Source organism: Hibiscus syriacus, unplaced genomic scaffold (assembly GCF_006381635.1).
Source record: "Hibiscus syriacus cultivar Baekdansim isolate YM2019G1 unplaced genomic scaffold, ASM638163v2 tig00005929_pilon, whole genome shotgun sequence".
NCBI classification, from domain to species: domain Eukaryota; kingdom Viridiplantae; phylum Streptophyta; class Magnoliopsida; order Malvales; family Malvaceae; genus Hibiscus; species Hibiscus syriacus.
In genome coordinates, this window is record NW_024062071.1 from 1 (window position 1) to 286,179 (window position 286,179).

At 34.0% G+C, this 286,179-nt stretch overlaps 27 protein-coding genes, 4 long non-coding RNA genes, 2 other non-coding genes and 16 pseudogenes across 41 annotated transcripts; 27 read left to right on the forward strand and 22 right to left on the reverse strand.

Moving 5' to 3' along the window:
* The first annotated feature begins 6,923 nt into the window (after positions 1-6,923).
* On the forward strand, positions 6,924-8,629 carry LOC120200098 (berberine bridge enzyme-like 8). The gene has a single exon (XM_039201015.1). The coding sequence runs from the start codon at positions 6,977-6,979 to the stop codon at positions 8,570-8,572; it is 1,596 nt and encodes a 531-aa protein (XP_039056946.1). The 5' UTR covers positions 6,924-6,976; the 3' UTR covers positions 8,573-8,629.
* Positions 8,630-28,928: 20,299 nt separating this feature from the next.
* Positions 28,929-30,573, forward strand: LOC120200019 (annotated as a pseudogene).
* A 606-nt stretch (positions 30,574-31,179) lies between these two features.
* On the reverse strand, positions 31,180-32,743 carry LOC120200101 (F-box/LRR-repeat protein At3g48880-like). Its single transcript, XM_039201018.1, has 3 exons — positions 32,608-32,743; positions 31,856-32,264; positions 31,180-31,763 (listed from the first exon to the last, which is right to left on the reverse strand). Exons 2-3 carry the CDS (start codon positions 32,212-32,214, stop codon positions 31,205-31,207), a joined length of 918 nt encoding a protein of 305 aa, XP_039056949.1. The 5' UTR covers positions 32,215-32,264; positions 32,608-32,743; the 3' UTR covers positions 31,180-31,204.
* Positions 32,744-42,826: 10,083 nt separating this feature from the next.
* LOC120200100 lies at positions 42,827-44,105 on the reverse strand (annotated as a pseudogene).
* A 1,168-nt stretch (positions 44,106-45,273) lies between these two features.
* Positions 45,274-47,218, reverse strand: LOC120200099 (silicon efflux transporter LSI2-like). Its single transcript, XM_039201016.1, is given in 4 exon segments — positions 45,274-45,552; positions 45,555-45,689; positions 45,765-45,954; positions 46,033-47,218. Coding segments are annotated over 4 exon segments (1,563 nt in total). The 5' UTR covers positions 47,143-47,218; the 3' UTR covers positions 45,274-45,424.
* A 2,695-nt stretch (positions 47,219-49,913) lies between these two features.
* Positions 49,914-50,447, forward strand: LOC120200050. Its single transcript, XM_039200990.1, has 2 exons — positions 49,914-50,324; positions 50,391-50,447. The coding sequence occupies exons 1-2, from the start codon at positions 49,914-49,916 to the stop codon at positions 50,445-50,447; spliced, it is 468 nt and encodes a 155-aa protein (XP_039056921.1).
* Positions 50,448-52,099: 1,652 nt separating this feature from the next.
* Positions 52,100-54,385, forward strand: LOC120200102 (annotated as a pseudogene).
* LOC120200267 lies at positions 53,343-53,420 on the forward strand (annotated as a pseudogene).
* Positions 53,646-53,716, forward strand: LOC120200266. The gene has a single exon (XR_005523524.1). It is a non-coding gene; the product is annotated as a small nucleolar RNA snoR60 (small nucleolar RNA).
* A 3,702-nt stretch (positions 54,386-58,087) lies between the features above and the next one.
* LOC120200106 lies at positions 58,088-74,853 on the reverse strand. Its single transcript, XR_005523514.1, has 3 exons — positions 74,426-74,853; positions 58,781-58,792; positions 58,088-58,099 (listed from the first exon to the last, which is right to left on the reverse strand). It is a non-coding gene; the product is annotated as an uncharacterized LOC120200106 (long non-coding RNA).
* Positions 63,790-65,877, forward strand: LOC120200103 (annotated as a pseudogene).
* On the reverse strand, positions 66,280-69,925 carry LOC120200104 (annotated as a pseudogene).
* LOC120200105 lies at positions 72,767-75,007 on the reverse strand. 2 transcript variants are annotated; one of them, XM_039201019.1, is made up of 2 exons: positions 74,890-75,007; positions 72,767-74,043 (listed from the first exon to the last, which is right to left on the reverse strand). In XM_039201019.1, the coding sequence occupies exon 2, from the start codon at positions 73,604-73,606 to the stop codon at positions 72,977-72,979; it is 630 nt and encodes a 209-aa protein (XP_039056950.1). In that variant the 5' UTR covers positions 73,607-74,043; positions 74,890-75,007; the 3' UTR covers positions 72,767-72,976. The 2 variants fall into 2 exon arrangements, with proteins under 2 accessions (XP_039056950.1, XP_039056951.1); XM_039201020.1 differs by having other exon boundaries at positions 74,862-75,007.
* Positions 75,008-75,648: 641 nt separating this feature from the next.
* Positions 75,649-79,364, reverse strand: LOC120200051 (annotated as a pseudogene).
* Positions 79,365-87,560: 8,196 nt separating this feature from the next.
* LOC120200108 lies at positions 87,561-88,175 on the reverse strand. Its single transcript, XR_005523515.1, has 3 exons — positions 87,958-88,175; positions 87,723-87,818; positions 87,561-87,606 (listed from the first exon to the last, which is right to left on the reverse strand). It is a non-coding gene; the product is annotated as an uncharacterized LOC120200108 (long non-coding RNA).
* A 4,843-nt stretch (positions 88,176-93,018) lies between these two features.
* Positions 93,019-94,453, forward strand: LOC120200052 (probable WRKY transcription factor 27). The gene is made up of 3 exons (XM_039200991.1): positions 93,019-93,656; positions 93,749-93,859; positions 93,937-94,453. Exons 1-3 carry the CDS (start codon positions 93,019-93,021, stop codon positions 94,451-94,453), a joined length of 1,266 nt encoding a protein of 421 aa, XP_039056922.1.
* A 2,214-nt stretch (positions 94,454-96,667) lies between these two features.
* LOC120200020 lies at positions 96,668-98,144 on the forward strand. The gene is made up of 3 exons (XR_005523508.1): positions 96,668-97,068; positions 97,428-97,627; positions 97,954-98,144. It is a non-coding gene; the product is annotated as an uncharacterized LOC120200020 (long non-coding RNA).
* Positions 98,145-100,744: 2,600 nt separating this feature from the next.
* Positions 100,745-103,131, forward strand: LOC120200109 (trafficking protein particle complex subunit 1-like). The gene is made up of 5 exons (XM_039201021.1): positions 100,745-101,050; positions 101,146-101,260; positions 101,833-101,951; positions 102,816-102,906; positions 103,037-103,131. The coding sequence occupies exons 1-4, from the start codon at positions 100,827-100,829 to the stop codon at positions 102,865-102,867; spliced, it is 510 nt and encodes a 169-aa protein (XP_039056952.1). The 5' UTR covers positions 100,745-100,826; the 3' UTR covers positions 102,868-102,906; positions 103,037-103,131.
* A 407-nt stretch (positions 103,132-103,538) lies between these two features.
* On the reverse strand, positions 103,539-108,203 carry LOC120200110. The gene is made up of 16 exons (XM_039201022.1): positions 107,814-108,203; positions 107,568-107,689; positions 107,393-107,481; positions 107,272-107,307; positions 107,085-107,178; positions 106,907-106,972; positions 106,705-106,766; positions 106,109-106,605; positions 105,935-106,019; positions 105,803-105,852; positions 105,715-105,763; positions 104,952-105,520; positions 104,730-104,865; positions 104,575-104,643; positions 104,325-104,456; positions 103,539-104,024 (listed from the first exon to the last, which is right to left on the reverse strand). The coding sequence occupies exons 1-16, from the start codon at positions 108,029-108,031 to the stop codon at positions 103,911-103,913; spliced, it is 2,388 nt and encodes a 795-aa protein (XP_039056953.1). The 5' UTR covers positions 108,032-108,203; the 3' UTR covers positions 103,539-103,910.
* A 9,928-nt stretch (positions 108,204-118,131) lies between these two features.
* Positions 118,132-142,741, forward strand: LOC120200111. The gene is made up of 6 exons (XM_039201023.1): positions 118,132-118,141; positions 137,275-137,810; positions 139,417-140,269; positions 140,380-141,658; positions 141,749-141,832; positions 142,014-142,741. The coding sequence occupies exons 1-6, from the start codon at positions 118,137-118,139 to the stop codon at positions 142,680-142,682; spliced, it is 3,426 nt and encodes a 1,141-aa protein (XP_039056954.1). The 5' UTR covers positions 118,132-118,136; the 3' UTR covers positions 142,683-142,741.
* LOC120200115 (ubiquitin-conjugating enzyme E2-17 kDa-like) lies at positions 124,150-127,064 on the forward strand. Its single transcript, XM_039201027.1, has 5 exons — positions 124,150-124,266; positions 124,364-124,441; positions 125,670-125,797; positions 126,232-126,336; positions 126,659-127,064. The coding sequence occupies exons 2-5, from the start codon at positions 124,372-124,374 to the stop codon at positions 126,800-126,802; spliced, it is 447 nt and encodes a 148-aa protein (XP_039056958.1). The 5' UTR covers positions 124,150-124,266; positions 124,364-124,371; the 3' UTR covers positions 126,803-127,064.
* On the reverse strand, positions 129,048-130,650 carry LOC120200113 (annotated as a pseudogene).
* Positions 133,339-135,803, reverse strand: LOC120200114 (vesicle transport protein SFT2B-like). The gene is made up of 6 exons (XM_039201026.1): positions 135,633-135,803; positions 135,437-135,490; positions 134,582-134,655; positions 134,061-134,178; positions 133,750-133,808; positions 133,339-133,604 (listed from the first exon to the last, which is right to left on the reverse strand). Exons 1-6 carry the CDS (start codon positions 135,711-135,713, stop codon positions 133,526-133,528), a joined length of 465 nt encoding a protein of 154 aa, XP_039056957.1. The 5' UTR covers positions 135,714-135,803; the 3' UTR covers positions 133,339-133,525.
* Positions 142,742-143,330: 589 nt separating the features above from the next.
* On the reverse strand, positions 143,331-145,775 carry LOC120200112. The gene is made up of 4 exons (XM_039201025.1): positions 145,521-145,775; positions 144,203-144,706; positions 143,773-143,919; positions 143,331-143,699 (listed from the first exon to the last, which is right to left on the reverse strand). Exons 1-4 carry the CDS (start codon positions 145,626-145,628, stop codon positions 143,607-143,609), a joined length of 852 nt encoding a protein of 283 aa, XP_039056956.1. The 5' UTR covers positions 145,629-145,775; the 3' UTR covers positions 143,331-143,606.
* Positions 145,776-165,274: 19,499 nt separating this feature from the next.
* Positions 165,275-198,443, reverse strand: LOC120200119 (E3 ubiquitin-protein ligase SINAT5-like). Its single transcript, XM_039201032.1, has 5 exons — positions 198,416-198,443; positions 192,427-192,446; positions 166,843-167,102; positions 165,867-166,253; positions 165,275-165,770 (listed from the first exon to the last, which is right to left on the reverse strand). The coding sequence occupies exons 3-5, from the start codon at positions 167,092-167,094 to the stop codon at positions 165,417-165,419; spliced, it is 993 nt and encodes a 330-aa protein (XP_039056963.1). The 5' UTR covers positions 167,095-167,102; positions 192,427-192,446; positions 198,416-198,443; the 3' UTR covers positions 165,275-165,416.
* On the reverse strand, positions 168,987-179,897 carry LOC120200116 (structural maintenance of chromosomes flexible hinge domain-containing protein GMI1-like). 3 transcript variants are annotated; one of them, XM_039201029.1, is made up of 38 exons: positions 179,465-179,897; positions 179,295-179,327; positions 179,104-179,190; positions 178,955-179,010; positions 178,539-178,622; positions 178,183-178,255; positions 177,940-177,995; positions 177,739-177,844; positions 177,552-177,620; positions 177,306-177,392; positions 177,165-177,215; positions 176,899-177,034; positions 176,454-176,515; positions 176,259-176,387; positions 175,956-176,046; positions 175,812-175,846; positions 175,067-175,142; positions 174,793-174,975; positions 174,492-174,650; positions 174,360-174,381; positions 174,147-174,255; positions 173,935-174,051; positions 173,394-173,711; positions 173,173-173,282; positions 172,845-173,022; positions 172,618-172,726; positions 172,403-172,497; positions 172,086-172,184; positions 171,899-171,965; positions 171,669-171,754; positions 171,305-171,586; positions 171,152-171,217; positions 171,003-171,062; positions 170,734-170,848; positions 170,414-170,612; positions 170,118-170,309; positions 169,674-169,988; positions 168,987-169,590 (listed from the first exon to the last, which is right to left on the reverse strand). In XM_039201029.1, exons 1-38 carry the CDS (start codon positions 179,807-179,809, stop codon positions 169,305-169,307), a joined length of 4,743 nt encoding a protein of 1,580 aa, XP_039056960.1. In that variant the 5' UTR covers positions 179,810-179,897; the 3' UTR covers positions 168,987-169,304. The 3 variants fall into 3 exon arrangements, with proteins under 3 accessions (XP_039056960.1, XP_039056959.1, XP_039056961.1); XM_039201028.1 differs by having other exon boundaries at positions 170,961-171,062; XM_039201030.1 differs by having other exon boundaries at positions 169,371-169,582; positions 170,961-171,062.
* TRNAR-UCU lies at positions 181,053-181,125 on the forward strand. Its single transcript has one exon. It is a non-coding gene; the product is annotated as a tRNA-Arg (tRNA).
* On the reverse strand, positions 181,463-182,880 carry LOC120200121 (annotated as a pseudogene).
* On the reverse strand, positions 184,434-185,124 carry LOC120200123 (protein yippee-like At4g27740). Its single transcript, XM_039201034.1, has 2 exons — positions 184,869-185,124; positions 184,434-184,789 (listed from the first exon to the last, which is right to left on the reverse strand). Exons 1-2 carry the CDS (start codon positions 184,956-184,958, stop codon positions 184,565-184,567), a joined length of 315 nt encoding a protein of 104 aa, XP_039056965.1. The 5' UTR covers positions 184,959-185,124; the 3' UTR covers positions 184,434-184,564.
* LOC120200118 (polyadenylate-binding protein-interacting protein 12-like) lies at positions 188,340-191,282 on the reverse strand. The gene is made up of 11 exons (XM_039201031.1): positions 191,122-191,282; positions 190,482-190,978; positions 190,282-190,392; positions 190,160-190,204; positions 189,985-190,057; positions 189,792-189,904; positions 189,602-189,661; positions 189,460-189,507; positions 189,293-189,361; positions 188,813-188,874; positions 188,340-188,715 (listed from the first exon to the last, which is right to left on the reverse strand). The coding sequence occupies exons 2-11, from the start codon at positions 190,917-190,919 to the stop codon at positions 188,658-188,660; spliced, it is 1,077 nt and encodes a 358-aa protein (XP_039056962.1). The 5' UTR covers positions 190,920-190,978; positions 191,122-191,282; the 3' UTR covers positions 188,340-188,657.
* Positions 192,483-194,744, forward strand: LOC120200053 (annotated as a pseudogene).
* On the forward strand, positions 196,738-197,717 carry LOC120200120 (NDR1/HIN1-like protein 26). The gene has a single exon (XM_039201033.1). It carries the CDS (start codon positions 196,790-196,792, stop codon positions 197,429-197,431), a length of 642 nt encoding a protein of 213 aa, XP_039056964.1. The 5' UTR covers positions 196,738-196,789; the 3' UTR covers positions 197,432-197,717.
* Positions 198,444-198,855: 412 nt separating the features above from the next.
* Positions 198,856-200,259, forward strand: LOC120200049. Its single transcript, XR_005523513.1, has 3 exons — positions 198,856-199,337; positions 199,926-200,010; positions 200,127-200,259. It is a non-coding gene; the product is annotated as an uncharacterized LOC120200049 (long non-coding RNA).
* A 2,434-nt stretch (positions 200,260-202,693) lies between these two features.
* LOC120200139 (chloroplastic import inner membrane translocase subunit HP30-2-like) lies at positions 202,694-217,884 on the forward strand. Of its 2 annotated transcripts, XM_039201046.1 has the most exons (7): positions 202,694-203,082; positions 203,399-203,514; positions 204,313-204,439; positions 204,899-205,047; positions 205,175-205,237; positions 205,333-205,415; positions 217,874-217,884. In XM_039201046.1, exons 1-6 carry the CDS (start codon positions 202,786-202,788, stop codon positions 205,370-205,372), a joined length of 792 nt encoding a protein of 263 aa, XP_039056977.1. In that variant the 5' UTR covers positions 202,694-202,785; the 3' UTR covers positions 205,373-205,415; positions 217,874-217,884. The 2 variants fall into 2 exon arrangements, with proteins under 2 accessions (XP_039056977.1, XP_039056976.1); XM_039201045.1 differs by lacking the exon at positions 217,874-217,884 and having other exon boundaries at positions 205,333-205,578.
* LOC120200144 (RING-H2 finger protein ATL79-like) lies at positions 211,079-211,806 on the forward strand. Its single transcript, XM_039201052.1, has one exon. It carries the CDS (start codon positions 211,106-211,108, stop codon positions 211,724-211,726), a length of 621 nt encoding a protein of 206 aa, XP_039056983.1. The 5' UTR covers positions 211,079-211,105; the 3' UTR covers positions 211,727-211,806.
* On the reverse strand, positions 212,855-215,246 carry LOC120200145 (60S ribosomal protein L9-like). The gene is made up of 3 exons (XM_039201053.1): positions 214,789-215,246; positions 213,087-213,209; positions 212,855-212,992 (listed from the first exon to the last, which is right to left on the reverse strand). Exons 1-3 carry the CDS (start codon positions 215,161-215,163, stop codon positions 212,906-212,908), a joined length of 585 nt encoding a protein of 194 aa, XP_039056984.1. The 5' UTR covers positions 215,164-215,246; the 3' UTR covers positions 212,855-212,905.
* On the forward strand, positions 216,820-219,695 carry LOC120200134 (polyadenylate-binding protein-interacting protein 11-like). 5 transcript variants are annotated; one of them, XM_039201042.1, is made up of 13 exons: positions 216,874-216,928; positions 217,152-217,314; positions 217,375-217,489; positions 217,523-217,538; positions 217,766-217,873; positions 218,000-218,044; positions 218,120-218,192; positions 218,307-218,419; positions 218,518-218,577; positions 218,662-218,709; positions 218,793-218,861; positions 219,183-219,244; positions 219,388-219,695. In XM_039201042.1, exons 2-13 carry the CDS (start codon positions 217,155-217,157, stop codon positions 219,443-219,445), a joined length of 927 nt encoding a protein of 308 aa, XP_039056973.1. In that variant the 5' UTR covers positions 216,874-216,928; positions 217,152-217,154; the 3' UTR covers positions 219,446-219,695. The 5 variants fall into 5 exon arrangements, with proteins under 5 accessions (XP_039056971.1, XP_039056970.1, XP_039056973.1 ...); XM_039201041.1 differs by having other exon boundaries at positions 217,375-217,538; XM_039201040.1 differs by having other exon boundaries at positions 216,820-216,928; positions 217,134-217,538.
* Positions 219,696-223,020: 3,325 nt separating this feature from the next.
* On the reverse strand, positions 223,021-224,800 carry LOC120200128 (protein CANDIDATE G-PROTEIN COUPLED RECEPTOR 7-like). Its single transcript, XM_039201037.1, has one exon. The coding sequence runs from the start codon at positions 224,640-224,642 to the stop codon at positions 223,329-223,331; it is 1,314 nt and encodes a 437-aa protein (XP_039056968.1). The 5' UTR covers positions 224,643-224,800; the 3' UTR covers positions 223,021-223,328.
* A 5,124-nt stretch (positions 224,801-229,924) lies between these two features.
* Positions 229,925-231,518, reverse strand: LOC120200127 (protein CANDIDATE G-PROTEIN COUPLED RECEPTOR 7-like). The gene has a single exon (XM_039201036.1). The coding sequence runs from the start codon at positions 231,379-231,381 to the stop codon at positions 230,047-230,049; it is 1,335 nt and encodes a 444-aa protein (XP_039056967.1). The 5' UTR covers positions 231,382-231,518; the 3' UTR covers positions 229,925-230,046.
* An 8,610-nt stretch (positions 231,519-240,128) lies between these two features.
* On the forward strand, positions 240,129-242,964 carry LOC120200137 (probable lysophospholipase BODYGUARD 1). Its single transcript, XM_039201044.1, has 4 exons — positions 240,129-240,708; positions 240,816-241,144; positions 241,223-241,422; positions 242,633-242,964. The coding sequence occupies exons 1-4, from the start codon at positions 240,129-240,131 to the stop codon at positions 242,958-242,960; spliced, it is 1,437 nt and encodes a 478-aa protein (XP_039056975.1). The 3' UTR covers positions 242,961-242,964.
* A 1,526-nt stretch (positions 242,965-244,490) lies between these two features.
* Positions 244,491-247,218, forward strand: LOC120200140 (ribosomal RNA processing protein 36 homolog). Its single transcript, XM_039201047.1, is given in 10 exon segments — positions 244,491-244,665; positions 244,755-244,885; positions 244,984-245,050; positions 245,597-245,649; positions 246,139-246,193; positions 246,267-246,309; positions 246,312-246,340; positions 246,477-246,594; positions 246,794-246,840; positions 246,930-247,218. Coding segments are annotated over 10 exon segments (768 nt in total). The 5' UTR covers positions 244,491-244,545; the 3' UTR covers positions 247,035-247,218.
* A 1,546-nt stretch (positions 247,219-248,764) lies between these two features.
* Positions 248,765-250,130, forward strand: LOC120200146 (annotated as a pseudogene).
* A 2,752-nt stretch (positions 250,131-252,882) lies between these two features.
* Positions 252,883-254,876, forward strand: LOC120200132 (annotated as a pseudogene).
* Positions 254,877-257,384: 2,508 nt separating this feature from the next.
* LOC120200135 lies at positions 257,385-260,160 on the forward strand (annotated as a pseudogene).
* Positions 260,161-261,205: 1,045 nt separating this feature from the next.
* LOC120200133 lies at positions 261,206-263,500 on the forward strand (annotated as a pseudogene).
* A 340-nt stretch (positions 263,501-263,840) lies between these two features.
* LOC120200130 lies at positions 263,841-267,806 on the reverse strand (annotated as a pseudogene).
* A 2,849-nt stretch (positions 267,807-270,655) lies between these two features.
* On the forward strand, positions 270,656-273,673 carry LOC120200125 (annotated as a pseudogene).
* Positions 273,674-274,400: 727 nt separating this feature from the next.
* LOC120200055 (hsp70-Hsp90 organizing protein 3-like) lies at positions 274,401-275,706 on the forward strand. Its single transcript, XM_039200992.1, has 7 exons — positions 274,401-274,411; positions 274,526-274,583; positions 274,842-274,871; positions 274,978-275,198; positions 275,288-275,353; positions 275,452-275,512; positions 275,593-275,706. The coding sequence occupies exons 1-7, from the start codon at positions 274,401-274,403 to the stop codon at positions 275,704-275,706; spliced, it is 561 nt and encodes a 186-aa protein (XP_039056923.1).
* Positions 275,707-283,154: 7,448 nt separating this feature from the next.
* LOC120200056 (NAC domain-containing protein 71-like) lies at positions 283,155-284,293 on the reverse strand. The gene is made up of 4 exons (XM_039200993.1): positions 284,108-284,293; positions 283,737-284,011; positions 283,451-283,669; positions 283,155-283,361 (listed from the first exon to the last, which is right to left on the reverse strand). The coding sequence occupies exons 1-4, from the start codon at positions 284,262-284,264 to the stop codon at positions 283,155-283,157; spliced, it is 858 nt and encodes a 285-aa protein (XP_039056924.1). The 5' UTR covers positions 284,265-284,293.
* Between the last annotated feature and the right edge of the window lie 1,886 nt (positions 284,294-286,179).

The following is a 286,179-nucleotide window of genomic DNA, read 5'->3' on the forward strand; positions in this document are numbered from 1 at the left end:
AACAAGTTCTGTTCATCCGCTCTGCCACTCCATTTTGTTGAGGAGTGTTCGCCACTATGAACTGTCTTTTGATGCATTCTTTCTTGAAAAAGTCATCAATTCTTCACTTGTGTATTCTCCTCCATTATCTGTTCTGAACACTTGATCTTATTTCCAATCAAGTTCCACCCGCGCTTTGAAGTTTTTGAAAGTTGAAAACACGTCTGACTTCTTCTTAATAGGGTGCACCCAACATCTCCTGGAGTAGTCATCAATAAATGAGACAAAGTATTTTGCTCCACCTAGGGATGATACTGGTGCTTGCCATACGTCAGAGTGAACCAATTCTAGAACACTTTTGCCTCTAATTTGATGTGTTGAATTTCAACCGGTGCTGCTTACTTGTTATGCAATGCTCACAAAGTAAGTACATTGTTAAGCCTGGAAGTAGTTTTTGCTCCACAAGGACTTTCATTCCTTGTTCTGACATGTGTCCAAGTTTCTTATGCCATAGCATTGCAGAATCTGAACTACATGAGGCAACAGAGGCTTCTACTTCTAGCAATGTCTCTCCCTTCAACATGTACAAGTTTGCAGTTATCTTTTCACCTTTCAGCACCACAAGTGCTCCACGGAACACCTTCATGATTCCTTTCCGTGTTTCAATCTTGCTAGCATTATTATCCAACAATTCGTATGATAATAAATTTTTCTTAAGGCATTTCATGTGCCGCACATCTCGAACAACTTTAATTGTTCCATCATACATCTTTAATTTGATGGTTCCCACACCAACGATCTCTAAGGCATGATCATTGCAACTATACACAGATCCTCCTGAGACAGGTTCATAATGATGGAACCATTCTCTTCTTGAGGTCATGTGATATGTCACTCCCCGAATCAATGAGCCATATATCTGTAAATCTTTTTCTGCCTTCCACGGTGGTTGACGCTTCACAGCATAGATCATCTCCATCATCTGAAGTGTTTGCGGTATTGCCTTATAGATTGAAGTTTTTATTTAGACTCCAACAATCATTCTTCAAGTGACCCTTCTTTCCACAGTTGTAGCACTTTAAATTCTTCTTGCTCCTCGACTTCGATCTACCATGTTTGTGACTGCTGCTTTGGACACGTTCTGTTGATCTCCCTCTCGTCGTTGTCAACGCTTCTGCTTGTTACAGATTTACTTGTCTGTCTTCCTTGTTCTTGCGCCGATTTTCTTCTTGTAGAACAACAGCTGCAACGTCATCGAAGACTAGACTGGTGACATTACTGTTTGTCAAGTTGATGATGAGTTGATCATACGAATCCGGTAGACTTTGAAGTAGAAATTTAGCACATTCTTGTTCTCCTATTTTATAGCTTAAGGATGTAGCTGAGAAAATAAAGTGTTCAACGTATTTAAGTGCTCTGTCACTAAGTAGATTCTGGCATACAGAGAGTGTACAATTTCCTCTTAAGGAAAATTTTATTGTGCAACGATGTGGCCTCGTACAATTTGGTGAGATGATCCCATATCTCCTTAGTTGTCTTCTTCTCCTCGATGCTTGACAATACTTCAACTGCTAATGCTAGATGAAAGTTTGCCATAGCATTCCCGTCCATTTCGATCCATTTGTTGTCATCTGTGAAATTTACCGGCCTTTCACTAATAGCTGCTAGACACCCGTCTTTCCTCAGGATGGCCTTCATCTTCAATTTCCACAATGAGAAATTTCTCCCATTGAATTTTTCAATATCAAATTTCGTTGTCATAACTTCTTTTACGGATAGCTCCCACTATTTTACTATCGTGAATAGTTCTCTGGAACCTTCAAAGAATGGGTAATACCTTATTACTTTCTTATGTTGGAGGATCCACCTTTTGGTGGAAACCACAAAGACAATAAGCAGATATTACACACTCTAATCTAGCTCTGATACCAATCGTTGCGGAAGACGGCTATCGGATAGAGTAAAATCGCAACTGATAATTTGAGAAAATAAAAATGAAGATAAAAGAGACACAAAATTTACGTGGAAAACCCCTGAATAATATAGGGTAAAAACCACGGGCAACGGTAGAAGAATTTCACTATGAGAAAATAGGAATTACAACTTCTCTCAATCTACCAAGGAGAAAACAATGATAATTCTCTCTTGATATAAAGGAGAAAACAACTCTCAAGAAACTCTCTAGTATTGGAAGAAAGCTAGAATGCTTTGGGATGGTTTTGAAGCTAAATGAGCTAGGGTATTTATAGTTGAATCATAATGACTAATTTATAAATATCCTAAAGTTTAATGACTAAAGTTTGTAATTTCCCCTTTCATTTTTTCAACAAATTGCTGCACCTTTTTTACTATGCATCATTCGGTGCATTTGTTTATTTTTTTTCTTTCAAATTTCAACTTGCACCTTTCGGTGCATTGAATTTTCTACACCTTGTTCGATCGCTTGGCACTAAGTCTGTCTAAAAACCCTAACTCTATTACTTAGTTTAGTCGTTGAAGCAAAAACAAAGGGATGCACGAGGAAGAAAAGAAAAACAGGAATTTGATAAGAATGTCTAAGATTTTTACGATAAACAAACATGTACCATGAGAGTGGGAAGTCCCCCTTGTATAATGAAATTTCCCTTGCATTCTATGGCTAAACCTAATCTAACTACAAGAACAATTCTACTCTAGTTGAGACTCTAAAGCTGGAGTTCTACTTGAACAAGGAAGATGATGTGTTTGATAAGAATTATACTTGTTAAGGCCCCCTGTCGGTGTTGGTCGTGACCCTATGCGCACCTTGGGTGTGCGCTCGTCTCGACCACAGGCTCCTAGGCAATCTAGGGCGTATTTGTCTCGACCCCGTGTGTTGCCTGGTGCTCGCTCGCCTCGGTCGCATGCTCGTGGGCAACCTGGTTCACGCTTGGCCTGGCCTCATGCTCGCAGGCCATGACATTATATTTTAGGTTAAACTATGCCAATAGTTCTCGTTGTTTCCAGTCTGATCGACTTTGGTCACCAGTTTTCTTAATTAAGTGTGCTTAGTCTCTTACGTTATCGGTATGTCGGGTTCAACTCCCTCAACCGTTAACTTCCATTAACCCATTAACGGAAGTCTGAGTTGGCAATTTTAAAAATAAACAAATCCACATAAGTCACCTTAAAATGACGTGGAAATTAAAAAAGTATTAAAAAATAAAAAGTTTCTAAAAATTTTCCAAATTTTTTAAAATTATTAAACAAATCCATCCGCTTCTTCTTTTCCATTTCGAAACAAAAAAAAAACGAAGGAACCTGAAAATCAAGAAATCAAAATCTATTTTAGAAAGGTATTTTGTTTAGTTAATTTGGCAACATTTTCGAAATCAAAGGAAAAAGGGGAAGGGTTAGTCTGTTACCTTCGTAGTTAAAGTCCTTGTCAGAGTTGTGGCCGTCGGAAGATGAGGAGACAGGGGTCCTTTGGCCGTTGTGAGACTTATATGTCGATTGGGGTTTTTGCTTTAAAGAGTTAAAGCAAAGAAGAGAGGGATATAAGGTGGTAAAGATGTTTCTTCAGGTAATAGATAGGATGTTTAAAGTTCAGAGAAAATGTTCATAGAGACAGATTCTAGAAAAATGAAATAGGATGTCCAATGTGTTCCCATAAAACATAAATAATGTATATATAGTTTAAAAATTGTAGTAGTTTATTTCAGGTAACATATTTTTAAAATCACTGTAATACTCTCGACCCGAACACTCCATATGCATTACCCCAGAACTATAAGGAATTACCAGCTGAATCAGGGCTGAACCTGAGAACTCCAGAAGTTACCTAGACAATACCCAATAAAAATAAGATATTAACGTAGCCAGTAATATCAGAGATCATGAGCCAGATATATTATATATTAGAAAACAAATAGCAAAGATCAAGATTTTATCTAAATTTCAGAGTTACCCTCTAACCAAACACTCAACATGAAGTAACCCATAACTGTAAAGAATTATCAGCTTGATCAGAATTGAACCTCATAACTTCAGAATCCTACCCATATACAGTACCACAACAAAACAATTTCAGACAGTGCTAGTAATATCAAAATCAAGAGCCAGATGTATCTCATATAATAAACCAGAGATCAGAAATCATGTTTTTATTTCAAAAATCGGAATCATATTTTATTTTAATATTTTTACAAATCAAAGAAAACATTTTTATTCGTAGGGAACACACTAGAGGTCCAGATATTTTTCAGAGGCACTTGATAGTTATCAGGAACAGAAAATATGAAAATTATGTAAATTGATCGGATTTCAGGAACGAGGTCCCTATTAAAATGAATCAATTACAAACGGATCTAATAAGACATTTAGAATTGATACTTAATGACCATTTAGGATTCAAGTGTATTAGGAACCTTTACATCAGAATAATTTAAGATTCAGATATATTTGGAAGTAGTTAGTATATATATATATATATATATATATATATATATATATATGGAGAGATTCCATTACTCAGCTTGATAGTGGTATTTTTAACATTTTGATTCCCGAAGAATTTTTTATACCTATATCTAATCATGATAAAATGATGATTAATGATATCTAGAATTTATATTGAATTAACCAAATTTTGAGTTAGATCAGACTAATCATATATATCTATGCATTTATCCAATATCAATATGTTCTAAAAAGCATGCAAAGAGGTAGTAAAATATTACCTCAATTTTCAAGCCACACCAGTCAATTATTTCAACTCCATTCAATCGCCTTCAGACTTGGATTTGACGTCCAAAAATATATCGGATACATAACAATATAAATTACATCAAAAATGGATCTTAAACGAGAAAAATAGATCAAGTCAAAAGATAAAATGCTAAAAAACAACTTATCGGGTTCGAATTTGGTGAAACAGACCCCAGAAATGAACTCATGACATTGAAAATCATCAGGATAGGTGGTCCCAAAAAAGTTAACGTTCGGTAACGCCAGTCAACGGTAATGGCCAGTAAACGGTCAACATTCTACTCACCACTCAGCTCGGCTCGGCTGGAAACTCGACTCGACTCGACTCACCACTCAGCTTGGCTCAGGCGGTCTAGACCGGTTCAAACCGGTCTAGCTTATTTAACAAATTCTCCTGCTTGTAAACGACGCCCACGCGTAGGGGTGGCGCTTGCGACGTGTGTAGCAACTCCAGTGGTTGAACGACGATCAAATTTTCCAGATCTGTAGATCATCAGTTTGGGATTCTCATGCAAGAATCAATTCGCAACGAAGAGCTGTGAAATAAACATCAAACTAACAGTCAAATCTTTGATATGCTCACCTCCCTTCACGACAATGGCAGCGACGACACCCCAACCGGTTGATTCCTCTCAATGCCAAGAACACAACGGTGTCAGTGGTGTAGCAATCGAAATCTTGGACAACGACAAAATAACAGTGGGAGCTTTCTTGAAGAGAAAAATGAGAAAATAAGAAAGAGAGAAAATAAATGGGTTTCTAATTTTGAGAAGTTTCCAAACATGTGGAGGGATTTAAATCCATTTTACCCAAAAAATGATATATTACTCTTCAAGTTCTCATATTTTACGGACGGTGCCTACCCTAAAATTTTATTTGTACCTATCTCATTTAAATTTTTATGTTGTTAACATATGTGTCATTCTGGAAAATATTTCTGGAGCTGTCACTATTTAGAGATGATAAATGAGACTCAAAGAGAAGGAAGAGAACCCTAGTAGGTCTAGAACCCATAACCTAAAGAAATACGCATAAATAGATATAAGAAATCTGATTCACCAGTCAAATGTGCTTAGTAACATGTATTTTCTTTTTGATATGAACTATAAGTGTTTACCATCTACCCTTTAACAATCCTTAAACGAATTTCATCAAATTTTGCGAGACCAAGGTTAAGCTAGAATATTACTTGGTCCAAGTGCTTGGTGGTGAAAGTTATACCATTTTGAATTAAAATGCATCTTTCTCACATTTTCTTTCAAGATTAAAAAGATTTGTTATTCCACGTTAGGACGAAAAATTATCAACTCCCTATCTTTTTAATCACTTTTATTTTTTACCAAATGCACTTCAAAATTGATGCATCTTTCTAACATTTTCTTTCAAAGGTTAAAAAGATATGTTTTTACACGTGAGGATAAAAAAATATTATCTCTCGATTTCTTTAAATCACTTTTCTTTTTGCCAAACAAATTTTAAAATTGTACAAATGAAATTTAATCTATTATATTTTAATAGAGATGTGAGTTTGATGAATTTAGTAAAGATTCATCTCACTTCACGCCAGCGGTGGATGCATATTCATTAGGGTGGATACGTTTCTACTTAAAATTTTTAAAATTTAATTTTTTTTTAAATTTAAAGTTTTCTTCATTAGTACATGTGTGGACACTAAAATTCTGGTGTCACTCTAAAATTTTATCGTATTAAAAAATTATATTATTAATATATATATACTCTAAAAAAAATTCTAGATCTCCTAATTAGACAAAAATGTGTAGTAGGATATGGACAAGAACAAAATTTAGACTAATTGTAGGTGCTAAGACAGACGTAATTATGATTTCATACATGTCCCATCCCTATTCATCATACATAATTATTCACATTTAGATATCATTTTAAGTTATTAGCGTTATATTAAATTATATTTTAATTTATCACTTGTAAATATTTTTTTTGAAATGACCAATTATAAATATATAACTCAATGGATAATTCATTGACAATACATGAATTAATAACATAATTTCACCAAGAATCAAATGGACGAATTCAGAAAAATTGAGAGTCAAGAAAGAACTCGGCCGCCATATATGAAAGTCTGGAAATCAATTAAAAGAACCCTTCAAAATAATCTAGAGGTTTTCAAATATAGTTTTGAAAAACTCGAAAGAAATCATTGTCAATGTTCTATGCAAAACGATGCTATAAATATAGAGCTTTCTCGTTTCATTTTTACACCCAGAAAACAAAAATTAAAGCTTAAGAAATGAAGTCCCCACAGTTTTCGCTGTTAGTTCCTCTTGTTTTGGCTGCTCTGTTCTCGTTTTCATGGGCTGCTTTGCCTCATGAAAATTTCCTTCACTGCCTTTCCCTTCGTTCAAATGATTCTTCTTCCATTTCCAGAGTGGTTTTCACACGACAAAATTCTTCTTATGAATCTGTTTTGGAAGCCAGGATACGTAATCTCAGGTTCAACTCCACGGATACCCCAAAACCTTTGGTTATTGTAACACCCACCGAGATATCCCATATTCAAGCTACCATTTATTGTTCAAGAAAACATGGGTTGCAAACAAGAACCAGAAGCGGCGGCCACGATTACGAAGGTCTTTCGTTTGTCGCCAGAGTCCCCTTCGTCGTCATCGACTTGATCAATTTCCGATCGGTGGACATCGACGTTGAAAACAGAGTTGCTTGGGTTCAATCCGGTGCCATACTAGGTGAACTTTATTACAGGATCGCAGAAAGAAGTAGAACTCTCGCCTTCCCAGGTGGCGTTTTCTATACAATCGGAGTCGGCGGCTATATTAGCGGCGGAGGCTTCGGGTTACTTTTCAGAAAATATGGTACTGCTGGTGATAATGTAGTAGATGTTCAATTCATCGACGTAAACGGAAGGGTTCTTGACAGAAAATCCATGGGGGAAGATTTGTTTTGGGCGCTTCGAGGCGGTGGCGGCGGGAGTTTCGGGATTGTCCTGGCGTGGAAATTAAGTCTTGTTTCTGTTCCAGCAAACGTGACGGTGTTTTCCGTCAGCCGGACCTTGGAACAAAACGCGACCGAACTCATCCACCGATGGCAATACATCGCTCCCCGTCTTCCTGATGAAGTATACCCCTCCGTCCAACTAAGAGCCATTAATTCAACTCAGGACGGGAGGAGAACAGTTGTAGCTTCCTTTGTTACAATGTTTCTCGGCACCATTGACGAGCTTCTTCCATTAATGGAGCAGAGATTTCCCGAGCTAGGATTAACAAGGCAAGATTGCACTGAAATGAGTTGGGTCCAATCGATTCTTTACAACAACGGAATCCCAAACCAACCCTTGGAGGTTTTGCTCAACAGAACTTTCAGGAACCCCGTCACCACCCCGTACTACAAAATCAAATCCGACTATGTCAAGGAACCCGTCTCCGAAACAGGACTGAACGGCTTGTTTTCTCAACTCACCGAGGAAGCCGCCGCATCAACCGTCATCATCCTCTTCGCTTACGGCGGAATCATGGACCGGATACCGGAGAACGCTACACCATTTCCACACCGAGCTGGGAATTTGTACAAAATCTTTTACAACGTTGGTTGGCTAGAGGGAGACTACGAAAGCTCACAAAGACGCCTCGATTGGGCTCGAAGAGCTTACAATTATATGACACCTTTCGTCTCGAAATCTCCACGAGAAGCCTACGTTAATTATAGAGATCTCGACATTGGTTCCAACAATATAGGCTATACAAGCTATGCACAGGCTAGTGTTTGGGGTCGTAAATATTTCAAAGACAACTTCGATAGATTGGTGCAGGTGAAGACGAGAATCGATCCAGAAAATTTTTTCAAGCATGAACAAAGCATCCCTCCTCTGTGAATGATTCATTAAAGAAACCAAGTGCAATAAAAGGTTTAGACGTACATAGTATTGCTAAATAAAAAGTTTGGTGAGAATTTATTTCTCCTAATTTGTATTTGATGTTCTGAACTTGATTAGTTTTATTTTTTTTATTTACTGATGTGGTAGGACACAATTTTATACAAATAAATTGAGAGATGATATATCATTTAAACAAAATTCAATAATTTTATTTATGCAAATTTTATGTAATGTAAGACTAAATTATTTTATATGTTGGTAACACATTAAATGTTATGTTGCATTACATTAATATCATTTAATTGTAGACTTTGTATCTATTAGACTTAAATCATTTTACTTTTAGTATTGAATTTTATATTTTGGGCTCAATTATGGCACTAATTTGTTAAAATCATTAAGACGCGATTGTCTCTTTCTTATAAATTCTATTTTGTGTGTCAATTTTTCATTAAACTTTAAGAAACTTCAATTTTAAGCACTAAACTAAAGTTTATGTATCAATTTGGTCCCTGAAAAATCATCAACTCCTTTTATCATCATTCACAACCAATTATTACATGTATTCGATCGTCATTTATAGCAAGATCGATACAGAAAAATTTATTTCATTCATCTTTTTTTTCTTGGATTGGTTTTCAATCAAATTCAGTCAAACCAATGAAAGTCCATGTAAAGGTTTGATGCTTAAATGTCTCGATCTTCTCTGACAATCATCTGATGAGACTAGTTTAGAGGTATATTATTCGCTTCTCGAAAGAGTGCTTCTCATCTTTTACATTTTTGAACAAACATCCAAAATCCTAAATTCAAGAAAACCCGATAAGATTAGTTCATCAGAATCTATGATGACTAAAAGGGTGTCGAAGAATTATAATACCAGGCAACAACTAAAATTGTATGAAAAATCCCCAACTTTGATGAGGTAAAAAAAATAAATTTCACGTCAATACCAAACTACCGCATTATTTAACTGTTGTTAGTTTAACAACTCAATCCTTTAGTTAAACTTGAAATTAAAATTTAATGTTAAAGTTAAATAAATTTATAATTTAATAATAAAATCAAATATAAACTCTAAAGTTCGCTGACGTTTAGACTAATTTTCCCTATATGATTACTTGAAAATGATTATTTTAAGAGTTAAAGGTTTTATTTATTTATATATAAATAAATATTTTTGCGTGGATAAGTATGCTATTGACTAAAGCTTCACCTATAATTGCGTAACCCATCTTGAACCGGCACGACTTGACAAGTATGATTTACTTTTGAATATAATATTCTTGTGAATCCTATGTACACACTTTAGTGATTTGATTGAATGTCTAACACTAATTAATAATTGCTAAAATAATTCGTAGAGGCAATTGAAAAAATTATGACTTTATCAACCAATTTTCTTCTAAAGTAATAACGCGGATTATTATTTGGTTTAATCCAAATTTACTATTAATGAGAAAAATGTTATATTATTTAAATTTATTATTAAATATATTTATCCATTCAGTTTTAGTTTTATTGATGTAATTATTATAACATAAAAAATATATTGATTCAAATATATTTCCATACGCAACATCACTTGATTTAAGAATTTAAATAGAATAAATATACTTTTCTTCAAGAATCTATCTATATATTATTGAGTTTATTCGATTTCATTGTTATTTCTTATCAGTTGAATCGATTTTCCTTTTACCAATTTAATCAAACAATAGTTTTATAAACCAGACCAGACTAGCACAATTTCTTTTAATGAAAAATAAAGCAGCCAATAATAGGGCAAGACTTTGAAATTTCCAAAGGATGTAATTTAAAGTCAACCATTTGCAGTCTCAAGAATACAAAGTATAAGAAACGAAAGGTCTAATTCTATCACAAGCTTTCCTACATCGTTTTGACGGAGATTGAAATTAAGGATACCAACTAGGCCTGTAAATGAATTGAACGTTCAGCGAACCGTTCATGAACCGTGCGGTGGGAAGTTCGTTTATGTGCGTTTATTTATTAAATGAACGAACATAAACAAGAAATTAAATGAACGAACATGAACATAGGTCTCGTTCGTTCATTAACGTTCGTGAACATTCAGTTATGTTCGTTCGGTTATATTCGTTTATGTTCATTCATTTATGTTTAACCCAATCTTCTTAAATCAATTTTGGTGACCAATTTGTAAGTATCTTAAAAATATTAATTAATCTAACATTATGCTGACAAACTCCATACTTAACCCAATTTTATTTGGAAAACCCAACAATATTAACATGGTTTAGTTCTTTTTGAACGATCCATAAGCTGCATACCCAACACCGTCAACATCCACTGCGTCGGAACCCTATGTGACTGCGCCACCAGCTGGTTATCTGATGAGCAAAGAGGAGTCCGAATTTTCAACTTCTACATAGCACGAAACTAAGGACATGTTTGTTTGATCCCCAAGGATTAAGGTCGACAATCATATGAAACGCAATCTGTGTTCATCTCGACTGTTGTTTAAGGAAAGAGGAAGAAAGAAAGTGGAGGAACGTTATGCAATCCCACATCAGTAGCAAACAAGCAGCTCGGGGTTGGTAACTTATATAAAAGAAGATGGGGGAGAATAGGTTTAAGCATCTTTGCGCTTGGGGCAATGTCGAGCTTGAATTGAGCTTAGAATCGAGCTTGAATTGAGCTCAGAATCGAGCTTGAATTGAGCTCAGAATCGAGCTTGAATTGATATCAGAATCGAGCTTGAATCGAGCTTCAATCGAGCTCGAGTCTCGAGTTTTAATCGAGCACTTAATTTTTTTTTGAGTTCGGGCCTTTTCGAGTTCGAGTCGAGTTTCAATATTATATTTCGAGTTCGAGTTGAACTTGATAATTTTAAGCTCGCGAGTTTTTGAGTCGAGTTGACTTTGAAAGTTTTCGAGTTCGAGTCGAGCTCAGCAATACTCGAGCTTGACTCGGCTCGTTTACACCCCTAGGTAGGGTCTCCAACGTTTATGTTCATTTATGTTCGTGTTCATTTATGTTTGTGTTCGTTTATGGTCGTTTATTTATTAAATGAACGAACATAAACATACTTCCGTTCGTGTGCGTTCGGTTCGTTTACAGGCCTAATACCAACGTATTGGGTCGATTCGAGTTTTTGATGGACTCAATTGAGTTCGAGAGACATATCTTTTTCATTTGAATTTAATTTGATTCAAGTATAATAAGATTTATATTGATTCAAACTTTAGAAAGGAAAAAAATCTTCATTCCGTCCGATCTGATATTAGAATTATTTTTTTCATAAAATAGAGATTTAATTGAGAAAATATAAAGAGATGAGTATTATAGCAATTATCTCTAAATATATAGGAAAGTCATATTATTTCAGATCGAGTCAAATAAAATTGACCCTAAAATCAAACCAGACCTAACCTCATATTTTAAAAAACCTTACCTGAGTCTAAAAGATTTTAAATGTTTCTATCAGATAGAGTTAAGTCAAAACTTGTCATATTTGAATTAAATTAAGGGTATGTTTGTTTAACGGAAAACAAATTCCGTAAAATGAATTACATTTCTTGAAAAACTTTTTCTAGAAATCATTTCATGGTGTTTGGATGATGTTGTGTAATTCATTTTTCATTGGTTGATAATTTTTTTTAAAAAATTCTTTATTATAGGCATCGAATACAATAAATAATATTATTTTTAAAATATTAGAATAATTTAATTAATATTTTTATTAAATGATACTAAAATAACAAATTAGTAGTACATATATAAAATAGTAATGTTTTGAGTGTTTATGCTTTGAAATGAAAAGTTCGTAAAATGATTTATGGAAAATAAGATGGTAAGTCATTTTCCAAAAAATGCAAAGGAAATTCAGTTGACCAGAAAAATGAATTACATTGACCATCTGTTTTTCACCAACCAAACACTGAAAAATGAGGAAAATATTTTTTTTCAGAAAACCAATTACAGAGAAACAAACAGACCTTAATTAAAATTTTAAAATCAAAAGAGTGTAAAATAATAAAATAATTATATTGAAATATAAAAAATGAATTTACAATTTATTCACAATACAAGTTTTTAGATTAAAGATAAATTTGACGATTTCAACATCCAAACTTAAAAATTAAGAGGGGACATACAATTTACTTATAATGTAAGTACTTCATATGAAATTTTCAATGAACAATGGGGTATATGTGTCTTTTAAGAATATTCTAATACGAGTTTTGAATAGTGGTTCTAGGTTTGAACAACTGTATTTCCAAGGTGTATACGTTATCAATAATTAAGTAAGACTCTAAATAAATATTATCTAATAATCATCTGAAACTATTTAAATAATAATAATAATAATAATAATAATAATAATACATTAGCATAGTAATTGTCAGAAAATAATAATAATGATGTGGTAGCATAGTATTTTTTTAAAGTAATATGGTAGCAAAGTATTCTGTTATGGGTGTAAATGAACAGAGTGTTCATCCGTTCATATAATGTTTATTTTTTTTCGTTTATTAAGTTAAATAAACGAGTATGAATAAAATTTTATGTTCATTTAATAAACAAATGCACACAAACATATGTGTGCTGGTTCGTTTATGTTCAAGAACAAGATCATTTATAAGTTTGTTTAACAACTCGTTTATAAGTTCGTTTACTCAATTCTCATTTTTTTACATTCAAAATATTGATAAATGAATGAACTAAACTAAACATATGATAAACTTTGGAGTTCAAATTGTGAAGCTTAAGGACCGATGGTGTAATTTCACCATTTTGATGAACATGTTTACAAACATATTCACGAACTTTAAATGAACATGTTTATAAACATAAACGAACAAACACCTTTAAAAAACAAACAAACACAAACATAATATTAAAAAAATTAAATGAACATGTGATAAACATTAACACCTTCAAAAGTAGACAAACGTTAGGTATGATTTTTAAAAAATGTCACATCAATAATTATGTTAACTTTTTAACGTCAAATACCAAATTGAAACCTAAACTAAACGTTAGATATGATTTTGAAAAAAATAAAGTTTGGATACCAAATCGAAACAAAAGTAATAGTTTAGGTACTAAACATTATGTTTGATAGGTTGTAATTGGTTTTCTGGAAAATAATTTATGTAAAATGGATTACCTGAAAATTATTTTACGTAAAATAAATTACATTTTTTGGAAAATAGTTTTCGGAAACTATTTTACTGTGTTTTGATGATATTGTGTAAAGCATTTTCACTATTTGTTTGATACTGCAATACCCCAAATTTTGGTTAGTGGCCAAAGTATAAAGTTTTAAAAAAATAAGGACCAAAAGTGTAATTTTTAAAAGAGTACTTTATGGTGTTTTGACCCATAAATGAATAGTTCAACCCCAAGAATGATGTTTTGGTGGGAATCAGATTTGTGATCCGAAATTAATGTTAAAAGTTGTAAAGTGTTAAAGTCCGGTAAAATTCGGTAAATTGGATCGAATTGAAGTTTTGAGAAAATTTGAAGGATATTAAATTAAGCTTAGAAATATTATTTCCATGTTTTAAAATGATGGAAAATAACATGGACCATTGGATTTGAGAATTTATTTTCATGTTCAATTAGGACCATTTGATGAAAATGGCAAGATTGAAATTCTTGGAAAGTTGCATGGATAAAGTTGTCAAGGGTATAATATTTTGTTCATGTTTGACTTTGGAAGATGATAACCAACATGTGGAATGGTATGAATGTAATTATCAAGTTTCATTAATGGTAAAATTGTTATTTCCCAATTAAATAAATTTTAAATTCATTTAAGCTTAATAAATGATAAATTAACTTGAAATTAACTAGAAATTTCATGAAAATAAAGCCTTCAACCTCCATTTTGTTCTCCTTATAACCTAGGTAAGAGAAATTTTATTTTTCATTTTTGAGCAATTTCCTTTGGATTTTGGATCGAACCGTGATATATAATATTGTTCTATTCGAAGAGTTCTATCATTTGATACCATTATTGCATACTAATATTGCTTGAATGTTAAGATCCCAAATTTTAGGGTTTATGTTATTATTAGGGTTTTATGAATTGATGATGGATTTTGAGGTCATTGAGGCTGTACAATCATTTCCAAGCTTGTTTGCTGATCAAAACAACCTAGAAATGCGGTATTGACTTTTGGCCTAAACCCTAAATTAGGGAAAGTTTGTGATTTGATGAAATTGAGTTGGGGATTTGATTATATAAGTTTTAAAATGTTGAATAGAGGTTGATTTCATGCTTGAATCAAATTGAAATCAAGTGAAATCATGAAACCCTACCCCTTAACATTCGACCAAGCTTTTGGAAGTGAGAAAAATTATGGAAAATTATAAAAGGGTTAGAAATGATGTAAGAATGATCATAAAAGCTTTAGAAATTTATTTGGACCAATTTGTAATTTTGAGAAAATTGGGGGACCTATTCAACAATTTTGAAAATTTATGGGGTTGATGTGTAATTGTTCAATACATGAAGTAATATGCTGGAAATTTGACTATTTTGGGAAGTTGTCAAAGTTTGAGTAATAAATGGCAAATATTGAGAAAGTTAGTGACGTAAATGCTAATAATGGAATATTTGAGGTATTGAGCTGGAAATTACTGTTGAAAATTTAATTAAGTTGTTTGAGAGTTGAATTGAAGTAAAAGAGAAAAGGACTATTTAAAATAAAATGAAAAAGTTGAGATAGATTCTAAAAGAATTCATAATTAGTAGTTATAATGGAAAGTTGAAAAAGGTTATGTGAAGTTTGGGTGAATTTGGATAAAATGGGACATGAATGATCAACTTGAAGTGTTAAAGTCAATATTTATGTTGTGATATGGAATTAGTATCGAATGAGCATCGAAAGATCTTTAGGAATTTTTTTTTCTTTTGTGTGCATATGTTAGTGAAATTCTAACATGTGGTTTGAAATGCACATGTTTTGTAAATGATGTTCATTTAGATTGTGTGCTTGAAATCAAGATCAAACAATATTAAAGCTAAGGAGAAGCTTGAAGATGAATGTAGAACTCTATGGAAAGTTGCAAGCTAAGGACTTCAGGTGAGTGCATATTTAATTTGTGTTTATGATATCATGCAAACATTGGCTTGCGATGAGTTAGTGACAGAGTTACTATAATAAGAAGTAACTCCTAAACGTTATGTTGAATAACCGGGTAAAGAAAATAGAAAGAACACAAGAATTTTAATGAGGTTCAGCAATGTGCTTACGTCCTCGGTGCCTTAGGCGGCGCTAGTTTTTTCATTCAAATATCTCATAGGTTTACGTTACATCTCCTTTTATAATAAATAAACCCTGATACATATTTACAAAAATAACCATTTACCGTACCGTGGGGCCTGTGCCCCCGCACCCGAACCGTCATAATCGTAACCCCCACTACGAGACTTTCTTTTTAAGACAGATGATGTTCGCTTCGCTCACTCCGCTCCATCCTTTGTCCTCTTTACCGGTATATTTATGAGCCATACCTAACACGTTATGAAAATTTGTGATTCATGCATATATGTTTATTTGGTATGCTAATAGAATTAGTGAATAAGCTGAAAATATAAGTTAGTGAATAAGCTGAAAATATAAGCTAGTGAAATATGCCCAGATTTATGTTCTGAATAACAAGTATAGAAAATCACCATAAATTCTATACAAATAATTAGGGGATGATTTTTATGTCGTTGTATTTTTGTATCAGTATAGTTTTGTTGAGAACAAACATATACTTATTTCAAGAAGTACAAAAAAAAGATATAAAAATTTAATAGGTCAGAAAACATGGCAACAGATTTTGCTCAAATATGTTTCTATAAGTCAATTTTGAAAATTTACTATAAATTGTACAAGATGAACTAGAAAGAGTTCCTTATATGGTTATTCGAGTCTAGTTTCCATTAGTATAAAATGGAATAATTTTTAGGTGTGTAGATTAATATATAATAATATTTCTTTGATGGTAGCACAAACTGGTAGATTATGAAATAAAATTTATAATGTGGTAAACTATGCATGTTATGATACTCTTATGATATATGTTATCTTAGATTGTTTGAAATGAGTCAATTTTATTACATTGGCATGAAAATTATGATATTTATTATACAAAGAAATACAATATTTATATGTTTAAAAGAGAAAGTAATAATAAGTAAGTGCATTTATTTATTTAATTATTCTGATCACGAACGACTTATGATAAGTCAACCTTATATTATTTTAAAGTATGCTTTTATTTTCATTATGGATTATTCCCATAATATTTATATAAAGTTTTATGAATGATTTAGGGTTTGAATTGCTCCTCATGTTATGTTATGAAAAGTTGGATATGTTATGATATTGATATCTTTGATAACTCTATAACATATAATAATTAATGGAAAAGCCCATTGTATGTTGCATTAGAGTTGTAAGTACAATTGACATGCCATGAGATGCAATGATTATGATTATGATCTGGCAAATTTGTGTACATTATGTATGTCATTGTTGGTGCAAACGATACGGTTGCACTTGGAGTGCATCTTATGATAAGTTATGATTAGCACCGTGAAGTGTTTATTGCGCACAATCATCTGACTCACATATCTTGCATTCTCATAAATATGCATTGTGCTATGAATTTGAAAATAACATATAAATATGAAATTAAGTTATGAATTTGAAAATAAGTTATGAGTCCGAAAATAAGTTCTGAATCTGAGAATGAGTTTTGAAATGTGAAAGTGAAAGATGAAAATGATATATGAAAGTTTTGTATTGTATATGAATGAAAAATAATATGATATGACTATTATGTATGATATTGTTTATCATGGCTTTGATATGACTATTATGTAATATATTATTTATCATGGTTTTGATAAAATCATGAGATGATGAATTTCAGGTCCTTGACAAGGAATAATGGCTTGAATAAATCGGTTTGAATATTTAGTGAATTTATTGGAATTTAAGTTAATGTTTTAAATTGTTATGATATTATTAAGTTTTATATAAGTGAATATGTTGTTTAGATGTTGTTAAGTTGTTTATATTTATATCACTTTAGTTTGTTTATAATGTCTCGCTATGTGTATACTTAGCGTGTGATGATTTTCATGAGCAAGTAAAGTAAGGAGCTGAGTGGCCATCAAACAATAAAGAAAAGTCATAGGTATCAGTAATGACATCCTACTATTTTAAATTTTCTAGATGACATGTATACGAATAAGAAAAGTCTAAGATATGTTATTATGAATATAAAAACGAACTTAAGTTTTGTGTTTTAGATAAAAATTATATTTTGACAAAGTAAAGAAATATTTTAAATTAGACAGTAACTAAACAATTTATCTTATGATATAGAACAATATAGAACTGTCTAGTTGTTGCCTAAAACTAATATTGATTTGGAGGCTTAAATACTACAATATGATTTTATGAGATTACATTATTTATTGAAATGATTAAATTGGATAAAATTTAAAAGTTACATAGAAATATTCTAAACGTATCCATGTACATATATGGGTTAAGGGAGTTACAGATACACTATAATTAATTAATGATTTACATAAAAATGAATAAAGTTTGGTTTGGTTAATATTTCAAAAAAATTGATTCGATTGACGATTAAAGAAAAAAGTTTGGTTAATTCGGTTAATGGTATATGTGGTTGAATTAACTATTTGAACACCGTTAATTTTAATTACTAGTATTTTATTAACATAATACTAAATTGTTATTTTAATATTAAATATATAAATTAATATTACTCATTATTAATAATTTAATAATACTATATTTATACAAATAATAGATACTATTAATTATATTAATAGTTTATTATATATTACTAAATTAAAAATATAATATCATATATTATTACAACATATTTGAGTAAATATTATTATAATATTAAAAAACAATATTATTAAAATTATATTATATGTATATTAAATATTTTAATAAGTAATATTTTTATTAAAATATTATTAAAATATTAAATAAATAAAATAATATTTTTTGAGTGCTTATACTCTGAAACGAAAAGCTAGGGAAGTGTTTTACGAAAAATTAGATGGTAAAATATTTCACAGAAAATACAAAGGAAATAAAAAAAATGAATTACATTGAAAAAATCAATTACAACTATTAAATACTGGAATGTTTTACATAAAATCAATTATAACTATTAAACAGTGGAAAATATTTTTCAACTATCAAACACAGGAAAATGAGGAAAACATTTTCCAAAAAATATTTTTCAACTATCAAACACATATTTACCCAAAAAATATAGACTAATTATTTTATGATGATAAATAATATATAATTATTTATTTATTATATGGGTAAAGTAAACAAATGGTCCCCGAGTATAATATAATATTTTATTAAGTTCCTAGACTATTAAAATTTTCAAAATGATCCTCTAACTATGGAGTGTTGCTTTGTTTAGTCCATCGACTATTAAAAATTATAAAATGAACACTCAACTATTCATATGTTTCAAACACGTCATTTTTCATTAAAAATTTGACAACATTTTGAGCTAAGCGTTAACTTTCTGACAATGATATATTAAAATCTGGTCCCAGAATCTCAAACGACCATCATATCACAATCATCATGTTAATGTCAAGCTCAGACGACCAACAAATTTTTAACAAAAAAGGATGAGTTTGGAACATAATGAGTAGTTGGATGACCATTTTTTAACTTTTAATAGTTAATGACTCAACAAAGTAATACTCTATAGTCGGAAGACTATTCTATAATTTTTAATAATCAAATGATTTAATAAAATGATATCCTATAGTCGGAGGACCATTTGTGTACTTCAACCTTATTATATATACCACATCCATATAATTCAAAAACCACATAAATCCTAAACATGAACCATAAATAGTACCCAAAGAATAAAAAAATCAGTTTAAACTTTACTCAAATAAATTTATGAAGAAAAATGTACTTATTTTTGGACGTAACTACATCGGGTCGGCTATGGCCAGCAACGATATATACTTGGTCCCCAGTTATGTTAAAAATGAACTTGTTTAGTCAATTACATTGCAAGTCATTTACGCACATAAAATAATAAAAATAAAGATTTCATCGTCGTCAGTGGATGTATCATCTAATTGTTCCACATTGATAACTACATATGTAGCTTCAGTTTGAAAAAAGTTTAATAGGGCTGCTAGACCTATTATGACAAGGAGGAAGATATAATATGTCAAGGAAAAAGGAAAGAATCTCTTGTTCTTTAAGTAGTGAATTTCTTTATACCCAATTTGGAACAATGAACAGACAATTAGTTTTAAAGCAACTCTTCAATTTCATCAAGTGATTTTAAAATATATTAATAAGCTTACGAAAATGAAGTCTCCTCAGTTTTCCTTGTTAATCCCTCTTGTTTTGGCTGTTCTCTTCTCGTTTTCAATGGCAGTATTCCCTCATCAAAAATTTCTCCATTGCCTTTCCCTTCGTTCAAATGATTCTGCTTCCAGCTCCATTTCCAGTGTGATCTTCACAGGAACAGATTCTTCCTAAAGGTTATGGAATCTAAGCTTCAATACAACGGATACTCAAAACCTTTGGTCATTGTAACACCAACGCAAATATCACACATACAAGCCACTATTTATTGTTCCAGAAAACATGGGTTGCAAACGAGAACCAGAAGTGGCTGCCATGATTACGAAGGTGTTTAGTTTGTCGCTAAAGTCCCATTCGTCGTCATCAACTTGGTTTACTTCCGATCGGTTGATGCCAACATAGAAAATAAAGTTGCATGGGTTCAATCCGGTGCCACGCTCGGTGAACTTTATTATAGAATTGCAGAGAAGAGTAGAACTCTTACCTTCCCAGCTGCCTTTATCCATACAATTGGCGTTGGTGGCTATATTAGCGGAGGAGGTGTCGGGTTACTACTCAGAAAATACGGTACTACCGGTGACAATGTGGTGGATGCTCAGTTCATTGACGTTAATGGAAGGATTCTTGACAGAAAACCATGGGGAAAGACTTGTTTTGGCGATTAGAGGCGGTGGTGGCGGAAGCTTTAGGATCGTCCTGGCATGGAAAATAAGTTTGTCCCCGTTCCAGCAACTGTGACATCGTTTTCAGTCAGTCGGACCCTCGAGCAACCGAGCTCATGCATTGATGGCAGTACATTGCTCATGATCTTCCTGATGAAGTGTACCCAACCGTCTAACTAAGAGGCATTGATTCAACTCAAGGGGGAGGAAAACAGTTCTAGCGGCCTTTAATTCATTGTTTCTCGGCACAATTGACGAGCTTCTTCCACTAATGGAGCAAAGTTTTCCCGAGCTTGGACTGACAAGACAAAATTACACTGAAATGAGTTTCGTCGAAGCCATTATCATAAACAACGGAATCCAAAACCACCCTTGGAGATTCTGCTTAATACGACAGCCAGGGTCCCCATTGTCAGCCCAGCCTACAAAGTCAAAGCCGATTTCGTGAAGGAACCCATCTCTGAAACTGGATTGAACGGCTAGGTTTCTCGACTCACCGACGATGCTTCCGCAATGACCATTCCTAGTCTTCGCTTCATACGGCGGAATCATGGATTGGATTCCTGAATGCGACACCATTTCCGCATAGAGCAGAAAATTTATACCACATCTTTTACGACGTGGGTTGGCAAGAAGAAGACAACATACACTCCCAAAGATACCTCGACTGGGCTCGATGGACTTATGATTATATGACTCCTTTCATTTCGAAATCTCCACGAGCATCTTATATTAACTTTCGATATCTCGACATTGGCTCCAACAATATAGGTCACACAAGCTATGCACAAGCCAGAATTTGGGGTCGGAAGTATTTCAAGAAAAACTTCATGAAATTAGCACGTGTGAAGACTAGGATCGATCCAAAAAAAATCTTCAAGCATGAACAAAGCATCCCTCCTCTCTACTAGTAAAATAAAGAGTTGGGAGAAGTTTATTTCTTAGTATTATGCACCAATAAATTACCTATTCTTTGTAACAGTTTGGAGTAGGTTTCGTGTATCACATTGAAATTCTTGTATTACAAACAATTACTAAATTGGTTCTTGTCATGGATGAATTACTGGTCAGAATATTGATGCGAACTATACTATGGCTGCAAATTTTATAGGTCAATTTACCAAGTACACAGTAAAAATTGGTTTGATCTTTTTGTTTTTGAAGAAAAAGAATTCTAATTAATTATATATATATATATGTGACAAGCATCGTAATTATCAAATAAATGAATTTTTTTCTAAGATAAGTAAGTTATAAACGTAGAATAGGGAAGAAAGGGTCGGTCCATAGGTATTCGGAAATTTCTTATTTAAATTTGATTTGATGTTAACCAAGAAACTTGTAAAACAAAAGAATAAAAAAGAGGAGGTTTTGAATAATCAAGTAACTAAATAAATAAAACAAAATGAAAGCAATAAAAATAAGAAAAGTAAATTGTAGATAATTAATTAAGATGAGAGATAACCCTAGATTTGTTTTGCCTCAATCCGTCTTGATCACTTAAATAAGTTTTATTTCGGATACTTGCCGGTTACAATCTACAAAGCCTAACACTTGTCAATCATTGGAATTTAGCCCTTGTTTGGATTGACAGCGCCTATCGATGTTAACACCAATGATGGTTTAGGAACTGAAAAAGCCCATGCTCGGATTATGTTGTCTCGATGAGAATCGAACCCGATCTTGATTTCCCTTAGCGAACCACCGTTAAGTTTGTTCTTAAGAAATTAAATTTGCTACAAGCCAATTCTCCTCCCCAACTGTAGATCACAATGTCAATCAAGCCAATGTGCACTCTTTGGATCGAAGATATTGAGATGTTTAAAGAAAACGACGATTGCCTCTCATTGTTTGTCGAAATTCAGGAAAGAATATGAATATATGAAGCGCTTTTGCAATTCTCATGTGATCGGATCGAGTCGTTGCTCAGCTATCGGTTAAAAAAAGTTTAGCTAAGCATGATGGAAATCATAAGAAAGAAAATAAAATAAAGATGAATAAGAAAAATAATCTTTATAAAAATCTCAAAGCTAATTAAAGCCAATAAAACAGTACATCTGGCAAGCTTCACCCTAATTAATAGTAACTCTTAAAAACATTAAAACACTTAATCCCTAATTAATAGTAAATTAAAAGTCTTAATAAATAAGTAATTAAAATCCTGATTAAAATCCTAAGAAAACTAGAATCCTACTTAATTAAATAATAAAAAATTTTAATTTAATTACAACTTTTAATTCCTAAAGAATTGTGGTTTGCTCAACTACTCCCAGAAAATAGAGAATTTTATTTAATTTGCCTTTTAATTGTTGTATCTTGGTGTAACACCCTAAATTAGTACAACACACAGTCAACCGATTAGGATGCTACATGGAACCACTGAAGTGACTGACCAAATTTTTTCTCATTTCTTTTACTTTAAAACGACCATTTTACTAATATTTTTCATAATAAAATCAACCATAAATATACTTGAAAACTTTACATCGGGGAAGTTCCCAAAATAAATATTTACATTCAAAACATATACATACCAACTCTTAAGTAAGTTTAAGACTCAACTTTACAACAATATTTTTAAATATTCATGCCCTTCAAAAACTTGAGACGTGCTCTGATCTGCTCTATGATCTGGACCTTGGTCGCTCTAAGGCTTCCTCAAATGCTCCACCTAATCTGCATAAGGAAATAAATTCCAAACGATGAGCTAATTAGCTCAGTGCCACACTAATAACTAAAGCATACTAAAAGTGTATCACTGAAGGGGTCAATCTATCAAATCTACTGCATTAGTGAGTATACTTACATACTCACTCTCTACTCTATTGTAGACATCGTGGTGCAGCTGAGGTTCTGCATCTCGGAGCTCCACACACCCCTCTAGTCTACCAAGGATAATTGCTCGGAATCTCTGCATCATTCAACACCTTCAACTAACTCACCCCTTGCGAGTGTCGGACATTGGCCCTAGTTAGTCAACTTAAAGTGCTTTGCTCACTCCCTAAGGATATTCAGACTAATTCTATACTTTTGGTACTGCTAGCTTTTCTAAAGGAACTCGGATGTCTTGATCGTTTCCCGAGCATTTAAACAAAGCTAATCTTATTTCACCATACTTTATCTCGTTTCTACATTTGAATTAAGCATTATTATTGTTCTCACTTTTAGTCTTATTTGGAAGAAATTAAAAGCCTTTGGGAAACCTCACTTGCCTCTATAATTCATCTCAATTTAAAGCCCAAAACATAACATTGGTACCGATACTAGCCTTACAGTATCGATACCCTCTTTTAAGTATCGATACCCTACCCAAGTATCGATACCTCAATATTGATTTGCCTTGAAATAAAATGGGGAGTATCGATACTGGGACCTTGGGTATCGATACTCCCTAGAGAACCGATACCAAAATGGCATTCTGGAATCCCAATCTCAATACTGAACCCTCAGTATCGATGCTCCTTTAAGGGGTATCAATACTGCTCTTTAACAATTCTCAATTTTATGCCTAAAAGATGAACAATATCGATACTCACCCTTAAACATGTCTTATTTAGGCACGAATTAGTTCCTTAAACTCCCTAATTTTACTATTTTGAGGTTTCTCAATTGTTATTAAGTCTTATGTGAATCATAAGGGTCATAAATAAGGCTTTAAACATGCTAAAATAACTTTAATAAGAATCTACCATTAAAACTTACTTAGCATGTTTCAAACTCAACTTTCTATCTATAACTCATTTATAATGATCCAGAACTGGTATGAGGAAGCTGTGAGTGTGTTACCTGATTTCCGTAAAGCCTTTCCCAAAATCAACTATGAGACACTTATTCTTTACTCATTGCCTTTGAACTTTCTCCAACCTTCTTAGTTAAACAAAGGCAAGAAAAAGGGTTTACTAACTCATTTAAGACTTAAAACAAGGTTAAGGATACTCCAAACAACTCAAATTTACTAGAATAAACTTGGATCCTTTAATTACCTTAACCTTTCTTAAAAACTCATTTTTGAAACCATGCTAAACATTTAAAATTTAGGGCTTGAATTAAAGCTTGAGGGATGGAGATTAAGCGTTTGGTTCGCTGGAATGTTTATGAGGGAATTGGAATCTGTGAAGGAATTGGAATCTATAGGAATTGGAATCAAATTCTATATTCTGTTTGGTTGGCAGGAAATGGAATTGGAATCCAATTCCATATTCTGTTTGGTTCACAGACATGTCAGATGAATTTGATTTCAGTAATGTAAAATGACAGAATTGCCCTTCTTGTTTTTTTTGCTTTATTTTAGTTTATTTTACAACTTACATGTAGTAATATATTATAAAAAATTAAAAAATATTAAATTTTTTTTATTGATTGATTATTTATTTCAATAAATTATAAAAATCATGCTAATAAACATTATAAGTTAAATCATCGCAATCAAAATATGTTAATAAGTTACCAAAAGATAGAGCAATATTTCGATACATTCTAATCGGAGTATGTTAATTAGTTACCAAAAAATATACCAAAAATTATTTTTATTTGATATATCAATTAGAAACTTGACCCAAAACGACTCAAAATAATAAAAAAATTATTTTTATTCAATAAAAACATTGACTTAATTGAAAAAAATTATATATAGAGGGATATTATTGTAATTATTCCTAAATATATAAGGTAAAATTATATATTTTTTCGGGTCGGTCCGTTTTTTTCACCCTGAACCCGACCCGAATATCACACATAAAAAAACCCGACCCGACTCGACCCAAATATCACACTTAAAAAACCCAACCCGACCCGAATAAAATAAAGTTTCATTCGACCCGACCCGAAATAATAAAAAAATATTTTTATTTAATAAAAATAGTGACTTAATCCTACCCGACCCGAATTATATATATTTTCGGGTCGATCCGTTTTTTTTCACCCTAAACCCGACCCGAATATCACACTTAAAAAAATCTGACCCGACCTGAATATCACACTTAAAAAACCCGACTCGACCCGAAATAATAAAAAATATTTTTATTTAATAAAAACAGTGACTTAATCCGACCCGACCCGAATTATATATATTTTCGGGTCGGTCCTATTTTTTTACCCTAAACCCGAACCCGACCCGAATATCACACTTAAAAAAACCTGACCCGACTCGACCTGAATATCACACTTAAAAAACCCGACCCGAACAAAATAAAGTTTTATCCGACCCGACCCGAATATATGAATTAGAAATCCAACCCGACCCGACCCGAAATAATAAAAAAATATTTTTATTTAATAAAAACAGTGACTTAATCCGACCCGACCTGAATTATATATATTTTCGGGTCAATCCGGGTTTTTTTCACTCTAAACCCGAACCCGAGCTGAATATCACACTTAAAAAACCCGATCCGACCCGACCAAAATAAAGTTTCATCCCACCCGACCTGAATATATGAATTAGAAACCCGACCCGACCCGAAATAATAAAAAAATATTTTTATTCAATATATGAATAAGTTACCAAAGGATTGATGGGGGTAGTATGGTCAAATTTCAATTCCCTCCAACAAGGGAATTGAATTCCATCCATTTTTGGATGGAATTCACTTTCCCTCATTTGATGGAATTGAATTTCATCAGGGATTCCAATTCCCTTGAAAAACTTTAACCAAACATGGGAAAGTGGTGGAATTGGATTCGAATTCGCTCTTACCTTGATTGACTCTAACTTGGGATTAAAAAAGCTTCTACCTTTTTGCTTGCTTTAGGAGTGAAAAAGAAGATTGAAGAGTATAGAAAATGGAAGAGTGTTTGGGAAGTTTGGTTCACGTAAAATCCTTCTATAATAAGGGGTTTTTATCCTTTAAAACAAGCTATGGTTAAACTACACTTTTGGTCCCTCTCCTTTTAATTCTAACTTAAAACCATCATTAATCGTTAATTCTTGGGTCAAACTTAAGCTCAATACCCTTTTGACTCAGTCCAAACTAATCTAGGAGATCTAATGGGCTCGACTTATGGGTCTCGGGTTGATCCAAACTATTGATCCAAAATTTGGGGTATTACACTTGGAAAATAAAGTCGTATACAGATTCAAATGTAAATAACCCAAATTAACACTATAAAAGAAGTAAGACAAATTAATTAATAACAAAATAAAACACTTATTAATATGAAAATTAGCCACATAAATCTGTTCGAGAGATTTGTACTAGGGGACACCCACAAGCTAACCTGCTTTCTAGGAAAACTAGCAGTCTCCAAGCACGTTAATTAATTTGTATTCTATATTTGAATATTGTACTTAAAATACTCGATTCAAATGTTGGATGGTGGGTCAACTTAGCGATGTATCTAACCTGATAGATAAACAAAAGTTTCAAATAATTTTATTAATTTTTTAAATGAATATTTAAATGAGTACTATAACCGAACAGGTCTGTAATGGTTTTTTTCCCTATAACGACGTTTTAAAACGCCACTAAAATCTTCCCAGCGTAATATATTTTGCAACTTGCATGTTGATTAAAATCTACACCCAATCATTAAAAAATGTTTTAAACTTTATTATTTTTAAAGTAATATTGATTAATGAATAAGTCTACTTGTGTTATAAATGCACTCACGATGAATAAGAAATCAACAAATTTAAGTAAAACAGTGGCAAATTCAAGTAAAGAAAATAAGAAATTCCAAGAAAATCAACATTTTTGAATAGACAGAGACATCATTTTCATGACCTATTAAGCTAGTTAACGTGTATGAGCGAAATTCCTTCATGTTTACTATAATTTTGTTTTTTAATTTTGAAAGACATGTTATCTTTTAATTTACTTTTTTAATTAATTATTGGTATTTAATTTGTCGAATGACTAATTTAGATTGGATTTTACAAAAGTCCATTATGAGAGCGATTATCCAGACTCAATTTGTTTTATTCGCAATTCAAAAACTTAACATTGCTTAAGGAATATAGTGTCTAATCCCACTAAATCATCCGGTTGTAAAATTTATAAAATTATTTTTGGTGTTTTATTTGTTTTATGTAAATTATTTTTAGCACGGACCAAATGATATCAGTTGTTAAAGGGATGGTTGTTATCTCTAGAGGCTTCGAGTTCGAGCACCAACGACGGTTGAAAATCTTCAAGACAAATTCTGCCACTTTTAATCACCATCACTACAACAAATCAGGTTTTTAACGGCGATTTTAAGCGCCGTTAAAACCTTCCCGGCACTAGTAAAAGCGCCAGTATAGCTGGCGCCGCAATAGTTAGTGGCGTTTGTAAACAAAAAATACAGCAAAAGGTCAATATCTATAGCGACATTTTCGATACAAACGCCGCAAAAGGTCAAGCTTTGTAGCGGCATTTTAGAAACAAACACCGCTGATTACCTTGTTTGTAGTGGCCTTTATTTTCTCAAACACTGCTATATGCTATAATATATAACGGCGTTTGTAATAAAAAAAAATGCCGCAAATATGTAAGTCTTTAGTGATGTTTTCTTCACAAAACGTTGCTATGTTTAATTTATTTTGCATATATTATTGTCTACTCTATATGACCTAAATTTAATATCAAGTAACATTATCTACTTAACAACAAGCTTAAAATTTAATTACGACACAAATTATGAAGAAAAATAACGTACTTAACAATAAAATAAATTAAAGTTGACATTAAAATTACATGTAATTTAGTTTAAGATTGTTCACTAGAATTTAGTCTAGGTTATTTCTCTTTCAATTAAAAAACATTGTCACTAAAATAAACACTAAAATAAATTTAAAAAAAACACATTCTTCTGACTTGCATAAACGTGGATCACATCAGGCCACTTTAGTATCAAACAGAGAGTTTGACTATAGTTAGGGTTCCCAGTCAGCAATTACTTTTTCTACGTTTAGTTAACATAAAAGAACGAAATTTTATATGAACGCAATTCTAGCAGTAGAATTCTCGGCCATGGCTTATATATTTCAAACTTTGATGTTTTACAAAGTCATGGCAGGTAGCTTTGATTATTGCAGTCCGTTTTTATCATCTTCCTAGCCGACACAATTGAATATACAATTAAAAAAATTTATATAGATTAATGGCGGCATTTAGCCGAACGGTTTGAATCGGAAAGTTTCATGTATGAAAGATTTTAAAACCATATATGAAAGCAACAACTTCATCTAGAGGGTTTTCAATTTAAAATATTTGATGAACATCAATAATTTATTATCACTGCTCTCTGCAAATCCATACTATAAATGTGCTTTCTCGTTTGATTTGAATACCCAAAGAATACAAATAAGCTTAAGAAATGAAGTCCCCGCAGTTTTCGATACTAATCCCTCTTGTTTGGCTGCTCTCTTCTTGTTTTCATCGGCAGCTTTGCCTCATGAAAATTTTCTCCACTGCCTTTCCCTTCGTTCAAATGATTCTTCTTCCATTTCCAGAGTGATCTTCACACGAACAAGTTCTTCCTATGACTCTGTTTTGGAAGGTAGGTTATGGAATCTCAGGTTCAACACAACGGATACCCCAAAACCTTTGGTCATTGTAACCCCAAGGCAGATATCCCACGTTCAAGCCACGATTTACTGTTCCAGAAAGCATGGGTTGCAAACAAGAACTAGAAGCGGCGGCCATGATTACGAAGGTCTTTCGTTTGTCTCCAGAGTCCCATTCGTCGTCATCGACTTGGTTAACTTCCGATCAGTGGATGTCGACGTAGAAAATAAAGTTGCATGGGTTCAATCCGGTGCCACGCTCGGTGAACTTTACTATAGAATTGCAGGGAAGAGTAGAACTCTATCCTTCCCAGCTGCTTTTATCCATACAATTGGCGTCGGTGGCCATATTAGTGGTGGAGGTGTCGGGTTACTAATTAGAAAATACGGCACTGCCGGTGACAATGTGGTGGATGCTCAGTTGATCGATGTTAACGGAAGGATTCTTGACAGAAAAACCATGGGGGAAGATTTGTTCTGGGCGATTCGAGGCGGCGGTGGCGGAAGCTTTGGGATAGTCCTGATGTGGAAAATAAGTCTTGTTCCCGTTCCGGAAACCGTGACATCATTTTCCGTCACCCGGACCCTCGAGCAAAATGCAACCCAACTCGTTCATCGATGGCAATACATTGCTCATGATCTCCCCGATGATGTGTATCCTTCCATTATACTAAGAAGCATCAATTCAACTCAAGACGGGAGGAAAACAGTTCTAGCGGCCTTTAATTCATTGTTTCTCGGCACAATTGACGAGCTTCTTCCACTAATGGAGCAAAGATTTCCCGAGCTTGGACTGACAAGACAAAATTGCACTGAAATGAGTTTCGTCGAAGCCATTATCTTAAACAACGGAATCCAAAACCAACCCTTGGAGATTCTGCTTAATGCGACTGCCAGGGTCCCCATTGTCAGCCCAGCCTACAAAGTCAGAGCCGATTTCGTAAAGGAACCCATCTCTGAAACCGGACTGAACGGCTTGTTTTCTCGACTCACCGACGATGCTGCCGCAATGACCATCCTAGTCTTCGCCGCATACGGCGGAATCATGGATCGGATTCCTGAGAATGCGACACCATTTCCGCATAGAGCAGGAACTTTATACCACATCTTTTACGACGTGGGTTGGCAAGAAGAAGACAGCATACACTCCCAAAGATACCTCGACTGGGCTCGAAGGACTTATGATTATATGACTCCTTTCGTTTCGAAATCTCCACGAGCAGCTTATATCAACTTTCGGGATCTCGACATTGGCTCCAATAATATAGGTTATACGAGCTATGCACAAGCCAGGATTTGGGGTCGGAAATATTTCAAGAAAAACTTTGATAGATTGGTGCAGGTAAAGACAGAGATCGATCCAGAAAATTTCTTCAAGCATGAACAAAGCATCCCTCCTTTGCGAAAGGTTCATTAAGGAAATCAAGTGCAATAAAAGGTCTACTTACAAATAAGATTGCTAAATAAAGATTTTTGTGGGAGTTTCTCTCTCAATCTGTATTTGATACTCCAAATTTAATGCAAATTGAATAAAGTTCAAAAGTGATTTGTGCTTTATGCCTTAATTTAATTCTATTGCAAGTCATCTTCCCAAAACAAGAATATTCAACTTCTATTCGGACTAGAGTACTTCACCAATTCTATTGCAAAAGTCAATTTACTAGCAAACTTTGGAACCAAATTTAATAGTTTCTTTGACCGAGTTCTAACCTAATATATTTATTATAGTTTATGTTCAAACATACATTATCCTTCAATTTTAAAAAATTTATCATGTTCTTTTATATACCAAACTATCGTCATCATCACGAGATGTCTACCTTAACTGTACAGATCTCCAATAATATAGGTTATACAAGCTAAGAACAAGCCGGTATTTGTGGCCGTAGATATTTCGAAGATAAATTTGAAACTGGTGTGTGTGAATATGATTAATTAAAGAAATCGAGTACAATAGAAGGTTTAGATACAAATAAAATTGCAAAATAAATAGATGTGTGTGTTTCTTTATATTGTCTAAAATGAAATTAATTATATTTATTTTAAAAACTTGTAATCCTACAAAATACAGAGTGAAAGGCTGAAATCAAAATGAAAACGAGCTAACCTCGTCGGCTTTCCATAGCCCTTCTTCATACCGGTACCACCTCATGAGCCCTTCATCGTTTCTGGTACACCGACACATGATGCACGAGTCTTTCATGCACGTCACGAATTCATGTAACCGAGATGCCTTGTCTACAATCGACTGATCGAGCTCCCTCATAGCTCTTCTAGGAGAAGGATGAGGTGGTATTTCTATAACAAGGCAATGAGATATGTTAAGAACTTCTAGGTTTCGTAAGCCGTCCAAGATGGAGATCAGGGTATCCTTCAGAAGCATCGAGCAGCGGAGGCTCAGAACCCTAATCTTCGGTAGATACATTATTATGGTAGCAGCAAATGAATAGTCCAAAGGTCCCATCACCTTGAGTTCACTAAAATTTTTGCAATTATTGGCGATTTCTTCCATGATATATCCAGGGTTCGCTATGCTAGGCATTGTCAGGGATTCGAGATCCTTCCAGATCCGAATCGCTTTGCATATTCCAGTCCTAGTTACTCTGTTCCAAGCCGGCATAACAAGCCGTTGGAGGCACGGGCACCTGCGGCGGTAAAGAAAAACACGAGATCACCTTCCAATGCATGCACCAAGTGAAAAAAATCTGATCCGTGTGTAAAATTCAATTAAATTTACCTCTCGGCAGTATATGTCAATTGCTCATCGCTGACGTACAGATTGAAGTGAAAAATCAAGGTCCGTATGTTTCCCTGGCTGAGGCTCAAAGATGTCTTCAACAAACGAGTCAACTTCTCTTCAGAACGATCATCTACAAATACGTAAGGCTCCACCGGAATATTGATAAAATTTGACCTCATCACCGATAAATCAAGTGTTTTCCAGAGCAGAGGATCGCAACAGGCCATGCGCCACGAACTGCAGACATGAGCAATGCCCGATGTTAACTGATCGATGTCGAGACACTGGAAGATCTTCACCAAGATATCAGTGTCCAAGTCCTCCCATCTCCTCGAAACACCCACACTTGCTTCCATTCCAACAAATTTTTCGCTATCTCCAACAAAGTTTCACAGCACACTCAAGCCTATATATTACAGACATCCACCATAGAAGGTTCAGTGTATTATATACATGAGAAAGAAGCTTCAACGTATACAGATATGCACCATAGAAGGTTGAGTCTATTGATCGGATAATCAATTGATATGTTTGAGTCTATTGATCGGATAATCAATTGATATGTTTGAGTTTATTGATCGGATAATCAATTGATATGTTTGGTACATGATTTCAAATCAAACATTCCATGATTCAAGCAGTCTAATTTGCCTACCATTTCTATATTACCCATAGTGAAAAAGATATGCTTTTTCTTTTCTTTCTTATCTGAGATTCACTGATCTATACATATTCAACAAGACAGTTACCTTAGGAAAAAGATAATCTGGGGATTCTTGCAACAGTAAACTTTGCCCTGTTCTTGCCCGAAACATCATCTGAATTTCCTCTGAGTGAGAATCCGATGAGCCACGGGCTTTTACGTCGTCTTAACCAAGTGAATTGAATTCTTATTGCTTATCAACTCTTTTAAATTGAAAAAGAAAAGTCATTTTTATATAGTTTTGAGCAACTTCATAGAACTTTCCGATTAACGTTCGCTCGGTTATTTCGGGGGACAACGAGTATAACGTAGGGTCGGATGGACCGATCGTTGGGTGTCGGTTGTTTCCAACTTTCGATCACTTTGCTTTTGCTTAGCTTCTTTCGTGTCGGTTGTTTCCAACTTTCGATCACTTTGCTTTTGCTTGCTTCTTTCGTGTCGGGGTGTTCCCAACCTTCGTTTTACCTTCAACCATTCCTGGGCTTCGACTGAACACCGCATTTGCTCAAGCCTGGTGCTTAACGGGTCCGATTAAAGACCCAACTCAAATAGCCCGATATCCATTTACATATCGCGCTTGCTTTGACTATTTCAAAGAAGAAGAAGAAATAGGGTGAACTATGACCACCAACTATAGCCTCTTTTTACTTCGACCACATAGAAAATAAATTAAATGAAGAGGCTTTAAGGGGAGTCAAACTTGGGTCTCCACGACAGCAAATCGGCAGACTCAACCACTGCACCAACTCTAATTTTTGATATTATGATTACAACATTCAATATTTATTTTATTCTAAAATGAAGGCTAGAAAAATGAAAACAAAAAAATAATATATTTATACCGATTAGATTCGAATATATATAAAGGGTTAAACTAATAATTTATACTGGGTTGGGTCAGTTCGGTGATTTCTTAACTTAAACTCGGCCCCGCCACGATGATACGAATATATTAATATTTTAAAATAGTTAAAATAATACATTTATAATTATTTATTATAATTTAAATAATAAAAAATAATATATTTTTACCTTAAACCCGATCTGATTCGAATATATATAAAAAGGATAAACTAATATTTTATACCGGGTCGGGTCGGGTTGGTATTTTTTACGCGACCCTGCCCTCCTCCAAACTCGAAATTTAAAAAAATGATCCAATGATAACAATTTAATACGAATCCTATAAATTATTATCTTACTCCTTATATATATATATATATATTCAAATCAGATCGGATTTAAGGTAAAAATATATTATTTTTATTTAAATTATAATAAATAATTATAAATATAATATCTTAACTATTTTAAAATATTAATATATTCGTATAGGGTCGGGGTGGAGTCAGGTTTAAGGAAAGAAATCATCAAACTGACCCAACCCAATAGTTTAACCCTTTATATATTTTTTTTGAATTTGGTCGGTATAAATATACTATTTTGTTTTCATTTTTTTCTGGCCTTTATTATTGGATAAAATAAATATTGGATGTTGTAATCATAATTCCAAGAATTAGAGTTGGTGCACTGGTTGAGTTTGATGCTTTGCTTTCTTGGAAACCTAAGTTCAATTCACTCAAAAGCCTCTCCATTCAATTAAATATACAATTAAATATATTGAATTAATTTGAAACTATGACTAATTTGATAGATTATGTAAGTAATAAGGATTAAATCTAAATTAGACCAATTTTATTAACTGCCACATCAGCAATTTCGTTAACTCTTAACGGTTAATAGTCTTATTGATTGCATTTAAATAGTTGGTGGTCTGGTTGATAAAAATAGTGGTCGAAATGAAAAGAAACTATAGTTGAGTGGTCATTGGTATAGTTTACCCAAAAAAATATAACAATATACATAAAAAAAATTAGTTTTTGTATTGTCGGTATTGAGTAGGATTTATGTTGATTAAAAAACATTTTAAATATATATATAATCAAATAGAAACTTCAAACAATTGAAATTTGTTGGAAAGCCCTAATTTGACTTTATCACAATTTGAAAGAATATGTATAACACGAGGGGTAGGTCGAAGTTGAAATTCTTTGATTTGTACTACTTATATGGATCACAGATCAGGCAGAAAGTGACTTTCCACGGGCCTTAAAAATTAGAGGCTCTACACATAAATGTCATTTATATTTATCCATATTCTAATGATATTTAAATTCGATGACTGCAACTGGGGGAGTCGTTCGGGATTCACAAGGAGATTGGATTAACAGTTTCTCAAAGAGCATAGGAATCTGCTCGGTGTTGCAGGCTGAGCTACGGGCTCTACATGATATCTTGATCCTACCCTGGAACATGGGTTGAGGTGGAAACTGATTGCAAGTTGGCAGCGAATATTCTTAACAGGCAGAATAGAGAAATGGACGGAAATGCGATTGTTGCTCTGATTCATGAGATTCTGGATCGTGAGTGGGAAACGATAGTCAACCATGTGCATCACGAGGCTAATGCAGTAGCGGATCAGCTTGCGAAAATGCCTAAAGGTGGTCCATCGGGTGAATTTGTAACACCCATAACCCGTATAAGTATCGAATTACGAGTTAAAGATGTTATATTAACATTTCAGACATTCGTTGAACATAAATACTTAAAATTTCGTTTCGTTCTAAAACATCACTTTATCAACTTTAAATCTATTTTGTTAAGTTTGTATATTCATAAAATAATAATTTATCATTCAAAACAAATCCGATTTTACGTAGTAATTAGATAGTCCAGTGATGTTTCACAACTATATAAAATTGCCTAAATATTGTTTAATTTAAAAAATCATTTAAAACATAATATTTATACTATTCATTCATAAATACAATTATAACTAAAATTAGCCAAGATTAAAATAGTCCTAGTTTACTATTACATACCCATAAAAAATAAATCTAATAAAGCAAACCAACATATATAATGTACATGCCACTAATAAGTCAATGATAAGATGTCTAATTGATATTGTTAGTAGATTTGATTTCCAAAAGATGCTCGAAAAGCTCGTCACTCCACGTCCTTTTCTTTATTCGAACCTACGCATAAAAATTTAGTGAGACAATAATACAACTAAGGTAAAATAAAACATAAAATACCATAAAATACTTTAAGAAGTAAAAAGAATGTAATTTAAAGAAAAATTATTGAAACTTTCAAACGAGCTATTCAAGTCGATTTCCTCTTCAAAAACCTGAAAAATCAGCATTTTATCAAAACCATATAAATCAACATTGATATAATAACTATTTCGTATTCTTTTTCATTCGTACATAATTCAAAACTTCCCTTTTACTTTCATATTCTTTCCTTTCAAATAATTTTCTTAACTTTTTAAAATTATTGAATAGGCCCTCCTACTTTCACAAAATTATAAAATTGGTCCAAATAATATTATAAAGCTTGTAGAACCTTTCAAACATCATTTCTAAGCATAGGAAATTTTTTCACAATTTTTCCCAAATTATTTCCTTAGGGTCGAATATTAAAGGGTTAGGAATTCTTATTTTCACTTGATTCAAGTATGTATTCCACCTCTAAATAATATTTCAAGACCTCTAAATAATATTTCAAGACCTCTACAATCAAACCCCTAACTTAATTTAACAAAATCACAAATTCTTCAAAACCCTAAGTTTAGGCCTAACATGATTAAGCTTGATTTCAAGTGTTTTAATCACCACACATACTTTAGAAATAATCTATGACATCAAAAATATAATATTCTTCCATCAAATCTTCAAAATCAAACATGTCCTTCATAAACCCTAATCTTCAATCTCATCATATAAGCATGATTTCCATGTAATTTTTATACCAAATGATAGAGAATTTCAAGAGGATTAATTCTCTCTTTAATAGCTTAATCCAAAAACCAATCGAATAGGTTTAAAAATCAAAAATAAAATTCTTACCTTGTAGCTATGGTGGCACTACTTTAGTAAGAATAGGGGCTGAAAGTTATTTTCTCTTCATAATTAACATATACACTTGTATTAATTTAATATAAATGAATTTAAAATTCATTTAATTAGAAATTACCTTTTAACCTTATTAAAATATGATAATTTCCACTTTGCTATTGCTATAACATCATCCATGACACCATCTTATCTATATCATCTTCATAGTCAAAGATGAACAAATAAAAATTCACTTTCCACCTTTTCCCTTGAAATTTTTTAAAGCTACAATTTAGTCACTAAATTTTCAATTTTAGCTAAATATGAAAAATCGACTTCAATTCCACTAATCAACATTAAATTTCAATGTTCTACAAGTTAGAAATGATATTTCCGACCTTTATCTATCATCATTCAAATTTTTGTGAAATTCTGATTCGATCCGATTATCCAATTATATACTAAAATTTACTATCTTATAGCTTTTAATACAAATCTTGTACCAAAATTCTGATTCTCGCAAAAATATTATTCTTGGGGGTAAACTATTTATTTATGAGCCAAAATATCTAACTTTTGAAAATTATACTTTGGTCCCAAAACTTTTTCATTTATACTTTAGTCACTAAACTTTTAAAATTTACATTTTGGCCACTAACCAAAATGTTGGGTATTACAAAAGTCTTCTTCCAGACTCCTCCTTCGGAGGTTGTAGGTGTGTATGAACATGACCAAGCTCATATGTTTTAAGCCTTTTATATCCAATATTAGAAAGAAAAAAATAAATTTTTCATTTGATTCTCGAGAAAATGATAGAGAAAGTTGTAAATTAATATTTTGATTATATCTTTAATCGTTTTCATGATGAATTTTGGTAAAAGAAATCTCGTAGATCCCTTATAATTTTAAATTTGACAAATTAATCTTTATTATAAAATATTTTAGGGACCTCATTTTTAAAAGTAGCACAAGATCTCCACATCATTTGAGGCAGGTCTATCACAGATAAATACGTGCGGATATTTATTATCTAAAATTATATTATGTGAATGTAGATTCGATTTAATTAATTCAAATTATTATTTTTATTAAATTAAGTATTCATCACTATATTTTATCACTCTACCCATATTTATTTGTTAAAAAATTTAAATATATTTTTTAACGTAAAATACTACGCTATAAGAATAATATAATCCGATACTGTATAACCCGCCTAATCTTATTAGCTCTTTCATTTTGGCATGTGTATTCGGAAATGCTTGTAATGGACAGTTCATAATTGCCATAAGAGACCTTGGAAATTTTTTTATAAAATAATGGAGATTAGTTAGTGTTTAGTATGTGAACAAGCTTAAATTAAAGGACAAATAGACGAGCTTGATGTTGACATAACCAAATTTATTCTTTTTTATTTAACTTAATTAAATATGAAATTATATATATAAACCATGTTCTGAATTCTGTTAATCCATGCGCCATTGTTTTATGGTTAGAGTCATAGTAATAACAATATTGTTGTAACCAAAAATAATAAATAAAATTTTGTAACAAAGCATGTAACATACATTTTTAATTATTTGCATGACATTGTTTTACATTAATTAATAATAAATAATTGGATGGTCAAACTTATGCACCAATTAATTTGATTGAAATTTAAAATAGGATATTAAAACGATGCATTGTAAGAAAACCAGCTCACATCATTTTTATTATTTTATTTTTTTAAATCAAATAAAATTAGCAAAGTGAAGTAATTAATATGGAAACGAGTTATATATTATTCACATCACCTACCTTATTAACGATTTTTTATATTGAATATATGTAATTTGTAGTTTTGTTTCCCTGCTAGTGATACAAAGATCTTGAGGTTAGGTATTGTTTGTTATTATTATTATTATTAAGTTAAGGTAATTACGAAATAATATCTGTTCTAAATATTTTCAACCATTTAACAATAAAACCTCAATCATCCTACTGCAGTCGCTGGTGCTCAAACTCTTGACATCTACGAATAACAATGATTCCTTTAACCACTGAGGTAAGTTGGTTCGTGTGAGGTTAGGTATTATAAAGTCAATAAGAGAGCAATTAAGCAATATTGCTTTTTAAAGTTAGGGTTAACATTGACATTTTCTCAACTCTTAAATGCATATAGGACAAATTAACTTTTAGTCCCTAAGTTTAGTAATCTTTTTCAACTGGGTCCCTGATTTTCTTTAATTAACTCGTAATTTTTCCTTTTTAAAAATGATTAAACTTAAACTAGTGTTGCCTTTATTTTATAATTTAATAATTTTTTCGGGGATTGTCTATTTAATACTTTTGCTGATGTTCCCGTAGCGTGCATCCTTCAGCCTCATTGCTTATTTCTTTGAGTTTCAATCAAAGAAAAATGGGTTCCAAATCATCTGAGAAACCAAGACTTAAGCACAGGAAGGGCTTTAGTCACCTGAAGAAGACCTTAATGTCACGAAATTGGGCCTTTTCCCCACACTTTGGGCTATTTTGGCTATGTTGGGCCACATTTGGTCTTGGAGGTTGATAGAATAGTGTAGATTATTCTAGAACACTCAAGACTTGTACATATTCTAGAAGCATTCTAGAGTCTTCCATGTTAGGTAGGAAATAATGGAGAATTCTAGAGAATCTCTCCCTACCGTAGGATCAAATCAATCTCCATCGTCCATTGAGGAGGTGGGATGCTATAAATAGGTGTAGAATCCTCATTTGTAAATCATCCAAGAGTTGTAAGCATTCAAGCATTCAACAAGCTTTCTCTCTAAGTTCTTTCCTTTCTTCTTTGTTTCCTTGCCAATCCTTTCTCTAGCACGAGTTCGAGTGAGGCTGACTTAGCTATCGCAAGGGGCGAAAAAGAGCTAAGGCCGCACGAGGCTTATTGAGCGATTAAGTCCGTGACAGTTGGTATCAGAGCCAGTAAAGGCGTCAATATCGTGCACGTGTATTGTAGGAATGGCCGGAAATTCGAACGAGTCGACTGTTGCTGAGGAACGTGGAAGAGAAGCTGCACCCAACAATAAGAATAAGAAGAGGGACCAAAGTAAGGCCCGCGAGAGCGCTTCCATAGAACCGATGGTGGCAGAGTTTGGCGAGAAGCTGGAGAGGGTCCAGCACGACTTCAAGACGTTGGAGGACCATGTCTTGGAGCAAGTTGACACACTCAAAGGAAATGCCGAAGAGACCAACAACGAGGTGGAAGCTCGGTTCATACAACTAGAGGATATGATCCAAGCCGTCCGTGAAAGCATCGAGGGGATGCGGGAGGACTTGACGCTCTGCAAGAGAGCCGCCGTTAGCGGGAGCGCTAACCATGTCTCCACCCCGAGGGTCGAGTGCCCCAAGCCGCAAGGGTTCAACGGGGCAAGAGACGCCAAGGAAGTCGAAAACTACCTATGGCGGATGGAGCAATACTTCGAGGGAATCGGCCTTAACGACGAGGCCGCCAAGGTAAAGACCGCTGCCTTATATCAGAATATGTACACGTCTTGAGTGTTCTAGAATAATCTACACTATTCTATCAACCTCCAAGACCAAATGTGGCCCAACATAGCCAAAATAGCCCAAAGTGTGGGGAAAAGGCCCAATTTCGTGACATTCTCCCCCACCTATTCTGGCGTCGTCCTCGTCGCCTCGTACGCTTTGAGATGTTCTTCGAACTGCCACAAGTCTTCAGCTAGCTCCCATGTTGCCTCGGACTCTGGTAGCCCTTTCCACTTGATTAAATACTCGGTACGCGGTGGGACTCCTCTCTTGCGGACCGTCCTGCTTGTGAGCACCGTTTCCACCTCTTTGTCATAAGACTTGGTTACTACGGGAGGTGCTCGATGCGAATACCCTTGGCTTGGGTCTTCCTTGTCGGCATGATATGGCTTGAGCATACTTACATGGAAGACCGGATGAATCTTAAGTGTACTTGGCAAGTCTAAGCGATAAGACACTTTTCCCACCTTGGCAAGTACTTGGAATGGTCCCTCGTATAATCAAGTGGAAAGGGCTACCAGAGTCCGAGGCAACATGGGAGCTAGCTGAAGACTTGTGGCAGTTCGAAGAACATCTCAAAGCGTACGAGGCGACGAGGACGACGCCAGAATAGGTGGGGGAGAATGTCACGAAATTGGGCCTTTTCCCCACACTTTGGGCTATTTTGGCTATGTTGGGCCACATTTGGTCTTGGAGGTTGATAGAATAGTGTAGATTATTCTAGAACACTCAAGACTTGTACATATTCTAGAAGCATTCTAGAGTCTTCCATGTTAGGTAGGAAATAATGGAGAATTCTAGAGAATCTCTCCCTACCGTAGGATCAAATCAATCTCCATCGTCCATTGAGGAGGTGGGATGCTATAAATAGGTGTAGAATCCTCATTTGTAAATCATCCAAGAGTTGTAAGCATTCAAGCATTCAACAAGCTTTCTCTCTAAGTTCTTTCCTTTCTTCTTTGTTTCCTTGCCAATCCTTTCTCTAGCACGAGTTCGAGTGAGGCTGACTTAGCTATCGCAAGGGGCGAAAAAGAGCTAAGGCCGCACGAGGCTTATTGAGCGATTAAGTCCGTGACATTAAGCTCAGAAACTATGTCCCTAAACATGTCCATGGTTGCTGGACCACTGTTTCCATGGTTGCTGGACCACTGTTTCCATCAATGTAGGTCTACTTCTTCATTCCTTTAATCAATAACCGTTTAAGTTTGTAAAGACGGACTCGAATTGTTGTTTCAATAAGTACTAATTCCGATCTCAATTCCCTCTTAACAAGACAATCTCGCCAAGTGTGTTCTCAGGAAGTCGAACGTGCTTTCAATAAGTTGATCATTCCTCCCACACATTTAATCGCAACAATATCTTAACCAAAGTCAATCTTTGATTTTGAAAATTGTTTTGATTTTGGAAATAAGTACAGAGATTGAGAAAGATATTCTTAAGTTATTCAAGTGTTTTTCAATTCTCACGTTGGAATTGAGTCATCGTTTTAGCCCCCGACTTATGAGAAAATTAGCTAAGCATGATAAAAGTCATACTTAGCATGTTTAAAAATAAAACTTAAAATAAAACGAAAACTTTGAAAATAAGGAAAAGAAAGAACTTTATAATACTAGAAACAAGAAGAAGAGTGAAATATGAATTGTGTCTTTAGGGTTACCCAAGAGGGTATTTATAGCCTCTAAAACCCTAAAAATAAACATAGAAATTAAAAGAAAAATATTCCTAAAGATAATTCCAAATGTTTTCCAAATTCAAACTTTAAAATTAAAAATAAATCTCTAGGGGTTTTTTTTCCATCCACCTTCCAGAAGGTACTAACTAGATCTTCTAGAAAATTGTTGCTAACTGGACCTTCTAGAAACTGTCACGTCAGACAGTGTCATGTCCAGAGTCGTGCCCATGTCTCTAGCCGTGACCAAATAATAAAAAAAATGCAGAATACGCCCTTTTTACTACTAATTTTGGAAAGTAAGATCCTGCACGAAAATAAGCATAATACAACCAAATCAGCAGCAATAGATCCATAAGATCAAAGAATAGACAAGCGAATATTATCGATTTAGAACACTCATCAGTATCCAATTCCAATTGTGTAGTTCCTTCAAAACCAGCTTCAAGTTATTCAAAGGTAGTCAATTCTTACCTATCTTGCTCCAAGTATTCTCTTTTTTTTTTTATGGAACATTAATATGTTGGAAACTATGTATACATGGTACAAGTAACATGTTTTCATACTAATTGAAAAATAATTAGAAGTTTCATAATTTTTCTAGTGTTTATGATTTTCCCAGGGAAATATGCCTTAGGTTCATGGTTTTTGAGCAGGTTGGGGGATGATTCATTCAAGATTTACTTCATCAGGAGAAAATGCCACTGTGCTGTATTCTTTGCTCTGTATAATCCTTTTTCCCTTGTGAACCCCAGAACTGCGGGCAGAGCTTTATTACAGTTTTGGAAGAACAACTATTCTGTTGTGGCTTATCCTTTTGAGTTTCATTTTGCCGACAAATGAATTGGTTAATTCCAAGTCTTCATATGAAATTGGGATCGGTTCATTTGATTTGTCAAAAATAGAATGGCGTGTATGTTGTGAGAAATGTAATACACTTGGAAAGTAGCACCGTTTCCGGTTAGTTGCATACAGTGAAAAAATACAGTCCAGAAATTTTTGTTTATCGATCTTATGATAATTTCTAAACCCTTCCAACAATGGAAGGTCACACGATAATCGAGAATACAATAAATTTTGGTATTTTATGCTTCGATAAAGAAGATGAACATTTGAACCTTGATCTTTATTCAATTCAATCATACAATTACAGTCACTTAAAAAGGTGACATTTAAAGAATCTTTCGTGCTATTCACAAGCCTCGATTCAGATGCTTTGTGTTATGATTTCAAGAGCATCAAGCCAATGGCAGTGACTAAAAGTGTGGATGGGATTCCGAATTTGAGATGCTTCCAAAAGGTTAAAGTGTAGCCCAAATCTGGTGCACGGCAGAATCAGCCAAGCCAAAATCAGCCATGCTTTCTTCTCAAAGGCCGGTGATATCAATGCCACCATCCTTGCTCCGAGCAAAAGAACTGATACAAGGAAAAACATGGTTCAAATTATGATCATTAAGATAATGAAGGAAATAACAGAGCACTTAAAAGAGAAAACAGCAACATACCAGTAGGCACATTTGAAACCAAATTTGACAGAACGAGAATAACAAGTGCAAGATAAACACATTCCGACCACGGCAAGATAAACACATGATTTCCATAGCTGCATTTTCCATCTTCGCGAACAGGCTTAGTTCCTATTATCCCAATAGGCTCCATTCAAGAACCAGTGATTCTGTGTCTCGGAATTCACTCTGTGTCTAAGAGTTTCAAGATGAGCAGAGCTCCCACCGTCCATCGTAGCCGGCGAAAACTGGTGAGAATCGACACACTCGCCATTGATAAATCATGCAGTCGGATCCTCTTGGTCTTTCTTAACCGATAACAAGTCACCGTACATGAATATAAGCAGCAAAGCATTGGAAAAAAAAAACCCAATATAGTTGCAGGGAGAATCCCGGTCACGAATTCCCAAAAGGAAACCCCACTCTGAGTGGCGATCACCAGATTCTGGGGGTTACCAATTGGGGTTGCAGTTGACCCGATATTCACACTGGAAGCAAGCGCCAGCAGGAAAGGCTCAGGCGGCAGATTATTCTGCCTTGCAATCTTCAACACAAACTCGGTCAAGACCATACAACATGTGTTATTGGTGAACAAAGCACAAGAAATGGCCGAAACCAAGCAGATCCTGAAGATCAAATCCTTTGCACCTTTGCTCTTCCATGTCAACAACTTGCCCATGTATCCGCTAACCACCATCGTCCCGAAGAGGAGAACGAGGATTGAAAGATCGATTGCTTCGAAGGCTTGATCGACGGTCATGACTTGGAATATGACCATCAAGGTAGCTCCCAAGAGGGACCCTGCAGTTCTTCCAATAGGTAGACATGGCACGGAAAAGAAAACTGCCAATGCCCAGAAGATTGCGAAGGCAACTGAGCCTAGAATCACTTTCACACAAGCTGCCATAGCCATCTTGAAACTACAGAACTGGATCGATCCCTTCACCTTGAATCAGTTATTTATTACATGAGCAACTGGAATAACTGGTAGGTATCTAGCAAGAATGTTCTACGCAAAGCTGTTGAGAAACTACAAAACTGAATCACTGTACCTTGAATCAGCTTTTACATGATAGTACTTCAAGCAAAAATCTCACCGGAAAGAACAAAACAAAAAGAGAAGGGATAGGTTTGGAAAGGTAAATCACTACTTATCACTATCTTGAAATTTGCATGGTATGCATTCTTCTATTCTCTATGGGAGGAACAAAACAGAAGATTATTTAAAGGAAACTCTAGAACGGCAGTTGAAATTCTTAAAGCTACCAAGAAGACGGTCGGAATGCAATTAAGAGGCCGGAACATTAATAGACTCGATAGTATTAATATCATTCTTTGTAAGAATTGGAGTATTGAATAACTTATAATCTGTTTTGTGGTTATTCATGATTTTTGTTGAATTCCCATTGATGTTTGTTTTGTAGCAGATCACTGCCCATTTGGGTAATAAAAATTTTAATTATAAAAAAAAAAGAAGGGATACTAATCCCGGTCGGAGATATCCCCCCTGTTTTTTGGCCTGCCTATCGTCTATCTGTCCTGGATAAGATCAAGTTGTTCGTTGAAGCTCTAACTGTGCTCTCAATCCATGTAGTCTTAGCATATTCAAATTTTAGTCTTTTAACTTTCAATTTATCAAATATAATCATTTTATTATTTTAATGCCACGTGATCTATCTTTTAACGGGGTTATCAATTGAACTTCAATAATCAAAAGTTGAGGGACTTAAAACTCTTATCTTTTAAGTTTAAATCTGATCAATAAAAGAGGTTTAAGATAATTATATAATATATATAATGCATGTGGTAATAAGGCTTCAAGCTTGGAAGCAATAAACAATTATTGAGCAAAAGGAACATGCAACAACTGCAATGTTTCAAAAGTGACAATGTCATTTTAATAATTTAATGGGTTATCCACGCAACGTCTACTCACGTCTTCACTGTATTCATTCAAGCCGAAGATCACCCATCTACTACACTATTGTATTTAAAAATAAATAAATTGATTATTATCTCATTTAAAAAAAATACTTAATGCCCAGGAGTTGTTTCAGACCTAACTCAATCCAGTTTCTTTTAAGATTTCTCTGACCCATACCCAATATGAATTTAGGCCCTCATTTCCCCTGATGAATATAACATAACCATAGGATTTGATGAAAACCTTATACAGCTCTTGATTAAGGGACTGCAATGGATTTTCAAACTAAAACCAATTATCTTGCTTTTTCTATTGTAAGTTGAGCCCTTTTTAATTTTACGAACATTTTGTGCTGATCATCTAATGAGTGTCAAACCAATAGCAGTGACTATAAGTGTGGAAGGAAGTCCAAACTTGAGGTGGTTCCAGAAAGACAAAGTGTAGCCAAGGTTTGGCGCTCGACGAGCTTGCTCGCATACTATCAGTTCGCCGCCGATCCCAACAGAGATAGGTTTCCGGCAACGGTGCTCACCCATGCTAATATCAGCCATGCCTTCTTCTCTTCACTCGCCGATATTATTGTTGCTGCCGATGCCGCCACTGGCCCTCCAAGCAACAGAACTATAGGAAAACTAGTTACAAACATGTCGGTATAAATTTGGAGACATGTATGAGCTCGTGTCGTGTTTATATTACCGGTTGGTACGTTAGAGGCCAGATTGGAGAGGACGAGAATGACAATAGCAAGAACTGCGATCCCCGAAACACGATCGATCTTTGAATAGGGTTCCATGAAGTCCCAAAGGGTGCTTGGGATTCCGGTTTTGTTGAAGCCTTCCACTGTTATGAACATTCCGCAGAAGAAAACCAAAAGCGAATACGATACCTGGGAAGACCAAATAATCAAAGTTTTAATCAACGATATAATTATAAAAACATTGAAAATATATTTTACTTCAAAAACCTTTTCCAGGCAAGGGCTTGCATCCTTAAAATCAAGAACAACAAGCGCCAGTGCCGCAGTAATAGCGGTCCATGACATGTTTTGTCCCATAAGCAGAGCAACCAGCAACCCAATAGTGTCTAAATACACACACAGTTTCCAAAACTTGTTCTTCCATCTTCCTTTTACTGTCTCTTTTTGTTCTGAATTTAGCACTGCAAATGATTCGGTCGATGGAATCGCATTAGCCAACTCCCTTGATGCATCCGAATTCCTTACACCGGGTGATCTCTGGATTTCATGTTGATCCTCCGAGTTGACTCTGTTTCTAAGAGTGTCAGCATGAGTTGAGCTTCCATTGATGTGGCTGGCAGAGCTTGGAGGATCCATGAATTCCTCAAAGTTCAAAGACGAAAGATGCGACATCGTAGCCGGCGAAAACCGATGGGAACTCACCTCAACTTCACCCACAACTTCAGTAGTCCCATCTTCTTCATCTTTCTGAACAGACAATGATCTCCAATACATAACCAGAAGGATCAAAGCATTCACTGAAACTCCAACGAGCATTGCTGGCAAAATCCCAACAACGAACTCACCAAACGAAATCTTGCTCTGAACCGCAATCACCAAGTTCTGTGGATTCCCGATTGGTGTGGCCGAAGACCCGATATTCGCACTCGAAGCAAGTGCCAACAGGAACGGATGAGGGGGCAAATTATGTTGCCTTGCAATTGTCAACACGAACTCAGTCAAGATCACACAGGAGGTATCATTAGTGAAAAGAGCGCTTGAAATTGCAGAAACCAAACAGATTCTGCAGATTAAGTCCTTAGCACCTTTACTTCTCCACGAAAGCAACTTACCTAAATACTTGAACATATCCGCTCTTTCGAGATAAACACTGACGACCATGGTGCCAAACAAAAGACCCAGGATGGGTAAATCAATGGCGGCATAAGCTTCATCTGGGGTTATCACTCCGAATAAAACCATAAGCACGGCTCCAAGCAAGGACCCTGCTGTTCTTCCAACTGGTAGAAATGGGACAGCAGGGAAAACTGCTAAAACCCAGAAGACTGCAAAGGCTATTGAGCCCAGAACCACTTTGTATGAAGCAGCCATCGCCATTGTTTAAGGCTTTTGATCTCCGGACACTTCCGTAAATTCAAGACAGGTGTTAAAATCTAAAAGAAGCCAGAAAAGTAATCTAAAAGATATTTTCAGATGGAAATACGCAAAAGTAAACGTAGAAATGAACGAAGTCAAGACACACCGAGACGTTGAGTTAAATAGCTACGGCCATCTTTGTTTGTACGTGAGCGCCCGGAGAAATTTGCATCATTAATTCGGTTTTATGAGTTCCATGGCCGTGACAAGTGCACCAAAGTCATAAGTTTGCTCCATCTTATATAGATTCTGTTAGAAAAAGAACACCTAAATTTGGTTATTTTGTTATCAAGTAGAAGTGTAGAACTCAAGATTTTATATCTTTCAAAAAAAAATTATTTATAAATTAAAGAATATTAAATGTTTAAAGATACTCTAACGTTTTATATTTCTGTTCAACTTGCTATATATAAATTTAGTAGTGATAAAAACAAAATGTTCGTGTGCATATCGTCTGTGTATAGCACTAATCGAAATCAACGATCCCCAAGTGGTTTCCATGTAATACTTTATTTCTCATTCTTTAATGTTTATAAAAATATATTAAAAAACATTATATCATTGGATTTTAACCCTGGATCGATCTTAGTTTATATTTGGAATTGCACTACTTGTAACCTACGAATTGTATATTGATTTCTCATTCTTTTGTACGACTTTTCTTTTCTTTTCTTCTCTTCTTTCATTTTTTTTTTTGGATTGTGTAGAAAATGAACGTTATCCTTCTCTGAACAAGTAATTACTCCAATTACTGATACTTTATTATTAATTTTGTTGTTGCTTTCTCTTTTTTCCCCAAGTGGTTAAGAGAATCCTTAGCTCTCACCAATTATTTTTTATGTATTAATTAATATTTAAAATATATATTTTCAAAAATAAATTGAGAAAAAATTATCAATCCCCTCTATTAAAAAATAGATTTATGAAAAATAAAAAATATTTTAACCTTCGCTATAATTTTTTTTTAGTTTCGTCCCTACTCACAACCATATCAGATGGATCGTACTTGAGTTGTGATAAAATGAGTTGTCAATAGATCGTTTTTCTTATATTTATTTTTATATTAGTATTGACAATGCTTATCCTTCACCGTCGGTAATAGTATTTATTTGTATCTTTTTTTAAAAAGAATTGTTTAGATTTTTTAAATTTTCTCATGTATGATTTTATTTTCATTGTTTAGTGACTAATTTATACTCTTTATGATTCTAAGGAAAATGATTATAGATGCGATAAATCTATTTTATTTTAGGAAAATTTATATTTTTTTAATTGTGAAATTATTATATTATTCATTTATTCATTCAATAAAATTAAATTGTTCTTATTGATTTAAAAATATAAGATATTTGTTTATTTCGGGGTTATTAATATAAATTAATAATGTAAAATATTTGTAAAACTAAATAAATAAATAAATAAAACAACTTTTTAAGTTAGAATATGGGCAAACGACACTGATAATCGAACTTTTAAGAAACACACACTTTGGTCATCGCAATTGAAAAACATACATTTTGGTCACTAATTCATCTAATGAGTGTCAAACCAATAGCAGTGACTATAAGAGTGGACGGACGTCCAAACTTGAGGTGGTTCCAGAAAGACAAAGTGTAGCCAAGGTGCGGCGTTCTATGAGCTTGCTCACTTACTATCAGGTTTGCTGCCGATCCCAACAGCGATAGGTTTCCGGCAACGGTGCTCACCCATGCTAATATCAGCCATGTCTTCTTCTCTTCAGTCGCCGATATTGCCGCTGCCGCCACTCGCCCTCCAAGCAACAGAACTATAGGAAAAATAGAACTTTAGCCATTAAACTTTTAAAATTTATGTTTTGGTCACTAACAAAAATTTGGGGTTTTACAAAAACTCTCTCAAAACCAGACTGAATCACAAGGTTCCATAAGCCCCTCCAAAACCCCTTTTTGCCTAAGATACCAAGACCTTGCAAATGATGGCTTAATTTGAAGCTTAAGAAGTGTAGATTATGAATCTTACCTAAGAAATTCTGATTCAAGCTTGCAAAACTAAAAAGCTTGGACCTTTAACTTGCCTTGGAGAGGAAGAAGATGAGAAAGAAGAGAGGGAGAAGAGACAAAATTGGGGGTGAAAAAGAGTGTTTCAGACGTGAAGTCATCACCTTAATGAAGAATTAGCTTTGATTCAAACTAATGGGTTAATTATCCACCTAGTCCTTCCGTATTTGGTTTATGATTAAAAGCATCCCCATGTCAAGCTTGTTGGACTCATCCCAGGCCCAAACCAAAACCAATTGGGTCCAAAGCTTTAAACTCTAAGGAAGATTTATCTTAAATTTCGGGGCGTTACAGTGATGCTGGAGGGGCTCGTGTTAGTTAGAGCCAGATTTGTTCTATCAATTCTGATGGAGGTTTAAGGCTGAAGGGTTTGGCATGTTGGAATAAGGTTTGCTGTTTGCTGCTTGTTAAGAAAATTTTGGCTGGTGATGGTAGTTTATTGGTAGATTGGATTAATGAAAATATTTTCAAGGGGCAGGATTTAAAAGTTGCTGTTTGTAAGCCTCAGTTTAGTTGGACGATGAGAAAGCTAATGAAGTTAAGGGCAGTGGCTGAGAATTTGTTTCAGGGCATGAGTGGTCAGGCAATTGGCAGCAGATGGGTTTGGGATAAGTTAAGGAGAGAAGGGATAAAATGGGGTAGCACAACCTCATTTGGTTCCCGTCTCATGTCCCTAAGCTATCCATTTTAGCTTGGATGGTTCTGTTGGACAAATTGCCAACTAAAGATCGGTTGGAGAGGTTTAGTATTCCTAATGATGGACTCTGTTCTCTTTGCATGGTTGAGAGTGAGACTAAGAACCACCTTTTCCCTACTTGTCATTATGCTCATGGTGTTTGGAGAAGAATCTTTTTCATTTGTGGGTTGCAATGTCATACCACGAGCTGGGAGGAAGATTTGGTATGGGCAGAGACTAAGTTGCGGGGTAAGCCCTTCGTTGTTCTTGTCCTTAATCTTGCTTGGACTGGATATTTGTATTGCATTTGGGAGGAAAGAAACTTTAGGCTGTATAGGGGGAGTTTTCGTTCGGTTGATACAATTGTGGAGAATATTAGAGAGTTTGTCAGACTTGAATTGTACAGTTCTCGTATAGATAGGGGTGATGAGGTAAATAGAAGATTGTGTACTGAGTAGGGGATTCTTTAATTGGTTGGGGTCTTTGTTGTTTTGCAGTTGTGCTGGTGGGGATTTCTTGTATCAGGTTGTGTTGTTTTGTTTGTACTGTTGTAGCTGATGCTACTCTCTTGGATAATGGATTTAATTGATTTATCAAAAAAAAAATTGGAAACTTTAACCCTAATGCTACTTATATATAATAATATATATTTTTTATTAATCTAAATGTGATTATAATAGTGGGCAATTCATAATTCTGATTGTCGGAGGTCTTCTACGGAAGCTGCTCTCAACCTGGCGTTGGGGACAGCCTACTATCCTACCTTCCCCTCACCCCATTACATATGGGAATAGGGTCAGTTGATTTGTTTATTATAACAGTGGTGGATGCATTAAGCCCCATAGGGACCAAGTGCATCCCATTTTTTTAGAAATGTGATTAAATTTAACTTAATGTATTAAGGATAAAAAGAAAAAAAAATTACAATTTTGACATAGGCATTATTTTTAAGAAAAGAAAATTAAAACTTTGAACCCCATTTTTAAATTTCTAAATCCGCCACTGAATTATAAGATATTATTTATTTGAAAAACTCTTAATTCATTTGACAATAAATATTAAAACATAATTAACATACAATGTGCTTTAACTTGAGGCCTCTAAAAATAACAACTAGTATTTAACTATTAAAATTACCTGTTCATATATATATATTTCAAAGGTTTTAAAGTGGACACGCAGGATATGATCATTGATTTACCCAAAAAGACAAATTATGATTTATTATAATGACCATACCATATATTATATACACCATTGCGTTTCCTTGTATTTAAATGTTTTTTTAATTATGATCATATTTATCTTTATAATTAAAAATGGGAGAAATGGTTAAATAATTGGACTGCACCGGTTAATTGATGTTTACATGCCTTTTCAATCATCACAAGAAGACAGTACTTCGCTCATTTACGTGGCCAGCTTGTAAATATTTGCTATTTTTCTATTTTTATTAACACAAACAGAAAATTATAGGTGCATATAAAAACATTTGTATTCTTTGGGCTTTGACGTATTGGACACATAAATGGATTACAGTTGAAAATGTAGAAACGGGTTGGATATAAGCATAAGGTTTCTACAAATGTGGGCTTAATCACATACAAAATGCGGTAAAATTGGCCCAATAGATCAAGTAGATGAAAAAATAGCTTATTAAATCACTTTGAAAATTAATTTAGAATCTACAACAAATATTAAGTTGCGGGATAAACTTGTCATACCTACATAACAAGTTTATCCAAATAATATTTTTTATTTAAACTAGTCAAGTTGAAGTGACGAGTATCAATAAAGTATAATTTTTATTAGATTTTATCAAGTAAGAGTGACAAGTTCTAATAATATATTTTTATTGAAACTCGACACGCCCACGTAACGAGTTTTAAATTACTGTAACAAGTAACAAATATTGTACTTCATAAAATAAAAAAATGGGTATAATCCCGCAACCATTATTGGGCCAAAATTGACTGCAAAATGCTACTAACATTAAACCTTAGTCTTATTCTATGTGTGTAAGCATAAACCCTACCATTTCACTCAAACTTCGCTTTGCCTCACTTTATCTCATTTCGTTTATTGTTCTTCACAGATGAGACCTCCTAGAGGTAACGAATCTTCCTTGGCTTTCTTTGTGCTAGTTTAGATTCTGCTTATGATATTTCTAATGGTTTTGCTATGTGCAGGCCGTGGTGGTGGTGGGTTTAAGGGCAGAGGAGATGGCGGAAGAGCTGGCGATCGGGGTGGCAGTGCAATGAGGTCTCGTGTCGGAGGCCGCGGCGGCCGTGGTGGAGGAAGGGGCCGTGGAGGCGGGATGAAGGGTTTAAGCAAGGTCGTAGTTGAGCCCCATAGGCACGAGGGAGTTTTTGTCGCCAGGGGTAAGGAAGATGCCCTTATTACCAAAAATATGGTCCTTGGTGAAGCTGTTTACAATGAAAAAAGGATCACTGTTCAGGTCTCTCTCTTTTTCATTTTTCCATTGACATAAGTGAGATGATTGATTGAATATGCTCTAGTATTTTTGCTACCTGTAGAAAATTATATATGATTGCATTTCGTAAGAGAAATTGAGGGTCTTTCATGATTTTGCTCTAAGCGAATGAAGAAGGGACTAAAGTTGAATACAGAGTTTGGAATCCGTTCCGATCTAAGTTGGCAGCTGCCGTTCTTGGTGGTCTCGATAACATATGGATTGTAAGCTATTAATTCCCATTTTGCTTTTGATCATATAGAAGTTGCATCATGTTTATCACCAATATCTGTTTTTTTGTTTTATCAAGAAACCCGGTGCTAAGGTTCTCTACCTTGGAGCTGCGTCTGGCACTACTGTTTCTCATGTATCTGATATTGTTGGTCCTGTAAGTATATACTAATACTATTACTTGAATTTTGAACGTCTTTTATGATTATATATATGTTGAATCTGCTTTTCTGGCAGAATGGTGTTGTTTATGCAGTGGAATTTTCTCACCGAAGCGGCGAGACTTGCTTAACATGGCCCAAAAACGAACAAATGTTATACCTATCATTGAAGATGCTAGGCATCCGGCCAAATACAGGATGCTAGTTGGCATGGTGGATGTGATATTTTCTGATGTTTCTCAGCCTTATCAGGTTTGCTTTGTCGAGTTCCTTTTTTCTTATTTGTATCACACGGTAAATGATTAATAAGCAATCAAAAGATTGGCTTAATTGCTTTTTCGACCGGCAGCTTGATTTTTTCTGTAATGGCTCAGTTCTTGATAGTGTATTTTTTTACTTGCATGCTCTCTCATTTAACACCACACAACACGAGTTTCCTTTTTGCTTCTAGTTTCCTGTCTGCATTGCTTGGTTTGTTTGCTTTCTTTACTTCCTAACTTCCAATTCTTCATTTTTGTATAGTCATCATTGATTAGTTTTTTGCATTTGTAAAGCATAACTTTATCTATCATATGCATATGCATATGCATCTGCTCAACTCTACTCGGATTCCCCTTCAAGACTTAATTTCATGGGTGATACTAAATCGAGTTTCTGATGCAACATTAAGTTACAAACTTTGAATAGTTTTTCAAATTCAGGTGTTACAGAAGGATTCCTTTTTAAGAAATCGTGTTTCTTCGTTTCAATATCTTTTAAAAAGAATGAGTAGTTGAAACTTAAAAAAACACTTCCTCTTTATCTGAATGTATGTCTATGAAACTATCAGCCATTTGTTTCAGTTTTGTTTTTCCTCCTTTTCTGTCATTTTATTCGACTTTATCACTATGCAAATGATGAGGTACTCGGATTCCCCTTCAAGACAACATGGGTGATGCAATACCGAGTTTCTGATGCTTGTTCAATTTCCCCGTCGTGTTTGTGTTAGATTTTGCAATCTTTTTGTTTCCATTTTCAGAAAGCACCGACTTTTTTGTTCTCTCACGAGTGGTAATTGTATATATTCTTCTCCTTTGAAAGTCTTGTTTCTTTTACTGTTAAAGCATATCAGATACCTGCACTAAGGCCAGGTAAACACTTAAGAGTATTAGATATGAAAAAACTCTGGAAAAAAATGATCACTTTCATGTCGGATGCTTACTCCAAGTAACACGATGTAATCTCCCACCTTTCCTTTTTTACTTTATTTGCAGGCAAGGATTCTTGCTTTGAGTGCATCATTTTTTCGTGAAAGCTGGGGGTCATTTTGTTATTTCAATCAAGGTTAGTGTTCCAAAATCGAGTCTACACGGATGCTTTTTTTCTGCTTTGGCCATGTTGGTTTCAACATGATTGAATGTTTCCAGGCTAATTGCATCGACTCAACTGTTCCCGCCGAGGCTGTATTCCAGAGTGAAGTCAAGAAACTGCAGCAGGAACAATTCAAACCATTCGAACAAGCGACTCTCGAACCATTCGAACGTGACCATGCCTGTGTCGTGGGTGGCTACCGGATGCCGAAGAAAAAGAAAGCCGCGGCCTAATGTTTTCTGGTCATCACTTTTTTGAAACGGAAAGCTGCAATGCCTGTATATTTTGTATATTCTACTTATGGCTGTAAGGATTGTTTAGGAATTCTACCTTTATTTTCTTGTGAAGGACAATTAGATACGTTTCAACATGGACCTTAAAACTGTCAACCGACATGAACTTGGTATAAAAGAATAAATCGGTAGATTGTTGAATGATTACATTTAACTCACATTACAGAGGCGGATGTAGGCTTAGATAAGGGTGGGAACGTGTCTACCCTGAAATCTGAATATACTTATGTTAGTAGTTTATTTTACTTGGGGTATCGATCTTGAAATTTTATTTATGTCTACCCAATATTAAAAATTTATGTTATTAATACACGTGTGTCCATTCTAAAAAAAAATTAGATCCGCTACTGATATTTCATACAATGACACAAGTAATTGTCGAATCCCATCTACTTCCAATTTATGTTCAAGGCTTATGGTTTTCATAATATTTGAGTTGAAAATTATATTGGAATAATTAATTGAAACAATTTGGGACAGAAAATGATAGCAAAAGAATGTGGATGTGATCCCATTTTCGTTCCTCATCTTCAATAAACAGGTACAAAATGGGGCCGTTTGTTATTTTCCCCAAAAATTGTTTCTAAACTATTGCATAAATTGTTATTATTTTTATTCAATTATCTTTTTTATATTGATATGTATATCAGTTCTGTTTTAATGTAACATTTTATTAATATTAAAAAAACTATCTGATTATATAGGTGACAAAAAATACATAATATTATTTTGGGTAAAATACAAATGTCATCATTGAACTTTATAAGTTTTTAATTTTTTCATTGAACTTAATTAGTCTTTTTGTCATTTAACTTTACTCTCTTACTTTGGTCACTCCATCATTAAATAGTTAATAGTGCTAAAAACAAAGTCGTTTTTAAAAATAAAAATTCCACCAAAACGATGTCATTTTGCATATATATAACAGCCCATTTTAACACCTTTAACTTTTTAATGGCCAAGTGATAAAAAAAATCAATGTATTAAGTTTAGTGAGAAAATTAAAAAGATTTAAAGTACAATGAGATAAATAGGAAAGAGAATAAAGTTTAGTTGATAAATTTGTAGTTTACCCTAATATTTTTATAGGTAAACTACACAGTAGTCCTCTTTATTATCAACATGACCAACTTTTGTCACTAATTTTTTAATTGACGAACGAACGGAAGTGTTACGTTGCAATCAAAAAATTTTGTTTTAAAAAATCCACGTCAACTCCTTTCTTTTTCTTCTCCTTCTCCAAATCACTTCTTCTTCTTCTTCTTCTGCACACTTGAAATCAGTAATAAAGTCGCACAGAGATTTACACGATTTTTTTAGTGAGCTTAGAAAGAATCTGAAACCCCTTTTTGTTTTGTACTTGTTTTTTTAGTGAGCTTACACGATATGAACTTCTTTCAATGATTTCCCAGACCTTAGCCACGCAGAGATTTGCCGCTATTCCATTCTCATGGCTCACTCGTTAGAGCAAAGTCCGGAAGTGTTTCCATGGCTGAAATCCATGCCTTTAGCTCCAGAGTATAGGCCTACTCTAGTAGAGTTTCAAGATCATTGCATACATTTCCAAGATCGAAAAGGAGGCTTCCTAGTATAATATCTGCAAAATCATACCCCCGGTGTCACCTGCTCCTAATAAGACAGCAATTGGGAATCTCAACCGTTCACTTTTGGCTCGTGCTGCGGCTAATGCGAGCCCGGATTCGAAGCCAGCACCTACATTCACTACCCGGCAGCAGCAGATCGGGTTTTGCCCCAGGAAGCACTTGCCTGTTCAGAAAACCATGTGGCAAAGTGGGGAGCACTACACTTTCCAAGAAATAGAAGCGAAAGCCAAGAGTTTCGAAAGGAGTTACTTGAAGAAACACAGCAAAAAGGGTACCCTTTTGGCTCTAGAACTCGAAACCCTTTTCTGGAAAGCAACGGTTGATAAACTCTCCATGGTCGAGTATGCTAACGACATGCACGGTTCGGTTTTCGTGTCTTTAAGCTCGAAGAAGAGCAGTTGATAAACAGAGTTTTTGTATGTCAATGAAGAGGAGTTCAATCCTCTTATCGAGTTAAGTGAACTATTAATGGTCTCTCCTCTGTTTCTTCACTAGCTACATGTGAAATACTTTGTGTTCTGTTGACTCTGCATATGTAAGTGGTAGTCCATATAGGATAACATTAGTGTGACTGGCTAGTTTGAGTGAAGGAGGCATTAACTTAATAAGCCATGCTCAAATTTGACTTCTTGTTGGACTGAGTCAATTGAGTTTTTAAAGAGGTTTTAATTACCAGTTTCATTGTGTTTCGATGAAGGAGATTCAATCCTCTTGGTGAGTTTAGTGAACTGTTAATTATTTCTCCTTTGTTTCCTTGCTTGCTACATTTGAAAAAGAAATACTTTGTGAGGCATCTACATATGTAAGTAGTAGCCCACGTAGGGTATCATTGGTGAGATTTACTAGTTTGAGCAATGGAAGAAGTAAGCAATAAACATGGTGCTCAAGTTTGAATTCTTATTGAACACAGACATGAACACCCATAAGAAGAAGAAGAAGACACCTGAGTTTTACACATGAGTTTTTTTTTGGATTTTTTTTTTAAAAAAAAAAACCTAAATAAGACTTAAATCGGACGGATCGACAACGAAAAGGACCAAAAGCACTTAATTAAAAAATCGGTGACCAAAGTCGGTTAGACCAAAAATAAAGGTTACTATTAGCATAGTTTACCCTATTTTTATCAGTGATAACCAAAGAAACATTTATGGCCCACACACATTGTAAATGGAAAACCACCACCAAGGAGAAGCAAAACAAAACCACTAAACAAAACCAATTTCCATATCTGAAAGATGAAATGCAGAAATTGAAACGCACGAATGATCTTTATTTTTTTGAACTATTATAAAATAGTACTCAAATTTATTATATTTTCAAATATATAATGATTATTTTATAACAAATTTGATAAATTAATAACCATTTTTTAACTTTTTTAATATTTTATACAAAATTATCATTTGAATATAGCTCCATGAACTTTTAAAGGCACTAACCTTTCTAGTAAATTAAGGATTTATTACCAACAACGTGTTAGTATAAGAGATGAATGATTAAATTCTTTAAATAAAACTAAGAGTTCGAATCTAATATGAATAGAATAAATAAAAAATTAAATAGATTGTGATATTTTAAAAAAAATATTTGAGCTGATTTAATTGATTAATAGATAAAATATTTTTGATTAAACCAAAAATTAAGTCTCATTGATTGGATAGATCTTTATAAGAATAGAAAAAAGAAGGCTTAATATATTTTTAGGTATTTAAACTTGACCTCAAATTAATTTTTGGTGTCTAAAGAATTTTTTGTTAATTTATTTTTGGTGTCTAAACTATAGCTCAAATTAATTTTTGATGTTTAATGTTTTTTTCCGTTACACTTTTAGGTGTCTACCGTTAAAAAAACGGATAAGTAAGAGTGTCACACTTATATTTTTTGTTTTGAAAAATAAAAAATATTAATTAAAATATATATAAAAAATGAACGTGACATGTGTCATTTAATGATTTTTTTAATGGCAAACATCTAAAAGTATAACGGAGAAAACATTATGAATTTATTTTTAAAGAAAAAATTCTTTAGACACTAAAAATCAATTTAAGGTATAGTTTAGATACCAAAAGTTAATTTAAGGTATAATTTAGTAACCTAAAAGTGTATTAACCAAAAAAAAATAGTTGTAAACTTGCTCTTGAGATCACCTTTCAAGAGTAATTGCAGCAGCGAAGCCAAGGTTGGGGGGATCTTACTGCCCTTCGGTTGAATGGTCTAATTGCAAGGCTCGCGTTTCTTGGTGCCCCTCGGTCGAATTGTCCAATTGCTTGTTTAGTCTCTATTAAGTTCTAATAATTCAATTTAATCAATTCATTAAATACAATAATGTCAATTTTATCCTCTACAATATTTAATAATTTAATTTAATCCGTTTTAGCACAAAATTTACAACTCTGTTCTTCAATTTTCTCGCGACTCTAACGTAAAATTCACTATTAAATGCATGCCAATTTTTTTTTATTAAGCTAAGGTGATTACAAAGTAGTATTTGTTGTAAATATTCTCAATCATTTGACTATAAACGATCAATCACATTGCTGCAACTGTTGAAGCTCGAATCCTTGATCTTTAAGAATAACAATAATTCTTTTAACCACTTAAGTTAGTTGATTCGTGCAAACTTTATAGGCCAATTCACCTTTACAAAAATGGGTGTAACAAGTTAATATTTGTTGAAACAACATAATCAATGCAATTTATACCGCCACCGGCCATAAATTTTGTACACAAAACTTACAATATTGTCAAGCGAAATTAAATAGAATCTGTTGAGACGTTGAAATCAAACTTTATTGATTATAACGAACCCAAAGCAGATATTCCTTCCAAACACATCTCCAGATATTAAATTCACTTCTAGTTAAAATTGTTCCAACATCTGAATATTTCACTTGGTATAATTTATTACTTTTTATTAATTTTTTTAAGTAAAATTTAAGGTGAAGTGCGTAAGAGTTTACTAAATTAAGATCAAATATTTTTATTGGAATTTATAGAAGAAATAGTTATTTTTCTTAGCATCAAATGTTTAAAAAATAACCCAAAATTATTAAAATGACCGATTTAACATTATTTGATGATGAGATGTAAAAAATATGCACAGACAAATGGGAATCTATTTATTTATTTATTGTTAGAATTATTTAATGATGTTAGTATAAGTGATTGGTGTTATTAATAATTAAAATAAAAGGATATCTATTAATTGAAGGATGATCATATAGAAAATTGTTAATTTAACATCAAATCATGAAAAAGGAGCACTGGAAGCCAAACATCTACTCTCGGTTGATATGGACTCAAGTAAACGTTTTAATTACTATGATATTGATTCAATTTACAATATCTTCAAAATCCAGAATTCTAATCATAAAGTTAAAGCCAAAGTTGATGTTGCAAGCTTAAGGATTCTTCAAATAATTTTGGTTAATATTCAGAAAGAAAAATAAAGGCTAGAGAATAAAAATTATTTAGACCCAAAGGGAATTATTTGACAATTTGTTTTATTCCATATTCTAACATTTTTTTGGTATAATACATTGATTTGGATTTCTCTTCATAAATAAAATAATCATCCCAAAACTATATAATAAATCCATCCTGACCCGACCCATCCCATCCCTAGAGAAGAAAAACTCAATGTACTAATTTCAATGAGGAAATTGAAAGCTTTTAAAGTTCAACTAGCAAAATAGAAAAGAGAATAAAATACAGTAGTGAAAATTTTAATTTGCTCTTAAATTTTTTTATTTTAGACTATTTTCTCCATATATAAAATAAAAAAAAACAATATTTTGTTGTTATAAATTTTAAAGATCATGAGTTTAAATTAATAATAAATAAAAAAAATTGTGAGCTCTTTGGGATTTTCGTTTCTATAATTCCTAGGCATGCATAGGACCCATCTATTTCATTGAATTCTTGTGTTTCACACTAATTGTGGACCGCTTTTTTTTTAATTACTAAAAAATAAAACTAATTAAATTCGTTTTTTAAATTACGCAATCTTTCCGGATCATTTTCGGAGTCTCTGGAGTTAAAGGAACACATCTTATGGGAGCGTGTATTTCGTGTGGGTTTAGCGCGTCCAATACCGAATAGTCGGTGGCAATTGGATTTCCATGTGTAAACCGGCTATCCCCGGTAACAACCAAAACAGATCCCCGTATTAATCAGTGGCCAATTAAATAATATCGAATCTTGATAGGAAGAAATGTCAAAGAAATTTGAATTTAATTATAATTTTTTTATTATTTAAATTTAATCTGTTCATACTTAATTAATATTATTTGTGAAATTATTTATTGACATTAAATAAAAATTATAAATAACAATAAAAGTTACTTAATAAACATGAATTTGATACAAATCATTATATTCCTGATATTTTTCTGTCTCTTTCCGGAATCAAAACGTGTCAAATGAATGGTTGAGATGAGATATGAATGGGGAAGAGCCAAGTGGCAGATGTGATCTGTATGACACGTGTTGACGTGGAGGTCTTTTATTCAATTTGGTGAAAGAAAATATAAACAAATAAAAGAAAAGTAGTTTGAATTTTACTTTTCGTGATTGGTTTTCCAACAGATTTTGCCTAACACGCAAACCTTTTTACGAACCTTGATGTGTTACCAGCGTTTCGTTATTGTTTTTATATGAAAATTAAACTACTAAACACATTCTATTGAAAATAACGGCTAATATCAAAATAATTTTATAATATCCATCAAATTTTTATCAAACGAGACGTTTTATAAAATAAAAAAATATTGACGAGTGAATCAAAGTAGTTGACATGTTGTTTCGTTACATAATATTGATTATATCAACAAAATATGAAACATTCTCTTAAAAATGATGACTAATATTAAAATAACTCAATAACATTCTTAAAATTTTATATATTTATTAAATGAAACGCTTTACAAAGTAATAAATGAGTGATGAGTGAACCAAATTAGTTAACATGTTATTTCGTTATATAATTTTGATTATATCAACAAATAATTTTCTACCATAGAAGGGATTTATTTTACGTGACCACTAACAAATCAATAATAATAAAAAATATTGTGATCTTTATGTAAATACCAAAACAACCACAAAAAGTATACGCAAAGCACATCAAAAATAATGAGGATTGAAAATCGTACGCAAAGTTTTAGAGATAATGTAATTATAGCTTCGAATAAAAGACTTAAATTTTAGTTTATTATATTATTTTTCACCCTAAATTTGAATTAGTTATATTTGAATATATTAAAAAGACACTAACTATCAACATGTTGTTTTAATTGCCAAATAAATATGCCTTAATCTCAATAAAAATAAAATAGAAATAACTATATAGAAAGGGTAAGGGTCAATTCGTAAGGAATATTGCAATTTTCGATAATTTGGTCTTCCTTTTATACTAGGTATGCACTGCAAAAGAAAATAAAAAGTGGGATTGTTGTTAATTGAATAATAATATGAAGTAAAAATTAAAAGTAAATAAATCTGAAATAAATTATATTTGTAAAAATCAGCACCGGACATCCGCTTTGCCTCAAATTCCAATCGATCTTTGAATAGGATTTTACTCCGGTTAAATATTGGTTTGAGTCTGCAAGGTTCAATCCTTGTAACTCATTTTCTCTTTCGTGATTGATTTTTCCAAATCTATTTTAGAAATCTCAATGCTTGTTTAGATTAACGGCGACTATAGTTGTCAATTCAAACAGTTTAAAAGCGCTTGAAAAGTCGACTCAAATTATGTTTTCTCTATGAAAGTCGAACTCGCTCCCAATCTTCTCTTAAAGTGAAATCGCTAAGTGTGCTCGAGGGAATTCGATTCAATTGATTCTATAATCCCAGCAATAAACCATAACAACATCCAAGCAAAAATCTATTTTGACATGAAAGTGTTTTGATTAAGACTATCGGCTAATCTTGTTTTCTGAAAATTGAGAAATTTAACCCAATATGGTATGAGGTGCTTTTAAATTCTCACATTAGGAATTGAGTAATCGCTTCAACCATCGATTATGAAAAACTTAGCTAAGTATGATAAAAATCATACTTAGTATTTTTATTAAAAAAATAAAACTTGAAAAGTAAAAGAAAGATAAATTAAATAAAAAAACTTTTATAAAAACTAGAGAAAATAAGAACAATACAATCTTTTACATGAGAGATGTGTTCAAGCATACCCCAAAGGGTTTTTGTAGTTCTCAAGTTTGAATCCTAATAAATGTAACAAAAGATAAATTCCATAATTGTTCAAATTAAATCACTAAAATAAAGGAAATCTTGAAATTCAAGTATGATTTGTGTTGAGTATTTTGTTCACACGAAATTTCCAGTTGGACCTTCCAGAAGATGCTGGCTCGTCACCACATCAGCAGTCATGCCCCAAATGATACCCACTAGCCCAGCCCTGAGCCTAGAAAACTGCAGAATTTCATCTTTTTAGTTTAGTTTATAGAATTCAATGTACTACATAAAAATAAGAGAAAATACCAACTTAACGAAGTAAATCGACGAATCAAGAGATAATTAATAATGAAATTGATCACGTTTCACTACCCTTACCGAAGCGAATTAAAACTTATTAAATCTCGATTAAACTAACATCCTATGTATATTTACAGCCAATGTACTTGTAGATTTTAGGGTTACTATGTTTTGATATGTCCAATTTTGTTTCACTGACAGGTGGCCATGTAATTCCAAATTCCCTGCAGTTTAATATCCAAAACTTGTCAAATTCAGTTAATTACATTTGTTTACCAACTTTACTTCAAATCGAAGAAAGAAAATGATAGAATTTAATACTATACCACTTCTGAAAGTGTTCACATAAAATCAACAACATTAAATAATATTATTTTGTTGTTGTATTTGTATTAAATAATAATGATCGTGTTTAAGGTTGTCATGTAAGAAAACGAGTAGGAGCTAAAGCTTAATAAATTATGTTCTAAAAATATAATCATAAAATATCTGAATTTAAAATTATATAGTGCGGGAACGAATATTTTAAGGTTGGGGCTTGGCCAACTCAGGCAACTCCAGGGATTCTGACATTCTTTGCTAGAGAGGTAAGGTCCCAACTCCCAAGCTAACACGTGTCGGTAAAATCTGTCAGAATCAACCGGGAATCGTCGGTTGAGATTAGGACACGAACCGAGGTACTGGAATTTCGAATCAGCGAACAAGGCCTGAGAAGTTTCCAAAATCACAGTTTAGTAGCCGTGAGATCCATCAAGGCTCAATCTCATTGCTCCACGTACTCCAGTGTTCGCTTTCCTTTGTTGTTCTGGATTGCATTTCCTGGTTTACTGTTGAGGGCCTTTTCAGACAGTTGGAAACTGTCCTGTCAGGTGACCAAATACCCATCCAAACACCCATTTGAATTTCACACAATTCGAAATTCGAGTCCGACCATCCTTTCTCATCGCGTGGAGGCACATTCCTTTGATATTTACTAGTTTTTAATTGCATTTTGCTTCGGATGTCTGCGTGTGGTCAACGCACGGAAAAAACAGGTGTTGTTGTTTCAAATTGCTGGCAGACGTAAAACAAGAGTTTTTTTTAATAGTCGCGGATGACCGCGTGCTTGCATTTCATCGTGTCTGTTCGCATTAATTTAGATGGGGAAACTCAAAACCACTATTAACTCCTCTCCGTTATATTCAGATTAACATTTATTCACCATAAGCAAAACTCTCTCTCTCTCTCTCTCTCGCTTTTGTCGTATATTATTTTCTTCTGTAATTCTTTCTCTCACAAAGAGAGAGAAGCACAGGTGAGGAGAAATGGCTTCGGGATTCTCAGGGGGTGATCCGGATTTTACGGTGGATTAAGAGGCAGATCCATGGGTAACACCGGCAGATTGAACAATAACCAAGCGGCTGCAGCATACAGCACACAAGTACCCGGAATGTTCATGGACCCGACGTCTCAGATCGTGAACCGAGCGGCGCCGAGCCTCATCGGGAAGAGAACACTAGCGGAGTTTCAAACGCAACAGCTCCTCAACAATCATCCTGCCCACCTTTATCTCCGTTCGGTTAAGCCCAGAACTTACCAGCACACTTCTCCGATTTCTCCGTTGTCTCCCATCGATTTGTCGACCAACTTTTTGTCACCGGATGTTACGGGTAATTTCTCGTCTCCTCCTTGCATGTCGCAGCGATACGAGTTGCCACTTTTACAACAACTGAGGCCGCAGCAAATTCCCCTCGGCGTAACCTCCGGCGGCTCTACAATCCAGGCCGTGAATCCCGGTTTACCAGGCGGCCCATACATGAACCCCGTTTCGACGCAGATCGTACAGCCGCTAGACCCGGAGAAGAAAATGATGAATCAGCTTCAAGAGCTGGAGAAACAGCTGTTAGACGACGACAACGATGGAGGAGACGCTGTTTCGGTTGTTACTAATATCAACAGCGAATGGTCCGAAACTATACAAAGCTTGATCAGTTCCGGCAGCCCTAACAACCCGATTTCCCCGTCGCCTACTTCTTCAACAACTTCATCGTCTTTGTCCACGTCATCGATAGCTTCTCCAGCTTCGACTTATTCAAAGCAGAGAATACTGGATTGTGCCGCTGCTATTTCCGAGGGAAAAATCGAAGTCGTCAACGAGATCCTTACCCGATTATCGCAAGCGGTTAACTCGAACGGGAACACGGAGCAGCGTTTGATGGAGTGCATGTTAGCAGTTCTTAAATCGAGGGTTAACTCTGTTGGAAACCCACCACCGGTGGCTGAGTTATTTAGCAGGGCACACGCTGCCGCAACGCAGTTGCTTTATGATCTATCTCCTTGTTTTAAACTTGGGTTCTTGTCTGCTAATCAGGCTATTCTCGATGCTGCTTTGGACCAGCCAAGCTGTAATAAACTTCATGTGATTGATTTTGATATTGGGCAAGGAGGGCAATACATAAATCTTCTCCACGAGCTATCTGAGCGTGGGAATGGGAAGCCTGCAATGTTAAAGATCACTGCTATAGCTGATAATGGTGGAGATGAAACGTTGAAAACGGTTGGCGATATGTTGAGTCAAATCGCAGAAAGAATTGGAGTTTGTTTGAAATTCACTGTGGTGTCGAATCTTAAACTCAGCGATATGAGTCGCGAGTCGCTGGGTATTGAACTACTCGAACCATTGGCTGTTAATTTTGCGTTCAAGCTTTATCAGATACCCGACGAGAGCGTCTCCATCGAGAATCCCAGAGATGAGCTTTTACGTCGCGTGAAAGGATTGGCGCCGCGCGTGGTGACAATAGTCGAGCAAGAATTGAACACAAATACGGCGCCGTTCACTTCGCGCGTGGGAGAAGCCTGCGGATATTACGGAGCTTTGTTCGACTCGGTTGAGTCGACCGTCTCGAGGGATAACCCGGAACGAGCGAAGCTGGAGGAGGGGATATTACTCAAAATCGCCAACTCAGTTGCTTGTGAGGGGAGGGACCGTGTTGAGAGATGCGAGGTTTTCGGGAAGTGGCGGGCCCGGATGAGCATGGCGGGGTTCGAGTTAAAGCCACTGAGTCAAACCATTGCAGAGACGATGCGCGGTAAACTCAATTCTGGTAATCGAGTCAACCCGGGATTCACCGTTAAAGAAGAAAATGGAGGAGTTAGCTTTGGGTGGCTGGGCCGGACTCTCACCGTCGCATCTGCTTGGCATTAACTTGTTTCCTCTCTCTAATAATAAAATTAATTATTACTAATTGTTATATTTTTAACGTTTTCCTTGGAAGAAAATGAATATGAAAAAGGAAAACAGCGAGAAAAAAGATCCCACCAAACCCAAATTATAAAAGGGAGTGTTTGGACGGGAGGAAAATTCCGCGCCAGTATTTTCTTGCATGTATTTTCTTTTTTCACATTTTCGTGTGAAATCAAGTGTTCGGTATAATGCTGACTTCTGGATATAACATGATTTGTTAGCTAAATTCTAGTTGTTTGAATATTACGTGTTGGAATTTGATTGCAGCTTACTTATAAAACAGAGTTTCTTGCAATGTAATTCTGGTTGCCTATTTTTTTTAAAAATCAAATTATTATTAAAATTATTTTATAATATTAAATATTTATAATTTAAATATCTTATCTATAAATATAAAATAAAAAAATTAATACTCGCTTACATTCTGTAAAATTATTTTATAGACACTTATTTTTGAACCAGCTGGCTATGGCTTAGTACAAAAATGCTTTTACAAAAATGCAGTGGACAAAAATGCATCTCTCTTATTATCATCTTTGAACCAGCTGGCTATGGCTTAGTACAAAAATGCATTTACAAATGCCTAAGGACCATTGTTCCAAAACCAATGCCAAGAAAAGTTGCAGTGGCTATTCCGAAGATGCCGGCCAGAATAGCCGGAACAACCAGGGAGCTCCATCCTTTGGCCGTGGACATTCCACATGCGGTTGTCGGGCCACCGATGTTGGCATTCGATGCCAAAAGCAACAGCTTTAAATCGAAACCGAATAGCTTTCCGACCCCGAACATCACTGCAAGATGGACAGACACTTGAACCACAGCAAACAAGAAAATGCTCGGTGCTGCGTTGATCGCTTTCCATATGCTCCCATTAGCACCCACCACTCCAAAAAAATACCTGTCATGAACGACAATACATGTAGAAAACAATTATACGTACACGTGTTCGACACTCGTACTCGAATCTGAATAGCATAACATAGAGTAAAGCTAGAATTGCATATTATTAAACCTGCATGAGAACTAAAGCAACCGCATCACCAGCAGGTGCAAGATGGCCAAATTGTGTAGGGAACAGAGTTGCTAGTATTACAGCAATAGCTGTTACTGCAGGAAGGGTGCCCCCTTCAATCTTGAACAAATTTGTGAGGTAAGGCTATCTTACAAATCAAAAACGATATAGCAATAGCCTTGGCAATCTGGAGCACCGGCAATTTGCTTCCCATTTTAGAATCCGAATCTGTTTCATTGTCTGCCAGAAACGTCAAAAGGTTCATAAATATCAGTAATATAATGGATCGAACCATCGGAAGGGTGAGCTACTTACTGTTGGTTGATGTTGAAGCCTCCGGAGATACTTTAGAGGCTAATGCAAACAATTCCATTAAGTATTTTGCACAAATAACGTTGTACGCGGCTACTCCAGCAGCCAAAACCGAGGGAGAAACACCGAGTGCCTCTGAAATTGCAATGAAGTTAACAGCTACAGTGATCCCACAGAAAGTGCTCAGTTACTTGGCTTATTTTGAACTAAATTTTGTTGAACAAACATCATATTACATGTTCCTATCCTATTTGTCACATATTCTTTGTAGTTGTGGCACATGGCTTGAAGAATAAGAAACACTAAAATTCCCAGGGAACTTACATCCACCAATATAACTACCCATGAGTGCTGAAGCTATTTTCCAGTTGTCTGAACCGAGAGACTGCATTGGCACCATCAGAAAAACGATTAGAGTTCCAACTATTGTTGAAACTGTCATCCAAAACCATAAACGAAGTACCATGAGTTATGTTAGAGTTTATGATCCGAATTCGGTTTTGATCCACCCCCAAAAAGCTTGGAGTGTGACCCGCTTGTTGGAAGAATTAAATTAAAAGAAAAAGAGTGGATCCATGGTAGATGCGGAGGCTCTTGAACCATACTTCACATCTAATCCATGTAATACTATGCTTCTTATGTAAGCTTTTTGACTAAAAGTAGGAATTCGAATTAAGGAAGACTCATGGTAATATTATATTTCTTTTACACCAAGTAATTAACCCTTTAAATAGATAATTAGGGTTATTGTAAGATGCAACCTTTGAATTCATGTGAGGCCTTATATTTGTAAACCCTTATAATTTTGATAAGTTCTTGCCAATAGTTTGTTGGTAATGTTCAATCTCTCATTGAGTGGGAAATACATTGGGATTGAATATTTAAGGTTTATATTCTCTACTTTCTTGTTGAGTGATAGAGAACAAGGGAGTTTATCGCGCACCGTCGCTGCCGTTGTTCATCTCGGCTCGTCGTGTCTTCGACACATCCATGCGAAAACATCTTTTTAGAGTAAAATCGTACGAAATTTTTCTCTGAAAGAACAAATGAAAAACTGTGAATGAATTTATCTTATATTTATAAGATACCAAGTCTGTTCGAATTTTATATTTGCAAAGAGTAACAACTGAGATTAATTAGTTGTCTTTTAATTTCTGAAATTTAAAATTCAAGCAGTCAGTGTCTGAATTCAAATCTGTAAACGTTAGATGAACATAGACTAATATCAGACTATGTTCAGGACATTTTATAGAATGAATGCAAGAATTACAAAGCTTTATTGCATGAGTTACAAACAACTGGATCTAATCCACTTGCATTGTTTTTCTCAAAAATAATTTTTCTTGTTAACGAGATTCGAACTTAGGATCAACAAAGTCATGGGTCCAATGATCTAACCACTGCTCTATACCTATTTTTCTACTTCTTAATGGCAACAACCGATAGATATGCTCTATTTCGAGGCCCTGCGCCGTCGCGCACTCTGCGCTCTCTCAGCCACGCCCCTAGCAATACCACCAACAGTCCACTCTGGTTTTGGGTGTACGGAATTTAGAGCGACCGTACTAACCTCGGGGGCGATTCGCCTATTGGAGTGATTACACACATCGGGACGAATTCGTTTATAAGGTAGTGGTACCACAACACGGTTTTGGTTGATTCAAGTTATTTATTTTATTTTTTTCAAATTAGTGCTAACAGTGTAATTTTACAGTCAATATTACCAACATAGTTCACTTGTAGGATTTTTCATGCAAATTTGTTTGTCTCTTCTATTATGCGATTACTTATATTTACTTTTATCCTATAGTACAATATAAAAGGTTATTTTAAAGTTTAAAACATAAATATTCAAATGAAAGAAAATCAAATCTCCTCCATAGTCTAAATTTATATAAATGATTTGACAAATACATGATACTACTAGCTTAATGATCCACAGTTCCCACTCAAGAAAGGATGAACCTTAATAAACTTGGTAACTAGGGACTAGGCCTTATTATCCAGATTTTTATGCCAAAATTAAAAGGGAAACATGAATTTTCATAGCTTCAAGCAAAGTCTCATAGCATAAGCAGTAGGCTAGAATGCAAACGTTCATTTGCAGGAGCAAGTTAACTAGTGAAAGTCTAGTACCTGTTCTAGGCAGGGGATGTCAAAGATGCTTAGAGCATCAACTAGTAAAAGAATTAGATTTAACTACATGATACCTACTAGGCAATTCTCACTGTTTTAGCAGTAAACTCAGCTCAACTAGCAGGAGCATAGCATTAAATTGTTCTGACAGAGTAAATAAAAAAAGCCTGAAAAATTCAATTATTTCTGGGGATTATCAATAAGTCCCTACTAACCTGACCCAAGCAGGAAAGCAAGCAGCAATGTCCCTGTAGTGCGTAAGACACGCAGCAAATCGGCTCTAAAGAAGAGCAAAGGAATAGCCAAAGGTAGCAAAAAACCGCATGAAAAGTGAATAAGCCGGAGCTTCAAAGGGAATTATGCCCAGATTACTAGCTGCCAGCCCCACCAATGTGCTCACCAATGCCGCGCTCACCATACTTCCAATCTTCGTTTTATCGGACCATAGACCAAAAGCCCTGATGGCGAAGAGAGCAGACAACGTGCCCAATGGTCATCGGGAGAAATGATTGGGGATCTGAGCTGTGAACGAACCACCAAATCTCGGGACTTTGATATTGAAGATGACTTTTTGCGTAATGATAAGCTTAGGTTTGGAGCTTGGCGGCTAGTTGAAGCATTTACGAGGTTGTAGCGGGAAGAGGAGAGAGAGGGGATTGGTGGGGTTAGGAGAGATGATGATAAGGCTAAAGACTCCATTAATGGTGGATGATTTGAGGTAAGCGAGACCACCTTCCTGTTTTAGTGGTTTTTATTAATGTTTGTTTTGCTCGTCCGTTTGCAGGACGATGACATGATGTTTGTCAACATGACATTGGCCGGCAGTGATTCAATAGACTGCTATTCTTAAAAGGTTTAAATATTGCCAGGGTCCTTTCTAGTTCCGTGATTCGTGCTTCAATTTTGTGACATTTACTAAAATTTTATTTAAAATCTTAGTCCATTTAATAAATTTTATTAAAGAATATTCACAGAACAAATACAAAAAATGTAAAATAACTCTTCTATTAATTTTAGATATTGCCAGGGTCTTAATTTTAGACTAAGAGATTTAGCTTCATAATAGGCTTTTATAGGATCAAATTTAAAATAATACAAAAACATTTAACACATTTGAAATTTTCTTAAACATATTCTAAATACGAATTTTGTATTTTGAGGAAAAAAAACTATTTTTAAATTTTAGATTCTCACAACAGATCAAGTGAAAGAAAACATTTTATAAAACAATACATTTAGGTAAACTATATACATTTAGTACATAAACTATCAGTTTTGACTCATTTTAATACCTAAACTTTCAATTTTTTTAAAACCATACGTAATATTTAATTTTTGTTTCATTTTAATATCCTATTAACACATTTAGTACTTACACTATCCATTTTTAGTACCTAAACTTAAAAAAAAAATCAAAATTTAACATTAAATTTTGAACATAAATACTAAAATAAAACAAAAATTAATCTTTAGGTATATTTTTGAAAATATTGTAAGTTTAGGTGCTAAAACAGACCAAAACTGATAGTTTAAGTATTAGACATGTAATTTACCCTACATTTTCGAATGAGTTAAACTTGATCAATTAGTCAATCCGTTCAAGGCTCATCGATCGACACCAACACCAATCATTAAAATTCTGATTAACTTAATGGTGTTACCTTCTACCTTACGTTACGATAGTACATCAACCACAATCAACTAAACACCTTTGTATTGTGGAATCTGAGTTCAGATCATAAATCCAAATACATCTACTCACTTTTTTTACAACTTGAATCAAGACGAGCACATTTTGGGCACAAAAACACAACTGAATATTCATTAGAGAAAAAGACAATCTCTTGGGAAGTGCAGAAAGCTCTTTTTCTTTCTGAAGCTCGAGAACAATAAGAACAAGCACAACAATGTAGGGGAGCTACCTGATGGAGCACAAGGCCCCTCGAGATTAAGAAACAACATCTTTTTGTAGTGTTTTTCACATTATAGCGGAAATCAAATTTCATTTCTCAAAAAGCGAAATCCAAGCCGAGAAAAATGGAAAAGTAAGACAGGAATACAAATATACAATAAAACAGATAGGATCTCGAGATGCATTTTTACTTCAACGTGTTACAAAAGCTATACATAAACCAAAAGGTCCAAAACCTAGGATAGAAAATTTACCATAAAATGCACAAGGTTTTAGAAGATGATTGGAGTGCAGACACAAGTATCAAGCACTTCCAGAAATTCAAAGCGCCAGAATCCTGCAAATTCTAAATGGAGAAAACATCACATTACTATTCATTAATTTCATGCCACATACAAACACAGAGAGATATCTAGAAGACAAATTGCAAAAAGAAAATATATAGGCATCGAGTTAGAAATAGCACTAGGTTCTTAAAGAAACTTCAAGATTATGGTAACAGCGTAACGTGGAACCTCCCAGGATGAAGAAAAGTCTATAACTAGTTGTGTGTACTCTCTATCTAGATGTTGGAGACAATACAGCTAATTACTTAAACTATCAAAATTTCTATAAAAAAAAACTAACTATAAAAAAAAATCTCAAAAGAACTTGATTAAATAAATAGAAAATGAACAAATAAAATATCACAATCAAGATTTAACGTTTTTCATAGAATTTATTCTAGTTGTGTGTATTCTCTATCTAATTTACAAACAAAAGGGGGGAAACCTAATTTTCCGTCGTCTTTTTCAACAAAAACAAAAATTCAATTACCAATGTAAGACTAGAATCGCTTGAAATTACATTTTCTAAGAGAAGTACAAAATATAGCACTTAGAAAAATTCTAGGAAAGAACATGAATAACGATCGAAATAATCAAAGGAAAGCTGTAACTGATTCCAATACGAAATATGGTAATTCAATAACTCACAGGATCGATGAGAGTCGTGAGAGAACACTCTGAAACTGAGTATAAGGAGGCGCAACTTTCACAATTTGCTGGTTCTTTGCTTTGGTATGCCAATTACTGATTCGCCGGCATAGCTCCCCAGTCCCCAGCAGCAATAGAAAAAGGTCCGCTTTAACGCGGCGCCCTTGTTAATGTTGCTCACCCGTCCTAAACGACGCCGTATGTATACTTATATTAATGAATAAAAGATTGAATTTGGTTAGTTTATTATTAAATTGAATAATAATAAAATAACAGAAAAAATTTAAGTATTTCAAATTTAAATTGAATAACTCATAAATCTAATTGATTTTATTTTACTTACTGAAAAATTCAATTATAAACAACTTTTTAAGTACAAAACAATCGAAAGACATTTATGTTATAAGATTAAATGAGCTTATCGAATAAACTCGAAAAAATATTCTTTTATCTTGAATTAAGTTTAAGATATAAAAAAAACACAATACGATCAAACTTGAACCAAACTTCAAATATTAAATCTCGAGTAAAGCTCAAGCTTCTCAAGCGAATCCTTACCTAGGCAGATGATACGAATACTTGTGTGAGAATATTTGTAACGAGGCAGATTATATGAATACTTGTGTGAGTATAATCTGTAACAAGGTAGATGATATGAATACTTGTGTGAGTATAATCTGTAACAAGGTAGAAGATATGAATACTTGTGTATCTTCAAAATCATTCATGTTGGGGAAAACACTATCAAGAAATGAAGAGGTAAACACCAGGATATTGCAACAAGGTTCAATACTGAAAAGGCAACAAGAACAACCGACTGGCAGAGTGGCAGAGTCATCAAAGAAATATACATTGCCATTATTATAGACTAACGCGCAAAGATTCAAAATAGCAACAAAGGACTTGTCTAGCCCCTCAACATCCCGTTGAGGACACCTGTGTCCACCTCTGCAGTCTCTGTAATCTGGAGTGCCGAAACAGCCTGCGCTGCAATAAGACCAGCTGAAAGTCCTGCACTTCCCCAGCCTCCATCCTGAAAATATGGTGCAGCAAGATCCCTTCCATGGTCTCCATATGAGAAGGACCAAACACTGTTTCCGAACTCAGCCCATCCGTTTCCAGCTCTATACGCATCAGTGACCCAACCTTCACAGTTTGTGTGAACCCGATGGGGATGGCAAGGTTCCCCTCCACCCATAAATAGACCAATGTTGCTGGCATAATCCCAACAGTTGAAACCCTCTTCCTTGCGTAGCATAACCTTACACGAATCATCGGAGTCTTCACCAAGTAGGACATGCAAAGCGACAGCCTCAGCAATCGCAGCACCTTCCTCATCGAGCCTCTGCTGCTCTTCCTTCTTTTTCTGTTTCTTTTTTCCTAGTTCGGAGCAAATGGCAGCGGATGTAGCCAGGGCTTTCTCCAAGCGCCTCTTTTTCTTCTCAGCCTGTTTAATACGATCCAGCTCATCTTTCACCTGCTTCTTTTTTGCTTTTCTAACTACTGGTTGCACTTTATTGCACACCTTGTTATCCATGAAAACTTAAAAGCTTTTAAACACAGAATTCTGTTACCTTGGACTTTTTTCTCTTTAAAAAAGGTTCCCCAAAACGTATATTTTTCCCTATAAAACTGTTGTTTTTCCTTTTTATCACTAAAAAACTTCAGAAGCTACCTATTTCTAATTAATTCTCTTACTGAGAACTAATATAATTATACAACACCAAGACTACACCCACTCAGGTCTGTAGGAATATCTCATCTTACGGACAATGCAATCCCAAACAGAAACAACAGGGGAACATAGAAGAGCAGAACGGTAAGACTTTGTAGGTCCATCCTTCACCAGCATCCTTCCTAATTTCCCACAACCCTTGCATTTACCCATCTTGTACACACTGATAAAACCAATAAGCTTACCCCGTCAAGTCGATAATCGTATTCCAGTTCAAACAATTCACATCGCCTTTCCTACTGTAATAAAAGATGAACACCATTTGAGTCATTAAATCATAAAACCAAACTTCATTGCAAATTAAACTAACAAACATTCAGAGGCAAAGATGCAGATAATAATAAATATGGACAAAAATACAAAGATAATAAATTGGCATCTACAAGAATTAAAAGCTCAACCATAAAGTTTGATCAAAGAAATCAACAAATTTAACTTGAATAACTAAATAAAACCATCCGGCCATCACACCGTAATCAAGCAGAGATGGACATTTAGAATGAACTACACTAAGAGGTTCTTAGAGTCATGGCAACTTAAATATAAAAAGCTATGGAACCGTAGGAGTAGAAGCAATTCAATGGGAAATTAAAATGGAAAAGTAAGGCTAACATCAATAACATAATTCCAGAGATTCTAAGCAATCCTAGCAGTATCCGACTTAATTCTTCAAGTAAGGGATATGTAAAAGGAAATTCCCACTCGCTAAATCATCCGACAATTTAATTACAATAACCAAACGATATTACTTTTTTTTTATTGTTTACCATGCTATATATCGAATCTCAATTTCAGTTTTCCTTTCCTTTTTCACAACTTGCTAGCAAACCAAAGAGAAAAGCACCGGATCTGTCCTATAATTCAATTAAAAACCTAAATTCAGATTGAATTTGCAGTTCAATTATAGCCAACGTGATCCATTCGAACAAGATACCAAGAAAATCATATTTAACCGAAATAAATCAATTCAAAACATTAACCAGCATCAGATCCGAATGCCAGATAATCAAAACAACACAAATGGAGATACAAAATTCTAAAAAAAGAGAGTTCTCACCGCGAGAGAAGATTTAGATAAATCTAACCTAATAAACAATGTTTAAGGGGGAAAGGGTCTCCACTACTGCTTCTGGAATTGAAAGAAAACGGCAAGCCAAAAACGAAAGAATGGTAACGAAAGGTTCGCGTTTGGATCTTAAGATAATCAGAGAAAAGTCATAAAGGGATAGGATAAAATAAATTAATCGGCCATTAAAGTCCAGAGATTAAAGAAGATGTGAAGGTAGTTGTTGTCTCTTACCAATGGTATTTTAACACGTGGCCGTGACTTTGTGTTTGAGGTTAAATCTAGAATTCCCGACCTTTTCTGTTCGGTTGATTTTACTTTTTAGGATTGGTTTAACTATGGTGTCCGCACTGCCATGGATGATTTCAAGCCACGTGGCAAAAAACACGTGATGGATCGATATAGGCCCAAAAGGCCCAGATAATACTAATCGTCCGATTAGATTTCTACCGTTTCGACGGATGGGATTATAGATCAGAACTAATTCTGAATTTATGGTGAACTATCTCAATTTGTCACTTAAAGTAAGATTTATAGTGATTTTACCACTGAATTAAGGCATTGGGACGTTAAATCATTAATTTAATGATGATGTGGTCGTTTCTTCCTATGAACTTTAACTTATATATCAAATTTATCATTGAACTTTTAAAATATTTTAATTATAGACACTAAAGTAATCTGCATATCAATTTAGTTCCTAAAGAAATTCATCAACTCATCCGGTACCAAAACATTCATATTTTAAATCAGTAGTTGCAGATAAAGCAGTCCAGTTTTACATGAAAACCATAGGCTTTGGACTATGCAATGTCAGGATGGCTGCTTGTGATTTAGATTATGCTTTGCACAGCCTCTTTTGCAGTTCATGCAGCAATTTAGGGCCAACTGTATTTATGTTACCTGATTCATTTGATAAATAGAAGTGCATCTCAATTCGGATTAATTTTTTCATTTAAAAACAATCAATGTAGGGATCGGTTTACCTGCTCCGAGGGTCAAGATAACGGTTTCACGAAAAGGGTCCTTGCATATCTCGAGTGCTAGTTTATCGACCATGTCGTCCTGTAAACAGCCAACAAATTTAGGTAAGGCTAACAATTAGAACTCAATTTTCAGACGAGAGTAGCTGGGATGTTTTAAAACTATTACTAATTTAAAAGTTTTGCACTACCAGAGATGGAACGTATTCGGATGTAGGACCGACTATGAAGGTTGCTAAATCCTTTCCACAAACATTCCAAGGACCTGCTTCTCGAACGGAAAAAACCTGGCGTAACTAATCGTAATGTTAGTAAACCATGGAGATAGAAATTGCATCAATGGTGCATGAGGTACTTCAACCTGTACCTCTGTAATCACAACATGATCTGCAAAACTTAATGCAGCAGCAAAGTCGTCCTTGAATGCTGCTAGACGACTGAAAAACCGACCAAAATTCAGTCTTCTAAATGGTAAAAAGAATTAGGATATTCACCATTAATATTTTGTTCAAGTAAATGCCTGTATGTATGAGGCTGGAACACCGCTAACAGTCTCTTCGATGGGAATCTCTGCCGTGCTGCTTGAAGGACACAATATACTTCGGTTGGATGGTGTGCATAATCATCATATATTTGACATCCATGTATTTTTCCGATCATCTCAAAACGTCTAGAAAGGCCAATGAAATGGGGCAAATGTGTCTTCAAAGAGTTGATTAGTTCATGTACTTGTCTTTGGTCCTGTAAGAGTACCATAACCGTGGCTATAACCTGCGCAATACATAATGGTAATTAAACTAGTCAATGCTACATGGCTATGGAAACAGACAGAATCTTATGTGCAAAGAATCGAACTTTCCAATTTCAGCTTGAGATGAAAAAAAATCGAGATTCAGAGGAATATGCAGAAATTAACATAAAGCTTATATAATCCTACTGACAGAAGAGAATAATAATCGCAAGGTGAAATGAAATTTAAAATCAGCAGGCCTTTTTACTCACGGCTATTGAGTTGAGGACATTATGAACTCCTGGAATCTTTAGACTAATCTCTACTAATGGCTGTCCTCTATGACACTGTAATGGATCAAAGAATTCTGTAAAGTGGGAAACGATTTAAAAAGAAAAATACGGGGGTCTCAACCAAACAATTACAACAAAGAAACGTTCAAATGTCGAACACTTACAAGTACATAGTCACTGCCACCCTTTGAGTTGGGACAAATTGACGAAGCATGCCATTCATTAGTACTTGAAATTCCATACGTTATTATGTTATAACCGCATGTATATGAACCTGGAACTGACGTTGTATCATTTGCATACTCTGGTTTAGTCCCCTCACTAGTGTAATCTAGCAAGGAATATGCACCTGAACTGTTGGTTACCCTCCAAAGGAACTCCCTCAATTAGTATAACCCGACTAAATAAGAAACCACCTATAAACATTAATAACAGAAAACAATATGCTAGAAGGGAATGAGTCTTAAAAAACAACAATGGAAGTCGTCAAAGTATAGGATATGTGAAGTTTGGCAAAACATACTTATCTCCACATATAATGAGATGTCCACCCATTCTGATTCTTTTGAGGAACCTCCTAAAACAGGTTTTAACTGCTTCCTAATGGAAAAGAAAATATCATTCCAGGTCAAGCCCCAGTAACCAAAGGTTGTACAGAAAAGTTAACGTTCTCTGCAATTATTCGACAAAGAGTTCCAAACCTCATCTTGAAAAAAATCCACATGCTCCCACTCCACATTTGTTACAACGGCTATGTAAGGTGATAGCTCCAAGAAGCAGCCATCATATTCATCAGCCTGCCTCATAGTTAAATGGAATGTTACCATACAAGTTTAATATATCGGAGAATATGGAAATCCAACATCCTTATGCCTTATATTCCATAGAAAAGGGAAAGGAAGAAGTTATACAAAAGGAACATCAATCATTTTGATTGATTTGAAGGAATATTCAAGTACTGAATTGTGACCTTAAATTTTCACATTATATATATAAAATCAACTATTATGTTCAAGGTCTGTAAATCAGCCCTTGATTATTTTATAGGAAACAAACCCATCTATATAAGTACCACAAATGTTCATCCTGTTCCACCATACAGAGTATAATCTACCACAAAAATGAGAAACAGTCAAAGAATACCTCAAGCACAAAGTGCAGCCCATCACCCCGTATTGTATTTCCAGGAAACTGCAAAAATAGTTGGAACCCATTTGGAATAATGTTATAGACGAGGCAATAAACAGGGTAAAAAGGGTTAAATTGTAAGATAAACAGCATTAGCTAATCCGATTCAAATTTTGTACAACTTGTACTGTTGAAATGTTACCTGTGGGACGTAAGCTCCAACTACAGCTGTTAGATCATCTCCCATTGCTTTCAAAACATAAGCAAGTAAACTAGCCGTAGTACTCTTCCCTGAAATTAGTGAAAGAATATTTATGCTCATGGAAGAATGAAGAAGATGAATGAAATAAAGCTATCTTCACTATGCTTGTAAACACATATTTGTCAACATATCGATAGTATATGCAATGAAACGCCAAATGTAAAACTTAAGCAACAAAGCAAATTGAATGATAGTATAAAGATGAAGCATACCATTACGAATTACGATAACAGAACTAACGCAATTCCCAATATTAAAATACTTTACCGTGGGTTCCAGCGACAGCAATCAATTGTGATTCTCGGTGATCTTTGCTAACCAATAATCTCGTTTGTAACTGCGATAGGTCATCCATTAAAATCAACACGATGATATCAAAATGAACGAGTAACTAACTGGACGTAATTGGAGAATAAAAGTAAGTTAATTTAAGCTTAATACTCACACAGGTATTCCAAGGGATTTGGCAAGTAAAATCTCTACATTATCTTGACCAATAGCACTGGAAACAACAATGGCATTTGGGAATCTCAACCCATTTTCGCTCTCAATATTTAACGTAGAATGACCAACATGCAAGCGTACTCCAGCTTGCTGAAGCACATCCATGAAGCTGTTCCACTTCAAATCAGACCCACTTACCTCAAAACCCTAAAGATCAAATTAATTAAAACTCTTCTCATGGATACAAGTATCTGTTAGTTTCAGAACTCTGCAAAAGCTTACTTGTTTTACAGCCAACAAAGCTAGAGCCGACACCCCACAACCTCCAACACCTACGAAGTGAATCCAGTCTTTCTGGTTTAGATTCTTCAGTTGTACTAAGTCTAAGTTACAATCTTCCCCCCTTTTGGTTGCACGGATTGTTAGAAGTGAGATACGGCGATTCTCTTTCGAGGACAAGATGCATTTCTCCATCACAGAGCTTTTGTACCGTGAATCGGTTAAGTGAACGTGGATTTTTACTTTCTCCAGAAAAATCGGTTGAAAATAACGCGAACCGGTCGCCGACATCGCCTGAGTTTTCATCAAGTTTTAGTGCTGCAGTGGTTTTCCCGGGAAAGTGACGACTAACAAGGAGGGACTGGTTTGATCATTTAATTTCCTTATGCTCAGAAACGTGGGCCTAAATGTTTGATCATTTAATATTTTTGAATAACAATTTTAAAAAATAGTAAAAATTCATAAATCCTTTAAAAGTAATTAAAAATTTGTAATTATAGAAAATTCATAAAGTGATAGAGAAAAAATAATATTCGACCATTGAAGTTCAAAAACTAGAGAAGATGTGAAAGTTTGTTTTGTTGGGAAAATCGGGTTATTTCTCACAAGAAAGTAGTTTCAAAATTGACCTAAAATGTCAAGATCAAAACCGCCAAAGGTTGCACAGCGGATAAACCTGTCAAACTATTGAATATTGAAACACGATGAAAAGAATCGAATAAAAAACAATAAAGGAGAGAACACACCAAATTTATGAGGTGACGAGAATATCGTCTACTCCTCGGGCACCACACCGGATGATAACTTCACTATATCGCCAATATTACAACAAATGGAATTCTTTAGAATTCCCAGAGTGGGAGAATGAAGAATACAAGAGGAAGAGAGAACTTGTTTTTTGGGATGATTTCTAATGGAAATACTTAAGCCTATTTATAGTTGAGTTTCAAAAACAATATGTTCAAAGTTTGACCACCTAACAAAGATTTTTCCAATGTGTACAAGTTAGCCACCAAATATGAAATTCACATGTTCAAAGTTTGACCACCAACCAAGATGAAATTTCCAATAAGTTGGCCACCAACCAAGATGAAATTTCTAACTTGTCAACTTAATTTCTAGACAAATCTAACAAATCTCCACCTTGGCTTGAAATTACCAAGCCTACTCAACTTCTTCAACTCCCCAAATTTGTAGTGCCTCTAATTACGCTCACAAAAGCCACACACCCAAAGGTGTTCATACTTTCAGGATGTTAATCAAGTTCAAACAATGATTGAACTTGATTACTGTTACCACCTTGGTCATCATATCTGCAGATTTTCTGATGTCGCAATTTTCTGAAATAAAATCTTTCCTTCTTCAAAGATCTCCCGCACAAAGTGATACCTCACGTCGATATGCTTAGTCCTTGAATGGTAGACTTGATTTTTCGCTAAGTGAATAGCGCTCTGACTGTCACAATAGAGACTATTGTGACTTTGAACAACTCCCAAGTCTTCCATCAACCCGTTAAGCCAAATTACTTCCTTTACAGCCTCTGAAACTGCCATGTATTCTGCCTCTGTAGTAGACAAGGCCACCGTAGATTGCAATGTAGACTTCCAACTTACTGGGGCTTTAGCAAGAGTAAACAAATACCCAGTAGTTGATCGACGCTTATCCAAATCACCAGCATAATCGAAATCAACATATCCAACCATATACTGACCAAGTGCTTCATCCTGTTCAAAAATTAAACCAACATCCATAGTTTGTTGGAGATACCGTAGAATCCATTTCACAGCTTGACAATGTCCTTCTCCAGGATCATGTATGTACCTGCTCACAACTCCAACTGCTTGTGAAATGTCAGGACGCGTACACACCATTGCATACATCAAGCTCCCAACTGCATTAGCATATGGAACTTTTTCCATATACACTCGTTCTTCGTTAGTTTTAGGAGATAATTGAGAACTAAGTTTCAAATGAGAAGCCAATGGGATACTTACATATTTGGTATTTTCATTCATGCCAAAACATTGTAATACCTTTCTCATATACTACTTCTGTGTTAAACAAAGCTTCCCTCTCTGTCTATCTCTGCTTATCTCCATACCAAGAATCTTCTTGGCCTCACTTAGATCTTTCATCTCAAACTCTTGATTCAACTGAGCCTTTAATTTGTCTATCTCCTTTTGACTCTTCGAAGCGATCAACATATCGTCAACGTACAAGAGAAGATAAATGAAATATCCATCTTTGAGTTTTTGCAAATACACACAATGATCATATTTTCTTCTAGTATACTTTTTCCTCCTCATAAAGCTATCAAATCGCTTGTACCACTGCCTCGGAGATTGCTTCAATCCATAAAGCGATTTGTTCAGCTTATAAACCCATTTCTCACAACCACCATCTTTGTATCCTTCTGGCTGTGTCATATAGATCTCCTCTTCTAAATCACCGTGCAAGAAAGCCGTCTTTACATCAAGTTGAGCTAGCTCCAAATTCAACTGTGCTACCAAGGCCAACAATATTCTAATGGAAGAAGGCTTCACAACAGGGGAAAATACTTCATTGTAGTCGATTCCCTCCTTTTGAGCGTAGCCTTTAGCTACCAACCGTGCCTTGTAGCGAACATCTTTCTTGTTATGAGATCCATCTTTCTTTACAAATACCCACTTGCATCCAATGGCTCTTTTACCTTTCGGTAATTGTGCCAGTTTCTAAGTATCGTTCTTTTGGAGAGATTGCATTTCTTCATCCATGACACTTTTCCACTTATCACTTTCCAAGCTTTTTATTGCTTCTTGGTAAGTGATAGGGATATCATCATCAACAACTGGAAGAGCATATGTCACCATATCAACAAATTGAGCAGGTCTACGAATTTCTCTCCTTGGCCTTGTAACTGCAAGTGTTTCTGGTGTTTCCAATGGTTCTTGGGTTTGAACCTCTTCATCTTCTGATTCTTCTATTGGAGTTGAAGAATCAGCTGCATCAACTTCTGGGATCATTATCTACTGAAACTCCACCTGTTTTGGAGTATGCTCCACCTGCTGTGGAGTACTACTTGTCTGGACAGCTTCACTTGTTACCTTCTTTACTAGGGCAGATTCATCAAAGGTAACATCTCTGCTACAAATTATCTTCTTGGTGTCTAAACACCAAAGGCGGAATCCCTTCACTCCATGGGTGATTCCCATAAAAAGAGCCTTCTTTGCTCTCGGATCAAGCTTGGATTCCTTCACATGATAATAAGCAGTGGATCCAAATACATGTAAGGAATCATAATCAGTAGCAGGTTTTCCAGACCATACCTCCAATGGTGTTTTTCCTCCTATCGCTGATGATGGCAGACGATTAATGAGATGGCCAGCATATGTCACAGCCTCTGGCCAAAATGTCTTGCCTAACCCAGCATTAGACAACATACATCGAACTTTCTCCAATAGTGTTCGATTCATACGCTCTGCCACCCCATTCTGTTGTGGTGTATGTCTAACAGTGAAGTGTCGAACAATATCATACTCATGGCAAACGTCAAAGAATGGGTCACTTTTATATTCCCCTCCATTGTCCGTCCTAAGACGTTTGATCTTTCTACCAGTCTGGTTCTCGATCATATTTTTCCATTTCAGGAAAATTTGAAGCACTTCATCTTTAGACTTCATCGGATACACCCAAACTCTTCTGGAAAAGTCATCTACAAAAGTTACAAAATAATGGTTTCCTCCCAAAGACGATGTCTTTGAAGGACCCCATACATCTGAGTGAATATAATCTACAATACCTTTTGTATTATGTATAGTGGTGCCAAACTTCACTCTCTTCTGCTTTCCCAGAACACAATGCTCGCAAAAGTTTAATTTGCAAGCTTTTGCACCTTTCAACAATCCTTTCTTTTTTGCCAGAATTTGCAAGAATTTCTCTCCAGCATGTCCCAACTGCATATGCCACAACTGGGTTGCGTCCAAATCATCACCTCCGGAAGCTGCTGCAACTGCTCCAATAATTGTACTACCTTGGTAGTAATACAAATTATTTTTCCTGATGCCCTTCATCATCACAAGTGCGCCATATGTGACTTTTAAAACTCCATATCTCATAGTGACTACTGAGCCTTTGGATTCTAAGGCTCCCAATGAGATGAGATTTTTCTTCAAACTGGGCACGTATCGGACATCCGTCAGAACTCTAGTTGATCCATCTTGATTCTTCAATCGAATTGAACCTATCCCAACAGTTTTACAGGCATTGTCATTGCCCATATAAACAACTCCTGCATTTAGTTCCACTAAATCAAAGAACCACTCCCGATTAGGGGACATATGATAGGTGCAACCCGAATCTAATATCCACTCATCGGAATGGAATGTTGTTGATGAAGCAACCAATGATATGTCAGAGTCATGTGCATCATGCTCTGCAACACATGCATCTGGAGCAGCTTTTCCTTTCTTTTTCAGCTTCGGACAATCTTTCTTCCAATGGCCTTTCTCATGACAAAAGGCACATTCATCTTTTCCCAGTCTGGACTTCGACTTTGATCTCCCTCTCCACTTTGGCTTTTGACTTTTCAAGCGACCTCTTGCCACCATGGCCTATGCTGCTTCGTACTTGCTCTCCTTCTTAGTTTTCATCATGAGTTCATAACTATACAAAGCAGCAGTTACATCTTTAAGGGTAACATTATCCTTACCATGAAGTAACGTTGTCTCAAGGTGCTCAAATTCATCTGGAAGATATGACAACAACATTAAAGCCAAATCTTCATCTTTGAAGGTTTCATCCATGCCCAATAAGTCTTCCACTAGCTCATTGAACGCAGTGATGTGTTCATTCATACTGGTGTCTAGTTGATAATCAAATCTGAACAATCTTTTCTTCATATGGAGACGATTCTGAGAGCTTTTCTTCAGGAATTTTTCCTCCAAAGCTTTCCACATCTTACTTGCAGAAGTCTCGTTCTTGTAGCCATACTTCTGCTCCCTGGAAAGACAAGATCGAATCGTGCTACACACCAAACGATTGATTGTTCCCCATTATTTCTCCTCCATATATTCGGGCTTTTCTTCCTCAATGGTGATGTCTAGACCTTGTTGGAATAAAGCGTCTAACACCTCGCCTTGCCACATGCCAAAATGATCGGATCCATCGAACAACTCCACCGAGAAATTTACATTTGACATCACCCTCCTCACCGGTCCAGATGAAGAGCTTGATGTCTCAACTAATCCGTATTTTGGCATTTTAATTCTAACGAACAATATTCAATATCACGAACTATATCTTTTCAGCAACGGAACCACCAGGATAACCTCAACCGAAGCTCTGATACCAATTGTTGGGGAAATCGGGTTATTTCCCACACGAACGTAGTTTCAAAATTGACCTAAAATGTCAAGATCAAAACCACCAAAGGTTGCACAGCGGATAAACCTGTCAAACTATTGAATATTGAAACACAATGAAAAGAACCGAATAAAAAACAATAAAGGAGAGAACACACCAAATTTACGAGGTGACGAGAATATCGTCTACTCCTCGAGTACCACACCGGATGATAACTTCACTATATCGCCAATATTACAACAAATGGAATTCTTTAGAATTCCCAGAGTGGGAGAATAAATAATACAAGGGGAAGAGTGACTTGTTTTTTTGGGATGATTTCTAATGGAAATACTTAGGCCTATTTATAGTTGAGTTTCAAAAACAATATGTTCAAAGTTTGGCCACTTACCAAAGAATTTTCCAATGTGTACAAGTTAGCCACCAAATATGAAATTCACATGTTCAAAGTTTAGCCACCAACCAAGATGAAATTTCCAATAAGTTGGCCACCATCCAAGATGAAATTTCCAACTTGTCAACTTAATTTCTAGACAAATCTAACATATTTTACGTTTGTTTTAAGGAAAATAAATTTAATAAAATGAATTATTTTTTTATAAAAAAACATTTTTAGATATTATTTTATGATGTTTAAATGATGTTGTATAATTCATTTTTCACTGGTAGGTAAATATTTTTAAAATTATTTATTATAAACCTCAAATACAATGAATAATATTATTTATTAACAAATTAATATTATTATTTTTAAAATATTAGAATAATTTATTTAATATTATTTATGTCATACTATTATTATAATATTATATCTATAATTTTATAAATGAAAATATTACCATTATTATATTTTATTAAAATAAAATAATTATAAATTATATTAATTATTTATTAAAACAATAATATTATTAAAATATTAATATAAGAATATTATATTATATTATATTTTAAAGAGTATATATTAAATATTCAATAATTCCATAAAAATTATGAAATTAAGAAATAATATTAATTTTATTAATAATTTTTTGTATATTATTAAAATAAAAGTATAATAGCATATATTATAATAATATAATTATAACAATACAATATATTATATATTATTAAAATTATCAATAAATATAATTTAATAATTAATATTTTTATTAAAATGATATTGAAATAATATATTAATATTATATGTATAAAATAATAATGTTTTGAGTGTTTATGCTTTAAAGTGAAAAGTTCGTAAAATGACTTACGAAAAACAAATGGTAAGTCATTTTTTCAGAAAATGCAAATGAAATTCAGTTAACCAAGAAAATGAATTATATTGACCATATGTTTTCTGTCAGCCAAACACTGGAAAATGAGGAAAACATTTTTCGGAAACCAATTACAGGGAAACAAACAAACCCATAATGCATTTATTACATAAACTATCAATTTTTGTCTGTTTTAATACTTAAACTTCTAATCTTTTTAAAACTTAGTGTTTAAATTTTGAATGACATACTAAAATTAAACAAAAATTAAACTTTAGGTATAATTTTAAAAAATTAAAAGTTAAGATACTAAAACAGACAAAAACATATAGTTTATGTACTAAACGCAAGTTTACACTTTTTGACCGGAAACAACGATGTACACGTTGTCATAGATGATGTCATGCCATTCGGCAACGAACATGAGATGGATATCGATGTAGGCTCAAAAGGCCCAGATAATACTGATTGTCCGATTAGATTTCTACTGTTTCGACGGATGAGATTGCAAATAAGGGTGAACATTTAATTGAGTCGAGTTAAAAAATTCAAATTATTCGAGTTGACGAATATTATTTTACAACTCGAACTTAAATTAAAATTTTCTCTAGTTGAATTATTTGAGTTTCTATACTAATTTTATTATAATTATTTATAGTATTATATCAAAGATTTGTTTCAATCTTTCGACTCTCTCTCTCTCTCTATATATATATATTATTCTTTTCACATTTTAATATTATTTAATATATAAGTACAATAAAAAATAATAAAATATATTCATAATGTTATATTTCAAAGAAAGTATTTTGAGGATAAAATATTAATGAGAGTATAAAGGAATTGTAGACAAAATACAACATTGAGTAAAATGTAAAGGTAAGTAACTAAATAAAAAAGAGAGTACATTTTTAGTAAAAAAAGTAGAAATTGAAGTTACATAATATTCTGTTGTGGTATATTAGCTTGTGATTTAAATTTGGTAAAAAAATACTTAAAATAAAGGATGAATTGAAGAAATAAGGAAATTATGGAAAATTGAGGGACTAAATTAAAAAATAAAAAATTTATTGTCAAAAAGAAGAATTGAAGTTACATAGTTATTCTATTGTGGTATATGAGTATGTGGTTCAAATTTAGTAAAAATTGACTTAAAATGAAAGAGGAATTAAATGAATAATGAAATCATAGACTAAATCGTATAACTGTCAAAATACTGATTCAAATTTTCAATTTTTTGATTAACTCGAAATTCTAAAATTTAAACTCGACTTGAACTCGAACTCGAAAATCGAATTTATAATTCGAGTCGACTCAAATGACTCGAAATTGATTTTTTTTTCCGATTTTCCGAATTGCGATTGCAGATATGAAACTAATTCTGAAAATATGGCAAACTGCCTCAATTGTCACAAAACTTTAAGATTTATAGTGTTTTTACCACTGAATTTTAAATTAATTCATTTTAGCGTTGAACCTCAGATTCATTTTCAATTAAGGAATTGGGAAGTTAAATCATTAATTTAGTGATGATGTGGTAGTTTCTTCCTATGAACTTTAACTTGTATATCAATTTCATCATTAAATTTTAAAATATTTCAGTTTTAGACACTAAAGTAATCTGCATATCAACTTGGTTCCTAAAGAAGTCATCAACTCATCCAGGACCAAAACATTCATACTTCAAATCAGTAGTTGCAGATAAAGCAATCCTCTTTTACATGAAAACCATAGGCTTTGGAGTTCACCTTTTTTCCATCCAGAGCTCAAGACTCATGATGCAATGCCAGGATGGCCGCTTCTGCTTTAGATTCTGCTTTGCACAGTCTCTTTTGCAATTCATGCAGCAATTTAGGGCCAACTGTATTCATAGTACCTGATTTATTTGTAAAGTAAAAGTGCGTCTAAATTCGGATTAATTTTTCATTTAAAACCAATCAACGTAGGGATCGATTTAACTCCTCCGAGGGTCAAGATAACGAAGGGTCCTTGCATATCTCGAGTGCTAGTTTATCGACCACATCGTCCTGTAAACAGCCAGGGAGCTAAGAATCGGAACTTTTAAAAACAAATTTAGATAAGACTAACAATTAGAACTCAATTTTCAGACGAGTGTAGCTGGAATGTAAAAGTTTTGTACTACCAGAGCTGGAATGTATTCGGATGTAGGACCGACTATGAAGGTAGCTAAATCCTTTCCACAAACATTCCAAGGACCTGTTTCTCGGACGGACAAAACCTGGCATAATGAATCGTGATGTTCACAACATGATCTGCATAACTTAATGCAACAGCGAAGTCGTCCTCGAATGCTGCTAGACGACTGCAAAACCGACCAAAATTCAGTCTTCTAAATGGTAAAAAAAAAGGATATTCACCATTCATGTTTTGTTCAAGTAAATGCCTGTATGTATGAGGATGGAACACCGCTACCAGTCTCTTCGATGGGAATCTCTATCGTTGTGCTTGAAGGACACAATATACTTCGGTTGGATGGTGTGCATAATCATCATATATTTGACATCCATGTATTTTTCCAATCATCTTAAAACGTCTAGAAAGGCCTATGAAATCAGGCAAATGCGACTTCAAAGAGTTGATTAATTCATACTTAAATTTATTAACATTTTATTAAATTAAACTATTTGTATAGTATTATTATTAAGTTTATAGTTTTGAGTAAAGCTCGAAGAATAATAATTAAGAAGAATTCATATGAAAAAAAATATTATTTCAGGGGTATTTATGTTTAAAGTGGTGGGAATTGTTCATTACCTAATAATTTGAAGGTAATGACATTCTCACCATTTTAACCCAAAGTTTGATCCGTTTTAGTACATAAACTTTTAATTTTTCAAAATCATACCTAAAGTTTGATTTATGTTTTATTTTAGTATTGTTGTTCAAAATTTAACATTAAATTTTGAAAAAAATAAAAGTTTTAGTACTAAAACGGGTCAAAACTAATAGTTTAAGTACTAAACACGTTACATTTTTAATAGCGGAGATACTAAAATGAAATTAAAACTAAACATTAAGTACGATTTTTGAAAAAAAATAAAAGTTTAAATACTAAAATATATCAAAACTAATAGTTTATATGCTAAATACGTAGTTTACCCTTTAATTTTCCACAGCATAGTGGCTAATAAGAGGAAAGCAGAAGTCACAGACATTATTGTACCATACAGATAGTGAAGCAAATTATCGGTTCTTGAACCCACCAAAGCAATTATAAGGTAAACCATTTGCCCAGATGTTAGATGATAAACTGACCAATAAACTATGAAATCATAGTCGTGTAATCCTATACAGGTGGAAGAAGAAAGAAAACACGTGGCGACATTGTTGCCTTGCTTGAAAAGGTAAGAACAAGTAGGGTTCCAAAAAGGGTAAGATGATAAATTTAATGTTAATCAAATTTATGAGTATTAAGTAAAAATATTTTGTAATCTATTGTAAATATGTATTATAAGATAAGTCTTTAAATTTGATTTAATTCATTTATAATCTTAAAATTTTAACTCTTGATGATATCTAAATTCAAAATAATAAATAGACAAACACGAGCCAACTTACTTAAGTGGTTAAAGGAATCGTTGTTGTTCGTAGAAGTCACGAGTTCGAGCACTAACGACTGTAGCAAAGTAATTGAGTGTTTATTATCAAATGGTGGAGAATTGAGAGTATTTAAAATATATATTAATTTATAATAATTCTAAACTTAATAAATAATAATAATAAATCGATAAACTATGAAAACGGTATTTTTAGAAAATACGGTGCTAGTGGGATGGGTTGCATACAATTTAAAGGGCTTCCTGCCAAAACCGTGTCATAATATTATGTCACAATATATGCCATTCCACTCTTTTCGAGTAATAGTTTTGTCGTACGTGCATGCTAGAACCAGGTCTTGGATTCAAACTCTAGACCGGGCAACAGAGCATGAGCACTTTAGAGTTTAGACCATCATGCGCTAGAGGCACCAAAGCTCGGTTCGAGTTGCAGTCGAGGTGGACAAAACTACGATTAAATATTGATAAAGATTAAAATATTAAATTTTTTAAAAAAATATAGTGATTTATTAAATATTTAAACTCAAAATTCATAAGGTAATATTTAATTTGTCTAATATTTAAACTTACAATGATGTAAATTATTATTAGACAAAAAAAATTTGAGAACATTAAATCAGACTTCTTTATTTATTCCCCTACTTGATTAAATATTTAACCTATCGTATTTTTAAATATGAATACTTACTTTTACATACGTTAAAACACTATTAGACCAACATCTTTTGAATATATAAAAATTTTACAGGGTCGAGCAACAAAGCTTCATCCTTGCAGTCGAGACAATCGTATGAAACCCTACAATTTTTCTCACCGCATCTAGGGGCTTTCAAATGATTAATTTGGCCATCGACAAAATCAAATTTCTAATAATTGAATTAATTAAACTTTTTCTTTAATCTCTAATCGATTTTTTAAAATATTAATAATTTGATTATTTCAGTCGGTGGTCAAATTAACCGAATTTTTTATAATTATTTTTTAATTAGATTAAAATGAGTTTAATAGAGGTATTTTTTATTTGGGTTAAAATTTAATTAGATCTTGATATAGGTTTATTGTGGTTAATAAATAATTGAGTCTTAATTTTTAATGACTTTTAGCTTAAAATATGTACTTCATACATATAATATATTTTAACATTTTCAATTAATCAATTTATACCGAAGTATTTTTTAATCAAATATTAAAAAATATAATAATTCTTCAATCGGACTAATTTAAAGATTAATCATTTAATTTAAACTAATCCAGTTCGATTAATTTAATTAAAACAATACCACTTCACATCAACATCCAAAACTCATGTTAAGAGCCAGAATTGTACGTATAGGCTCAACCACATGTTGCAAGGGGCTTTACCCGTAAGTAGGGGTTACACCTACTCATCGTGCAAGGTCTACAGACCAATAATAAGACCATCCGTTTATGCACGTGATTCATTCCCTACCTTCAAATATTAACATGGTTAAATAATTTTATTTTTTTATTTAAATACAATATATTAATATTATAAAATAATTCTAACAAAAAATCAACACTTGTACTAAAAATATTTCTCTTATATTATCATTTAATACTATTTGATTGACAATTTAATTATTTTCGTTAGAACTTATAGAAAAAATTAATTTTTTCTTTCGAATTTATTTGAATGGAGTATTCAAGAAGATTAAACGGAAAAACATGTAAAATGTCAATTTGATGATGATATATTATGTACATAAAAATTATTTATTTTTAATTTTTTTAAACAAATACTACAATGTAATCATCACATACTAATAAAAATATTATGTACATAAAAAATATATCTAATCAGATCTTCTCTAAATTATTATTTAAAACATCCTAATTTAATAAATAATTACTTGAGTTGATTTAATGTGAATTTATTGTGCTCGTTGGATGAGACACCGGAACACAATATCTCCTTGGAAAGGCGCAACGATTAGAGTGCGTCTTATGTTTTATTACAATGGTAATCTTAGCATTCCAACCGTGTGACCATATATGAGCTTATTATTTTTCCAACGTCCCATACAAGCAAATTTGTCTATCCTTGGCTTTTCTCGACTTTGTCATTCCAAATTTTATTGGTAATTTGATATGTTTCATTGAAAATGCGTTCCACTAAAAATTACTTTTGAAAAATATATATATTATTTTTTTTCGTATATATCTAATTTGATTAATAAAAATGAATCATTTTCTGTAATAATAATTATAAATAAATGTATTATATTATAAAACATGGATGTTTTTTCAAGACAATATAATACTGACAAACAATTTTGAAATTTATTTTATATAGTTTATTTTCCACGTAACTCGTTCTGAAATCAAGATAAAAAATTCAATGGATTCAACCTTATTATCATCCTTACGGGTAAATAATGTAGTCATTTGATATTTAATGCAAAATCTAAAAATCAGTGAGCCATTGGAGGTATATTTTAGAATTTTGGATATGATAAAAAAGTAAATATGTGTATATGTGACACATTAAATGTAACGCATATTTTTCAATTTTTAATTTTCATTTTAGATAACGAAATTAACATTTTTGATAGAAAAAAATAACATTTTAAGTAACGTTCTATTGAAAATATAAAAAAAATTAATATTTCTGATGATGTACTTTCTTAGTTTTATATTAAACTATCGTACAATAGAAATACTCAAACAAAAGCGAAGGTGAGGGATAATGAAACTCAGAAACCTCAAATCTTATATAGTTCAACTCAAATCTTATAAAAAAAATTAATATTTATATGAAACTCAGATAAATATAATATTAAATATTCGGTTGAACGATCTCTTAGTTCAATTCATTCATTTTTCGAATTTAGTTAGATAGTGTCAATATATTAATATATTTCATTTTTATTCTAATACCGTTAGATCATATTCGAATCTTTAAACTAGGTCGTATTCGGACATGTGTATGAAATTATTCTCGATTCAAATTATCGTTGGATAGAATATTACAATTTGATCGTATTAGAGCATTTAATTAGAGTTATTCTTTATTCGAATTACGTTACATTTTATTCAAATCTTACCGTTAGATCGTATCAAAATATGTAGTTAGATTTCATTCGAATCTTATTAGATCATATCAAATTTAATCTAAATACTTTTTAAAAAATAATATAAAACATCTTAAACAAAAGATAAAATTCTTTAATAATATTTTTTAATCCACAAGACTCAATTTTAATACACTAGTTACAAAAGAATATTGGTTTATTTATATAAGAGAATAAATCAAATCGTACCGAATCAAATGATAATTTAAGAAATTGTTATCATGTCTTGAGGTTTTAATTTTTTTTATTAATCTGATGTAAATATAAAATATTATTTATTTAAAGATATATTTCAACCAGTTGACATTAAAAATTTCTGATATTTATGATGTTCGAACTTAAGATCTAAAAGAATCATAACACTTCGTCTACCATGGAAACTGGTTATTGATGCTGAAATTTCAAATTCAAACACTCTATATATGCAGGGATATTCTGAAGTCAATAATAAAATAAAAAATTAGTGAATAATGGTAATCCAAACTTTATTTCACCGAAAACTTCTTAATTATTACGTCAGCAACTAGATACCCATAGATAGATAAAAACGTAACACCCAAAATTTGTCTGTCGTCTCACCTGTATAAATAATAAACAATTACCAAGTCAAGTGCACCACCATTTCTTCTCTTTTTCTTTCTATTTCTAACTGTCTTATGCTCCCTTCCCTTTCCTTTTCTCTCTGTTGATTTCCTCTCTTTTCCACCGAAAGTCAGCGCCGTCCTTCTCTCTCTTCCGGGCCTCTATTTCCTTCCCGCTCGACGGAAAAATGGCTGCGGAATGGGATCTTTTTGCGGTGGTGAGGAGTTGCAAGTCAACCAGGAACACCGCCAGCTCCAGCGTAGCAACCAACCTTTCCTCGAAAGGGAACAGCAGCGGTTGCAACGATGACCCTTTGGCTTATTTGCCCTCATTGGCGGTTGAGCAAGAAGCTGACCCGTTTCCATTTCCTAATCAAAGTAAAAGTGGTTCTTACCGTTCTTTACGAGATTCTCAGGAGCCCGTTTTGACACAAGCTGACCCCACCATCGTGGGCAATTATCGAGGCGGAGATCCGTGCTTTTTGGGGCCCGTTGAGGGTGGATACATTGGCCAACATTATCGGTTACAACACCAGCTGCTGCTGCAACAACAACAACAGTTCGCCGTCAAGACGAACCTAGCTCCTGTTTTCACTTTCGATCAGTTTCTAAACCAGAGTCCACCTCGACCGAAGAAGTCTAGAAAGCGAGTTGTTCAACTTCAACACCATCAGTTTCAACAGCAGCAACAACAAGAACCGGCCACCATTACGACGAGCCGAGTTCCGGTTTTCACTTGTGGTCAAATTGTGAACCAGCGACCACCTCAACCGAAGCGGTCGAAAAAAAGAGTTCAACATCCGGAGGTTCCAAGATTAAGAAGGAGGTGAGGTGATCATTTGTTCAAAAGATTGAAGCTTTGCAATTCTTTGTTAGTTTAAAAACCAAACCGTCCATTTTGTCTTCTGGTTTTTGCAGGAGGAACCAGCCGAGTACTGTATGCCATGTAACGGGTGATAATCTGTCTACTGATCAATGGTCATGGCGTAAATACGGACAAAAGCCCATCAAAGGCTCCCCCAACCCAAGGTTGAATCAATTTCCGTGCCCTCCAATGCCTTCTTTTTTTTTTTTGGTTTGTGATTATAAAATCTTGGTTTCTTCAGACACTACTACAGGTGCAGCAACTCAAAAGGGTGCTCGGCGAGAAAACACGTCGAGCGTAGCAGTTTGGACCCCGACAGCTTTATTGTTGCCTACACCGACGAACACACTCACAGCAAGCCTACTCGAAGAAGCAAACTATCGAAGGCCGCCGCCAATGTTTCTTCCTCCTCTTTCATCTCTCCAACGACGCCACTTTCGGCTCCTGAAGACGGAGATGCCGCCGACACCATGCAAAACGCGGGCGATAATGGAGTTAAAGAAGGTGAAAACGATAAAAACAGGGCTCTTGAAACGCCTCCTGTTGTAGAGATCGATGATGATGAAGATGTTATTTTGATCCCCAACTCGCATGTCAATGAAGATCTTCTCGAAAGAATGGGAGAACTCCTGGGTGGTGCTGGTGGTAGCAGTAGTTCTGGTAGTGGATTAGAACCTAACTGGCCGGCCTTTGGTGGCAACTTCTCTTCTTGGTGCAGCGGTAACTCCGCCTCCGGAGGCACCGCTGGTCGTGGCTGATAGTCTGGTTTTCGACCTCTATTTTGCAAAGTTGGTAGTAGTTTTTTCCCCTTCGTTTTGAAACAGAGAAACTAAGAATACTCGAAAGTTTCGGGAACTTGACCTCAGTTATCCTCTTTAATGCTTCGACAAGATTAATAATACAGAAGAGAAAGCTTAGTTTATACCTTTAATTTCGTGCAAACAAAATATTCTATTTGCATTACTTTCGAGGTTTTTCTAAATAATCTATTTATTTTTAATATAAATTAGATATTACTCTTATTTATGCTAAAAATTATAATACTTTTAATTAGATCAATTAATAATTAATATAATTTATAAAAAATAATTTAGTACTTGAAATATTTTATGGAATACTACTATCGTAAATCTGTATTTATTATCGAGTTTAATTTCAGACCATGAAATCGTGTCCGGTTGGGGGATCCTTTGTCACGGGACAAAAAGCAAAGATATTCTCTTCTCTATTTCATGTGTGTTCACAGGGGCGGAAGGGAGTTTGCCTAGGTGGATCGGTTTCATGGTCAAATATTTCTTATTTGTTTTCTAAAAATTGGTCAAACTTATTTTATGAATATTAATATTTTAATCATATATAACACGTGTATTCAAACTTAGTTGAATTCATGTTTTTGTTACGTAATAATTTAAAAATTCTCAAACGTATTTTGGCGTATAATTATCTTTAGGCTTAATACCTAAATAAGTATCTAAACTATACATTTTATGTCAAATAAGTACCTACATTTTCTGGCCCATTCGGGTGCTTAATACCCGGGCCGTTACGTTGTTAGTTCTTCCAGTTAAGTGACACGTGTCATAAACTGATAATTTTAATTTTTATATAAAATTTTAAAAAATTGAATTATATATTTTTAAAAAAGAAAACACAAAAAATTTAAAATAACCCCTAAACTTTGAAAACCTTCATTTCAACCCTTAAACCCACGCCAACCGCTGCCCTTTGCCGTCGAAGAAGCTCCACCCAACCTCCCCTCCCCTCGGCGACCAAAACCCTTATGAAATCATCACCGGTTGACGATCGATTGATGGCAAATCAATGTTTTAAATCCCGCAAATGGATGAAAATCACGATTCCGACGGTGAATTGTGACAACTACTACGACATATGACTAGGATGATGGCAAAGACTACGTCGGCGGCGATGGTCATGGCCAGAGATGACAGATTAAGGTTAGGATTTGGGATTTCGGGTTGTTTTATAATATAAGTTAGAGTTTTTTTTATAAATATAATAATATTTTTAATATTTTTTAAAATAAATTTCAAAATTACCAGTTATGACATGTGTCATTTAACGGTAAAAACTAACACTATTGACGACTCCGACATCTAAAGTGCTAACATTTGTAACGTTAAACACCCAGGTGAGCAAAAAATGTAAGCACTTATTTAGCACAAAAGATATAATTTAGGCACTTATTTAGGCATTATGCATTATATTTAATTTAACTAGTTAAAATCTTTTTAATTTAACTAGTTAAAATCTTTTTAATTTAACTAGTTAAAAAGAAATATACTATTAAAAGTGTCTTTAAATATATAAATAATGTATTATTTTCTAAAGTTGGAGCAATTAATTTTTTTTATTGTAAACATGAATATTATTTGTCCCAAATTGTAGTGACAAAATAAAAAAGGGTAAATTATGCGTTTAGTAACTAAATATCAGTTTTGGTCCATTTTAGTACCTAAACTTTTAATTTTTTCAAAATCACACTTAAAGTTTAGTTTTTGTTTCATTTTAGTACCTTCTTTCAAAATTTAAAGTTATTTTTTTAGAAAAATTAAAATTTTAGGAACTAAAATAGACCAAAACTGATTGTTTAGGCGCTAAACACGTTGAGTTTTTAACGGTGGGTACTAAAATGAAACAAAAACTAAACCTTATGTATGATTTATAAAAAAATTAAAAGTTTAGATACTAAAACAAACTAAAATTAATAGTTTAAGTACTATATGCGTAGTTTACCCTAATGAAAAAGAAGCACTGTAGATATTACTTTATACTATGGTGGGCTGTGCTCGTGTTTCGGCCCAAAGTACTAATCAAGACTTCGAAAATCACCCGGATGAGAGTGAAGCCGTCCGATTATGTGGTAGGAATAGTCGGCTGAGATTTATAGCACGATATATCCACTATATAACTCACCTGAAAGCAAAGCAGGACATCCGAAAGAAACGAGGGAATCAGAGGGGAAAACGAATAGGTAAAAGTCTAAAAGTGTTCCTGCGATTGATCTCGCGGCCATTGTTGGCGAAGGTGAAAGAGACGACGGGGATCGTCGGACTATACGTGGTACCCAACGCCAGGGAAGTCCTCATCGGTCTTTACACCAAGACCCTGAAGGAGATCCTGGCCGTTCCTGAAGACGAGGGCTACCGTAAGACCGTTGAAAGCTTCACGCGCCACCGTCTCAAGGTCTGCCAGGAGGAAGAAGACTGGGAAATGATCGAGAAACGCCTCGGATGTGGCCAGGTCGAGGAGCTAATCTAGGAAGCGCGTGACGACACTCTCATCGGCTAAATGATCGGTTTGCACCATTTCATCTCTCTTTTCCCGAGCTGATGAAGCTCAATCTTATCGTTAGGTCAGCCATTCTATCAGATGTTTTCTTTGTTTTAATGATTGTTCCAGTTTTTCTACTATAAAATCTGGGTCCATTAAACTTGTACCAGCTGAGAATTCTTAGGGAGATGGATATGCATCTATTTCATAGGGTTAACATATATAAATTTAGTTAATATTAATCGTCTTTTATATATGCTGAGAATTGCATTTTCGCCAATTCCTTACTTGGTTGTTTGACATTCTATGAGTTGTTCTCTTGTGTCCAATTAAGTTTCCTTTTGTTGCAAGCATTTGATTGAAAGAAAATTGCAACAAGATTTATGATATTTTGCTATTTTCTTAGTCCTAATGTCTGTTCTCTGTTACGATGGGCCGCAGAGTGGGATCCCTGGGGTGTTCCCGATGACTACGATTGCGAGGTTATCGAAAACAATGCTCCAGTTCCCAAGCGCGTTCCTCTACACCGACCCAGTCCTCTTCCGGAGGAGTTTTACAAGACGTTAGAAGCTGTTTCGAAGAAGGACGAGCCTAAAATCACCCCGGAGAGCCACAGATAAAGGAGTAGCTTGGTGAAGGCGGTAAGGTTTTGAGAATTGAGATTGCTTTGTTTTTGTGTTCGTTAATCTTGTATTGTGCCTGTTACCACTGGTGGAGTTGGACTTTAACCTAAGATAAAAGCTGGACTAGAACCTTTCAGTTGCTAATAATATTGAATGACACAGGTCACCAAATTTTCTTGTCCTATAAGCTTTGGCCTCTAAGAAAATACTTCTAATTCTTTATTAGTGTGTTCTGATTGTTGTACTGCATGAAGCTTTAACATTTCGCCTATTGAATCGATTGGCAAATACTGGATCTTTTAATCCACAGAGCCAATTTAACCTTGTTTCCATTCTGTCTTTAGGTCAGCTTACCCTCTGAAACCAGCGCTGGTTATTTTCAGGGGAAAGATGGAAAGCTGGATGTTGCCGCAGCTTTGAATATTTTTTTACAAGGTTATTACATTGTTGATGCGGGTTTTGTTACTCGTTGGGTATAAAAAATCTAGGGTAAAGTACACAAATGGTATTTTCACTATAGGTTACTTTCTTTATTAAGCTCATCTATTATTAAAAGTTATAAAATAGTCCTTCAATTATAGAGTGTTGTTTTTGTTGAGTCATCAATTATTAAAAGTTATAAAATGATCATCCGACTATTTATTATGTATCAAACACATCATTTTTTGTTAAAAAATTGACGGTATTCTAAACTAAATTTTAACCATTTAAGTGTAATATAATCTTATAATTTCAAACGACTATCATATCGTAATGGTCATGTTAACGTTCAATTAAGATAACCACTAATATTTTAACAGAAGAATATGAGTTTGGAATATAATAAATATTCGAGTGATTATTTTTACCTTTTAATAATCGAAATAAAATAATATATTTAGATAAAAGATTATTTGTGTACTTTATCCAAAAATCTAAGAGTACCTAATAAACACAGTTAAAAAAACCGCACGTTAAAACAAGAGACGAGCTCCCAAATAAACAAACAAGTAACTTGACAATCGTAATAAAGCTGAATCAAAATTGGTTGAAGTAATTTTATTCGGTTTGAACTCCTAATAATCAAGTACTGTATTTTTGGGAAGGTATTGTAGTAAAATTGTATAAGACGCATATAACATTTATCATAACTCATCTCTCAATGTACACATGTACAATAATCCGATTAAGGACTTAATAGTAATCCCATTAAGGACTTAATAATAGCATAGATCGAATTATAGAATGATAAATTATACCGTTCTTTATTGAACTTTACTCTCTCTTTTATTTCGCTCATCGTACTTTTAAATTTTCTATTTTGCTCACTGAACTTTACAAATTAAATCATTTTGCTCACTTTGTCGTTAACTCTCTCTTCTATTTTGTTCACCCAATTATAAAATAAAAACAAAAGGTAGTCAAATGACATCGTCAACCACCGTCGATCGTCGTAGACGGTGACCTTTCGATCTCAAATTTTATGGGTCATTTTGTCTCGACACCTTGAGTCTGAATTCAACCTCTATTTTATCGAAATTTGCTCCAAAGTCCACGAATCGAATGTTGAAAGTGAGGAAGCTGAAACGTTTTCATTCGAGATTTATGAATTTTGAGACATTTTCTAGCGAAGCAACCATTAAATTCAGGTTTAGGGGTCGAGAAGAACCGATCCATGAATTTTAGGACCGAACAACCAACATCAACGACGATCGACTGTGGCTGGAATAAAAAATGACGTGGTGACCAACGGCGACAATGGGAAAAAGAAGAAGATTCGAAACGTCATTTTTGTGTATATTTGAGTCTTTCAAAATGACATCGTTTTGATGATTGTGCAATATCATAACACCGTTAGAGATTCTCAGGCCATATATGATTCTAATCTCCTATCTCGGACTGGATTGCCTGATCATATTTTTTCTATTTATATGGAGCTTGAGGATAGATGAGTTTGTTCTTATGTCTCTGGGGGGCTTCTCCACTGCTCTTTTCATTATTCAACAAATAAATATTTCGCCTACCGGAGGGATAGGAGTAGAAAGGACTTCTGCAGTAAAGTTGTTAGATGGGGAAACGGAGAATTGCTCTTGCTTTTTGACCTATCTGCTTCGAAGTCCGCTTTCCAACCTTCCAATATGCGCGCTTTGATTATGTCATTGGTTCTTATATTAAGTGGCCAATCCGAAGAGTTTCATGTTCCCAACCTTCTCGATCTCTCGAATTTGTTAGATCTGGGTCGACGGGTTACAGGCATAGTTCCGGGGGTTTCCCCATTTCTTTCTTATAGGGTTGGTTTTCGTCAAAAAGGAAGGCCTTATCCAAATAATAGAAAAAGGGCGTCATTTTCTACTATTTGATTTGATCGGTACCTCATAAGCTCACTGCTTTTGGGGAGAATATCACTTTCCTTTTTATGAACTCGGAATGATCAACATTCCTTCTCTGGAAACCCATCTATCTTCGTCAGAACCAAACTTCATATCTCGAAGCAAGCCTGAGGAGAATGCTTGAGATCAATCGCCTTTTTTCACCTGAAAACTTTCCCTCCTACCCCTGAGCCCGAAAACCTGGTGGAGGAGTCACTGATATAAACCTATTCATGGAGGTCTACATGAAGAAAGACCTTTTTTTTTTTTGACATCGAGCTGATGCAGTGACCAAGATCTGTTAGCTGCAACTGACAGAATGACTCATGTGGAATTGAATTTAGTTTGGCCACAGGAACAAACGTCCCGAGATAATCATGTTATACCATAGGTTTGTGTGAAACCTTTCACCACAATACGAGCCCTCTCGATAGAGCCATTAGCTTTACAATTCAGTTCTTGCTATCACCATATTCTTATTGAGTCACATATGGAGTCTCGTTTGATCGAAAGTTGAAGTCACGAGGGATTTCAATTTTATTGGAAAACTTGAATCAAACATGGAAAAGTGGTGAAATTAGATTCCAATTCTCACCAATTCCAATAGATTCATGCCAACCAAACGCCACATTAATATATAAAAAAAATAAAAATAAAACCGAATCCATCTTATTTAAATAGTTCAAGTTATTAAAATTTTGAAATTGAATACTTTTCAAATTGAAAATAATTTAATTTTGAACTTAACCATATGTTTAGTACACCGCAAAGGATAATCACGGGTCCTAATTCCAAACACACGCTTATTATAGATCAGATCTGAAACAAAACACCGGTGAAAAAAGAAAAAATCTAGAAAGAAAGAGAGAATGCAGTTCTTTGGAGGATCAGAAATCAGTCCATCACCGCCGGTGCCGACGGCGACCGGGAACAACGCCCACAGGATGTACATATTCAATCGAAACGGCGTGTGCTTGCTTTATAGGGAGTGGAACCGCCCTCTCCATACCCTCAACCCTCAACAAGATCACAAGCTCATGTTCGGTCTCCTTTTCTCTCTCAAATCCCTAACTGCCAAAATGGATCCCACTAAGTATCACCTCGGTTCTTATCTCTTCATTTCTTCCAGCTTCGTTTTCATTTTTTTTATTGTGGTTTATAATTTTTGAACATGTTGATTATGCGCAGCGCTGAGAAGGGAAATCTAGGGATTCCTCAGTTTCCTGGTCAAGGGTGTTCCTTCCATAGCTTCCGTACTAACACCTACAAACTTAGTTTCATGGAAACTCCTTCGGGGATTAAGGTTTGCCTCAATCTGCAATTAGCTGAGAGGTTTCTTTTAAAAGTTCCATGATTTGCTTAATATTTTGCCCACATGTGAATTAGTAGATTACTACAGCTCTAACATCAGTAATTCCAAATGGAGCTGTGAGCTATAAGATTGGGCTGTTCCGAATTGTGGTTTATGGTAATGGAGGACTTAAGAATGATTTAACCTGATTAGCTATCTGTTAGAGAACTCCTTTGTCAAACTAATTAGCCAGTGCTGTGCACATAATTTCCATCATGTATCTGTGCTACTAGTAGAGACCATCATGTATCTATGCTCCTACGTGTCATCCAATACTTCATATTGTTGGCTGAGAAGTTTAGTGTGTTTCATTCTCAAAATTACTTTTTCAGTGAGTACGAGGTTTACTAGGAAAATTAAAATAGCTCCATGCTATTATCGAGACCCTGACTGGCATTGTCTATGATACCCAGTATTTTTGTTTCACTGTATGTTTTTGACACCATTGGTGCCACCCTCCTTTGATTTATATATGTTTCTCAATGGAATTCTGACTTTGCCACTATATTTTTCCTTTTGTGCAGTTCATTTTGATCACTAATCCCAGAACTGGTGATCTTCGTGAAACACTCAAGTATATTTATAACTTGTATGTTGAGTATGTTGCCAAGAACGCACTCTATACTCCGGGGACTCTTATCAGGTAAATAAACCTTCCTTTTTCCTAGCTCATAGCTTACATGTTTATCTTTTAAGGATTGGTCTGTTGCGGCAACCACTGGTTAGCACTGTTGATCAATGCTCCCTTATTTGCATATTTGGTTATCTCTGGAACTGATGTTTCTACGATGTTTACTACTGTTGAATATAAAAAAATGAATTGGGTTACATTGTTTTTGAATTTGATGTTTATTTACACATCCTTTTAACAAGCAATTCGTGACTTCCTGTTTTGTGCTCCCATGTGTAATGTATGGCCCTCTTCAAGTTTATTTCTACTTTTCTGTATTTTGGTGCTACTTGTGCCTCGTAAATTTGTAATAAACTGGAGTCGCAATTTGTAAAATTACACTACAGTGGGCCCGGAACTGTTTGAGTAGTCCATTATTCAGGTTAATGTAGTTTCATTTCTCCCCAATCAACTAATCTTGAAAATTGGTTATGCTATTAATGAATATAGGTTAATGAAGGCAGATGTTCAGTTCAGTGAGTGTCTTTAACAAAGATTTTAAATAAAATGAGTGGAATTTTGTACTAGTATAGAAAAGAAAGCTGCAGTATAAATTAGTATGCTACACCATAGCCCGTGGTTTAGGCATCATTCTTGGATATATATTTTTTTTCAAATTTTGTATATGTGCTATTTTTCCTATTTAGTGAAATGCCAAGAAAGTTATTCTGTTAGCTCTACAGAGATGCATTAACTACATGGTTCAAATACTTCTCCCCCAGTCAGTTACTTGGTGTAGTCTTCTTTTCCCACCCTCAACAGGATTAGTATTTGTATTACTATTATTTTCGTTTTTGCTGCACACTTGATGTGTGTGTTTTTCTCTTTTTCTTGCAGATGCGAGTTGTTTAATACAGCTCTCGATCAATACGTGAGGAGCATTGCATAGCGTCCAAAACTGTTACCAGCTCTCTAGTCTGTGGTTCAGTTGCATCTTTAACAATGAATTTTGGATTATTCTCTAGCAGTTTTACGCACTCTACTTGTCCTCAAATATACCTGAAAATTTGCATTTAAGAAATAACCTTTGTTTTCTGGATATCATGGTCCCAGAATTTCAGACGTGTGTGAGAACATTTGTTTTGTCACATGTTGAAAGGTGAGGACGTGAGTTCATGGAGGTTTTATCCATATATTATGTAATATTATGTCCCGAATGCTGTTAAAAATGGCTGCATTATACTTTTTTGCGTTTTGGGGAGTTAACTTGAATGTTTATCACAAATCTCAATTAGGGTTTCATACAGTGTAGAATGCTAATCTTAACAGTCATTTAAAAATAAAATTAGACCCCATTTTTGGATCCTTGACACACTGTTTAAAATGATTTGCTTTAGTCTTTTTTTCTCATTTTGATCCTTGTCACCAAAATTGTCTGACAGCATCTTGGTAAAATCATCGGCAGCTATCAACTGATAAAGTTACCGGCAGTTACCAATGACTTTAGAATGTTAAAAAAAACACAGTAGAGGACGATTTTGTGTCGATACCTATGTAATCAAACATAGCAGTATTTTTACTTTTCATCGGTAAATTTGCATGAAAACGCAATCCGTGATAACAGGAAAATAAAATATTCTATTAAGATTATACGATATAGTCGTACATAATACTACAACAGACAATATAATTATACTCTAATCTACAGAAATGTCAAACAGTACACAGAGAACTCAAACCCATATTCCCTAGGCATTTCCCAATACTTACTACGTACTTTCACATTAACACAGCGAAAATAGACGAAGATTTTGATTGCCAAAGAACCCTGTTCGAAACGTGATGTGCAAATGCCAGATACCAAGCTTTCGATCTCGATGCTATGTCGTGTGTGACCAGGAGTGGGAATGCTTCTGTTTCCGTTGAAGGGGCTGCTTCGGCAAGACCGTTTTATTGTATTGATTTCGTAAACAACCTTTGCTTTCCACGAATCTAGAGGAAGTAAGTTAATTGTTGTTTCTTCCTTGAACCTCCTTCTCCATATAGTTCATTCCATTGCTTCAACTCTGCCATTACCGATCCTTCAGATGCAAAGCTGGCAGCGACCTACATTGCAGCACTCAAAGATAAGCATATGGTTCAAATTTCACTGCCTGAACTTCCGGTTAATGCTAACAATTTTAGTTATATTAGCTCGAGGACCAATGCTTTTCATACCAAGTTTGGTATTCAAATCTTAAAGATAGGTGAACATTAAGAGAGAAATCAGAGTCTGAAGAGAATTGAAGGGTGCATGGTAATGGTGTAGCACGGTCCAAAGACCGTTGGACTCGGGTGCGACTGTCGAAATACCAAAAGGGTCATTGAATCCTTTGAGACGACAAAGAAAATTTGGCTGGAAGTTACCTGATTCTTAGCTTGTCTCATGTCTTCCATATTTAAAGGCCTCAAATTTATAACTCTTTCCTCCTTATTCTCTTCTTTTGTCTCTGAAACATTTTCAGTGCTTTTGCCTGCTTCTTCTCTCCTCTTCTTTTCCTACACAGTTGATGAAAATGAGAAGAAAAAAAATGTAAGATACCAATGTCTACACCTACTGGTAACGGGAAAGGGGGCGAATGAAAGCCGATGCATCGGAAAGAGATTTAGTAGTCACCTGATCTTTCAACCTCTCCTGCTGTATCAATTCTCGAACAGGGCGATAAGCTGCCGTGACACACAAGTTCTGCTCCCAGTAACGAATGGCATCAGTTTATAACAGTTAAATATGAATTAATGATGATAAATGTTGGCATGAGTTAGAATAAAAACCTTGAGATCACTCCCACTGTATCCCTCTGTCATGGTTGCAAGCTCCTTGAAGTCCAGGTTTTCGACTTTCTCTTTCGCCATTAGAGTTCTCAAGATCATTTCCCTGCTCTCAACGGATGGAAGGCCAACCATAATTCTGGTCAAAAACGGAAAGCACATGAGTTAGATAAGATGGTCGGTCATACTCGCTGTCAGCAAGTTATATCGAAAGTGGAGATATACCTGCGTTCGAACCGCCTAATTATTGCTTCATCGAGATCAAATGGTCTGTTGGTTGCAGCAAGGACAAGAATTCGCTCACCGGCTTTAGTCAGTAGGCCATCCCAATGTGTCATGAACTCATTCTTAATTTTCCTCATTGCCTCGTGTTCCCCAACTCTAGTCCTCTGCCCCAGCATGCTATCAACCTCATCCACAAAAATGATTGTCGGTGCCACCTTTGCTGCTAGTGTAAATAAAGCTCGAACGTTCTTTTCGTCTTCTCCGAACCATTTCGACGTAATGGTGGACATCGAGACGTTAATGAAACTAGCTCCGGCTTCATTCGCAATGGCTTTTGCAAGCATTGTTTTCCCAGTTCCAGGAGGGCCGAAGAGTAAGATACCTTTGCAAGGCTTGAGAAGCCCTCCGTTGAAGAGATCCGGCCTTCGCAGCGGGAGCATTACGAGCTCCTGAAGTGATTCTTTGGTCTCATTCAAAGCACCGATATCGGCAAATGTCACTCCGATCTCATTTGCAGGGATAACCTCGGGTCTTATTCTTTTCTCGAACTCATTATCAGGCGGAACTTCCTGCAAGGGCGTTAAACCGATAGTAAGAAGAAACAGAAACATCTAAAGAAAAAAAAACACTTCATGAAATGACACAAATACATGAATCATGCCATCTTTCCGGTATTCTTCCATTGTTTTTCAAGTATCCATATCCTTGAAGTTCATATGCTAAATAGTAACATTCATTTAATTGTCAAATAACATCAACTTACAGCTTTTGGTGCAGGTGGGTTCTCTCCATCCTTCTTCATAGCAGGAGCGGACTTATCGGTCTCACCGTTGCTCTCGGTAGCACCAGCGTCCGATTTCGGTTCACATTTTTCATTTACAGTCTCTTCACCTTCATTTTCCTAAGGTTAACAAAGAAGGGTAAATGGTCAATCCACATGTATAAAGTCAACCCGATCCTTCATGCTAGAATTAGAGATAAACCTTTCGAGAATCCGCATTTGCCTCCAATTTTAAGGTATCTTTCCCACAACTTCCTTCCTGGAATATGTTGAGTCCATGGGACAAGCTGCAACAGAGCCAAAACACAAATGTTAAGCTAATTACAGATTTTTGAGAAAGGTGAAGAAGGAACATGAAAAAACAATTAATGGCTACCTCTCAGATGATATAACAAGCTTTCCGTTTCGGTACTCGGGATCCTTATTGTTCATCAAGTGATAAGATATTGCTGATACCACAATTTCTTGAATATAATTACTTAATACCATAGTGTCTGCTTGACAGATAGAGACTAAATCATCACATTCAAGGTCATTCGCTGCAAGCACCTCAGCAATGTGGTTTCTGTTATCTTGAATTTGGAGTGTCTTCTTGTCCTCTTCCAGTTTGGCTTTCCAGCCATCGAGACGACTTTCATCTTCGGGTGGTTTTATCTCGACATTGTACGGGAACAATATCGAGAGCCTCTCGTCCACCTCCCTGCAATCATCTTCCGGTTCCAACATCCTGGAACCAAGTACCAACACCGGACCCGAAAGTTTATCTAAAAACTTTCGGAACAGATCATATAAGCGTTCTGATTGGAGGAGGAGCTTGTCGACGTCCCTCAGGTATAAGATGATGGAACCGGTATCGGATACTGAAATCAGTACCTGCAAGAGAATCACATTGACATTCACTACCATTTAAGTAAACTGGAAGTAACATTCATGAATGATCATCCAACTATCTACTTGATGTTCGTGGCATACCTTGTAAAGTGATTGTAGAAAAAATTTCTCATCAAAACACCAACCGGTCCGTTTGTTCGATGCTACAAGAAACGAAAAAGTAGCAACACATGATATAAGTACTTTTCTACACATCTTATGTATCAAGAAATTCGAGTATCAAATGCATATCATACATATCTCAAGGCTTTTGAGACAGAAGCAAAGATAAATGAAGAGTAACCTGAATTTATGGGAGCACCGGTCGAAGACATAATATCGTTAGAACTACCCTGTCGATGTAAGGTGCCTGTAAGAAAAATCTTGGTCTAAGACTACAGCAAAAGAACAACTGAAAAATGAAACCTAAAGAGGCAACTATTCTTAAGTTAACAAACATGTTTAACATGTGGAAACAATACCACTCGTTTCTTCTCTCGACGAACGGAGTGAAAAGGAACCGAACAAGCTGTTCATTCGCTCTAAAGTCGTCTCTGAAATGGACCTCGTGAAAGACTGCACAAGATGCAACCATAGTTGCCATGGTGGAAATCGGTAAGATTGAATTAAACCAATTCATTTCTGAGGGTATAAATTGTTTTAACTTACAGGTTCCCTCTTGGTACAACCGTATTTGCTCTGCATCTGTAGGCAAGATAATCAAAGAACGTATAAGTAGAACTCTACGACATGATTGAAACTCGAAAGACAATAAGTTCTGGCTATTTACCTTGAAAGAAAAATCAGTAATGTCAAGAAGTAGTAGCTTCGATTCGAAGTAATGCGCCAAAGCCTTGGCAAGCATTTGCTGGTACAGTTCTTCACAAAGATTTAAATGCAATCCATCAGGTTAAAAACTAACTCTTTCAAATACAGAACTAGAGAAAACAATTCAAGTAACATACCAGCAGGTCCTGAGAGCAAGATAGCCCTGCTGACAGGCGAAAGGTTCCGCGTGTGCCGAGAAACATCGCTGTGTTTGAGTTGAACGTATGCGGCACTCGTCAATAACGACCAAGTTTTATCACTGCATTAACCAAAGCACAAGGAGTAAATCTGTGAATCTAATATAGAGCTTTGTCTTGACCAATACATACATACATACATACATAAAGTTAAGATCAACAAGGACTCGTTGCAGGCTTGTTTACCTAAGGTAATAAGGGAAGTCATCAAAGGCGACGTTGCTAAGCTTTCCATCAACAATCAGTCTCATGAGTTCTTGCTCAATCAGCTCCCCTGTAATACCGTCATCTGAACAAGATTTTCCGGACCATTTGCTCAACGTTTGCCCTGAAGCTAATCTGAGACCGACCCCAACACCGACCCCAACACTTAAAGCTGACAGCAATATCCCCTTTTGTTCCATTTCCCTATCTAAACCAAACAAAAAAAGCTTTACCTTGCCTGCTCCTCCTTTGTTGAAACTTTGATTCTTTCAACAATTACTTTAAAATGTGGAGTTTCAAAGTAGAAATAAAATGGTGTTTGTTGGAAATTGATGAGGAAGTGAAGTAAACAAAGAATAGAACGAGTTTTATTTACCGGCGAAGAAGCAAGCTTTTAGCTCTACGGTGTGGCCTTCTTCAACTATTTATAGCATGCTTTAATACCAATGGACGTTGATTAAAGAAGGGATAAAATTGTAACTTTGTCACTCAATTATGGGTAAATTTCTTTTCTAAGCATTCAATTATATTTTTTTACCCATTAATAAATCGATTACTTTTTAATTATTCAATGATACTTTATATAGTTATCATTTTCATGATTTATTAATCAATTAATTCGAATTAGGTATCAAGAATTATATAATTCAAATACTAAGAATTATTTTATCGATTTAGTTTATATTTTTTAAATATACTTACCATCAACCATGAAGTGGCAAGGGATTCAATTAAATAAATAAAAATTATTTGATTTGATTTAGTGCTAATTAATAAGTTAAGAAATTTTAATTATTTAATATGATAATTTATTTGATAAATCGACTGAAAATAATAATAAAAATAAAATATTAAAAAAGCCCTAGCATGTTCCCTGCTCCTGCCATTTCCACCCCCAGAAAACATCGTCAGATCGACGACGATCCATCTGATCTTGGTAGACCACTGTCTGAACAACAGAACCCCGCTCCATCTCCTTCATCCCAGACTGAAAACTTGGTGAACAACAAAAGCAACGCATCGTCCTGTAAAGATATTGAGATTCAAGAGGGTGACTTCACTCGCTCGATTGTTGATGGTATTGTCTCAATTGACTTTTCCGAACGTATCCAAACTCTCACCGAGAAGAGCCTTGATCAAACGATGGTTATCAAACTCCTAGGGAGACGAATAGGATATACTACTCTGAGATAAAAAAATCAATGAAATATGGAAGCCAAAACAGGCTATCAAATTGATGGACATTGGAATGACTACTTCCTAGTCACTTTTCGTACCTATGACAACTACCTCCATGCTCTCGCAGACGGACCCTAGACAATTTTCGAACACTACCTTATTGTAGAACCGTGGACATCAAATTTCTCCACAACAACTCCTTTTCCAAGCACGGTGATGGATTGGTTTAGATTACCTGGTCTCCCTGTGACGTTATATAAAAAAAGTCTGATCTCCAAAATTGGCGAGTTTGTCGGACCAGTCCTTAAACTGGATTATCAAATCGAATGGGGCAGACGCAGAAGATTTGCTCGTATGGCAATTTGGATTGATCTCTCCAAGCCGCTGATATCTAAATTACTGATGAATGGTAACTTGCAAATTGTAGAGTATGAACTCTACCTATAATCTGCTTTCATTGTGGGAAGTATGGTCATCATCAAGAATCTTGATATCTCATCCAATCGAAAAATGCTACTAAAGCCAATAGATCCAAACCTACTGCTAAGAGTCCTCCCAACACTGATGCAGCCTTTGGTCATTGGATGGTGGCTACTCGTCGACCTCGTCGCCCAACAAAAACCGCTAATGGAAAGCAGCAACAAGTTGAGAAAATTATGTTCAATGGTTCAAGATTTAATCCTATCTTTTAAGAAGATAGTTGATGAGACCATGAGCATGCAAACACCTGTGACCCCCTCAAACTCAACCTCCACAGCCATCAAAATAACCAACAACTAATCTTCCTTCTTGACCGACCAACAATGGCAAAGGTAAAACCAAAGCCAAGCAAACTAGAGTAATTCTTCCTCGCAAACCCATGAACCTTAAGATTTCGGATTTTCCCATATTATCACGTAAGATGGAGAAAGTTAACAGTTCTAACTTGTGAACGTTGAGCTGAAGAGGGCCTTCATTTGACAAAGAAAAACATACAACCATCACCACAGATGAAAATGCTAATCCAAACATCCTCATGAATACTACAAATGACCCGAATAAACCCTTGAGAGATCCCCCGATACAACAAATAACACCAGCATTACTCATTTTGAAACTACCCCTACGACCAAGGACCTCCAAATTCAAATTTGTGGCAATCCTGATGCAATTAGTCATGACATGGGTAGTGAACTTGCTGTAGCAATGCTTGAATGATATATGTCTCTATCCCCACTCGTTTTATGGATTTTAAATTATTATGTTGGAATGTTCAGGGATACGGATACTCTCGCTTTCTCATGGCTGCTAAATAATACCTAAAGGATCATAATCCTGATGTGGTAGTCTTTGTTGAACCTGGAATCAGTGGTATACAAACATATTCAGTTATTGCTTCTTTCGATTTCCCAAATTCTTATTGGATTGAAGCTATCAAATTTTCGAGTGAAATATAGGTTGCTTGGTATAATACTTTAACGGATGACTTCCTCCTTCATCACTTTCAATTTCTACATTGTCATATCTCTCTCAAAGGAACAAACTCTTATTTCTTGGCCACTGCAGTCTATGCCAGCCCTTCGGTTTTGGGTCGGAAGAACTTATGGCCTCACCTCATAAGTCTTGCCCTTACAATTCACTCTCCTTGGATTATCTTTGGCGACTTCAACGCCACCCTCTGCCCCTCTGGCCGGAAAAACTGCTCTATTTCGACAAAATCATGCAAAGCTTTCCAAAGACTCATTTTTATTTTGTTTGCGAGATATGCACTACCAAGGCCCCGATTTTACGTGGTCAAGAGGGCTCTCTCAAGTCCGTCTGGATCAATTCATATACAATAGCTATTGGGATGAAAATTATGTTGACGCTACTGTTCATTACTTATCCGTATGAGATCAGATCACTTCCCAATTCTTCTCCATTTAGGAAGTCTTCCAAAAGCTTCTGGACCCATTCCCTTTCATTATTTTACGGGATGGTTGATACACGATAACTTCTCTAGAATGGTTGGCAACAATTGAAATAGTAATCTCAGCATGACTGAAACCATCCGTAATTTTACCAAGGCTACAGATACTTGGAATAAGTATGTCTTTGGCTATATTGGCAAAATGAAACACATCATAATGGCAAGGCTTCGCGGTATTCAATAGGACATTTGCATGAAATAATTGCACTTCCTCCATAATATTGAATTTATTCTACTTATTGAGTTGGAACATCTCCTCAACCAAGAGGATATTCTTTGGCGTAAAAAGTCTCGGTCTTACTGGATTTCTCAAGGATCTTCTTTTGCATCTGCATGTGCATTTTTTCATTTTTGCATTAGTATATATACATGGTACATTACATGGTATACATTGCATCTCAACGTGCGTTAATCACATATCTCGAGAGTAACTCGTGACGAATCTTGTGATAAAAGTTTTGAGGTAAGATGAAGTCACCCCATTCGCACCAAAAAATGATTAAGAGCTATGGACGTGATGTTATCACTGTCTGAAGTTCAAGGCGCATCACTAAGAATTATGGGGCATTGAATCTCAAGGTTCAGAGTTTATTTGATTCAGGGGGTTGGATATTCGATGAATGATGGGGCATTCTGATGCAAACCAATAAAAATCATTGCAGCCACCAGGAACTTTTGATGCACTCACATATTGTCTTATTTGAATTTATTTTCTTTCTCTTGTCGTTAAAATGTTTTTATGTAACTTGACAATCGAACATTTTAAATAAAATGTTACCTTCTAAGGTTATGAGCAATGAGTAATTTTCAAACTTGAAATTCTTTAAATATTCACTGGATTAAAAGCTCTTTTAAGAATCAAAGTTATAGATCTTTGACAAAATGACAAGATTGAAAACTGATAAAACAAGAACCCTTTACCTTACCACAGATGATACATTCGAACACCATATCCTTCTCTTGTAGGGGCCAATATAGCATTCTCTTCTCATGAGAAAATGATTAAGAGGCTTGGCATTCAGGTATGAATAGGAGCAGACAACATGGTGCATCACTTGTGTATGACATTACAAAGTTGCCTAGACTACACTTCTGTTGAAGACGTTTAATAATGATCATAATCTTCGCAAATGGAATAGTGGAGTAGACAAATTTAGTTTAGGTCAGTTGTTTGCGAGCTGAACTCTAAATGTGGGATTTCCTGACCATCAAAGACACCTAGACTATAACAGGTTCTTCTCGATGAGCTTAAAAAATTCTAAATATGAATACTCAAAAGGTTAATAATTATTATTATTATTACTGTAGATTATACAATAAAGCTGAGCTATTCCGCTAAAGCAATTGGTTATAGAGGATACTCAAAAGCTCTGTCTTTATGATAAATTGTATTTGAATCATGCATTACTCGGTTACTCGGCAATTCGGTGTTTACTCCACTGTAATTGTCAAGTCAAAGATCTTGTGATAAGACGAACCCTTCAATTAGCCCAATGAAGGCGATTATAATATATATACAATAAAGCTAAATTCAGCTATCCAAACAATGGAAAATTAAATCAGATTGATCTAATAATGAGTTCCGATGAAAATGGACTATGGGATTTGAGGAACACCAGTTATAGTCGACTTCACACAAGCATTCAGGAATTTTATATTTTAGATTGATGTCCTTGCACTACCTCTGCTAAGGGAAGTTTATGAAGCTTGAACAAATGAAAGATTTCAGAGAATAAAAATAGAAGTGTTCTAGAAAGTCTAGTGATTAATTATGCTGGTTACGCCATTTTATCCGCATTTTATTGAAATGTCAAGCCAAAATAGAGGGGCATATCATAAGGTTCATAGGGATCGAAAAACAAAATACATATTTGATGACTGAAACCTTAGAAACTTTAAGGAGCTAACATGAAACCAACCCATCAATTTTGACACTTGTCAAAGAGGTATAACTTTGAAATATTAAAAGAGCTGTTGTTTCTTTTGATATTTAGTGAACTCATATTTTGTGATTTGCTTCAATTATGAGCCTAAAAGGACATTTTTCTTAAACAAACTTTCCATAATCTGAAAAATAAAAAGAAAGAAAATATTTTCAAACAGGAAAATCTCTCTGGAGAGTTTAGCTTGGAAATTGACAAGGGTCCCCCAGATTTAGAAATTCAGAGTCAGAAGTTAGGGCAAATAATTGAATGTTAGGGAGCAAGAAAAACATATTTTCGCAAAGAAATACAATGGTATACCCTGGTGTGGGAGGAGAATGAAGGCGAACATATCAAGAAGAGACAAGATTTCTTGAGCACATCTTCACTGCTATTAATCAAGAAAACCATGCATTACTCATATATGAATTTGCATCTTTGCATCAAACATCCATCATCTTATGCAATGAAAACTTTAATTTTCCCTCTCACAAGGGTACCATTAAAATTTCTCTTGAAGTACTGTCTTTTTCAAGAACCCTTTCTCTTCTCATGAGAACATTCAAGATAGTTGCATTTAGCTACATTTTATAGATCTTTCAGTAAAAAATGAGATTAAAAGATAACAAGACATCCTCAGCAAGAGGGAGTCTCATTTAATACATAAAATTTATCTCACTTGAGATTGTTTTTCTTAAAACCAGATTTTATCTCGCTTGAGATAGTTTCACTCGAAACAGAAGATTTAGCTCACTTGAGATTGTTTTTCTTAAAACAAGATTCATCTCGATTGAGATAGTTTCACTCGAAACAAAATTTTTTATCTCACTTGAGATAGTTTCTCTCGAAACATAAGATTTATCTCACTTGAGATTGTTTTTCTTAAAATAAACTACGCCTCACATGAGGGATTAACATTTTATTTGCTCTATTCATAACACATCGAATCAGCAACGCCTCACGTGAGGGATTAACATTTCTTTTGCTCGATTTACAATACTTCGAATCAACAATGCCTCACTTGAGGGATCAATATTTCCTTTGCTCGATTCACAACACTTCGAATTAGTAAAGCCTCACTTGAGAGATCAACATTTTCTTCGCTCGATTCACAGCACTTCGAATCAGCAACGCCTCACTTGAGGGATCAACATTTCCTTTGCTCATTCATGGTATTTCGAATCATCAACTCCTTACTCGATGGACCAACATTTCCAATAGAGAATTCATAATGAAGAGCTTGTTCAACCTTATATCTCTTCACAACATTTCGAATCAACAACGCCTCACTTGAGGGACAAACATTTTCAGTGGATATATCTTGATGAGAAAAACCCGTAACTTGAAGAACATATATTGAGCTAGAAAATGGTGTTTTATTATCTTTGCTTCATTCCCGCTTCACAACAATGAGCAAAGAGGGACAGCTGTAATCACCATTTCTTCCCCAAAATTACAACCAGGCCTCTAGCCCAAAACCAAAACCAAACCCTTTACAAATATAACCGGGCCTCAAAGCCCAAACCGAACCCAACCTGGATAGCCCCAAACCAAACCCAACCTAGGGCCCAAAACCTGACCTGGCCCGATCCGGGTCTAACCCTAAGCCTTAAGGTAGCCACCCAATCCCCCATTCAACTTTTACCACCGGCTTCCCCCAATGGAAGAAGAGTTACTGTTCCACGCCACCACCAAGCCATCACTAACACTTCACGCTACCACATGCTGCTCCAACACCTGTGCCATGTCCTGTAACCACCAATAAGCAATCTCCTCACTCCATCAACAATAAGCAACAACACTAGAAAATCAATTATTTTTATTTTACGTGTCACGAGTATAAAACCTCAGAACTAAACAATGTAAAGAGGAGGTTGACCCCCATACATTCGAAAGTAATAAATTAAATTTTTCCAGAAACCATTTTCTTTTGTTTTTTAAACTAACTTGAAACCATAGCTTTTTTTCGTATTTTTTTCGACAATTGAGCAAAACAGAGGCAAAAAAGAGAAATCGAGAAGAAGATAGAGGAAACATACATTCGGCCGTAGCCTCGTCGGCGGCCGAGGTTTTCTACGACCAATCCGAATGGTAAAGATGAGCGTCTTGAGGAGAAGAGCAACATATTAAAATTTAGGCCAGATCCAACGACGAACCGCGGAGATCCGAAAGGTGGAACTCGAGGGGCTATCGGTAATTTTCACGGCGTTCGAGGTTGTTTCATGTGAAACCAAGCCCAGACGAGCCCCTGATAAATTTTGGTAACCATAGGCCATCGGCGGCGGCGCGGCGATCTGCGACGGCCCAGACAGCGGCACAATGGCTGGGATTCTAGAGATAGGGGAGAGCCTCTCTCTATATTTAAAAAAAAAGTTTGTATTTATAGAAAAATTTCGAGGGAAATTGCTTTCTAGTCCCCCTACTTTTATTGTGTTTTTCGCAAAGTGGCCATTGGAATGGATTATTTTCATAATTTTCCTATTTCCCTTTTTGCCTTATAATTTTTGGTATAATTACTTTTTAGTCCCCCCACTTTTAGCGTATTTTTGTCGTTTGATCACCTGTAGGGACCAAAACTGCCATTTTCCATTTTTCTTGCTTGTCTTTATTTTTTGGGTTATTCGTATTTTAGTCCCTTGTATTTTTCGTGTTTTCGTATTTTGGTCACTGGACTTCCCTTTTCTGATTTATTACACTTTTATCATTCTGTTTTATTTTATTTTAACTTAGTTACTGTTTATTTTTGATTTATCTACTTTTATTTTATTTTATGCAATTTAGTCCTTTAATTTATTTTTATTTTATTTTATTTTTACCCTTCATTTTTTATAACTTTAATTTTAGTACTTGTATATATTTTATTTGTCTTTAATATTTTTACCCTTCATTTTTTAGAACTTTAATTTACTTTAAGCTAGAAAAAAAAGCCTTAATTCACCCTTAGCTTAATTAGGGTGATTAAAAATTTGTTTGATTGCATTTTATTTTTTAAACCTAAGGCAATGTTTACTTATTAGGGAATTAATGGTATATCTCTCGCAAGCATGCTCAGGGGTGACTACTGGTGATTCCCGAAATAGGTAGACATCATTTTCAAATACCGCATCATGATTTTTAAAATCGAGGCAATATTCGGTTATCATGTACAATAGCTTATCTCCCGTGTTTATTCTAGGGGGAGAATGTTATCGGCTTTAATAAACGAATACCCTTTTCAACTTTGCATCCGTAATGATTTTTAAATTAAATAAAGATCGAACTCAAAATTTTCGATTTTAAATATAAAGTAATCAACTATGTACCAATTTGTGGGCGCTTGTGGGGGTGTTAATCTTTCCCCACGCGTAACTGACTCCCGAATCTGATTTTTGGATTTTCGCAGACCTTAAAACTTGGTATTTTGATAAAAATAAAATGTTTTATTAAAATCACTTGGTATTTATGGTGTCCCAATCGCACTTTAAATGATTGGTGGTGACTCTTCACATTTTGAAAATTATTTCAAAATAGCGAACCATGAGTCGGTATCGGTCTTTTTTCGCTCATGCGAAAAACAGTGTCGACAATGTTGAAGCTCAAACTTTCTAGCCCACACATTTTTGACCCCCTGAACGTGATTTCGGCCTCCATTTCAACGAAAAATGTCTTAATCTCCCCAAATCGATGATGAACTCTTCAATTTCTTCATCCTTCAATCTCCATCGTCAACCGTCCAATGGGCTTGAAACTAGACTATGTTAGCCAACTCATGATTCTCTCATGGTCTACCATTCGAATTGGTTGTTCGTCCACCAGAGCTATGTCCCGTCAGTCTGCCCGTTAAGTTTTTAACTGTAAAGTACTAAAATAAAACAAAAACCAAATGTTATGTATGACTTTAAAAAAAAAATTGAAATTTTAAATGTTAAAATAAACCGAAATTGATAGTTCAAATAATAAACACATAATTTAACCTACTTTTTATTACTCACTGTATAACCGACCACCCGCTTTTTAATTCGAATCAAGCTTGGACTGAATCAATCTCAAATAATATATTATATGTATTAATATATTATATGTATTGTCTTATTTACTGCCCTAAACTGGACACAAGCTTTTCAAACTGTAGTTGCTCTTAAAAGGAGCGATGCCATTGGTCACTTCCCACTTTAGACTTTGAAAACCAATATTTGTATAACAAGTATTTCTAAAGTGCCTTTTCCCCCGTAAAACCTTAACTACGAAGAATTAAGACCCCAGGATTGGAAACCAGCTCCTTGAACACAAAATAAAATTCAAATCACACAATTTTAACAATTCATATTATAACTATAAACGAATTAACTCAATATTAAATTACTCATTATTTATCGTCTCATTTACGTATCAATCTATATATCGAGTACTTAATCAACAAACCAGTTAAACAAGGAGACGTGGACTAGTGAGAAAGGAGCATGTAGGGGACGACTGAGAGAATGCCCTTACCAGCTTCCCTAAAGTGAAATCATTCTCTCCTTTCATTTCATTGTCAAATTGTCATTTTTTTCTCTCCTTTTCCGTCAAAGTTGTCAGTGAGGGTGTACATAAATTTTCTTTGATTAATTATTTATATTATTAATAGTATTTATTTTGAATTTTTTTTATATTTATTTTAAAATTTAATTTTTTTTAATTAGTTATTTATATTATTGACGGTGTTTATCTTAAAATTTTATTTATATCTATCATAATTAATATCTTATGTTATTAATATATATGTATTTATCCTAAAAAAATATTTGTGATCATTCTCCTTGTTTCCTTTGCTAGCTAAGTGGGGGCTAAAACCATTGAAAATTTGTTTATGATTTCTTGGCAAAAAGCAAAGAAAAGGGCTCTCGATCCAAAGAGCTAATTATCAATCAAATGGGAATCTTTTTTTCTTTTACCAACCCAAGGTTTTTGGGGGGCTGCTGCTTTTGAAGATTCCTATTGGCATCGAGTAGACCGACGACACATCACGCCCTTTGTCTGAATTCTTCTTTCCATGTCAGCAGCACATGCTATATTGCTCTAGCTACGATTTGTGGGTTACACGCCATGCCCACCACTTTACTTTATTACAAAAAAGTCTCTCACGAGTCACTGTTTTAAAAGCAAAAAGATGCATTCAGAAGCAAATAAGCCAAGTGGTGTTAGTCACCATGTGTATTTACACATACATGGTTCACCGCCCTTTACTTGTTCGGGCCTTTTGATTCTTCTTAGATTTCATGACTATTATATTTATTTATGTGGTTTTGATAATGCATGAGCGGCTAGTCTTTCTTTTTCATGACTAGTTTTATTGATACCAACTTATAGGTTAGGGTGGTCGGAATAGATGGATCGTTAATCAATGTTAAAATAATGTGTTTACTTAAAGAAGTAGAATAAGAAGAAATAATAAAGAAAATTTAGAATCGAGAGATTTTATGATAATTATTTGTAAGTTGAAAGTTTAAATAAACTCATTGATGTGGTTAGCTTGTTAATTTAGGTCAAATGCCCATCCTCATACATGAGCGGCTAATCTTCTTTTTTCATGGTTAGTCTCTTGCATGAGTGTTTTAGCTATGGCATAAATGCATATTATAAGTTCTTATACAAGCAAAGATTGGGTTCATAATATCATTTTAAGAATAAATTATTATATGGTCTCGATTCACCACATCATTCGTGGTTTCAACCAATAATATTTTTTCATATTATTTTTCTCTAAGATGAATCTTCACCTTTTACCAATAATATTGTGTAAAAGGATCTTATCCATGTTATATATATTATTTATTTAGTTTTAGGGGTGATTAAACTTCAGTTTTAATCGAATTAATTGACCAAATTATCTGAATAAACCAAAAATATATAATATATATTATTTATAAATTTTTGTTCAACTAATGATTAAAGAAAAAAATTCAGTTAATGAATTTAGGGGTAATTTGATACGGTTGATTAATCAAATTAAGCAATTAAACACCCCTATTTACATCTATGATGGATTATTTTATAAATGGTTTGGCCATTTTTTGGTTGCATGCGGATGGAAAACAATTAAATGCCAAACAAGCAAGCCGACATCCCTAAACAACTACATTGGCTATTTGGCTTCTGCCCTCTTGTTTTAGATTCCCATGCACTCGGCCTTGTCCCCGACAAACATCAATGTATTATTGAATTAGCTCGACTGTTAAAATTTATAAAATGATCATTCAATTATAAAATATTATTTTATTAAGTCCATCAACTATTAAAAGTTACAAAATTATCACTCGACTATTTATTATATTTCAAACTCATCCTTTTTCGTTAAAAATTTAGTGGTTGTCTAAGTTGTACGTTAATATGATGGTTGAGATATGTTAGTCATTTGAGATTCTGAGATCATATTTTATCATATCACAATTAGTAGGTTAACGTTCAACTAATAACACTGTTAATGTTTTTAACGAAAAAGGATGAGTTTGGAACATAATGAATGGTCAAGTGACCATTTTGTAATTTTTAATAGTCGAGAGACTTAACAAAGAAACACTATACAATCATAGGACTATCGTGTAACTTTTAATAGTCAATGAACTTAATAAAATCATACCCTATAGTCGTGAGACCATTTGTATACTTTTCTTTTAAAATTGTATTATTTTTTTAAAAAAAAAATTAACATACTCCTTTATTCTGAGTGGTCTCCGTGGTAAAAGAATTGTTGTTATTATTTGAGAGTCAAGTTCAAACACCATAGATGCAAGAGATGTGAGTGTTAATTGTTGAAAGATTGAAAGTTATCTATGAATAGATATTGTCTTATACTTACTCCAAATTAATAAAAAAATTAACATACTCACATCTAAGAATTACATCCGTAATTAAATCGAACATATTGTGAAAGTTTAGACAATGGAGATGTATAGAAGAAGTGGCACATGATGGAACTTTTTAATCTTTACAGCGTTCTTCTTTTCTTGGTCTGAAAGGCATTATCCCTGAATAAAACTTTATGAAACTTCTTAACCTTTTTCCACAGCATTCTTGTTGTTGAAGCAAAAGGCATTACTTTTATAGACATTCTCGTATATCTTTTCAGAATTTCTCATTTTTTTTAACTTTCTTTACTTATTACTTACGAATTACGATAGTCCACTTGATGTTATATATAATAAAATATATATTTTTACCAACGACTATCGGTACAAGTGGTTAGAATTTAGAAATTTGAGTTTGTAAGATAAGTTCAAATTCTACAACTGTCACTCTTGGTCAATAATCTATAAATTCTTATATAAATTCCAATTGGATCTTAGGTATATCTAACCATGGACGGAGAGAACTACCCCTTACCTAAATTTTATGTACCAAATATATATATATATTAATATCTAGCCCTCTTTAAAATGTGGGCATAAATCAATTGGATCCACCACCAAGAACCAATAGGAGAAATGATAAATTATTAGGTTTATGTGCTGTGTGTATGCCATTAAAGAACAAATTCAATCCTGACCATCCAATGTGGTCTTTTTTATTGCTGCAAACAGAAGACAGTTCACAATCTTTGCCTTTAACATTGGTGGTAAAGTGGAACACACATATAGGAGGCGTTTGGATGGAGGATTTTAACATTACTGGTGGAAATATTTTTTTTTACTTGTGATTCCCATGTTTGGATGAACAATATTTTTAATAGGGGTAATAAAATATTACCAACAGTAGCTTTTTTTCAAATATAACCGGGAATTCTAATCTCATGGTGGGTTTAGGTTTTTTTTGTTTCCCTTCAACTTGGACTAAAATATCCTTGTCCTAAAAGATTTATTTCAAAAATACCCTTACATTTATTTCAAAAGCTATAGTATATTATCATAAATTTATTATCATAACTTTATTTCAAAAATATTCCCAACCGGAAATTTTATTTATTTATTTATTATCATAGAATTTTAAATATTAATTAAGATTAAAAGAATATATGATATATTTACTCTTTTAATCTACACATTTATCTTTTAAATTTTGTAACAAAATATAAATTTTATGAATTTAAAATTTAATAAAAAATATATAAATTGAAAATAATACAATAATATATTTTCATTTGAATATTTGGAATTCAACTTGTTAAAAAAATATCATAAGGATAATTTAGTAAAATATGCATTCCAGTAATCTTTTATTCCTTTAACCAAACACTGTAATCATACATTCCTGTCAAACAAACCAAACACAATAAAATAACATTCCTAGTAATGTGTAAGGTAATGTAACATTCCGATAATCTTATTCCCGGAGATAATGTTACATTCTATGAACCAAACACACTCATAGTGTATTGAAAAGAAGTCCTGCAAAAGCGACTGACCAAATTTTGCTTTCCACGTGTAGGCTTCCGAGAACTTGATACCATTGAGACCAGGTATATTTCAAGAGGTATCTTACTTTTTGAATCTTAACCCTGTCATTAAATAGTTCCAAATAATTCTGTTTGTTGATAAGCCTTAACCTCTAGAACCCTAAGTCTGCTTTGGGCTTGTATAGATAACTAAACCCATTCTCTCGGTGGGTTTAAAATGAGAAATCGTTAAGAGAAATCATGGACATGAACATTGCACAAAAAAGGGTTATATTGGCCCAGTACAGTTGGCAGGCTAATTATTTGGCCCTTTAGGGCACTTCAGTTTTTATTAAGGGATTTATGCAAATGTTACAAAACTCATCTCTAGTTGACAAATTTTAATAAAAAATACTTTTTATTCAAACTTTTCATTTTGATGTGATAAAAATCTAATAAAAATATTATATTTTATTGAAACTTATTTCTACAACGCTCGACGAGTATTGATAAGCACCATCATTAATTTAATTTATAAAAATTTAAAATTATAAAATACTCAATGTATAATTATAAATTAATTAAAAATCTAAACGTAAATTATTTTGTTACGGACCAGACAATGTCAGTCCGAAAAGCCTCCCAAAGTTTCGATAGAGAATTCCAGAAGGGAGTGCAGGTTGATCTATGTATCGAAGCAAAACAAACTTTCATCAAGAAGGTCTTATTTTGTTCATGAATAACGTATTTTGCTGATTATTTATCAAAAATAACAGTAATATCATCGTAAAAATAATTAAATATCAAAATAACATATTTTGCTAATTATTTTCAAAATGAACACATTTAAAACTAGAGAAAATAACTTCAGTGACCGAAAATGTCTCATAATATACGATTTTAACAAACTTTTTTTCGATTTGTCAAAATGACCAACAAAATCGTAACGCGAACTCTAATTTTTCAACTCAATTTCCAAATTCGCAACGCGATTGTAAGATTCGCAACGTGATTTTGAAAAATATGTTGCGATAGTTAAAATGTGTTGCGAGAGTTTGAAAAACGTATTGTTGCGATAGTGAAAAAGTATTGCGATAGTGAAAAAACAAAATAAGTTTACATTTTAACTATTCCAAATTCACGTGGAGTTTGAAACAATAAAGAATGTGTTGCGATAGTGTAAAAGATTCTCAAGCCATTTGTAAGATCTTAGTTTGAAACAATTATTAAGAAATGAAGAGTAAAGGGGTTGGATTTCTCACTTCCTTATTGAGTGGAAGAGAACAAGGGGACTCTCGCACACCTCCGCCGTCGCCGCCGTCGCGTCTCGTCTCGGGTCGTGGTCATACGTGTCTTCGACACGTCCGCGCGAATACTATCTTTTTAGAGAAAATTCTTAAGAAATCGCAACGTGAACTTGACCTATCGCAACGAATTTAGACTAACGTAAATTTGGAAAATCGCAATGCGATAGTCAAAATCGCGTTGCGAATCTGGAAATTGATTTGCGATACTGGAGATCGCGTTGCAATTTAGAGATCGCATTGCAATTTTGTTGGTCATTTTGGCAAATAAAAAAAAATTAATCAAAATCGTATATTATAAGACATTTTCGATCACTAATGTTATTTTCTCTTAAAACTATCTTTATCTAAAGAAAGAAAGAGCGCATCAAAAGATCCAAATAAACAAATTTTGTCTTAAAAAAATAAAAACAATATTTATTTAAAATTTGTTAATACAAAAACGAACTATACAACATCGGTAAATGTATTGAGCTTGCCTTTAATTTTAATCACTCAAAAGAATATAGTTAAAAGAATATATTAATCATTTCAAAAAATAATATCTAAGCCAGATTGATTAGTCAAATTTAATTTAACTTTCCCAAAAGCAAAAGCCAATGTAGTCATTTTATCCTCAAATAACTATTTAACAACGAAGTGACTAAAATATAAGAGAATAAAATTTAGTGATAAAAAAACTCAATGTATTAAATTTGATAAATTTTTATAGTTCAGCGAGCAAAATAAGAGAGCGAGTGAAGTTCGTAAATTTACCCAAAAATTACTACTTCAGTTTTATACTGAATTGTTATTCCAACTTATACATTATTAAATTAATACATAATTTCAATATAAAACTTTAACATTCAATCATAATATATGACGAATGGGGTCAGAAATTTAAATTATAAATATGATTATATTTTTAATTCGTATTATATTTATAATGATTATAAAAACATATAAATGTTATTATAGGTATCACAATCATGTAATAAAGATTTTAGATTACATTATTTTTGTTATATGACAACCACTATTTAAATTCATGAGTTGTGTCCTTGACAATTAATATTAAGGAACAAAATTTTAAAAAAAATAGGATAAATTATGCGTTTAATAGCTAAACTATCAATTTTGGTCCGTTTTAGTATTTAAATTTTAAATTTTTCAAAATATACTTAAAGTATAGTTTTTATTTCATTTTAGTACCTATATTCAAAATTTAACATTAAGTTTTAAAAACAATATTGAAAATTTAAGTACTAAAATTGATCAAAATTGATAGTTTAAGTACTAAACACATTAAATTTTTAATGATAGGATACTGAAATGAAATAAAAATTGAACATTAAATATGATTTTGAAAATAATAAAAGTTTAGGTACCAAAAAAGATATAAACTGATAGTTTAGGTACTATATGCATAGTTTATCCCCCCAAAATAATATTAGTGATTAAAATGAATTTTCGAAAATTTAGAGACTATTGATATATTCGGATAAGTACGTAAATAAAATAAAAGAACTATGATGAAATACTCCCGTAAGAAGAACGCCAATTCATGGGACCCACAAGAGGATAACCCAATCAGAACTCTCAACGGAGGCCGGTCCAACCATTTATATATACCGCTACCGCAGTCGATATCAATTTCGTCTATCTTTTGTTCCCCTTCTCTTCGATCGAAAACCTCTGCTCTCTTACCCACCTAAAGTTCCTTCGAGCATTCAACCGACGCACCCTCTCGATCGTAGGATAATCTGCTCAGGTTAGATCTCTACGGTCTCTCGCCTTTAATTGTTCCTTCGTTATCGTTTTTGTTTTTGCATTTTTAATTTTCTTTATCTATGCTGTATGGATCCCAGGTTTCGCGATGGCATCAAAGCGGATCTTGAAGGAATTGAAGGATTTACAGAAGGATCCTCCTACATCTTGCAGCGCTGGTATAACACTCGATATATATATTTAAAATAAATCATCATTTAACTGTTTTTTATCTACATTTTTGTTCAAATATTGATATTTTTTTGTTATTATATTAATACGAGATGATAGATTTATCGATGTGCGTGTTTCAGATATAATTGATGATTAAAAAATTGTTTGATATAATCAGCTGTGATTTTCTCATTAAAGAAGTTGTTGAAACGATAGTAACATTTGTTTGCTATTATTAAGAAATGATTGCGATTTTCATTTGATGTTTTGCTTCATAATCTTGTTTATTTTGCAAAAACTAGAAGAAAAAAATCCTATCATCGAAAAGGCGAATCTAGTTTAGATTATTATTTGATACACCAGAAGTGTAAAATAATAATTTCACAAACTTTACTAAGATAATGACAAGTATCCATCATCTTAAATTCACAAGTGGAATTATTCTTTCTACATCTAGTTTTAATATGTCGAGTCTAATACTAAAAATATTAGTCTGTTCCAGTATGTTTAAATGAAACGTTTTATGAATTGAACTTGTGCTGGACTGGAAGGAGTCCAATAATTTTCATATTTGGTTACAGATTATTCATTATATAACCTGTCTGAACTATATAGGTTCTTTGAGACACGTGTATATATGTATTTGGTCCTATCATGTTTTAAGTTGATGTTGACAAAGATATTTGACATATTTTATATACTTTACGAATTGATGATAATGACAGCGCTTTCGTCATGCAATGACATCAACGTTTGCCTTTTTGGCTTATAATAAAGGAAAGAAAATGAAAACTTTGATATTTGTTATTATGCCAGCTGATACTCAAATTGTATCTGTATATGATATGTCAAACACAGGCGGCACAGGGTCGCCCTTAGTTTTTTGTACCCTCTTTCTGTTTTCTAGTTTATGACCATAGTTGATTGCAAGTGTCTTACGCACATCAAGTTGGATTGCTTTGCCTAAATTGGGTTTCTTGTCTGTTGCTACATGTGTTTTTTTGGAAGTAGTAAGAATTATGACTGAATAGCAGAACAGTTGTTTTCTCTGACTATTAACTTTTATCTTGGTTCTTGATAAGCGAAGGATGACCATATTTCATAAAATATCTTCTATTGTGGTTTTCACTCATTCTTCTGTTGGTTTTGTATGTAGTATGTACAAATTCCCAATGAGTATCATTGAACTACATTACTTGCATATTGATAATGGTTTATTGGACAATGTTGCAGGTCCAGTTGCCGAAGACATGTTTCACTGGCAGGCAACAATTATGGGTCCACCTGACAGTCCTTATGCTGGGGGTGTTTTCCTGGTGACCATCCATTTTCCTCCAGATTATCCATTTAAGCCTCCCAAGGTACTTTTTATGTGCGATTTTCCTTTACCATTGTTTTAGGTTGACATTTGGAAGTTCACGGAACATTTCTCTGTTGTTTCAATGCTTTAAGTGTTCGATCATGCACTTTGGTTTATGTTAAAAGCTACCTATATAATCCAGATGCAATGTTACACTATTTCAATCACATCTTGGGCGTCGTCTTTCTATCAAATTTTGAATAAATTAGGTATTGTGCTTGTTAATGGTGATATATAATGAGCATATGATTGAAACCTTCATTAACATGTTGATTGGTTGAAAATACATGAAAATGAAAATCGATGTTCCTCGTGCATAGGCAGATTTCTTTTATTTGTCTGACCAATGATATTGTAGGAATTTGAATTGGTTAACATGGGATATGAAGTACGTAATGCTTTCATCTCTTAACATTTTTCCATATGATATTGCAGGTGGCATTTAGGACGAAGGTATTCCACCCCAACATCAACAGCAATGGAAGCATTTGCCTAGACATCTTGAAGGAGCAATGGAGTCCTGCGCTGACAATATCCAAGGTGATTATCCTCTAAATATCTAGATACTCCAATCCGAACCTTCTCTCTTATATTTGGCATCAAGGGTTGCAAAAATTGATCCGATTGGACTGAGCCACCCCTCATGATGACCAAAACCTAGTACAAATCAACTCAAAATGTCACCAATCTTAAAATACACTCGATCACCCCAGAATATGAATCACAATGCCAAATCTGATGAGAGGAGACCATCTGTAGCAATGCAAAACTGATAGAATCCGACCCAATACCTAAAACGAAACCCAATCTTTTTAATTGGAATCAGATTTGTTTGCTTCATCGTTTTAACATAATGTTGTAGGTGTTGCTCTCAATCTGTTCTTTGCTGACGGATCCAAACCCTGATGATCCATTGGTGCCGGAGATCGCTCACATGTACAAGACGGACAGGCACAAGTACGAGACAACTGCAAGGAGCTGGACCCAGAAGTACGCCATGGGCTAAGCGAGCTTTGTCGTGTGTAAGGGGAAACCCCGTGTTCTCTTTTATTTTCCCCCCCATATATTCTGGTTTTAAGGAAAGGTCTACGCATGAACGTTTGTTCTGTCCGTTGATAAAGGAGGTCAACAACAATGGCTCGAGTTGAAAGAAGAAAAGCAAATGTTGTTTTTTTCTTCTATGGAACTGTGAAACAGAGAAACTGTGTCCTAAATCCGAAAATGTTGATAAATCTCCCTAATCGTAATTGTTTTCTGATAATTTGGGTGAATGTTGGTCTTCTTCTAATATTATTAAAACAACTGACCAAACATGGAAGAAAAAGTATGTTCTATTTTATGTTTTAATTACTTTTGTAATATTCTCTGTCCGGAAAAAAATTGTCCTTTGGTTATAAGGTTAAAACATTGAAAACTAAAATAAAATGAGAAGGTACAACCATCATAAACATATTTATAAATTATAAATTTTATTATTGAATTTTACTCTCTCTTCTATTTTACTCATTAAACTTTAAAAGTTTTTAATTTCCTTAATACATTTATTTTTATTGTTATTAAACTTTATTCTCTCTTATTTTGGTCACTTTTCATTAAATAGTTAACGGTGTTAACAATGATCATGTTTTGAGTTTTTTTATTAAAAAACATTGTTTTGTATTATATAACAATTTATTTTAACGCCGTTAACTATTTAATGGATTAATGATCAAAATGATTATGAGTAAAATAATAGAATAAAATTAAAATTTAATTATCAAATTTGTAATTTTCCTTAGATATATAGTCAAAACTTACAAAAATCAGAACTAATTCGAGTAGATATCAAATACGAACCAATTTGGGTGAAAACCTAAAGGTCTTCGTTATCTATAAGAACCAATGAGAAGGTAAATTGCATGGTTACTAAGAATGCCTATCACAGTAGTGATTTTCAAAATGAAAGGGAATGCCAAAGAGAATTAAGGACATATTGACATAATATATGATCAACAATCATCATATTACCTTCTCCACCCACCCTTGACATATTTACCATCACCATCTTTCTTCAGGAAGGCACCGACAATAGGACCCCCGTTAGCTGTTGCACCTGAATTGACCATCATCTTTACACTTGTTCCAAATTCACGATTCCTAGTTAATCCAGCACCGACATATAAAGTCCTTCCAATGCTTCGGAAGTGTACCCTTGTCGGGGTTAATGTTTTCCTTGTAAGTCCAGTTTGAACAATTATACTCCTTAAACAACTTCCGCATACCATCTAAAATGATTCACCTAATGCCCCTTCTAATGCCCAGATCTTCAAACCCACAGACAGTGCTGCCTAGGAAATCAGAAACATTATAAAATCAAAAATTAACAAACAGTATCGACTTGAAAATTCTAAAGACATAAAATAATTAGGGTAAAGTATAGCAATGGTCACTGAACTTTTCTGAAGTTTTTATTTAGGTCTCCAACTTTTAAAACTTGCAATACAATCTCCCAACATTTAGTCTGTTTGCAATATGATTCCCGACGTTACACTGTCATTACAGTCCCCCAACATCACCGTTTGCAACTATGAAAATTAGGGTAAATTATATAAATGGTCACTTCATTTTTTAGACACTTACATTTAGGTCCTCAACTTTTATAAGTGTTCAAAGTGATCGACACATTTCTTGAGCTGATGAATGATGGAAATGAGAGGCAATAAAGAAAACGCAGCAATCTCGACCAAAATCAAATGAAACTATACAAACGGATAGGGATCTCTCGTAGAAAAATCGAATTTATTAAATCAAATGATTAATTTTTCCTGTTAAAACTCGATAATTTTTTACAAGACATATAATCTATTATAATTTCATCATATAATTTTTTCCATGCTCTACAAATTCACTTGTTCAAATTTTAAACATATAAGAAAGATAAATTTCTTTTATTATTAAAATCGCTTAACGAGTTGAAGTTTTATTCACAGTCGAACCTTCAAAATATTATTATCATAGTCTAATTTTTAATATTAGATTGAAATGTCATTCGATTTTAATTCGATTGACATTGTTATTATTGTACTATTTTATAATTCATAAGGTTTACTATTTTGATAATTATTTTATAACATTTTGATAAAATTTAATAATTATTTTGTAATAATTTGATAGATTTAATAATTATTTTATATTTTTAAAAGTTCAATAACTAAAACGTTTATTTTATTAAATAAACTCTAGTTTACTTTATCTTAAAATTAAACGTGTTTTCCGTCCCTGGTAATGTCGAATTTAACGTGTTATCTACAAAGTTCAAACCATTTCATGAATATTGAACTGGTGAAGATAACCTTTGTGGGGAATTCCTACGAATGGGACATGTAACATTCAATCGAAGCCATTCGTCGATGCAGTCAGCATGGAAACAATGTTGGCATTGGGGTATGGTCTTGAGGGTTTCCTTGGGCCAATGTTCAGACAAACATATCGAGCAAGTGTTGTCGTCGGGTTTCGGAAGTCGTCGGCTCTCACCCAACACTATTTTCAGATATGATTCTATAGTCTCTCCGTCGAGACTCATCACGATCATCGGTTAAGACGCGACCCCCGAATTAAGCTCTGGGTTATAACGGTGTCTTGTGAAATAGGACTTGAGAGGCTGTAAAGGAAGCATATTTGCTTACAATCGCATAAGTCAACGCCCCCGACAGGTGCTAGAAAGCGTTGAGCGCAATTCAAGCAAAAGAAGTTCTTCAAACCTTGCATTGGCCAATATTATTGTCTCAAGACTTGCCCTAGAAGGACATTAGCATTGTCCTAACCAAAGTTCAATTGGTTTGTGTTTGAATTCATGAAAAACACACACATCAGGCGACTTTACCTCGTCGTGGAGCAGTCGAACAACTTTCTTGAGTTGAATTGGCTTTCATCCCACCCTTGCCGCCCCTAGATTCACACTTTCGGCACTCAGGTTTGCTCCACGTTAGCTACAGATCATTGTCCAACGACCGCAAGTATTCATAAAAAGGCCACCCGACCAGGACTGAAACCATTGCAATTCATCGGCATGTGGACAACGACAACAAAAAACCAACCAACTCGTTCGACGAAGTAGCAAAAGCCGTGTAGATGCCACCGTTCAAATAATCCAACCAGCAATCAAAAAACGTGAAATCTTCGTAATAAAAGGCCGCAAACGGAGAACCAGAAAGGTTGAGCTCGAGAATTCTTCGGGGAAGGCAGCTGCTGGGGTCACCATAATCAATGGCTTCAACGCTGAAGTTTCCAGAGTGAGGCGGCTGAAGGGATGCCCGGGTTGAGTTATGATTACAAGATAAATCGAAACCTGAGAAGCCACAAGACTTAGGCTGCCAGCCAATGACCCGAAACGGGAATCGAATCAGTGGCGCCGATTTGGTGATTTGGCAGACGGATTCCATGTATGGATCTTAGGTTGTGCTTGTTGCAGTGTATAAGGAGTAGCATAAGAAGATGAAGAAGAACAAGAGTTTAAGAATGCTCATATCGATGAATGAAAAATGAAACCATAGGGTGAAATAATGATTTGATATCAAAATATATGAATATATAACCTCTGGTTTTGAGCTTTTCTAAACGGAACAGGCTCAGCTTGATGTCATTCGAAAAGAATGAGTAATTTCTTCGAGTATTTTATGCAGCCATTGTCAAATGAAGGGAAGGCTTTCTATTTTTTCATACAGCCACAGCTATAAATTTAGGAAGAGAATCCAACAAGGTTTGAAACTCGATGTTTTTTAGCTAAATTTATTGGACAGGCATTAGCATCATGACTTAAGTTCTACATTCTTGATATAAAAAATTTAGCAAAGTAAATTACCAATATATATATAGAACCCTCACAAATCAGAAGTCGTAGCAGCGACCATTACGTTCCCAATCACCGTACCGAGTGGGCTCCGGGCCTTTAGGCCCGCCTACCTCCCCCGCCTCTTTATTCACATGATCTTCATCATCTCCGTCTTCACCTTCTTTATTCTTCGATTCAAGATTCCCTTTCAAAGCTTCTCGATCTTCCTCGTCGACCTTTCCTCCATGGTTCAACTGAGATTGCTGAGCGGAGGAGCATACGAAGCGAGTCGCCGAGTTGGAAGCGAAACGAGCCACCGAATCTGATCTGAAACTAGTGAAAGACGGTTTGGCAATAGAGTGCTCCGATAGCGACGATAATAGACGGCTCAGGCTGGCTTTCGCCATTTTCAGCTCTCTACTCTCTAGGAAGCGTAAAGGAAAGTGCGGGAACGAATAGAAACCTCTAAAACAGTTTTTTTTTCTCCGGGAAAGAAAGGATTAAAAAGGAAAGAGAGATTTGGATTTGGGGAATTGGAGACCTCAGCACGGCGTCGTGTTGGATGATGCTGTCGCCACGTTTTGTTGCGACGTGGAGACTGACTATCTATAAAATGGTGTTTAGGCCCAAAAGGACAATTTGTAATTCTGACCAACCCAAATCCAAAAGGCAAATAAAGAAAAAGGTTAATTTTTAATGGGTAAAGTATGTAATTAGTACTTAAATTATCAGTTTTGATCTTTTTAGTAACTAAACTTTCAATTTTTCCAAAATCATACTTACCGTTTAGTTTCATTTTAGTACCTTGTCATTAAAAACTTAACGTGTTTAGTACTTAAACTATCAATTTTGGTTTCTTTTAGTACCTAAACTTTAATTTTTTCAAAATCATACGTAACATTTAGTTTTCATTTCATTTTAGTATCTGCTATTAAAAAAATAACTTGTTTAGTACCTAACCTATCAATTTTTGGTTCATTTTAGTACCTAAACTTTAAATTTTTTTAAAACTTAACGCTAAATTTTTAACAGGGGTACTAAATGAAACAAAACTAAAAATTTTAACGGCGGAGTACTAAAATGAAATAAAAACTAAACTTTTTTAAGTATAATTTTGAAAAAAATAAAAGTTTAGTTACTAATGTAACACCCCAAATTATAGGCTAGTAATTTTAGGTTTACCTAATAGGTAAGTGGACCGCTTACCTATCAGGTAAGTTTACCTGATAGATAACAACCCAAATTATGGGCTAGTAGTTTTAGGTTTACCTAATAGGTAAGTGGACATCATAGATTTCATAATTTAAGTTGTTGGATTTATTTGATTTGGGTCAATTAGCCATAAAAAGGAGTTCTTAAATACAAGACAAAAGATTGAGGACTAGAAATGTAATTAGAAAATTGATGGAATTTAGTTAATATAACTTAAAGCTTAAATTCAAAAATAAAATTTTTGAAATATATTTGATGTCTAATTTTTTAAAATAAAGATGAATAAATAGTTGTTAAATAATTAAATTAAAATAAAATCATTAAAAAATTTAATTACATAAATTCAACATGTGAGTTATGCAGCAACAATAAAATTGATAAGAAATTTCATAACACAAAAAATCTATTTAATTTTTTTGACTAACTGAATCAAACCGTTAAGACGATTATATAACGGTTCACAAAGTTTACATGATAATCTACAATGTTGATGTGACAGTACACAATGGATAATGATGTGGTAAATGAGTTTAATTGATTTTTACTAAGTTTGAGGGCCTAATTAATATTTTAGAAAGTTTGAGGACTTATTTATTTTTTTTTAAATTAAGGCATCATTTAAATTTAAAATTTAAAATATAAATAATTATTAAGATATTTAATACATTAAATATAAAAATGCTAAAAAATATTTCAAGGACCACATTGAGTGTAAAAAAAGTTTAGGGACTGTATTGATTCTTTTCAAAAGTTTAAGGGTTTTAGATACCATTAAATCAAAAAAATATTGTTAGAAGGATTTGAATATGCAAAAGTTAAGTTAAAAGCCTAGATTTCATATTTTTCTATTTTTCAAATTTCCAAAACAATTTTAATGAAAACACTAAAAACAACTTTTTTATTTTTTTTATTTTTTTACTTATTTTTTCTTTCATTTCCTAGAAATAATTTTCTAATTTTACCACCAAACATGTTTTCTTCAATGTTTCATATTTTCTAAGAAAATAAAAATATTATGTATTTTCTTAAACCAAATATGCCCTAAATTTCTTCTGGTTCCTGCATGTATTAACCTAAATTGGGTCCAAAAAACAAGATCTCAAAAGATAACTATAATTTAGTATAAACTTCCAAACCCTAAATCGGGCCAATTTACCAAGCCCACTCAAGATAATATGTATTTTTAAACAAAAGAAATCTTTTAACAACGTTTTGATTTTGTAATCTTTCTCACTCGTAATTGACTTTGTGTTCTTTTAACATTATGTGGATCATATTGTAAATTTTGAAAGTTCAACGATCAAAACAAGTGTTTGAGCATAATTTGATATATTTTACCCATAAAAAAAGCATTTATTGTGCTCTACCAAGCTAGACATGACACTATTTTTTGAAACTAATTTGATGAGATCAGAGTTTTAAGTATTACAGTGAACAAAAAAGAGTTTAGCACCAAAATGAGAAATCGAATATGATTCAAGGGTTAAATCATGAATAATGCCGAAAATTTTGTATGTTGAGTGCAACCAACAGAAATGAATTTGAAATATATGAAAAAAAAAGTCTGGTACACAATGATGTTTGATAACCAAAGCAACCTGAGAAACAACATTTTCTAGCAACAAAGACCGTTGAACACTGTGAATAAAGCAAAAATCAATGCACCCCGAAGTTCTTAGATGAATGGTGTTTTCCCTTTTACACAATCTAAAGTTCAGTGTCACAAAATCGGACCATTAGGTCGGAAACTATTCTCCTCGCAAATGGAATATAGCTCAGACAGTACCTGAAGGAAAGCTCGAAGTATAATGATATAAACAGTCTAGATATCAAACATTGAGCATGAATATGAATTACGCCTCGAAGGAAACTGAGGAAAATACCGAGAGGTTTACAGAAAATAAAAGGATAAATGTAAGAGGCCAACTTACCAGACAAGGGCACAAATCTCACATATGACTGCAAGTAATGTTAAAATTTTGCTGTGAATCTGCCATATAAAAAGTTCAGGAACATGACATATTCTGAATATAGTTATCGATTATTATGCTGCAAGAGACTGAAAGTAGCAGAACGCAAACAATTTAGCAATTGTGTATGAGCATTTGACATCAAACTATTATGAACTACTCAGAATGTTGTATGCTCGATCTATGAGGTTTTCGTACACTCAAACTTCTTTCAATCACTAAAGGTTGCTGGAACTGATCCAACTATCACAGGTTTAAGGTAGCAAACTTACCAATAACGCACAAATTAGAGCAAGAACAACAAATCCAATGTAAACAGCTGTTGCGTAAATGCGAACAGAATCAAACATCATTTGTAGCTGTTGCTCGGGTCCCATGAGGAATGCTGTGCTGTCAAAGAGTATAACAAAGTAAAAAATTGTAGAAGCCTTGAGCAGAAAACAATTTAATAATGTTGAACTGTACTAAATGAACTATTCATCACAGGTTCTTCATTATTTATATAAGCCTGATTTGTTTTGACCGTTTCATTGACAAAACATTGATAGAGTTGTGGTGGACTACTAGATTGCTAGGGTTACTAAAATTGGTTTCGAGAGCACGACATATAAAAGTCAAGACACAAAGTTATGCCAGTTATGCGACACTCAAGGCTGATGATTGCTAAAGGTTGAAAAGCTATTCTTTTGTAATGGTGTCCAGAAGAAGCATTTATGACTCAATTAAACCCAAAACATTTGTTGAGATCATAATGTCGAGAGTTCTGTTAGAATGAGGGCACCAATCAACCTACCTCCCAACGGCCAAGACGTTTCCGAAGGTGAACAATAATGCAAATTTGATGGGTATGGCAAACACAACAAATGACTGCAAAAGAAACAAAAGGTTGAAAGATAATGTTATAAAGCAATCAAATACCAATAAGGAGCTTGCTTTACAATTGCAATTGGCTGTATCATTCCCCATGATGAACATGTTAAGGACATACATTATAATTACAACTAGACACAACTTTCCTCTTTTTTTTACTTATGGAAGTAAGGAGGAAACTTGAGACCGTATGTTTTTCCCCTTACGATTTTAACTAACAGATCTGGGATAAAGTTCTTGAATTGTGTGGCATTCCTAAACACGTTGAAGACAAGCCCGTGAGTTTGTTTAAGGGTGCCTATATCTACATGATCTGAACTGAGAGAAATAGTAGAGTGTATGATAAGAAACGAAGAACCGTGCACGAGCTTGTTCGATCGCATTGCCAGACTATCCGGTTGTGACTCGCAAATGTCACTAGGATTTCATCTAACTCTGATAATAAGGATATCTGCTATATAAATGGGGAATTAGTGAAAAGACTATTCAAAACGTAAATTTTCATCTTTAATGGTCGTGTTTCTGCTACTGCTGCTGTTTAACTTGTGATAAGCCCTCCCAGTTCTTTGGGTAACAATGAACTTTCAATGATCCAAAGGGCAGCACTTTCCCTAAGAGCTACAACTAAAAGGCTCCATAATTCATGAACTATAATGATATTACCAATCAGCAATGCCTAATACTAGCTGAACCCTAAAATCATAATGTGTCGGGTGCCCTAAATTGAAATTTTCACCAATAATTAGAATTTCAGAAGAAAATAATTGAATTATCATACCAGAAACATAAGAACAAGACCCGAAAGTAAACAAGCGGCGGATGCGTATAATCTCTGCATCAAACAATAAATACCCATAACTTGAACTGCTGAAAAACGAAACATGTAATCTGAAGGAAGTGGAAATTCAAAGTGTTGAAAAGGAAAAGAAAAATGAAAAAAGGAATGAATGAATGAAGAAAAATAACAGAATTACCTGCGTCGCAGATAGTGAGCATAAGCCTTCAGATTCTTCATCTAAGAAGCTTTCGGCTCTCTCTTCATCATTATTCCACATTTCTCAACTTCCGATTCTTCACAATTCCTCCTAACTGTTCTTCAGATTCTTCTTTCCTTTTCCCGTTTTCTTACTGTTTTGTTCTAATTAAATAAGGGGCAAAGCACGCATGTTGTACCTAAACTATCATGTCTGTTCCGTTAAATTTTTAAATTTCTCAAAATCATGCCTAGCATTTAATTTTCATCTCATTACTTAAGATATTTAATACTTAAATTATTAATTTTGGTCCGTTTTAGTATCTAATTTTTTATTTTTAAAAAAATTAACATTAAATTTTGAACGCGAATACTAAAATGAAACAAAAACTAAAGTCTTTAACGATTGGGTACTAAAATTAAATAAAAACTATTTTTTAGGTATGATTTTAAAATTTTTGAAAGTCTAAGTACTAAAATACAATATACCAAAACTAATGTTTAAGCAAATTTTTGTTTTTCCCACTAAAGTTTCAAAAGTAACAAATTAGTCAATATTATTGATTTGTAACAAAATGATCACTAATTTGGCCTAATGAATATGTAAATGTAGAATTCATTAAGCAATTTTTTTTATTAATCTAAGGTAAGAACAAATCAGTATCTGTTCATAGATAACTTTCCACCATTTGACATTAATCGCTTACATCCTTGTTATTTCTGGTGCTTGAACCCAAGACCTCAAAGAATAGCAATTCTTTTATCACAGAGGTTGTTTGATTCATGCTCATTGATTAAGATGATCAAAATGAACTTTTTGTTATAATTGATTAAATTTTTATTTGATCAAACGTCATGTTAGCATCAATCAATAAATATAACACTTAAACGATTAAAAATAGAAAAATGAATTTTCGGAGATGAAAATTAAATATTTATCATGCTTGTGGATTATCATCACAATTAATAACTTTTCGTTCAAACTAATTCCCAATCCTAAGGCGTCAAATTTTCTGTTGGTCGAAATTCATTTAAATTGATAAGGTTTGATTATAAAATAAATTCGAAACTATAACATTTTTTTACGAATAGTTTTCTAAACTTTTTTAAATGATTCAGGTGTTTAATGTTATCCCTTTAAATATTCAAGTCATAAACGTCGTTAATTTACCCTAAATTTTAACCTGGTAATATTTATCTAAATAAGAGGACAAGACAGTGATACTATTAAATCTCAAGGGTTAACCATGTCATTCGACAAAATCATCCGAAGTCTACTTCAGGTCTAATTAACTGATTTATATTCTTAAAAACATTAAAACACAAAGGCGCAGTCTGGTTTCTTCACTTCTTCAAAATCACCTAATGTTTTATCATTTCTCCCAAAAACGCCCCAAATTCTTTAACCTCCCTCGTTTATTCCCCATTCTCGATCTAGTTATCTTAACCGCCTCCACGCCTCCATTCTCCGCCACCTGCACTCCTATGCCGCGCAATTAGGGCTGCAACCGTCATTTCTGTCGTATTTTTTTCCCGAGAATAGACGCTGGTTATATTGGAAGATTCGATTTTAGGGTTTTTATATTGAATGCTGATCTGAGGTTGGTGTTTCGCTATTGATTCGGAGGGGGTTTTCCCTCTAATTTTTTCCGGTTAGGATTTTTCCTTTTGAGTTCCCGTAGTTGGGCTCCGGTGATGCCGCGGAGTTCAAGGCACAAATCCAGTAAGCATAGTTCCAGGGATGCTAGGGACTACTCTGATTCGGAGAGAGATTCGGGCTTAAAGGAGGAGAGCAAGCCTGGATCCGGTGAGAAGAGAAAGCTTGACTCCAAGGATACCAGCAAAGATGTATGGATTTCGGGGAATGGAGATTATTTGGAGGAGTACAGTTCCTCAAAGCGCCGCAGAGAGGTGGATGGTGGAGCAAGTGACAGGTGGAATGGCGGTGAAGACGATGGTAAAGGCGAGAAGAAGTCCAGGACTTCAAGTGAATCGAAGGGTAAAAGACGAGAGGATGCAGAAGGAGATGATACAAAGAGGAGTAGAAGTGAGTGGAAGCACCGAGAATCTAGTAGAAAGGAGGAAAGGGAGAGAGAAAAGAAAGGTAAAGAAGGAAAGAGTGATAGGTCAATTGAGAGCGAGGAACACCGCCCTGTTAGACAATCCGCTGAAAGAACTGGTAAGATAACTTATTGTTTGTTGGTTGTTTAGTGGCAATTTAGCATGAACAATTGTGCATTTCTAATTATTTTGGTGTTTTTTGTTGTTACTTGTTGTTAGGTAGTGTAATTGCTATTGATTGTTATACTATTTTTAGTATATATTGCGATTAAGTATATATTGATTGTTATATAGGGACAATATTAATGAATCGCAGAACCTTTATAAACCTGTTATATAACTTTATCGAATAGGATTATAGGAACTATCTATTGTTACATAACTCTATAACTTGCCTTTTGAGTTGGACTTGCACTAAAGAATCTTTAGAACCTTTTGCATTTGCAATTTATGACTAGTCAGTCTTAATTAATCTCTCATAAATACATCACTTTGTTGCGTGAATATAATATATATATAGACTCTCAAAAAGCATGTCAAGTTGATTGAGGAAGTTAAAATTCAAAATCAAAGTCTGATTTATGAACTTTTATTTGCTGCAAGAGGCAAAGAGTAAAAGTAGATGTTTTGTTTGCAGGATGAGGGGATGGGTTGAGAAATTTATAGAGTAGGTAATATAGTTGAAATAAAAGGGAGAATATTGTTGCTACCGATTAGTTTTTATGGTAGTGGAAAGTGTGCATTTTGTATTGTTTTATGTCCTTCTGAGTACTGTTATGAAACAACTAATATCTGATCTTAAAACTTGGTGTATTACTCGTTTTCAGCATTTGATGCATCTTGTGTCTGAATTCCTAGACCAGTGGTTTATGGACCAGGATTAAGTTGCTTATTATTTTCTTCAATTTTTATCTTCAGTGTTAACTTGAAACGGTTGATTATCCTTGTCTGGTTAATATAACTTTTGGCTTGCTTCCTGATTCTAATTATTGGTTTGCTAGGAATCCAATTTTGAAAATTTCATTTGTCTCCAATATTTAATTTTCTATTAGCCGCAGAGTGTTGTTTTAAAATTACTTTTCCATACTCAGTTCTCTGTTTCAGATAAGAGTATCACTTATATGTAAATTTAGAGGAAGATCTGATGGGTTAAGCTTGAAGTTGCTACACTTCATGTGCACTTAGAAGTGCTTTTTTATGTGATTTTCTAAATATGTTAAACCAATTTACCAACTTCTGTTTTACTCAGTGCGGTGAGTTGGCCTTTGATTGAGGCTAATATAAAATGGTTGTGCTGTTCAAATTTGTTAGTGCTATGTCAAGATGCGTCAGGATTTTGATACTGTCACTTTGTTTCTGATTTTATGCAGATTTAATGGTATTGATAGCGTATAGTAGACTCAATAATTTTACTTGTATGCTTTTGAATTCTAATATTAAGTCCATGATCTTTCAGTTTTCTGTTTTGTATTTAGATTTCATACTTTTCTTTGGATTGATTTACATTTGTGTTATATGCTTAGCTAGGTGTTTTATTACATGTACTTCTTATAGTTTCATGTCTCATGTTTGCAAAAAATTATAACTTGTATGATCATTATCGAGTCAGTATTGTCAGAGGAGTATTTTGTAATATTTTTGGAAATCAAACTTTAATTTCTGCAGTGTTTTCTATTAATAGGCTTTTAAATACTCTTGTTAACGTCTAAGGTTTTTTTTTTAAGATTTGGATGTACTAGATCGTTTGAAAACTCCTGAATCAGAGAGCCAGTTTGATAGACGATTTAGAAAAAGGACAAATGCTTCTGGTGATGGGGATAAGTGTCTGGAAGATAATGGAGATAACTTGGACGGACAGTTTTTTGTAAGCAATGGTACTGGCAAAGATGGCAGAGTGAAAGATGAGAAGCATAAGGATGAAAGATACAAGGACAAGTATAAAGAAGACATGGACTGTGAAGACAAATGGCAAGGTGATAAGTTGGGAGATGATCGATCAGCAAGTGAACATGGTAATTGTAAGTCTAGTGAGAAGCATTTAAGGGATGGAAAAGATGATGTGAAAGTTCGGCAGAAGTCCAAGATTCAAGATAGTGACTTTGAGTGTGATCGTGATAGAGACTGTGATCGTGAGTGTTATAGAGAGCGAGACATGGGACGCGAGCGTGAACGTTATCGTGACCATTATCGAGAACGTGACCGTTACCGTGATCATGATTATGATTCTCAATGGGACCGAGACCGAGATCTTGATCGAGATCGAGAACGAAATCGACGTAGCAGTGATCGTGGCAAGGAGCCTTATAGAGATTGTGACCATGATGAACGGAGGAGTGGTAGATATAAAGATAGTAAGGGAAGGAAGCGATCTCCTGATGATGGTACTGATACAAAATCTAGAGGTGCCAAAATACATTATTCTGACACGGAAAATAAATCAATTTCTGGTCGAGTTGAGGGAGATGCTGATAGGGGAAGGTCTCAGTCACGTCCAGCCAGTTTAGATGCAGTTATGGGTAGCTGCAGAAGGAGGGCTTCTCCCAGCTCAAGTTCCCATGGTGGGACTGATGAGTATAGGTACTTTGTTTCTTTATCACATCCTCTTCAATATGATTGATTCCTTGTTCTGAGTATAATAAAGTTATTTTCTCTTACATACATTTGAAACAAAATGATTCGAATTGTAGAGATCCAATGACAGAGCAGAAGACCAAAGCAGCTTCATCAAGAGAGGTTACTAGTTTTTCTGAAACATCCGAGAGAGGTGTTAGGTACAGATCCACAGAGAAATCAAGTAGGGTGGATGAGGGCCACTCTGGAGAGTTTGAGAGGTCCTCAAGTTTAAAAGTATCCCCAATGAGTAGAAGTGGTGTTAGGCGGGCTCTTGATATAGATGAGACTGGATGGGGCAGTGCCTCTGTTGGTGGCAGAGAAGAAGTCAATAGACTTTGTCAAGACTTACACCCCGAAAATCCTCTTTTGGATGGATCCTCTCAAGCAAATTCTGTGTTTTATAATAGAGCTGGTCAAGGCAACTTATCTTTGAATCCTCAACCACCTGGTCTAAGAACTGGAGTTGGCAGCCTTTCTTTCACAGGTTCTCCGGAAGAAGATAATATATTCAATAATAGTGGCCGTTACAAGAGGAGTGGTGATATCAATGTTAGAAGAGGGCATGCAAATGTTTGGAGGGGTGCCCCAAACTGGCCACCATCTGTTCCAAATGGTTTCATCCCGTTCCAACCTGGGCCACCTCATGGTGGTTTTCAAGCTATGATGCCACAATTTCCTTCTCCATCTCTGTTTGGTGTTAGACCCTCAATGGAAGTTAATCACTCCGGGATTCCATATCACATACCTGATGCTGAAAGGTTTAAAAATCATATGCGTCCTATGGACTGGCAGAATACGATGGATGGCTCTGGACCTGCTCATTTTCATGGTTGGGATGGTCACAATGTTATTATTAGGGATGAAGCGCTCATGTTCAGGGGTTCTGAGTGGGATCAGAATAGGCATCCAGTGAATGGTAGAGGATGGGACACCAGTTCAGGTGTGTGGAAAGGACAAAATGCTCATGTTGACTTTCCCTCAGCATCTCAGAAAGAGAACCACCCTCTGCAGGCTCCTTTTGATGATGTTTATGACAGACAGGATTGTCAGAGGTCTCAATATGAGAATGACAGTGATGGTATTCAGGTGAAAGGTCTTGAAACAAGATCTGATGTCATGTCACCAGTTAAAGAATCTTCTAGGATTTCACCTGAGATTCCACACAAGGCACCTGATTCTTCCAAAATATCAAGCAAAGATCATGATGCCCGTTTTTGTCAGGTTTATCTTTCTAAGCTTGACATTTCAGCAGAACTAGCTGGTGCCGAGTTATATGATCAGTGTATGGATTTCCTGAATGCAGAGAAAAGTAAAGATTTGGCTAAAGATGTAAAAATGCTTGTGAATTTGAAGGTAGAGAACCCCTTTCTACATAATTCTTCCTCTCAATATCTCATTTAGCCGATCTTTTACTTATAATATCCTTTCTGTCAATTTTTTCAGAAGGTAGCACGGCCAGTGCAGAATGCCTCCATTGCCATGCTGAGCCCTTCACCCATTCCTACAACTAATGCTGCTGTTTTTCAGGTACTTACTGACGCTCATATTCGCATTACTTCTTTGGTGGGAATAGTTATGTTTACCTTTTTTCTTTTAGAAGCTAGGTTTAAATGAGTTTCGTTGGAAGGAAACAAATAGAAGATGTTATACTCTTGTACTTCAGATTCTAAACTAATGGTGGTATTTCACATATGTTCTCTACTTACAGAAAGCAATGGCCATCTACAAGAAACAGAGGCTACAAATGGGTGCTATCCCAATTGTCAATGGTGGAATATTTGCATTTTCTTCAGCACCCAAGGAGGAGCAAAGTTCTGATCACATTGTAGACGAAGCAGAGGAACCAGTTTCGATGCTTGATTCAGAAATGGTGGATTCAGCTCTGCTAGATTCGGATCAGCAGAAAGGAGCTGTTCCAACTGCTAGATCTGTCGAGAATATGGAACTGCTAGCTTCAATTCAAGGGGAGTTACCAGATCATCTGAATAGCCTTCCCCCCGAGAAATCAGAACAGCCAAATACTGTTTTGGGTCGCATAAACACAGTGGTGCCTGTGCCTAAACCAGTTTCAGATAGCAATAAGGGGGAAGAGATGGAGTCTAAGCATCAGATAAATTCAGGGGATGATGTTGGAGGTTCTGTGCAGTCGCTCAATAGCTTGGCTGCTGATGGGGAAAATTCAAATGATATAAACAAAAATGAAGGTAATAATTCTGTATACTGTGCCAATGAAAGAGAGACTTTCGGTGATGCAGTTAGTCGTCCTTTAAATGATTCTCCTAAAGAATCAGAGAATCAGATTCCTGGACCAAATGAGTCGGGATCCGAATCGGTAATTTTAAGTCTGATACGTCATTCTCCTGAAAATACACATTGAGACGATTTCTATATCATTGTTCTTCCATTTCATGCATTTTATTTTTGCTTTTGCTGCCCTATCGTTATCAAGCAAATAAAACGAGTTTATGCCATCGGGTTTCTGGATTAGGCATCCTTGCATCCGTTCTTTCTGTTGATGTCGTCAACCCGTGATGGGAGATCCCCCCGAGGGGTCTGTATGGCTAGCAGATATTATAGTGTTCAGAAAGGGAAACTCAAGGCCCATGAATTTGCCTGCAAATAACGATACTATGTAGTTCATGTTAACAAGGCGCAGACATAATAATGAACAGAGAACAAGATACAAGAGCCATCCGATATAGTGTGTAAAAACCCAAATTATGAAGCTGTAATCACAGAGAGGGAGTTAAAGATTTGTTTCACCTTATTTGGGTTGCACAGCTTTGAACCATTTTTGTGGAAGCATGTTAATGTATAATAATATATTCAGGTTGCGGTCATGATTCCAAAAGGCATATCCCTAGTTTAAAGGACAAGAGTCTGGTTCAGAAATGACCAGACTAGACCCATTTTTCATTGGTTACTTTTTTAGCCTATGTTCAACACCATCTGAAGTGCATCCAAATGTACGAGAAAATAAAATGAAAAAACGCTGGTAAAACATACCCATCAATGTGATTAGAGATGGAGAAAACATAAGCATCTCTTATAGAACATACATATGACCAAGTACAAATTTCTGATTTGCTATTATATTGAACAAACACTATGTACATCCGAACTCGGCCATCTCCGTTATTACAACGAACAAGATACAACTATTTCTCGGGAGCTGGCTTCTTTATTTAGCATTAGCAATCTAATATATATATATATATATATATATATATATATTGCCTCATTGGTCCTAACTACTACATTCCTTCTTTGCTTGGTAATTTTTTTCGACTCGTCTAAACAGTTACTGCCTCTTGGAGTTGTCGGAATCTTCGGTCCTTGCGAACCTTCCACAGATCCTTGGTTGACTGTCGGCAAGAGCCTTCCGGCAAGCATACTGGACAAACAAAACCATATTATGAGCTTCGAATCAAATGAAACTGAATATGTGCTCTTCTTTTCTTTCTTACCTTGATTTTCCTTCCAAAGTTCCTCTTTGTCTTCTTGTTCCTGTATCTCGAGAGCTTTTCTCTTCGATCTTCGGTAGAACAGCTGCTGAAGATCAACGGTCGCTCGACTGGAGAATGAATGACGCTCACGTTACCATTGCCAAGAGTCTGTCATAAAAACTCAGTATCGTCAATGACCCACCCACCCCATCCTGTGGAAATGGCCACAAACATCTAAAAGTTTCTCAGTTGCTACACTTTGTTAGAAGCACAATACTTGCTCAGTGATGGATTAAAGTTTTACGAGTGACTTGGCCCGGGTTGGTTTTTAAGATCGTAATCAATCGACTATATAAATCGGCTTTAGAATCGGACTACTTTTAATGAAGAAAATGGTATTCCGCACATATATCATCAGGAAAGCTAGCTGCGCAAAAATGATTAGGCTGACCTTTATATCTCCTTCACTAAACGCTCTCCTCATCCCGTAAACGGTATCGAAATCCATTCCAGGGAAATCGAGAAAATTCGGCCTGATTGCAGCCCCTTGCATCCATTCCATCGAGCTTAAACAACTTGAGCTGACACTTTTCGAGAACGATACATCGCAGAGCATTTCATTATCTTGAATTTGGTTTCCATCCGTTTCCATGATAGGAATCTTGACATCAAGTACCTCCAACAGCGGCGTCTCCATCGCCGCTTGTGCCATCAGATCCTTCTCGCACTCGTAGAGAACCTCCAAAAGCTGATCGTTTCGGAACGATTCGATATCCGCTGCCTTAAGTTCTTGTGAAGTAATGACATCTTCACCACACGAGATCATCGAGATGGCTGCAGACAAGGGATCAAGGCCTAAAGCCGGTTCCTCGATGATCGGTTCTGGAGCTTTGAACAGATCTCCGTCTCCCCCCAGAGAATATTCGGATATAGTCGAAGTTGGAATCAGGTTGTTCTACATTAAGCACAAACAAATAAACAAAAATTAAAAAACAAGGATCATTAACCAGTAAATAAGATCTCTTAAACAATGATTCAGTTCAAAGTTCTTAAAGATCAGTACAGGCATCACAAGTTAAATTCGAACTCGAAGATTCCGGCTCAAACATCGGCGTTCGATCGTTTATGTGATCAATCCAAAGTTCATTTTCAGCAATAACTTACTGAAACTTAAACATGTACGTGCAAATACAATACCTAATTATGGCCACATACAGAGTAAAGTCAAGTTCATATTGTTGCAACGATTACGAAAATTGCCACTAAAATTATTGCTAATAGTGGCAGTTTCTTTCTTTTTTTCCCTATGTGAGTGGGCTGGAAGGTGAAATCCCACATCGAAAAGTTGAAGAAAGTGGGGGAAATCTTCAAGAACACCGAGTTCATGACATGGAGATCATTTTCCAAATATATTCCCAACTTTTCTCTGCTTTTCTCCTTTCCTTTTCCGCCTTCCAGCATGTAAAGATTACTTTTTTCCCATTTCAGACTTGTTTTGTTTGGTTACTGAGAAAGTGTTTCAAGAGAATAAACCAAGTCCCCCACTTTCTCCCCTTTCTGGAGAATCCAGAAAAGCATGAAGCTTCAGAAGTACAAAATTTCATTTTTCACACTCTGAAATCACTCAAAACGCGGAAAATTTTAACAGAAACAAGCAGAAATTTTCTTTTTTGCTCCATTAAAAGCAACGAAGCAAACACATAAGCAAAGGAAAGAAACTAAAAGCAACAAAAAAAAAACAAATACAATGAACTTGAGATGTTAAATACCGTTGAAGCATTGGGTTTCTGGGTTTTACAGTAATATTCAAGCTGCTGGAAATCTTGAGCAGCAAAGTTATCCATGTAAGGGAAAAACAGCCCTGTCTCTGCATACATTTTTTCTTCTCAACCAAACAGAAAAAACACACTTCCCTTTGATCTTTTCTCAGAAAGAACACAACTTTCCTTGACGAAATTTCAATCTTTTTTCCCTCAGTAAAATTCAAGAAGGGAGAAAATTTTCGGTTTTGAACGAATGAAGGAATAACAGAAGGGTGGGAAGCTCATATATACATGTAAGAATCAAAAGGTTACTGCAGACCTAGTTGTAAGATTTTTGGGAAAGCAAAGGGAGGATGATGCAATACTATAACAGGACAAAGCGTAAAAGGACATGAAGTACTGTGTTTTGTCCCCACTGTTTCCTAATCATGCTCTTCCGTTTAATATTTATTTAACAGAGTCAGAATTCTTATTTAATAACTTTAGGCAATATTGCAAAAAAACAAAAATTAGAAATTTATTGATATATTGAAGAAAAAAACTAAATACAAAGTTATATTTTTAATTAAGAGATTAGAAAGTATTATACGTTTTAAATATTTTCAATCATTTGATAATGAACGTTCAATCATCTTGTTGCATCTGTTAATACCCGAACATGTGATCTCTATGAACAATAATGATTCTTTTAACCACTGTGGGAAGTTGGTTCGTGTTAAATATAAATTTAAGAATTCTATACATGGGTCATTATTACTTGATTCATATTTATGTTTGTAATTATATAACATGTGTTATTGACACATAAACACATATTTTATTTAGTACAATAAACTTTTTTATACGTAATTTATTTATCATTCAATCTAATTTTTACATTTTTCCGATCAATTTAATATGTTTATTTATTTTTTATTATGATCTCTGTTTTATTTAAAAAAAAATCATCGATAATTATGAATGATTTTAGCAATTATTATAAAATATTATAAAGCCTTAAATAATTTGAAAATATAAATAATTCCCTAATTTTTAAAATATTGTACTAAATTAATTTGTTTTATTGATAATACTAAGTATTTAATTAAGGTGCAATTGATTTAATTATTATTGAAGTGAATGCACCAGACTTTCTGTGGGATGGACAGTGCTCATCACTATGACCTATTTTTTTTTGTAATATCATTATGTCACATTGGAACAACTTTCCCCACACTGCTTTTTCTTGTGCGCGTGTTTACACTTTCCTCGAATACCAACAAAATACGGGGTGTTTGGTTCAATGATTGTGGGATTTTCATGGGATGGAAATCACACATTCTCATGTTTGGTTGGCCGGGAATCTCATTCCCGGTAGTGTTTTATTACCAATAGTAGATTTTTTAGGGTATATTACCGGGAATGTCATTACCTCCATTCCCTTAGGTATTGTAACATTATCGGCGTTTTGGACTAAAATGCCCTTAAATTATTATTTTTTTTCAAAAATATTTTTCTTCTGTCATTGAATAATAAAAATTTTACGAATGTTAAATTACAAATTTATTCTTAAATTATTTTAGATTTACAAAAAAAATCTATAATTAAAATTTTATTTGAAGTTCAAGGATTAAATTTTTTTTACCCTTTCATTAAACATTTTTTATATTTTTAATTTTGTAAAAATATTATATAAATATTATGAATTTAATTTTTTAAAGAAAATATATAAATATTTTACAATTTGTAATAGTATACAAATATATAATAAGGACAATTTGGTTAAATATACATTCCAATAATCTTTTATTCCTTTAATCAAACACGGTAATCTTACATTCTTGCTAAATCAACCAAACACAAAATACAACATTCCCAGTAATCATATTTCATGGTAATCTTTTATTCCCACTGATAATCTTATATTCCGTGAACCAAACGCACCCTTAAATTCTTTTATTAATAACATACTTAGTGGTGATTTTTTTTTAATTTTATAAACTGAATTCTTAATCATTATTTCATTGATTTAAAAGTTGTTGTTTAATGCATTAACAGAAAAGTGAGTAGGGATGAACACGTGATTTTATATTGACGTGTTAACTTGAATTTAGGATGAAAATTTTGAATTTATAAAATTTCAGAATACAAAAATAGATTTTCAATATAAAATATATAGAAAAAATTTAACATATATATTAATTTTAAATTTTCAAAGGGTGACTACCCTACACTCCCTTCGTCGGTCCTTCACTGAGAGTAAGTATATTTGGTCGGTTGCCTAAACTGTTGTTTATTCTCTCATATTTATTTAGGTCACGAGTTCTAAATTTACTAGGAACACATCTTTTTATTCTCTTAGAATCTCTCCTCCACCTCCTTTTTTTTTAGGTATAATTAAGATTATATTAAATTTTATCAAAAATATTAATCGAGAATTTTTCTAACCCTAAATTAATGTATATATCTTTAATTATAAGATTAATTTTTTTAAAAAGTAGGCTTATGATTGATAACCTTGAAACGATAGCAACGTTATTAACCTCGTTAAAAAACCTCCCTAATAAATTATATTACTACATATTAAAACAGCTTGAGAAAGAAAAACATCCCATCCTTTGTATATCAGATGGTCATCATATCTATTCATTAATCTTTTGAATATAATTACACAAAATGCAGGGTTTTGTCCCTGCACATTTTATTAACTAAAGGATGTAGTAATTAACGAAATTTAAAGGATTTAGTATTAATCATATCTATTCATTAAAGGAGAATTTCACTAAAATGTAAAGCTATATAGGAATTTTAATATATTAAAAGAAGAAGAAAAAGTTTAGCTATGGTTCATTACCAAAGCAATTATTGTAGGTTAGAAAGCAAAGCTATATCTCTATAACCCACATGCTTACAATATAATATTTTATATGATTTAGAATTGAATGAGATTAGATTTTGATCATATAAAAAAGCATATCTTTATAAAATTTATATATTAAATTAAGAAAATTTATAAATCAAATCTTAATGATATAAAAACTTGTATATTTGTATGATCCATATCTACATTGCACGAACCAAATAGTTTATGTGGTAAAGGAATTATTGTTGTTCTTTCAGGATCCGAGTTCGAACACCATAAATGTTAGGAGTGTGAACGTTAAATGTTAAGAGATTAAGAGTTTATCTTTAAACAAATATTATCTTATACTTAATCCAATTTTATCGAATATATATATATAACTCGCATGCTTTTAAATTTGATAACTTAAATTTTATAGAAAAAGTAATTTATATATCAGATCTGAATACATATTATAACTTTCGTGTTTGCATGCTTTTTATGAACTAACACAACAGACCTAAACTACAATAAAAATTTAATAAATAATATTAACTACACTCTAGTTAAAATAAAAGAGGTCTATATTTTTAACATAATTTTTCTCTCAATATTTTTATGTCGTCTTTTTTCTTCCTTTTTTTTGTTTAATCAGCGGCGACATCAATCTTAATACTGGTTGTCGACCGTCAGTGATTATAATTTTTCTTTTCCATTTCATATTACGTCTTTGTTTTTTTTTTCCTTGATTTTTTTCACTTTTAAATAAGAATATATGTCCTTAACACACATTTCTATGCTATTGTGATATATTTTTTCTCTGCTCTTGTAGTACATTCTTTATGGTTTTCAGTAAGTTTTTCGCATGCTTCTGTGGTCGTGTTGGTGTTTCTACAAAGATTCTCGCTTCATTTGTTTTCTTATTGACTTGTCGGTGGTCATATATTGTCATATCTCCTCTTTTGTAAATGGTCGTTTCTCGATATAATCATAATTGTATAGTGAAACAGTCTACCGAATTGTTTGGTTCTCTAATCACTCCTTTATCACATCATAAAGCGTCTCGTTCGGCATAGACAAAGAGTTTTTTGAATGTTACTGGATTGTTTTGATGTATGAAATGTTTCGTATCTTTGGGTTTAATATTTTTATTTTATGTATGAGTTTTTTGTGACCAATTTTCTTTTTTTGGATGCGATGTAATTTTGATTCCTTTATTTTTATTAATTAAATTCAGTTACCATTATTCAAAAAAAAGTCCACTGTTTGGTTAAGTAGCCAAAATATCTATATTATTTCATTTTATATAAATTCGATTTTGAATATTTATCTTAAAAATTAAGGTTTAAATTTTAACGTAAACTATTCTCACCACCATATCAATAACATATGTGTTCACATATTCTATAAGTGATTATTCAATAATACTCGGATTAGCTTCTAGAGGCAAAAAAAAAGTAGTGTATATTATTACATCTTTCTTTTCATGTTCCAATTCTCTTTTGTTAAGAATTTTAATCAAAGATGGTATTATTCCTGGAATAGCACTACAATAATAATAACAATGACAAGCATATGATCCAATCATATTGGAGTTAAGGACTGTGCACAATCCATGCTCAATTTAAAATAAATTAGCTGATCATATTCCCATATGTAATGGGGTGAGGGGAAGGTAGGGTAGTAGGCTACCCCCAACGCCAGATTGAGAGCAACTTCCGTGGAAGACTTCCGACAGTCAGAATTATGAATTGTCCACCGTGGGACTCGATCCCACGACCACAAGATTAAGAGCCTTGCGCTCTAACAACTGAGTTGGACGGGCAATTCACAATCCATGCTCAATTTGCATCTTCTATAATCTAATAATAGATTTAAAATTATTATATATTAATTCGAAATATATATATATATATATATATTGCACTCATCAACTAGATTCGGTGATTAAGGGTAAGGTTATTCTCTTTAAAAAATTTAGGATCGAGTAATTATATTTGCAAGTTGTGAACAAATATTATCCTATAATGACTCTTGACTATTAAAAAAATAAATATATATTATAATTACATGTTCAAAATAAATGTACTTAATATTTTTTTCATTTTTTAATTCATATGTTTTATTATTTAAATTTAATAATATAAATATATTTATTACCTAATAATGTTTTTAATATCTCTATATCATACCAAATCAGATTACTAATCTTTATTATACACAATAGTCAAATTTTACATAAAATAAATGATTATATATTTTTAATTTATTCAAAATTTATCATGCATAATTCATATAAATAAAACATAAATCATTATCGGTGACATACTGGTAAAAAATTAAGTTTTCAGAATAATATATGTTTTAAATATTATTATCATTTGATAAATAAACGCTCAATCATTTTACTGCAGTCGTTGATACTCGAATTCCTGACCTCCAGGAACAATAACAACTCTTCTAACCACTGAAGTAAGTTGATCCGTACACTCATAACAAATTTAATAAATAATATAAATAGATAAATATGTGTCCGACATGAAAATATATAATATTAAAGAAATGAGGTTTGAGCATGCAGTGTAAACAGAAAAACTGAATGTCAGTGTTGATTTGAGGATGAAATTGAATGTTGGCCATGAAAGATAAACTGCAAAAATCATGTCCCTCAAGATAACCCCTTCACCATATCTATTAGGAAAAGTAAGCAACTTTACGGTTCTTAAATAGGCTAAAGGGAAAGAAACAGTGATATAATAAATGATTATTAATATAATAGTTTATTGAATTTGAGATCATAAATTAGCATTAAGAAAAGTAATTTTCACATTACCATTTATTAGATTTATCCCCTTTGTCTGTGTAATATTTTATTCATTTAAGTTGAGAAGAAAATTTAAAATTTGAAATTATTAAATATATAATTTATTATTTGATATATTGAGACAAAATTATATTGTCCCGAAAAATAATGCACATAAAAGTTAAAGATTGTTAATTATGTATGACAACGAGTCAGATCGAATTGAATTCTCGATCAACCCGACTCGATAAATATGTTTTCTCTATTCGAATTTTACTTAAGTTTAGTCATAGGGTGTATTCGGTTCGGTTCAGTTTTTTTACCAAAAATTGAATCGAATCGAAATAAACGGGTTTTCAATATTTAAATCGAAACCGAAACCGAAACCGAATAATTAAAAACCGAAAAAATCGAAATCGATTTTTTTGATTCGGTTCGGTTTTTTTAACGGTTCGGATTTTTCGGTTCGGTTTGGTTTATCAGTTTTTAAATAAAAAAATCACTTGAAACTATAATTTTTTTTACAAAAATTGTCTATTCGGTTCAATATAGAACAAATGGGTTCCATATGAAAAACCCGAACCGAATCGAATCAAAAAAATGAAGCCTTTAAACCGAACCGTTTAAAGCCAAACCGAATCGTTTTACTCGGTTCATGTCGATTTTTTGATTTTCTCGATTTCGTTGCTCAGCCTAAGTTTAAAGACATGTTATCTAACTAAAAATTTAACTCGAATTTTATAATAAAGCCCTGCATCCCACCTACCATGATACAAATATAGAAAATTTAATTGAACGGAAATAAAGAAAGAGATTTATTATAACAATTATCACTAAATATATATAAAAAAAAATTATGTTATCATTCTAATTTAATTCAAATTTGATGGTTTTGGAACTGACCCGATAATGTTGGATTTAAAAAAAATGGCTTCGAGTCAGGTTAGATTTTTAGGGGGTGAGGACGGGTCGGGTCGGGTTCAGATGGATGGTGAAAATTCTGACCCGATCAGACCCGATGATACTAATGTAATTTCCTTACAAAATTTATTATTTTTTAATTAAGTCCTTATTTTATACCGGGTCAGGTCGGGTCGCGTCAAATTTATACTCTAAAAAACCAAGTGGGATCAGAATCGGGCGGAGGATATATTTTTTTTTGGATTAGATCGGATCAGGTGGAGGATATAAAATTTTCGAGTTAAGCCAGGTTCGAGTAGATGATACATATTTTCGAACCTAGTCGATCAAAAACCCGACCCGTTGTCATCCCTACTTGACTTCATCATTTACAATATTTGATCCCACTTGACCCTAAACTATTTTTTTTATTTAAAAAATACTTTCAGGTGATAATCTTTAGAACACAAGCAACTTGCATTTGAACTCTCTTTCAATATATATAACAAAAGGTTAAAACCCTAAATTATGTGATGTTTGAATTTGTTTATCATAATTTGGGAACATGGTAAAGATATCAAATCATATGAAAACGATGTTTAGTTCTTTCAACTCGCTAGTAAGCTTAGCGGCGATATTTTTCAAGGTCAAATCCGTCGACCAAAACCCAACTTGTTTGTAGGCTCAGCTTTAATCTACTCGCATTAACATTAATTATTTAATTTAATTATTATTTTATATCGCAAGTTGTGTGTTGTGGGCTGTGGGGCATCAAATATTAAAATCAGTCAATTTCTTAATCTAAATTTGTAATTATCTGAACACAAATCAAAGGTTCCAAAGTTAAAGGCTACAGGAACTTCAAATGGTGGATTATTTCTTATTATATTTTAGGGTTAGATTTGGTGTAGATTCTTTAATTATAGTTAATCTAGACTTTTAAATTAATTACTTCATATTGATAATTATCCAAAACATATTGTATTTGAGTGGTGATAAAGTCAGTTGTCAAGTATTTAAATATCTTTATTTTTATATTAATATTTATGATATTTATCCTTCACTAAATTTGATGTGGATTATTTTAGAAAATTAATTTAGATTTTTAAATTAATTATTTCATGTTTGATAGTCGTTTATAATTATAGTAATGAATGTGAGCCACGAGCATGTCTACCGTCAATCCACCGTCTATGTTTAAAACCATACCATCATCTTAAACACGAAAATTTTTCCCAAGAAAGTGACAATATGCTTAATTATTTGCATTTTTTATTGGCTAATCCTACGTATGAATTATTATTATTATTATTATTATTTTCTAGGGTTTTGTTCCATTGGTTGCAACTTGACTCTGTCTTCTTTTAGCCTAAGGGACCAGTAAATGTCATGCTGATTTTCTGCATGATAATGAAATATGAAATAAAACAAACCACAACAAATTATTAATAATTTACATTTATTATATTTTATTATTAATAAAACTTATCCTCCTTCATTAAACAATTAAGTAGCATTTTTATTCTGAACCCTAATTAATACTTGGTTTTAGTGTTTCAAAGAAACGACAAAAGTAGGTAGACATTTTAGAGAAATTAAAGAGAAAAAATTATTTATATGTCGTTAATGAATAAAATTATATTGTAATAAAATAGTTTTTGTTTAAATAAAATGAGGTTATTATAAGTCCGGATGGTAAAAAACTCGAACTCGATGGGGAAAAACCGAATTAAACGGAGACGGGAAAAAACCGTTTATGCTAAACGGGGACGGGGACAGGGACGGAAAAAAAACATTTATGCTAAACGGAGACGGGGACGGGTTTGGTAATCCCCGCCCTGATTTGCTGGCCAGATACTCGGCCCGATAAATATTAAAAATAATTATTATATATATATATATAATATTAATAAATTTAATTAAAATTAATATATATATATATATAATATTTATATATTTAATTTAAATATATATATATAATCGGCCTGATACCCGTTTAAATAATCGTTTATGCTAAACGAGGATACCCGTTTATCCGCGGTTTTCCCCAATTGCCCGATGGGGATCCCCGTTTAAATCTCCGCGGTTTTTTAAGCGGGGACGGGTACATATTTTTTAAACGGGGACGGGGGACCAATACCCGGTCCGAACTCGACCCGTTGTCATCCCTAATTATAAGATGAATATTTTAAAAAAATTAGTCCGTTGATAATAAATACACACTCTATTGTTTGAACTCGAAACTTAAGGGAGAATAACACTTTTTTAAGTAGTGTGTTTAACATTGTTTATAATTCCAAGTGTGCTTTTGATTTAAAAAAAAATCAGAAGCAATGTTGAACAGACTCTAAATTTACAACTTACACAAAATACAATACATTAGCACTATGATTCAACTTAACTTATTTAATGATTGTTGCATGAACTAACTGGCTTCCGTCGTAAAAGAATTGTTGTTATTTTATGAGAATATAAGTTTGAGTACAGATAATGTTAGGAATATGAGCGTTTAGTGTCAAGAGATTAAGAGTTATCTTTGAATAAATAGTGTCTTGTACATACTCAGATTAATAAAATAAAAAGATTGTTATTTAGATCAAGAATCAATTTTTGAAAATTTAAAAATATATCACCCAATCTGGCTTTGAATATTATGGCTAATGCGTTTAAAGTCATATATTTACATTTATTTTTTTAATGGGAGTTTTAAAAAAAACAACAATTTTTTCTAGGTGAAGTACATAAATGGTCCTCTGATTATAACGTATTGTTTTATTAAGTCCATCACCTATTAAAAGTTACAAAATGGTCCCTCAACTATAGACTATTACTTTGTTGAGTCCATCGACTATTAAAAGTTACAAAAATGACCACTTGACTATTCATTATGTTCCAAACTCTTCATTTCCTTTTAAAAAAATTAACAGTAGTTTGAGCTGAACGTTTGCTTGCTGACTGTGATACAATAAAATATGATCTCAAAATCGTAAATGGATATCATATCTCAATCATCATATTAACGTCTAGTTTTAGACAACCATCAATTTTTCAACAGAAAACGACGAGTTTAGAACATAATGAATAGTCGGTGACCATTTTGTAACTTTTAATAGTTGAGGGACTTAACAAAACAACATTATATAGTCAGAGAATCAATGTGTAACTTTTAATAATCGAGGAACTTAATAAATAAACATTACCATATAGTCGGATGATCATTTTTATACTTTACCCTAATTTTTTAATCTAATCATTAATATTCAACTTATTAATGGATTGCTTTAAAGTTAAATCACCAATCGACATTTTTTTGACCCAACATGTAAGAAGACAAATTGAGAAAATAGTGAAACGCCCACTAAAAGTATTGCCCTTTCAAAGTTTTGTTTCCGTCAAGTTTAATTGCTTCGTCAAATACCTTTCGAGTTGAAGTGTGGAATATGGAGTTGGGCTGTAAAGTGAGAGAATTTCAACCAAATCATTTTCTATTGCAAAATGAAAGGTGGGGATTTGTATATTGGACTGTCCACTTTGGGATGGTTACTATGAGGGTACAAAATAGGCATGTAAACGAACTGAACGAACACGAATGAGGTATGTTCATGTTCGTTCGTTTAACTTTAATCGAACAAATAAACGAACATGAATATAAACGAACAAAGAATTTATTGTTCGTGTTCGTTCGTTAAAGAATGTAGTTTGGTGTTTGTTTGTGTTTGTTCATTTAAATGATAAACGAACACAAATGAACGAACATAAACGAACGGATGTAAGCGAACACAAATGAACGAACGTAAACGAACACAAATGAACGAACGTAAACGAACACAATAAATGAACATAAATGAAAGTAGATTTTTTTCTTTCCTAGTAATTTTAGGATTATATTTTATTTAATTGTTTTGAGTTTTTTTATTTGTATTTATAATTAATTGAATTTTAAAATATTTATGAGTATCATATTAAAATTTATTGGCCTTTAATATTTTAAATGGGTCTAGAAAGATTGAGCTAAACATAAATGAACGCACTTAAACGAACATAAATAAACATAAATGAATGAACATAAACAAACATATTACCAAACGTTCACAAATGTAAATGAACGAACGAGCTCTCTGTTCATGTTCGTTCATTTAATTAAACGAACACAAAATATTGTTCATGTTCGTTCGTTTAATAAATAAACGAACATAAACGAAATTCTCGTTGAACGGTTCGCTGAACGTTTGGTTCGTTTATAGGCCTATACAAAACAACTTCAAATACCACAAATGGTAAATTACATATTTAGTATTTAAATTATCAATTTTGATCCGTTTTAATACCTAAACTTTCAATTTTTTCAAAATCATACATGACGTTTAGTTTTCATTTCATTTTAGAATCTTTTCGTTAAACTTCATGCATTTAGTACCTAAATTATCAGTTTTTATCCGTTTTAGTTCCTAAACTTTTATTTTTTTCAAAATTTAACGTTGAATTTTGAACAGATAATAAAATGAAATAAAAACTAAACTTTAAGTGTAATTTAAAAAATTGAACGCTTAGATATTAAAACGGACTAAGACTAATAATTTAAGTACTAAACGCATAATTTACCCTATCATAAAATAGATTCGAATATTCTTAAATTCTTACAACATCATAGGTTAAGAGCACGAGTAAGGTTAATAAACTTGTTTAAGGGGAAATCGAGATAGAATTATATAAAAAAATAGTGTTAAATTAAATGTTAAATGTGATTAAGTTAATTATTTTTTTTATCGAAAATCTTGAAAGAAAGAAAAAAACACTCGAGTTACACGTGTTATATTTGTTGATGTTTTTGTCACGCGGAAATACTTTTAAACCAAATGTACGTCTACACCTGGCGTAACTGTGTCTCGCCAGATGGCACGGCCATAGCTTTCGTGTTGAACTTTACAGCAGACAGAAGAATAAAGAATGTCTTAGTTACACCAGCTGGTTGAATGGATGAATCCAATTTCATTTGGACAATAACGGGTATAATTAATTGAATCTAACCAAAAATTAAATTTCACGAAAAACAAATTATTTACTATTCAAAGTTCTAAATAGAACAAATTATATTAGAATAACTGTTTTTATAACATATTTTTTATAGTATTTAATACATATTAATTGATTAACAAATCAGATAAATAATCTTAAAAATCTTAATTTATAAAATTTATTGAACTTAGATTTAAATATTCAAGCGAATAAATTATTTTTAACCATCATTTTTAATTCAAATTTTTTACCCAAATTTTGATAAATCAATGTAGAATTCGAGTAAAACAGCTGCAGAGGATTGTCTGGTGGTGCTTTCTTTTTTATAAATTTGTGTTTGTGGAGCAAAAAGAGGATGAAAGCTTATTTAAATTTCAAAATGATTATCTGATTATTCATTATATTACAAAAGCATCCATTTTTGTTAAAAAATTACGGTATTATAAGAGAAATGTTAACATGCTGATTGTGATATGATAAAATCTAATCCCGAAATCTCAAACGATTATTATATATCGGTCATCGTATTAACGTCCAATTTAGACAATTGCCAATTTTTTTAATGGAAAACACGAGTTTGAAACATAATAAATAATCATATATGATCATTTTGTAACTTTTAATAGTCGATGAACTTAATAAAATAACATTATATAATCGGAAGACTATTTTGTAACTTTTAGTAGTCAATGAACTTATTAAACCAATATCCTATAATAGGATACCGTTTGTGTACTTTACCCATATTTTAAATCTAAATCGGTTTTTAAAGTAGAATTAGTTTCTTGGTTAGATTTAATATTCCATTATATGATCCTAATGAGATCTTAAATTGTTAGTTTTGTTTAAATGATTATAAGAAAATTTTCTAATTATATGCTTAATTTACGATTATGACTATAAATCTTTATTGTAAATTAAGACAATTCTTATTTTAAATAAAATTAATTTCTTTTATACAAAAAAATTAAAATAAACGAATAAACAACTTACATTTTCTTTGTTAGTTGTCGCAGTACAAACTAGTTACAGTGACAGACCTTGAAACGTAGCAGAAATTCGTCGATACAAACAAAAACATTTATTTGTGGCCCAGCGTGTGCAAGTGGTGATAAACTTGCAAATGTTCTCTCATTAATTATTAGAGTTCGATATTTAAAAAAATAATGTAGTTGAGTGTTGTTATTAAATTTAAGTGTCGAAACTAGCAAAAGTATATTTATGGTAAATGAATATTATTTCTAGAGTCTCGATTTTAGCATATCATATATTAGAAGTATTTAAACGTTTATTATTAAATACGTTGAAAATCATTCGAACATGTATTATCTCATCATCACTCTTAGGGTGCGTTTGGTTTACGGAATGTAAGATTACCAGTGAGAATAAAAGATTACCAGATAATAGAATTACTGTGAATGTTGTATTTTATGTTTGGTTGGTTTAGCAGGAATGTAAGATTATCGTGTTTGGTTAAAGGAATAAAAGATTATTGGAATGTATATTTGACCAAATTGTTCTTTTAACAAGTTGGAAAATATTTATATATTTTCTTTAAAAAATTAAATTCATAAAATTTATATAATTTTTTTTTACAAAATTAAAAATATAAAAAGGTTTAATGAATGAGTAAAATTTTATTTTAACCCCTGAATTTCATATAAAATTTTAATTATAGATTTTTTTTGTAAATCTAAAATAGTTTAAGGATAAATTTATAATTTAACATTCATAGAATTTTTATTATTCAATGATAGAATAATGATATTTTTGAAAGAAATTTTTTAAGGGTATTTTAGTCCAAAATGCTGATAATCCAATAATACTTAAGGAAAGGGAGGTAATGAAATTCCCGGTAATATACCCAAAAAATCCACTATTGGTAATGCAATATTACCGGGAATGACATTCCCGACCAACCAAACGGAAGAATGTGGATTTCATTCATATGAGAATCTCACATTCTCCCAACCAAACACACCCTTAGATTAATATGAAAGTGTTGATGTATAAGGAAAAATATCGTAGGGGTGGATAGTTCATCTTGTATCCAAAACAAAAGAAAATATTAACTATGATAATCGGATTAGTGTAGAGAAAAAAGTGAGAAGAATAAGGAGGCTAAAAGCAATAGTAGATTAGTAGGATCGCAATTTAACCCGAATTTAATGAATTTTGATATAATTTGATAGGGTCGTTTTTTTAATAAAAAATAAGTTTGGGACGGATTAAGTCGAATTCTTTAAGAGGTGAGGTTGGGTTGAGTTAGATTCGGATGGAGGATGAAAAAAATATGATTTGATATGATCCGACGATAATAATGTAATTTAAGAATTTATTATTTTTTAATTAAATCTTTATTTTATACTTGGTCAGGTCGAATTTATACTCTAAAAATTTGAGTCGGGCCAGAGTCAGATAAAAGATATATATTTTCGTTCGTATAGAGAATATATAATTTTTTAATTAAGTTGAGTTCGGGTAGAAGATACATATTTTCATGTCATATTGAGTTAAAAAACCCGACCCGTTACCATCCATCCAAACTTAATCCGATCTGTTGCCATCGTAAAAGTGGGTGAATGCAATTCCTTCTTAGGGGATGTTTGTTTGCCTCTTAATGGAATCATTCAGCGTTAAATGCTAAACCGTCAAACATTCAGTGCATTTGTTTCGCACCTCTGAATGATTCAGTGTTGACTGATTCAGCAAAACAGTGTTGACTGATTCAGCAAAACAGTGCTGAATGATTCAGCACAGAAATACATTCTGAATGATTCAGCACAAAAATACATTCTGAATGATTCAGAGCCATTATCAATCAGCATGTCACATTCAGAGCTAATTCATACAGAGCCTCTGAATCATTCAACATTTAAATCATTCAGCGCTTTAATCATTCTGAAGTAAACAAACATCCCCTTAGTCTCATGTCTTATATATTTTGGGTGTCATTCTTTTCCTTCTTCCTTTACAAAATTTTGGTGATTAAAATAGAAATACTTTAATAAATAGAATATTAAATAAATAGTTTATTCTGATTTTAGTTAGTCCTAAATTCTCTAGTTGAACTATTAGTTCAAATATAAGTAATCAAGTATTTAAATTTGTATTTTTATTTGGTAAATTAGTTCAATGAAACACATTTTAAAATTATAAATGAATAAAACTTGGAATTAAACATCTTTGCAATTGAACTTTACTCAACTGGGTGTGTAAATAAATTAATAATGGGTTCGATATACCAATAAATAGTGGGCTGTTTGATCATTCGAACAGAGTAGCTAAATTTATGGGATTGGTCGCCTACAAAGTGGACCTCCTCAACAGCCTATTATGGGCTGAATATTCATGATTCCAATGAATTTGGGTTTTGTTTTCTTTGCATAGATCAGATCCGCCAGAGCAATTGGAGATCATTGGTAGGGATGGTCACGAAACCTGAATACGACGGGTTCCGATCTAGCCTAACTTGTTGGGATTTAAAAAAACCGGATTTGATTCAGGTCGGTTTTTTAGAAAATATGTTCGGGTCGAGTCGAGTTCAGATTTAGAGTAAAAATATCCGACCCACCCAACCGAAATATAATGTAAAATTACCTTATATATTTAGTGATAATTATAACAACAACCATATCTATTATTATTTTAATTAAATCCTTTTTTTTTTGAAAAAATAGTATTTTTTATAAATATAATTATTTTGGGTCGGATTGAATCGGGTTCGGATTTTATCTCAAAAAGTTGAGTTTAGAATCTGGTCGGGTGAAATTATCCCTAAACTCAAATCGGGTTAGATTTCAGATAAAAATATTTATATTTTAGGATCGGGCCGAGTTGATCGAGAGACGAGACCCGACCCATGCTGATCCCTAATCATGGGAGCATAAGAATATCATCTTCGTCAGCATCTATTAATCCTAGCAGCAATTTGCAGCACACAACCGTTTTATAATGATTCGTTAAATTTAATGATTATTTTGTAAGTTTTAAAACTTTAGTGATTAAAATGAATATTTTAACATAATTCCTTTTTTCTTTAATGTAGTTTATCCCATATTATTTTTACTAGTTAAATAATGAAAAACTTTAGAATATTAAAAGCATACAGAGAAACAAATGGCTGAAAAAGAATGATGTGGAAAAGATGAGAAAAATGCCATGCATAGAATGTTGGAGAAGGCATAATCTAACAGCACTACATAAAACCAATAATTAAATAATATTTTTTAAATACGACTCAATGCCCATTTCCCCCCTATTTTTATTAATGGACAATTTAAATGATAAATATATTATAACAATTAATTAGACTGTCACAATATATTTTTAATATCGCAAATAATTCATTAATTTTCTGTTTAAAATGATTGGACCGGTCGAATTTAAAATATAATTATTAATTCTATGCAATAATGTAGGTGTAATGGTATAAATTCTACCCACGAGTTGATTCAAGTGGTAAACAGTTTGATATCGCTTAAGTAAGTATGGAGTTCGAGTCTTCGTGTATACAAAAAATTCCCGTTGAGATACTCACCTACCAAAATCAGATGTGCGACCCGATCGATTTGGATTAATTAAAGAACCAAAATGACATCTTAAAGAAAAGGTATAAATTCTTGTTGGTGAGATATATTATCTTCACGAAGCACTAAATTAGGGTTTGATTTGCTTTGATTACTTGAAAAGAGGGGAATAAAGAAAAGAGCATAATGACCTACTTTTAGTGACAAAGCCATGAATGGGTTGTTGCAAATATTATATCTTGTGGGCTAAGCAATTGCATGCTTTTAACTAAAAAGCAATTGCCAATAGATTGACCTAGAAAAAAAAGGGAAATTAATGAAAACTAAAAAAACTCTTATTACCGTAAGCTTATTATGTATGTATATCTATATTTTGTTGAATTAATTTATGGTTAAATTATGCGTTTAGTATATATACTATCAATTTTGTTCCGTTTTAATATTTAAATTTAAATTTTTTATCTTTTATTTCATTTTTGTATTTCTATTCAAAAATTAACGTTAGTTTTGAAAAAAAAATTGAAAGTTCATCGAATCCTTTTTTTCCTTCAATTTAACAATGTTGGTCCTATTGCTAAGATTATATATTGTTGTCATTAATGAGACTGAAGTAGGGATGACAAGAAGTTAGAATGGGTAGGGTTTTTGGTCATCTCGATTCGACTAAAAAAATATGTATCATCCACATGAATCTGATTATACTTGAAAACTATATATCTTCCACACGAATATGATCCGACCCGAAAAATATATATCCTTCACTCGACTCTAGTTCAATCTGAATTTTCAGATTATAAAAAGAAGTAAATTTTTTTAAGAAAATCGCATTATTATTCTCGAATCGGGTCGGAGTTTTTTACCCTCCACTTGACCCGACCCGACCTCACTCCCTTAGAAAATCTAACTTAACCTGAACCTGATTTTTTTAATAAAAAAATATGATCCTATCATATCAAAATCCGTCAGTTTAGAGTTAGATTGTCATCCATAGACTAAAGTGACAAGAAAACAACAGATAAAATTGAACTTCATTCATGGAATTAAGATTACACAGATTAACAATAGATTAAAGTGACAAGTTAACAATAAATCAAATTGAACTTTATTTAATTAGTACTTACAAATTTTTGGTCTAATTAGATTCGATTACTTGGTTTATTGGCTCAATTTAGTATTTAAATTTTGTTATAATTCAATTAGATAATTAAATTTAACTTTTTATCCTAAATAGAAAAAACACTCACGGGATCAAAAGGTGGAAAACCTTGAAGACATGCATGATGATGAAGTTGCACATAGGCAGCTATTCTAGATATACAAAGTACTAGATTCTTATAGTCACTTCACCTAACCTTATCTTCTTTATGATTTATTTTTTGAATTTAATTTATAAAAAAATAATTCAAAATATAATTGAAGCTCGTATGGATTCATTGATTGTTCGAGTTTCGTTTTCTTTCTACAGCTGCAACCGGGGAAGGTTTTATTGCGAGAGACATAACATTCGAGAACTGAGCCGGACCGGCCAAGCACCAGGCTGTGGCGCTTCGTGTCGGGGCGGATCATGTTGTCATACATGAGCAATCACGTTCACCCTAGGGATGGCTCGAGTGGAACGGCACATTCGCCTTGGATACACTATATTACGGCGAATACATGAACCATGGGCCGGGTGCGGCGATCGGACAGCGGATCGGATGGCCCGGGCATAGAGTCAATACTTCGGAAGTCGAAGCAAGGAAATTTACAGTACAACAGTTTATTTATGGATCATCATGGTTACCATCAAATGGGGTTGCTTTCTTGACTGGTTTACAAGTTTAGGTTAGACTCGTCACAAGTATATGCTTTGATCAACGATCCGTGTGTCTCTTACCGGTTGTTCATTTTTTTAATCTCTTAGCAAATGATACTAAGAGAGCTATAGAGAAGCAAAGTAATAAAATTATCAAAGAACCTCAATTGGTGAGATGGATGAAGCCTCCACAGGGTCATTGGATCCTAAATACAAATGGTGCTCGGAAAACGTCCACCGGAACTACAGTGGCGGGGGTCTCATCAGAGATGACAGCGGCAACTGGGTTCAAGAATTCTCGCTGAATATCGGTCATACCTCAAGTGCTTTGGTCCAAATTTGGTGCACCAGACAAGGGTTCATCCTTTTCAATTCTACGGGATCGAGGAATTGAATCGTTGAAATAGATGCGAAGTGGGCAGTTGATTAGATCAACGGAGATAAAACAGATGACCCGCAATCGAAAATAATAATCGATGACTGTATGAAGTTGAAAAGCGAGCGATGGATAACAAAAATGAGACACATTTGGAGAGACGGTAACCGTTGTGCCGACCGATTAGCAAGTTCGGTGCTTGGGATGGAAGAGGGAACGCAGTTTCTGTCTGAACCTCCACTAGATCTGATCCCCCTTTCCATGTAGATGCGAATGGAGAAGCAACTTTAAGATTGTAAACTGTCAAATGCAATCGTTTCATATTCCTTTGTACCAACAAAAAAAAAATTATTGAACTATATAAAAATAATTTCTTTGATCAAAGATAATTTAATTATTATAAAATAATCTTTAAATTTTCTAAACGATTATAAAATGATTCAATACGGGGACAATGTTAAAGTATCGATAAATTTTAATAAGTTTAATGATAATTTAATAGTTCAATAAATTTGAAGATCGTTTTATAACATTTCAATAAATTATAATGATAATTTTATAATCATTTGAGAAATTTAATGATATTTTAAAGACGAACGGTTACTTCATGAAGGGAATGGAGAAGGAAGCTATGGAGTGTTATGAAGAAGATTGTGGAGAGAATTCAAAGCTTAAAATGAGTGATGTTGCTTATTAATTATGTTCTTGACGCATTAAGTAAGAACTCGAAGTTTGATGAGGCTTTAAGGTTGTTTGATAGGATGGAAAATGAGCATAATCCTCCTAGGAGATTAGCTGTGAATTTGGGAGCTTTAATGTGATTGTTGATGGATATTGCACCGAAGGTAAGTTTAAGGAAGCCATCGATGTTTCCAGGTCAATGTGCGATTATAGGTGTAGCCCGGGTACTTTGTCATTTAACAATTTGATTGATCAGTTGTGTCAAGATGGATTGTTGGGCGAAGCAGAGGAGCTATATGGTGGAATGGGGGCTGAGGGGGTTAACCCTGATGAGTATACTTGTGTTCTGTTGATGGATGCTTGCTTTAAAGTGGATAGGGTTGATGACGGAACTTCATATTTTAGGAAGATGGTACAGGCGGGTTTGAGGCCGAGCTTGGCTGTTTATAATAGATTGGTGGATGAATTGGTTAAAGCCGGGAAAGTGGATGAGGCGAAATCGTTTTACGAAACAATGGTGAAGAAGCTTAAGATGGATGATGCAAGCTATGAGTTTATGATGAAAGCACTCAGTGATGTCGGGAAGTTGGATGATGCCTGGTTTTGAGTCCGTATAATTTCTTAATTATTGATGGGAATACCGGCTTAATAATTATTGCAGGAAAGGGTCTGAGGGGGTCATTTGAGATTTGTCGTTCTAAACTATAAGATGTGAATTCCACTAATGCACATTTCATAGGACATGAAAACTTTCATCCATTCTGTATCGTGTATTCGTATAGTGCGTGTTACTTTTTTCTTGTTAGATTCAAACTAATCATATTACTGCAAAAAGAAGGTTGGGGAATAAGATATTCTTATTGCACATTCCATAGAATCTGTAAACTTTCATCCATTACAATATACCAGAAACGGGTTGGCAGAGGTTGAACACACCGAAAAACAGAGAAAAAAAGTTGTCAAAATCAATTCTCAACTACATTAGTTTGGTATGCACATACCAGCATCTGGACCCTGTTCTTCCTTCCATATCCTTCCTGTAACCCTCAGCTTTAGCTCCTTTCTATCCCCACCAGAGAAGAAAAGTGCCATGTTTCGTTGGATGATTAGACCATCATGGCTGTCCCTGACTTTCCGGTGACTATCACGGATGCTGCGTGGGGTGCCTTCCCATGTAAGTTTCCGGCCATTTCCTCCAACTTCTAGGCTGTAGCTATAGTTCCTAGCCTCCGTCTCGTCACCCATGAAACGAAGAAATGCCATGTAGACAGGAGCCATTCCCAACTGGAAGGCTTCAAAGTGTAGGCAGAAATACTGACCATAACAATTGAATACCTGTCAGACATCAGCAAAACCAGAAGATTAAGGTTCGTGCTAGGCAGATTATTACAGACCTCGTTGGAACATAGTAATAGAAGATGCAAAACTAACCGTCAGCATCCAAGTAGCATTTTCGACTTCCCGAGGGTTAGATTTCACGTATCTATGGTTAAACGTGGAGCCGGTGTGCATGTCCACCTTATGGTCATCCCTCAGATGGGCGACGAGGAAAGGAATATCCCCAACAACGGAACACTCCGAACCGGCATATGGACAATTATATGGCCTGTAGTTGCACATTCCCTCGTGCTTGAGTTTGCTGTAATAGGGATATATTTCCGAGCACCCCAACCTGTAGTATTTGCAGGGCAATTCAAGGGACTCTGCTATCTTCTCCAATGCTAAACATCGAATATCACCAAGTTCATGTCTACAAGTCGGGCACCGGTTGTGTACTCGGATTTTACAGGTAGAACAAAGTGTATGTCCATTGGGGCACTGCAAAAAGCCGTAGAGAGAGCAATTTATCCTCTATCATATACAAATTATCCTTCCTACCCGATCAGACAAATACTTAGAGATCTCAGCGTCCAGCACATCCGATAAATTACCATCTCCAATTACTCCAAAGGTTCTTCTCTCTAATAGCTAAAAGGCAACTGTATGTATGTATGTATGTATGTGAAAGAGACTTCAACTAGATTTAGCCATTATTATTGCTTAGGTATCAACACAAAGTTTCAAATCTAGTATAAATTCAGATTACAAGATAGAAAAAAACAATATTAGGAGAATTTTGTCCCATTTAAGGATTCGATCAGGCTTGATTCTAGATATAATCGGAATCCATTTGGCTACAAAACAATGGTTATTTGACCCAGAAACTACCAGAAAAACAATGCTAAAAATCAACAAATAAATATGCATAATCAATGCTAAAAATTGAAAAGAAACTACCAGAAAAACAAATGCTTTCCATTCAACTGCACAACAAATCTATTCGAACTGCCAATCAAAATCAACAAATCAACACGAGCAAGGGGAAAGGGGGAGGGGTAATGAATTGAAAAGAAATAGGCGAGAAAACCTGATGGATCGGTGGGTACATAGAATTGGTACAAACAGGGCATTCTAACAATTCACTGACGCTGGAAGCCGGAGCGGCCGCCGTTGGACTTCCGATATTGTTGATGTTATCACCATTATCGATGCTGTTTCTGGTGGCGTTATGAGGCTTCGAAGACGGGGATTGATGGTGGGCATGGCGAGGGTGTGAATTATGGTGATTGACCTCAGCCTCATCAACGGTGGAAACGCACTCAATGTTATCAAAATCCATTCTTAATCTCAATAAAATGCCACCTGAAACCCAAATCTCAGATTCTTTTTTCAATTAACTTTGAAACACACACCCAAAACTCCAATGTCTTTTCTCAATTCCCTCCTTCTTCTTCTCTTCCTTTTTCCTTTCTCTCTTTTCAATTACGAGATGATGACGGAGAGAAAGATAGCGGGAAGAAGAAAGAGGAGATTTGGGAAAAACAATATGGATCCAAAAGAACCAAACAACCCTTTCTTCTCTCCTCCTTTAAATAAAAGCAACCTTCTTTTGCTTTTTTTTTTCCCGGGGAAGTTTATGCATTTGATGGCAAACAATAAATAACATAGACACCTCATCAATACAAATTACAATCATTAAATATTTAACTATCAAATTAAATTTATGGTATCTTGATTTGATATCACACTAAACCAAATTCCTAATTCCATTTTTTTAATAATTTAAAATAGGTGTGTAGTTAATTTTTTGTTTTTGGGTTGTTTTGGAAGGATACTTTTAACATATAATTTTTTGGGGTTGTTTTAGAAGGGCACTTTTAACGGATAATCTTAGGTAAACTATGTATTTAGTACAAAAATTATCAGTTTTGGTTTGTTTTAGTACTTAAACTTTTAAAATTTTCAAAATCATACATGCAGTTTAATTTTTGTTTCATTTTAGTACGTTACCGTTAAAAATTTAACGCGTTTAGTATCTAAACTATTAATGTTTTTGTTTGTTTTAGTACCTAAACTTTCAATTTTTCAAAATTTAACATTAAATTTTGAACATGGATACACTAAAATGAAACAAAAACTAAAATTTTAAACATCGAGTTATATAAAAATTAATATTTAGGTGTGATTTTTAAAAAAATTGAAAGTTTAGGTAATAAAACGAATAAAAATTGATAATTTAAGTACTAAACGTATAATTTACCCAATATTTTTTTGTCATTTCGACCACCAAAACTGAAGATACTGTCAATTAAGAGTATTTTAGACAATATGCATTTAGTTACATTTTTAGCTTACATAGTCGACACATTCGGGTATCTTTCTTTTTTCCCCTAAATAAATTTACTTGAGATACTATTCTCTTAATTATAATTATTTATTCTTATAAATTTATTTATAGTTAGATTATTTTTACTTGAAGAGTTTTAATTTGACTATATCTCATAAAATTATTTTTTTAAAATTTAGCTTCGAAGTAAATCATGACAATTTTTATGTAAAAGAGAATTAGATCATTATAATTTTAATCAAATATTAATTTTTACTCTAAAATTCTAAATGAATGAAACAATACAAAATATTAGAATTAATTGATATCAAATTAAAATTTTAATTTTTTCATAAAAAATAGAAACAACCAAAAGATCGATCTATCCTACTCCACTTCGTATGTATTCCTAATCTTTAGAAATAAAATTTTGTATAAAGAAAATATTATCATATCGATAAATATACGTTAAATTATATAATAAATTACGCATTTAATATTTAAATTACCAATTTTGATCCGTTTTAATATCTAAACTTTAAATATTTTGATCCATTTTAGTATTTAAATATTTCAAAATCATACTTAACGTTTATCATTCATTCTATTTTAGTACGCCATTGTTAAAAACTATCAATTTTGATTCATTTTAATACTTAAACTTTCAATTTTTAATAGTAAGATACTAAAATAAAACAAAAACTAAACTTTATGTATAATTTTAAAAATATAAAAAGTTTAGATACTATAACATATCAAAACTAATAGTTTAGGTACTAAATACATAATTTACCCTAAATTATATTATTAGCTGAGTTATCAATAGTGTAATCATTAAAAGTCCATTCTTAAGGTGGCGCAAGTAATGAGCTGACGAAGGGTGCCATCAAAGCGTGCACTAAGTCTAATAACAACTGCCAAACCTGCATTATTCCTTTTTCTATTCATCAATTACCATCAATACATATAAAGGGATAATTACTAATAGTCCTCTCTCTCTCTCTCTCTCTCTATATATATATATATATATATATATATTTAATTAGATCATTTAATATGATAAAATATACATCATGGTAATAAAAAAGCTAATGTTTCAGCTTGCAAGGATCCCACCATTTCAACAGACATTTACAAATAGCTTGATCATATATGAACTAACCCGTGTATATGATCTTCATAGTACTATCAATCAGATAAAGAGCTGTCAGTTAGAAATATAATCACCTCGGAGTCGACTGGGAGGGAGTTTCAAGCTCTTGGGAGTGTTGCAGTGGGCTCATAGTTACGATATTGTTGATCGCATTATCGGTATTATCCATGCACTTCCGAAACTTGGTTTTTTTCTTGTCGAGCCTAAGGTGATCTCTCTTAAGCTTTTCATTCGATTCATCTATATGTTGCAAGATGATTGTTAATGCATTTTGTTTTTCCTTGATTTGATCCATGATTTTCTGGCTTTGCGGAGACACGTTCCTGTTCTCGACCCGAAAATATATTTCTGGGCTCCTAGAAGGCAACAACTCTAGGAATTAGACATGAAGCAGACAACGAAGGGCATATACATAGCGAGCGAGAAGGGTATTAAGTACCTGAATCCAAGAGATATAAGTCCATTCTTTCTCAGAATCCCTCCATCCAGAGACACAGCACCATGTTTTATGCAACTACGAGCCCTTTCCATATTTTCCCTTGTATCGTATACTTGAACCTTACCAAAAAGTCTGTAGAATAGAGTCTCACGAAAACCATAGCCGGAATCAGTTCTGTAGTTGGGATTATCCAAATTAATCATGTTGACTGCATAGCCAATAAAACCCGGAGGACAGTGTCCAAATGGTAAGCTAGGAATTGGTAAGACAAGCTTCCTTTGAGGGTCATTGAACTCAACTCCTCCCAGGTAAGGACTGCATGATTGAACATTACATAAAATAATTGTATTCAGTTTTTGAATATTTTTTCTTCAATGTATATAAGAATAGTTGTAATGATCTCCGTTAACGTTACGAAACCAATAAGTATCATCCATGCAATACCTTATATCCTCGAGGCAGACAACAAAAAATCTGTCACTTAAAGATTTACCAAGAGCGGTAGCTTCTGCATGAAGACCGAACCTAGAATCAACTTTACCATTATGCCCATACTGCTCAAGAGCACCTGCTGAATGATAGGATTTGCACACGACCGCAAGCATTTGATCTTCACCCAAGTATTCGGCTAAAATCCTGCAACAGAGATGTCCAGGGAAATCCACAGAGATTAAGTTACAGAAGATGTAAATATATTCATTGTCTCGCTATGATATCTTTAAAAATAAAGTGAAGACAACCTGCTAAGTTCAACAGAGCAAACTGTTCCAAGTAGGGCTACCACGCCTACTACATCTTCCGTGATATGCATCGGTGGTCCTTGAGCAAGACTGCAGAGAATAGCAGCTGCAGTTTGACCTCTTCCCTTGATCAGTTTCATTAGTTCTTCTTTTGTTGACAAGCAATCCAGATTGTTCACTAAATCGGGTTCAAGAGAAGCTGCAAAAGGTTGATGATAAGGAACTACTTTCATCTTTTCTAACATGACAAGTTTACGAGGAGAAACAAGAATCATAAACAAGACATACTAAAATTGATCGATTTAAATAGGAAAAACAACCTTGCAACCTAAAAATTTGTTGCTCGATGCCTGTTTTACAACGATTAAGCTCTTTCAGATAATTTTCCCTTTTTCCCACACGTTCAGCAGATTTGAGCACTTCATTCCCTAGTTCCTGTTCAAGAAGCAGTCCACTTCGAGAATTAAACTACGGTTTCATTGAGGGAACACACACAATTAGAACAGGTTCCCTTGTCATATTTCACTATGGACAGTAGGTTTCCTACATTGTCATTATTGACAAATGGCGAGTTTTGCAGGAATAAGACCTTTCCACAGGAAGTGTGTGACTCGACCTCACTGTTCTCGACTTTTGGAGCATGAGAAATCTGCAGGTTTAAATCAGAAATTTAGAATGATATCGTCAATGAACTACTCTTTCGTTCTTGACAAATGGTTAGTTCAGCAGGAATAAGACCTTTCCATCTGAAGTGTGGACCTCAGCCTCTTCGTCATTGACTATTGGAGCATGTACAAGATAAATCTGCAGATTGAAATCATCAATTTAGAATGAAATCAACAATATGCTGATGAAATGTTAATCACAAAATGGAAACAAGATTTTCCCAACCTTAACATCGCAACATAGCTGAGAGTAATGAGAATGAAAAGCTTTGAAGAAAAGGGGCCCTTCAATTTGAGGAAGGGGAAAAGAAGTGATGTTGCAGAGGCCATGCTTGAACACGTAGCGTATAGAATCATCTATTTCAAATGATTCTGACTTAATTACGAGCGTATGGGATTGGCCACACTTTTCATCATGATGAAATGTTTTATCAACATCCCCATTGAAGTCTACAACTTCAAAACCTATATTTTCCAGTGAGGAACCAGCAATGCATTGCTCCGGCACCTGAGAAAACATTATGGTAAACAGAGAAGTTGAGGGAAATATTGGTGAAGATGAACATGAAAAAGGAGAATAATTTACTGACACTTGATGATATTCTTAGCTCCCTTTTCTCAGTTTGAAAATCTTGCTTGAAAATTACTTTATCATCGTGTAAAACAGAGAGACACGCTGCAGGGCAAGACATGCAGGAAAAATCAGCTAAAAGGATTACTTAATGTTACAACTGGTGACTTTACAAGTATGAAAATCAAAAAATATATTTGGCCCGAATAACCGAACCAATTTGAGCAAGCAAATCATGAAGGTATATACCTTGTTTTCCATAACCTGTGGTTACTTTCAATAGGCCCCCTAGGTCAATGCATCCATGGTTATCCACCTAGATGTTTTGGGAAAACTGCTATTAGTTTTCATGAAATATTTAGAACAAGCAGTATAAATTAGTATGGCATTTTTATTCTCCATAGAGCACTAACACATATTAGTTTGAAGATCGAACCTTAAAGCTCGAGCCTATTTGACCTTGGATGCTAAAACCATTCAACTGGAATTGAACTTCGAAGCCTTCTTCAACATGATTTCCGTACACATCGAACACCTACCATAAATACACTACCATGTTAATAAAATGAAGATCACATATCCAATTAACAATTTCATATTACAGTTCTCATGCCCCATGTGCTATTATTTCAACTCCAACCAGAAAAAAAGGTTAAAAGAAAGGAGGCTCTTCCTCTTTGTATAGAACCAAACAACCCATTAAAACACGAAGTTAAGGCAAAGATAGGGCATTAAAAATGATAGAAGTTTCACCTCTAGCAAAAACTGCTCAACTACAAAGCCTGGGAGTAATTGCTTTCTGGGAAGTTGTGAACAGACTTTGATAGAGTGTAGATCTCCAGGGGTAACTAATGTGCCACACAAAAAAAAGACATCTCAGTACAAAAGAAATGATTTGATTCATTTCTGTTCTAAAGCTTATACATGCAGAGTGATTAATATTAGAGCTGAATGTTAGAGGTGAGTACCCTGACATCCCACAGAAACTGGTGTCGACTCATCTTGAATATATATCATCAAGGTGGCTGCATAATTTGGCCGGATTGAGTCTAACTCATAACATTCAATCACAATATCCTGCAGCATTAGGACAAACCAAGAAAGGGAACAAATGATTACAAAATTACTTGAAAAAAATTTCGGAATATAAATGTAATGTCTTCCAAAGGGCAAAAAGACTTACGGAAGAACATACCTTAACAATAAAGACCAAATTATCAGATGAAAGGGAAGGCTTCATCTTGACCACATCAATACACAAATCTTCATTCATGCTGAGCTTGACCTTTAAGCTAGGAAAGGAGGTAAATGACATTTGGTTGTCATAGATGTCATAGCATGCAAGAGATAAGGGTGGAAAACATGAACCGACCCTGCCCAATGACCATAGAGTTAGAGTGGAAAACATGATCCCATTTTGAACTTAAAAAAAGGAAAATTTATTGATATATACATTTTTCTTCATTTTCCAAGAAAGTCAATAAACACCCAAATCCAGAAATCATTTCTACAAGATTCACTACCTTACAGTATAAGATGGAAACTTCTCATCACGAAGAAGCTCCCACTTTCCAACCTTTTCTGAAGGCACTACCATCATTGTTTGTTTGTACTTCGGACAACCCGAATGTTCCTAGTTAATGTGAAGCTTCCATTAGATTTCACGACCAGAAGAAACTTGAAAAAATGTGACAACTTATAAACTCAAAGTAGGAAATATAAAAGAGGTCTCTGAGTTGCTCACAGCGGAGAAAGAAAATGTATATGCACCAGCTTTCTGAAACAAGTGACGGAACTTCACCCCGAGTGAGAACATATACAATCCATGAAACCCTTTGAAGGATGAAGGTGCAATGCGAACAGAGTAAATGTGTACAAAATCTTGATGGTTCTTGGTTCTTCTAAATGTGACTTCCATTGACATCTCCAAATTAACCTTCACAATGTCCTTCTGGTCCAAGTATGAAGCAAGAGAAAATGTGAAACTACTTGGACGAAAAACAGCCACAATGACCTTTGGAGGGGTTTGTCCAGCATGTATTCGAATATTGGTCGGCAATGCCTAATATAGGAAACCAGATCAATCAGAATAACGCATATTGAAGCTGCTTGAACTGAGAACCAGGAAGGAGCTTATAACCAATTGTTTTGACTAATAAAATGACGATCATTGTTATTAACATTTGCAATCTTAAAGGTTAAAGATTCTGTTACGAAAATGTCAAACCATAGGGCAACAGACAAACAAAGGATTAGGCAACTATCACGGTTGAATATCAACTGACCCCATCAACCTCCAACTGATGACACTGTTTCACATTCAGCAATTCAATTCTTGAAGGATTCTTCTGAATTTGTTTCTTAACTTGGAGCTCCCAATCAGAATCATCAATGGGCTTGCACTGCAAATGGCTCAGGATCCAGCATGTTACTCAACCATATGAAACAGTTGCAAACAGGTTTCAGATTATTATAAGGATTTACAATAAAAGCTAACCTTCTGAGAATCAATCACGCTAATTGGAAGCGATAGTGAGTCCTGAATATCCAAATTGGGAGTTCCACCCTTTACAGAAAGCTTACAGCCATTTTCCACACCTAGTGGCCTTCCGAGCAGAAATAGACAAATACATAATAAACGATAAGGTATTAGATATTATAAAATAAAATAAAACTACAAGAAACTTTAAAAGAAAAGCACCATGGTTACCTGCATATAATTCGAGCTTCTCCTATAGAAAACAGATAAATTAAGCATCAAATCAATCAAAGGAATATTTTGATGTATAATAAGTATTAGACAATGATACATCAAACATCTTAGCTGTAATAAAATATTTACCACCAGAATCCCCCTGAAATCCTTCAAGCAAGAAATGTTCTATCGTTGCATAGACATTGTTCTTATGACACCCGGTGCATGCACCCTTGAGAACTTTGATTTTCTGGCCACTTTTCCACAACAATCTCTTTCTCTTCAGAATTTGATGAACTCTTATAACTGCAAGTTAAAAAGAAGAAATAGTACATATAGGTAATGTAAGCTAAAACAGGATGGAAAGAAAGCTGGCAAACCAAATTAAGAGGTAACGGATAATCAAGCATGCATTTGTACATCAAACTGCTTAAAAGATAATACTTACCATCAGATGATATTCCTAGCGCCTTCTTGTTCAAGGGATTAACAATAATGATAGGTTGATCTTCACCAGACTCGATTTCTTCATCATACATACGATGCATTTGAAGAAGCCAATCCATGTACTCCCTTTCCAGTTGCAAATATGTCAACTGTTTTTCATCTCTATGAATTTCAACATTGACATCTATAGATTCAAGAGTAATTTATTAACAAGGATCATATACAAAGTGAAATTCTCACATTTGATATGGAGCAAAACCAAAAACAAAGTTCACCTTTTTCTTTGTCCTGAGGCCTACTACCGAAGTTCTTCAGAGCAATGGAGAAAGGATTATGGTGCGCCAAATCAGTCTGTGAAGAAATACAGAGCAAAGAAATATTGTTAATTAAACGGCTTTAGCTCATCACCTGAATATTACTATGACTTCTTTATGCATTCTTATTCCAATACTGTATGAATGTTGGTTTGACCATATATTTAAAAGTATATGTATTAAGTCGACATTCTTGGCCAACGTGATCTTGTTTTTAGCAGCTATCTGCTTGCCGCAACTACACATTTCCTCTACTAATTCAATAAGAGGATAACCAAATAACAGGTGGTGAAATAAATTTTAACTCAAACTCTTCATTAAAACAATAACAAGTTCCCAGGACAAAAAATAACCGAAAAGGTTCTCAAATACAGCAGTAAAGGAATCATACAGCTTATATAAATCTTCAATTATTGCTGTAACCGACACAGAATAGCGCGGTTAATTACTTGATCTTGTAATTCTCACCGCATAAGAAACCATACCATACATTCACATAAATGCACGCATATAAGAGCAGTAATTCCCATGTAGAAAAGGCAGGAAGCGAGGAATCATATCAATAATTTATGACACTTTCTCCAACAACTTAAAAGCAAGCCACTTGGTAACTTCCAACAAAACAGTAGAAATCAATATAACAGCAAGCAATGCAAAATTCAGGAACCATGCAAATGAAGAATACAAGGGAATCAAGGTTACTTACTTTTGAAGGCATTGGATTGAATCCGGCATCAGTTTCTGTAAAGAAAAAAAATGTTTGCTTGAAGAATAATGATAACAGAGAAAGAAAAAAAAACATCACAAGTACGCATATAAAGCACTTTTTCTTGAATTTAGTGCACTCTACCAACAAAGCATTTAACTCTCAAGCAACATCTTTTCAACAACTGATAGTTTTCTCCCTTTCTCTGCCTCAAATCCATAAAAGGAAGTGATGCCTGTAATAAGCAAATACATTACATTTTAATTATTGTGACTTTCTTAACCAAGCAGCACAACACAAAGAAGCACCAAAGCATATGAATTTAAACAGTTATAGATGCATAAAATAGTATCTGCTAGTGAAGGATTCTTTAAAAGGTAAATAACAAAATTACAATATAAGGTATATGAAAAAAAAAAAACTTCACAAGCTTGATAGGCAACTAACCCAACGAGCATCTGGAAGTAGACGTCCAAGTCGACGAATTGAGACACGACTATAGTTCTCAAAGTTTTCTCTATCTCCACATCCTTCAGCTTCCAAACTCTCAATAATCCTCTCAATACTCTCTTTCCCCTGTAAAACGTACTTAAAATACTTCCAAAAAGCTTATATACTAACAATAAAAAATAAATCAAGTACCTGACGGATGGGAAAATAAATAAACTTGAGGCGTGCATTTGCCATTAGAGGAGCCTTAGAACCTGGAAAATATAAAACATCAGAAACTTAACACTGGCAAAAATGTTGCTGTTCCATGAGAAGAAAGAACGCCAATGATAACCGCAGTAAAATAGCAAGTGCTGTGCTATACATTAATCTTAGTATTTGATTTAGTACAATAGCAGGGACTTATAGACTGTAAATGTTTAATGTCATCTTGGTCTTTCCTTATTTTGTATAGTTTATTAGTATAAAAGTCTATTCGTGCTTGAGAGATAATCAAGCTCAATTTTCATAACTTTTTTTCTCTTCTTATTCCTCTCTTTCTCATAACAAACAGCCCCCTTTCTTAACTCCTTTTCGTCTTCTTTCTTTTCTTCCAACTTCTAAACTTCTCTCGATTTTCGGCAAGAATTGTAACTACCTGAAGCACTGGGTGAAGAATTCTCTTTTTTAAGGGAAAAGCGCAGTGACACAGTAAATTCAGGACCATTGCAAGAATGCAAGTTTGTGATTGCAACTTCGCCGCCTTGAATTCCAGCTAAATCGACACCATTAACCTGAAAAGCAACAATATCCTTTAATATTCCCAAAATATTTTACCGCAATTCCACGAACTCTAGAGTTAGGAGTAACTGCAAAGGCTAGGTCAAAATCAATATGTTGGAGTTACTGTATAATGACCAAAACCTGGAACTCAACAGGTGTAACAGTCTTGCCACCGTCGGACAACTCATCACACTGCAAGTCAACAAATTGTTGCATAAGAGGAAATTACAATTCTAGTATGATTCAAAGTCATAAAGTCAAGATTCAAGAATAACGTCTCACCTGAATATACGGAAAGTATATGTCCTTCAGCTTACATCGGAGCTTAGATATGTCCAAGTTTTTCACTTTAGGCTTTAGTATCTCCACCTGTGAAGAATCAAACTATCAATACACAAATTGAGACCAATAAAATACGAACATCCTCACCTAGCTAAAACGACACCCATGCACGAATAAAATGCAGGGGGTCTAACCTCTAAAAACAAAAATATATTAAGATCAAATGTGATGAACAGAAAAGTAAACCTTTGTAAAGCTCAGATGGGGTGATTTCACAATTTCATCATCAGAAGGATCCCTAATGCCGCCATCAGTCTAATGTAACATGGTTTTGATGACATAATGAAACAAACTTATGAGAAAGTTAAATATAATAAAAAAATCTATAAAAGCTTACACTTTAGGGAAATCAATACTAAGAGAACTTGCATACCCTCCAACTACATTGAGAACCAGCATTGCCGAGTAAAGCATCTCGTGAAAGAGATAACTTATAAACTTTCTTGGATTCTTTTCTCTTGGACGAAACTATAACACAGCTAAATGAAGATTTTTTTTTGGGGGGAGACCAGAAAAACAAAAATCAGCATAAAACAGAGTGACAGGCATGTACAATTTGTCCAAGAGTCCATACCTCCCTAGATGCATAGATGCAACAGGTCCTCCATATCCAAACATGCCAAAAGACGGCTGCATTGTTATGAAAGCAAATATATATATATATAATAACTAATCCATCAATGATATAAAGAGCTTCTAAGTCATATTGGTCTCTTTGTGCGCAAAGTTAAACGGCAAATGGTGGTTACATTAATCTCAGACAGATACCAACTTGTCTGACCAAAAGAAATAAAAGAAAATTTCATAGAGTTTTTACCACTAAAAATGGAGGTTTGCACCCTATCGCCTTTACTTTATATAACCTGTTTAGAGAGGTACCCATCTTTCCCCTGAATAAAACAAGTAGAATAAACTTGAATTCAATGGCAAAACTCTAAAGAAAAATTGAAATTAAGAAACAACCAGAAGAAGAGTACAGAAAATATTTCCTTCCAAAGTATATCTCACTTATGTTTGAACCTTGAACAAAGTGGACTGCCTTTAAACTACGATCGAATAAATAATAAATTTCTTACCCAACAACAGAAGAAAAGTTAACCAAAGTCCCAAAGCAAGAGTTAAAACAAAATAAACATAGATATATAGAAAAAGAAAAGAAATGGTAAATCATACCACTTCACAATAGAGTTTTCATCACTGTTGTCCATTCCAGGCCCAGTGTCAAATATTGAGATTCTATTCTCACGAACATCCACACTGCAATAATATTAAGATAGCCATATGAAGCATGATATAGGAAAAGCAATACAGCATGCACACAAAATATACATAAAGAGGCTAAAATATAATATATACAAGAAACAAACAGAGGTCACTACGAAAATCTGGAATAAATTCTAAGCCTCATGCGTTCAACATGATTAATAATCTCAAGCCAGACACAAGCAATCAAACCATTCTTTCGTCACACCTCCAACTCACTATTCGAAGATAAACTATATTCCATAAAAGAATAAATTCAAGCCAATAGAAAAAAAAACAGAGATATAAACTAAATACAATAAGCATAAAGCAGTGAGATTTCAGACCTTATCAATCTCCTACGGGTTTCACAGTTCAACCAAACTGCTTGCAAGGAATTGTCCTGTTAAACAAGTGGAAAAGGTTAAGGATCAACTAAAAAACATATCGAACCATAAAGGAAAATCTCGAATCACAGAAACAAGATTGAACTTACGATCAAATCTGCAAGAGCAGATTCAAAATTGTATTCTTCTGGTAACTCCATCAACAAATCTGTATCAGGAGTCAAATCCCACATATTCTGAAAACCAACAAATTCATCCAAAAAAATTAACCATGGTTTCTCAGAAGAATACATCAGTCGAACAACAATGCCCCAAAAATGGAAAGGAGAAAATTCATTACCTCAAAAGTATTAGTCACATCTCCAGAACCATCCTGAACATCAAAACCAACAGCAACTAAGTGACAAGCAAATAAAAACAAATTCCAGTTCTTTCATACCTTTGAAGAATTTCCATTTTAATCAGCAAACCAAAACGAGCATAAACATCTTTGCAACCTAAAACACTCACATGAAGTTGAAGAATGTGACACTTGTGGGGATTAAAACACCGCAAATCGATCCGTCCCATCATTTTCGACCCATTTTCGTCCTCGAGATACAACCTTTTACTCTTCCAGTTTATCGTTCCTTTTCTTTTAAACGACCCAGAGTGTCGTTTCTCCACATCATACGCGTCCCTGATCAAGTCCATGAAACCCTGAAATGAGATTTCACGCTCTTGATCGTCTTTCGTCAAATCAACGCTGGCCCCGTTGGGTAACAGGACTTTGAAACGTTGGAGAACGACGTCGGAATGTCCTTCGACGGAGGCCAACGGCCTCTTCAGACCCTTGAAACGGGAGTCGTCTTCCATGGCAAAATGGTTTCCAGTGGACAAAAAAGTGCTCTGTTGACTGAAAATGAAGAGACTTGGCTAATACTGTGAGGACCTTAGGCTTTAAGGAAACGAATCGTCCTCTAGTACTGACTTTATTTTTACAATTAGTGGGATTATTATTAGTCTCGACATAGGATATATATAATATACATAAAAGTAACCTTTTTTGTTAATCTTGTTAAAAATATATTTTTATTAATGTGAGAGAATTATAATATAATATTGTATTAAAATATTTATTAATTAATAATATACACAAATTATTTGAAAATTTTTAATATTATTTAACGGGGCTAATTTATTATATAAACCTAAAAATTAAATAATTATATGCGGCGTGTAAGAGAAATCGTGCAGGCGGGCAAAAAACATCAGAATAACAGCGGGTTATTTGCATTATATTGTAATAAAATAATGGGTAAATTACGCATTTAATATTTAAACTATCAATTTTGATATGTCTTAGTATCTAATCATATTCGTCACAGCAAATAATAGGCCATATTTAAGGATTTAATACATGAAGCATGTGTGACGGAAAATAATGTAGTCCCATTATACGTAATATGAATTTTTTCTTAAAAAAATCACGAAAACTAATAATAATTTTGTAATAAATGGTATTAGGTACATAAAACATGGTATTAAAGGCAAGGAGATAAGGATTAAAATGATCAACATTTAAATTTATAGGTTTTTAAAGAGTTATTAGACCTTAAAAAGTTAAAAAAAAACATTAGATATAGTTCTCTTAGAGTTTACTTAACTCTAATTTTACGTTCAACACTTAATTGGATGACATATACATGAAAAACAATTATGACGATAGTTCACGACAAAAAGGTCATGAGATTAAAATGAGGGAGAATGTTACGTCTTAAAGAGGTAGGATACATTAATCTCACCGTAAAAAATTTATGAAACTTAAAAACGATGACGTTGTATATCCTATTGTATATATCTCTTGAAAATAAGATAATGATCACATAAATGGTATTAGAATATTTCAATTAATTAAATAATATCAATAGGCAAAACTTGAAACAAATAATAGTTGATTCTAAAGATTATTTGAAAACAAAAAGTAGGTTTTAACCATTCAAATCAAATATGAAAATATAATATTAAATAATTAATAATATTACATTCCAAGTATTATGTATTTGTGCAGGGCTGAAATATAGTGATTTAAATTATATGTGGGATCAACTATCAACAAGCACCCATGGCCTAATGGATAAGGCGCCTGACTTCTAATCAGGCGATTGTGGGTTCGAGTCCCACTGGGTGTGGTATTTTTTTTGTTCCGGCCGGATTGGTATCGAGTTGGACTCGCTCACTATCAAATGCTCTGACAACTCTCTTCCTCAAACAAAAAAACAAATCAACAAAAAAGTTTGTGGGAGTAACCTTCAATCAGCACCCATGGCCTAATGAATAAGGCGTCTGACTTGTACTACAGGCATTGTGGGTTAGAGTCCCGCTGGGTGTGAATTGAGCTCCAATGGTTTAATTTTTCTGGCCGAACTCGGTAATAATGCATATACCACATTCGCAATAGACACTGCAACCTCTCATATTCATATGAAACAATCATTTTAATGGAAGGTGCTTTTTACACAATGCTGAATCCATATCATGGACAAACAGTTAACAATACCATAACGCATCCTCCAGATTTTCTAGTACATGTTGGGAATGCAAGGTTCGGAACAAATAACAAATTCCCAAATGGGGCGACCAAGTTTTTCCTTTTTTGCATCAAACAGAGGAATGAATGGAATCAGAACCTTTAAAATGGTGCGGGGTGTTACCAATCCTCGTTCACGATCTTCGCCTTCTTGAGTATGAATTTCCCTTCCTTGTACTTCTGCGGTGCCTCGTAAGCTCGTATTTCCAGCCTAAAACCTGGTGGCAATCACCACATTAAACATCAGCCACCGTGTGGAGACCGGTTAAGAGATGCCTGTCTTCTTTCAGTCCCACGGTTATATTCATTGCGTGCGAGAATAAAAATGCCCGGCCATTTCTTCCCTATAAGAACAAAAGAACGTGGGACAAAAGTCCCCTAAGGTCCTGGATTGATCATATATGAAACTAATTAAACTTCTACAATGTTCGAATTCAATCCATATTGATATATCCGCATCCAAAACTCCATAAAAACTTCTGCAATGTTCGAATTCAATTCATATGGATGTTGCAGTATATCCGTGTCCAAAACTCACATCCAAAGATGCAATCCTCCAAATACATGGAGCATGCTTGTATTCAACATACACCTAAATCCAAATAACATGATAAAAACATATATTTACTACATTATTATGATATATGATCAAGCGTATAACTGTATCTATATTCGAAACTGTTAAAAGAGATTAATCTAAATCCCTTTTTGATCGAGATCGGGATGATTAAGAAGAAACCCATTTAACTAAAATGAGGATATGAAGTGACAAACAGAGCTGATGAAAAACATGAAATTCAATTTGAGTAGATTTTCTCTATAAATAGGTAGAAGTTTAGCAGCAATTTGATTAAATTTTAAATTCATTATTATCATGTTTGTGCTTTCATTATTACAGAAACTAGCTTGAATCCGAGTAGCATAGGTTCTAATGATGATATGCAGAAAAATCTAGCTCATGAAAGCACAAATTCACCTGGAAACACTTGGAAATTATATCATCGTGGAGAGAAACACGGTTTCTACAATTCGAGCAGCTGTACAATCGTGGACCCAATGATTCCGCCATTGATCGTCAACTTTCAAGCTTCAACACCCTCGATGCTGACACAGAATCAAAATCAAAATCACAACCAAACCAATTTCAAGCAATGGAAAAAAAGAAGGAAAAAAAACAGAAAATATGAGCAAAAGTAGATTGATAAAATAAACAAAAAAATAATAAACGTATTTGCGTGCAAGATTAAACCAAATTGGATCACAAAGATTCCGTAGATTTTGATTAAACAAATGGGTGGGTGACAAAGACAGGATAGGTGAGATTTTTCACTGGTTAATCAGAATATTTCAACACAATAATCTTTCAGAGAGGGATTAACAGGGTTTATTAACATCGTTGACCTGATTTTCGAGAGTGAAAGTTTGGATTCATTGAAGGAGAGCATTGGGTTCTTTTGGAAAGAGAATTTTGATATGGTTTTATCCTTTTTATTTTGATTGTTTTTAGTCAAGATGACGGAGGATACTGTTGTCTGTTGTTGAAGATAAAGGGGTGTGGCGGTAGCAGGGGTTAAACACGCGCCTAGGGTGTGATGTCAGAATGGGCCGGTTCCCTATCATTTGAAGGGGAAAACAGAATCAAATTATTTCAATAATTAAATAAATAATTATTATTTTTTAAAATTTTAGATTCAGATATCAGTTATTATAATATGAGTTATGCAGCATTTATTATTAAATAATTAAAAATATTTAAAAATAATATTATTATATAATCACTTTAATTTAATTAAAAAAATTAGTTTAAACATCCTTGGTGATGTTAAGACGTGACTTAAGGCGCGTGAAGTTAAGGCTGTTGTTTCGAGGAAATTTACATTTAGTCTATCTAATCTGTTCCTATTAGTTATTGTATTATATTTAAAATAAGAATTTAATCAGATTTAATTCAATTTGTAATCATAAATCAAACGACTTAATAATTAAAGTAATAATAAAGTTTAAGGTTTGAGTATCAACGAATGTATAATATTTAAGCAATAATCATCAAATAATTTAATCTTTAAAATAAATACTATCATTTGTAATCACTTTATATTAATAGAAAAAATAATCAATGTTAGAGCAAACCACATTTAGTTTGATGACCAAATTATTTATCTTTGTTTATTTATTTTTTTCTTAGGTCATAAGTTATAAATCTATTAGGAGCATTCTCTTTTTTTTTTTAGAGCATCCCTTATTCTCTCCTCTAAGTAGAATTAAATTAACGGTGACCATCGGTTGAATTTTGTTTGGAGCAGGACGAGGAACTCAACTGTGATGGTCGTATAACGTACGAACGACTGTAGTTGTCGAAATAGTAAAAAAAAGGTAACGAAAAACCTATATCTGGCGATCATTCGCGGTGTTTTCACGATGATCGGTGTAATTTTACAGTAGATAAGGGGTTAGGTTTTGGTCGCGACGACAAGATAGTTTTGATATTGTCAACGGTGACAGTCACATATAGACTGTGGTCGATCGACGACGAAAGATGTAAATTTTGAGTTTTTTTAATTATAATATTAAGTTTTTTAAAATATAATAACTTTTAAAATTTCATATGCATGACACGTGTCAGATAACATGTTTGATGTTAATTTAAAAAAATATTTTATTACCAACGAGGTTGGTTCAAGTGGTAAGCAACTTGATGTCGTTTAAACAATGTTTCATTTCAAGTCCTTGTGTATGCAGAAAATCCCCGCTGGGAGACTCACCCACTAAAGTCAAGTGTGCAATCCGAATCAATCAAGACTAGTCAAGACGAATCTTTGAAACCGGATGGCAACAAAAAAAAAATTATTTTATTCAAATACATGATCTGACATGACTTCCAAGTATTACATAGTTCATGTGACTATCAAATATAAAGGATCTTAATATGATACAAAGTAAACACAAAGTTAAATTTAAACATAGAATTATAACCACATATTCGAATTTTAAATTTGAAGCCCACTTATTTGACCTTAAATATAACCAGAGTCCACGTATTTTTAGTACTGTTGGAACATCTTAAGTTCTTCGAGGATAAAAGTGCCTTCTTTGTACCTGTTTTTCATATCATAAGACTGAACATATTTCCAGCCCAGTCTTTCATTGCACTTGCTGCAAAATACATCGGCAACGGTGTATCGACCGGTTATCATCTGCGTGTCGTATTTCGGACCCAACACCACGTTCATCGCATGTCGGAACATATAAGCTTTCCCTGATTTTGCCTGTTGATTAAAACCAAATCAAATCATAAACGAAAACACACGCACGTAAAGAAGAAAAGAAAAGGTTGTAGTAAATAACTATGAAGTTCTTCGAGAGAAGATCCTCGACAAGAGCGAGGGGATTTCGGCAGTTGCTGCATCTGTACAAGGGATTACCACCGGACTCCATTGATGTCCGCTGATGCTAGCTAGCTATAAAATAAAAACCCAGAACAACAGTTTCTGCGAACATACATGTTGGGTCTGGGGATGCTTAAATAGAACAAAGGGTAGGGCTACGAGTCAACTGTTTTTTAAAAAAATAGAACAAGGGAAGACATGAATGGCTCGCTATTCGTGCAAGTCATCGTCATGGATGCTTGGGGCTTAAGTATTGTTTAAAGATAAAACACTGACCAGAGCTTATAGTTCAGAGACTTTGTATAAGATGACTTGCATGAAAGCAGCTTGTATCGTAGTTTTACGGATAAATTACACAATTCCTCACTAAACTTTATTTTCTTTTCTATTTCACTTATCGTATTTTTATTTTTTTTTCTAATTTTCTCATTGAACTTTCGAATTGTTTCTGCTCACTTTAAATCATTTTATATTTATTTTCCTATGATATGACATTTATTATTATTAAAATATAAAAATAATTTAAAATATAAAATAAAAACAAACGGTGGTCGTCCATTGTTCGCTGGCTTTGGATGTCACCGTCAAACGCTGTAGATGGTGGTCTTTCGGTCCTAGGTTTCACGGGTCGCTTCGCCTTGACCTCCTGAGTCCGAATATGGTGATTGTTTCACCGAAAATGTCCCAAGACTCATTAATATCGACAAAAATATTTCGGTTTCCTCACTTTTGATATCTAATTCATAAACTTCATATCATATTCTGAAAAAATTGAGGTCGAATTTAGACTCAGGGGGTCGAGGTGAAGTGGCTCGTGAAATCTGGGACCGAAATGACCACCATTTACGACAGTCGATGGTGGCGTCCAATGCGAGACAAACAGTGGACGACCACCGACGATTTTTATTTTATATTTTAATTTATTTTTATATTAAATAATAATAACAAATGTCACATTATATGAAAATAATAATAAAATAATCCAGTTTGAGCAAAATGGGGACCATCCGAAAGTTTAGTAAAGAAATTAGAAGAATTGAAAGTATGGTGAATAAAATAGAAAAGAGAGTAAAGTTCAATAAATAATAGTATATTTTACCCTGGTTTTATTTCAACAAGAAAAAACTTACAAAATTGGAGAATAAAACATCACAATATCTATTTTTTTTTTAAAAAAAATTATTCATGTGTACAAATTAGCATTACGACAATGAAAGATATACACCATCATTACTTATATATATATATATATATAACAATGATGATAAATTAATTTTATCATAACTTAATTGATTTTTTTGTTATAAATTATAAAAATTAAGGCAATTATGACAAGTATTAAGAAGTAATAATAATACTATTCAAAAAAAGAAGTGAAAATAGTTTAAGCAAATGGATAATTTTTTATGCGAACGATTGTTGGCACAGATGATTAAGATTAAAAAATTTAAACTTGTGAGGTCGAGCTTGAATCTTACTACCATCACTTTTGGTGAGTAATCTATAAATTCCTGTATAAATCCAAATTAGGTCTATTCACTTATCCTAATTGAATGAGCCATTCATAACTTAAATTTTTTTGTACAAAAATAATAATAATTTTTTACGTGATTCGACAATTACAGAGACTATTACATAAATTTATAACAATTAAAGTAATTTTTATTATAATTTAATCATCTTTTACATAATTGGTCTTAAATTATTATTATTACTTTTTAAAAAAAGATTGAGAGTGGAGTAAAAGATAAAGCGTTTACTTACCATCTCTTATAAAAACTCGTGTTTTGCCTTCAAAAGGAATATGTCAATTACATTTTGGCTTTGGCCTGATCCGCAGTTATTTCTTTTTCTCCTTTGGAACTGTTGTCTAATACACCGTCGTTTACTTCTTCTCCTTCTTTCATGACCATCTTATTGTTTCTTACACTACAATCAAAGAACATTGGCCTCAAATGGTGGGGCGACAATGGAGAAGGGTGTCCTCTTGCCGCTTGTTCAGCTGCAGAAGGCCTAATTTCTGATGGTACCCGGAGCATAAACTGGACTTTCATCTTCATCGGGGCCGTCTTCGCCTTCCCGTTTTCTTCCCCGACCTGAAATGATAATCATTGAAATCACAAGCATACAATGCTAACATTGACATCTAAGGACTATCTTTAAACATATATTACTATACTTACCCCACATATGTCAATCTGACTCATGAATCTAATCAAAATTCTTACCCATACATATCAATTTACCTTATGAATTCAATTAAAGTCCTCAGCATCGGTTGTCGATCATCATACCCCAAAAATTCAAATTCACTCATTTTTGCCATTTTTAATTGAACATGCCTTGAACTTCGTAAACATTGTCTAAAATCCTTTAAATTTATTTAAAAATAAATCGTGATAATAAAATATTTTAGATTTAGATTTTTAACTGTCCTTACTTTTTAAAAAATATAATGATATTTTTGTTATCGCTATATATTTAATAGAATTTGTAGGGTTATAGACCATGTTTGTGGAGTTAGAGGTATATGTCGGTGAAATGAGAACTAAATTCGTATCTAGAAAGGTAAAAAATTAGTGAATTGAAAATTTTAGGCTCCAATGATCATTAGCAATAACAATCGACAAAAATCAAAATATAACAAACCGCTAAAATAGATGATTAAAATGTTACTTCTTCAAAATAGGTGATCAAAATAAGATTTTCCAAAACAAAAGGAGTCATCAGTGTAGTTTACCGGATAAAACAATTCTGACAGCTGTGGGATATTGCTTCATTTGGTGGTGGATGATGATCTTCTCTAACCTCTATTAATGGTGTTTTGGGGGCTTAGATATATAGTTGGCCATGATTGGATCCAGGGACGATGTATTGAGATTTATTTTAGGTACTAAAATTAAATTATAAATTTTTGAGAGGGTATATATTTTATAGTTTTATAATTCTGAGGGATCTATCTGCAATTTTACCATTTGAGTGTGACTGCTTTCAAGCGATTGAGACTTTCGATAAACGGATTCTATGAACCAACAAGGCTTAGACTTATCTTATGACAATTTATTAGCAAAAGCAATTAGCATTTCGCATGCATCGTAATGGTTGTATGCATGCATTTGCAATATATTGGGTCCGAGTAATAAAAACCGAAAAACAAAAAGTCGATCCGAACCGGAATTCGTCCAGACCAATCCGAAACAAAAGATGTGTAGAAGGAAACCCGGTTCATATCTAATTCCCTAACCCCGAATCTTAAAACCTAAACCTAACTAAGTTCGAATGTTTAGACTAAATCCAACATACCAGTATTAGATCCATACTCGTATCCGAGACTCATACCTAAATCCGAGTATCTTAGCCTTACAACATTCAAAGAAAAATGTATATACTCGGTATTCCGCGAACGAAGAAGGCAATGAAAAAAAGATCATGACAAACGGCAGAGAGTCTATAAAACATAAACAGGTGTTAGATATGAGTGATCCTCCCTTAGAGAGTTGCATTGTAACATGAAACATAACTTAATATCCATGTCAATTGAAACCTCTTTTACGAGCCAAAAGAAACCGACCACGATTGAAACCTCGTTTACGAGCTAAAAGAAACCTCATGTAAGCAACTCAGTTGCAGGGACAAGATAACATTAACACCGAATGTACCTCGAATGTACTGCTGTATGTATTGCATGTATATGTAAATATATATTAGCAGTTGATCAGTCCGGTAGGAAGCAACGAGCGAGGATGATTTAGTGCATTGCAGGGCGAGGAGCACGGGGACGAACATGTGTCTTAGACGGGCTTACCCTGGATACGAGGAAAGCGAACAATATTGTAAAATTCGGGGAAATAGAATTTTACAACCTGATGTGTAAACACGAAAGGAAAAGTTTCATAAACTGACCTTATGGGAAGTGATCCCAAAACCACACCACTGCAGTTGAGGGCTGCAATCGCACTTTCAGCCTGCATGTGTAGGAAAAGAAAAACATAAAAGATTATTGTTGCATACGATATCCGATTAAATTTACTAGTAGACAAATAAAGCCGACAATATGGGACACACTGTCAATCGAGTCGCAGCTTGTCGTTTGATGGCGATCGCAACAAAATATACAAACATATCTTCAGTTACATTCTTTGAGAAACATTTGTGGAAACTATTCCAGTAACGACAATTGGGGGGGGGACGATGCCAAAAGTTTTGATCGATATAATGAGGTTTCCTGAATAAGTTTTAGACCGTTACTTGATGTCATGAGAAAGGGCAGTACGGATAATTATTCTCAACTTGAGAAAGGACAATACGGATAATTCAACATGATACCATAGAAAGATAAGTTGCAACGGTTTCAGTAAATAAAGATAGCAAGAGATTAACTACCATTGTGAACTCAACAAATGCAATGCGAGTTGAATGACGATAGTCTCCCAACAGCCTCATGCGTTGAACCTACCGCAAAACAAAAATGTTCCGTAAGAAATCATTAAACGAGATAATTGTAAGAGAGCAGAGCATTTATAAGGCATGCTGCATGAGAAACGACAGACCTCTCCACAAACTGATTCAAAGAAGAGCTTGACATCAGCTTGAGTAATCTGTATCAGTTGAACAAAGAAACCAGGAATTACTGCTCAGGTTACTGATCGCATTGGCATTCGAGAAAATAGTGGACATGAGATGAGAACCTACCTTATTGTCTATGTTTGTACAGTAAATGGTCCTTGTGCACATCTCACGCTCATCCTCAGACTGAAATTGAATAGAACAAGCATTCAAGGCCAAGTAAATTAAAACAAAACACATCAACATCACACTGATTCAGTTTCTATAATATAGACAGAATTCTGAATAAACTTCTTTCGTGAAATATATGCTTTACCCTGGGTAAAAAGGTCGGGTTAACTGGTGCGATTGCAGTCTTGGAAGGCATCACCTTTAGAGGGTAATATCCGAGGATGGTTTCAGACAAATTCAAAGCAGCTTTCGCATCCTCTGCAAGAACATTGAATTGTCAATGCGGTAAAAGGAAACAGTCATCAACGCTTACCAAATTCATAAGCCATTCGTGATACCTTCTTTATAGAATTCGATGAAGGCAAAGCGGAGAATAGAATTAGGGTCACCGCATATACGACAATCAACAACCTATAGAAACAACAGGAAGTCATTTTAAGGGAGTAATCCACCACTACAAAGTTGGATAAACCGAAAATTCGGCACTAAATACGACAAAGAAAGGAGAAGTACCGGTCCACAGCTCAGAAAGAGACCTGCAAGAAGCTCCTCGGTAACCTATAAACATCACCATATATCATTAGACAAAGAAAGTAAAACTGAGGCCAAAAAAAAAAAGTTTTAAAGAAATGTACCTGTAGATCGATGTCGGATACATAAACAGTCTTCCTAATCACATCCTCTCGCTGCGCAAAGGTGGTTCGATTATTCAATCTTCTCTTCCCCTGGCTAGAGTTATTCCTCTTCTGTGTAAAAAGGAACAGAATAATAATAAAAAAAGCTACCAACATGAAACAAAAACAAAAATGGCAAAGCAAAATGAAATTAAACATACCCTTCTATTAGTATACCCATTGGCGTTTCCGGAATTAGCGTTCACTGCAAAATTGCCAGTACTAAAAGCAAACCCATTTTCATCATGGTGGTGATTTGCAAGGGAAGGAGGTACAAATTCTTCAGCCATAGGGTTAAGCTTCGACAAAATTTCAACCAAATCACTCATGTTTTCCCTGAAATTTTCACCATTACCCCCATTTTCGACATCGTTAAACCCATTTAGCATTTCAGAGTTGTTGCTGTCGCCATCGCCATTGATGGCAACTTCTGCTGTTTTGTCTTGTTCAAAGTTAGAAGCAGCCACGGATTCGCCGTAGGTTTTTGATTTGCCAGAATCATTGACCGCATTGGATTCGATCGACGAAACAGCCACAGTTTTCTCCGAATTCTGACCGGGTGACCCCATTTTCGCACCGCCATTCTCAAGACCCGGCATGATCGAGTGCAAATCCTCTAAACAAAACGATGGTCCGATTCAGATTCCCCTGTAATGTACTAAAAAAGGGATGAAAATCACATCTTGATTACTCTGCCTCGTTTAATGATCCGAGAAAACAAACACATCATAGATTAAAACAAGAACAAAAGCAACAGATAAAGTTGTTTTTGTAGTTGAAGTTGTTAGAAGAAGAACGTACCTTCCTTATCTAAATGGTTTCCATTGACGTAAAAGCCAAAACCCACCTTAAAGATCGTCACTTTATGCACTGGGAATTGGAAAAAAAAAGACTGCAAAACGAGGAGAAAACGACTAACAAAAAGGACAACTTTTGTTTGGTTTGTAGTGATGATTCTGTAAATTGACGAAGAGACTTTGGGTGTGGTTTTAATGCGGGTGAAGGCTTACTTGGGGTAATTTTGGAAAAGCAAGCAAAATATGGACGGAGATAAATTATTTAGAAAATAAACTAAAAACATTATAACTTATTAGGTTGATATTGAGAATATGACTCAAGTCGAATATTGATCTCGATCCGATATACGTGACGATCTTAACTTTAATCCATTAATGAACTTATAAGGTAATTTCATTGGTTAAGAAAATATCATTTTTCTTAGAGATTATAAATTCGAATAATTATGTTTGTGATATGTATCTCTTTAAAAAAACATCATAAATAAATATTATATTATAATCATCTCGAACAGTTTTAAAAAAACTTTAATTGATTAATGAAAGTATTTTTTTATCGAGTAGTTAAACTTTTAACATGTATATTGTTATCGTCGTTCAAGGTTAATATTGACACATTATTACTTTTTAAAGAAAAATAAAATAAAATTTTAAGTCAACCAATTATGTATCTGATTTTTATTTTATTTTTTATTTGAGTGATAAAATTATAATATACAAATCATTAATAATTGTTTACGATTTTGCTAATAATGATGATTTCATGACACAATTTTTTACTCTACAGATAATGGTTTTCATAAGATTAAGTTTATTTGAAAAATTATCTGTCAAGTGTTATAAATTTCATCTTATTTCTTTAAATAATTTATTTTTAATTATTTGTAATCTTTTAGTTTATTTTGAATACTTTAAATTAAATTTGCTTTCTCTTTTTTATTTTTATGTTAGATCTTAATTATTATTTAAATTCAAAATTTTGAAAATGAATAAATAAAATTTAAACTATTTTATAAAGAGTAATATATTAAGGGGCTGTTTGTTTACCTCTTAATGGAACCATTCAGTGCTGAATGTTGAACCGTTCATCATTCAGCGATTTTGTTTCGCACCTCTGAATGATTCAGTGCTGACTAATTCTGTAAAACAGTGCTGAATGATTCAGCACAGAAGTACATTCTGAATGATTCAGAGCCAGTAAACAAACAGCATGTCACAGAGCTAATTCATCTAGAGCCTCTAAATCATTCAGCACTTAATCATTCTGAAATAAACAAACAACCCCTAAGTAAGTTAGGGCTTTTAAGGTAATAATAATAATAAATAATATAACAAAAAAGGAAAGGCAAAGCAAAGACATAAACGATGATGACAAGGATACGTTTCTCTGCGGACGCATTTAGTCTACGATTACGAAGTTTTCCGCCTGACAAGTTGGTTCTGTGAGTGCTTACTTCTTACCCTTCATTTTCCCCTCCGCGGTTCCGCTGAAGTTTTAATGTGCACTTTTCTAATCCTATTTTGTGTTTGTTGTTTCGATTTCAGCTGGAGGAAGCTGCAACCGAGAGTGTCGGACAAAAAAAGGTTGAAGCTATATCTGAAAACAATGCTGCGAGTAACCATTCCAGCGGTTGCTTGGCTGGTGTCAAACGAATCAAGGAACAAACTGAGAAAGGAAATGAAGCGCAGGTCAGTATTCTTCATCTTTCAACTTTATATGGTTATTGTGCCTTTTTAAAATCAGGAAGTAGTTCCGGTAATGTGTGACGGAGCCTTGTAAGTTCGTATATGTATTGATGAGGTCACCCATGTTCAAAAGGTTTTGTCGTTCGGTTTATGTTGGCCACATGAAGTTTCTTACAAATAGCATGTTTGATGTTACTTGCAGTGGTCTTGTACAAAGCCAGAGATGGAAGCTGAGGGTGCTCACATGGAAAATATGCCGGAATTTTCACGGTAAGAAGCTCAGGCGAATTCCAATCAGGAACTCCTCATGCATGAGAAGAAAAGTGGGGTTAAGACGCTAAATCTCGAATTTTATCAGTCTTCTCAGTTCGGTTTGGAGAGCATCTAACCTTGTCTAAACTTGACCAAATTTGTGAGCAGTTGTTGGACCGGAAAGTCAAAGTGGGGATACTAATATCTTGGACCACGAGGCCAGTGTTGCCCTGGGTGATTCACCAAGAGAAGCTTTTGATTTCATGGGAACACTTGATCGAAATTGCAATTCTTCTTCGATAAACAGCGGAAGCAGGTTCGATTCTTCTGCAGACTTGGATCTTTCCCTGAGAAGATGTCATCGTGACGCTTTTGAGAATCATCTTACTCAAGAAAAGCCTATCCTCTGGCATCCTAATTCATCAGCCTTTACAAGGTTGGTTTCCGTTTGCCATTTCCGTCTCAAGAATTTAGCTCAAAGGCTTTTGAACTCTTTCAAACTAGTAGATGGAATCGAATTTCACTCTTGCGTGTGTTATATCAAATAATCTCGTTTTTTTAGTTGCCAACCATATCTATGATCTTTAATGCAGGTACTCTAGCTGGCCGTCACAGCCCCTGAATTCGACGTTGATGTGTGCGAGTGACCAGAAGAAAGAATCTGGAACTAATTCTGAGAAGATTTTGTCCAATACCGTATATAACACCGATACTCCTGGTCCTGCACCAACTTCTCAAAGAAACATGAACCGTTCAACTACGGGAACTACTGATCAGTTGAAGCAAACGGAAGTTGCAGAATCATGCACGCAACGGATCGTGTATCCTGTCCCAGTACCAGTGAAGAAGGGGTGCAAGTTTAACATGTGTAACGGCTATACTTCATTAATTCCTACAATACTCTGTGCATAGACAAGTTCATCCCTTGTTCCAAGTCCAAGCTCAGCCAACCAACAAGAACCTGCCTGTCGTGTGAATCCATTTCTTCATCCCAGTTTCGAAACGAACCAGTCAACCAACCAACCTTCGCACAAGCCGGACCAAAGGTTGGGTACAGCCGAGGATAGAGGACGCATTTCCCCTATCGCTGACCAGAGTGCAAGTGCAACCGGCAGTTTCTGTAATGGCTCCTTAAATCAACTTGATAATATTGCATACAGAAGCAATCCCGCAAGTAATGGCAATCTGGAGCAGATTGCTGTTGTCCAAGCTTCTACGGAGAGCAAGAATGATGACGGTTTCCCAATCCGGTTGGAAATTCACATCGTTTCCTCCAAATGAGAGGCTGCTCTAAACAAGTTCTGGTTGAAGCGGAAAGACAGATGCTTTGAAAAGAAGGTACAGAATTATCATAAGTTGCCATCTTATGTTGCATGACATGAAGGTAGTAGCATCTTAGAAACAGCTAATGTTTCCGGCAATTCTTTTTACAGGTCCGATACGAGAGCTGAAAGAAACTTGCAGAGCAGCGTCCGAGGATTAAAGGCCAGTTCGTTCGTCAACCGCAGGCCAATCAGTCACGCAAGCCGGTCTTCGTTCTGGCAATTCATCTGATGGCTAAGTTACAACTTTGTATTATACTAAGATCAGAACATGAAATCGACTTTACTCGGATCTTTAGTGTAACATATTATTTTTGGGCAAAAAAACACTTCCAAATCACTCAATTATTAGTTTGGTTACAAATGAGTCGCTCTTTTTTCTTCTTCTAAAAGTTATAATTTACTCACTCGATTAAAAAATCATTATAATCAAGTCACTATTTTATTAAAATTAAAACAGACTCAACCCTCTCGTGGAAAGGACTTGAAATCAAATCAATAGTTATGGGGTCAGGCAGCTTTCTATTTGATTGAATTAAGGGCTCAACAAGACCTGAAAAAAGTTGAGTCTTTTTAAAGAAAAAGAAAAACCTTTTCTTTTTCTCTAATTTCAAACGTCCAAGCAAACCCACCCAGACTGTAATATTATTTTAGAAAGATTCTAATTAAGGGGTCCCAGACTGTAATTTTGAATTATATTAATATATTTTCTATTAATAAAGAATAAAAAAAATATTTATTTAAAGATAATTCTCAACATTAAATGCCATTAAACGTTTACACTTATAATATTCTTAATGTTCAAATCCGAGACTTCAACGGAAATCCTAATAAAAAAATTCGGATATTGCATATTCTGGGTCGGAAAGCTTTAGAATATAAAGAAAAGATATCCTTCTACTCTCAATGATCATTGTTTGTATATACTAAAACATATCTTTATTGTAAATAAAGTATCAAACTTGTAATTCAAGCCTGTTGCATGGTTGTTCGAAATTGCATATTCATGATTTCATATGGTGGGGCCCTATATCCTAATTTGGGACCCACGATTTGGGATTTTTATGAAATAGAGGGATTAATCTTAAAATTAGACAAAAATATTTAATTGGTGTTTTCTTTTTCCGAGTTAATTATATCGTATATTCTCAGAGTATGACCCTCATTTTAAATTGATCTTTAAACTTTTTAATATCCAAATTTTATCCTTAAACTATGATTTTCCTTCTAAATTAGTCCTCAAACTTTTAAATATTTTAATTTCATCCCCAAACAATGACTTCTTTCTAAATTGGTCCCCAATCTTTTGAACATTCCGATTTCATCCCAAATTCATCCAAATATTTAATTCCCCAAACATACAATAATATAACTTGGCCTAACGTTTTTACTAACAATGGATGTGATTAGTATATACACATGGTTTGGGATGAAACTAGAATATTCAAAAAGTTTGGAGACTAACTTAGCAAGAGGTCATAGTTTGATGATGAAATTAAAATGTTTAAAAGTTTGAGTAACCAATTTAAAATGAAGGTCCTACTACTTTGAAGACACGGTGCAGTTAATTCTTTTTTCTTTATGTACTCTTTTTATTAGGCTTAATACACTTTTAAGTGCTTAAATTATATCTCAAATTGATTTTTGATGCCTCAATAATTTTTTTTAATAAAAATAGGTACCTAAAAAATCTGAATATTACTTATGTCATTTAATGATAGGCAACTAAAAGTAGGGGTGTTCAAATGGTTAATTCCGTTAACCGAACACACCGGATTACCCAAATTTCATTAATTGATTTTTTCCCTTTAATCGTTAACTGAATCGATTTTTTTTCAAAAAAATTAATTGAATCAAACTAAGTTCGGTTAATTGATCAGTTAATTGGATTAATCGAATTAACAGTAATTTATAAATAATATATAAACAATATACATTATATATTAAATATTAAATATTTTTTATTTATTTGATTAATTTGGTTAGTTAATTCGGTTAAAACCGAAGTTTAAACACCCCTAAAACTAAATAATATATATAATATATTAAATATTTAACAATTTTGGTTAATTAGTCAATTTTGAATCGAATTAACCGAAATCGAAGTTAGAAAAAACCTCTAATCATTAATCAACCGAACTCAAATTTAACTGACCGATTAACCGACAAAAATTTGATTTAGTCGGTTAATTCGGTTTTGACCGAATTAGGAACACCCTTACCTAATAGTTAATGGAAAAAACATTATACACATATTTTTAACGAAGTTTTTTTAGACAATCAAACCTAAAATCAATTTGAGGTATAGTTTAGGATAAAATCGTATTAAGCCCTTTTATTAAGACCATCGGCCACCATGTTTCTCAACCCCTGCAAGAAAACCATCTTCCTCGTCTCTCTTCCCTCTCGCAAATGTCTCAAATTTTCTCTAAATCCCCCAAACACTGCGCCGAAAAGCAAACTTTAACCATCCACAAGTCCCACAAGAAACTATTATTCTCCATCTCTTCGTTTTTCATCATCGTTTTAGCCTTCATCTTCCTTGTCTGGCTCACTCTCCACCCTTCCAAACCACGCTTCTCCCTCACTCAGCTAGACATCTACCAACTCGGCCTCACTCGCCCTTCGCTCCTCAACTCGTCCATCCAGCTCACCTTCCTCTCCAAAAACCCCAACCAGAGAGTCGGCGTTTACTACGACGAGTTGCAGGCTTATGCTTCGTACAAAGGCCAGCAGATAACCGTGTATACCCCTATTCCTCCGTTTTACCAAGGCCACCAAGAGAGCAACTTGTTGACGGCTTTTCTGCAGGGGAATGCTCTCCCGGTGGCTCCGTCTTTCGGTTACGACGTCGCACGTGATCAGAGCGCTGGGAGGATGGTTTTTAGTTTGAGAGCCATTGGGAAAATCCGGTGGAAAGTCGGGACTTGGGTTTCCGGCCGATATCGGTTTAACGTCAACTGTGTATCGGTTATGGTGTTCAGACCTAATACCGCACCGGCGAGTCCGTTCATCGGTTCTAGTACAGCCACTCGGTGCTCCACTGATGTGTGACATTAACATGGTACCCTAAACTTTATATCGGCTTGTTGATGTTTTTCTTCACTCATATAAGAAATGGTTGATTTGTTTTGTCTAATGCCCTTGTCTTTAAAGAGATGCTAGAATCGTAATATTAATAACATGATGATTAAAAGGCTTGTTTTCGATGATATTCATCTTTGGATGATTCATAATTATTGTGGCCATGATTTTGCTTTTTCACATGGTTGGCGGAGGATAAGAAAGATGATTCATTGCTTATTGCCTTTTTCTCGTGGAAAGATGAGGATTGTTTTGCCTTTCTGCTCTTTCTCATTCACCGAGCTTAAAAGAACACGGATCAATTCATCTCGATGATAAAAGAATTATTGTTATTTTTTGAGATTTTATGTTTGAGCACGAGAAATACTAGAGATTTGAGGATTAAATATTAAATAGTTGATAATTATCTTAAAACATATACTACCTTATACTTACTAAAATTAATTAAAAAAAGATCGTGCGAGAAAAATCCAATTATTTTTTAATTTCGACTCCATGCACATACTTGGTGGTCATTGAAACTTTTCGTATGTGTTAACCACATGAATTATAATTATATTTGTTATATCTACTCCAAATCTCCTTTGTTCTTTATACATAAAACATTAGAAAAACTATTTGATAATCGACATCTTTAAAAATAGGAAAACCGCTATTTTTAACATAATTTATGACAAATCCACGTGATTTGTTAAAGTGAAATCCGCTATAAATGAATAATTGTATTTATAATCTAAGTAATCATCATGACCTTACGTATGATACTGACATTAAGGATCATTATAAAGCCTCTCAACCAATACTAGAAAGATATGAAATCATTTCACTTCATCTTCATTTCCCTCATACGTAAAATGAGAATATTGACATTGATCGCTCGTTGTCTAAATATGGACTGAGACTCTATGTTTAAATTAAAAGGAATAAATCACCTATGATTGATCGTCTTTTTTTATTAATAATATTAAAATTATATTGAATTAAACCTAAATTAAGAGACAAAATTATGTAAAGTGCCAACCTTTTTATAAAAAAAAAACATCTTTATGTAAAGTTAAGGAGATCCAAACGTTAATGGCACGGGACGTTGATACATTAGTTTGTTTTGATGCAACTAATAATTGATTCTCCACAGTGAAAAATTATAAAGTACTATAATATAGACAAAATACATTCGTGCTTTAAATAGATAAAAGGGTAAATTACCTTTATATCAATTTTATTTTTACTTCAATTTATAATTTCAGCAGATGGATGAATTAGACTTTTATTGCAAAGTAAAGGGATCGGAGATAGAATTAGACCATTTAATTTCGATCTGTACAATTTCAAAAGCCCAATGGATTTTAATCAGATTTTTTCCGTGTAGATTCACATGAAAATCGAAGCTCAAACCCAAATCAATGGCGGCCTCCCTTGTTCCTGAGGCTGTTTTAAGTTTTGGGGGGAAGCCGAAGCTAACGTTTATCTTTCAAATTACATGCTCAAGGAAGAAAGAGACTCAAAATTGTTTCACAAAGGGTTTTAATCGATACTGGAACAGCACAAGGATTTGATGCCGAAGCGAAGAAAATCAAGCAGAAGGGAAACACCAAAGGCGGCGGAGGTAGTGGCCGTGCTTTCATCGGCGTGAAAAATACGCCCTTAAAGAAACCGACGCATACAGATAAGGGGGAGAACAAGGACGATCCGGTGGAAGAGAGTCCTTTGAGATCTATTTTTTGCTTGAAAAAGATCGTCGATATGCAGCGCGTTGAGGAGACTGGAGATTGCTTTATTCTTGTTTTTAACCCTGTTAATCCCGTTGACGTTGCCAAGCTCTACGCCGCCAACGACGGCGATGTTGATGAAGAACACTCCGTGGTCGCCGAACGTGGTGAGGTTTTTGTTATTTAAACTCAGTTTTTTGCTAATGTATTTGCTGAGGAAATTTACACTTTTAAAGGAATTAAAAAGGTAAAGCTTGCTTGGAATTGGACAGAAGGCTTCAAAATTAGTTTAATTTAGCTCTCTGGGTATTGTTGTTTTCCCGGGAAATTGACACTGAAGGATTATTCAATGATCATTCAATTTAATGTAAAGACAATGAATTGAACAAAAACTTCAATGTTAGTTTAATTTAGCTCTCAGGGTATTGTTATTTTCCCGGAAAACTGACACTGAATGATTATTCAATTCATTGTAAAGACGATGAATTGAACAAAAACTTCAATGTTAGTTTGATTTAGTTCTCTGGGTATTTTTATTTTCCCTGAAAATCGACACTGAAGGATTATTCAATGATCATTCAATTCATTGTAAAGACAATGAATTGAACAAAAACTTCAAAATTAGTTTAGTTTAGTTCAGTTCTCTGGGCAATGTTATCTTCCTGGAAAATTGACTCCTTCTTAACTTCTTATGTACCAAAAAGCAACTATCTTTAGTTTTTGTTATTTTAATTCTGTTCTTGATGCTGTTTTAGGTGGCCTGCAGAGATTATCCACATTCAAGGCATCTTTGTCTGCAATTTCCATTCGATACTACGCCTCATGACAGACTGTGATCTGGTATGCAAAGAGATAATCTTTTGCTTAAATGGCGGATTAGCTTCGATTATGGCTGTGATCATTTGAATTTCTGATTAGAGGAAAATTGTAATGAATTTTGTTTCGAATTGATGCAGTGTTACTGTTATGTTTGCGATTCGGCTGCTCCGTGCGAGTGTTGGACGACACATTGCCATGTGGCGGAATGGCGATCTCAAAGGCTTGTGAAGATTCGGAAGGTTCAGCCTTAAGAGGTTTTTTTTTTGTCAAAATTTTATCGAAAAATGATGAATATTTGTAATTTTTAATAGTCGAGACCTAATAAAATAATATTCTATAATTAAAATGTCATTTTATAATTTTTAACAATCGATAAACTTAATAAAACAATATATTATCATCAAATGACCATTTAGAGACTGTTTGTCTTGCTCTGAATGGAACTATTCAAAGTTGAATGCTAAACGATTCAGTATTCAACGTGTTTGTTTTTTACCTCTAAATGATTCAGTGCTGACTGATTCAACAAAATAATGCTGAATGATTCAGCATCAAAGTACACTCTGAATGATTTAGATTTAGAGCCATTATCAAATAGCATGTTACATTCAAAGCTAATTTATACAGAACCTTTAAATCATTCAGTATTTGAATTATTCAGCGCTTAATTATTCAGAGTTTAATCATTCTGAAATAAACAAACAACTCTTTATTCTTTTATTTAAAATGTTTCGAGTCATTGATATCTTGAATCAAATGAAATTTCGATGTCCCTATTTGGTATTCACCTGTTTCTCGAATACCAACCAAACAATAAAATAAGAAGAAATGACTAAAATGATAATTCAAAGTGAGACTAAACAGCATTTCAAGGCTAAATCCTGTGGACAATAGAGATACTCCTCCATAGACACATGTTCACAGTCCGAAGAAGAAGATTCCTGCAGAGTCGCTGGTAATCCCACAGGAATCTGGATATGGAGGCTCGACAGTAGCTGAGGAAGAGGAGAGGAGTTCACGAAAATTCTATTAAAAAAATCTCCCAATTATTAACTTTTAAAGTTAATAAAATGAATTTCTTTTATTCATTTTAGACCAAAAAGACTATATTGTCATTAATGAATCACCATTTTTACTTTTATCCCACTTCTTCATCTCTATTTTAATATTATTAATTACCATAAAAATTTCATCTCTCAATTTTTTTTCAACCCTCTAATTTTTTAAAATTTCAATTTAGTCATCAAATTACACTATTCCACTTTATAGTGCAATTCTCACCAAATTCCACCAATCCAACTTAAATTATACTAACTAAAAATATTCATATAATTTTTCTAACCCAAAACTACCTTTTTTCAAATTTTTATAGGTTTATGATTTGATCCAGTTATCCGAGTATTATGCTGATCTTCATCCTTTAATAAACTTTTATACAAGTAGATTAAAAATGTGAAACCTACTCAAATAATTATCTTGTGCTGAACTACATATTTACAGACCCAAGATACAACTTTTAAAAATGTACATTTTTAAACCCTAAAATTTTACAACTTCACACTTTAATCCTAAACTTTTAAATTTTTACATTCCAATCACTAATCCAAAATTCGTGATATTATAACTTTTGAATTTGGCAAAATCTCTACAGAGAGTGTGTAATAAAGATCAAGAAATGAAAGTCTCACCTGCTAATTGAAAGGGTCTTTGAGTGTGGAATCTTTCTCTTTGGTACCAAATTTTGCTTTCAGAAGACATATATATTAAATTACAGTTAAGATTAATATTATTTATTTAATATTTTTAAATATATTATATATTTATTTTTATAAAATACAAGTGCTATTTATACTCGAGTTCTTAATGTATATATATATATATATATATGAATTTTTATTTTTGATTTCGTGCATGACATTTCAGTAAAATTAGCTTTCGAAAGTTTTACTTTCTTTCCCAATTCTATGATTGAGGATTTTAAATTAAAAATACCAATTTTTTTATACAAATGACAAAAAAAGTCAGCATTTAAATCCTAATTTTACTGGTGCTCATCTTCTTCTTTTCCGAGAGCCATGTAGGCAAGACGGCCGGTACACCGATTATCTTTTGTTTTCCATCCTTCTTTCCTTAGTGTGTTGCAATCCCTAATTAATCTTTTTGATCATCTGAGTTCTCTCCATTTAGGGCAATACAAATTAATTTTGATCAAAGTAAACCGAAAAAATCAAATCTTGACAATTTAAATTAAATTAACGAAAATTTTGAATACAAAAGATTAAATTTACTAAATTATTTTGAAGTGGGACAAAATTGATAGAATATACAAGTTTTTGGACTAAAAATATTATTATACCATGTCACATTGGAAGTTCGTTTAGATTTTAACAGCAAAGTGACTTGTTTGTATCCTCCAAATAGGTTATAAGGAGATTTTTTTTTAATGAGGCCTTCCAGTGTGTTCGATTTTTGTATGTTTCTCTTATTTTAAAGTATACAAACGACCCCTTTAAAAAAAGTGACTTGTTTGTAACTTTTAGAAAAAAAATACCAGTTTGTTAACTAATACATAATTGAGTGAATTATAGTGTAGTTTACCCGAAATATAATCACAAATTGACCCGACCCGATTCACTGAGACATGTTCAAATCAAACTTCGGGATAATAAGATGCTACTTTAATATATCCAAATCCATTTTCGGCGGCAATATCAGGGTGGCTCCACCACCGGCAGCACAAATTCCAGTTTGCAGACTCTAAATCAAACCATATACTGAAGAAAAAGCTTAACGAAAATGGGGCGCACAGAAGAAAATCAAGGAACCGCGGTGCCTAGTTTGATGCCCCAGCAACAGCAAAACCCTCTGGAACAATTGCAATCCAAGTTCAAGGAAGTGGAGAACGGGTTCAGGGCTTGGCTAGCCAAGCAGTCCTTGCCGGTCGAGGCGGCCGCTGTAACCACCACCGGCGCTGCTCAGGGTGCTGCTATAGGCGCTTTAATGGGTACCCTCACCAACGATGTGTCCTCCTCTCTTCCGACTCCTCAAGCTTCCATGAATCCTCAAGCCATGGCTTCGTTCAAGCAAGCCCAGGTCTCTTCGTTTTTTTACCTGCTTTCACTATAAGCTTCAACTTCGGTAATCATAGACCCAAAGTCACGGCTGTTGGTTTTATGTTGTTCTATGCTCTCTTTGCTGCTCTTTGAATCCATGGGTTTATTGTTGATTGCGTTATTTTAGGTTTGGATTGGGTTCTTAAATGGTGTGGACTAAGATTGAATTCCTTGTTGTTTAGAAAGAACTGATTTTCAACTTAAAATCACTGAAGGGTTTCATAAGCAGTACCTGGATGAGTGTTCGATAAATGGATTTTGCGGATATTTGATAGATGTTTTTACATTGGTTACAGGCTCTATCAGGAGGTCCCTTGGTGCAAGCTCGCAACTTTGCGGTAATGACGGGTGTCAATGCCGGCATATCTTGTGTTATGAAAAGATTGAGGGGAAAGGAGGATGTCCAATCTAGGTGAACCATTTTTTAATCATGGTTTATGTTGGTTTATGGCTAGAGGATGTTGCCACTAGTCAGAATCAGAATACATGATAATAGCATATGTGCAATATACATCATTAACACGTAAAGATGCGAACAAATAATGCTATAAATGGACTTGTTTCTGAAAACATACACACTATTAGAACTGTTTTTCACTCTTTAAGGTAGAATCATGCTTTAGGTTTCCAAATTTTTATGGTCGAAAAGGTTGTTCCAGACCATGGAAATGTTATAGCGTACTGTATACCTGTGCTGGCCTTTCTCTGAAAGCAGTCAGAAAGGAGTGTTTGTCGTTGCTTTGGTCTGAAAATAGCATGGTTAGATTCTTGAGTATTTGAGGAAGGATGAAGTCTCACTTATCCCCCTAGTTCGTTGACGGTTTATAATTTGGAGGCAATTTTCTCTTGAATTTCCCTGGAAATTCTAAAGGTTGTTGCCTTTAAGGAACATTTGGCTTCCATTCTAGTTTATCTCGGAAGATAGCCCGTGTCAAGCTACGCTATCATGCTCCCATCATTATTATTATTTCTTGAATAGAAATAAGCATGCAAACATTTTGACTGGACGATATGAACTATCCATCATAAGTTAGAACTGTAATATTATCAACGGAGAGCATTATTCAAAGTTTCTGTTCGGTCTTCTGAATATTGTATGGACGATCCAAGTTTGGTGTTTGAATAAATAAATGTAGACTATACCGTCTTGTTTTGCACTGCTGGACCTTTACTTTAGGTTTACACGGTTGTTAACTATTGTATCTTGCAGCATGGCAGCAGCTTTTGGTTCTGGGGCCATGTTTTCTTTGGTCAGTGGCATGGGCGGCCCGAATCAGGCTGCAAATGCGGTCACTTCTGGTCTATTTTTTGCACTTGTGCAAGGCGGGCTTTTCCAGGTGATTTGTTGTCTCTTTAGCCTCTCATAGACCCACATTTTTATCTTTCTCTACAAGCCGTGAACAAGAAAGATAATACATAAACCTAAAAGATGTGAAAATGTATGCTAAAATTTTGGAATCATTTGTTGTTGAGAGTGTCTACAACGTTGAGCTTTTCAAGTAAGTTGAATTTTCTCAATGGCTACTGCTTCGGAACGTTCCCTTGCTGGCCTGTAGGTCATATCCAACAGTTTTTTTTAATCCGACTCCTCATTTTTCTTAAAGTTCCCCTGCCGGGTGCATACTGGACATCCGAATGGCTAATATGACCCTTCAAGGACTCTCCAAATACATGGAAAAAACTAGAAAATTTCAATATATCCGTGTTCTGCATTTTCCTTCATTTTCCTGTAGCCAAATCTTGTACCTGAATGTGAATAACAAAGTCTAACAGCTATTTTGTTTGTGATTATTCAGTTGGGGCAAAAGTTTTCTCAACCACCTGTTGAGGATGTTAATTATTCCAGAACTAAATCCATGTTAAACAGTCTCGGCCTGCAGAACTACGAGAAGAATTTCAAAAACGGCTTGTTAACGGATAGCACATTGCCTTTGCTCACTGATAGGCAAGCCGCTGGATTATTTTCATCTTTATTTTAACTTTTAATGAATGATTTATTCAGTGCTTATATACACACACATATATACATATATATTGTAATGGCATTTAAATTGCCATATGATGTGTTTCAGTGCTCTTAGGGATGTGAAAATACCCCCTGGACCAAGGCTTCTTATTCTTGACCGTATTCAAAGGTTTGACTCTAATCTTCGATGCAGGATAATTATAATTATTGTCCTTGAGACCATTGGTTCCTATCTAACCTTTTGGTTTCGATCTTTTCTTTCAGGGACCCAACATTAAGAGAGAAGCAAGGGCGCCGTGGATGAAGTTTTATTATCGTGCCGGTTCACATCGAAAGGGAAATTTCCGGTATTTGGAAAGTTTGTATCTTTTTCCGATGAATGTTTTCTACTTTGTTTCTTTGGATTAACAGGTTTGCTCTAGCTTTAGTTTTACCGAAACATCTGATAAGTATGAACGATTTCCTTCATGTTTCATGAGGTTGAATGAAGCATGCCATTACCGTTAGCAGCAGCAGATAGTGTAAACGAGATATTTGTGCCAGTAAGATACTCGAGTTTGATTAGAAAAAAAAAATCACAGATTCAGTTAGAGCTCGAACTGTCGAGTTATCCAAATTCGAGTATTCATGATGTTCGTCTTCTATTTCATATCATTTCTGGAAACTATACTACAAACATCCAAAATCCAGTTCATCTGTTGAATTTACAGTACAAACCGTTTGTTCTAAAGATTTGATGTTTCGATTTACGCGTGCTGAATTCCCAGCTAATAATCTAAGGGGCAATAAATTGAATTCAACGCGATCTTCACCGTCGAATCAATCAACGACGGCAATCTTTGGCTGGCAGCGACAGCAACAACCGTGAATCAACGGAATTGATCTTATCCTTCATCGTCTGCATGATTTCTGCAGCAGAAGGCCTGGTAGTAGGCGACTGTTGAAAACAAAGTCCACCAATTATAAGCGTGACTTTAGCCTCTTCCAAGTCAAAATCACCATCCAGCCTCTGATCCACCATCCCGACCACCTCACCGCCAACATCAGCGATCTCCCTCAACTTTGGCGCCACCATCGTCGTCAACAATTGTCCCCTTTCGGGACAAAAGGCTTCCATTCTGGTCACAAGCTCCAAAATAACAACACCCAAACTATAAACATCGTTCTTCTCGGAAGCAATAACGGTCCTCAAATAATGAGGGTCAGTGTACCCCGGTGAGCCTACAATTATCTGCTTCGTCCTCTTGTAACCTTCCTAGTCCTTGAAAATAATAATTCTCAACCTTAAATCACTTAACTTTTCAAAATTTAACATTTAACCTGCAATTTTGCATTTCTTCAAATTAAACCCCCATATTTCAAAACTTGTCAAATTGGTCCTTACTATTCACTTTAATCCCAAACAACCATCATACTCAACTAATTTCCCTATATTTCCAAATTAGTACATTAATCTTGCACTTTTTCCAATTTCATCGCTAACTTTCCAAAAAACTTGCAATTTAATCCATAGGAATTATTCAACTTCCAAATCAACTCAATTCAACATTTCATCATCCCAACTATAATTTCCACCATAGTACCTTAATTTTTCAACATTTACTTTACAATCCTCCAATTTCTCAAAACTTGCAAAAAGATCCTCTAAGCTTAACATTGATCCAAAACTTAATTCAAACCTTATGAAATCATCCTTCTATCTAATTTAAACCCAAGAGAAATTTTTATACAAATTTTTCCTAATTTTTTCTCCATGGCCGAAAGTTTTGGATACTTTCCTTAATAGTCTCCAACTTTGATTTAAGCTTGGTTTAGTCGCTTACAACTCTTTTCCATCATTTCTAATCATTCCTATACCAAATGGTTGTCCCTTGTTCCCATATGTAATGGGGTAAGGGGAGGTAAGATAGTAGGCTGCCCCCAACACTAGGTTGAGAGCAGCTTCCGTAGAAGCCCTCCAAATTATGAAATGCCCTCCTATATCAAAAACAACCAAAAATTAACATTTCTCATACAACCCATACATGACCGTATACTTACATCTTGGTCCCTTAGTGGTTTTTTATTCACTTTTAAGCTTGTAATTGATTCCACAACACTACTCTAATCCAGATCCAATCTTATTTCATTGATTTATCACCTCTCCTTCAACCACCATAAAAACCAATTTCACTCTTTATGCATGAAATCATGAAAAACTTATACCAAAAGAAATAGAATTTAATGGGGAACAATTTCTTATTTCACACTTTAGTCCTAACTCTGATTAAAATGGCTCAAAAATTGAAAACAAAGCTTTGCTTACCTTAGCTACGGAGGACGTCGAGCAGCTGGAGAAGAAGACGAAGAGAGTTTTTGTGAGTTTTCCTTGCAAACATCTCTAATTTGGGCCTTTTAAATTAATTAAAATTTCATTTTGGCCCAAATGTCAAGATTAGCATTAATGAATCATCTTATTTATACTCATGCCATCCCTTTATCTCTCATTTAATAATTTTAAATAAATATAAAAGATTTATCTCTCAATTTTCCTCTTTTCCCTTTCAATTTTTCAAAAATAAAATTTAGTCACTAATTTCCACTATTTCACTAAAACAAGATAATTTCTTTTAATCTGATTGATCCACTCCAAATTCTTCATATTAAAAATACTAAAACAACATTTCTAACCTCATACTATCATGCTTCAAATTTTTGTAAATTTTTTATTCGATTCAGATATCTGATTATTTTATCGAACTTTATAGATTAATAGCATTTTTTACAAATTTTGGATCGAAAGTCAAACAGAAATAAAAGTCCTTCTTTTAAGGTAACTATCCATTTATAGGACAAAAGTATATAACTTTTTTAAAATTACACTTTAAATCCCTAAACTTTACTAATTTTATACTTTAACAACCAACTTTCAAATTTTGCATTTTTAATCACTTATTGAAATTTTTGGGTATGAAAAAATTGTATATGAACTTGATTTCTTAATTCAAGTTGATAAATGTGATTTTTTAATCCATTTTTTCATTAAAAAACATCCCTGAACTTGGATAAAGAAAAAAGAGTGTTGCATGACAACGTCAATTAACGAGACAATTGAACGAGAGATAGATCTTATAAAATTATTTGTGTCTTATAAACATTCAAATTATTCGAAATCGACCGAATTTTTTATGTTAGTTTTTTATTTTTATTTAAGGGGTCCATCCTGAAATTTTAATTGTGCCCACTTCATACGATTTTGTTGTTGTTATTAATACATATGTATTTACCCTATAAAATATTTCTGAATCCTCCACGATAAATAGGTTTAAAAATAATCCAAAATCAAATCAAGAAACCAAATTTATATAATAATTAGACCCACAAAATTAAATTAAACTTTAAAATTTATACGTTAAAATTAACTTCAATAAAAAAAATTTGGATCGAAGGTGATAGGGCTTTCATGGGGGTATAGTGTTGTGGAAAAGATGATCGCAATGCAAACTTATCCTAACAACTTTTAGCGTAGCTTTATTTGTCCTCATTTGGTCAAAGACAAAAGTGAAAACCCTAGTCATTAACAAGTTGCTTCACAATTCCCCCCCCCCCCCACACCACCACCACCACCACCACCACCACCACCACTACTACCACCACCTATACATTCAATTTTCACACAAGAGAAGGATCAAATTGTTGAATTCTAAAATTATAAAGGCTAATTAAGTATTTAAACTTTAAATTTAAAGAAATCTAATTTATCTGATATTAAAATATAGATATTTTTTTTATATATAAAAAGTAGCTAGTTTTATTGAAAATAAAAACTATCCAGAATTACAATAAAAATTTACAAGCATGACTGCAAACTAAAATATAATTAGGACATTTTCCTATAACCATTGACACAAATTAGTTATTTAGATCATACAAGGATCAAAGAAGGAAAGATTAAAAAACCTAACAAAAAAAACTAAAACAATATAAAAATATGAACAAATCTGATTGCATCGGCAAACGAACCTAAAAAGAGATGAAGCTACTGAAAGACCACCGACAAATCGCAAATCAGAGTCAAGCGACCCGAAAAAACTATCAAAAAATGCAAAACACATATACAAATCAATCTGATGGTTCAAAACTGGAAAAATTGACATAATAACAAATAAGTGTCATCTTGAACAGTTATGGCGATGTCAAATTCAACCTTGAGAAAAAAAAATAAACAAAAACAACGGTCAAACGACCGAAAACCACCAAAAGGTAGAGAAAATATACCACAAAGACAGAAAAAAATATATCACAAAGACATAATTATTCTTATTAAAAAAATTAAAAAAGAAACAAAGAAAAAAGACAACTGACTATCGGTAACAAATATCAAACCGATACAAGACAACTGACTATCGGTAACAAATATCAAAACCGATACTACCATCAATTAAAAAAATCAGATAATAATAAATTAATTTGCTCTATAAAAAATAGCACAAACTGTAATAAAAAGAAAAAAGAAAAGGAGCTGAACAAAATTTATAGATACTTAAATTTACATAACTTTTTAAATATTTAATCTTGATTGCGTCTTGCAAGTGTTGGGAGTGGTCACTCACATTCAGCTGTTAGATTGTGACCCACTCGTCAAAGGCTGTCAGAGAAGCAAAGCTGTGGGGAAATTGCAAAAGCGACCCTTTTGGTTAATTAAGGGCTCATATGATTAAGAGAGAGATTGGTGCACAATGGACCCCATTCATAACATTCATCATATGTTGTACAACATCTAAATAATTCACAGCCTTGATCATGTTCGGAATTGAAAATTTTAATAAAATTGAATTACAATTTAGTACATATGATTGATTCACAGCCATGGTCATGTATTATATTTTTGGATTAACTACATGATTGATTACTTATTTTTATATTTTGTTAACTTTTCCTCACCAATTTCAAAAAAACATAATATATATTTACTTTTTTTTATTTAATTAAGATATGTCACCACGAGTTAACTGTCGTTAACAGTTAACAGATAAGGTGACGTGATAATTAAATATGTTGGTATAATCATACATTTGGTCATTGTTATTTATATATTCTCTCAATTTAATTCTACTTTTATTAAATTAGAATAAATTTAACTGTCACCAACGCTAAGAATGTGTGACTAAATTGAGAGAATATGTAAATAATATGGACTAATAGTGACCAAATTGAGAAAATATATAAATGACAGAGATTAAATGTATGATTATATCAAAAATATTTAATTGCCACGTCACCTAATATGTTAACTGTTAATGTAATTAATTTGTGGTGATCATATCTCAAGTAAATAAAAACGAAAATGATCATATATTATATTTTTCGAAATCAGCGAGTAAAATGAACCAGGTGGGTAGGACAGTCTTCTCTAAAAATTTAAAATTACTATATATTTTAGATTTTCTTTATATATTTTTTATTAAAAATATATTGTTGTCCCTTGAGATATTTTTATAAGTTTAAGTTTACCCCTAAAATAAAATAAAAATCAAATTCACTCTTAAAATAAAAAAATAAATCAAATTAATCTCCTAACATAAAATCATTAGTTCGTATTTACCTAAAACACCAATTATTGAATAGTAGAGAGATAATTGACTACCCTACTTTGGTTTATATATTTATATATTATGATTTTTATTGTATTTTTATTTATTTATTGAACTTAATTATTTTAATATTTAATTTATTAATCGATTAACATAAATTTGATAGTATAACTTTGTAAATAAAATAATTCTTTTATCTTTATTTTTTTCATTTTATGATGTCATGAATCTAATAATTTAAACACTTTTATGTAAGAAACAGAACAAAAAAGAGTAAGTACAAGAAGGAAAGTTAAACATCAATAAATTAAGATATGACAAGAAATTGTTAGCCCTTGATGCACGTAAGGATTTCTTCTATGCCTTCTTAAATATCCCTCCCTATAAATAAACATCTCCATTCCTTCACACGCGCCAAAATTATTCTCCCCAAAAAACACTAAATCTCCAGCCTAAAAGATCAAATGCGGCCTTCTACTTCGCCGGCTCCACCGGTTTCTTCCGGCGAGTCGCCGGTTATGTCTTCCACTTCGAATTCCACGTGTAGTCCACACATATGCAGGTGGCACCCCTACACGAACGCAAATGATTTTCAAGATAACGTAGCCATGGTCTTAATCATTCTCTTCTGTGCTCTAATCTGCTCCGTGGTTCTCAACGCCGTCATCCGTTGTTTCTTACGCGGTGGTCACGGCGGAGGAGGAGGACGCCGTTCGCGGCGTTTCGGCCTTCCATTAACCCAGCGAGAGCTCGAGGAGAGAAAGCCTGTCCCGGAGGCGGGTATAGAACGCATGGTGGCGGCTCCAACGGTGGTCTATTCGGCCGGGATGAAGCTCGCCGGAGCGGAGGGTGAACCCGAATGCGCAATTTGCTCGTCGGAATTCGTGGAGGGCGATGGGATTCAAGTGCTCTCGAAATGTAAACACGGTTTCCATGTGCAATGTATTCAGCAGTGGTTGGCTTCGAACTCCTCTTGTCCCACCTGCCGTTGTAGTTGTCTTCCGCCGTCACCGGCACCGGAAGAAGCCACCCGTCAGTGCGTCGATGACGGTTCTCGACCAGTGATACCAGAACGGGAACCATAGACAGCTTTGGTAGGTCGTCTCTATGCCGTACGTTTTTTTTACATATTCAATACTCCTTTTTCTCGTCAAATATCGCTCCCTTGTATTTAACATATTCAAAACTTCACTTACGAATCGAGAACCTAAGTGGTTCATACTTAATCTATTCGGATGAAATTATTACATCTCTAATTGAGGTAAGAATTTAATTTTTAATATACTTTATTGTAAATGTAATAAATAAATTCAAATTAATAAATAACAAATTAAACCTTATTTGAAACCCCAAGCATTTAAATTAGATAAATTTTTTATTGAATTTCAATTAATTTGATTAAAGAAAAAAATTTTGCGAGAAGACTTTTTTATTCTGAAGCTTCCAACAATTTCCTTTTGTGAGGCTGGTCGAACTGAACAAATAATTATAAATTTTGTAGTAAATATAAAGTAATGTGGTATAAACTTAACCTGAACCATCAGACATAGTATTTTCTTCTTCTGCAAAAAGTATCGAATATACATCTACCCACCGCCCACAAGTAAAACTTTTGAGTCCACACCCATCCATACGAGTACATTCTCAAATATGTACCCGTCTTTATCCGTCAATCTGAAATAGAAAAAATGACGGTATTCAATTCTAAAATCATTCATACCCTAACATTTGATTAAATTACAAGTCATTAATTATAAAATCTTAATATTTACAAAATAATTTCAAAAATTATATCTAAATCCATAATAGCCTAAACTTTATACGATAGATAGTGGGAAGGCAATTGCAGGACAGATAATGTCTCAACCCCATCACCTGTGTGGATATCTCTTTACATCTACACCCGCCTACTACCCACTAAACTTATACATATATTATCTCAATTAGAGAGAGTAAAATATAAAATTCACAAAATTGTACTCGTCCGTCACCCCTTCGTACGATATCCACATCAACGAAATTTGACATTGTTCCCGATTATAAATATGATATTATCTGATGCCCATAAACAAAACTAAAAGGAAGGTTTCTTTGAAAACAGATCCAAAATTCTCCAAACAACAAATAAGGACAACATCCTTGTACTCTACACCAGCCGCAATTCATGTAAAAAAGGAAAGAGAGAACAAAAAAGCTAAGTCCCAAGATATTACTACCACTTAAAAATAAAGCAGCGCTATTACTATAACTCGATGAGACAACAATCATTCCTCCTCGGCGATCCTGCCCTTCTCACTGACATAGATACCATCAAGGAACTTCCTAATATCCTTGTTCTTCACATGGCATTTCTGTTCAAAATAAAGGACAAACGATATGATTATAAAGCCAGCATTTTGCAGAAGATGAGCACTTGATGTTCGAATAAAATAGTTGAACAAGTACCTGGTTTATCAAGGCTGCAGATCGGGAAACAAGTTCGATGTCATTACCGTCCAAAACGATCTCATCCTTAACCTTCTCGGATCTCACAATGGAGACACCTTCCAACATATCCACCTTGCGAACCTGTTTACCAACAGAAGAGCAGCCATATTAATACGACATCATATAAATCGAAAAAGATAAACACGCGACTCTTAAAACATAAATAGCATGACAATTCAACACTAAAAGCAGTTAACATTTGGCTCCTTGAACCCTCCAAGGGCCAACTTGGTATAAAAGCAAAACCAGCAGCTGATATTTCAAGCATCAGTCAATGAAGTCAGAATCAAGTAACATATGACAAGCAACAGAAGCAGGGCATAAGGAATTAATAAAATTTGCATACAACATAAAGGCAAACAAGAAAGCCACGTGAGTAAATATATAACATATAGAATCTGGGCTAATCCAACCAATCTTGCTCACACAATGGATTCATAAAAGATGGTTCTTGGCAAATGCAATAGTTGTGAACAAAAAAAAGGATTGCAAATGGAGGTTCTGTTAGATCAATAGGAATAATAAAAGAGAAAATAACCTCAGTGACCGAAAATGTCTTATAATATACGATTTTGACCAAATTTTTTTCGATTTGTCAAAATGACCAACAAAATCGCAATGCGATATCTAAATCGCAACGCGATCCAGTTTCCAGATTCGCAACGCGATTTTGACTATCGCAACGCGATTCTGACTATCGTAATGCGATAATACAAAATCGCAACGCGATTCTGACTATCGCAATACGATAATACAAAATCGCAACGACTCGTGGTATTGCATTTGTTTCTTAAGAATTTTCTCTAAAAAGATAGTATCCGCGCGGACGTGTCGAAGACACGTATTATCACGACCACGACGAGACGGGACGGCGGCGATGCGTGAGAGTCCCCCTTGTTCTCTTCCATTCAACAAGGAATTGGGAAATCCAAGCCTTAAATATTCATTCCCAATAGTGTTTCTAATACTATGTGGGATTGAGCATTGCAAACACTTGGGAATCTTTTACACTATCGCAACATATTTTTTATTGTTTCAAACTAAGATCTTACAAATGGCTTGGGAATCTTTTACACTATCTCAACACATTCTTTATTGTTTCAAACTCTACGTGAATTTGGAATAGTTAAAATGTAAACTTATTTTAGATTTTTCACTATCGCAACACTTTTTCACTATCGCAACAACATGTTTTTCAAACTATCGCAACAACATGTTTTTAAAACTCTCGCAACACATTTTTCAAAATCGCGTTGCGAATCTTACAATCTCATTGTGAATCTTACAATCGCGTTGTAAATCTGGATATTCGTGTTGCGAATTTGGAAACTGAGTTGAAAAATTAGAGTTCGCGTTGCGATTTTGTTAGTCATTTTAACAAATCCAAAAAAATTTGATTAAAATCGTATATTATAAGGCATTTTCGATTAGAAATTATTTTATCATAATAAAATCAATTGTTTCAACTGGAATTAGCATGAATTTATAATTTCAGCACATTTGTACGCTAGACCAGACTAACATTCAACATTAAATTATTTGGAATCAAAATTAAGAATCAGATTCTAATAAAATTACCGTAACAATCAGATTCTAATTCAACATAAATATAAGCAGAAATAAATATGTTAAAAAAAAGGAAAGAATGTGAGAGTGAGACCTTCTTCTCGCCAAGGAAGTTACGGATCTCGATGGACTTGTTGCCATTAGTGATGGAGGCGTTGATCGGAAAGTGAGCGTAGACGAACCTCATCTTGTAACGGTATCCCTTAGTGACGCCAGTGATGAGATTCTCGACATGGCTGAGGGCCGTGCGAATGGCAGCGCTCGTCTTCCTGGAGCCGAACCAAGCCTCGATCCTGAGCTTTCGCTTTCCGGTCTCTTCGTCCTCGATGAGATGGAAGTCGAGGTTGAGGTGCTTGAAGTTGCGGGTGAGATTACCCCTTGGACCTTCAACCTCGATCATCTTCGCCTTAACCTTAATGCTAACCCCGTCGGGGATGTCCATCGTCTCTGAGGAAAGTATGGTCTTCATTTCTGCTATTCCACGCTCTCCTTTCTCTGCTCTCTATTAGGCGGCTGCTAGAACAGGTTGAAGAAAACCCTATACCTAGCTGAAGCGCGTCTTACGTAGAAATGCGAGAATGATACAGTCTAAAGGCATAATACCAATATTAGTTCCCAATATTTATTAAAATGATCATTTTTGTCATTTATTATATTTTTAAATTATTTTGATCTCCAATGTTTTGTTTTTTAGCAAAATATTCCTAACATTTAACAGACTAATCACTTTGATACTTATCATTTTTTGGTCATTTTAACCTTAGATATTTCATTTTAGGTTAAAAATACTCTTATTTTCCAGCGTTAATTGTATGTTAACTAATGATTTTCATCTATAGAGAGTTTTTTTTATCTCAAAATAAAACATCAAGGGCAAAAATGCTATAAAAAAGAATAAGGATAAAAATGATCATTTTGATAACTATTGGGGTTATTTTTGGAATTATGCCCACTCTAAATACCTAATTCCAACAACTCCCGTAGACAGGCTCTACACCGGAATTGTAAATTAACACAATTTATTATTGGGTAAAGTACATCATAGATAATTAAATTATGTTTAAATAAAAATAAATTTTATGATTTTTTTTGCAATTTTAAATATTATAAATTATTAAAAGATTCAATTTAAATATAAAAATTACATTAATATTTAAGGTTAATGAGTAGATGTTCTTAATTAAATTATAACGTAAATTTTAAATTGATTCTCAAACTTCAAAACATCATAATTGAACCCATAACATATAGTAGTGTACCAATTAGGTCATCGAGTGTGAGTTTATCTATCAGTTTAAACATTGATAAATTTCAAATCAGACCAATTAGATAATTATATGTAGATCTTTCCATCAATTTAGATGTGAATAAATTTTAAATATCAATTACATAGACAATTTGGATCAAACGTGTTAAAATTGTCGACAACATGACGATGCTATACTAAAATTATTTTATAACATTTTGATAATTTTATGATTTTTGAATGCTAAATGACTGAAAAGAAAGTTAGAGAAGAGATTAGTGATCTATATTGTACTTTACCCAAAATGAGAGGAAAATATAGGGTAAATTAAATAGTCCCTTGACTATAGAATATTATTTTATCAAGTCCCTCAATTATTAAAACTTATAAAATGATCACTCGACTATCAAGCTCATTTTTTTTTGTTAAAAAATTGATTACAATTTGAGATGTATGTTAACTTGTTGAGTGATACATGATAAAATCTGATCTTATAATCTCAAACGATTATCATATCTCAATCAATATACTAACATCCAACTCAGATGAGCGTTAATTTTTTTAACGAAAAAGATAAGTTTGGAACATAATGAATAGTAAAGTGATTATTTTGTAACTGTTAATAGTCGAGGGACCCAATAAAGTAGCTCCCTATAGTCAAGTGAGTATCTTGTAACTTTTAATAGTTAAGAGATTCAATAAAGTAGTATCCTATAGTTAGGGGACCATTTGTGTACTTTACTCGAAAATTTATTTGTTTATTAATAATACTTCACTTTAAACAAACAACCAAAAAAAATATTTTATTAAAAAATTAAGCTCAGCGATTATGGAAGTCTTTATCATCTGTTGTTTTCATTTTTCCTCATAAATTCCTCACTGTGAAACAGAGTAGAAAAAGAATTACGGAAATGGAAATCTCCTTCTTTTATTGAGTATCATACTTTGTTTTCCACTTCAATTTCGTGTAATTCGTAGTTGTCTCGAGGTGTGCTTGTTTTTTCTAAGTCATCAATGGCGATCATTGTAGCTCTAGCTTAGTTTTCAAAGGGGTTCCATCATTTTTACTTACCCAACATTTCAAAAATCGATCTGTCTCCCTCATTTTTTAATGATTGGGTTTGTAAATTTCTGGGATTTTTTTTGATCAGTTGATAAAAGGGTGTGCCTTTTTTTGTTTTGTTTTTTTCCAGGAATTATCTGATCATCTGGCTATGGCGGTAGTTGAGAATGTTCCGAACCAAGACCCGGGTGCTTCAAACGAGCAGGACCAGTCAAAGCAAAACCATGTTCAGTCAATATCCGACCCGAGCTTCCACGAGGACGATCAAGGGCTGTACAACAAGATCGGTGGACCCAACGGCGGCGATTTACAGAGGGGAAGTTGCGGCGCCGGTCACGATGAGCTCGACGATAGCTTCAAGAGAGACATGAGAGAGTTACAAGAACTGTTCTCTAAGCTTAATCCCATGGCCGAAGAGTTTGTGCCTCACTCACTTGTTAACAATGGAGGGCTTTACACCAACAAGGTTGTTTTGCAAAACAACAATAACATCTCGAGGAATGGTAATGCTAATGGCAGTGGTGCTGGTAAACGGGTATGCCACAAAAAAACCCAGTTTTTTTCTTCTTTGCTTCACTTACCAATGAAGATTATAAGTCATGTTGATGGAAGAAATCGAAATGAAATTGATTTGTTTGATGGGTTTTATTGATCAAATTGATTGAGTGTAGGTCATTGTTTATGTATTCATCATTACATTTGGGGAACAGAACATCATCTGGTCTCATGGATCATGTTCATTTATCTTGTCTTTCTTCTCAGAAGAAAATTTTCGGTCAAGGGAGACGAAAATCGAACAGCAGGACGAATATGGCACAGAGAGAAGAGGTTATCCGTAGGACTGTTTATGTGTCTGATATTGATCACCAGGTATATATGTATTATATGTTCAGCGTTTTCAGATTTGTAGGGAAGCCGAAAATCGATTTGGCTGCTTCTGTTTTATCTTCTCTTGGTATTTAAATTCATGTAGTGTCTTGCTTGTTGGGAATGCAGGTCACTGAAGAACAACTTGCCGGTTTGTTTGTGAGTTGCGGGCAGGTGATATTTTTCTCATCGCTCGTCTTTATTGTTTTCGTCGAAACAGTGTCTGAATGAATTGCTTTTCTTGCCAAGGTGGTTGACTGTCGCATATGTGGCGATCCTAATTCTGTACTTCGGTTTGCCTTTATTGAGTTCACCGATGAAGGTGATGTTCAACTGTGGTTATTTGATGCATTATCTATTTAGGTGGTTGTCAATGTAACTGTAAATGTGATGTTTATGTTCTTTAATGCTTGATGGTTCGGTTTTGGTGGTGCAGAAGGTGCGCAAGCTGCACTGAGTCTGTCGGGGACTATGCTCGGGTTCTATCCAGTTAAGGTTATGCCATCTAAAACAGCTATTGCACCTGTTAACCCGACCTTTTTGCCAAGGGTGAGGCTTGTTGTCACCGATTTGTCGTACTGGAACTTGTTGATAGCTTGGAATCTTTATCTATTCAGCCATTTAAACATTTCTTATTTCAATTTCAGAACGAAGATGAACGGCAGATGTGTGCAAGAACTATCTACTGTACAAACATTGACAAGAAGGTGAGAAGTTTTTTGCTTCTTGTATTCTCGATTATGAATAATGATCCCAATTGCAGATAACCTTAACGATCCTACACGATGCAGGTTACTCAAGCTGATGTTAAACTCTTCTTCGAAACAGTCTGTGGGGAGGTTTGTTATTCTATCGACTCTCGAGTTCTGTTTCTTCTATACATTTTGGGGATGCATTTAAAGGGACATCTTGTCCGGCATAGGTTTATCGCCTGAGGTTGCTGGGGGATTATCAGCATTCAACTCGCATTGCCTTTGTCGAGTTTGTAATGGTAACTGTTTTTGTTTTTCATCTTCATCCATGAAATATTTGCATTGCAGTGTAGTCGGTATTGCATTAGATGACAGTGTTTTCTTCGGAACAACGGAGTAGTTTTATGCCGAATACTGCAACTTGCATAATATGCTAAAAGATACCGTTGATCAGCAAAATGATGTGTGTTTATTACAATGCTGGGGAATTATTTCTTGATAGTTCTCTCTCTTTGGCTATTAACCTACATTGACTTATCGGAGATGCTGTCCGAGTTTTAATCCGAGTGTAAAGTTTGGATGCAACAATAGACTTAGTTACTTCTCGTGTTCACATGCAGGCGGAAAGCGCGATTGCTGCTCTCAACTGTAGTGGTGTGGTTCTGGGAACATTGCCTATAAGGTCAGATTCCTGATTCTCTCATCGGTTGTCGAAAAGATATGCATATTTCTTTTTCGGGTTTCTCTTTTTCGCCATAGTTTCTCTCCCTAGAAGTATCTACATCCATTGTGTTTTAAACGACCTCTCTTGTTCTATATGATCAGGGTAAGCCCATCAAAGACCCCAGTTCGGCCACGAGCTCCTCGCCTTCCCTCGTACTAAATCATTTGCTCCGAACCGATTCTAGTACCGAGTTTACATATATCCAATACATACGCACCCATGTAAAGATGTTCCCTGCTGCCGTGCTTCGGCGTCTTCATCACCATATGAACCATCTTTTGTTCATCCTTGCTACTTTCGGTACATAGATTTCGATGGAACCTCGAGAACTTCGAACGATGTTATGAATGTTCACTAATCTGGACTGGATTTGAAACTTTCTGGTAAATTAAAGATCATGAGACTGATTAATTACCATATGCTCTGCTCATTCCATCTTTTAAGTCTTATATTTGTGCATGCGTTTGGATACTATTTAGGCCAATTTCTGCTGATAATTCCTGTACTATGTGTACCATATGTTTTGTTCAAACCTAGATCTATGGAGATAACAATTACCCTTTAATCACTGAGATCGTTTGATCACTAAGATTGCTTGATTCGTGCTTAGAAAATAATTAGATGACTAATACAAAATAAAAGTGATACATATATATATATAGATGACATATACAACATCTAATAAACATCACCATCTTCTCATTATTATCATCCCAGCCCCTTCACTTTTGCTTCCATGCGTTCAGCATCTGTTTTCTTGCAATTTACCATGGGAAAGTACACATACACCTATTGGTTGTAAATGGTGAAAAGGGTTTTCGGGCCACAAGCTAAAGGGTAACGAGAAAAGTAGCTGCATGAGTAGAGAACACAGGGTAGAAGACGAAGTTTTGAACGGAGGGTATTAAACTGGAACAAAAACTAAAGTTTTTAAAATGAAATAAAAACTAATTTTAAGAATGATTTTGAAAAAACTGAAAGTGTATTATTAAGGACGAAAATTGATAGTTTAGATACTAAACGTGCAATTTACCTTTGATATTTTGATGTAATATATATATCTTTTATTATAATTTTATACATAGAATTTTAAGTTATTAATATATTTAATCCAACACCGTTATGAAATTTGATGTAACGATCAATTTATTCATAATATATAATTGTTGAATTACTCAACCCAACAGCAGACTCGCACAGCCGCTCCTTTCACTTCTGGATCTCACCATATTATAATAAATCAAATATCATATAATGTATTTATAAAGAAGAGAATTTTTAAGGAAAAAAAATACGGATGAAAGTACAAAGGAATCAATAATTTGACAAGAAGAAAGAATTTACAAAAAGATATTTATCGAAGACTAAACTGAATAAGACACAAAATTAATAGATTAAATTAAAAAATATTATCAAAAAAAGAAATTGAAGTTAGACAAGTATTTTATAGTGATAGAGAAGAATGTGATTCAAATTTATTAAAAAAAAATATGTACTTTAAACAAAGAGGAATTGAATAAGCAATAAAATCGATAATCAAATCGTAACATCTAATGTTTCAATCACCGAGATAGATGTTTGTTTAGAGATATAACAAAAGATGAATTGATTTGTTTGATGGGTTTGGTTAGCTTAAAATGGGTTTTATATATTGATCAAATTGATTGAGTGTAGGTCATGGTTTATGTATTCATCATTACATTTGGGGAACAGAACATCATCTGGTCTCATGGATCATGTTCATTTATCTTGTCTTTCTTCTCGGAAGAAAAATTTCGGTCAAGGGAGACGAAAATCGAACAGCAGGACGAGTATGGCACAGCGAGAATAGGTTATCCGTATGACTGTTTATGTGTCTGATTGATATTGATCACCAGGTATATATGACTATATGTATTAAGAAAGGTAGAAGAAGCCTTCATCATAGCATAGCCTGAAGGTGATGGAAATTACTGGTTTTTTTTTTTTTCCTTTGCTCGGCAAATAACTTTTTTTATTGGATAATTAAGAAGCTATAGCCTTCCCGGTTATGAGCGTGAAGGTTATGAGCCTCGTTAAAAATATCACTGTAGACATTATATTTTGTCCGGATCGTTAGTTTAATGATACTATTATAACTATTTATAATTATTAATCAGCCTATAGTATTTAATTTCATTTATATTGCATAAGGTTCGTTAACAACTATCATGTACGTGTGTGTATATTTTTATTACTGATTAAATGTTGCTTTTATTATTACTATATACGTTTAGTTAATTATGTTTAATTAAGTTTACATATAATTTGGGTTAATATGTTATTTTAAATGGATATTGAGTATTAAATTATATATATATTATTATACGCTAACAGATTATAAGGCTGACCCAAATTACAAGTAGACCGGTGAGTCTTGGTTTACCGAGTTGTATTCCCCTTACATGCCTTGTGCTGAAATGCGTAGATGTAAGTGATGAAGTTATTAACAACTTTGTATCCAATAGCGCTTTTCTTGAATGCTTATGTGTGCAATGTTCACCGACTCTGGTTCATGTGAGAGTTGCTGGTCCATCACTTCACTTGAGAAGCTTGGAGATATCAGGCTGTCCAAAATTGAGGAGTCTAGAACTCGATGCAATCAACCTTGTAAGTTTCAAATATTCTGGACAACGAATAGAGATTCCCTTTGAGAATGTTCCAAACAACATTTTGTTTCGGGGAGTTGCGCTTTCCCCCACGTGCTCGGAAGTTGCCGCAGATTTTAACATTTTCCCCTCAGGTCCAGAAGCTTAAACTCTTCATGCATGTGGCGGTCAGTTGGGATAATAAAGATCCATTGTATTGCCTTTTAAATTTGTTGTATTTGTGGTTAATTTACAAATCCTAGCTCATGGGTTGAGAATCCAGGGAGAGGTGAGAAGGCCGCTAGGATCCCTCGAATGAGTCGGCTGAAGCAGATGGAATTGTGTGTTTAAGCATATGAATGGGATAGCCTTCTTTTCTTATTTTGGTGGATGAGTGCATGCCCTTCCTTGCATCGGCTCGCTTTGGATGTAAGCATTCTTCCTTTTTGCTGAATCAATGGATTTGCATAGAATATACGTATAGAGACACAACGCTGCTAAACTAATGTCGAAGGTTTTTTTTACCATACATCTCTTGGATGTTTGTAGTAATGAATAAGCAAGAACTTCAATATGGTCTTATAATTGGGACAATGCTGAACCCTTCTTGAAAGATTCTGATTAGGCCAATTAATGGATGTGTATATAAATTTTTCTGGTGTTGCAGTTGAGGTGGATAAGTCATTATAGAAGCAGCACTAAGAAAGAAGAATTGTTCATCATAATAGCTTGAAGGTGGTGGAAATTACTGGTTTTGCTGGGAATACTCTTGATACTGAATTATGCATCTTCTTTATCGAGAATGCCATTGCCCTCGAGAAGATGATTCTTGACCCTAATCCTTTATATAATAGAGGAGGGCCATATGAAAACATCGACGTTGAACCCCACGAGGCGCTCGCAGCTAGAAAGCATGCAAAGCATCTCAAGTCCAAATATAATCTTGGAGATAAATTAGTGATTATGTAGCCATTTTAATTTGTTTATGCAATAATACTATTTGTATTCTATTTTTAATTTGTTAAATTTAAAATTTCGGTTGTAATTCATATATTCTACTTTGAGAATTCGAGTATAATTGATGTACCACCTTTTATTTAACCTAAAAATTACACAAACATGAAAACAAATACACCAAATCATGTTACAACATACTCCCATTATGATCCATTGAATAAACAAGGAATTTGAACAAAAAGTATAGCATGATTTGTTTATTTTTGTTACACAAACTATCAAGTTCACAAACGTGCATCATAGTTCAACATTATCCTACCAAGTAAACCAAAAAAATGCAAAACAAGTACAAAGTATCATAATTTCTTCCTAACAATGATGCCATTTTTAAGAATATGGGTTTTACCTCAATGTCCCAGTTTGATTTGTTATCCACTTCTTCAATCAGTATCCATATTTGTTTATCTTGATGATTGGTATTACAATTCAAACTCATCTTCAAGCTTCAACTGCTCTGCAGCAGCCTCTTCCTCTTCATCATCGATCGCAAAATAGGGGTTGTGCGCCTCTGGCTTGAATTTATACCCAGTGAACACGTAAAAGGCGAGTGTGGCCAACTCCCCGGCCAACACACTGGTCCAAAAATACTTATACGAAGTAATCGTCTCCAAAGCATAAACCACAACCCGAGTGAAGTAAATATAGCAGATGACCACAATGTAATACTGCCTAAACAGGGTCAGCTTCATCAGATTCACAGCGGCTTTTCCATCCGTCCGAGCGGCCTCGCGCAAGTTCTTAATCGACCAAACAATCGGGAACAACACAGCACAACAACAAATGACATCAACAAGCAAGAACACCTGCTTCCATGTGACCCTATCTTGGCCAAATGGCGAGGTCTCATCGATGACAACTTGGGCAATGTTAGCAACAACCTGAAGTGGAATCACAATCATCAGAACCTTCTTCTCCTTGTCTTGCAAGAAGGGTTTCAAGAACGACCACCCGGTGCCGATCAAAACGATTAGAGTAAAAAGCATGATCCCTTTCAAGAAACTGAAGATGTAAAACAAAACATCCCACCCGTGGGCACTTCCGGTTCGTTTGATATAAGATTTATCCTCTGCTTCGAAAATCAGATTAAAAGCCTTTAGAACAACGACGGCCAGCATAAAGAAATGGATTGTAAAAACAGTGAGTCGTTTTTTGTAAAGCACATAGATCCAAATCCCAGCGAGAGAGAAATAAATGAGGGACAAAAGGAAGTAAACCCTAGGGAGAACTGTCCTGCCGGCGGAGAGATAATCCCTGCTGTTTTGCTTCCCCTCTAGATTGTACATCGCCGATCGGACGGTCATCGATACTTTGACATCACTGAGGCAGTTAGCGAACACCAGCGTGTACTGGTCGGCGTTGTTGACCGGGAAAACGACGTCGAATCTCGAATTCCCTTTGGCGGCCCTGAAGTCGGAGACGAGCTTGACGAGATCGGACTCGAGAGCACACGTGACTTCCCCGTCGGCGAGTTGTTGAAGCACGTGCATCCACGCGTCGAGCGTGGAGAGGAAGAACCCGACTTTGGCCAAGTCCAGGTCCGGATTCTTGTTGGAGAGACCGATTTGGGAGAGGTTGAGCTCGAGGCGGCCGGTGTGAGTGAACCCGAACTGATCCAGGGGGATTATGGGGCGGCCATCGGATCGAAACTCCGTGAAACGGATCTCGGCAGAACCGAACGAAACAAACAGAGAGATCAACATGAAAAGCAAAAAGGAGCGGCAGATCGGCGCCATGGGAGAAATTGGGGAATAAAACTCAATCGGCGTTGATCTGAGAGAAAATTTTCAGATCTACAAAGAGAAATAAATCTCCGGTTTGATTTATTTTGCTTGCTCTGCTCGTATCGGCCGGTTGAGTCTTTGGTTGGCTTTGGAGTGATGTTTGGTTGGAAATTGGAATTTTATAAGTTTACTACCAAATCAAACTATCTAGCAAGAATTTTTATTATATATCTATAATTATATCGATAAATAATTTTTTTACTAAAGATATTATTTGATTAGACGTGATTATAGATAAAAAAAATAAAAAATAAATAAATAGAATATATATATATATATTAATTTAGGGTTATGAAATCATTTTAATAAGTATTGATACTTTGATATTTAGTATTGATACTACAATAATAAATTGATAATAGAAATATATTCAAATTTTTCAATAAACATATAGTATGGATACCTCATATTTTGATATTGATACCATATATTTAATGGTCAAATTATACTTTCAAACATGCTCTAAAGTACATAAAATTTGGCCTAAACATACAACGGTGGTCCAAGGATGCTTATAAGAAGAAATCGTCACCAAAGCAAAAACCAGAACACGAGTTAAATAGATATAAACGAAGACCACAATACAATACCGGCTTACCAATCTCCACTCGGTCGAATTCACCGCAGCGTTCCCATCCGTCTGAGCCGCCTTGCGCAACTTCTCGATCGACTGAGCAATCGGTGACAACACGGTCCAGTAACAAATACCATCAACAAACGAAGTCACTAGCCTCCATGTGAAATATGATACAAAATATCCGTACCGGGAGCGCCTCCGGTCCGTTTGATATAAGATGCATATTTTGCTTAGAAAACGAGACTGAAACCTTTTAGAATAGCAAAGATTAGAACAAATGGAGTAAGTATACTTTTGTAAAGCACATAAATCCAAATCGATGCGAGTGTGAAATAAGAGAGGGACGAAAGGAAGTAAGCCCTGGGGAGACTTGTTTCGCCGGCCGAAAGATAGTCCGGACGGTTCTCGTGAGTGTACCGGAACTCGTCGGTGGGGATCGCAGGGCGTTCATCGGATCGGATCTCAGCAAAACCAAAAGAAACAACAAGAGAGATGGAAATGAAAAGCAAAGAGGATCGGCACGTCATCGCAGATCTGAGATTAAAAAGAGAATTATTTGCGTTTTGATTTGTCATCCTCACCTTGTTCATATCGGCCGGTTGGGGAATCCGAATATTAGATTTATAACAGTATTTATAGTGAACTAAGTACATAAGTATTAATTATCCCCAATTTTTATTAACTCAATAAATTTATTTTTTTATATTTAAAAAATCATTCAATTTAGTTTTTTTTACAATACTATCAAGCCAAGCAAGTCCATTGGATCAAAGTAGAAGTTGAATAATTGTAAGAGAATAACAAATAATATAGAAGAATGAAGACAAAATTAATATAACTTTTAAATATGAAAGGTTAAATCTAATTAATTATGTCAAACTAAGATCAAATTGATAAAATGTATAAATTTTAATACATGATCATAAATCAAATACAAGTTTCTTTATTAGGGTAAAATACAAGTCACTCAATTATTAGTTTGATTATAAATAGATTATTTTTCTAAAAGTTAGAATATAATCACTCGATTAAAATTTTCAATTTTGTTACAAATACATCACTTGTCATTAAATATTCAACAAAATAGTGGTGTGACTTGATATAATAATAGTTGTAACGCAAGATTGACGGTTCGAATTCTAATGTTGTGAATGAAGTAAAATAGATCGGAATGGTCACTCATGTAGTGAGTTTATGTGGTATCTAACGACATTAATCAATAAATAAATTATAAATCGATGTTTAATTAAATTTTCTATCGAAATTCATCTAAAATAATAATAAAATTTTGATAAGTGACAATATGTAACGTCCCGAAATATGGTTTAGGAGTTTTGGGTTTATCCGTTTGGGATTCTAAATGATTTTACCTTAACCTATGAACCTTTGGACCCAAGTGGATTTGAATTGGGCTTGGGATGAGCCCAAGTAGCTTATAAAGGGATGGTTTTAATCATGCATCAAATGTGGAAGGACCAGGTGGGTAATTATCCTATTTTTCAAATGAAAGGTTGAATACTCTTAATTGTTGGTGATATCACGTCTTATCATTCACCTCTTTTTCATCTCAACTTTGTCTATTCTTGCTACTCCTTATACCTTTCTCCTTCAAGAGCCAAGTGAAAGTAAGAAACTTTAAGAGTTTCCAGCACCCTTTTGAAATTTCAAGGTGAGATTTACAACCCTAATCTTCCAAGCTTCAAATTAAGCTCTTATTTGCAAGGTTTGGGTGAGTTTCACAAAAACGAGTTGTAGTGGGGTTTAAAGTACCTTGGGGTTCAATCCATTTTTGGGAAAGTTATGGGTTATAGGATCGTTTTTAACACCTTTCTAAGCTTTAAAATAAGTTAATAACTCAAATCTTTTGTCCTAATTAGTTCAAGAGAAGGGTGAGAGCTCTAAGGAAAGGGGAAGGAAAATCTCACTCTTGGGTGATTTTGTGGACGCTTTCAGCAAGATATCAACAAAGTAACACATTTCTAACTTAACTATATTGCATGTAAGTCATTCGGTGTGTATTTTGGTATGTTTTGGTTCATGTGAGCATGCTAGAGTATTTCCACGACAAGATTCATATATGTTGTTTGTAAGCATGAAAGTTGATAACTTTTTACCTCTAAGACCTCAAATAAGACTTTAAAAACATTTGCTAGTCTTAAAGGTGTGAATGGGTGAGATTTTGGTATGTTTTCGTGCTCAAAACAAAGCATTCTCGTCCGTCAGTATCGACACTAGAAGAACATTATTGATATTGTTCTTCATGAAAGGCTAAAACCCATTATATTATAAGGGAAATATTGATGCCCCTTTAAGGAGTATCAATACTCGGGGTCTATTATCGATACTCAGAGGGTCAATATCGATACTGAGGTATTTTTTAATACAACGAAGGTTATTTTGGTATCGATACTCATGGGAGTATCGATACTCCCTAATATTTTTTAAAACATTGAAGCAAATTTTAGTATCGATACTCAGGCGAGTATCGATACCCACAGAGATTTTTTTGACGATTTTGGTTATATTGTTTGAGTGTTTAGGCTGAGGTGTTTTGAGTCCATGTAAGCTGCAAGTATTTAATACAAGTGAAAATAATTAAGATCACTAATTTCTCACCTAGAAAATAAGCAATTTAGGATATCATAAGTTTTGCCTTGTGTGACACTTGGGAAACAGTTCGGACGCCCGAGTTACTATAGCATTATGACGATCGTCTTTTGTTTGTAAATAATCCAGATAATGTCTGATGGTATGCATCTGATGCATGTAAATTTTGGGTCGTACCGATATGAATTTCGATGCACTTAAATTCCAAAATCGTACCTTATTATCGACTAGGTTCAAGGTGTGAATTTCCGATGCACGTAAATTCCAGTCCTCACCCTGACCTCTCAAGAGTTCGAAATATATTAAGGGCTATAAGTTTCGATGCACGTAAATTTCGGTTCTTATCTCGAGCCTATCACTTCAAGTAGGTCAGGGTGTTATCCGAGATGCATTTAAATTCCTCTAATCTCACCACTTGGCCTATCTCATGTATGTTATATAATTTTCCATGTTTTTGACTCTGCATACCAGCATGTTCATGTAATGAATGCATGTATTATTGCACATTTATTTTTGTAGCACTGAGCTTGCGAGCTCAACATATGGAATGTGTTTATGTGCGCAGATTAGTAGAGGGATCGTCGAGGAGCCTATCGCATCTGTACATTCCAGAGCAGCATCTGCAGAGTATGTCTTGAGTCTATTTTAAAGGGCGTGTATTTTATATGGACCTTTGAATGATCGAGTCATAATTCTATTTTAATCTAAAATTTCTAGTTGTATTTGTACGTATTTTGGGAGACTCCCTTATTTTGTAAACTTGATTTCGATTCCGTTTAAATTATGATGAATGGTTTTCTATTATTAAATGTTTTAAATGAAATTTTCGGGTTGATCATTTTGGTTGTTCCATGTGGTATCATAATCCATGGACTTTCGGATCGAATCGGGTTAGGGTGTTACGCAATGGGTTGTTGATATCATTAGGTCTCTTAAAGCAAATACTAAAGGTTTGAATATTGATATTGTGAAAGATGAAAATTGAGTTAGGAGGATTAGTTTCATAATAAGTCGATCCAATGTGACATATCTTTACAATATCTAATATAAACTAGTCAATCAATAAATTATTCTTTCATTATATATATATATATATATATATATATATATATATATAATTTTTATTTACTTTCTATTAATTATAATTTATTTTTGAATTAATATTTTGATTCTATCCCTAATAACCTGATTTATCTCATGTTGTTACAAAAACACTCTCATAGTAAGAAATAAACAAGGAGATAATCAAAAGCTATATTTATTTAAGGTTTATATTATACTTTTTAGTGTCTAAACTATACTTTAAAATACGATTTGGTGTCTAAAGAATTTTCTGCTAACAATAGGTGTCTAAAGTTTTTTCATTACACTTTTAGGTGCTTACAATTTTCTCCGCTACAGTTTTAGGTGTCTACCTTTATATTTTTTATTTTTTAATAATATAATTAAAAAAAAGAATTAAAAAATCAAACTCCTCACTCATGTGTCGTCCCTCTCTCTCCCATCTCCCATCGTCGATGGCGAAAGGTCACCATCGATAGGTTTTTTTTCGGAGCAGGACAAATAATTCAATGATGACGGTCGTGTAACATACATACTGTTGTACATGTCGAAATCGCCAAAAATAGTAACAAAAAATTAGAGATCTGTCGATCCTTCGCAGCGTTCTTCACGACGATCAACGCAGTTTCACGATAGGTGATAGATTAAGTTTTGGTCGCGGTGACAAGACAGTTCTATTGGTGTCAACGATGACGGTCACATATCGACAACAACCGCTCAGTAACGAAAGATGTAAAATTTTGGGGGGCTTATTTTTTAATTATGATATGAAGTTTTTTAAATAAAATAATTTTTGAAATTTTATACGCATGACACGTGTCAAATAACAGTCAAATTTAATTGTCGTTATGGTTCAGATTTTTAAAAGTGTAACGTTAAAAATATTAGATACATATTGTTAGTAAAAAATTCTTTAAATACTAAATCGTATTTTAAGGTATAATTTAGATACTAAAATATGTATTAAGCATTTATTTACCCACACAAGCTATCAAGCTCATAAAGATACAATAAAGTTTATTAAATTACTTTATCTTATAACTTTCTTAACAACGATTTATTTAAGGATCTGGGTTTCGCCTCGATATCACAAGTTTGATTAGTTATCCATTATTGCAAGCATTCCCCATTTGTTTCCTCACCATCTTCAACCTCCAACTGCTCTGCACCAACATCTTTTTCTTCATCATCGATCACGTAATACGGGTTCTGCGACTCCGGCATGAATTTATATGCAGTAAACACATAGAATGCGACGGTGGCCAACTCTCGGACCACCGCACCGGTCCATAAGTACTCAAACGAAGTAAAAGTCGACATAGCAATGACCGCAACACGAGTTAAGTAAACATAGCAGATCACCACAATGTAATACTGCCTTAACTGTGTCAACTTCATCAAGTACGCTGCAGCTTTATTATCCGTCTGAGCCGCCTCGCGCAGGTTCTTGATCCACCAAACGATCGGTAAAAACACGGTACAATAGCAAACGACATCGACGAGCATGATCGTCGTGTTCCATGCGACCTTATATGGGCTGAAAGGTGGGGCCTCATCGGCTAAAACTTGGACGATATTGGCGACAACCTGGAGTGGAATCACAATCATTAAAACCCTGTTTACCTTGTGTTGCAAGAAAGGTTTTAGGTGCGACCAACCGGTGCCGATCGAAGCGAGCAAGGTGAAAAACATGATCCCTTTCAGGAAACTGAGTGTTTGAATCGGAATATTCCAAAGATCAGCGGCCATTCCGGTTACTTCGATGTGAGATTTATTCGCTGATTGGAAAATGAGATTGAGAGATTTTAAAATAACCATGGCCAGCATGAAGAAATGGATTCGAGAAACGGTGAATCGTCTTCTGTAAATGATGTGAATCCAAATCCCTGCGAGGGTGAAGTAAACGAGGGACGACAGGGAATAAACGATCGGCAGCATTGAATCGCCGGCGGAGAGATAATCCGGACTGTCATTCTTTCCGTCGAGATTTAACATCTTCGATTGGACGGTCATCGATACACTGACTTGATCGAGACAGTTAGCAAAGAGTAACGTGTACCGATCGGCATTTTTTACCCGAAATAAGGTGTAGAAATTCGAGTTCCCTTCGAGAGACCTGAAGTCATAGACGAGCTTCACGAGATCGGATTCTAGAGCGCACCTGATTTCGCCGTCGGCGAGTTGTTGAATCACGTGTATCCACGCGTCACGCGTGGTGAGGAAGAACCCGAGTTTGGCCAAGTCGAGGACTGAATTCCTGTTCAAGAGATGGATCTGGTGGGCGCTGAGCTTGAGGACGCCGGTGTGAGTGAACCCGAACTCGTCAAAGGGGATAATGGATCGGAAATCGGATCGGATCTCCGTTAAACGGATCTCGGCAGAACCGAAAGAAACGAAAAGAGAGATCAAAAGAAAAAGCAACAAGGAGAGGAGCATCATCGCCATGGGATAAACGAGGAAGCAAAAAACTTATGGCATTCACGTGAAAGAAAATTCAGATCTTAAAAAGAAAATCATCTGCGTTTTGATTTGTCATCCTTACTTTGTTCATATCGGGAAATGGCCGGCCGGAGCTTTGGAATTTTAAGTTATGATGTTGATATCGGAATTTAAAAAGTTCATACATTATTAATTAAGTACAAAATAATTGATTATTAATAATGTTCCAAATCTTGGAAGCATTATAGAGTTTCGATTGAACCCATGTTTGTCTGTTTTGCAGATAGGGTGAACATACCCTGCATTTAGATTTAGGCCCTTAAATTAGACGAGATAGATTATAAAATATTCGAGATCGATTTGGTCTATATTCAATAAATAATCAATTCAAAATGACTCGACTTGAGTTCTTAACGAGCCGATACGAGATATTTGATACTCTACTCCAAAAACTCGTGAGTAATTAAAAAAATTGTATATTAAATTTTTTTTTAAAAAAAAATTAGATTATCAGTAATATTAATATTTATGTGTTTATTTTTTTTAAATATAGTAAAAGTTTTAATGTACATAAGGTCAAGTTTGAGTTTGAGTTTGAACTTCGGCCGAGTTAAGTTCAAGATTTTCTTTTGAGCTTTGACGAGTTTTATCGAGCTTCAATTCATGATTTGAGTTCGAGTCGAGTTTGAAAAATTTAAACTCATGAGTTTTTTAGTCAAGTCGTACTCCGTTTTAGAGTTTTCAAGTCGAGTTTAACTTGGCTTGTTTATAACCCTACCTGCCTACAGGGTTGAAGTGAGCCCCAACCATGTCTTACATCTCAACAAACGATTTAAATTGCGGTTGCGACCGCGTTACCATTTATTGTTGTTACTGATATAACGGATGTTATTGCAGTCATTACGGATATTGCGTCGTGAATTCCCCCCCCTAAATGAGTTGATTTAAAAAAACTGTTTTTTTAAATGAAAATAACATAATAGTGGTCCGTTATTGTCAGGATTGACCGCTACTCATTAAATAGCATACGAGACTCATCGCTATTAGTGTGATTCCGCTTCACACTATTATTTTTCATGATATAGTGATCTTAGATGCCACCGCAATATCGATATCCGGCAGAATCCATGATCTCAACAGCTCATTGGCATCTCAACTTCATTAACAAAAAGGTCAACCTTTTTGCCTACCATTATTTGACTGTTTCACCCTTCCACCATTGAAATTAAAGAGAACCGGCCTTCAGATTCATTGGGAAGGCAAAATTTATTATGGAACAACAGTCTCGACCAGTGAGACTCTTGTGTGTCTCTCATTACCGTAAGTCAACGGCAGCTGAAATTTAAGAAAAAAGAGAGATGAAAGGTGGCTTCCAGTGAGAGGGAAGCTCTTTGAGAGAAACGACGATGATCACACGATTGAATGAGTCAGTTGTGGAAATCGATTATCGACGACGACGAGCAATGAGTAGGGTTTGGGAGTTGTGCTTATTTTTCTCTCTTTCGTGGAAAAAGACTCAATAGTTTGACTTTGAGTTTATTGCATGCTATCTAAAATAAGAGTATAAAGACTCTAATTTAAGATTAAAGAATATCACATATTATATTATACATAATCGGAAATGTTATAAAATATATAATATTTTTTTAGTATATATAAAATATTATCTTTTAATTTTTCTAATATTTTCGGTTCAATCAAAAAAATATTAATAAAAATTTAACATTTTAAGTTACGCATTTCCTTAATATTAAATTAGATTGTCTTAACCAGAGACGGAGCCACTAAGGGCTTGGGAGGGGCCCCTCCACCCAACCAATTTTTTTTACCTTTAATTTATATATAAAATCTAAATATTTGTGAGATAATTATGAAATTACTCCCTAAATTTAAAAAATTTATATTTTGTCCCCCTCAAGTTAAAATCCTAACTCTGTCCCTGCCCTTAACAAACCTATATATTTTAAGTTCAAATTCTGAATTTAAATTGCGTTTATAATTAGGGATTTATATAATTCTATTTGATTTTGAGTTTGAGTTTGAGTTGAATTTAATTTTATAAAAAATTAGATAATTAAAATTATTATGAATTAAAATTGCTATACTTTTGTTAAAGGTCCTTTGTATAGCATCGTATCTCATATCCATGGAAGAATCTTAACATTCTTTGAACCTCTGACACCTCGGCACTTCGGGAGACATGAAGAGAATCTTTTCGAAAGAAAGGTCTCATGTATTTAACATCACTTAAGAAGTCACAACTACTTGATATAATTTTTAGTAGACTCACGTAATTTATCAGAACTAAATTCACCGTCTTCTAATAGTATCTATCTAGCGTCCCAATTTATAAATAACTATTATAATTCTACGATTGTCAAGCATACTGAAGATAGTTATAAAACGTCTCAAACACTATCTAGTGACAATATGAGATCTCCATGAAACTATCTCTCTTATTTTTCTATGCATCTTCATGGAGATAAAGTTTGTTAACACACGTTAATGATCGATTTCTTACTAGTTGTGATTCTTCATTCAAATCAGAAGAGGTGTAATACCTACATCCGCTACAATTTATTTCGAATTTAAATATAATTATCGAAAGTGATATACATTTGTGAAGAATTTAGCCTATGTATTTATATAAAAACATTGGTATGTACTTTGTTGAAGCTTGACGGGTTCCAAAGAGTGCAAAAAGGACCAAAAGTCTCCGAATTCTAGAAAATGTTGATTAAATTTTTTTATTTTTTTATTCTTCATTTTTTATATTTTAAATTTTTATTAATTCAAATTTTATTAGTTTTAAAATTAATTGGTATCACAGTCCACAGATCATAACATGGTGGTGTGAAGTATTAACATTTATTAATTTAGGGTTAACTACACGGTTGATAACTTATCTTTGAGTTTTGTTCATTTTTTGTCATTGATTTCAAAATACATATATATGGTCACTTACATTTTTATTTAAATAAGATTTCGTCACCCCGAGCTAACTGTCGTTAACATCATTTAAATGTTTTTATATATTCACACATCTGGTCATTGTTATTTATATATTCTCTCAATTTAGTCATACTTTTAATAAATTAAAATAAATTATATATTTTTAAATGAAAATAAAAATAAAATATTTTTTAATCAATTTAGTATTAAAATATATTTAATAAGATAATATAAAGATACTTTAAGTTAATATATATATAATTATACTATATATAATTCGGGTCACAGATACCTGGTTCATATATATTTTTTATTTTGTCTTTAAATTATATTATTTTTTAAAAAAGTTATATAAAAAATTCTAAAATTTAAAATTTAAAATTCTATAATATATATAATCCACACATAAAGTTTAAAAATTCAAATTACATAATTGAAATTAAATTTATTAAAATTTAAATAAAATAATATAATTAAATTTCAAATTTTTTGAAGTTAAAATAAATATTTTAAAAAATAATTTAGAACGTTAATGTGAAATAATTTAAGAAATTAAGAATTTAGAACATTATGGTGTCAAAATTTAAGAAATTAGGATTTTAGAATGTTAGAGTGAAATAATGTGAGGATTATGAATAAAAATTTAATATAAAATAAAAAATATATATATATAATAAATCGGGTACCGGGTTGGAGGATACCCGGTTAACGAATATTTTGTTACCCATGCTCGACCCAGAAACTCGATCTGGTACCCGACCCAAAAAATTGAGTATTTTTATTATTAATACCCGATAATTTTTAACTGGGTCAGTAGGTCGACGGGTCAGCTCAATTAGGTCGAATATTTTTGAACAATCTTACTGGCATGACATGTGGCATAGTTCGATTGGAGGATTAAATTTATTTTAATTTATTAAAAGTATGACTAAATTGAGAGAATATTTAACTGTTGTTTACGAAAGTTAACCCGGGGATTAATTTACCCATGCTCGACCCAGAAACTCGATCTGGTACCCGACCCAAAAAATTGAGTATTTTTATTATTAATACCCGATAATTTTTAACTGGGTCAGTAGGTCGACGGGTCAGCTCAATTAGGTCGAATATTTTTGAACAATCTTACTGGCATGACATGTGGCATAGTTCGATTGGAGGATTAAATTTATTTTAATTTATTAAAAGTATGACTAAATTGAGAGAATATTTAACTGTTGTTTACGAAAGTTAACCCGGGGTAAGCACATCTTAATTAAATAAAAATGAAATTGACCATATCTTAATTAAATAAAAACTAAAGTGACCATATCTTAATTAAATAAAAACAAAATTGACTACATCTTGTGTTTTTCAAAACCAGTGACCAAAGGTGGATAAAACACAAAGATAAGTTACCATCCATGCAGTTAACCCATTAATTTAATAAAATTTTAGGATTTTTATGAATTATATTAAAATTTTAATATTTGTTCAGAATATTTTTTTAAGATTTGTTAAATTTCACGTGATACAGTGCGTCATGTGATATTAATATCTTAGAAAAAAAACTATTAAAATTTAATGACTAAAATTGATCAAATTGCTTAATTAATTTAATTTTTAAATTTAAAGATTCAATCGATTTAATTTATCGATTTGAGAATTTAATTAAGTACAAAAATTTAGAAACTTAATATTTATTCCAAATTCGTTGCGATAGTCCAAAATCGCAACGACTGGTGGTATTGCATTTGTTTCTTAAGAATTTTCTCTAAAAAGATAGTATTCGCGCGGACGTATCGAAGACACGTATTACCACGACCACGAGACGGGACTGACGGCGGCGCGCGATAGTCTCCCTTGTTCTCTATCACTCAACAAGAAAGTGGGAAAGCCAAGCCTTAAATATCATTCCCAATAGTGTTTCCAATACTATGTGGGATTGAGCATTACCAACACTTGTTTTCAATACTATGTGATTATTCATGAAACAATTAACAATCATGCACCTTAAAACAACTGAATCAACAACCAACTGCATTAGTATTATACGATTAAATATGTCATGATTAAAAGTCAATCTACAATCAATCGCGATTATTGCAATTTTAAGCAAAACATTCAAAAAAATTGCATCACTCGCAAGAATAAAAAAAATTATTATCGTGCAATTACAATCAATTGAAAATAAATTTGAATTGCATGAAAACTAAACGAACCACAAATACTTTTCATACAAATACTAAAGTCATTAACTATAATTCACAAATAATATCAATATTTAAGGCTCAATCCCACATAGTATTGGGAACAAGTGTTGGTAATGCTCAATCCCACATAGTATTGGGAATGGTATTTAAGGCTTGGCTTTCCCACTTCCTTGTTGAGTGATAGAGAACCAGGAGGACTCTCGCACGCCGCCGCCGCCGCCGCCGCCGCCGCCGCCGCCGCCGTCCGTCTAGTCTCGGGTCGGGTCGGGTCGGGTCGTGGTCGTGGTAATATGTGTCGCGAATCTGGAAACTAATTTGCGATACCGGAGATCGCGTTGCGAATTATCGATCGCATTACGATTTAGTTGGTCATTTTGGCAAATCCAAAAAAAGTTGGTTAAAATCGTATATTATAAGGCATTTTTGGTCACTGGGGTTATTTTCTCTTTGTTAAATACCTAACGTCCCACTTAAACTGTTTATTATTAACTTCTTTTTGGTTAATTTTTGTAACTTTCATTCATTATTATTTAAAATTTATTATTGATAAAAATATAAAATAAATATATATTTCAAAAACCTTTTAATCAAATAGTTTTGGAATATCAATTTTATAAAATTTATTTATTTAAAATATTTAATATAATAATGGTCAAAATTTAAAAAATTTAACTTTTAAAAAATAATAAAGAACATATTTAATATTACAAGTAGTAGCAATTTGCATTTTTTTTCTTTATAAAAAGCCACTAATTTTATTAAAAATAAAAAATATTCAGAATTACAATGAAGATTTGTGCAGAACTATAAATGTAAATTAAATTATAATTAGAACATTTTTTCTATAACCATTAACACAACAGCTAGCCATCTAAATCACACAAAGACCATAAAAAGAAAAGGTCAAAAAACCAAACCAATGATTGAATAAAATAACGATACGAACAAATCTAAATGCATCGGCAAACGAACCATAAAAGGAAATGAAACTACTGAAAGACTACCGACAAATCGCAAATAATAGTCAAGCGACATGAGAAAACTATTCACGAGCGCAAAACGCTTATCCAAATCAATCTGAATGTCCAAAGCAGAGAATATCAACATGATAACAAATAAGCGTCATCTTGATCAGTCATGGCGATGTCAAATCCAACCTTGTGAAGAAAAAAAACGAAAACAACAGTAAAAAATTATAAGCTACCAAATGACAGAGAAAAATGTGTCATAAAGACATAGATAAATGTGTCATAAAAGCATAAAGCATGTCACAAAGACATAATTATCTTATTAAAAATTTAAAAAACAAAAAAATGATAACTGACGGATGACAACTAACATCAAAATCGGTGTCATCGTCGGTTAAACAAAATTAAAGAAAAAAAATGAGATTAATCAATAAAATTGACATAAATTATAAAAAAAAGGAAAAAAACGGCTAGAGTTTTCGCAGATTTGAAATTTAAAGTTTTTAAACAACAAAAATTAATTTTATAAAAATATTTTAATTTAATTTTCCGTTAATATGTGGACTAAATTCATATAAATCGTATGATAAATAGAATTGACAGATGTTTTTACCAAATTCTTAATCTAACCCTAAATTCTAGACTGAAACCTTTACTTCTTAAATTTTATACCTAACCCTAATCCTAAATTATAAATCCTACCTTTAATTCTTAATTCTCAAACTTGAAATTTAACATTAAATGTACAAACCACATTATTGATTAAAAGAATAATTGTTATATTTAGAGAAATAAAAGAATTAGTGGGGGCTATGACCCTCCAAAAATTAAAAAAATTATATTTTAGACCCTAATTTTTAAAAAAATCAATTTGGCCCCCAAAAATTTTAGAAATTCATATTAAACTTTAAAATTTTTTAATCTTCTTAATTAAACCTCCTCCCATAATATTTTAAAATTCTCATTAAGTCTCAAATTTTCAAAAAAGTTAGTTAGACATTAATTTTTTAGAAAAAAATATAACTAAACCCTTCACATTTTTTAAAAATTTCAATTTAAACCTTTAAAATTTTTAAGTTTTAAGTTGGTCCCCAAACTATTTCGTCAAGTTCCGCCGCTGGTTCTAGGAGCACCAACGATTACAACATGGGTGATTAAGCGTTCATTATCAAATAATTGAGAGTATTTAAAATAAATATTATTTTGTAATTATTTTAGCTTAATAAAAAAAACTTTAAATTATAAATTCTAAATCCTAAGCTCTTGATTCTAAATTAAACCTAAAGCAGGTCAACACATAGCTATCGATTTAAAACCTTAGTATTATAGGAACCATCTTCATTAGTGATTTATCAACTACTTCATGATTTTCACACGGTGTATGTAATTAATGAAAGCAGGCAAATTCAATTAATATTATATCGATGACGCATCTGGTATATCCGTATATGTGAAAAACCAAATCAATTTATCATAATTAACCAATTAATTTTAACTCTGGCACGAACCAAGTGATCTCGACTGTAAGGGATAGTTGTTCTTTTTTGATGTCCCGAGTTCGAGTATCAAGAATGTTACAGGTGTGAGTTTACAATATCAAATTAGTTAGAGTTATATTTAAACATATATTACCTCGTATTTACCCTATATTAATAAAAAATAATTTTAACTCTGTTCGAACTTACATTAATATTTCATCTAATTCGATCAAACTCTTAAAATTGATAGTTACATTGCAGATATAATAGCTCCATTTCCTTCTATTTTCTTTGCTCGCAACGCACTGTTACTGCCCTTGATTAATATCAATAATTAGGGTTAACATTTGAGTCAAATTTTCGAGTTTCTATTTAAATTTGATTGTAAATATTTACAATAATATGACATTGTTTGATTTATATTTAAATGGTATTTTATAACCATTTACAATACATGTATATATTTTTTGTATTTTTTCATATGTAATTTACATATACCATACAAAGTCGACTTAAACTTGAAAATCAATCTACTAATTACTAAAAATTTTGAGTTATTCAAATTGCATTTTACAACTCAATTTAAACTTGAAATGTTTTCGAGCTAAGTCAAGTTTATGAAATTACAACTCAAAGTCAATTTGAATCGAGTTTTTTCAAGCCAAGTTGAGTTGAAAAAAATCTGTTTTTTTTGTCGAATCGAGTTTTGCGCGGCAATAATTCCAAAATTTGTCGCAACTAAAAGAAAAAAAATAGCCTTCAACCTCAACGATAAGGTATGGGACGATAGATAGCTTAAGTTTAGGCACAGAATATTGACAATAGGTGAGAAGAATTTGTAATGTGTTCCTTCATGCTGGAGGTTCAACTACCAACCACCTTTTTTATTCTTTGGCCTACAAATCCTGTTTAAATCAAACTATGAATTCATTGCTCCAACACCTGTTCCTGTGCTTGCTCTTACTCCCCCTCTTTCTCTCTCTCCCTGTTTCACGTTCTTCCGTTTCTGGGTTTTAAGGTCAAAAAAATGTCGACCATGGTGAACTAATCACAGCCTCAATTCATTTTCATACATAAATTATATAAAGAGGGACAAGATAATAGTTTATGTCTCTAGGGGGGGTAACCAAATCTTTGCCTTCCACATTGTCTCTTTGATATCTCCAATGGGGTTGTCTGTAATGTGTAAAACCAGAGATGGTTTAACGTTAATAGGAGGGGTTTTGAATGTAGCAGTTAGCTTCGTTGTGTTCTGTTTCATCGACCTTGTTGATTTCGTTCTAGGTTTTGTTTACAAACTCCTTGATTTCTTCATTGAATCTGAATGGAGGAAGCCTGGTTCTTTCTCTGAGGAAGCCATCAATGGCGGTGGAGGCAAGATCATTGTCTCGGAGCAAGGGGAGGAAGAGTCCGAGGTTGTTTGTCTCAGTTCGAGCAAGTTGCAGTTTGAGGAAATCTCCGACACCCTTTATTCACGTCCTTCGTTCGTCGCCGAAGTCTCGAAGCTCGCCGTTAACAAGCTCAAGCTCGATGCCGAGATCCTACAACCAAACGACAAGATCAAGAAAGGAACGGTGAGATCGACGATAGCCGTGAACTCCACCATTGTTAAAATGCTTCGGGGAAGGATGATCGGGCAGCATTTGTATCCCATTACTCGATGGTCCGATTGTGACTGCCATTTCTGCAATGCTTGGACCTCTTCCACCAAAGACACACTTTTTGTTAAAGCCGAGAGCCCGAAAGGTATTCAGATTTATTCAGGTCTCTCGACTTTGTCGAAAAGTTAACAGGAGTTCTCGACCTGTCATCCTTTTGTCCAATCAAATTAACTTTGATTATTGTGATATCAGATAAAGCAAGGGAAGATGTGTTATTCATCCACGGATTCGTTTCATCATCTGCGTTTTGGACCGAAACTTTGTTCCCGAATTTTTCGAGCAAAGCTAAATCGACCTACCGGTTCTTAGCGGTCGATTTACTCGGTTTTGCTCGAAGCCCGAAGCCTAACGATTCGCTTTACACCTTACGAGAACACGTCGAAATGATCGAAAAATCCGTACTCGAAGCTTACAAAGTCGAATCTTTCCACATCGTGGCACATTCGTTAGGCTGCATTTTAGCCCTCGCCATCGCGGTTAAGCACCCGGGATCCGTCAAGTCCCTCACCTTGCTTGCACCGGTAAACTAAATTCCTTTGTTCATTCATTATGTTTTACCGTTGGCAGCCCGTTTAAAATCTATGAATGTGCAATGGCAGCCGTATTATCAAGCGCCGAAAGGCGAATCGACTGCTCAATATGTTATGCGACGAATAGCGCCACAACAAGTGTGGCCGCCGATGGCGTTTTGGGCTTCTATCGGAGGACGGTACGAGCACATTGCCCGGACGGTTTCATTGATTTTATGCAAGAATCATCGATTATGGGATTTTCTCTTTAAACTGATCACTAAAAACAGGTAATTCTATCATTCCATCTTACTCTAATTTCAAACATCTCGTACCATCGAAACATGTCACAAGTCCCACATATATTTATGTCAACTATACCCATCAACCAAATCTTAGTAAATTTGCGAAATATTGTGTCTAAGGGTACCTTTAAACATTAGTTTGTCTAAAACAGTTAGGTCCATGATCGTCACAGATATCGGATTTATTCGATTAACATCGTATAATTATTTTTTAAAATAACGTGTAATATATCTATGATTCAAATTTTAATATTTAATTTTTTTTCTTACTTCAGTCACACTACCAACCATACTATGATCACTCATAAATTTCACTCTACCTACCACATTTATCCCAGCACAGCTGCCCTACAAGTGGAGGGTGTATTTATTAAAAACTAAATCTCACCGTCCAAGGAAATTTGGAAGATTAGTCCATTTTCAGCCTTGTACTTTACTTTGGGAACTGTTCAAAATGGTCCCGATCTTACTTGTCCGAATAATAAAAAATGGGTAAACAACACATATGGTATATAAACTATCAGTTTTGATCCGTTTTAGTACTTAAATTTTTAATTTTTTCAAAACTATATCTAACATTTAGTTTTTATTTCATTTTAGTATCTCTCCGTTAAAAACTTAACCCGTTTAGTACCTAAACCATTAGTTTTGATCTTTTTTAGTGTCTAAACTTTTAATTTTTTCAAAGTTTAACGTTAAATTTTAAACGGTGTACTAAAATGAAACAAAACATAAAGTTTTTTTACGGTGGGGTATTAAAATTAAATAAAAACTAAACTTTAAGTATTGTTTTGATTTTTTTGAAAGTTTAAGTACTAAAACATATCAAAACTATTAATTTATATACTATATGCGTAATTTACCCTAAAAATCGACTTTGACTCAAAATTTGTTAGAATTTGATTGAAATTGATTTTTTAAATTTAGGATAAAAATCAAATTATAAAATCAAATTTAGAATATTATAATTAATCTCGAATAACTTATAAATAAAATTTTGTTCGAGGAGAAGTCACAATTGATGGAAACAGAAACGAATTTGGTGCATTTCATTTATTAGGGTGACTGCAACCTTCATTTCTAACACATCAGAATTCATTAATGTATGTCACTGAATTATCATCTACCAAGTCCCTCAACTTTTAATGCAATTCTTATTACAACCGTTCATTAATGCTGCTGTTGGTTTTGGCAGGATGAAGGGCTACTTGCTCGAAGGGTTCATCCGACACACCCATATCGCCTCCTGGCACACACTCCACAACGTTATTTTCGGCACCGCCGGCAAGCTCGACCGATACTTGGACGTGGTCCGTGACCGGCTAAGTTGCGATGTTAACGTGTTCCACGGGAAGGACGACAAGGTTATCCCGCTCGAATGTAGCTATAGTGTTCAGAAGAGAATCCCTCGTGCTCGGGTTAAGGTTGTCGAAAACAAAGATCATATTACGATTGTCGTCGGTCGACAAAAGGCATTTGCTAGGGAACTTGAGGAGATATGGAAGAAATCAACAAGAGATTAAAAAAGTGAATTTTATGCCGATATTTTAAGTCACCTAAGATGCTTAGTTACTTGTAATCATAATCACGTTCTATAAGGAAAATAATTGAAATTAAAAAGTTTTTACTTAATTATTTTTAAAAATTGTAAATAAATAATTAAATATTTTATTTTATTTAAAGTTCGATATATATGGCCTTATGTAAAAGAAACTTATAGATTTGAAATAAACTAAGGTGAACTATATATTTAATACCTAAACTATCAGTTTTGGTTCGTTTTAGTACTTACATTTTTTTTTCAAAAATTAACGTTAAATTTTAAACGAGAGTATTAAAATGAAATAAAAACTAAACATTAAATATATTTTTTTTTTAAAAATTAAGATATTAAAACAAATCAAAATTGATAATTAAATGCTAAACACGTAATTTACCTACTAAACAATTACACAACATCGGGAGGAAAGCAGTACTGGTCGTCGGAGACACAATCGAGCGTGACGGTGACACCGTCTTTGGTGCATTCCGGGCATAACCTGACGTGGAGAACGTCGTGCAAGGAGGAGTGATGTTTGTGGCGGGAAATGGATACGGGAATGTGTATCCCAAAGAGAATTTGGCCACGTTGGTGGATGTTGAAAGAGGTGAAGGGACTATTCAATTAGGGAGGGCCATTTACTCATTTATTCCTTACTTAATTTGATTCGATCGAATTACTTTTTTTTATTTTAAAAAATTTAAATTTATAGGATTTTTTTAAAGGTAGAGTCAAGAAGGATCAAATTTGATTCTAAAATGAAAAGATTTAATTCAGTTTAACTCCGTAACATTATAATTAAATTTTATATATTTAGAAATAATTTATAAAAATATTATTTTAATTTTAATTTTTAATTAAATTCTTATTTCACCTAATAATTTTTTTGTATGTATACTTTATCCTATTTTAACCTAATAATTTCACGGTACGAAAACCTAATTTAAGGTTAAAAATAACGTAAATAGGCGTAATAGAAAATGTGATAAAAACATAATGATTTATGTTAGCACAATTAAAATGTTACATTTTTTTTCTAACATTTTCGATTGAATGTAAAAATATTATAGAAAAATATAATATTTTCGATTACCAACAAAAATGTTATGAAGAAAGTAACATTCTAGATTCAACAAAATATATATAAAAATAATATATTATTTTAAATTACAACCAACCTAAAATCGCAAAAATTTAATAAAAAATTATATTCTATTATAACTCATCACTTAATGCGGAGAGTTCGAATAAAAATATTTTTTTATTGAAACCCATCACGTTAAGATGATGAGTTTTATAAATATTTCGTTGAGGTAACAAATTTTATAAATATTATAAAAAATATAGTATGTTAAAATAAATTCTTTTTATCATATTTTCATAATTTACCTGTTTGCCCTATTTGTAAGAGAAGGGGGGGGGGGAACCCCACGAGGACCTCTAGTTTGATAAGGTTGGGACAGTAGCTGCTTCTTTATCAATTTCGCTGTTTCTTTGTCGCGCTTTCTATTTAGCTCTCTGTATTGGATTTAAACTTCAAACTCTTTTGAGCTTTCAGATTGAGGAAAATGAAGAAACCCTTTAAATCAGTTGCAACTTCAAGCAAAACCCACTTCGAAGAAAGTGAAGAAGAGATGGAATCTTCATCCGAAGAAGAGAAATCTGACGACTCCATTGATTCTGAAGAAGTGGGTATATTTTACCATAGCTTAAAATCTTGTTCTCCGGATTTTCAATTGGCTATATTAATTTTGCTTCTGTTGCGAGAGAGTTGTAGGAGGAAGAGATAGAACGTGAGTTAGCAGAAGTTACATTCGAAGAGCTGCAAAAGGCACGAGCCGATGGTTCCGATTCAGTCTCTCGCAAACCCCATTCAGATACCAAGCACCGCCGCGCTAACAAGAATAGGTATCTTATTTACAATTTTAGAGATATTTTTGGCTTTCTTTTAGGGCAATTTTTGTTTTTGTTCTTGGTTTTCGGGTTTTGATTTGTGTTTTATGTAGGCCAATGGAACTCAGTAGCAAGAAACCATTGAGGTCATTTAGACAGGTTATTCAAGCTCCTAAAAAGGTAAATCTTATTTCTTTAAAATTTGGCTTTTGTTTTGAATGTAATAAGAATTAACATGTTGAATAGTATAATTGTAGTTTTGCTTGCCTAAATTGATGTTCATTGGAATTATGTGCCGGGTTGGCTAGCTTTTTAAGATCTTAATTGTGTCCCAGTTATCTGAGCTTATAATTTTACCTTGAACTATTGAAGTTGGTCTTGTGATTTATGGTCATGGATTCTTTCTGTTTCCGGCTTTTGTGCTTATAATTGATGTTAACATGGTTTGCTTGTAAGTGACAATCATAATCCTTCCCTAGAGTTATATAGCTTGTTTAGTGTGATAAATAATATTTTCTTTCAAATTTCTTACCTAAATGCCTTTTTGCTAATTTATATGAACAAGATCCCAGTTATTGTTGCATTGGTTCTGATGGAAAATCACAATAACTCGGTTCCCCCTTTTTTGGGGGGAATGAATATTGCTTACTGGTTCTTGTTTTCAGAAATAAAATGGATAAAGAACACTCAAAGGTGAATTTAATGTGTTTGCTTCTTTACGTTCAGGTGGCACGAGACCCCCGTTTTGAATCCTTATGTGGTAAACTTGATGTCGACGGGTTAGTCTCTTCTCTCTTTATAATTCAATCGTTTACATTGATGTCATTTGTTTCTTTTCATGTTTTGTTCTTCCTGTGCGTATCTTTTACAAACAAGTGCGATGGTGAGTTTTTCATGGATTAGTCACTAGTAATCTAACTCATGATCTTAAAGGACAACTTTTTGATTGGTTGGTTGAGCTCCATACATTATTTTACTAAATCCACCACAAATATTTCACTGAAATTTAATGATTACCAGTCTATGGAGCTCTACTTTGATAGTAGTCTAGTTTACCATGTGACTGTATCTCATATTGCCCATAATTGTTCAATAAGTAATGATTTGTTATTTATCTACCTCTTGATTGAGGTAGCGTTTGATGGTTGAGACTTGAGATTGCGTCAAAGTCGATGGTTGTGACTTTCTACTTTCCGTATTATGTCTGTTGTTGACATATTGGTTTTTCCTTAGCCTGCAGCTGATGATGATGATTTTTTATTTTTCAGATTCAGAAAAAGATACAATTTTCTGTTTGAGAACAACCTACCGGCTGAAAGAGAGGTATTCTTATCTATTTGATCTCTTTTTGGGTTTATACTGTCATTTTCCAACGATGCATATCCCGCTATGACAGGAGATGCAGACGCAACTTAAAAAAACCAAAGACCCAAAAGTCATTGTGAACTGAAGAACCATATTTCCTGGATTGTAAGTATATATCTATTCAATCGAAACTACTTAGTCTACATCATGTTTTTAAACCAGGGTCTTTTATGTGGCCTGTGGAATCTGGATACATCAAAGCACCTCCCGATCAACTTATTGACATTGTATTACATATCAGGACAAGCAATTAAAGTTCGAGTCAGCAAAGAATACTGATGCTGAGATTCTGGCTGCACACAAGAAGAAAGAAAAAGAAGCAGTGAAGCATGGGAAGCGCCCTTTCTATCTTAAGAAATGTAATGTCACGAATCCTCTCCTTGCTTTAGATTTTCTTATCAAGAAAGAAATCGTATGTTAGTATCTATAACTATAATATAGGAAGCTGTGCAAACTGTTATTATGTTAGTTTTTTCACCTTTCACATGATGTTGCATGATGTTGATTATGCCTATGAATCCATTTTGACGGATGCTAACTTGGATCACTTCTTTGCAGCTGAAATTCGTAAGCAAAGGCTTGTGGAGAAGTATAAAAAGCTCAAGGTACTTATTTGCCATATCTTGTAATCTAAACATGTTCCCTATGACATCAAGCTCTCAACTAATTAAGTATATTGATGATATATTATCAGGCATCCGGAAAACTTGAATCCTTCATTGAGAAAAAGAGAAGGAAGAATGCTGCTAAAGATCATAGATTCATGCCCTATCGTAGACCCAACAACAATGAGCAATAAAGTTAATGATTCCACAGTTTTTTTTATGGCTCTAGAGCTGTATTTGTGTAGTCCTACATCTTGAATGGTTAAGGCATGCCCTCTATAGGTAGTGTCGAGACGAGATTTTGACTGGCATACCATCCTCCTCTAGGCATTGTGCTACCATTCAATGAGTGAAATGAAAAATGTTGATTTTGTTCTCACTGTTTTAAGATTTTGGTAATTGTTTATAAATGGGTGGATTTCAGTAAGATTTGAGTCTTATATTTTGAATTGGGTCGGACTTGAACAAATATAAATGATATAGTATCATAGATCAACCTGAGCTTGGTCGGCCCGTCGTTCATAATTCGAATCCTGATAAATCTTTCAACCACTGAAATGCCTGCTATAGAGAATTTTAAGTTGCATGCATGTTAGAATCAAAGGAATAAACATCAAATTAATCAATCCTGTAATGAAATTACCTATATATCTGCAACAAATGAAGGAAAGAATGAAGGCTGCTTACCCTACAAACGATTGTATTGCCCTCCCACTGATGTCCATGCACTTGAGCCCACCTTGTTCCATCAATTACTTCTGCATCTCGGAACTCTCATGCCTTTCGTGCCTGTTCCTTCCTTTGCAAGCAATTATATTCCGGATTTTCCTAGCAAACATGGGCACTTTTCCGATCCTAACCTGACTCAGATCGATCGAGTCCACAAATTGGTAACTCTTGCTTCTCAACTGATGACTCTAAGATCAGCTTCTTGCAAAGACTGAAAAGGGAGAGCCAGAAAAAGAAAAGGTGGCGAAGAGATTTGCAGCATCTGAAAGACAAATTGCAAGAGTCGAGCGATATGATAAAACTACCCACGAACGCAAAACGCATATCTAAATCAATCCGATGGTCCAAAGAAGGGAATATCAACATGATAACATATAAGTGTCATCTTGATCAGTCGTGGCGATATCAAATCCAACCCTGAGAAAAAAAGATGAGCGAAAAAAACAAAAAACCGTAAACTACCAAAAGACAGAAAAACGTGCCACAAACACATAAAATATATCACAAATACATAATTATTTTTATTAAAAAAATAAAAAAATAAAGAAAGAAGATAACTGGAAGACGATAACCATCATCAAAATTAGTGTCATATCGGTTAAACAAAATTAAAAAAAAATTAGATTGATCAATAAAATTAACACACATAATAAAGAAGAAAAGAAAAATGAAGAGAGAGAAAAAGAGAAAAATGATTAGAATACACCGAGTTGTTATCTTAAACCTTCTAAATATAATTTAATAATTTAATTAAATAAATAATAGATTAGAGTAGTTGGTTAGCTCAAGAGCTAGTACACAAGTACATATAATTAAGCTTAAAATTGAATATGAAAGTCAAATAATATATTTATTTTAATTCAAATTTAAAAAAAATTCAATCAAATTAGAATCCAACTTCAAATTCCAAATCCAACTCTAACTCTTTGCAATGTTTTAAATGCATTAAAATTGATAACCCATTCCTCATAATCAGACCAAAATCCCAACCCTTAATTTGGGTTTTAATGTATTATTATTATTATTGTTATAAAATTATTTTTTAATTAAATTAATGTTAAATTTTATTAAAAAATTTAATTAAATAAACACTTCAATTATTTTCTTAGGGTAAAGTAAAAAAACACTTTTCCTATATAAATAATTTATCAATAATCTTTTCTGACTTTTTTAATTCGATCTTATTTATCTCTCAAATAATAGAACTTGTCATCGTCTGCGAAATTCCTGGCTTCTCTTTCTCATCGTTAGACGCCGACCTAGAAAAAAAGAATACGAATAATCTCCGACCATCGTATCAACTAGGTATGTTTTACGGGTTTTATTTAGGGATTTTTCCTTTTCTAGGTCTCGTGTGCGTCGATTGAAGAAATTTTAGGTTTTCCCTTTTTTATACTCTTTGACTCGTAATTTCCGGTGGCTGTTCGATTAATTCCGGTGGATTGCTTATATTAAATGGAAATTTATATGTGTTAATTTAAGATATCGATTGGATTTTTATCTTTTTCTTAAGAAACCTCAGATTGTTGATGGGGTTTTCGTTTAATTGGGCGTTTGAAAGATGAAATTAAGTTATTTTCCATTAAATTAGGTTTTAAACACAAACAGTTAAAATCTCTGTTCGGCTAATTAAGCTATCAGGAAAACAATCAATATATGTGTATGTGTTTGTATCGTTGGCTGGCCGAATCTCGCTGGAGTGATTTAAGTTTGATTCCATCTGATTCTCTATGAAAATCAAGAAGTAGGCACTTATCCTGTTTTTCTCATCTTTGATTGTAGAGACCAAAGTACACTTGCACAGAAGGACAACGAAAAAGAAACCATGGGTTCTGAGCAGAATGAAGGAACCAGCTTTCCTCCGTCTGAGCCAAAGCTTTGTGCCAACGGCTGTGGGTTTTTTGGCACAGCGTCGAATATGAACCTCTGCTCCAAGTGTTATTGTAATCTCCGGACTGGGGAGGAACAAGCTGCCAAGGCAAAAGCGGTCATGGAGAGATCTCTTGGTGTCGAAATGAAGCTGGAAGAAGTGGTTGCAGAGGCGTTCAAGCGTGTCGAGGAGCCATCTAATGTGTCCTCATCTACTGCCATTGAGCAACAGGCGGTTGTTGTTGTTGCTGCTGATGAACCGGCTGAGCGAAGCTGGCAAACAGGTGCTTTATCTGCAAAAAGAAGGTTGGATTGACCGGGTTCAAGTGCAGGTGTGAGAGCACCTTCTGTGGTGAGCACCGATACCCGGAAAAACACCAGTGCTCCTTCGATTTCAAGGGTGCTGGACGAGACGCCATTGCCAAAGCAAATCCAGTTGTTAAAGCCGATAAGGTGGACCGGTTCTGAAAGGAACAAATGCAGGTGTGCCCGAGTCGTCATTCTTGAATGAATTTACCTTTTCTGTCTTGTGTGCTGGCTTTTAGAGGTCAGTGGAAATCATGGGCTCGTTAACGATCTTATATCGGGGTTGGGGATGATTGGGATGATATTGATGTTCTGCTTAAGTAGATTCCATTATCAAAATGTATCAACGAACCATTAATAATGTTTGCGGTTCAATTGGCTTCGAACCTTTCCTACTCGATATCCATTTTAGCCATATTTATTGTGTGTTTGTGTGTATATGTAATATGGTATTTACTTGTTATGGTTGTTAGCTTTAAATCTATTGAAATTTTGATGCGACATAATCTACAGCTTGAGTTGCTGCAAAGTTTGCACTCTGGCTTGTGAGATTTGTTCTGAATAGAGACAAATCCTGATGCTACTTGATATCGACTTGGTCAAAGTCAAAGTTTGATAAATATTCGGCTCAAATAGATTCGACTTGAGCTCGACTCGAATATACTCGAATTAAGCTTGACTCAAGTTTTTAACGAGCTAAAACAAGCAATTTGATACTACACTCAAAAAGTTCGCGAACAGTTTGAAAATATAATATATTAATATTTTATTTAAAAATAAAATATTAATAATATTATATTTATGTGTTGATTTTTTTAAATATAATATAAGATTTTTATATATTTAAGGTTTATTTTTTAGTTTGAGTTTAATGTTTCAATCGAATTAAGTTTATAATCTTTTTACATTTAGAACTTTTACGAGTTTTATTTCATGGTTTTAAGTTCACTCGAGTTAAAAAAAATTAGGCTCGTAAATTTGAGTCAAGTTGAATTTCATTTTAGATGAGTATAGTTGGTGGGTTTTTAATACTTAAAATTGACATAATTGGTATTCAGTTCACAATTATATCTCTTTATTAAATATCATAAAGGATAAATTATTGAAATGGCCCTTTTCAATTTATTTTTATTTAGTTTTGGTTACTGATTTTTTAGAAATAATGTTTTAGTCACTTATGTTATTGATTTACGTGATTGGTTTATAAAATTTTAGCAATTGAAGCACTAAATGTTGTTAATTTAATAATATAAAATATTAGTGAGAGAGATTAATTTTTAATTTGATCTATAAATTTTAATAAAATATTAATTTAATTTTTGAACTTTTGATTAAAAAACCTGGTATCATAAAATTAAGGGTAAATTACGTATTTATACTTAAACTATTAGTTTTGGTCCGTTTTAGTACTTAAACTTTTAATTTTTAAAACCACATGTAACCTTTAGTTTATGTTTCACTCTCGTACCTCACCGTAAAATTCTTAACACGTTTAGTACCTAAATGATCAGTTTTGGTCTATTTTAGTACCTAAACTTTTTTTAAAAATTCAAAACTTAACGTTACATTTTGAACGATATAGTAAAATAAAATAAAAACTAAACTTTAGGTATGATTTAGAAAAAAACTAAAAGTTTAGATACTAAAATATATCAAAACTGATAGTTTAAGTACTAAACATATAATTTACCCTAAAGTTAATATATAATATCATCAAATTAATATATTTAATGTCTTCATGAAAATTATAAATTGATTGATGGAAACATATTCGGTTTCCAGCATCATCGACGGTAAACGATGATCGGAATAAAAAAAATAATACGATGACTAATGAAGATGATTGATCAGATTATTTATAAATAAAAAAGAATATGGGAGAAAAAAATAAAGAAAATAAAAAGAAAAATATATACAATATGAACGGACATCATTTTAGTATAAATTTAAAAATTTAAATAACGCCGACTTAATATTTATACCACATCTTATCATCGTTAAATTGTTAATGGTAAGTAACCAAAATCTAAACAATTCTAAAATTTAATGAGTCAATTGAAAAAAAAAGTATAATAAATAAAATAGAAAAAAAAGTTCATTTACTTTTTTTTAGGGTTAATTCCTTCTGTGTGTAGCCGTATATGCACTTAATTAACATTAGAGTCGTGCACGGTGGACGACACGGTGGAGATAAACCGGAGACTGTGTTTTCTGACAACCCTTCACCAGACAGTAGGCCCCAGATGTACGTTTGGGGAGTGTCAGCAAGTCGTGGGACATCACTCGAATGTTCGAAACGTGTAATCCAGCAATTGAAATGAATCCTCGATTTTTTTAATGTAAAAATAATAACAAAAAATATACTAAAATAATTCGCAAAGCGTGCCTCCACGACTATGTTAGACGTAGGATGAATATCATATTCGAATTTGATGAATTTTAATTATATATATATATACTGAGTTGAATCATATAATAGATAAAAGAGTGTTGTATTTAAATTGAATTTTAGTGTATTAAAAATTTGATTTGACTATATCATTTTAAATTAGACTAATACAACTATATTTAAATAATGATTTTAATTGGTATTTTTTTTATAAATTATAGAGTAATAAGCAATATAATGATTATTAGACAAAGAACTGGGAAGCGGGTTTTATTTTTGAATGTGTCTTTAAATGAATTTTTTCAACGTAAAATTTTTATTTTTTCTAATTTCTTGATTTAAATCAATAATCACTTTTTCAATGTGACTGAATATAATTATTTGATAATACTTACACGATTTAACGAAATTTTAAACCAAAATCAGTCTCAAAAACGTTCTCAAATGGTCGCTAATGATTCTTCATTATGACATTCCGAGCTGGACAAATGAACGACCACGATTGAGGACCAGGGCACACGTGGTATCAATAAAGTCAACTTCCGTGTAGAAATGGAATGTTTCTGTCTTTAGCCACTGTAAGAAAAATAGGTCAGCCAGGGCAGACTCACTGGGCAATATAAACGCAACTAATGAACGCGTAAAATATGGAAACGCGGGAAGAAAGCGAAGGCCACAAAGAAGAGCTCGTGGTGGGAGTTGTTAGAAAGTTGGAGGAACTCGACGCCCAAGAGTTTTAAATGCTTCAGTTTTCAATCAAACAGACAGCAAATTAAGAAAAAGAAGAATAAGAAACAATGGAGTGGCAAGCTTGTCTTGATGAATACCAAAAGCTTATCGTACGGATGAGTACTCCCAGGTTTCTGCTAGCTCCCATTCCCTCATCAAAAAAACCCTTTTTTGTTGTTGTCAGACAGTGAGTTTAAGATAGTTCTCTGGGATTTTGTGTTTGATCTCTTCCACGGTTGTGTTCTTATTACAGGGTCGTGATCGACTCTTGTTACGGATAGCTCCCATTTCACAAGTAAGGTTGCCCGATTCTTTTGTTTTTTCGCCTCCGATTCATTCAAGTTCTTGTCGTGTTGATTTCACAGGTTGATAGTGCTAGAAGACATGGAACACTATCAGATGCTGTTCGAGTTTTGACAGATCTGAATCTTTCGATTAAGAAGGCTTACATTTCATCAGACGGCCAGTGGTTCATGGATGGTAAGATTTAAAAAAAAACATGTTTCTTGATACAGTTTGTTCCATTTTCATGATACGAATTCTGGGTTTTGCTTAAATTTTCCTTCTGGATTTTGCAGTTTTCCATGTGACTGATCTAAATGGAAACAAATTAACTGACGAGAGCATCATTAGTTACATTGAGCAGGTAGTTATTAACTTATTATTACACTCAAGATTTTTAGTATTAATGTTCTTTACGTTACATTAATTTACTGTTAAACTCATGTATGTTTTTGTTTTGTGTTATCATCATCATCGGGTTACAGAATATTGAGACCGATTATACTGATAGAAGCTATGGATTCAATGGCTTAACAGCGTTAGAATTGACCGGAACCGATAGAGTTGGTCTTTTGTCGGAAGTATTCGCGGTTTTAGCTGACCTGCAATGTAATGTGGTGGATGCTAAAGTATGGACTCGCAACTGTCGGATCGCGTCTTTGATCTACGTAAAAGACTGTACTTCGGGGTCTCCGATCGAGGACTCGGAACGGATCGACATAATCGAAGCGCGTTTGAGGAATGTTCTGAGAGGAGACAATGATATCCTCGGTGCAAAAGCTTCAGTGGCTACGACTGTAACTCACACAGAGAGAAGGTTACATCAAATGATGTTTGCGGAACGTGACTACGAACGGAAGTCCGTTTTGCTATGCAGGGCGGATTCACTGGTTGTCGATGTGGAAAATTGGGCGGAAAGGGGTTACTCGGTCGTGAACGTTCGATGCAAGGATCGATCCAAGCTTCTGTTCGTCGTTGTTTGCACATTGACAGACATGGGATATGTTGTGTTTCATGTCTCCATCAACACAGCAGGGGATAAAGCATATCTGGTACCATGTATCTTTTAATGTTTTGGTTACATGAATTCGGTTTTGTAACTTCGAGTAATCCAATGCTTACAAGCTGCAATCGAAAGGAGAGCATCCGAGGTACATTTCGATTTCGAATTCTCCCCAACTCTCCATGATCATACGATATTCCAAACTCTGATGCACTAGTTCATGTGAGGGCATCAGGCCGGAGTTATGCACATCGGATAGGCAAGGTTTATTGACCGATGTGACCCGAACGTTTAGAGAAAACGGTCTAAACGTGACGAGGGCCGAAATATCCACCACAGTGGACGTGGCAATGAATGTCTTCTACGTAACGGATGCAAGTGGAACCTAGCTGACCCAAAAAAAAATGAATCAGTAAGACACAAGATTGGTTTGGGCAACTTGAAGGTGAAGGAATTGACATTTAGGTATCATGAAATGGCTAAAAGGCAGGAAGAACACGAAACCGGTGTCGGCGGGGCGGTTTTGCTATCGATCGGGAGCTTAGTGAGAAAGAATCTATACAATTGGGGGTTGATTCAACCCTGTTCTCGAGAGTGAAATCTCCATGGTAGCAATGTGGTTGAACAAAATAGGCATATTCTTTGCTTCAGGTTTGTGTACATGTGAAAAATGGTGGGATTTGGTTATATTTGCTGTCTCCAATGCTTTTGTTTGGGGGAAGAATTGGTGCAATAGACTTCTTAGAATGTAATATAATTTTGTGATATATTTTCCAAATAACTTATTTTTAATATTAAATTAAAATATTTATATGAAAATTTATAAAATTATTCCTTTATGCTAATTTTTTTAATAGTTTGAGATAATATCCGTTCAAAATTTTCATTAGCTGTTGATAACACACGTCTTGTAGAAGTAACTGCTTAAACTCAAATTCTCTAATGAGAACAATATTATATTAGGTAAACTACACAATTAGTACATAAACTATCAGTTTTGGCCCGTTTTAGTATATAAACTTTCAATTGTTTTAAAATCACACCAAATGTTTAGTTTTTATTTTATTTTAGTACCCCACCATTAAAAACTTAACGCGTTTAGTAGCTACTATCAATTTTGGTCCATTTTAGTACCTAAACTTTCAATTTTTTTTTCAAAACTAACGTTAAAATTTGAATAGGGTACTAAAATGAAACAAAAACTAAATTTAGTATGATTTTAAAAAAATTAAAAGTTTAAGTACTAAACATATAATTTACCCTATATTTGACTATTGAAATCACGTAATGATTTTTAACTTTTTTATGCTATCTGGACTTTATAATAAGCACGAACCAAATGAATTAGTGGTTAATGGATTATTATCTTAGTTTCGCTCATTACAAATATTAGTAGTATGAGTGTTTATTATTAAATAATTATGGTTCTTAAACTGATACAAACACGAATTATTTATAAAAAGAATATTATCCCAATTTTGATCACTAAATTTTAATTTATTTTTAAATTTGATCATTCAACTTTTAAATTATAAACATTTTAATTATTAAACGTTATATCATTCAACTTTTAAATTATAAAAATTTTAATTAACCTTTTTCTGATTTAAAAATAACATAAAAGTAATATTAACAAAATAAAATAATAAATAATGTAATAACGAATACATCAACTATAGTAAATAATCTTATTTTCCCCATTCAATGAATTAGATAAATAAATAGAAAGTTAAACCTTTTTGCCGACAAGAAAATAAATAAATTAAAAATGTTTGTGAATTCCACAATTATTATTTAATAAATTAAAATAAAGAAGAAGAAGAAGCTATGGATGCTAATGACTTAATAATTTTCATGGAGCTCATCAACAATATTTAAAATTAATTAAATGGTTTGTTCTTATCTTAAATTAATTTTTAATATTACTATTTTTTCGGAAACTTATCATTTTAATTTTTTATAATATTTTATATCTGGAATTAGTTGCATCTTTAATGGGTCAATGCTTGGGTCCATCCATGATTACAATATAAAATTAATAATGTTTATTAAATAATGATTATTTCCATTTCCAATCAACATTTTAATAATATTTTAAAAACATATTAATTTTCTCTCTCCCATCTTCATTGAATATTATTAATAAAAAATATTTTGAGTTAGATAATAAGGTAAATTACATATTTAGTCATCTAACTATTATTTTAATCATTCAATTATTTATTTTTAAATCATTATAAATATTATATTTTGATTTCATTTTGACAACCACATGTTAAAAATTTAACAGAATTATTAATTTAATATTTTTTCATTAATATGTGATATTTATTTATGGTATCATGTTAAATCACTGTTAATTTGAATCTTATAAAACAAAATTAAATAATAATAATTTTTTTCTTTTTCTTTTTAAATAGGGCTAACTATTCGTATGGCCACTAAACTATTGTCTCTTTTTATTTTGGTCATTAATTTTAAAATTTTGTCAATCAAACTATTTAACTATTTTAAATATGTCAATCAAATCACGTTAACATTTAATGAAATGATGTCACTATTAAAAATAATATAATTATCTATTTATTTTTAATAATGACATATTATATGGTTTAATTCTTAATTTTAATTCAATTTAAATAAATTTCAATGTGCCAAATAACCACTCACAAATTAAATATGTTTATTACCTATTGCTATATCTCTTTTAGTTATTTGATTCTCTCTTTTTAGTTATATTCCAACAATTTAACATTCCTTTTTATAAAATGGGAAGAAGACAATTTAAAATCAGAAAAATATTTTTTTATAAATATCACTAATTTTTATACATTTCTTTAAATAAAGAAATAAATTACTTCTTCTTCAAACCTTAGCAACCTAATTTTACTTGCCATTCACTCAATAAATAAATAGTTTTTTCAATTTATTTTATTTTATATAATAATAAATACCCACTTTTCATAGGCTCTTTAAAAAAATCAAATCAAATAAATAAATAAATCTACCCACTTTCATATTTCCTTTCAATTTTTAATTTACTAGAGATTCCAACTAAGGACAAATACCAATATCTTAATTAATTAGTACAAATATTATTTATTGAATTTCCTTTTCATTATTTTAATAATCTTAAATTACAGATTTAGAAATAAAGCTAGGAGGTTAAATTATCAGAAACTCATCAACAAAACCCTCTCTTTTTATTAAATCTCTTATCATTTTCCTTAATTTTCCCCAAATTTTCTTCTCAAATCTAATATTGTTTTCCAAAAATAATTTCCAATATTTAAAAAAATTGAAACCCACCAGTGTTAGTTGAACTGGAAAAAATAGTTTTCTTTAAGCTCCAAAACCTTAAATTAGTGCAAAAGATTTAATCTTTTTCCAGGTTTTGAAATTTAGAGCTGTACTGTTTTTAATTTTTTTTTGGAAACTGTTTTAGCTGTTTGAGATTAAAATCCAAATGAGATTTTGATGAACTCTCAAGAAAGAAAGATAATATTTTTATTTTTTTTTTGAAAAATTAAAGCTTTAAGTATTAACTATGGAGTCAAAGGAATTTGTAACTACTGCTGCTGCTACCGCTACTGCTGGAGTTACAGTGGTAGGACCCGATGCTCCGTCGGACTACCACATAGCTCCGGGATCAGCCCCACCGCAACAGGCGGCGAAACCGGGGGTACCTACGCCGGTCTCGGTGGCGGGGATGCCAGAGAAGAAGAAGAGGGGAAGGCCTAGAAAATACGGACCGGACGGCTCAGTCACCAAGGCGCTCTCTCCGAAGCCTATATCAACAGCTGCGCCGCCTTCGGTTATCGACTTCTCCTCCGTGAAGAGAGGGAAGTGAAGCCTCCGACGTCGTTTTCCAAGTCTAAGAATGAGCTGGAGAATTTAGGTGAGAAACCCATTTGTTGTGTTGTTTTTGAAGTGTTTGCGTAGCGATAAGATGTTAAGTGGGACCTCGGATCTCTTTGATAAACGTGTACTTAGGATGGCGAGTTTCCTAGTGGAACATAGCATTAACTTACCGTTGCTATCATGGATTTATGATAATTTTGAAAATCGTTACGGTTGGGACAGTAATTTAGTACTATGTAATATAATCTTATCATTATGGAATGCCCTTTGCCACTTGGCAATCCTTTAGGAGAAGAGAACATAGTGTAAGGACTCTGCTTTGAACACCATTTGCTCAAGTCTTCTAAGCGTCTGCTATATTCTGGGCTGATCTTATTGCCAGATGCAGGAGAAGAAATTTATATAGTTAACTCTTTCGATTTATCTAGACATAATTTGAAAAGTTGAACTCTCATCCGAGTCCGAATAACATAGGTCGCTTTCGTATGCTTGGGGTTTATTCAGCTTGGTTATAAGTTCTTGTTGCTGGCTTGTTGGAATAATAAGTCTTTTAATCTCGAGTTTATCCTCCTAGGGACCTTAGCAGTAAAGTGGATAGATCGAGTCTTGTGCCGTTTATATTAGCGAACGAAGCAACTTCTAGGTATCGTAATACACCGTTTTCCACTACGTTGGATTATAGCTGGATGCTTTTCATGAATTTCCCCTGGAAGATCATTATTGTCTGGCTGGATTTGAGCTGCGTGGTTAACTTTTGATACATTCAGCTTTGGTTAGAATTTACGGATAAGCGGTTCGTTATGGTTTATCGGAAATTTCATATTACACCAATTGTTCAACAGCGTTCCATTTTCTATTACGTCGTCCTCTTTTCTCTTTTTGTTTAATCTGATTTTGTTTCTGCAAAGATCTCTTGCAATCCGGTTGCTGATTTTTTACAACTGTTATTGTTGTAGGTGAATGGGTTGCATGCTCTGTTTGGGCTAATTTTACGCCGCATATCTTCACTGTTAATTCTGGCGAGGTATGTTGCAAAGCTAACGACGAGCTTTGTGATGTTGTGTTCGTTTATGCATGCAGAAGTTTTGTATTTTCGTGCTGAAAAATATGTCTCGAGAATATTGTCAGGTCCGTTCTGATATGTCTATTTGGTATTTTAGGACGTCACAATGAAGATTATATCGTTCTCCCAACAAGGGCCTCGAGCTATATGTATTCTCTCTGCAAATGGGGTCATCTCAAGTGTCACTCTTCGGCAACCCGATTCTTCCGGGGGCACATTGACATATGAGGTAATGCACTTTGTCTCTTTAATACTAGATTTTGAACTATATCTTATCTTTCATTGGCAAACATCCGATCTCTTCTCAAAATTCTTGCAGGGTCGTTTTGAGATACTATCCTTGTCCGGTTCATTCATGCCCAGTGAAAGCGGAGGAACAAGAAGCAGATCCGGTGGGATGAGCGTTTCATTAGCAAGTCCGGATGGACGTGTAGTAGGTGGTGGAGTTGCTGGTCTCCTAGTAGCTGCTGGCCCCGTGCAGGTTCGGCTCTTTTTCTACCTCTTCTGGATTTTCATAACTTCGTTTTAACCGAGCAGTAGCCACAACCCTGGTGAAGACATATCTTCTAAACTTATTACTTTCTGTTGTCCCAAACCAGGTTGTAGTGGGCAGTTTTCTGGCCGGGAACCAGCACGAACAGAATCTGAAGAAACAGAAGCATGAGTCGATGACCATATCAGCTGCAACGCCTATGTCTATTATTCCCATTTCCAGTGCCGATCCCAAACTAAACATCTCCTCATCCGTCCACAGCGATACTTGGTCTCCAACTGATTCAAGGACTAAGCCCGCCGACATTAATGCATCTCTGCATGGAGCCTAATCCAAACATTACAAGGTTTGGTACCAAATGCACCATTGAGTCTTGTTCTCACCGTAGTAGTACAGTAGTAGTTGTTTTATGTGTAAACTTATCGACTTCTCACCAGTACCGGCACGTCCATGTCCGGCTTGGGTTCTTTTTACCCTATTTACTTAGTGTAATGTTTAGTGAGAGAGTTGACCTTTCTTACCAAGTTATGGATTGTGATTCAGAAAAACCAGTGTAATCTTTGAATGTCAAATTCATTGCTAATGGCTAATTTATGTAGCTTCAGCTTTTTGTGGTTCAAAAATCCCAACTGCATCGGCCTTTCCGACTGGCTGAATCGGAAATAATGGCTTGTCCGGTATGCTTTTGAGCCAAACTAGTTAACACTATCGAGTTTTTATTTAACAAGTTGAAAACCAGTGGCCGGGCGCTGTACATGATCAAAACCGCAACGAATGAATGACAACGAAGGCACCTACGGCAACGAAGAAGGTAGCAACGGAGCGACTGGGATGGTGGTTGTTAACAAGATCAAGTAAACAACTCTTGAAGGAACCATTTAAACAAGGCTTAATACACTTTTTAATGTCTAAATGTACCTCAAAATACGATTTAGTATCTAAAGAATTTTTTTCTTAATAATAAGTGCCTATCGTTATATTTTTATAATTTTTTAATGATAAAAATATTTTAAAAAATTTTTAAATCATCCGCGTCGTCTCTCTTCCTCTTATCTCCACCGTCAACGGTAAACGTCATCATCGATAGGATTTTGTTCGGAGCAAGACGAAAACCCAATGGTAGCGGTCATATAACGTATGGGCAATTGTAACCGTCAAAATCGTCGGAAAACAACAACGAAAATCCTAAAAATTCGATGATCTTCGTGGATTTTTTCACGACGATCGATGCAGTTCACTGTAGGTGAGAGATTGTGTTTTGGTCGAGTAGCGAGACAATTCATGATGGTGTTAACGGTGATCGATCGTGACAATATGTAAAATTTAGGTTTTTTTTTTGCTTTTATATGCTTGACACGTGTTGGATAATGACTAAAATTTACGACTATTATGATCTAGACACCTAGAAATATAACGTTGAAAACGCTATGAACATATTATTAGCAGAAAAATTTTGGACGTAAATCGTATTTTGAGATACAATTTAAGCAATAATATGAAATAGTTTCAAGGATCAATTCGGAAAATGTTACTAAATTCAGGGATTAAATATGCTTTATCCAAAAGAAACGTGAAGCTTTGGCTTTACACTTGTTAATATAGGAGTTAAATACTCCAGAAGACTCCCACACGTACTAGAATCTTCCATTCCATATATTCAATCTCTTTCTTACAAATTAGGCGCTTTAATCATCCCAACAACAAAACATACACCTGAAATCAGAGCAATTAGGGTTCCGATCGTCCCAAATTTGCCTGGATTTCCTCTCTATATCAAAGGTACTCTCCTTTTTCTACTTTTAGGCTTCAATTTTGATTGAAATTTAGTTTGTATGTTTCGATGATCATATTCTATCCGATCACCGATTAATTCTTATCTTTTGCGATTGTTACAGAATCAATCCGTTCTATAATTATTTATTATATTTGATTTTTATTTAACTTAAGTGTTCCTTCGATGTTTAGGTTTTAAGGTTTAGATTGATTTTAGCTTCTGAAACTTGAAACGCAGTGTTCTTTTTATTATTTTTTGGTATTTTTTATATATATATATGAAGTTCAATAAATTGGTCTGAATTGCTTGTTTTGCTCTATCTGGTAATCGTTTGAATGGTTTATGTTATCCAAGTAGAAAGATTGGTTCTTTCTCTTTTGAAATTCGTACATGTTTTTTTCTCTCTCCCTTTTTTCAGAGTTTAGAGGGTTTCAGAAGATGCAGGGAGGCAGAGGTAGAAGGGATCCTTTCTATAACTTTAACGGCGACCCCTTTGGTGGCCTTGGTGGTTTTGGGGGATTTGGAGGCTTTGGTGGTGGTCCAAGAAGTTTACTGTCTAACTTCTTTGGTGGAAGGGACCCTTTTGATGACCCTTTTTTCACTCGCCCTTTCGGAAGCATGTTCGAATCAAGCTTATTTGGCCCCGGCCAAAGTCCTTTTATGGATATGCATCCAACTGGGTTTATTGAGCATCGGACTCCAGAGCCAGAGAGACCAAGGGGTCCTATCATCGAAGAACTAAACTCTGATGATGAAAAGGAAGAAGGGATAGTGAGATGAAAGGAAATCCAAGGAAGCATGGTAGGTCAGGTCGTGAACCTTATGTTGAGGTTCCAGATGACGAAGCTGAACAATCTGGGAGAAGGAACAGGCATTTGCAGTCTATGAATGGTTACAATTCTACATGTCAAAGACAACAACAACAGCCTCAAACTCATGGTTTCACGTTTCAGAGCTCCTCTGTCAGTTATGGTGGTGCTGATGGAGCTTACTATACTTCTTCCAAAACAAGGAGGACTGGAAGTGATGGAGTAAGTTCTTCTGAAGTTCAAAGAAAGAATGTTCATTAATCATTAGTAATCCGTATTCATACGTGTTTTATATTTTTCTTTTGCGGAATAGATTACCTTTGAAGAAAGCAAGGAAGCTGACACAGCCTTAGGTCAAGCAAGCCACCGAGTTTCTAGGGGACTTCACGATAAGGTAGCTTGCAAATCTTGTTTCTCTCAGACAATCTAAAATTTGAGTCTTTGACCATGGCTTATGATGAGAATTTTTGTCTTAGGGCCATTCTGTCATGAGAAAGCTGAATTCAGATGGTAGGGTGAATACAATGCAAACATTGCATAATTTGAATGAAGGTAAACTCATGTTATGTACAACAGCGTGCTGTGGTATGTTTGTTGTTTAAAGTAGATTTATTAACTAGTCCAATGGCATTTAAAAGGTAAATATACTGAATTGGTGAATTTTCCAGATGAGCTTGCTGGTTTTGAAGAATCTTGGAATGGAAAAGCCCAAAAGCATTTGCCGGGCTGGTCTGGGAGTTCTATTGGCCATGATAGCCTAGGTAAGATGTGTCTTCAATGCTTTCCCCCTTGTAATTTTGCTTCCCTTATTATAAGGGAAAAAGGCAAGACTCTGCTCCCTGTTCTTTCAATTCCTTTTTTGATTATTTCAGTTTATCACTTTCCGAATATATGGTTGGTGTGACGATCTGAATAACATTAAGGCAATGTTTTATATACCATATGACCTCAAATCATATCTGTTTCTGTAACTTTTGTCTCAGGGAATGGCAGCAGTGGACAGAACTTGCAGGCAGGTCAGAAAGGATGGGCGCTTCCCTCTACTGAGCATTCTCAGCCGAACGGAAGGTTGATGTCGGATGCAAGAGATAGAGCAGGGCCTTCACGCAGCCAGCACTCTGTAAGGATGAAAGGACCTACAGATTTTAGAGATCAGGGTTCTCACTCTCGAGGGAAGCGAAGGGACTAAAGTCGGATAGACGGTATATCTGCTGGTGCAGATTGCAGTGCAGAGGGCATTACCTTTTATCTATCTATCTATATATATAGTGTTGTGTGCTTTAGACAATTACTACAAATACATGTCACGTTATTACCTTGACTTTCCGGTATCTTAAACATTGTAATTTGAAATAAGCAAATGCTCTGATTCACTTTCTGATGAATTTTATCGTTGTGGTAATTTTGTTCTTTATTGAATTCAACTGTCGTTGATACGTAGACATGTCATGCCAGTTATCGTTGACATGTGAATGTGTTATTAATTGTAACGATTCTAATGAAACTTTTTCGTAGTGATCCTAATAAAAATTTTCGATTTTAGAAAACAAAGTGAAAGCTTTCTAAAACTTTGAGTGACTATTAGTATAATTTACCCTATTTCCTTTTGTTTATAATTTGTCAAATCAAATGGTATTCTTGGATTAGCTGTTGGCAAGTAATTTATGTAGAGGGGTTCTGAGCTTGCAATAACTTGAAAAATCTGAATCTCTGAAATTCAATAATAAAGGAACTTTGGTACAACATTGTCAATGGAAAACTAGGGTTGTTCCCAACAATGTTTGTATATGAAGGACGAGAAGGAACTGTTAATTTATGTTCTCTATTTACACAAATTGTCTGAATTTCCAAGCATTATCAGAAGAAATGTACAGTGAACCCACACAGAAGGGAAGCAAAGAGACAATAAGCAACTCCCAAGCCGATTGAAAAAGAATGCAAGAGGCTGCAGTGTGTTGATTCATCGTCAGCATTGCAGAATGAGTCGAAACAACCAGATTTTCATGGAGTTCAGCATCGCTGAGTAATTGATAATCTAGGCCATGAAATCTGAACCTTCCGGAGCCGAAGGAGATGACTGGCTTTCTTCCGAATTACTTTCGGGATTGCCCCCGTTATCTTTTGGTTCGTCATCACGATCATGATCCTTCTTATCATTTTCTTTGCTGTGGCTCCCACCGGTGCCGTCTTTCGGGATGCTCTGCATAAACTCTGGATGAGCCTCTAATCCCACCCATCTCAGGTGCAACTGCCATGATTCAGACACCAGATGAAGTAACAGTATTCTCAATATAACCACCGCATAATCATATATGAATTAAGCCATTAAACAAAAAGAACTTCCATGTACCTGAAGATGTAGGTTAACTTCATCCGGACGGGAAAGAAAGGGGAAATCACCTCCTGTTTTCAAATATGCTCGCCTACCGCCCGGGTACCTCTCACTCAGCTGATCTTTAAGTTCTTGAGGAATTGATGAGTAGTCGTTCGTCTTCAAGGCCATGTCAGAAACCATGTCAATTATAAAGATAACAGCTAAAGCTTATATTTTTCCTTGCGAGTACAAGGATAGAAGGCAAAAGCTTCGAATACGAACATGAGGTTTTGCAAAAAGGAATTCTCAAACATTTCTATAGCCATGTAGCTAAGGAAAATTTCTTATTTTAAGCAACAAATTAGCTAGATGATATCTAAACATAGGAAAAAATGAACAAAAGATTTTTTTAGTCATAAACTTACATCCATTATCGTAATAAACGAATCTGAAATAAGAAGCGGTTTAACTGCGGCATTGTCAACTGTCAAAGTCAACCTGGACGCTAAGTCATCTCTTGAGAGTGTTTCCACCTGAAATGATTCACATATGGTCTAAGGATAAAGAAAGCAATCACTTTCTTACAACAGATTGTTTTTGCATTTGAAAGAGCAAAATACATAGTGTTTCATACAAAATGATAATAATAGAAATCCAATAAAGAACAGTCACGAGTGTCCCTGAAACATACCTGCGAAACAACAAAGTCCACGGAATCAGCAATAAAAGGTTCGTGAGGGCCATCACGGATTCCTGTTAAGACGTATCGCTTCAACAAAAAAGAGGGGGCCCAGCCAACACTGCATGTAGGAAACTCATCTTAATAATACTTTCATGATTACACACAATATGTAATATTAACAAAGATCATGCAAGAATAAAACACAAGAAACAATTGCGGTTTTAAAGGTTTTGATTAAATTTGATATCATAGAGACTATGAAGAGCAATAAGTAAATTAATACCAGGGGAAGACTAGCTTAACAGAAAAATATACGTGAAACAGTGAAAGCAGAAGAAATATACTTTTTCTTTCATACAAGAAATGCAAGCATATAAGCGAATCCATAATTTACAGGGAACTTGCAAAGAAATTTTTATCAACTTGATTCCACCACAAAGTCGCAACTCGCAAGCATGTAGTTATTTGATTTCAAAATTCCGATGAATTTACAGCCCAACACAACATAAATCTTAAGTAAATGAATTACTGATATGGATAATCCAACAAATGAAACAAGTTTAGTATAGCCTAGAATTGTTAACAAGAAATGTAAAACATACATAGGCGCCCAAGGCATAGCTGTTGCAAAAGTGCGTGTCTCCAAAAATGTATTCGATAGAATTAAGGATTTAACACGTCTAGGACGATGTTGAGCGAAAAGTTGAGCTAGGAAGCCTCCTAGGGATGTACCATACAGATGTATCTGTCAAAGACATGACACTCAAGTCTGTTAAGTCTTCAAATTCAAGAGAAACTACTGCTTCCATGACTACAACATTATAGCCAGTAAATTAGAATAAGATCTCATCATTGAAGAACCGTGCAGTCTACTTAAATATTACAGTAATAGAGTAAATATTGCTTCACTTTAAGCAGGCAACCTATTATTTGTTCCAGAAACATATAATAGGAGTAATAAATATGAAAATAGCCACTGAAAGGATAAATAAGTGCTACAATAGGGAAGGAATGAAGCGTAAGCCACAAATAAATTTAAGTTCTCACATGAGGAACATCGATAGCATCCAGGAACTTTTCAAAATTTTGAATCCACTCTTGATGATTCCAAACACATGGAATATCAACGGAAATCACCCGGTAACCCTGAACATTTGAGAAATTTAAATTATTAGGATTAATGAGAAGTGAACATTCTTCACAGCAGTCCAATAATAAATACCATTTGACAATAAGCCACCAAAAAGTTTAAATAAATCCATATCAGGAATAAGAATAATCTTTCCACCAACCAATAATGAAATGGGGAACTTTCTAAAAGAAACTAGGAACTTTACTTATTAAAATGATAAGATTCATAACTTGCTATCAGATAACTCTGGAAACAAAAAGAAACATCCACTATATCAAGCAATAATGAACAAAAAAGCATGGCCTGTGGAAGCTTCCTTCCATTTGTCTTCTAGTTTTGGAGAGATAAAACAGCCTCTTTTTGCTCCCAGAGGATTTCTTCCAAGAACTAAAAGAAGAAATAGAGGAAAAAATTATTCACTTGTCAAGTATACTTATAATAGATTGCTTAAAACCTTCATGGACAAGGACATGATCTGTTTGTAGTAGACATCTGCTGTCCCTGCAGTTCCAGGAAGACATATGAGTGGAGGAACCACTTTGGGACCAAAATCATAATATCGCCACTGCTTTGTGCCAATCTGTGAGAGAAATAAGGAACCCCAAAAATGAGATTCATCGGGATTGATAAAAAGTAATAGCAGAGATACTTTCCCTACGCCTATTTTCAAGACACATGCTAAGCAACATGACAACCAACAAGGTTTGATCAACTATCCTGGACTAGGAGTGATAATGACAATAAAACTTATCAGCAATCAGAATGTACCTTCATGAAGAACATTATTTCACGAATAACAATCCAAGTAACAACGGATTCCACAAACCACGAGTTTGAAGCTAAGGAGTTCACAATCATAGGCATAAAAGTTCAGAAATAACAAAACGGAGAAAAATCAGACAGCAACCAGCTGGTTAATAATAACCTTTCAAACATAGGCAACTTCAGTGATATAACAAAGTCAACTAGCAAACACCAACATATAAGAATTTAAATAATAAGAACTAAGTGAAAACTAATTCTTCAGATATCAGAGTGGAATCCGATACACAATTTTTTTTCCATTGAAGAAGCTTTTAAGCTGAAAAAGGGAATCAACGGAAGAAACAAATTCACGCTCAGCATTAAATTGTAATCTATGATAAAATAAGCAATGAATTAAGCAAATTCAACAACAGAACAACGATTTGCCCTTCTTCGATCAGAATTCTCGCCAAAACTCACACAATAATAGACCATAGCTAAAACAAAAACAAACCCACTATCACAACAAAGTTGAACCACAAAACCCATGACCAAAATCTTATAAAAATCAACAAAAATCGGAGAGATAAACATATATTGACACCCCCCCCCCCAAAAAAAAGACTTACTGGGATCTTGTGAAGAGGGACTTGGGACTTGAAGTAGATGTAATCACCGGGCGCCGCGAAGACCCTTTTCATTGCTGAAACCAACTCACTCTACATTCATTCCATTCGATGTTTTAGATCAATCGAATCGATCGACGATCTCCGTGATTTTTATTTTATTTGAAGTTTCCATTTTAAATTTGACGAGCAGACGATAGAAACCACGTGGCTGGGGGTTAACGATCAATTAACGGAAACGTCTATCATCTGCTACTCGGCGTTATCTCCGGGGAGGTTAACAATCATTTTGAAGCTTAATTTGTGTGTTAATGTATTCACTATAACAATCAATGGTTTAAAAAGTATGAAAGATTGGCTGTTGAGCTACTGTCTGTTATCAAGGGGGCAATATGAATTAAAATGAAGGATGAAAACATCAACAGGATCGATTTAATTAATGTTCATCTTTGTATTATATGGGATATTCATAACTTAGTTTTCTTTACTACTGATGGTGTTGATAGGGTATTCGTGAACCCGCAACAGGTCACTGCTTTCTTTGCATAATAAAATGCTTATTAAAAAAAACACATTATTTAATTATTATGTAACCAATTTACATTGATCAGAGTTATTTATAACAAACTATTCATAAACTAATTTTCTTTTCTTTTTCAAATAAATATTTGTATTAAAATTTTTAATTTTACAATTATCATTTAATGTTTTTTTTGGTACATTAAAGTTTAGGTCAGGGGTGATTCTCTCAGTTCAGGGTCAGGGCATACCTTGTAATACCCTTAATTCGAATACGAGTTAAAGATGTCACGTAGCTTTACATACATTTTATCCCATAATTTGACTGCCGGAGGTCTCCCACGGAAGTTGCTCTCAACCTGGCATTGGGGGCAACCTACTATTCTACCTCCCTCTTACCCCATTACATATGTGAATAGGGTCAGCTAATTTAAATTTTATTTCATATTCTGACAGTTTATACTACCTTCAAATAAATATTATTCTGTATTAATCTACACACTTAAAATTATTCCGTTTATACCACTGGAAACTAGACTCGAATAAAAATATAACTATATAAGACACTCATTCTAGTTCATTTTGTACAATTTATAGTGAATTTTCAAAGTTGACTTACAAAAGCTGTTTTGAACAGAATCTGTTGCCCTATTTTCTAATCTATCATCGATTAAAAATTAATATATTTTTGTATACTTCTTGAAATCAGCATCCGTTTGTTCTCAACAAAACTAGACTGATATAAGGATCTAACGGAATAAAAATCATCCTCTAATCATTTCTATATAATTTATGGCGATTTTCTAAACTTATTGTTCAAAACATAAATATGAGCAAATTTCACTGACTTATATTTTCACAGCTAATTCACTAATTCTCTTAGCATACCAAATGAACATATACGCATGAATCACAAAATTTCATAACATTTAGGAGTCACTTCTTATCATAGTAACTCCGTCACTGGCTCATCGCAAGCCAATGTTTGCACGATATTATAAATACAAATTAAATATGCACTCACCTAGAGACCTTAGCTTGCAACTTTCCTTAGAAATTTATATTTCATCCTTAAGCTCTCCTTAGCTTTAACATTGTTTGATTTTGATTTCAAGCACACAATCTAAATCGATATCATTTACAAAACATGTACATTTCAAAGCCATGTTAGAATCTCACTAACATAGACACGCAATAGAAAATAAAATCCTAAAAATATTTCGATGCTCATTCGATACTAATTCTATGTCACAACATAAATATTCACTTTAATTTAATATTTCGATTTGACTATTCAAATCCTTTTTTATCTAAATTCACCCAAACATCACATAACATTTTTCAACTTTCCATTTTAACTATTAATTATGAACTCTTTTAGAATTCATCTCAATTTTTAATTTACGTTTATGGTTATCTTCTTAAATCTTCATTGTAATTATAGACATTTTCTATTCTTAATAAAACTAGCTACTTTCTATAAAAAAATATGAATTATGTAATTAAAGTAATTTATATAATAATTTAGTTATTTAAAATTTTCAAACAAAATTAGATGTTCAGATTTTAACCTTATAAAAATAAAAATCAAATTAAAAATATCGTTTTCTTAAAATGATTTAAAATATTTAATCAAAATTACTTTATCGATACATTAGATAAAGATAAAAATATTATTTATATATTTATAAGATTTTATCTATATACGATTAATGACAGGTTCAGATGAGTCTAATAAGGAATACGAGCGAGTAAAACTCAACTTTATTCTACTTGAAAAATCGATTTTTTATTCGACTTGATTTGAAAACACTTAATTTGAATTGATTTCGAGTTATAATTTCATAAACCCGACTCAAATCGAAAAAATTTGAAGTTCAAATCGAGTTATAAAATACAACTCGAATAACTCAAAATTTTTAGTAATTAGTACATTTATTTTCTAGTTTTAGTCGAGTCTTCTGACTTGTATGGTATATATAAATTACATATGAAAAAATATGAAAAATATATATGTATTTTATATGGTTATAAAATATCATTTAAATTCTAATTAAATAATAACGTAATATTGTAAATATTTACAATTAAATTTAAATAGAAACTCAAAAATTCGACTCGACTCAACTCAAACTTTATAAATTCGATTCGACTTAAAAAAACTTCAAGTTAACTCGGAGTTAGAAGAGTCGTCAACTCAAATAACTTGAAATATTTTAATTCGATTCGACTTGATTGAACGCCAGATAAACTCTGCCCCACCATCCTGTTTTTGCGGATATATAATTTCGAACATACGTGGCACATCATCAGCCGTTGGCATATAGCATCATCATCAACCATGGGGAATGGCATTTTTCGTTATTATAAGCATACGTGGTGGCAATCCTATAAAACACATCAACCATACGAAATTTACTATAAAACGTCATTAAGTTTATCGTTATCCCTAGCCTCACACACCAGGAGGAGCAAAACAGAGAGAACGGAGAAGTGAGAATTCGTGAGGATCGAGAAAATGGCGGCAGAGACTGCGATTAGAGTTTCGGGTTCGGGTTCAACATTTTGTAATCTAAATGTGTCTCAAAGGAGGCCAACCCCTTTATATTCTTCAACCCGTTTTCTGGGTTTTCGTCCTCGAGCTGCTTCTTCATCTTCAGTTTCCTCTTCACTCTCTCAGTTCTTGGGAAGTGTTCGAATTGGCTCTAGACTTCCCATTTCACATCACCAAAAGGGGAAGCAAAGAAGCTTATCTGTCTTTGCTATGGCCACTGATGGTAATCGTTTTCCATTCCCGCCTTTTATTGCTTTGAGTTACTGTTTAAGTTATTTGGTTGAAATCCTTCTATTTTCTGAAGGGATTTGGTGTGTTTTTTGAATTTGGATTGTTATGTTTTTAACTTTTGAACTCTGGGTTTTTGTTCATTTCAGCTTTAAGTTTGTTGTTTTCATCGCTTGGCAACTTGAAATTTGGTGTACTTGCTTGTGTAAGCTGAGGAAATTATTTATTTATTTTCCCAAATGCTTGGGAAATTGCCAATCCGATGACTGATGATGTTTCATTCGATATGCATTTTTAAATACTCTTGTTATCAATGTATTGAACTCATGTATTGAGACAAATTTCTTGCTGCTTTTGTGAGTTTTTAACATGGATATATTTTTTATTGCTTTACAGAGTCGAAGCGTGCGGTACCTTTGAAAGATTATCGCAACATCGGAATTATGGCTCACATAGATGCGGGGAAGACGACGACAACTGAACGAATCCTATACTACACGGGAAGAAACTATAAAATTGGTGAGGTACATGAGGGTACTGCTACAATGGACTGGATGGAGCAAGAGCAGGAAAGAGGTATTACCATAACATCGGCTGCGACCACAACGTTTTGGAAAGACCACCGGATTAATATCATCGATACCCCTGGCCATGTTGATTTCACGCTTGAAGTGGAGCGAGCCCTCAGGGTTTTGGATGGGGCTATATGCTTGTTCGACAGTGTTGCTGGTGTTGAACCACAATCTGAGACCGTATGGAGGCAAGCTGATAAGTATGGGGTACCCAGAATATGCTTTGTCAATAAGATGGATCGTCTAGGAGCAAACTTTTTCCGGACAAGGGACATGATAGTTACTAATTTGGGTGCTAAACCGCTCGTGATTCAACTACCCAATTGGTGCAGAGGATAATTTTAAAGGTGTCATTGACCTTGTAAAGATGAATGCTATACTTTGGTCCGGAGAAGAATTGGGTGCAAAGTTTGAGTATGCTGATATTCCGGCTGATCTTCAAGAGTTGGCTGAAGAGTACCGGTCACGAATGATAGAAACAATCGTTGAATTAGATGATCAAGCTATGGAGAACTATCTTGAAGGAGTTGAGCCTGATGAGGAAACCATTAAGAAATTAATTAGGAAAGGCACGATTGGGATCAGTTTTGTGCCTGTATTATGCGGTTCAGCTTTTAAAAATAAGGGAGTTCAGCCCTTACTTGATGCTGTTATGGATTACTTGCCATCGCCTATTGAGTTGCCGCCAATGAAGGGCACCGATCCTGAGAACCCTGAAGTGACTATTGAACCCAAGACTAAAGCTGATGTTGATAAAATGGCTAATGGTTTGATCAAGCTTGCTCAAGAAGACCCTTCTTTCCATTTCTCACGGGATGAAGAGATCAACCAGACTGTAATTGAAGGAATGGGAGAATTGCATCTCGAGATTATTGTTGATCGTCTGAAGAGAGAGTTCAAGGTTTGTAGCAACATCTAATTGTCAGGCATATTAGTACCCTTGATCATTCCGATCAATTGGGCGTGTGTGCATTTAATAGATTTACCGATGCATAAACATTAAATACATCTGGTTCTCATTGTTTTGATTGCTTGGTCTATGTAGGTAGAAGCTAATGTCGGTGCACCCCAAGTTAATTACCGTGAAAGCATTTCTAAAGTTTCGGAAGTTAAGTATGTGCACAAGAAACAGTCAGGTGGACAAGGGCAGTTTGCTGATATTACTGTTCGCTTCGAGCCAATGGAGCCAGGTAGTGGATATGAGTTCAAGAGTGAAATCAAAGGTGGAGCGGTGCCAAAAGAATATATTCCCGGAGTAATGAAAGGGCTGGAGGAGTGTATGTGTAACGGTGTCCTTGCAGGCTTTCCTGTTGTCGATGTACGTGCGGTGCTAGTAGATGGTTCTTACCACGATGTTGATTCAAGTGTCTTGGCATTTCAACTGGCAGCCAGGGGAGCCTTCCGAGAGGGGATTAGAAAGGCTGGCCCTAGAATGCTCGAACCTATAATGGAAGTCGAGGTTGTCACACCCGAAGAACACTTGGGTGATGTGATTGGTGATCTCAACTCCAGGAGAGGCCAGATTAACAGCTTTGGTGATAAGCCTGGTGGACTCAAGGTATATCAGATTACTTCACCCTTGTTTTGCTTTGTAAATTAGTAATTCATAACATATGCCGCGAAAAACTCGATAGCATACTTCCACAGCACTCGTAAATATCCCAAATATTTCCACAAATGGAAAAGGAAAACAGGAGTCGGAGTTGTTTCTTCTCATCTGACCATTCCTAGAAAGCATCCATTACACTAATTTATAAGTTTTACCAGACTATGATCATGTACTGCTGTGTTATCTTTATGTTTTTACCAAATGGTATGTTTCCACTGGCATCGCTTTTCTATTAGAGATGAAGAGATACATTTTCTTGTAATCTTATCGTGTTGGTCGATTCGTGTCGGATTAAATGCAGGTGGTGGATGCTCTTGTTCCGCTAGCCGAGATGTTCCAATACGTCAGCACTCTCCGAGGTATGACAAAAGGCCGTGCATCCTACACAATGCATTTGGCCAAGTTTGATGTTGTCCCTCAACATATCCAGAATGAGCTTGCTTCGAAACAACAAGTTGCTGCTGCTTGATTTGTTATCTATTTTCCTGGCATCCAAACACTATTTTTTGCTCATAATATGAATTACGACTTTACTCATCTTTTCTCCTTTAAGTTCTAAGTTTCACGTATCAGTTTTGGATATATATATATATATATGTAACAGAACTCTGAAGTAGAAAATTCAATATAAATCCGAATTTGCGTAGGGAAAATCTGGTTCTATTATATGAATTTATTTGTTGTAGATATGTTTAGAATTTTTTTAACCTATTAATAACAATTACATATTGTAAATGCAACTGCTTGAATTCGGATCAAAGAAGAATAACATTTTTTATTATTAAAATTATAAATTTAAGGGTAAATTATACGTTTAGTACATAAATTATTAATTTTGGTCCGTTTTAAAACTTAATTTTTTTTTTATTTTTTTTAAATTATATCTAAAGTTTAGTTTTTGTTTCATTTTATTACTCCGCGGTTAAAAATTTTACTTGCAAAATTTGAGTTATTCAAGAAATATAAGTTGGGGGTCGACAGTTTTAGCATTTTCGTTCCGGAAGCTTTGTAGAGCCGTAGATCCGACGACAAATGTCATTGTAGAGTGTTTATTGTTGTTACAATCATGGGTTTAGATCTGAATTCTATTTTTATGCCCGATTCTTAAAACACACGTCCTATATGAATTTCCGTCACTTAATAGGTAAAAAATAATTTTTATCTATTTTTTATAATATTACTAATAAATAATATAATTATATTGTATTAATGATAGGTGGACTGATGAAACCTCTTACGCCTGTTACCAACACATCAATAAGACTTTAGACTCATGATCGAAAAGTTAGAATATCAGGTAATAAAATATTTTCTTTCGATTTTTATCTTATAATTTTAGAATAATTTAATTTATTTGAAGGTTTTAACTAACAAAATTATGTAATTTTAATTTTATAGTTCACGTGGATGCCTTACTGAGATTGCTATTGCCAACTGTATACCGCATGAGATTCAGGTGACTAATACGCCCGTGTACATCGTATATGTCCCACTGATCTTGTATGATATAGTCAATTGACATATTCATTGCTTTGGATGAATTGCATCGAATGACGTGATAAGGAAAGACTAAAATTAATTGGATGGACCATAATACTTTAAATTTGTTTACCGACTGTCATATACAGTTAATTTACTGACGGCACAAATATATTTGTAGGGAATGAATTTTTCAAGCAGCAGAAATATCCGGAAGCTGTGAAGCATTATACAGTCTTTGAGAAGAAACCCCAAAGATCCAAGGGTAAGAAGTCTATTTCCTTTGTGAGTTTGTTGGTGACCATAGGCGAAGGTGCAACAAAACAGCATCGTGCATTGAGTTGATTGTTAAAATTCATTTTGCATGTCAGACGTACAGCAACAGAGCTGCATGCTACACAAAATTGGGTGCAATGCCTGAGGGACTGAAAGATGCTGAGAAGTGCATTGAGCTTGATCCAACCTTTTCTAAGGGTTACACAAGAAAAGGTGCTATTCAGTTCTTCAAGGAGTATGACAAAGCTTTAGAAACATACCAGGAAGGGTTGAAACATGATCCCAATAACCAGGAACTGCTCGATGGTTTCCGAAGGTAAGCAGCTCTCCCTTTTTGATCTTTTAGTTTTGTGTTCCTATATCAGTACCTTATATAATTACTTGGTTCTCTCAATTATTTTGCAGATGTGTGGAACAGATTAACAAAGCGAGTCGAGGCGATTTCACCCCTGAAGAGCTGAAGGAAAGACAATTGAGTATCGAGTAATTCCCTTTATGTCATTGTTTCTTATTTGGATTCACACATGCTGTTTAGTATGTAAACTTAAATTGATGTGATATTGTTGCCGGGCCAAGGCAATGCAAGATCCTGAGATTCAAAACATTCTCTCGGATCCTGTCATGAGACGGGTAAGTTCTGGGATTACTTATAATGTGAACATGTCTGGATTCCTTGATGTCTGGTTTACTGAAAATGGGGATTTGGACAGGTTTTGATTGATCTCCAGGAAAACCAGAACGAAGCACAAGAACACATGAAGAATCCAAGGGTGATGAACAAGATCAAAAAGCTGGTCATCGCTGGAATTGTGCAAATCAGATAAAAATGTTAACAGGGGGATTAATTTAAGTCCATTTTGCCGTTTCCATTGTAGCAAATTTGTGCCCTTTGTTTTTCATCTCACTTGATTTTGTACCTGGCTACTGTCTGAATTTGGGTGGATTAATTCATCAAAAGATAGTTTAAGTTGGAAATATGCAGAAGCTTGTGAGGGATTGATTAATTTTACCTTGAATTTAAATTAAAAAATTAAAAAAATAAGGTTGAAATTTGCCATCCCCTAAATCTTGTTGCTGGCGGATCCTTGAGGCATACTGAATTTTGGTATGAAAGAAAGCAAGCTAACTATTGCTATTACTTGCAGTCACAACTTAGCAAAAAGGGCATTTCTTCCCTCTGAATCAAAGGAAGAAATCATTCTCTTTGCTTAAAAGTAGAAACTACTAGTCAGACATCTGGTTCTTAACAGTTTTCTGATCCTCTTTTATTCAAGGAACTACTGTTTCTTGCATTTAAAGCAGCTAATTGCTCGTAATTTTCACTAACAGACGCAGTCCAGAAAACAAGTAGGCATATCTAATGCTTCTAGATTCAAGTTCAGTTGCCGCCACCGCCAGCCGATATCACGGTTTTCCTCTTGGTGGTGGATCGTGTACAGGGTTTGGCATGGTCGGAGTATAATCCTTTATCGTGACAACCTCTAGTTTCGGCTTCATCGTCTCGACTTCTATCATATCCTTCAAAACAAACATACTTCAGGCACCTTTGAATCATAAAATTTTAAACGGAAGCCCAATTTTCCTTTCAAATCAAACTTTCATGGAGAGATGTTTCATGACAGATTGAAAATTTTCAGATCCCTTGCCGTTGAAGTTACCTCATTAATTGCAGGGTCTACAGTGGGTGGTGCACCAGAAGAATCCAAGCCCTCGACTTCACCTGCAAAATGCAAACAAAAACTCCGATTAAACCACCTTCAGAACTGTCGCAAACCAATTTGTATGAATTGAAATCTTTTGCTGACATGTGAACGGATCAATATAGATTAACAAGAGGATGAGAGGTATGAGTTTAGCAGCAGGACCCATGGTGGTGGTGTTACTGCCAAAAATGGAGGAACTATGCAGATTTATACTGGTTGAGAAGGTGGGTAGAGCCCCTGTTTGAATGGCAACTACTCAAAAGCTTTGTGGAATTATCAACATCCATTAGCGAAATGCCACAAAACTCTAGTGCACCAACTTTCTGTCACCTCAAAGAACAATTTGAGGTTACCAAAAGAGCAATTATTAGGTAGCAATCAACCTTGTATGGTCCAAGTAGCTCTTGCACAGTTTCTTTCGCGTAGGCATCGCACAAGTGTATTAATAGGAAATTTTGTGCATATTTATAGAGTTACAAACGTTACAAACTGGTAAAACGAAAAGACATATGACGGCGGATAATGATGAAAAGAGTGGTGACAAAGCACTAACGAAGTTATATTATATCAAATCAGCATATAATTGTCTCTGCAGATGAAATATTTTTGTTGAAGGATTGTTTGATTGTGCAGTCAATTAGAAATTAGATATTGTTTTGTCTGTAAATTGTCTAATACGTTCAAGGCACCATAAAGACCCAACTGAATAGCATGAAGAGTTGAGGACTTGATTGGCAAAGTGAAGAACCTTACAGGACCGATTGATGAAATTAGAGAGCAAAGTGGCGCTGAAGGTGATCAAGCCCACACTAAATTTGTCAATTCTCCAATTGGTCCCTCAAGATTCTTTACTCTGCCCATTCTTCAGGCCTTTTAATTGGGTCCTTATAACATCTAGACGCCCAAACCAGTCATAATAAGTACCATAAGGTCATAACAAGTACCATTAGATTTCACAACTCATATAAGAATCAAAAGATAAAATTTTAAGATAAATAAAACTAAACATCTCGAAAAAATAATATATTATTATTTAAAATTTGATCTACTATAAAATTAAAAATTTTCTCAATAACATTAACAATTACTCCAACTAAATGAATACTCGATATAACTTTATTAAGAGTAAATATATTAGTACTTAAACTTTTAATTTTTTTAAAATCATACTTAATATTTATTTTTTATTTCATTTAGTTCCCGTCGTTAAGAATTTACTCATTTAATACTTAAACTACCAGTTTTGGTTTGTTTTAGTACATAAACTTAGTTTTTTTTAAATTTAACGTTGAATTTTGAACGAGGGTATCAAAATAAAAACTAAAGTTTACAGGTACTAAAATGAAACAAAAATTAAACTTTAAATATGATTTTGAAAAAAAATTAAAAGTTTAGATACTAAAATAGATTAAAACTGATAGTTTAAGTACTAAACGTGTAGTTTATCTTTTTATCTATTAATATTCCATACACACTAAACCATATGCTTATATAATTCAAAGTAAAATCTACATTTGTTTATTTATTTATTAAATTAAGATGATTACAAACTAAAAATATAATTCAAAGTAATGGGTTGGTCAAAACGACGCAGCAGCGGTGTGTTTTTATCTCTGCTGCCTGACTACTAATTAAAGTCATTCTGTTTATAATTAGTGTAAGCAAACGAGTGGGAAGCGGGACACGCAAACATCCGGGAAAATTAACGGCCAGGATCTCCCCAACGTAAAAGATCTAATATCATTGCTCAACTATCCGTACTCGCAATGTCATTGGTCCACGTCACCACAGATGACATGTTCATTCATTTTACGCTCGCCTGTAGAAACCGAAAAGTTAACTTTAATATTAAAATCATGATCCAGTATAATATCGTAAGAGTGACAATGAAGTTATTTATATTACATTATTTCCTTCTACCTATACACTACTTAGTCCCATGATTTACCCAAGGGAGTATATTGGTGCCTTAAAGCCTACCTAAAGTCACTTAGGTCGGTAAGGAATTACCATCTTGATCCAGCGGTGTGTTTTTATCTCTGCTGCCTGACTACTAATTAAAGTCATTCTGTTTATAATTAGTGTAAGCAAACGAGGGGAAGCGGGACACGCAAACATCCGGGAAATTAACGGCCAGGATCTCCCCAACGTAAAAGATCTAATATCACCACAGATGACATGTTCATCATTTACGCTCGCCTGTAGAAACCGAAAAGTTAACTTGAATATTAAAAATATTAAAATCATGATCCAGTATAATATCGTAAGAGTGACAATGAAGTTATTTATATTACATTATTTCCTTCTACCTATACACTATACTTAGTCCCATGATTTACCCAAGGGAGTATATTGGTGCCTTAAAGCCTACCTAAAGTCACATTAGGTCGGTAAGGAATTACCATCTTGATCAGAGCTGAACCTCCATATTCAACCTACCCAGATAATGTCTCAATAAAATAGTTCAAGTAGTAACTGTAGATCACATGATCCACAAATCAAGAACGATTATATTTTCCAGTAAAAAACAGGTAATCAGAGAACACATATCATGTAGCCATAGCTCATTAACAGTGAATCAAAACATCAGTAAATCTGTAATTTTGAAAAATCATATTTTAAAACATGTAAAACAATTACATTTCACATAGGGAACACGCTAGAGGATCCAGTTATTCTTAGGAGGTACTTGGTATTTATCAGGTAGGATGAAACTTTTATAATTTAATAAGATTTCAGAATCAATATCCCCATGAAAAGGGGTTTAATAGCTAACAGGTTCATCAGTCATTCGGGAATTGATTTATCAAGATCATATATTATTCAAATATATTTTTCTGAGGCTTTAAGTGATCATGAAGGTATTCAAATCTATTGCATCGATGTTACTTGAGATTTCAGGTATGACATGAGTGATTTCATTATTCAGGAAATCAAGGGCATTTTGGACATTGAATTCTTAGAGAATTCTTAGTAATTTAATCTAATAAGAGTGAGACGATGATTCATGGTATTTAAGATTCATGTCGATTTATCAGGATATCTAGTCAACTCGAACTGAACAAATTACATCACTATGATACCTGTCAATCAGTCATATCGATGCACTTCAAGGATATTCACACTTTAATACTGACAACACTAGTCAAACTGATAATCTTCAGAATCATCATTGAATGGATCTTATGGAGACGAACAGGTATTTCAATGGTATTTATTTCATTTCTATATTGCAACGGTATCAAGAAATGTAGATATGCTTGATTTGTGGTTCAAAACCCTTATGAACATTACAACATATAAGTTAATCAGCGTTTCCAGACTTATTCAAGTCATTCGCTTAATTCTAGGTCATTGAGGGTACTTAGGTCATTTAGTAGTTAAGTTTATCTGGGTCACTTCGGAGTTTCCAGAGTAATTCAGTCGTTTCCACAATTCTGATACATACAACACTTCCATTCAGTTAAACTTGGTCGTATAATAAAGTCATTTCGATAAATTCAGGCATGTAAAGTACCTTCGGTAATTTAGTCTCCGGGTGTTCGCTCACGAAATAGAAATTCTAGGTTATTTTGGTATTCAAGGTTGATCTATTCATTTCGGAGCTCGAGGGTATTTAATCATTCTAGGGCTTGGAGGTACTTTGGGTCATTTTACACTTCAGGGGCATCTTGGTCATTTTACACTTCGGGGGCATTTTGGTCATTTCCTTCAATCCAGTCTTTCCATTTAATTCAATTTCCTGAACAATTCAATCCTGAACAATGCAAACATAAATAATGCTCCCGATGTTTTAGTCTTTAGTTGTTTACCGATAAGTCAATAATTCTAGGTCTTGTATATTCTCGGATGCTAAGATCTGATTATCAACGTCTTTCCGAACATATCAGGAATTTAATAGGTGAATTAGTAGTTTTTCGGATTAAAAACGAATTCTCAGGGTACTTTCACTATCAGAGTCAGTCCGATCCATTTTTACCTTATAGGGGTAATTTTGTAATTTCTTAACCAATGATTCGATATTAAACCTTTTAACGAAAATAATTAGAATTTAAAGATTCTGAGGTTGATTGCTTTATTGGTTAATCACATAACCTGAAATTATTTCTTATCAGTCTTCTAGTGTCCTATACGTGTAATATGGTTCTTATTCTGTTTAATAATTTTTCATCGCATTTGGAACGAGTTTAGAAATATATTAATTACGCACATGTAACCAAACTTATTCATCTATGCATTAACCAATGCTAGCGTGTTCCATAAAGCATACATAAGGTAGTAATGTATTACCTCTATTTTCGTGCTCCATAGTTCGAGCATTTAAACTCCATTTGATCACTCTCGAACTTGAATCCAACGTCTAATAATATCTCAAATAAATATAAACATAAATTACATCATAAATGAGGCTTAATTGCATAAAATGGACCGAATCGGAAGGTTAAATACTGAAAAAAGCTTACTAGGTTTGAATTTGAGGAAACAGACTTCGGATTCGGACTCGGACTCTGGACGTCGAAAAACATAAAATATAACTTTCAAAAATTTCTTTTTGGGTCAAAGTCAACGGTCTACAGTCAGATTGGTCAACTGTTAGGCCGATCAACAGTCAGACCAGTTCGGATCGAGCAGACCCGATTTAGACCGGGTCAGGCCAGTTTGATCCACCTGAACCGATTTCAGAAGGTTTCCTTGGCTAGGGAAGAGCCCCACACGCAGGCACGTGACAGTGTGTGGCGGCAGGCGACAGGCTCGGGGTGATCGGTTGATTACTCCCAAGGCAACCAAACACAAAAATCAGTCTAAAACAGTATGAAATACGAGTCAAAATGGCAAAAATTGAACGAGAAAGGAAATCAGTGTGTTTACCATGCCAGACGGCGAATGGGCAATGGTGGAGCGACGATTCCACCTAGGTTCTGACTGAAAGGGCATGAGGATCTCAAATGTGGTGGCGGTAAGGCAAGAAAGCGGCTGGAACGATCAGAATCGACAAAAAATAACGATGGTCGGTTGGTTTTCGCGACAAGACTTCACGATGAAATTAACAATGAACGACGTTGTCCCACAATGGAATGGTGGTTGGGCTTTGGTCGCCGATCGACGACAAGCACGATGATGGCGGTGGCGGGCTAAACGACGGTCGGATGGCGGGGATTCGGCGAGGTCGACGGGGGGCAAATTGGGGATTGGGTTTTAAATTTTGGGATTTTTACGCATATGGGGTTTTGTTTTTATTTAATTATTTTTTCCACTGACCAAAAAAATGGATAATTCAGGTTAAGTCCCTAAACTTTCCACATATTCTAAAATCGAGCTACAAACCTTTAAAAATTTACAATTTGGTCATTAACTTTCTTTTAATTAAATTTTGAGGTGTTACAAAAATGAAACAAAAACTAAACGTTATGTATGATTTTAAAATAAAATTAAAAGTTTAGATACTAAAAACAAACTAAAAGTGATAATTGAAGCATTAAATGCGTGGTAATCTTAAATTTTATCATTTAATAATTATTTATCAATTATTTCTATGGCGTTTTTAACCAAATGTTTACTTAGTATTTGCTTATAGTAATTAGACCAATAAACAAACTAAAATTGCATTAGTATTAAGGGTAAATTGCATATTTAGTACCTAAACTATCACTTTTGTTCCATTTTAGTACCTAAACTTTCAATTTTTTCATAAATCATACCTAACATTTACTTTTTGTTTTATTTTAGTATCCATCATTAACTTTTGTTTCTTTTTAGTACCCCACTGTTAACTTTTTGTTTCATTTTAGTACCTCAATTTTTTACGACGAAGAACTAAAATGAAACAAAAAGTAAACATTAGGTATGATTTTGAAAAAATTGAAAGTTTAAGTATTAAAACTGAATAAAAGTGATAATTTAGGTACTAAATGTGTACTACAGAGACAAAGTTTGAATAATCTAGATATCGTATAAATTATTTTTAAAAATAAATTATTTCTTTTAGAATTAAATTTGACTCGAAAGTAAAGTTCATATTAAAAAAGTTAATAAATAAAATTTTGAATTTTTAAATTTCAAATTTCAAATAGAAACTAAATAAAAATGATGACCTTTTATTGTAGTTACAAATAAGAACTAAGAATCTAAACGAGAAGTTATGAATTTTGATAAAATCAGCGACCTCTTATTGTAATTACACATAAGAAACTAAGAATCTAAACAATAAATTATGAATTTCTAATAAAAAGTGACTTTTTAACCATTAATAACACACATAATTTATATACGTAACCGTTCAAACATGAAATATCTTCGAAGAATTACATCCTTTAACTATTGAATTCATTTAATAGATGATGCCGATAATAATCATTAAATAAAAGGAAGGGATTCTCAATTTGTATGATTTATTCATTAATCACACACACGTATACTATCAGTGAGGACTCTTTACATCACAATCAACAGCATCACATTCCTCCAAATTCCCATCTCCACTAGCTTACCAACAAAGTGAAGATTGGCCCAAAGCTTCCATTCTTTGAGAGGGTTCACATAGTTGAATGAGTCAGTCTGGTCATATCATTTCATTGCCATAGAATGTCATTTGCATGTCCGTAAGCTGACATGCATCCGATGCGACTGAGATCATCGAAAAGTTCGATTTCCTCAAAGTTCGAGTACGACGAGGTAGGTGAGAAATTGTCTGGTTGACATTGCCGCCACTCCCACGGCGACTGTAAGCTTGGAAACTCGTACTGATCAGCTGCTGTTTCGCATATTTGTGGATAATCCTGCAACCATGGGAAAATTGTTAGACAATCGTAAATAAACCCAAATCTTCAAGCTCCATGCTTCTTTCTCCAGGACAAGATATATATACGTTTGATGAAGCGAGAGCTACATCAGGTGAGACCCAGACGCCGGCGGAATTGGTATTGGTATCGACCGAGATGGGCTCGAATGGCCGCACGGGCTCGTTGAAGACTCTTCCAACCGGAGTAAGCTCTACATTTGTTGAACTCATTACCTCTGGATTCCCATGCACGTCACTCGCCTTCTGCTCATTCCTTTTCACAACGCGGCACAAGACGAAAGCACCCTGATCACAGATTATTGATTTCTATGAGTCAAAATGCAAAGACAAGGTTCTGTATGTATAAATTCACCTGATTAGTTGATCCCTGAGGAGTCTCATCGGAGAGCCGATACTCGTGCATAACCCAATCCGTTCGATCACCTACAGGAGCACGTCCCTGGTAAAAAACTAAGGTCTTACGATAGCCGGTGACGGCAGATTGACACACCAGTTTCTTGTCTTTTCCCGTGGCTTTCCAATAACCAGCTTTGGTAGCTCGGTTTGTTCTCGAGCCATTCGAGTACTTTCGATCCCGGGGACAAAAAAAGAACCACTCCATATCTCGTTTCGGAAGGAACGATTTCTCTGCAAAAGCAACTCATTTTTAGATTCTCCATGGAACCAGTGAAACGAAACCTATACGATGTGAAGAAAAGTATGTATATATATATATATATATACCTGGCAATTCCCATGGATCAAACTTGTAGAAATCGATGACTGGGATGACTTCAAGCTCGATTTCGAGTCCTTTATTTTTTCTTTTCAGGTAATATCCGACCAACTCTTCATCCGTCGGGTGAAACCGAAACCCTGGAGGCAGTAATCCCCCTTCCATTATCTCATTCACCGGTTTTCTTATCTGTTAAAAGTCTGGAAAATCTAAAAGGAAAAGGTTTATCAAAGCTATATGTTTCGTCAAAAGCTACGTCACACACATATATATGGAGTTTATGCTGGCGTACATAATCCTAATATTATTGTCTGCAATTCTGCATGACCCGTAGAGATTCTGTGTTCATCATCATGGCCCTGCATTAATATATATATAAAAGTCGGAAAATGTTGTTGATCTGACGACTCGAGAATGGTGTATAAATCGACATGAAATGACTAGAGCATTTGATGGATAACCAATCAAAATTTGATTGCCATTCAGTGTTTAATGCACAACTAACTCAAAATCTTCCAAAACCACCCATGTTTTGTGTCTTCACGCAAACATATATGGGCATAATTTAGGGTTACGATTTACCGATAGGGAATCATCGAGCTTGCTACTTTGGGATATTAGTGAGGTGAGGTTAGGGTGTAATCCGTATATCAATTATTTATTTAATTGTGTTGTAATAGTTATAAATGTGTATTATATGCATTTATTTTGTAATGTAATCATTTGTATCTGTGTTTGATTTATTGATCGATTAATTCATATCAATTATTGCTTAAGTGTATTATGGGGCAACTTCAATTGTGGATAAGGAAAAAAGTTTAGGTTGGACATACATATTAACAACACATATTTTTTGTATATAGGTGAGCATAACTAAATTTTCAGGGTAAACACAATGAGTAAAATAGATAATTAATACTAGTAAACTCGGACTATATATTAGGCACTTCACACCTTAAGTTAGATGTAGATCTACTACCGGGCGATCTTCTCAATCCAATTTTCTCTATTCATAATTTATAATTTAAATTTTTAACTTTGCTTTATAGAACTAACATCTGATTCCATTAGACGTGGTTCAATTGTATTATATGTATTCATTATAAGTGTACTTATAACATAAAATATTAAGGTAAACTGCCTCAAATGTCACTAAATTTTAAGGTTTGTCTAAATTTTACTCTTAAACTTTAAATTAATTCAATTCTAGTATCAAATTTTAATTTTAAGTTCGATTAAAGCATTGATTCATTGAATTTTACTTTATACCATCATCTTCTTCATTAAAGCTAAGAGTTTTTCATCCATTTTTTGTCGTCACTGAAAATTGTCATTCTTTGACGTCTTTTGTAGCTACCTTGTATATTGGTAAACTCGTCTCATTACCCTTTATCATTTTATTGGTTTAGATGTTCTCCAGACCTCTCTAATCTCACCTAATTAAACATGAAAATTTGTAATTTTTTAGGTTTGTATGCTTTCTTGAGTTTGAGAGGTCTGGGTATTCTTTTTCTCGAAAATTCAAATGATGATAAATATTATTTTAAAAAGACGAACAACATACCTCAAAACTAGTCTCATCAAACGATCGTCAAAGGATTTCAAAGTATTAGAGCATTAAACATTTAGATGAACTTTTATCGCTTTTGAGTGAGTTTCGTGGAAACCAGTTCAAGGAGAAGAAAGACTAGAGAATGACAAACATTTAGATACCAATTTTGCTGCGAATGGTGACCGAAGATGGTTATCAACGACTAGAGTAGTTGACAATTTTTTTTAGGGTTCAACTTGATAAGCAAAGTAAAGTTCAATGCTTAAAAATAAAGTGTTTTAAAGTTTAGTGGCAAAATTCAGGGGCGGAACCCCTTGGTCCGCCAATTAGTTTTTCAAGTATTAATATATATATATATATATTAAAAAATAAATAAAGAAAATTTTACGAGACCCCCTCAACTAAAAAATTATATTTATGGAAAATAAAAAATATTTTGATCCCGCTATAATAAATTCCTAGTTTCTCCCCGGCAAAATTGATACGTAAATTAAAGTTTATGTGAAAAAATGACCTTATCATCGTGTC

What these genes read in the sequence shown, in the direction of transcription:
- LOC120200109 (XM_039201021.1), top strand. Translation starts at nt 100,827, where the DNA reads ATGCAGTTCTTTGGAGGATCAGAAATCAGTCCATCACCGCCGGTGCCG. An exon ending in GCCAAAATGGATCCCACTAA is followed by an intron (nt 101,051 to 101,145) that starts GTATCACCTCGG and finishes GATTATGCGCAG; the next exon opens with CGCTGAGAAGGGAAATCTAG. An exon ending in AAACTCCTTCGGGGATTAAG is followed by an intron (nt 101,261 to 101,832) that starts GTTTGCCTCAAT and finishes CCTTTTGTGCAG; the next exon opens with TTCATTTTGATCACTAATCC.
- LOC120200111 (XM_039201023.1), top strand. An exon ending in AAATGCTTGTGAATTTGAAG is followed by an intron (nt 141,659 to 141,748) that starts GTAGAGAACCCC and finishes CAATTTTTTCAG; the next exon opens with AAGGTAGCACGGCCAGTGCA. An exon ending in CTAATGCTGCTGTTTTTCAG is followed by an intron (nt 141,833 to 142,013) that starts GTACTTACTGAC and finishes CTCTACTTACAG; the next exon opens with AAAGCAATGGCCATCTACAA.
- LOC120200119 (XM_039201032.1), bottom strand. Translation starts at nt 167,094, where the DNA reads ATGGATTTTGATAACATTGAGTGCGTTTCCACCGTTGATGAGGCTGAG. An exon ending in TGTACCCACCGATCCATCAG is followed by an intron (nt 166,254 to 166,842) that starts GTTTTCTCGCCT and finishes GGCTTTTTGCAG; the next exon opens with TGCCCCAATGGACATACACT. An exon ending in ATGCTACTTGGATGCTGACG is followed by an intron (nt 165,771 to 165,866) that starts GTTAGTTTTGCA and finishes GATGTCTGACAG; the next exon opens with GTATTCAATTGTTATGGTCA.
- LOC120200098 (XM_039201015.1), top strand. Translation starts at nt 6,977, where the DNA reads ATGAAGTCCCCACAGTTTTCGCTGTTAGTTCCTCTTGTTTTGGCTGCT.
- LOC120200120 (XM_039201033.1), top strand. Translation starts at nt 196,790, where the DNA reads ATGTCTCAAATTTTCTCTAAATCCCCCAAACACTGCGCCGAAAAGCAA.
- LOC120200123 (XM_039201034.1), bottom strand. Translation starts at nt 184,958, where the DNA reads ATGGAGTCCGGTGGTAATCCCTTGTACAGATGCAGCAACTGCCGAAAT. An exon ending in TTCTCTCGAAGAACTTCATA is followed by an intron (nt 184,790 to 184,868) that starts GTTATTTACTAC and finishes TTTAATCAACAG; the next exon opens with GCAAAATCAGGGAAAGCTTA.
- LOC120200052 (XM_039200991.1), top strand. Translation starts at nt 93,019, where the DNA reads ATGGCTGCGGAATGGGATCTTTTTGCGGTGGTGAGGAGTTGCAAGTCA. An exon ending in GTTCCAAGATTAAGAAGGAG is followed by an intron (nt 93,657 to 93,748) that starts GTGAGGTGATCA and finishes TGGTTTTTGCAG; the next exon opens with GAGGAACCAGCCGAGTACTG. An exon ending in AAAGGCTCCCCCAACCCAAG is followed by an intron (nt 93,860 to 93,936) that starts GTTGAATCAATT and finishes TGGTTTCTTCAG; the next exon opens with ACACTACTACAGGTGCAGCA.
- LOC120200118 (XM_039201031.1), bottom strand. Translation starts at nt 190,919, where the DNA reads ATGCCGGGTCTTGAGAATGGCGGTGCGAAAATGGGGTCACCCGGTCAG. An exon ending in TATCCGACATCGATCTACAG is followed by an intron (nt 190,205 to 190,281) that starts GTACATTTCTTT and finishes TGATGTTTATAG; the next exon opens with GTTACCGAGGAGCTTCTTGC. An exon ending in ACCCGACCTTTTTACCCAGG is followed by an intron (nt 189,662 to 189,791) that starts GTAAAGCATATA and finishes ATTCAATTTCAG; the next exon opens with TCTGAGGATGAGCGTGAGAT.
- LOC120200116 (XM_039201028.1), bottom strand. Translation starts at nt 179,809, where the DNA reads ATGGAAGACGACTCCCGTTTCAAGGGTCTGAAGAGGCCGTTGGCCTCC. An exon ending in GTCACATTCTTCAACTTCAT is followed by an intron (nt 179,328 to 179,464) that starts GTGAGTGTTTTA and finishes TTTGATGTTCAG; the next exon opens with GATGGTTCTGGAGATGTGAC. An exon ending in TTTCCATCTTATACTGTAAG is followed by an intron (nt 173,023 to 173,172) that starts GTAGTGAATCTT and finishes GTCATTGGGCAG; the next exon opens with GGTCGGTTCATGTTTTCCAC.
- LOC120200115 (XM_039201027.1), top strand. Translation starts at nt 124,372, where the DNA reads ATGGCATCAAAGCGGATCTTGAAGGAATTGAAGGATTTACAGAAGGAT. An exon ending in TCCTACATCTTGCAGCGCTG is followed by an intron (nt 124,442 to 125,669) that starts GTATAACACTCG and finishes ACAATGTTGCAG; the next exon opens with GTCCAGTTGCCGAAGACATG. An exon ending in CTGCGCTGACAATATCCAAG is followed by an intron (nt 126,337 to 126,658) that starts GTGATTATCCTC and finishes ATAATGTTGTAG; the next exon opens with GTGTTGCTCTCAATCTGTTC.
- LOC120200139 (XM_039201046.1), top strand. Translation starts at nt 202,786, where the DNA reads ATGGGGCGCACAGAAGAAAATCAAGGAACCGCGGTGCCTAGTTTGATG. An exon ending in AAGGAGGATGTCCAATCTAG is followed by an intron (nt 203,515 to 204,312) that starts GTGAACCATTTT and finishes TGTATCTTGCAG; the next exon opens with CATGGCAGCAGCTTTTGGTT. An exon ending in TGCAAGGCGGGCTTTTCCAG is followed by an intron (nt 204,440 to 204,898) that starts GTGATTTGTTGT and finishes GTGATTATTCAG; the next exon opens with TTGGGGCAAAAGTTTTCTCA.
- LOC120200128 (XM_039201037.1), bottom strand. Translation starts at nt 224,642, where the DNA reads ATGGCGCCGATCTGCCGCTCCTTTTTGCTTTTCATGTTGATCTCTCTG.
- LOC120200144 (XM_039201052.1), top strand. Translation starts at nt 211,106, where the DNA reads ATGCGGCCTTCTACTTCGCCGGCTCCACCGGTTTCTTCCGGCGAGTCG.
- LOC120200145 (XM_039201053.1), bottom strand. Translation starts at nt 215,163, where the DNA reads ATGAAGACCATACTTTCCTCAGAGACGATGGACATCCCCGACGGGGTT. An exon ending in ACTTCCTTGGCGAGAAGAAG is followed by an intron (nt 213,210 to 214,788) that starts GTCTCACTCTCA and finishes GTTGGTAAACAG; the next exon opens with GTTCGCAAGGTGGATATGTT. An exon ending in CTGCAGCCTTGATAAACCAG is followed by an intron (nt 212,993 to 213,086) that starts GTACTTGTTCAA and finishes TATTTTGAACAG; the next exon opens with AAATGCCATGTGAAGAACAA.
- LOC120200056 (XM_039200993.1), bottom strand. Translation starts at nt 284,264, where the DNA reads ATGGAAGGGGGATTACTGCCTCCAGGGTTTCGGTTTCACCCGACGGAT. An exon ending in TGATCCATGGGAATTGCCAG is followed by an intron (nt 284,012 to 284,107) that starts GTATATATATAT and finishes TTGCTTTTGCAG; the next exon opens with AGAAATCGTTCCTTCCGAAA. An exon ending in CTCAGGGATCAACTAATCAG is followed by an intron (nt 283,670 to 283,736) that starts GTGAATTTATAC and finishes ATCTGTGATCAG; the next exon opens with GGTGCTTTCGTCTTGTGCCG.
- LOC120200055 (XM_039200992.1), top strand. An exon ending in GAAACCCCAAAGATCCAAGG is followed by an intron (nt 274,872 to 274,977) that starts GTAAGAAGTCTA and finishes TTTGCATGTCAG; the next exon opens with ACGTACAGCAACAGAGCTGC. An exon ending in CTGCTCGATGGTTTCCGAAG is followed by an intron (nt 275,199 to 275,287) that starts GTAAGCAGCTCT and finishes ATTATTTTGCAG; the next exon opens with ATGTGTGGAACAGATTAACA.
- LOC120200134 (XM_039201040.1), top strand. Translation starts at nt 217,155, where the DNA reads ATGGCGGTAGTTGAGAATGTTCCGAACCAAGACCCGGGTGCTTCAAAC. An exon ending in TCGAAACAGTCTGTGGGGAG is followed by an intron (nt 218,710 to 218,792) that starts GTTTGTTATTCT and finishes TGTCCGGCATAG; the next exon opens with GTTTATCGCCTGAGGTTGCT. An exon ending in CTGGGAACATTGCCTATAAG is followed by an intron (nt 219,245 to 219,387) that starts GTCAGATTCCTG and finishes CTATATGATCAG; the next exon opens with GGTAAGCCCATCAAAGACCC.
- LOC120200105 (XM_039201019.1), bottom strand. Translation starts at nt 73,606, where the DNA reads ATGGATAACAAGGTGTGCAATAAAGTGCAACCAGTAGTTAGAAAAGCA.
- LOC120200110 (XM_039201022.1), bottom strand. Translation starts at nt 108,031, where the DNA reads ATGGAACAAAAGGGGATATTGCTGTCAGCTTTAAGTGTTGGGGTCGGT. An exon ending in GACTTCCCTTATTACCTTAG is followed by an intron (nt 107,690 to 107,813) that starts GTAAACAAGCCT and finishes TGGTTAATGCAG; the next exon opens with TGATAAAACTTGGTCGTTAT. An exon ending in ACCCACCTGCACCAAAAGCT is followed by an intron (nt 105,521 to 105,714) that starts GTAAGTTGATGT and finishes ACGCCCTTGCAG; the next exon opens with GAAGTTCCGCCTGATAATGA.
- LOC120200127 (XM_039201036.1), bottom strand. Translation starts at nt 231,381, where the DNA reads ATGGCGATGATGCTCCTCTCCTTGTTGCTTTTTCTTTTGATCTCTCTT.
- LOC120200114 (XM_039201026.1), bottom strand. Translation starts at nt 135,713, where the DNA reads ATGTGGAATAATGATGAAGAGAGAGCCGAAAGCTTCTTAGATGAAGAA. An exon ending in CTCTAATTTGTGCGTTATTG is followed by an intron (nt 133,809 to 134,060) that starts GTAAGTTTGCTA and finishes TTTATATGGCAG; the next exon opens with ATTCACAGCAAAATTTTAAC. An exon ending in GAGATTTGTGCCCTTGTCTG is followed by an intron (nt 133,605 to 133,749) that starts GTAAGTTGGCCT and finishes GCTTTCCTTCAG; the next exon opens with GTACTGTCTGAGCTATATTC.
- LOC120200112 (XM_039201025.1), bottom strand. Translation starts at nt 145,628, where the DNA reads ATGTATGCAGAGACAGGGCTGTTTTTCCCTTACATGGATAACTTTGCT. An exon ending in AGAAACCCAATGCTTCAACG is followed by an intron (nt 144,707 to 145,520) that starts GTATTTAACATC and finishes TGCTTAATGTAG; the next exon opens with AACAACCTGATTCCAACTTC. An exon ending in ACTTTGGAAGGAAAATCAAG is followed by an intron (nt 143,700 to 143,772) that starts GTAAGAAAGAAA and finishes TTGTTTGTCCAG; the next exon opens with TATGCTTGCCGGAAGGCTCT.
- LOC120200101 (XM_039201018.1), bottom strand. Translation starts at nt 32,214, where the DNA reads ATGGAAGCAAGTGTGGGTGTTTCGAGGAGATGGGAGGACTTGGACACT. An exon ending in TTGACATATACTGCCGAGAG is followed by an intron (nt 31,764 to 31,855) that starts GTAAATTTAATT and finishes TTACCGCCGCAG; the next exon opens with GTGCCCGTGCCTCCAACGGC.
- LOC120200137 (XM_039201044.1), top strand. Translation starts at nt 240,129, where the DNA reads ATGGGGTTGTCTGTAATGTGTAAAACCAGAGATGGTTTAACGTTAATA. An exon ending in TAAAGCCGAGAGCCCGAAAG is followed by an intron (nt 240,709 to 240,815) that starts GTATTCAGATTT and finishes TTGTGATATCAG; the next exon opens with ATAAAGCAAGGGAAGATGTG. An exon ending in AAACTGATCACTAAAAACAG is followed by an intron (nt 241,423 to 242,632) that starts GTAATTCTATCA and finishes TGGTTTTGGCAG; the next exon opens with GATGAAGGGCTACTTGCTCG.
- LOC120200050 (XM_039200990.1), top strand. Translation starts at nt 49,914, where the DNA reads ATGGTTCTGTTGGACAAATTGCCAACTAAAGATCGGTTGGAGAGGTTT. An exon ending in GTATAGATAGGGGTGATGAG is followed by an intron (nt 50,325 to 50,390) that starts GTAAATAGAAGA and finishes GTTGTTTTGCAG; the next exon opens with TTGTGCTGGTGGGGATTTCT.